The sequence below is a fragment of the Poecile atricapillus genome, chromosome 1 (assembly GCF_030490865.1).
Source record: "Poecile atricapillus isolate bPoeAtr1 chromosome 1, bPoeAtr1.hap1, whole genome shotgun sequence".
In the NCBI taxonomy this organism is placed as follows: Eukaryota; Metazoa; Chordata; class Aves; order Passeriformes; family Paridae; genus Poecile; species Poecile atricapillus.
In genome coordinates, this window is record NC_081249.1 from 63,865,339 (window position 1) to 64,130,688 (window position 265,350).

Below are 265,350 nucleotides of genomic sequence, written 5' to 3' on the forward strand. Positions count from 1 at the left end.
ACCAGCCAGGGAACAGTTAATGTGGGACAGGTCCTGTACCGCTCAATCTGAAAAAGAGGTGAGCAGGGACACAATTAAAAAAGGTCTGAAAAGTCCGGAGGGGCACAGATGAAGCTGCTAGTCTCCACTACTACAAAATTCAGGAAGCATCAAAAGAAGCTAGCTGCATTCTCATGAACAGCATTCCCTAATTTCCAGAAATTTAGTTTTAAATGCTAGCCCTTTCCAAATCTTCAGAGGTTTGGAGTACATTGCCCTAAACATAATGTTTAAATGTTTAAACCAGAGTCAATCTTAATTCCCTTTTAACCAAGGTCTTTTGCAGGGCTTTGTGCTGAGTGCCAGTCATCCAGCCATTTCCAAGGGACTAGAAGTATTTTAGTACCTGCAAATCCATCAAAGAGGTCCTGCATGATTTTTAGGTCACATTTCCCTGAAAAATCATCCCATGCTAAAGGATGATTTCTACAAGGGACACCAACAGCACAACCAGCTCCAAGGTGTATCCACAAAAAGAAAAAGACAGGGCAAAGCAGGTAAAGAAGGGAGCATCCATGCAGCCTCATGCTCCTGTTGTGCACTGCTGTGTCCCTGCTCCAAAGGGCTCTTTCTGACCTTTCCACACCAGTCCCAGGGCTGGAATGAAGCACAGCTGCACAACAACAGTGAACACAAGAAATACAAGAAATTCTAAACAGTGGCCTGCTGGTGGTTGCCCCAGGGCCTTCCTGGGTAATCTAGGTATGCAGCAATCCCAGTTTCTCACTGCTACCCTGCTAGACGAGCTTTTATTAGGGTCTTGTAGGAGCCTCAGCAAAAGCATTCTCACTCTCAGCAATACCAAACCAAATTTATGGCTTCATATGGAAGAAACAGACACCCACCAGTAAATTCTCATCATTTGGTTTATTATATGTTCTAAACAACCTATATGGTGCCAGTATTTCTTGTGTTAGATGCCATCAGTAATTCTGTCCTCCTCATTTATCAATTAATGTTTGTAATGAAAATGTGCCCAGCCAGTTTAACTCACTGAGCAACTCTGCTGTGGTCGTAATCATGCCCTCTTATTGCCCAGCACTGCAACTGCAATCAGTGGTAGAGATCAGAGAGGTAGAGGCTGTCCTCTCATTCTCCAGAAACAGCCAGAAGAAAACAGCAGTGAGAGACAAAATAACCCTCTTGTTGCTTTTAAACATCAGCCGCAGCCTACAAGGAACTGGAGAAAAGGATCTCTTTTATTAAGCTGTAATCAGCGTTGTCTCTTTATTATTATTGTTAACTGAGTTTGACAAAATACCTGGAGAATCACAGCTAAGCTCCAGGATCACAAAGATTTCAGGAAGCAGTGTCTCTGCTAGAAGAGAGTCCTCAGAGTGTGCTGGAAAGACCTGGGACCACCAAGTCTGTGTCACCAACCTGACTCTGCAAAGGGTTAACCTGGGTGATGGGGCAGAGTGCACCTGGACGAGTTTGCTGATGACAAACAGGCAGAGGTGGCTGATACACCGGAGGGTTGTGTTGGCATCCAGAGAGAACAAAACAGGCTGGGGAAATGGGCTGGAAGGCACACCATAATGTTCAACAGAAAGTGCAATTCCCACACTTGGAGAAGAACAATCTGAGGCACCAGTTTGTGCTGAGGGCTATCCATCTGGGAAGGAGCTTGGCAGGAAAGCATCTGGGGGTCCTGGTGGACACCAACTTGATCATGACCCAACAAAGTGCACTTAGAGCAAAGAAGTTGAATGGTGCCCTGGGATGCATTAGGAGAGGTGTTGCCAACAAATTGAGGGAGGGGATCCTTCTCTCTGCTCAGCTCTGGTGAGGCCACTCCTGGAATGCTGGGTCCAGTCCTGGACTCCCCAGTACAAGAGAGACTCCAAGGAAAGTGATGAAGGTTGTGGAGCACCTCTCCTGTGAGGAAATGCTCAGAGAGCTGTGACTGCTCAGCCTGAGGAAGAGAAGGCTCAGAGGGATCTCATCAATGTGTATAAATAAATTCTTTTCACCCTGAAGGGAGGGTGAAAAGAGGACACAGCCAGGCTCTTTCCTCTGGTGCCCAGTGTGAGGACCAGGGCCCATGGACACAAACACATCAGTTTTCCCCTGCACATCAGGAAGCCGCCACTGTGGGGGTCACCAAGCACTGACGTAGGTTACCAGTTTTCCAAAGCTGTCTGGACATGGTCCTGGGCAACTGGGTCTAGGTGTCCCTGCTTGAGCATGGGAGGTTGGCCCAGATGAAATCCAGAGGTCCCTCTCAACCTCAACAATTAGCTCTGTGAAACCCACCAATGTGTGCTCTCAGCACATTGCTCTCTCACATCAAAACTTTCTTCACAATGAAGTGACATGGAGAAAAGGTGACCTCTTTCCAATTCTCAGCTTCTGGAGGCAGGGACAAGCAGTGCATTCCCGTACAGTGGCAGGAAATGCATACTCCCAACATGGTGCCACGTGATCCTTGGCACAGGACCAGCGATGGTGGGAACAGCATATCCGATGTGGGCAGAAGGACAGGATGCCCAGGGTGGGCTTTTGTGGCTGAAATGCATCCCCCAGCTTTCTGAAGCCATGAGAAATTCTGATTCCTGGCTCTCCCTATAGGCAAACAAGTTTGAGTGGAAAAGCCATCTCCCAGCTCCCTCATAATTGCTTTTGTGGTAAGTAAAGTTGGAGATAAATAACGCTAAAAAAGAGATAGATTTTCTGCAATCAATTATTTTCAAAAGGAACTGGGATTCAGCCAAATGAAGCCAGGGGAAAATGGGAGCTGGGCCATTCCTTAAGCAATGAAAAAGCCTTACCAGCAGTTTAAGAGCTGTATCATTTTATTCAGAACACCAGACAGATACTGCCCTTTGCAGTCACTCTTCACACGTGAATTTTCCATTCATTCTGCAAACAGTATCACTTAAATCCTGCACTAGTATTTTAATAGTAAGATTAAAGACTTCTATACAGTGGGAAAGTCCAAAATAGAACTTGAAAATATTAATCAAGTGAATGAAAAATGGGGTTTTTGAAAAAAAAAAAGACGGAAATAACTTGTTCGGTGTGGAAAATAGAATGGGAAGAACCCCAAAATGGAGACAAACCGCTGCAAGAGGGACTGCCTAATATTTTTCCAGCCCAGGTAGAAAAAGAGATGTAAGTGCACAGGGGCATGCAGGCCTGTAAATTGTGCTGTAATGGCTGGTCACAGAATCAATAAATGAGAGGGTCTAATGGGTTTGGCACAACAACCACCTGCAAGAGCAGCAATAAACTAAGGCTGGGAGAACTGCTTGGCCACAAGGAGCTACCAGGGTATAGATGGCAGGGTGAGTGGTAGGCAAAAAGTTTGGAGTCTAATGGCTTGCTCTGTGTTCCAGCATCTGTCTGAACAACTAACCAGATCAAAGAAAAGTTTAAAAAAACCATTTCTTTCTCTGGCTCTTTTGGTTCTTGTGTGTTAAAAGTTCTTTTTTCTGAAGCCGGTGCATGCATTGCAAAAACGCTGTGGCCGTTCACAGCACCGGATGTGTGTGTACAGCACAGTAAATTAAACAGGGACAGTGTTAATGCTGGTGTAGGTGCTGTCATCCTCATCACACCCACTGCCACTCCTAAATGTGTCATTTGATTGATAAAGAAGTAAGCAGGAGAGCAGGCAGAGAAAGTACTGTCATCAGTGCAGATGGGTAAATGTCATACATAAATACACTCACCTTGGCAGAAGCCTAAATCTGCTTGTTTCATTAACCTTCAGGTCTCTTGTTACAGGGGTTTCCAACAGATTTCTTTTCTGACTTACTCATACAAGATGTTGAAAATGATGGAGAAGCTGATGAGAATGGGGAGAGTGAAGAAGATTTTGGGAAAACAGTCATACATGTCTGAATCAGAGACCAGTCACCTGTCTGCTGGCAAGTTATGTTTTTGTTCATTTGTTATTATGAAGCTAGAAATCAGTTTTTTCCAAAATGATTTTTTATTTTATTGGTGGCTTTTGACTTGTTTTTTTACAAACAAGTCAGGCAATCAGGAGAACAAAGCAAGATAATGATGAAGAGAGAGCTGAAATGCAAAACACCCTTGATCTGCTGGGTCACTACACCTGTGCCTTATCTCAGCTTTGTGTGAGATGTAATCAAAGCTTTCTTTGTGGAAGTGGCTTGATGTTTTATTGCTGTAAAGCAACTTTATCTCAGGGCTTACAGTTAATAAATGCACAGGGAGTTATTTAATAACATTAACAAGAGCAATGACAGCGTCATCAAATCAGTGATGTGTTTTCCATAGAATTCAACACTTCTCAGAGGCAGAAAATAGTGAGGCTGCTTTGGGCTCAGCCTTGTTTCTGCCCCCCATCCCCTGCCCTCTCTGGCCTAAGATATTGGAACTAAACCTTCCAAGCAGAGTTGCTTTTCTTGTTACTTTAAAGACATCTTGAGAGCAAACCTACTTTTCTGCTTATTTTTGTCCAACCTGCTTGCTGTATAAGCAAGAGGACCTTTTCCTACAGCTTAGTATGCTCAGAAGGGAGAACTTTCTGCCAACTTCTCATTTCCTTCCTTCTATTTAAGCTTGTAAAATTGTTGGTGTAACCATTAATAACTGATTAATAGTTTCTTTGGGAAAAGGAGTCCTCATCTGTCATTTCTTTTAGTGCAGAGGTGCTGTGTGAAACCTACCTTGGCAAGTTTTGGGGTGCTCCTGTCTCCATTTTTAGGCTGTGGTGGGTGCTGGTCAGACCTTGGCATCCCTCTGAATGACTGAGGCTCTCCACTCACTGAGATCTTCCAGTGAAGTGCCCTGGTGGGCTGAAAATCCAGGTGCCCCCTCTGTATAAAAGCAACCTTCATGTCCTAGTTTGTCTCAACCCAGCACCTGGGTCACAGCAACCCCAGGCAGGGCTACAGGCTGGGGCAGAGTGGCTGGAAAGTTGCCCACCAGAAAAGGACCTGGGGGTGCTGGTCAGCATCAGCTGAACTTGAGCCAGCTGTGCCCAGGTGGCCAAAAAGGCCAGTGGCATCCTGGCCTGTGTCAGCAATGGTGTGACCAGCAGAAGCAGGGCAGGGATTGTCCCCCTGTACTCAGCACTGGTGAGGCCACACCTCAAATCCTGTGTTCAGTTCTGGGCCCCTCACTAAAAGAAGGACACAGAGGTGCAGGAGTGTGTCCAGAGAAGAGCTTACACCTCATCTTACACACACTGACTTTCTCAGCCCACCTGTGGGTACCTGCACCAGCAGAGGCAGGTGAGTACAGGCATCTTCCACCCAAACCACCCTTCCAGCAGCTTCTCATGAGCTACTGGTTTAAACTTTCCCTCTGTAACACAGCCTTGGCAAGAGTAGTGTTGGCCAGGTCCTCTTTACAGCCCAAACTTGCCTCCCCCATGGACACGAAGAAAGCAGCACACCACCCAAAGCCTTGCCTACCTTTTGTTCATTCCTAAGATGATGATATACTTAAAAAGCTCCATGGTCTGTAAAGAGAATGATCAAACAAAAGCTTCTAAGTTAGTTGTGGCACAAATATATTGGCAGATGTATGGGTTTTTTAAATCCTCCTGCCGTAGTGAGAGGATAAAATTCCCAACACAAATGGCAACTCTGCAGCAAGATTCTGGCATAATTATATGTAATTATATTGTCTCTGCACTCTCTCATAAATCAGTGACAGTATATATTTAATGAGCCCTTTCCCGTTCAGCAGGTTGCTCCCAACCGCTCCGATTTGCAACTGCAATGCAGAGGTATCTTAAAATAAAATTAACCCTTGGAAGCCAGGCCCCTTTCTGCAAGGATGCAGGAGAGTCTCTCACAGACTGGCACTGCACACCCTTTCCTGCACGGCTGGAACACACAGGCAGGCTTCAGAGCAAGGGCTGGTTTGCCTTGGTGAGTAAAATTCTGCCAGAATACGTGATTTCTGCTGGCAGCCTGCTCCTGGCTTACACGGGGCTCAGCCCTCCGGGCTGATGTTGCAGAGTCTGATGCTGTGCCCTGTGGGAAAGCCAAAGGTTGCTGTGACTTCCCCTAAGGTCTACTTAAAAGAGAGCTCCACCAAACAAGCAGCCTTGCACCCTCAGCTCCCTGGGGAGTTTAAGCTCACACCAGAAGGTGCAGGTTTGTCCTGAGGATGCAGGCACCTTGCTTTGACTTCCTGTAGTGCAGCTTTTCTTCCTGAATCTCCGCTTGTCAGAGGAAAAAGAGAGCAATTTCAGTAGACACACCTGTGCAATTTAGGATTTGCTTAAGTATCAAATAATAAGAAGTACCAATTCAGAATTCGAGGCAAACAGACACTAGCCCAAAATCTATTCTTGGGCTATATATTTTCAGACCAAAATTTTAAATATGAATTAAACTATCCCTTTACATTTTTCCCCTTGCTGCTAACCGGCAGTGAATGTACTGGATCTTCAGATGCTTTGCAGATTAAGGGGTTTCTGTGGCTTGGGCTGGACCTGCAGTGACATCTCGTGGTCCCCCACGAGGTGAGGTGCTGGCTGCTGAGTGGCACAGCCCCCCGACCCAAACCTCACCCCGATGCCCCCGGAGCACAGAACTGCTCGGCGCTGAGCAGCACAAACCTCCCTGGGAACACACCTCCACCGGGGATGGCTGAATGCCCCGGGGGAAAAACAACACACGCCTCCCCCTGCCACATCCCTTCACCTGCATCACCAGGGGAGACTTCAGAAATCATCATTTGAAGCATGAAGGTAAATCAGTCATGAAAATCAGATCATTGCACAAGAGAGCCCGTGGGCGGGCTGTACTTGCCTGCAAAGCCTTGGTGCTTTTAACTTCAGAAAAAGAGAGGAGTTAATGTGTCTCCTCCTGTGCTTATGTCTGTCTGAGACTCACATGTGAGCAGGATGTTTTGTGCTTCACCACTTCTTTTGTTGTGACTCTCAAACAATTTCCCACTGGCTTGCTATTGGCATCTTAGTAGGGGAAATTAAATCCAGCATTTCAGTGTTATCTGATTTCACATCCCTGCACACCATTGTCTAATTTCACCACCTACTCATTCTTTTTCTTCACACATAAGTGCATTTAGAGAAAATACAATCCTTGAACGAATACTTAGTCAGAGAAAGGTTGTAATCAGCCCAGATAGAAATCAGACAGCTTATTTGCTTGGAAAAAAAGGGGAAAGGAGGAGGAAATGAAATGGAATAATTTCTCTCCTGTGAACTTAGGGCACCAAAAATTGTGTGACAAAACTATAACAAGGGAAGAAAAATAGTTGAAAAACTTAACAGGCAACAGTATTCCTGAGCTATTGCACTAAAATTAACACGAAAATCAAAGATATGATTCATTAGATGTCTTCTGTGTTCATTAAAAAAGAATTTAAAGGTTACAACAAAAGACTCATGAACTTTTCCCAGAGCAAAATAAATGGATGTCCCCTATAAATCATCAGATATATCAACACTTACCATCAGATAGGCAGCAACTGAGTTGTGCTGGGACAACATGTACAGGGCAGACACCTAAGATCAAAACTGGGGTTTGAAAAGTTGCTCCGTACTGTCTAATGCATCAAAATACTCAGTCCTAGGAAAGAGGACAAGCGTGACACACTGCTGAGCACCTCAGGCACCAAGCTTAGGGAGTTCAGGAGTTCATCCTCTCAGGCACCTTCCTCCAGCTCTTCTGCTGTAGGGGCAGCACAGGCAGCAGTCCCAGGCCAGCACCTCACTCTGCTGGGGGCTGCAGGCAGGTGGGCCCGGTGGGGACAAGGGCAGTTCATAATTACATTATGCAGAAATGCAAACGCTGAGCTCCACATCATACACCCCTCCAGTGAGACTGGATGTGCATCAGGAGCTCCAGTTTAACAAGAGCACTTGGTCACAAGAGTCAGGACTACCACTTATATTTCTTTTTCTTGACTAGGTATAACTATTCTAACTTTCTCATAGACATTTTTGCCTTGGTGGCGTTGAGTGATGAGAAGTTTGAAGTGACCCAGCAATGTGCACTCACAGCTCAGGAAGCCAATTTTATCCTGGGCTGCATCCAACACAGTGTGGCCAGCAGGGTGAGGAGGGGAATTCTGCCACTCTGCTCCACTCTGAGACCCCCACCTGGAGTGCTGCATCCAGCTCTGGGCCCCCAGCATAAGAAGGACATGGACCTGCTGGAACAACTACAGAGGAGGGCCATAAAGCTGCTCAGAGAGCTGGAGAACCTCTCCCATGAAAACAGGCTGGGAGACCTGGGGTCGTTCAGCCTGGAGATAAAAAGGCTCCAAGGAGACCTTAGAGCACCTTCCAGTGCCTAAAGGGAGCTATGAGAGAGCCAGAGAGGGACTTTTGACAAGGGCATGTAGTGATTAGGCAAGGGGGAATGGCTTTGAACTGAAAGAGGGTAGGTTTACATTAAATGTTAGGGAGAAATTCTTTATTGTGAGGGTGGAGAGGCACAGGTACAGGTTGCCCAAAGAAGTTGTGGGTGCCCCTTCCCTGGCAGTGCTCAAAGACCAGGTTGGACGGAGCTCTGAGCAACCCAGTCTAGTGGGTGTCCCTGCCCATGGCAGGGGAGCTGGACTAGGTGAATTCTAAGGATCCCTTCAACCCAAACCATCCTGTGATTCTAAGATTTATGCAAGTTTCACAGCCATTTTAAGCATAAGACATTATGCAAATATAATGAGCAAACCTTTTCCAGTTAATTTCAAGTATGAAATAAGCTTTCTTCTGGTTCCTCAGCACATCTTGCAAGCAGGATAGTGTGGTCAGTTCTCTACTCCAGTAATTTTTTGGTTCGTATTACTTTCACAGAAATAGGAGAAACCCCATCTGGGGTGTAGGTCAGGAGCTGGTGTAGGGCAGCTGCCTGCCCCAAGTCAGGATTCACCTCTGGCTAACATTTTATCACCAAATATGTGCCTGATTGCCATGTGCATCTGAAGAGCCCCCACCTGCAACCTCTTCCAGTTCTCCGCAATCTTTCCTGTTACACAGGACTAGTGACTAATCTAAATATTCTTTGGCTCAATAAGCCTATTATTTTCTTGTTCTAGTCACTGTGAACATAAAAGACATTGAAAAGATGAAAGGAATAAATTGTCCTCTTTGTGTCTTAAGACTTGTATTTCCTTATGGTATTCTGTAGGCAAACCTACTCAAATTCCTTCGATCTTCTTATATTTCTCATTCTCATACACCTACCTTCTCACGTTTTCTAGATTTCTGTTAAATCTCGTTGCTCTGAACTGTTTTTTCCTAACAAGCATGACATATACAACCTGCTACTTCATAGACCTGCTACTTCAGCTGGTGCCTCTCCAGAGCAGAACAGAATGAGGTATTTTGTCAAATGGGTGATACAGTCTTTATACCTCTCTATGTTTCTCTTCATTTTGCAGCATCACTGTGCTGTTAAACCAGGTCACAAAACGAATGCCAGACAATATCTGACGTTTTTCATCTGCACTGACATTTAATTCCTCTGTGCTCCGTTTGCAAAGTTTCCTGCTTCTGTCCAATTTCCCAGGATGATTTTGAATCCTATTTCCACCCTTTAAAATGCTTGCAACTTCACCTGTCTCAACATGAAACAACACTGTCTTTTTTTCCCTCCTATACATCCTGCCTGAAACAGATCACAAAACAGAAACAAAACCTTGTGCTATGCACCCTGCAATCCAACAATCTCTCTTTATGCTCTTTTTATTCTGAACCCCTCAATAAAAAAAGAAAAAGACACACAATTATTTGTTTGATTTTTTTTAAAAAAAACCACTATATTTTTACAGTAAGAAATGCTAAGAAAACACAGAATAGTAAAACTTCAGACCCTCTTTCCCACAGGGACATGCACCTATGGCATGCACCTTTGAAAAGTGTGTGCAAAGTGTGTGTGAACTGTGTGAAAAACTGTGAAAGTAATCTCTACTTACATAGAGTTTTAAAACTGATTTGTAATTATATTTAAGACAGTGCTGAGAAAATAAGAGGACTGGTCCAATTCTTTAAGAACAATTCTTTTCCTCTCCAACTTGTTTTTCATTTTTACATTAGGAGAAGAAGGATTTGAACCTGTCTTAGAAACAGCTCTATATTTCAGTCAATTAAAAGAAGTAGTTATTTCATGTTGTTTAGCAAAGTATTTCCTCTTCTTTCAGTTTCTAAATTAAACTATAAAACTGCTTACATCAGAGTCCACAGCTGGACAACACAGCGCTCTGGGACTGGATCCAGTGCACCAAAGCAGTTGATTCCTACCATCCTGGCTCTAAAAAGTGTTAAGGGGTGAATCTGACATCCACAGGGATGAAGTTAATGCAAGATTTGGTAAAGATATTACAGCAAAAAAATGGTTATCCACCACTTTGATTTCTCATTGAAGTCAAGAGGGGAGCTAAAAACAGTACAAAACATAAATACAAATTTAAATTACAAATTTTCTTAGCTCATGTCCTGTCATTTATTCATATTATGACAAATAGAAGCCCACTTTAAGGCCATTTTTCCACCTTTTTAATTTAAACTTAGCTGCATTTTAAGCAACCAGCCAGCTGGGGTTAAGTTGTGCAATAAGCTCACTCTGTTCAGCTATGCTGGAGTCACACCAGTGCTAGTTCTGCTCAGTCATTCCAAGGTAAATACCACCTTTGCTCACACTGGCATAAATCCTTTACTCTGTCAGAGGAAAAAGACAACTGGCCAACTCTAAGGAGCTTCCCCAGAGTCCAGCAAGGTATCTTGGATAACTGGGACCAGGAACCAGTTCTGCCTTTATGGACTTCAATAGGAATGGACCGGTTCCTGGTGACTTAAAGGAGTTAGTCCCAAACAGGAATATCTGTAAACATAATGGTAACTCATAGATCTCCTGTGCAAGAAAAAGGGGAAAAGGGCTTATATGGAGAAAAAGGGAAAATCAAAGAGAGTAATAGAAACGTGCATCAAAAGAATGCAATACTTCAAAGCAAGTGAAAATCTTTGAAAAAGACCTTTCAGAGAGTTATAGCAGGTGAAACAACAAAGCATTTTTGGCCCCAGGAGATGTCATGGATCCTAAATACAAAGTGATCTCACAGTGACATGACTAGTTAGGATTCTGTGTAAAAATTCAGCTTCTGACCACAGAATTCCTTTTGCCATTGCTAACTTCATTTAGATACAAATCAATATTTGGCAGGTCTGAAAATACTTTTACTTCATGTGGTCTTGAAGTAATAAAGTTTTAAAGAGTGAAAAGTACGAAATTTGGTTTCTAGCAAAGAGTCAAAGAGAAACTCTTTTAGACTCTGAAAATTACAATTTTACATTATTTCACTAAATTCTGTGTGCAAACAAGCCAGTTCATTATAGTGCCACAGATTATTTCCATGATCAGAAATAACTGGTGACCTGAAAAAAATCCACAATCCATACAGCCCAACACTGAGCTGAGCTGCAATTATCTTATGAGCTGAAGGAATACTTCACTTACAACACAGAAACTGTTGATGAAATAAGTCATACCCTCCCCTGACTGGGGAGGAGGAACATTTCCCCCTGTACCAAGAGTCCAGTGCTTTAGATGTACTGCTCTTCATCTGCTCCATTTATGAGCAATGACCACTTGCCCCCTTCCTCCTCAATGAAACCATTGCGTCTCGGCAGCCTTTTGGAAGCCAAGGAAGAGAGGGACACTTGGCTAGTCTGATCCCAAGAAGATGATTTGGAAGAATCCCTCCTCCTGTCGTCCATTCCAATGTGAACACTTATTTGAGAAGGAGTGAGTGGCTTCATGCAGCCTTGAGCTTGCGCCTCGTAACTTTCTGTGTCTGGCTTCTTGTAACTAAGAAGGGAAAGAGAAAATATATTAACAACAAGATGTCAACATGTAGAAGCATCTGGCACTAGAACAAATCAGAGACTTCTGATAGCCTAAATGTATTGGAAGTGTTTATATAGAAAAAATAACTTTATAGATGAATTACACATGTTTAAATTAAGTTTCCTATCTAATAGCTCACAAACAATTAATTTGTGTGGTGTCAAGAGTGTAAGGGTCTCAAAAAACAGTTACAAAACAATAATTTTTATTTCTACTTGAATTTTGAGCCCGACAATTCTCTCAAGCCAAAACAAGAACAGAAGGATAAGGGAAGATGATGGAGAAATGCAGAACACTCCTCAAGGTGTTTCTGATCTGAGTTTTCAGTAATTCAAGACCACATACCACTGATTGAGGACTCTACTGTTGCATTTATGGACATGGTTTAGTGGTGGACTTGGTGCTGCCAGGTTAATGGCTTGTTTCAATGATCTTAAAGGTCTTTTCCAACCCAGATGGTTCCATGATTCCATGCACTTCAGGCACAGTGTTAAATAGCTAAGAGAACTTGTCATACAGCATTAAGACATTTCAATAGTAAGAAGGACTTTCAAAGTGAGGTTCTTTAATAAAAATTGTGAGTTTGATGGATTATTAGAAGGTTCATAGAAGACAATTGCAGGTGAATGGACTCAATGACACAAAAAATCACTTTCTGATTCAATGTATACTAAGTCAAATCCCAGCAATGGCAAGTATGCATGGTCCTCTTCACATATATATGCACTATTGTGTTCTTTGGAACCTGAAGTTCTATTCACCTGATCTGAAGCTTCAAGAAAGATTATTGTCCTAAAGTGTACACATTTAATACAGCTTCCATAAGTCTGAAGCCAAATATTTTTTTAGGGGGTTCTCAATATCTACCCAAAATGGCGTGTAACACTTAATGCAATCAGCACAAGGTCAAAAGAAATGGAGGATTAAGGAATCCCTTTATAGAAATTTCTCATCCTTTGGATAACTATACACTGAAACCTTTTAAGATGAAAATCCTGTAGTGGTAGGGCTGATTCTGCAAACAGACATGTGTATGTATGTCTTTCATATTTATATATAAAGATTTATAGGTATATCTCATTGAGCATTTGCAGGACTAGAAACATGATGTAGTAACAGATTTCCTATATTAGTTTATACTATACTGTACTGTACTGGAACATACATAAGACCCCAGCTACAGTAAAAATATGTGAAGGTTTGGATCAATTTCAGACCATAAAAAATCTTATTCTTGAAAGGTGTTTGCTTTCTATGCTGTTAAGAACAGGTCCATTGTAACTACCAAAAAGGGCACCCAAAAATATAACATTAAAATGAATAGAACTTGAAAAATCTTGTTGTAGATCAGAAATTGGTTTGCTTCCAAAATAAAGAAAGATGCTTTATCTGCAGCCAGGTGCAAAAGAGTAAATACACTGTTTCCCCATTTTTCTCTGGCTAATTTAAATAGACAAAAATAAAAACCAAACAAGTACAAATATTTTTTTCCAAAATCTACTGTTACATTATGGAGAATTATCTTTCAAACAAACTGCTCATTTGATGAACAGCAAAACCTCCTGATCATTACTTGGTATTAAACTAGATCTCCACCACATGGGCCCAGGTGACATCCAGTCACACTTCTAGCTGCTAGTTAAAGCATAATGCATACTGTCTTAGTCCAGGTAAACTCATAATAGTGACACATGTCTCTTTTGAAGCCAAGGATTAGACAGAACAACCCCAAGCTAATGGACTTTCAGGTACTTTTAGGTGTAGAAAGCCCAAAGTAGTGTATCACTTGAGTCCCAGCCTCAGTACTGCCACAGCTCCCCAGTGGATAAACACAGGACAACTTGCCATTTCAGCTGCAGGGAGGACAGCAGGACAGACACAGAAGAAGCTGCCATTGCAGCTGATCCCATCCAAGGCTGAAGCACGAGGCCGACAGGCATGAACACACCTAGCAAAAAAAAACCATATGGACATGAGCCAGAGGTGCTTATCCCAGCACTCAAGGGCATTTCCACCCCTGCATAACATAAAACAGATCAGCAGTTCTACAACACAACCTGCTGAGACCTCCATAAACACAACTAGATCGATATATGTATTTACTCACTTATTTCTAAACATGTCCCTTCCATTGCAAGGGATGACCTTTGCACCAATACAGATACAAGACTGCAGCCACAGGGTAAGACTATTTGTCCCTTCCAGATATTCTGCACATATAGAACACAGCAAAGGCAACAGAAAGACAAGCAATAGTATCGGAAAAGGAGGGAGAAGTTATTCATAAACAAAACAAGGAGCACTTGAATTAAGTTTTAAGTAGGAATTTAGAGCATGAGAAAATGTCTGACAAAGGTATAAGGAATACAAGCAATAAGAGAGAAAATGTGTGATTCAGGGCAGATAAAAGAGGAAGTACCCAAAAGTAGGATGGTACATCTAATTAGAGCTGGGTTTGGATATACAGAAACTAGTCCCCAAGTACTGCTATATGAAATAAGAGCATAGTTTTAATTTCATACAGAAGTATTTATTCCTAAGCAAAGCAAAGAGAAAAAAGCAAAGAGAAAAAAATTCAGGAAAAAAAAGTATCTATTTTGCCCTCCTTCTACCAAGTTTTAAATAATCTAGGAACCTGTCTTTGGTTCCTTGAGCAGGGAATCAATCCTACAGGAGGCACCACAGAGATCAACTGTGCTGCTGTTTTTGACAAGCTGAGCTCTGGTAGTCACATACCTGCTGCTATGGGTATTCCAAGCATATTATAAATTAAGGCAAGAATCAGATTTATTCGTATTCTTCTAACTGTTCTCTTGGATAAGTGAATACTGGCAACTACATCCAGCAAATCATTCTGCAAGAGAGAAGAGCACGGAAAGTTTTCCACATGGAATCTTCAGAAAACTAAACCAAAATTAAGAGTGTCAGTGATAAAAGAGGACAGGCCAAAACTGTAGTGCTCACTCGGATAAGGACAACATCTGCAGCTTCAATGGCAACATCGGTGCCTGTTCCAATTGCTATTCCAACATCGGCCTTGGCTAGTGCAGGGGAATCATTGACTCCATCACCAACCATTGCAACCTTCTTCTTTCCGTTTTGGAGCTCCTGGACCTTTGCAACCTTGTGAGAAGGAAGAACCTCCGCAAAAACTTTTTTGATCCCAACCTACATATACAAAGAAAGACGCCCCATTGGTTACATGCTCTGTGCTGGAAGGAAGAGCCATTTGCTGTTCTAGGTGAAGGGCAAACAGGAATATCAACCAAACTGATTTCAAACAGAAAACCGAAGAGCAACATGCCTTTGGCATAAGAACAGGATTGATAACAGCACCCTCCTACTGTAGAGATGCTGGCAACTATACTCTGCCCTTAGCATCATGCCCTGCATGGCTTCTGGAGCTCCAATGCCCTAGCAATAAAGATTTGTCCTTTAAATACCTTCAGGGGTGGTGACTCCACCACTTCCCTGCTCCTGCTGGCCACACCATTGCTGACAGAGGCCAGGATGCCATTGGCCTTCTTGGCCACCTGGGCACAGCTGGCTCAGGTTCAGCTGCTGTCAAACAGCACCCCCTGGTCCTTTTCTGCTGAGCAGATTTCCAGCCACTCTGCCCCCAGCCTTTAGCCCTGCCTGGGGTTGTTGTGGCCAAAGTGCAGGACCTGGCACTTCACTTTTTTGAACCTCACACAACTGGTCTCAGCCCATCAATCCAGCCTGTCCAGATCCCTCTGCAGAGCTTTCAGACAGATAACGCAACACACGAACCATGTGTGATCAAGCAGTTACAGCAGGGGAACCACACAGACAACAATTCTCTGGGAGATTATAAAAATAAAGCAGATGGCTGGCTAAATGCTTCTACCCATCCACATCATAACTTATGTTGAGTTACTAACAATGGCTCTAGTGTTGTAGTTGAAGAACAGATGAGTATATTAAATAGTGCTGGGATAATACCCTTTGTTTGGCTGCCTCACCAGGCAGAAGCTTTTCACCACATAAGACAGAACCTCTCTTTTAACCTTTTAAGTCACATTTTATAACATTTTTAAATGCTTACCATTTCTTTCCATTGGAAATTACGTTCCAAAAACTAAATGAAAATGTAGGTTGACACAAACTTAGCTTGTTTAAAACATTCATCTGTGCTCCTGGAACCATAAATTCAAGCTTGTTGCTGAAAGACTTTTTTCCCTTGACAAAGGAAGTTGAGTGGGAAAGCACTTTACCATAACAGAATACAAAAGTGAAAGTATGAAATCCAATAGGAGTAGGATTAAAGCATCACACGGAGAAAGAAAACAGATCTCACAGCACAGAAGAACGTGCATACCACAATGCTGGCTGAGTCAGCTGTGTGGTGGGATACCTGAGGAAAGCAAAGTGGCACATGGTAAGATTAGAAGTAGACCAATTCAAAGGGAAAGAGGGAAGTGAAGATTGAGAGGATGGAAACATAGCAAGGTAGAGTAAGAATCTGAATTTCAGTTTGAGATGGGGGAAATCTCATATAAACCTAACCTCCTTTAGACTGCTACACTTCTTAATAATTCAAATTTTGATGTTACCCTTTAAGATAAGGACAAATCCACACTGTGGATCCCCTAACTGTGACCAGAACTAGACCTTCAAGGAACTTTGCCTCATCACTAACCGAACAGGCCTGCCTTCCAGTGAAGGGAAACAGGAGGCTTCAGTTCAGCAACCAATTACTGCAAGAAGCTCCATTACTCTGGAGAAGTATTAACTGCTTGTCTTCAGTGGGATTTTAAAGCAGCCACTGGCCTCTATTATACCATATTGACCTGATTTCCAATCCAGTTCAAGAAAAAATTGTCTTCATTTAATGTATCCAGGGAAATTGCAGTTACAGGGAAGCTGAAGGCCCTGCTTCAAATTCACCAGGGCAAACAGGAGTCTTAGAACCTCATCATGCAGCTTTTTGAAACACAGAGCGGATACCTGAGTAGCAATGGCTTTTGCAGTTTTCCTGTTGTCCCCTGTTATGAGCACCACATCTATCCCCATGCTCTGCAGTGTGTGCACAGCAAGGGCTGCCTCCTGCTTGACAGTGTCTGCTATTGCGATCATTCCGCACAACACACCTGCACAAATAAAAACCCCCTGTCAGAGAGAGCTCTGGGACCAGGCAAAGTAGCAGCAAGAGAGCTGAGCTCCCCCTCCATCACACAGTGGCAGCTTGTGAAATAACACATTCTGAGCAATACTGACATTCATGTCTGCAGCTTTCTCACTTACGGTCTCTTTATCATTTGCCTGTTTCAGATAAAACAATAAACACCTTTGATATTTAGGGATCAGGAAGACAAGGAGGAGAGTAGCTTTTAAACAAGCCTGACTGCTATGTTTTATGGTATGGACAAATATGATAGTGAGTCAGAGAAAGTGCTGGTATTTGTGCCCAGGTCAGATGTTGAAGTCACTCCTCCAAGAGGAAGCATATAGAGTCAGGTTTTATGTCCCCTAGTCTTTCGGGGTTGGATCTCTAGTAAAATTACTTTCATTGAGAAGTACATCTGCCTTCCAGTACATTGGCTCAAATGTGCATCAACACTTCCTTCCCAAGCAAATTCTTTCCAAAATTGCTCTCTAGGAGCACCAAGAATATTTGCTCAGTAAAGTAATCACTGGCATCATTTCAAGTTCACAGGTGCTCTGGCAATCTATCACCATTGAAATAATTTCTCATATCAAGGGATCTGGGACCTCTTTCTGCATGGCATGGAACAGAACCCCCCAAAATTCATTTAAGTCTAATCCTTTATACTTGACTGATCTAATGAATCACCATGTTTATTCACTGCATGTTTTGAAACCAGTGATGTGATAGGTTGGTCCATGATCCTTAACTGATGTAAATTAAAGATTGGATGTGGCACCGTATTGGCACTGCTTGTTTGAACAATGATCCTAGATGACAGAGGGTTCAGAAATTAATTCTTGAATTAAAAACTACACAACAAAACCTTATAAACACTGTTCTGTGGTAAAAGCTTCTTTTAAGAACACCTTGATACTTCACAGTTCAGAAGCAGTTCTGAACTAAAAGATCAGTAGTTTCTTGACACTAAGCCAGTGATCAACTGCTTCAGATTGTTTTCATCCATTCTGCAGTAGGATTGACTCATATTTGTTAAGTCACTCTAAGGAAGAGCAGTTACCATCTATAGCCACTAGTATGGCAGTCTGTCCTTTCATTTCATGGTTTGTCATTGCATCATTTACATCATTTGTAATATTCAAGCCATTGCGTCGCATCCACTCACGATTTCCAATCAACACCGAGTATTTCTGAGAAGCTGACGGACCTTTGTGCAGAGACAAAAAGAAAAATGAGCATCTCAAAAGCAGTGTAAGCAGAGATGTTTGAGGAAAACAAGTTAGCTGGAGGCACTGCCTGAAGACAGCCTCATAAAAGTTTCCTCTTTCAAGACTCAATTTGTGCCTGTTTACACAGAGAACTGCATCATGAACTCATTGGAAGTACTTGCTCATGTTTGCCTTTGTCAGCTGGCATTGTTTCTCTGAATAAGTGCAGTACACACCTTTAGTAAATGCCATCCTGCTTTGTTCTCACAACTAATGATTTTCAAATATAAAGGCTATTTCTGACAAGAAAAAAGTAGTGTAGTTCTTACAAACAATGCACCTCATTATGAATTCAATCCAACTTCACAAGAATCATATAAGCAGGTGAGAAAATACTACATTAGCACCATTCAAAAATGGCACAGTTCTGATGATTGAAGTTCTCATTCTATTTAATTCTTCTAATAGCTTTCTCAGAAAGGTCAAGAGCACCACAGCCTTCTGAAGAGAATTGATGAGCTCCTTAAGAAAGGCTTTAAATACCTTTTCTTTCTCTCCTACACTACCAAATAGCAAAGTGGCTTCCAGAGAGTCTGACACAAATCTGAATGTATTGCCTAATCAAAAATATCAGGCACTAAAATCAGTTTGCAGATATAGGACACTTTGTTTTGCATCTGTTGAATAGTTTTGGGGTTGGGGTTTGTTTTTCTTTCTAATTAAGTGCCTTGAGAGATATATGAACAGGAAAAAAAAGGTCCAAGTTAATATGGAACTAAAGGGTAGCATATGCAAAGTTGCAGTAAGATAATATGCGTTAAAGGTAACTGCCCTAAATGGGAACATAAAGGCAAACTTTGCTGTCTGCTGGACCATCCTTCTGTCCAAAGGGAGCATCACTGGGTATGCCTTATTGTCTGTGTATTGTATGGAATTTTAAAGTACCCATCACTGTACCTAATTTAGGTTTCTGAGCTGCAGAGAGAGATCAAGAGTTGAGGAAAGAGCTTCAATTTTTGTTAAGGCACATTTTTGTCCCTCCTGTTCTCTGCCTTCTTCTGCCCCATATCCACCTTTTTCTTGTACATAGCCTGGTAGGTGGTTGGTGCTGTTGATTCATTCTCCCTCATGTTGCAGCTGGCACAGGGGCAGATAAACACTTACCTGGTGATTCCAAGAGTGTGATCACTGCATTATCTCCCAGAGGAGCAGTGCTGTCCCCACTCCTGTTAGCATCCAGCTTGTTGGGACCTTCCTCAGCTGTGCCAAGGATGGCCTCAACTCCTCCGACCTTGCAGCTGATACCACAGCCTGGGACTGCCTGGAAGTCAATGCAGTGTCCCAGGCTCTCAGTGCCAAGCTCCTGAAGATGTAACCAGAGGACATCATCAATCTGTGCTGCCCGTGTGGGGTACAAATATTAGATAACTCTTACCAAAAAGAGCTCATTCCTCCTCTTGACTGACTAACCAACTGAAAACTAGCCTGGACTATCAGTAGCACAGAACTAAAAATAAGGATGCTCTGGGTGTGCTGTGGCTTAGACTTCTAGAAAGGGGCAGCCATAGAGATTACAGCCGGGTCTCATCCCTAGCACCAGCAAGCCATAAGGAACAGCTTTTTCTAGTGATCTGAGTATGAAAAAATAAGATTGGTGGTTCATGACTTCAGCCAAGACTAGGAACAAAAGAGAAATATTTAAACATTAAGCCATTTAGCTTCTAAAAGATGCAACTTCTAATTAACCTCACAGACAATTGGCTGTGGTGGATCAGACCTTTTGTATATATGTAAGAGTACAGTGAAAAACTGTATCTAATTTCTGGAGGGATCTGTCTGGATGTTAGGGAAACTGGGTTTTTCTGTTGAGTTAGGGAGAGAAGCCAGTAAGTACCTTCAAGATGAAATAAAGCGATTATCAGAACCCTAGGAGTTACAAAAAGAATGGAGAAAATATTAATTGGTAAACAAGTTATTCTGGGTTGTCTCTGGAATTTGGAACTATATGTAGCTTTCAGTGATCTTAAAACACAGGCATGACAAGGCAGGTGGTAAGAACATCAGCCAACAGTATAGCATGACAATTCATATAAGCCATGATCCAGTAATAACTGCTGCATGGGATGACTACAGAACTGTCAGGACAAATTTTAAATAAAAATGTAAAATACAAGAAAGGCAGTTGGTTCATTGCTTATAGTCTCTCTTTCCTTCTAAATTTATATTTTTACTTCTAAATTTTATCACTGAAAAATATAGCAAATTTGATATATATTTTTAAATTATTTTTTGTAAATCAATTAATGAGTTTTCTTAGCAGACATAATTTTTTTATTTACATAGGCTTCCTATTTTTGCTATGACTTGTGTTTTACTTCTTCCCGAAGCTTGAGGAACACATGACTTATACAAATGACCTATGAGGATATGTAAAACTTGCAAAGACTTAAGTAATCTATTAATTCATTTGTGAAACTCACAAATAATATAGTTTAATATTCAAGCTTTAGAGCCTTTTGCCTAATTTATTCAAATGAGCAAGTGACTAATAGAAGTGACTACAGTCAGGTAATATGAAATATCATCATACACATTTGCTTCATGATGTTATTTTAAGTATTTCTCCTGCATATATTCCTTATTTTCTCATTAGTTCAAGATAAATTCAGCAAGATATTTCTTCAGAAAATATGTTACCAGAAAAGCACAGCTTAAAATACGCGATCTGGTAATGTCCAGACCAAGACGCACAACCATGCAATCTCCTAACTTTCCAGCCTGTTACTGTTTAGGCAGGCCTTTTCCTCTGGGACCCAATCATTTTGTACAACACTGCAGCATTTTCTCAGATGCCTTCAGGCCCTGGATGAAAGAGGAAGGCTAAGTACCTCTTTGCAGTACTTAGTGACGGCCATTCCTAAAGGATGCTCGCTGCTGGCTTCTGCTGTGCCAACAACAGCCAGTACCTTCTTCAGGGGGAGCACAGCTGTGTCTCCCATCAAAAGCACCCTCGTGACTTTTGGAACTCCATAGGTGATGGTCCCAGTTTTATCAAACATCACAGTCTTGATCTACAAGAAAAAAACACAGTTACTGCCTAAGCCCTGCAGGCCTGTATGTTTTTGGCACATAAATACAGTCAAGACTTTAATAAACAGCTGACTATATCCACACAAAGACAGAATAAATCCACAGAAGTAGGAATTCCTGTAGGTACCTTGAACTATCTGTACAGCAGGCCTTCTCATACTTTCTTATTCATTCCTCACAGAACTACAAGATCTGTGCCCATATCAGGATCTCAGACAGCAGTGTAATTGTAGGACTGAGATGCATACACAAAAGACAGTACATGCATTCACACACAGGATTCATGTAATGGCACCTTAACCACTTTTACCACAAGGTATGTGATGCAAAGAAGGCTTTTTTTGAATGCAGTTCTGAGCAGTTAACAATAACACTGAGGAAAGAGGACTCAGGAAGTGGTCGATGATAGAGAAGATATAAAGAGTGCAAGAAGTTCAAGAAACAACAACCTAAGCAAAATTGATGTCATGCTATTCACCAAACTCAGCCATCACTTGTCAGTCAGGACAATGGGTCTTGAGAAATCAGAAATGAACCAAGAACTACAGCCCCACATATACTGGAACCCAAAGATGAAGTCAATTCTAACCCTGAAAATAAACACAGCACAGAGAAAAACAAACCCCCAAAACTTAGCAAAGTAGGCACTTCTTCCATATCCAGCTATTCCAACACACCAACCTTGCAGAATCCAACAAGTCACCTAATTTTCAAAGCCCTGACCATAGCCTTGCTTGGATCCAAAAGGCAGAAATTCACAGCATTAATTAGCATTCTTTTTTATTTTTTTCCCAGAGCCTTGGAAAAACTTCTGGTCAAGTAAGAACAAGAATTATCAGTCTGATTAATTTGCTATTACCATCCTTCTCCCTTAAAATGTTCTGCATGTGCCTAATACAGCCTATCACAGCATGGTTTTGATTCATTTTTTTTTCAGCAGCTCTGGACATGTCAAACTTCTTTCTCCTTCACCTCTTCCTCCTCTTTGCATAATTTTGATGTCTTCAAAGACTTTTTTTCTGCCTCCCTTCTCTCTTTCTTGTCTCAAAACCACTCCACAAAAACAACTCAAAATAATTTTCTTGTTTTCTTTCATTCTGCATTTTAAACTACTGATCATGAACAATAAGCATTTCACAACAGGTCTCAGAGGAAAGGAAAAACCCAAGTGGATTATTGGACTCCTTTGCAGAAGAAGTAAACAAAGTAAAATCAGAAACCTCTGAGGCCATGAAGAGGATTAGCAACCTCACAATCATGAGATTGTAGAATATGTTGACTCTCAACACTTTGCTGTGACTACTTTGAAGATCTGATTTCTCTTCTTAACCTTAACAAGCAGCAATCAATTAAAGAGAAAAAAAATGAAAAAAAAAAAAAAAGGAACAACTTTCCAGTCTTTCTTTGGACCTGCAGGATTTCCTGAGGAATTATATTTCATGTAGCAATAGCTGGGTTAGCTATAAAAGTACAGAATAAACTATTAACCTGATGTGCCATTTCCAGGGGTTTTCCACCTTTGATGAGAATACCATTCTGTGCAGCCACTCCTGTGCCCACCATTACAGCTGTGGGGGTAGCCAGGCCTAAAGAGCAAGGGCATGCAATGCTCAGCACAGTGATTGAAGTTTGAAATGCAAACCTCAGTATTATTTCAGCTTTTGAAATGTTTTTGCTGTGATTCTGCAAGAAGAGGGAAGAGAGGGGAAAAAAAAATAAGAAAGTTATGTAAGATTTCTGACAGCAGACAACATAGGTGTACAACCAATCACAGTCATTTCAGAAAACACATTTATCTGGAAAACTTCAGTAAAGGAAATCAATCCATTATTCTTACTGTAATGCTAAAGAAAGGTCCGTGTTATGAATTGTTTATGGCAGTATTTCCTGGATTTTTTGCTGCTCAAGTACGCTCTCTGCTCTGAGTCTCCCATGTGTCAACATAACTTGTGATTTCCTTTAAACCTTAGTGAAGGAGAATGCTATTTCAAGATACATAGATCCTCCCAGTTCCTGAGCATAGCAAATACACATCCCAAGGGTAACAGATGCTCAGCTTTTTTCTCAAGCCAAAACCACTATCTGCCATCAGAAACAGGAATGCCCACAAAAATTTCAGACAGGAATGGCTCAGCTCCTTGCAACGCAGCTATAGATCATGTTTAGTCCAGAAATGTTGTCAATAATTTCCATTTGTAAGAACCCCATGCAAAACTAAGAGGTAAATGCAAAGATATATTTACACCTGCAGAGAGATTTTAAGTAGTGTAATTATCTGCTCTGTGTAGAAAATACTGGTTTTTTACAGAAGTATTTACAGAATATTCTGAGTTGGAAGAGACTCACAAGGATCATCAAGTCCAACTCTCAAAGTAGAAGGCCCATACAAGGATTGAACCCATAATCACGGTGTAATTATCTAACCAACTGAGCTCCTCTCAGAGTGATTATAACATCAACACCTATATAGAAAAAGTATGTTAATTACATTGGAAGATATCAACAAAAAATCCAGTTATAATAATAAAACTACTTACCGGAAAATACTTTTTAATAATATCAAAATTCACAAAACCAATTGTGATCCATGCTATCAATGTCACAGTTGAAATGATGATGATAAATGGAACAAAGTATCCACTGAATTTATCTGCCAGTTGCTGGATGGGTGCCTATAAAAAATAAACCCAGTTATTTACATGGTCGTGGTCAAAACACATAAATATGCAGAATTCATGAAAATACAAAATAGCTCTGGAAAAACAGTTTGCTGAAGTGTGTAAGTATCAAAACATAGAATCTTTTTTTTATTCAATCAGAATCTGTGAACAAAGTTTTCTTCTTTTACCTTTGACATTTGAGCTTCTTCCACCAATTTCACAATCTGTGCCAGAGTGGTATCACTACCAACATGAGTTGCATTAACAAGAAGTGAGCCATGTGCATTTATAGAACCAGCAATCACTGTGCTCCCAGGCTTTTTAATGACTGGCATAGGTTCCCCTGGAAAGAAAAGGTAATATTAAATGAGCCAATACCCCTAACAGCATAATCCATCAGCACACAGCTCATTCTATGTTAGCAAAATCAGTATGCTAAGCAATAATGACCAGAAGTCACATGCTGTGTATCTCTCTCTGGTGAAGACATGGATAAGTAGTCATACTTTTATAAAACTTTTCATAGGATTAATTTCTAAGCAAATGCTGTTTCCTTGGTTGTAACTTTTCAGTATACCATAGCTCAAAAGGACAAGGAACAAATTGGTTGGAAAAGGTACTTCTCAGAATTTCTCCATTAACACCTTGCATAGCAATGGGAGTTTGAGAAATCTGTCTTTATCTCCATGACCCTCAGTTTTCAAAGGCCAGAAAGTTGTTTGTTTTTTTTTTCTGTGGAAAAGCTCCTGTTCTCCTGCTACCTCTGCAAGAATACTAGCTCTAGAACATCTTTATCTTCTCTATTTTTAGTGGTAGTGAAAACAACTGGTTCCCTGAAGCTAAAGGTGTCCCTGTTCCCAAGTAAAAACAGAACTAGAACAAGTAATTCAATGCCAATGTAATTTTTTTATATCCTTTATTGATAAGAATCATTGAATCTTTACTACATGTACAAAATGAAATGAAAATTTCAGAAGCTGTAAAGAAGTCCTGTGACCCTTAATAAACATATAAACATCAAATTTTGAGGCTTTCTTTCCCCCTCCTTGCTCAGAGAGCCCTGTCATACAGACTCCAGCATCTCATCAATATTTCCACATGATCCTTTAGAACTTATTTCTGAGAAGGTACCATCTCTACAAGTACATTCCAGGGGAAACTCCAACCAGATCGCTGCAATTACAACAATCCCATCCCACCAGTAGCTTAGTAAGTGGCCAAACTGAGAGGAAAACCTTCAGTTTTTTGGGGTGTGCACAGATGCAGGACTTGAATTCAAGCTCACAAAGCCATAGCATCAATTAAGGTGGGAGGCTATTCAGACTGCAGTGTTTGGATTGGGTCTGCTCTCTTTTCTTGTAATAAAGAGTTCCAGAAGATTTGACTTCTTTCTGTAAGATGAAGGAAGTTACCAGTAATGAGAGACTCATCTGCCATAGAACTGCCTTCAATGACCTTTCCATCCACTGGGAACTTTCCACCAGGAACAACTTTTATAATATCACCCCTTTGAACCAGTTCAACAGGTACTTGCTCCTCCCTGCAAAAGACACAAGGCAGGTTACTGATGCCATCAGCTTTCAGGTTAACTGGATAAAGCCTAGTCTGTGACCCAGGCAGGCTGAAGGGATTTTGATTCATAAATACATACCTGACAATAGAGTGGCCAGGTCCTAGAGTCACCACAGTGGCTTCTGTGGCTTGAAGAGACATAAGCTTAGCAAGAGCTTCTGAGGTCTTACCCTAAGAAACAGAGATTAATGTTTAAGATACATTGAGATATATAAACCCTTATATCTACTTAACAAAATGAACTCTAAACAACCTTTCATATTGTAGATTACACCACAAACAGCTGACACAAAATTCCATGATAGTTTATTCCTATCATAAATGCACAGTATTTGTGTGAAGATGACTTACCTTGGCTATGTGCTCCAGCCATCTGCCAAGCGCAATGAACACAAACAACATCGGAGGAGTGTCAAAGAACGTGACAGGGCTTTTCTCTGCCTTTTCAATGATTGCTACTATCAAGATGACACAGGAATACAGATAAGCAATCGTCGTGGCCAATACGATGAGCACATCCATATTGGCTGTCTTGTGCCTCAGTGACTTGTAAGCTTGTACGTAAAAATACCATCCACCAAGGAACTGTTGGTGCAAGCAGGGACACACTTGTATGAAGATTAGTAACCACAGAGTACATAATACTGCCCATAGCAGAATTAAAACCATGTAGTACATAAGGGAAGGCATTGCTGACCCAAGCAAACTTGATACTGATGTAACTTCAGGTCTACTAGGAGACTGACTCCATTGACATCCTCTCATTTGCACTTCCTTGTTCTCAAAACCAGCAAATATCATCCTTTCCCTCAGCAATGCAAAGGAAACAAGGCATAGAAAATGAAAGGATTTACCTACAGCTACCCAATTAGTTTTCAGATGATCAGGGATCTCTTTTTTATATTACCTTCTCCATTTGGAAACCATCTGATGCAACTTTGGTGGGAGTAAGACCTATGAGTAAATACAGAATGGACAACTTGCAGAAAAGTGCCACTTTGTTCTGCATAGGTGGTACAGACAAGAGGGCAGGCTTAATCCACTTAATCTTTCCATTAGCTTAGTCTTAGTCCATTAGTCTTTATCACATCAGATTACATAAATGGGAAATGAACAGAAAGCAAACCCCCAAGAAGCAGTATGGACATACCTGAACAAAAGTGCACAGGATAAAGAAGAGAAGATTCAAAATAGATAACCCAGGAATGAGGTTCTGTTCCAGCACCTTTGATCCATGGTCTTCACCACTGGGTATTTGCATATAAATCATTATGACTACAACAGGGATACCAAACACTAGGCTGTACAAGAAAGATTTCCTCCACCTGAAAAAGAAAAACTGTAAATCCATGGGTTTTTTACACCCCACTCAGGCCCAGCTGTGCCGGTAGTGCAGGGCTGGAGTTATTAGCACTGGACTAACACACAGCTTTGGGATATTTGCAAAGATCCAGCATTTTGGAACAATTTCAGTGTCTGCAACATGTTTAACTGTATAGACTTCTGGGAGTTGAAAACTAAAATTAACAAAAGTAATAAAAGTACTTGAACCAAATGGCGAATGGTAAAATTAAATATGCTTTGCACAAGAGTAATCTAATTAACTGGGAAGTGTGCTGGGAGGAGTAGAGTTACAAGATATGATCTAGACATGTTCATTAATGAGACAGAAAAGAAATACTTACTGCTGTATTTCCTTTTTATGATCCAGGTTATGTGCATTTGGAGCTCTTTTAGCCACAGAAGCATGAAAGCCAATTTCCTTTTTATTGAAAGGGAAGGAAAGATAAGTTAGTTTTGATGAAGCTAACCATATTACTTTCAACACATTTAAAAGACACTACTTTTAGAAGAAATGTCAGAAAAGGACACTGTTCTATGTTTAATAAATTCCAATCCCCAATTGAATAAACTCAATTATTTTTATATTCTGCCAAAATGAGAGGATATTTCAGTCACTACTCAAAATTTGGACTGCAAAGGGCTTCTGGTACCTATACAAGATCACAGCAGTAAGCGTCCAAGTTCTTAGCCATGGGGAGCTTCCACTGACAGGTGGAGTTCTACTGCACTCCTCCTAAAGGAAAATATATACCCCTCCACCTCCACTGGAATAATCAGTAAATAGGGGACATAGCACAAAGGAAGTTAAATGCACAAGCCACTGGGAGCTAGACAGCCTTGTGAGCAAGTCCCTAACACTAGAGTTTAATAAACACACCTGAAGTTGAAAATCAAAGTGCCTAAAGTTAGTTTAAACCCATAGGACAACAAACTGCAGGGCAAAGCATCCCAGAAACAAATACAAGCAAAAATCCAGCTTTGAGTGATGCTTTGGTGAGTTACTGCAGTAGAACAGTGCCTCCTGCCCAAACCACCCTAAAACCCAAAGCACACTCGCAAGAACAATACACTGAAACTTCCTACCTGCATCATAAAATGGTTCTGTGGCAAAGTATGCTTTATAGAATTATTCTGCCAGCCCGAACAGTCTACTAGTTAACATGTTAATAACTGCTGCTGCATCAGTTCTGTGGTCTTTTCTGAGTAAATAACTCTATAGCACGGAAGGCAAACAGTCTCTGCTGTCCTCCTAACTACTGACTGCATGCACCTTAAACAGTATGATCCCTTCTGGTGGGACAAAAAAAAGAAAAAAAGTTTTGTCCACAAAAACCCACTTTGGGCCGTGGTAACAGTAAATTTTACGATCTGTGTGATCACTGGTAAACCAGGATTTTTTCATTTAATATCAGGCTGTATCAAAAGCTGTTTCCATTCAAAAAGATGTGGGAATAGATGCAAGTGTGTACAGAGATCTGTAATACTTTTGGCATGAGCTATGGCAGAACTTCTTTTACAGCCTTTGTCACTGTCAAGAGAAAGAAGTATTTTTTTCTGAATTAGCAATACTTCATTTTAATGACTGTGATTCCACACACAGAATGGCAAGAAATGAATATATGACACTTTTGCTAGATAAAGATAAAAAAGGTTCATTTTGTAGTTTTTAGTGTGTGTTTTTAGAGTAACATCTGGGGAGCTTATGCATTCCTGTGGAGCACAGCAGCCTCACCACAAGAGCATAGAAACGTGGCAATAACTATAGCATCTACAAAATCAGTGAAACCTCTTGAATATCAGCTGCTTTATTTCCTTCTAAATTTCACCATGTAATTGTCCATACATAAAAAATTTCCAAAGCCTACCTTGATTACTTTTATAATATCTCGAGGTCCAATAATTTCAGGATCGAACAGGATGTGAGCTTTGCTAGTCGCAAGTGAAACTGAGGCAGAGAATATGCCATTTGTTCTCATGAGTTTGGATTCAATATTGTGAACACAAGAAGCACAAGTCATCCCTGTAATCTAAAGAAAAGTCAATCTTGAGTAGTTATTAATCCCCCACATTCACCCAATATTTGTAGGTGTACTTCAGACGACAACATTAGCAATATGTATTTGTTGACACATTCTCAGTTTTTCAGAGTCTGTACTAAAGTGCCTTAATGGAGAACTTCTGTTTCATTTCTGCTTGCTAAGAAAAGTCTAATCTGTAAATAGAGTTATCACTTTTTATTTCAGTGCTTTTGGATACGTTCTTCTAAGACAAGTTGATTTTGTCTTTTCAGCAATTATGAAAAAAAGGTCTCACCAGCCAGAATTGAGCTGCTGAAGCTCAGCAAAGCTATTTGCAAGAAAATGAGCCTTCCAGACCTGTCTTTTCCAAAACAAACATATAATTTCAAATACATGTGACTTACAAGAAGCTCCACTTGCCCTTCTGTTTCTGCATTATTTTCCATGATGGTAGCTTCAAAACCCAAATTCTGGATCAGCTGTGCTATTTCAAGAGGCTGTATGAGTTCTGGCTTGTATTTTATCTCTGCTTTACCTGCCATCAGTGCTACCAACACTGAAACAATTCCTGCAGAGGCAATAAAAATATTAGATAATGTAGCTCCTTTGAGGGAAAGAAAAATAAAATATTACAAGAGACTGTCAGTAAGGACTCTAACCACTTAGAGATATTATAAGCCTCGGATTTCTCTCTGCCTCCTTCTACTGTTGTTCCTTAGTCACAACAGCAAAGTTTTTACAGAGACCCAGCTGCATTGAGTTTACTCATTGGCAATGAGAGGAACTGCAAGATTTACACATGGAGGGAGACAAGTTTTCCTATGATCTAATGAGGCAGAAAGGATGTTTGGAAGCAATCTTTACATCCACTGCTGCAAGGTCTACCCTAGACTCTTGTAGCTGGGAACAAGCCCCACAGCACAATGCTAGACCTTTTTATTTTCTTGCTCCCCACCCCTCCTTATTTTTTTAATAAATAAAAAGCCCATAGAAATCTACATTTAGAGTGGAAAATCAAAATATAGAGATCACAAGGCAAAAAAAAAATAATAATAAAAAAAATAAATTTGAAGATCTAATGCTTTTTTTAGTTTCTAAATCAAGGCAGTGAGACCACCACAGGGAGATTGGGGAGAGAGTAACCAATAAGCAAAACCTTCCAAAGGCATGCTGATACAAATAGAATCAGACATTGCTAAGACTCATCTGTTAATCTTCTACATGGCCAGAGGAAAGGCAGCTCCAGCCTCCAGACTGCTAGACCAGTAAACACCACTGTGCCTAAGCTTACCCTGGCAGTGGAGCCATTCATTTGTTTGCACTTGCTTGTGCAAATACACTCGAGCATGCCCAAGTTCTCAATGGCTCTGGAGGGGATGGATTGCTTTGTAAACCAACAAGGCCCTGAAAACTAAATGACAACCATTTCTGTGTTCTTGTCTTCAGACTTATTTGAATTTTTTATCACCTTACAACCTGTTACAAGTATGTTCATCATGTTTGTCCACCAGCGCAATAGGATAGTTAAACAGTGACATAGTTACATCAGCACTAAGAAAGAGCATTGAGTCTATTTAACTTCCAGGTGCTGTATGATAGCCTCTTCCATTAATCTCATAGAATATCTTTTCTATCCCATCATCCCTTATTATTAGACTCATTATAGGAATCTTAAATTTATTACCATCTTCTTTCTGTAACTTTCTTTCAATGGTAGACACACACGATGCACAGGTCATGCCTGTGATTTGTAAAACACACTTTTCTTCTGTGGCTCCACTGAGCTGGTTTGACCCATCAGGATGAGAACTGTCTGGAAGATCATCCGAGGCATCGCCTTGGTGAGGAGGCTCTGGTGCTTGAGGCTGCACAGGAGCTTTGCTGGCATCAGGCTGGCTCCTGTGGTCTCCAGTGGCAGTATCTTGAATAAATGCACAATACACTGAACTATTTACAGTGTGATTGGATGACACAAAAGTAAAAACAAGTCACATTTATCAACCACACAAACGCTCATAGTTGTTTAGAAGGTGACGTGATAGCCTTGGTCTCTATGTGGAAATAGTATAGGTTGTTACTAAGCTTGTAAAAATACATATTCACCAGTACCACTTGACCATCTAACTCCACAGAACTAGCTTTCCACATTCAGATGGCAAATGATTCCCTCCAATTTCAGTGCCTAGAGCTGTCAGCTATCTCCACTTGATAAAGATATATTGGTATCTAGACAGTGCTTATCCAGCACTGAGAATGTAGTCCAGTCGTAACCATTCTGTCATTGTTGCCATCTATGCAGGACTCATATAACTTCATCTCAAACAAGGGAAACAACAAGTTTTTCAACAGGTTTCTCTTTACAGCACAGTATTCACAATGTAAGTACTGCAAAATGAGTATTGGAAGCACCCCAGAGACCTGAACACAAACAGACTTCTTGCAAACATTTTTATTCTTTGCCAGATATTGAACAGACACACAACAGCTCCAGCTGTGTTCACAAACTACCTCCCTTGGGCAGAGGTTTGTGTAAAGGAGCAGAAGCTGCTTCCAAACGTGTTAAACATAGGGGATTCCCTCCTTTCCCAGATGGAGTGGAAGGTCTCCTACCAACAAATTATAAGCCAAACAAATTATAATTAAACATCACATACAGGCTCTTCCCCATTTGTAGTAGTATCACAGATTCAGAGGGATTGGACCCATGAGAGAAGTGAATAAGATGTGTTTTTCTGGGATCAAACTAATTAATTTCAGGTAAACTACATCAGTATTTCAAAGCAAATATGTTTAGTTGAAGCAGGCAAAAACTGCCACATTCAAAATTTGCAAAAGAGGAGATTGTGCATCAAAACAACTTTTTAAACATTGAACACATGTACAAAATGCATACATTGCTGTAGCTGGCATGTAAAAGCAGCTGTTCCCACCCAAGAGTACCTGCATTTTGCCACTTACATTGCTTAAAGCAAGGTTTAGTGAAGTAAGGCATGTAAAAATACTCAAGAAATAAATGTCAAAGGCTAAAGATACTAAAAAGTGATTTTAGCTAGATAAAAAGCAGTTTTAAATGAAAGATACCTCATTAAGTTTGTATGTTTTAGTATTCTGGAACATAAACGTTAGCATTTGGTTTGATGGGTGGTTTGGTACTTACAGCAGCCTGTAGACATAGAAGGACACCTATTCAGGGGGTAAGGGAATGAGCTATATGAAAGGCTTTCTACCTCAGCACTGTAACTGCAGTCATTGAGGGCTGAAACAAGGTGCTTTACAGCTGGAACCTCTATCCCTTGCTAAGGGAGGTCAGACCAGGCCAGGCATTTGGAAGAGACAATGTCAATGTGATGCTTTAAGAGTTTCTCTCCAGAAAGGAATCTCAATGCCGACGTTGCGAGACCCACCTTGGCACGCGACCCGCAGAAGAAAAAAGTTACCTGTCAGCACAGAGGCATCAAATCCCATGTCTTCTATGGCAGCTCTTAACTCTTCTCCACTAGTGACTGCTGGATCATAGTGTATGGTCCCAGTACCAGCAGCTAGAGAAACTGCTATATCCTGCACTCCTTGCCTCCGTGCTATGGCCCCTTCTATGGCCTGTACACAGGAATTGCAGGTCATGCCATCAATCTTAATAACAGCCATCGTGCCTTGTGGTGGCTGTCTGATGACATTGTATGTGAAAGTACCTGAGGGAGGTGCTGCTTTATTTGCTTCTGAACCATTAAGGAGGCTTACTTTAAAGTTTCCAGGTGGAAGGGATTCAATAGCTTGCAGCAAAGCTGACAGGGTGATTAAATCTGGGCTATATTGCACCACAGCACATTTATGCTCCAAAGACACTTTAATACTTGTTATTCCAGGAAGATCTGATACATTTCCTTCAATGTTCCTGACACAGGACTTGCAGTGCATGCCCTCTATCTGTACTGTCACTGTTGCTGTGCTACCCATCTTGGTGACCAGCGGATCCAGCCCATCACTCTCGAGACTTGCAGGTGTCTCCCTGGGGTTTGCATTCTGCAAGCGCTGGAGGTCAAGGGCACCCAGCTTCAAAGGAGCTGATTTACTTTTAATGGTGCAGTCATACCCCAGGTCACTGATGTGGCTCTTGAGGTCATCAGGCTGAATGATGTAAGGATGGTAAGCAATAATTGCTTCTTGGTTATCAAGTGACAACTTGATTTTTGTTACACCGTGCAGTTTCCTAATCTTTCCTTCAATGGTGGTGACACAGGACTGGCATGTCATGCCTTCTACCCGAAGTTTAACTACTGCTTCTTTCAAGCTCGGCAAATCTACAGTGGCTGTTGTCAACTTCTCTTCTGCTATGTTGGCATCAAAGCCCATATCCAGAATTTCCTGGCAAATCTGTTCAGGACTTATTTCTGACTGCAGATATTTGATAGCAGCATTGTTCTGCTCAAGGGAGACTTTAATTCTCAAAATGCCCTTCACTTTGGAAATTCGGCCTTCTATTGACTGCACACATGATTGGCAAGTCATTCCCACAATGTTGACTACCACAGTATTCTCTTGGGAAGGTGGGGAGGGCATGGTTTCAGAGCTCTCCTCATAGCCCATGTTGTCAAACGCAAAATTATGTTTCATTGTAGGCTTCAGCTCACAACCAGGAGGAGAATCAATGTTGGACAAAGCCTAAGGAGAAAGTGGAAAAGTAAAAATAAATGCTTGTATCTTCAGCCCTGTAAAAACAACAACAATCTTCATATGCACATATGCTTCATATGTGCTTCACAAGCACATACGAAGTGCTCTCAAGTTAGTCAAGATGGCCAAACCCCTTTACGTTATTTTACACTTTGAATATCAGTATTATCAGTGAGTTACGCCCATGATGATGAATCAGGCTTCTGACAGTCTCTTGAGCAGCAATTTAGAAAATACTGACTAGAGATATAAAAGCAGAATTGACTCAGTATTCCTACCCCAACCAAGTAATTTAAAACTTCAGTTCTCTGCAGCCGCAGCACATGTCCATCACACAGCCTGAGCTGTTGTTTAGAGCACACTGTCAGTGTCTCAGTGGGTCACAGTGTGCTGACTGCCTCTCCAAAAAGGTCATAAACTGGCCCAGTTTGGCCAGCCTGATACTTCCCAGGAGGAGTTCAAACCAAACCAAAAAAAAGCCAAAAAACCCAAGAAAACAGAATCATTATGTTTCCAGAAGCCTGAAACAAGTTGATGCAGGGAGGGTCAGCTGCATGATATTTGAAGAGCTATATGCATGCACGCAAAGGCCTGGGTTCTCTGCATTTAATATATAACCCTTTTAACTTGAAATCTGTATCTAAAAAAGACCTTGAAAGGCACAGAACTGTAAGCAGATATTTTCACTATGGTTTAATTTTATTTACCGACTTGTGAGGCACCGAAGACTAAATTGTGCTACAGTAACTCACTGACTTGATCCAACACTGATTTTCAGGATGGCCTGTACTGAAACAGGCACGCCAGAAGTGAACTATTTCTCAGTCAGATCATGGGCTTTGCAATACTGGAACTCTACAGATGAACGCACTCAATTTAACTGAAAATAAATATTAAAAAAGAAAAAAATGTGTCAATGTTTCTCACAGAACAATTATTGAGGGCACAGACTCTATCTCAAATTGCTGGAGCCATGTGATAATCAAGATTGAAAAGGGCAGGGACAAGTCCTAGATTGTCAGATTTCATGGAAAGAACATGAAAATTCATGTCCATGATTTAAAGCAACTTTAAATAGATCTAGATGAAAACTACTAGGATTAATCTGTTCTCTTGCCTGCAAAGCCTTGGGCACTCTGACATTCAATAAAACATCTGATGCTGGGCATTACTGCAGGGAGAGCCTGGAGAAAGGCCCACTGGATCAGGTTCAGTACTGCAGATCCTGTTCCTGTAACCCACGAGAAAACTCCCTTCTCAATACCACAGCATGGATGAGAAGCATTTAGACTGCTTAGTAACACTAGACTGCATCCAGTTCATTTGATGCAGTATTCAAAATTCATTAACTTGATTTTGTTTTACGCTTAGACAGCTTGGGAATAATGAGGTCTGGGGTCACAACCAAAACAGCAAAAATTTAAGACAATAAATTTGCTTTCAGTCTTTTCTATACTGTATTTGTTAGAACAGGAAGAGGAATGAGCAATTTCAACTCTTCAAGATTGTGGTGCAGCCCCTCAACTATCCTCACAGCAAATTCTCCCTCCTGCTCCCTCCCCTTCTGCTCGGCCTCATGGCTCCACTCCAGGGATGCTGGGGAAGAGTCAGAGGAATATTTTATCCTGGCATCCCCTTTTGCCTCCTCCTCCCGTAGGCCTGGCAGCACCCAGAACACTGCTCTCCTTGCACTTCCCTTCCCTTAAGTTAGTGAAATCCCCAACATGCATGGAAATGTGCCACAAGCACCTCCTCTCAGAACAAAACATTAACAGTTAGTCAGACTTCTCTGCCAATGTGGTGTCCTGTTTAAGCACCACACAAAGACAACCACGACACCCCCATTCTTGTGTCCTCCTATTGTTATAACTTCCCACAATTTGAAATAATAACTTGTCCTTGCATATAGGAGAAAAAATCACATCTGAAAACAGTCTCCCAACCACCACATTTCAGATGCAGTCTAAACTCAAACTCACATTTATTGTAAATTTCGCCTCAAGAAGTGTTAGATGAGTATTGTCCATCCCCCCCCTTCCCTGTCCCCAGTTCCCCAAGGACACTGCTCACAATGGCCTGCTCTTATCAAAAACCCAGTGAAATCTGTGTGACAATTACAGAAGCTCACCCTGTGCATGCACTTTGGCTCACAGGACAAAGGTATTTTGCCTTCTGCATCCTTTGGTGAAACAGAGAATGAGGAGATGAGCATCTTCTACTCTCTGCTTCACTGCCTGTCTGGCCACCCCTTGTAGATGAAACTCAGGAACCATCACAGGCCTTATGTCCTCCACTGTGTTCCCTCCACCCCCATGCTCACTAATTGTCTCAGTTTTCCTAGGTACCCTGTGACATAAAAGCAATTCAAATTAATCTTGTAAAAAGATTAGAGAGTATTTCTCGTTTTCCAGTCTTTTGAAAAACATAAAAGCGAGGACTGATTCCACTATTTCAATGCATTGTAAGCCACAGAAACTTCAAAACTTGGCCACTGCTTTTTGGTTTGCATAAAAAGCTATCCCAGCATTCAGAAGAATCAGCAAAAATATTTTGTTTGATACTTGTCAAAACCTGATGCTTTCATCATGTGTGAAAAATCCTTTCACACAAAATTTTAAATAGCAAGGAAAAAAATAGAGAGGGAATGTGGATATAAGAAAATTAAAAAGCTTCTTTCCCTTAAAAAAAAAGAAACACACACAAGTGCCAAAACATTGAAGAATCTCCCCTCAAAACCGAGAAATGTGCACAGGTACAAATAAATTATTTACAAAACCTTTAGTATTGTTTTTAACAGCTTCAAAAAACCCCAAAAATGGAATAGGCAGAAATACATCTATGTGTGTATTTGCAAGAAGGGTGCTTCTATACCAGACAAGAGGAAAACAGCAGATTCATATAAGGACACAAAGATGAGGCATACAGAAATGTGTCCATAGTTTTCCTTGGGCACATGCTGGGTCTCAGAAAAGGGTTTCTTGATACCAGCTAACACCCACGCATCAAATGGCATCTGTGAGGCTGTACAGAAATTCAGAAATACTATTGCAAGAGGACCAGAGAAGCAGTCACCACCAAAATGGCAAAAATACCCAAAAAGGTGCTTGGGAGTCTCAGGCATTGAGACTGAGTACCTTCTGCTTTTTTTCTGCCCAGAGAGAAATACGAACAAAATAATGGAAATGCATCTAATTCTACATCCAGAAGGGAAGGTGTGAAAGAACTGGTTGTAATTACTCTTTTGTCTCTCACACCAAAGGAGAATGGCTCACTTTTAAGAGCAGATTTCTACCAAGTCTGTTTGCTCTACCAGTCTCATGCATATTTTTACAGTATCTATGTGAATAATATGCAAATAATTACACATGAAATGATGACAATTCTTTCCCTCCTTTGTTCTGCATGTAAAAGTTGGAATTGAAAGCACACAGCACAGCGAGTCTCTACTCTGAAAGCTAAGAATCCTGACACAAAGAAGTTATGAAGCTCATATGAACAATACAAAAAAACAAAAAAAAAGGGAAGAAATTTGAGAAATTGTGTCAATTATTTGAGAAATCATTGACACAGAATCAGAAGCAGATGGAGGGAGCTTCAAAGAAAGCATCAGAACTGGTTGGAAAACACTTGCATCTACAGGAGAAACTCTGAACCAGACCCAAGATGCGTAGCAAATGTGCAGGAGTGTGGCATCTGAAGCCCTAGTCCCAGTATGAGGATTTCAAAGCAAGAAACAAGGCATGAAGAACAACCCTTGATGTCCCTCACAGGAGTTGTAGCACTCATGCCTGACCTGGGGCAAAGCAGGGCTTGGGAACAGCTGGAAGAGGCAGAGGCTCACGCTCCCCTTTCTGACTGCCTCCAGCCAGCAGGAAGATCATCCAACAGGAATATACCCTGTTGGATGATGGGGCTGAATTAACTTTTTGTGAAAGCATGGATGTGGGGCAGGGCAGGGAGATGCTGCTAGATTGGAAGCACCAAGTCTCAAGCCCTGGTTTGGCACAGAGCTCTTGGCATCATAGCATCCAGAGTTCATGGCAGGTCTGTTTGGGAAAGATAGTCCTTGCCCATGGTCTGTACAGCTGGTGGAGAAAACCCACCCCATTGAGGGCTATCCTTAGAGGGCCAGCATCATGCTGACCTATGGTCCCCCAAGACAGGCTCCTTCTTCTGGATATTCCCATTCAAATATGCAAAGGCTGAGAGTTCAAGCAGTGAAGGGATACATAACAAATCTAAGAAAAACAACTGAACTCAGAAAAAAACCCAAAGACAAGGAAACCACAGCACTGGGTAAGATCCTCACACATGGTGAGCCATGTCTTGAGAATGGATGCAACACCATGGCTGTGAACCAAGGTTTGTGCCTTCCTTGGCTTCACAGCCCAGCCACCAGCCACCCATGGCTGAATCTCCATGCTGCCTCCATTGCTGTGTTTCATGGTCACTTGGTGGGGTGGCCTGTCACCAGGAAAGCCATCCCTCTACCTGTTTCCCCTTCCCAAGAGGTGCAGCCACCTCCAAAATGCCAGTTTAACACTCCTGGTCTCTGCAGCACAAGGCTGAGGTTGTGACAAGTGGACTCCACAGTTCCCTGAGTATCACCCACACCAAGATCCAGCACAGAACTGCTCCTCTCTGCTCATCCAGCACAGCTTTCCTGCCTTGGCTTGTGGAGAGGGCTCACAGTGGGTGAAGCGAAAGAGTCAACAGAAAGAAGAAGCCAGCAGAATTCCTGTGTGTCTGTGAGAAGAAGAGAAAGAAGATAAAGGTAGAAGAAAACAAAGAACATCTGTGCTGCGAAAAACATCATGAAAAACAGGATCTATCTGTATTTTGGATTTTTGGGGATGCTTTCTCAAAACAGTGCTTCCACCAATGGACTTAAGGGGTGGTGTGATGATGGCCATCGGGATGGGGTGCACTATGGGGTCAGAAGGATGTAAAAATGCTCTGCATGAGCACAATAAAAAAACTTGGATAACATTTCTTAAGGATCTGCTTTGTGTCATGTCTGCTCCGACAACAACACTGCCTGGCACTGATCTCCTGCCCTCCTCTGCCTGGCCTGCAGGGATGGCAACTTTCACATCCTAAAACTCAAGCACCAGGCTCCTCAAAGTGATGGCAGGAAATCAGCTAGGGAGGAGATGGGGTCCGGCACACTCAGCACCTCCCCCTCTGCCTCTCCCTGCCTGCTCATCCACCAACGCTGGAGGTCACTGAACCTCTCATCCACTGTGTCCTGAAGTTTTGGGCTGCTCTTTTCCCTGTACCCCTGTGGGCTGAAATTGCCCTCTTACCTTTGAGCACACAACTGCCCGAAGAATTATCTTATCTGTGTTTTTACCTTCCCTACTTCCTTTTCACAACTGCCTGATTCATGGCTGTGGACTCAGGCGGCAGCAGCACACAACTGAAAAGCCACACACTAATAATTAAATGCTTGAGATGTTTCCCAGTTTATAATAGGCAGACAGTGAACAACAAAATGAGGGCAGAGCAGCCACAAAAACATTAAAGGTCACGAGTCTTCAATATTGTGCCTGTAACAGCAGCACTCTGTCACACAGAGTAGCCAGAAATTCACTCCTCATCCTTCTCAACGTTTTTCAGTGTATCTCGTTAGAGCATATTGTTTAAATGTATTAGATCATAACTGGTTGTTCTTTCTCCTCTCCTCTCCCAAACAAAGATTAACAAATGTCAGTAGCTACTATATTCAGTAACTACTTACAACACAATTTGATATTTTTCAAACAGTTCCTGAGTCTTAAATGAGGGAAAGAACGCCTTCTAAACCTCAATGTCGAGATTCAATGAGAATACTACTACAAAGCAGCCTTTATAAGGCTTTTGTTTCCAAAATACTAAGTTAATTATACTAATGCTTCTGCCAAGGGACTGCTATTCCCCATCTGGGATCAGGCTTCTCTAACAGTACAGAGGATAGGGAAAGACTGAGGCAGTTGCAGCCAGTCTTACTAAAATGACGCCTAACCTTAGAGACCTTAACAGGCACTTTTAAATTAAAGGGAGCTGTGTAAACCAAGTTTGGTTTATGGGAAATGGGAAAGGTTTGCTGTAAATGAAATGTTTCTAATTTAGAATTAAAACAAGACAAACCTCTTTGTGATGTTCATTACAGCACCAGTACAAGTAACATATATATCCCTGTGAACTGAATACAGAGAAGAGATCCTTTGGTAGAACAAAGTCATTTATGTCATGATTGTTTTCTAGCAAATATTTATAATACAAGAAGTAACTCGAGGCAGAAAAAGCCTTCGGGTATATTTGGTGTCTTCTGGCTGTTATTTAATTCCAGCCTGACACTATTTGAGCCACTCTAAGCACACATAGTTTCAAAGAACATGAAAACACAGAATCACAGAACATTCTGAGCTGGAAGGGACCCACAGGGATCATCAAGTCCAACTCTTCAGCAAATGACTCATACAGAAATCAAACCTACAACTTTAGCATTATTAGTACCATGCTCTAACCAACTGAGCTTTGTTCTGAGAGTTTATTTTCCTTATATATTCACAATATTCATGGATCCAAACTACATTACTGCAGTGTACATATATTTTAAACAGCAAAACTCTTTTAAAAATAATAAACCTCATCATGTTTCTATCAGCATTGATCTAAGTCTCTTCACCACAGCAGTTAATCTTCAAAAATATCACAGTTATATACAACACTGAATTAAAAAAACAGTTGCACAGATGAATTTATCAACAACTTCACTAAGCACCCACTTAGTAGATATAAATAAACTACTTACCTACAATAAGAACCTTTTAATGTTTCTGCAGTTTCTGTTATTCCAAACTAGTATGAGCTTCTGTTAAACTACTGGAGCAATTGGAGTTCAAGAGAAATACTATTATGTTTCCTTCCTAGGAATCACCACTCTGTATTATTAGAGGTGGAGCTGAAACAATGCTCATTAGCTTCTATGGCATAAGTCATCATTAACATCTCGTTTCAAAGATTATTTCAGAGGATCCCCAGAGGACTTTGCATGCTTGTTATGGGGCTGGCATCCATGCTGGGGATTGAGACAATTTAGATAAAGAAGGTTTAACCTCCTTTAATATACAACCCATGTCCAACATGCTTTGTTTTAAATCCACCAGTTCAGAAACACCACGTCCCTCCCAACATGCACGCGCAGAGACACACACACCAGCGCTCACTGACCTGTTTTTCAACTGTATTGACTTCTGTCATTCCCATGGAGTAACTCTGCAAAAGTTTCTCTTCTTTGTGCAAGTTACTACTTGCTTTTACCGGAGATGCCGTCTTGGACTTTTCACCAATAATCAGTAGTTCGGGCACATCACAAGCTGCCTGCTGCTTACGAATAGACACCAGGGATATGTTTCTGTCATTTAAAGTAGCTAAGTAGGACAGTTCCCTTTTCATTTTATTGTCCAGTTTTCTCTCCATTATTTTTCTGGACTTTAAATATTGCAACACCAAAGAAAAGTTTTACAAGAGCAGTTATTTGGTGTCCCGCAAGCCACGCTTCTTTCAGCTACATTTACAACAGCTTGAAGAGTTCTGCCCGTCTAATCCGTGCGCTTATTAGGCATTCATCACAAAATCCCAGATGGAACCTGTGATCCTTATGTAGGCTGCTGGCTGCACTCAGCTACCTGCTCTCCCTGCCAGTTTAAATGTTTCCCACCAATTGGCATCCCTCGTGCTTTGCAAACTGCGTTCGGCACTGCTGATCTCTGCACACGGCGTTGCAGCAGGCTCGGCCAAGGCTGCCTTTCACAAGCTGCTCAAACATGACCTGTGTGCAGCAGCCAGAGCGTAACCAGCCCACACAGACAGGCATTAGCTCCTTGTGGCCATGTGCACAATCACAGCTCCTACACAGGGAAAACACTGCTCCATTTCCTCCTTCTACGAAATTACCGGGGGTTTCTTGGATAAAATTGAGTCCCTTCTAATATTGAAAACATGCCCACAATTACCTAATTAGATAAGGCTCCTAGACCAAAGGTCTTTCACTCATTCAGGGCACAAGAACATTCATTCTTTGTTTCAAGAGGGAAAACAAAAGAGTGAGTACAATATTTACACTTTCTAAAATGTGCCTCTTTACCATCAGCAAGCTTTGCTAAAAACCAATGAACCAAACAAAATTAAATGAGCAATTAGTGCCAGAAAGGCAAGACATAAAACATGTTCTCCATAAATTCTCTGGGCAACAACAGTAACATCTAATTTAGACAGCCAGACATACAACAGGTACCACCACTAGAAGTGCTTTGAGCCAAGCCTGAATATATTTTTCTGGGATTGCCCACAGGAAATTCACAGCCCTATGCTAAGTTCCCAAGTCCACAGTAGTGCAGTGCACTTCTGAAGGCACTGATGTACAGGACCACACATTTATGTGTTTATAAAATTTATAAAATATAAATTATTTTATATAATGTTATTATGTTATTATTTATTTATTAGCAATTTCCACCCTCCCTGCTTGTGCAGTTACATCACTGCACATGCAAGCCTTAAAATAATTGTTTTAAATTTAATCAGAATCTCTTGGACTTGTTGGAAAAACTAACAAATTTACTCCTGTGCAGAGGTTAGCACACAGGGTCAAAACCTCAACATATCACTGTCACATTGCTAAAACCTGTGAGATAAATGACAGACAGTCCACTTGACAAAAGAATTAATATAATATTTATAACTTCTATAACACCTTTTTACCATCAGCTAGCTTTACCAAAAGACAATGACAGAACAAATTCATATCTGTCTGACTTCCAGAGGCAGAGGTACACCCCTCACATCCCTGTCACATAGAGAGTGGTTCAGAAAGCCACCATGCAGGACATTAGCATCCTAGCTTGTCCCCCTGTCATAACTTCCCAACAGCTATGGATCCCCAGTTCTTGGAAAAAGAAAGTCTTCTGCCATAGAAGTGAAACTCCAAATATGGCTGCAGCACTATTCTGTATCATTGTCTTAATATAAAAAAATCAGTGATAATATTAAACTTTTATAAGGGCTATTTTGAAAACATTTTGAGAAATGTCCCTTCTAAAGAGAATTACTACAAAGGTTAAAGTGTGTGTGTTTGTTCTGCATTTATCAAACCAATTAGAGTCACATCTCACTTCAGTTCAAACATTTTATTGAAAAACAAAATTGTGCTAAAGGTGAAATAATTTCAGGAATTATGGATTTTAATTTGTTTTGAAATGAAAAATTGAAAATCATACAATTCTGTGAAAAATTTCAGTACAACATGTTTAAATACCAAAGCTAAGTCTACATACTAAATACATATAAAAAGTTAAAAACTAATATTCATAATTCTAAAACAAAACAGGCCTCTCATCCCAAATCAAAGATATTCAGAAATTCAGCTCTAATGTTCTAATTCCAAATAATGGCAATTTCAAATTCTTGATTTTCTAAGGGAAGAGGAATTCCAGTTTCTGGCCATCAATAAAGCACATATTTTATCCACTCATCTCTGACAGTATCTTTGCTATTAAAAATACCAAACCCAAGTGAGCATGTTTCTGCAGGTAACTAATATTCAAAAATATACTGTGATGAAAAAGTCTGTAAAAACAACTAAACAACTTAGGGCTGTTGGTGTTTTTCCTTCATTTCAGGTCTACCAGCATAGCTCACCTTAGACTGACAGAATAACAAGATGTTGAATAAGAATCTTCTCTCCAATTCCCTTCAATCACCCTTTTTTCCCCCTCCAACTTCTGAAGAACCCTAAGATAAAATTCTGTTTGTTTCTAACAGCAATGGAAAAAAATTCTTGCTTAGTGACCCAGAGTCCTTTGCTTTCAGCAGAGTCATGAATATTGATTTGGAGATAGACAAGAAACACATGAAGTTGTGCTTTGAGCACATTCAGTTTACAAGATATTTATCCACATTAAAAAGAAGGATTTGCCTGGAGAAAAAAAGCTTGCTATAGCTTTTCAGACAAAAGGGACATAAGATCTATTTTAACCACTTTTAATACCTAGTTTAGCTGTGGGCCAGAGCAGAGCAGTGGCAAAAGAAACCTGTGCAGCTGACAGAGTCTCAAGCAGCTCTTGGAGAAGAGGCACCAGCCACAAAGCAGAAACCACTGAGAATCTTTTAAAGCTAAGTAATTCCTACTTACATAAATACATGAGACTGAAAGCTCAGAGGTTCTGCCCCACCTCAATCACTGCACAACTCTCTTATGATTCAGGAGACACTTCAGGAAGGGATCCAATATCGGCACCTCAAGGCTGGCAACGTCTGCCAGGGAAGTGAGGCAGATGCTTGGAATTAACCTCTTCAATCGTTTGCTGCTGCTGCACTCCAACAGACTGCTATTGGTTTCCAAGTTATTTTCTCCATTCTGTCTCAATTAATTGCCCCTTTAGAGTCTAAGCTAATTGTGTCAGCTGTAGACTGAGGGTGAGCATTTTACTTAAGGCTGAAATAGGAAAGGCAATATTGCCCTTCTCGTCTGATAACAGTACCATCTGGTTTAAGGCAGGATTTTGCAGAGCTTAGGATTTTCACCAGGAGGAGTCATTCTGCCTTGGTAGTAGGAAATTCTGAGAACAAATAGAAAACATGCCTGCTGCCTTTGCATCTTTCTGCTAGTGTCCAGCAACTGTGTTTGCATTTTCATATCAGAAAACACAGGACATTAAAGAAAATTAAATCCCTTTGATTTCAAGGCTCAAAGCTGATCAAACATGGGTTTTGCCCTTTATATTTCCTTCATTATCAGACTACAGTATAAACACACAAGAACAATGTGTTCTCATATAAATTTTGTTTCCAAGGTGCATTCACCCTTGGCTTTACAGGTTATTCTGGCCTGCATCTAATCCTTCTGCTTCCATGACCAAAGGAAGTATCTTAAATAGTCTTAAAAATGCCTTGAAAGGTGAGATGCTTGGGTTGAAAGAAAAAAATGGGGACTGGCAGGTTAGAGGGTCATATTTCTTTAATCTGTGTGGGGAAAAAGAATGAAAAACAAAGTTCAGTGAGAAGGAGTACATGCGTTGGTTACAGTTCACCAGGAACAAAGTGCTGCACACATTCGGAGCAGAAACACTGCAGGAGCTTGATGTATCACTCTAAGAGAGGCATGAAACAAATGGTGGAACAGCACAGAGGTGTTGTGGCCTTGCCCTGTTTAAGACAGTGAAGCTAACAGGAACTAAGCCACAGGAATGGCCCAAATGGTGAGCAAAAACTGACTTTTGCTTAACTAACTCAAAATACCTATTACTTTTCATACCTCTGCACATGCTAACAGACTAAAACCTGTATATGCTTTACATGAATGACTGTAGTCTCTCAAACTAAACTCAAATGTGGAATGACATCACCTTTAACTTTTCACTTTTTCCCCTCTCTCAAAGAGAACAATATAGATGCAGCTTAAGTGAGGCAGGAGGCCAAAGGAGACTCCACCTTTGTGAATGACTAAGAAATAGGACTCAAACACTCAACTATACTGAGTGCTTCCTCGGAAAATTTAGAAATTTGTGTATTTGTGATCATAATTTAGCCCTATAGAGCCATCTGGAAATTTAATGTCTTTGTCACCAGCTGTATTATTCATATTTTGTGTATTCACACATGCTTCTCAGGTGGTGTATTTATCACCAGCAGTCCAGTAACAACCTGCATTTCTGTTGCTCAATAAATGGCACTGTTTTGTACTTGGCCCTAAGAGTTACTGAATGCCACCAGATTTCAGGTCTGGCTGCAAAAGCTCTTTGGGCACAACCAGACTCACAGTGAATTGCACTATTTGTGCATCTGTAACTGTGATGGTTCTTACTGAGCATACCTGGACTTGCAGTGCCATATTGGCTCTAAGCCATCATTTCTGATGCTTAGAGCTGAATTGACTATCACTCAGCTGTCCCAAGTCCCTGTGATACCTGAGATCCAGCTGGACCAAAGGAGGGTTATTTTGTGCCAAATCTCCTTCCTCTTAACACAACAGAAAAGTTAGCCTTACTCTTAAGGCAACAATCCATCAGATGGACAAGAGGAATCACTTCATTTATGTGCACTTCATGTCAGTGCAAAGAGGGATGTATTGGTATTAATACATCACCATAGAAATCCAGTCTGCCTTTGAATGTTAATCATTTTCCTACTCTCCTCTTCAGACATCATTTTAAACCACCAAAATACTATCATACAGTCATCACAAGATACAATCATACATTCATCACCAAAATACAAGGCATACAAACAATGATACGAGGCTAAACCACAAGTCATTTCAGATTTGAGAGTATTTTGAATTATTCCTAATTTGTCTTCAGAATGCAGTCAGCTAAAATGTTTGAATTCCTCCCCCCTTTCCTAATCTTAGCAGAGTTAGATTGTATTTGGTTTTAACACATACAACAGAACTGCAGGAGGGGGAGCATTTATTTAAAAAAAAATAAAAGAGAGAGGAGGGGGAAAGTAAAGTATTGCAAAACTCATAGTGATATCATAAACAACAGTGCTGGCAGCTCACAGGTATCAACAAATTGTTTAAACTTTGCTTGAGAGTGAACCTGGGAAACACCCAGCCTTTGTGTGAAACAACTGCTTCTCCTCTGTCAGGGCCCTCTTTAAGCCAAAAGAGAAGTAGTTAGTACAGGTATCCACTTTTTCTACAAACAAATCCCTGTGCTTGCTCCACAATCATTTTTCAGTCATACTAAGCAACTCAAGTCTCCCATCTCCCCCACGAATCAGTCACCCCTGAAAGTTCAGTGGAAGCCTGGTCATATTCATGGTACATAACTATACCTTTTATTCTCCCAACTGACATATTTCTTACTGAACACACACAAAAAAAGGCCATACCACATTTTTATTGAAGAAGAAACAAAACTCTCTCTTTACCTATATTTGCACTTTTGAGCCACAAAATCAGAAGGAACTCTTTGGCCACAGTTGTAAGAAAACTGGCAGTAACCGGATACACAAGTGTTTCTATAGCATAAATGCTATAGCTATTTCTTTTAACAGATGAAGAAGCATGATCATTATTTCTTACATTACAAGGAAAAAAGGAAACTACAGAAATATGAAATAAAAGAAAATAAATTCCTACCTGCTATGCTTAAAATTGCTTAAGAGTTGATGACCTAATTTCAAATCAAATCAGCTCAGACTTTGGCTTCAGTTTTTCAGGAAGCAGACTCAATCTTCTCCAAATATTTAAAAAAGGTTTGTTTGCTCGAAACCAGCAAAACTCAACAAAGCACCTTGTTTGCAACAGGGCCCCAAAATGAGTACTGATCTTTTTCAGTCCACAGCTTTTTGTATGATAGCAAATTGCATGGACTTGGTACTTTGTCTGCTTTTAGAAGTGTTGGTTTCATTATGATAATTTTTGTTATCTGTTTATACTGCAGAATTTTTTTTTCAAGATCTGGGAACCACGAGACTGGTCTCATTATCACACAAAAAGGCACACCTTTTGGGTCAAGGTTTAAGTGCAAAGAACAATTGCAACCTGCATGAATTAATTGGAGTCAAGATTTCCAGTACTGCTTACGCACCAAGCAGTTTAAGAAGGCTGGCAGAACTTGTCAGGCAGTACCACAATAAACCCAGTATTTTTACTTCGGTGTTTCCAACTTAGTTTGCTGATCTTGCCCATGGCTTGCTCTTGCTCAAAGCTGGTTTTGTTTTGTGAAGTCTCTGCAAAAGCTTTTTAGAATTCCACGCAGAGAAAAGGGACCAGCATTTTACCCATTTTAACTGCAATATTTAAAATACAACTTGACAATGAGTAATATCATCAAAGTAACTATTTTAAAAGGCTAATTTGAGAAGACAGAAAGAGCTATTACTTGTGAACTAATATTTGCTGTCGACATTTAGAAATAAAAACTAATTAGTGCTGCTTCTGCTTAAAATTTGTAAATTTCTTAGTATTTGTTGTAGCATTTACTTTGATTATATAAAGTGATACGTCTCTGAATTGTGATTTAAGTTAATAAGAGAACTGATTTTAAAAATTATTATTTTTTTCCCAAAGTAAACAGCCATTTTCCCTACTGTAGCAGGCAAACTAATATGATGAGGTACCTGGGACTATGTAAACAGAATAAAGTACATCATATTTGTAAAGTATACAAAAAAACCCAAACCAAAACAAGCAAACAAACAAAAAAATAAAAGCAACACCCCAAAAAATTAAAAAAAAACCAAACAACCAGAAACTGATAAGTCTGATTTAAGCTTGTATTTCAAGTTCTATGGCCAGTCAACTGCTCAGCCTCTGAAATCAAGAAAAAAAAGACAGAACAGTAGCTTGTGTTTTCATTTAGATGCCACATCTAAAACACAAACATACTGCCTTTGTTAGGGCAGGCTAGATATGTAAAGGCAAGACCAAATTCAGTTTCTTTTAACAATGATTTGTCTATCTCAGACTGGCAGGAACCACCTACATACACACCGAGAGAAGTTTCCAGGAACTCCCAAATCCCTAAGTAAGCTTGAAAGCTGCACTCCTCACCACAGCACCTGGGTTCCTCCAACACAGTGCCTTGAGCAAAGTCCTGTCTGCTTTCTCGGTGGTCCAGGAAAACTGTCTGGGAAGAGGGGTTTCCACTTTTTGTTTAGTTCTTTTAGTTCCTTTTTCCCTGGTCTCCCTATGGACTGGTTGCAGTTACTGGGCAGAAAAAGGCAAGACAGTGTTAGAGCCCTGTCTGTGCTCTCATTCTTGCAGAGAGCACAATCTCTCAGGTGACTCTGTCACAGAGCTCAGGTACAGCCCTGCTAGGCTGGCATGAGGGCCATTCTCACCTGCCTTCCACCTCCTGCCCTTTTGGACTGTGCCATGTGCTGCCGAGAGAAGGCTACTGTTCTTCCAAGAGTGAACAAACCACAGCACTGCTCACACACCTCTGAGCTCAGCATCACCACACTCATGGTGGGATGGAAGGGACACAAGAGGCGGCAGCCAGGGCCTCAAAATACAGTGCTGCCCTTAGGTGCATTTTTCTTCCCAATTTAGAGAGAGAAGAAGATGTGCCAGCTCTCTGGCTGACCTGTTCTGCCACAGCAGGTAAGAAGCGAGGAGGGGAACCTCTGCTAAGAACATGGAGTAGAGGCTCTTCTGTTTCCAGTGTCAGAGATCAAAACTGTAATGTATGCGAGCTGCTTTTTAGCTAACTTGCATTTCTACAAAAATCCTGTCAATTATTTGCTATCCAGAGCTAAGAACTATCCCTGTCTGAGTCTAATATCTCACATAAACTTACAGTTAACTCTCAGGCAAGAGCCAAAGGCATGGAGCTGCCAGTTTCTATCAGTGGAAAAAAAATACTTCAAGTGACCATGCAAGTAAGTAGAACTTGCCTGGATAGAGACATACTGATTCACTGTAGAGCCTTACAGGAGCTAAGAAGATAAATAAAAAATAAAAATGAAAACATATTTGCTGACATTATTCTTTTGATTTTATGTTTGTTTGGGTTTTTCTGCTGGAATACCTAATAATAATTCCCTATTGAATAATGTAACACTGGCAGCCTACACTAATTTAATAAGAATTCAGGTACAAATGTCAGAACTAAAGCAACAGTCAGGGATGAAACTATACAGGAAACTGCTGCTAATTTTATGCAATCTCTTCCATACAAACAGTTGCTTTGAAAAGCATCTAAAGGAAATGGCAACACAGAGTAAACCTCTTTACTTTACTATTTAAAAAATACTTTACAAGTATTTTTATCTGAAATATTTAACACCTAAATTGAAATACACAGTTAAAATCCTGGTTTCAAATGCAGACTTTGTCTCAGGCTGCTTCCTGTGACATACACACGGGCTTATCACAACTCAAACTCACAGTCAAAACAGCATTCATTTCTTGCATGAGGACACAGGGGAAACTGAGACATCTGACTCCTGAAGAAAGAGTTCCTTGGAGCCTGAAGCTGTGAGGAAAGGAAAATGCAAAAAAGCTCTCTAATTCTGAAACTGAGTTTATTCAGCTCTGGGCAATACTCTCAGTTCCAGAGGTCACATCAGTCTGTTCTCTAGGCAAAGAGTGTTTCTTCCAAGGACACATTTAGCCAAAACCAATGCATTCCACAGCTCAGCATAAAAGAAGGTACCAACCCTGGGAGTTGCTGAGCAACCATCTGCGATTTATTAACTGCTCTCAATTCCTGGAAAGCATAGATGTTAGCCATGGAAATTCAGGCTTGATTCATCTACCATTCCCTCCTGGTACCTCTGCTTATTGAAAGAAAAGGTAGTGCAGCAGGGAAGTACTTTTAAGCAGCCCTGGTTCGTCCCCTGAAAGAGCATCTTTGATTGAATCTACTTCGTGGGAAAATCACCAACCTTTCAAGCTTTCTTCATCCTTGGAATAGAAATAAGTCAGAGGAGGTGATGAGACACAGTATCCACAACTCTCATGCCTGGACTAGCCGAACAGTCTCCTCCTACTCCCTTCTGTCCTGCTCTGCAGGCAGTTTCTGGCTCCTTTCTCTGTCCTAATCAGTGCCAAGGAGCCAGACACGAGCACAGAATGCAAATCCTGCTTCATCCTAACTCCATGTGAAACAACTTGGATTTTCATCTGAACAGCACTCTTCCTTGCTTCCCAAAACAGGCAGAGAGGCGTGAACAACCACATGTGGCAAAATGCATGTTGAATAAGACAGTGCAGTGAACAAGTTCTGTGAACCTTTCAAAGTTTGAAAAGGGAAGCATCTGACTCAGTAAAAAAATCCACAATGAAGTTTTACAGCTCCCTGAGGACTTTCATAGTTGATCTGAGCAGGTGTTAAGGTAAGACAGTGAAAAAGGTGGTCCTTCAGGAGCCCCTTCATGTTCTAATTAGCTGCAGATGGCCACAGATATATTTACTATCTATCTGCACAAAGGAGAATGAAAAGCAAAAAGGGCTTGGGTATGCTATCACAGACCCTCAAAAATGGTCCCTAGCTTCTCATGAATCCCAAACTTCCGCCTGAAAAAGCTGTGATTTAAGATGAGTTCAAATGTTCTTTTGCAAGCTCAGTGATGTTATCATTAGGGGTACATTATTTGCTGTCTCATTTCTGCAAGTGGTCTAAGTTGCTTGAAAACGTTTCCTTCAGCCACCCTAAAAAATGGCAGATGTTTAAAATCCACAGGAGTTGAAAACACTGTCACAGTCTACAGGAACTGATTTGTTTTCCCTCACGGTCCTTACCCAAGTGGGACAATTTGTGTGAAAACAATCTTCTGTTAATCAAAATATATGGGTTCAATCTGTATAAATTGCCTGGTGATACAAATAAATGTGTTTTATGGGCTCTCCTGCAAATATAATTTGTAGATCCAAGATGCTAAATTCTTCATTGCTTCTGCCAAAAAAAAACAGAGCAGCTTTTGCTTACAGATACATGGTGCCAACACCTATGCCCTAGAACATGTAACTCAGAATTAAGGATGACAGTGAAAAAGATATTACTAGAATTGCTTATATTTAGCAACTTAAATATTGCAAGATATCAGTAAAAAAAAAATAAAATAGTGGTTTTTCTTAGGTATATCAATGCCACAATTTCTTACCAATGCTTGGGTTTTGCTTCACAAATATTTAGCATCGAACTGATGCAACTTTATTTCTGCTCCTGTTACTAAGCAATGAAGAACAAATGTACTGCAATGTTTAACAGCCTATCACAAGACACATACAAAAGTGAAAAACTTACTCTGTATATGAATGATCTGAGATTCCATCTACTAAAAACAGTCCCAGGCATTTTCATAGCTCAGACAGCAGCCCTGAACAAGAAACTTGTGAATATTTCTAAAAGAAAGTAACTAACTGGACAAGAAAGTATAACAGACCACATGACTGTCATATGAATATCCTTACACAATATTAATCCAGTTTCTTTCTCTTATTACTTGCCAGCGGTTTTGTCTTACTAAGTTACTCATATGTGGACTATTCAGCAAGAATGAGAGTTACAAAAATATTCTTTAAAACTCTCTCAAATGCCTTGCAGGCTTGGGGAGAACACACAGTGAGTGGGTTCTGATATGTATTCTAAATACTCTTCACTTTAAAAAGCCAGTTTGCATCAGCTTTCTTCAGAGTAAGGAGTTTAATAAGGAAAGCAATTAAAACAGGACATAAAAAGCTTACAGAGGCAACAAAAAATTAAAAACCTGATACATCTCCGGGAAGGTGAAAACAAAACTGACATTATAACAAGGCTAGTTTACTTTTGCTGGCATGTCAGTCTTGTGGAATTTCTACAGACAAGGTTTTGAATACCATTCTCACTGCTGGAGTAGGAACACCACAGAGAGCTCATCACTGCTCCTGCTAAAGTTCTTGTCAGGCCCTAATGCATGCATGCAATATCCTCTGCTACACATGAATGAAGGTGGGGAAGTTGTGAAGTGTCAATGATTCGATTAATTAGCCTGTGTTGGACATTCACACATTAAAGGTAAGCTTTGCAATCTGCAAGTCTGTCAGCAGCACAGGTTCCAAACTGCTCACATCAGCAGATGAAAACTCTGTGATTAATGAAAAGCTAACAGAAGAATTTTAAAAGTATTAATACATCTGTTTTTAATTACAACTAGAGGGACTAAGAAAAAAAAATAAAACAACTAAGATGATTAGTAGCATGTGTCACAATCCACTAACACAAGCAGGAGTCATGAGAGGTTCCTTTGATCTCAGAGTGCAAAAAGGACACCAAGGGATTTCAGTTTAAATCATAATGGCAATAAAGCACCTTTATTTTAGTGCCACCAGGGGTTATGTGATAAAGGAGAGGGAGAAAGGAGAAAGAGAGAGAGAAGGAAGGGGGGTTATAGCTACCAATGGACGAGATGGGGTCACCAGTGGTTTCTTCCGTGGGGAGATCTCTCAGAGAAAGTAACTTAGAAAGTCACTTTTATAGTCTGTTTGAAAGCGAGGGGCAGTTGGCCAAGAGGTTGGGAAATTCCTAGGCTACTGTGATGAGACCCATTGCTTTGGGAAGCAGGTGTAAGGTACAGAACAGGCCGCTCTTCACAAGTCCCTGCTCACCAGCAGGAATGAAGGCAATGTACCGTGGCAGCACAGCAAGCACACCTGCAAACAATCACTTGGCAAGCATCCACCTCAACCAGGCCAGAACCCCTGTACCAAGTCCCTTGGGGTCTTCAGGGTCTTAGTCCCTGTTGTTGCGATGGTCATGAGACAAATGAGGGAAGTTTTGGACCGTCTCTTACATGTGGGACAATCTTTCTGTGAAGAAAGGCTGAGGGAACTGAGATTACTCAAGCCTTGACAAGGCATTCAATGTGTGAAGGGAGGGTGAAAAGACAAGCTAGGCTCTTTTTTTCAGGGGTCCAATGGAAGGTCCAGAGGTGATGGGCACAAACTGAAACATGGAAAGTTCCCTCTGAACATCAGGAAACATTTCTTCACTGTGAAGGTGACCAAGCACCGGCACAGGTTACACAGAGAGGTTGTGTAGTGTCCATCCTTGGAAGTATTCAAAACTCATCTGGACTCAGTCCTGGACAATCTGCTCTAGGTATTCACTTTGGATAGGGGGACTGGAGAGCATGGCCTCCAGAGGCCACAGAATCATAGAAAGGTTTGGGTTGGAAGGGATATTAAAGACCTCTGCTGTGGTCAAGGATGCTACCCACTAGATGAGGTTGTTCAGGGCCCAACCTGGCCTTGAACACTTCCAGGGACGGGAAATCCAGAACTTTTCTGGGCAGCCTGTTGCACCCTCACAGTAAAGAATTTCTTCCTAATATGTAATCTGGATATTTCCTCTTTTAATTTAAAACTGTTTCCCCTTGCGCTATCACTATCTGTCCATGTAAAGTCACCCTCCCTCTTTTTTATAAGCCATCTTTAAGTGCTGGAAGGCTGCAACGAGGTCTCCCTGGAACCTTCTCTTCTTCAGCCTGAACAGCCCCAACACTCTTAGTGTGTCTTCATAGAAGACATGTTCAAACCCTCTGACCATCTTCATGGCCCTCCACTGGACTTGCTTCAACAGGTCCCTGTCTTCTCTGTGTTGAAGACCTGAGAGCTGGATGAAGCACTCCAGGTGGGGTCTCATCAGGGTGGAACAGAGCAGCAGAATTCCCTCCCTCCCTCTGCTGGCCACACTTTTTTTCATGTTTCCCAGGATGTTGTTGGCCTTCTGCAATGCAATTGCACATTGCCAGCTCTTCTCCAGCTTTTTGTCCATGAGAACCCCTAAGTCCTTCTCTGCAGGGCTTCTCCCAATGAGTTTCTCTACTCTGTACTCATGTCTGGGATTGCCCCAATCCAGGTGCAGCACCTAGACATTGAGCTGTTGACCACAACTCTCTGGCTGCATCCATCCAACCAATTCCTCCCCACCTCAGATATTCTGTGATTTCATGAACTATAAATTATTAGAGCTGAGAAAACTATTTGACACTCCCACCATCAGGCAGATTTCTCCCTAAACAAGCAAGTGAAACTCAAAAGCCAGGTATGTAGGTGTCTCCCTCATTAATTAGTCTTCTTGCTTCCAGGAGCTCTTCACCATTATTACTTAAGTCTCATCTTAATTAAGCGGCGACCTGTGGTCCTTCAGCTTCTTAAAGATTTTGTGTAAGATTCATACCTTTCAAGGGAGTGACCATGAACTTCTTTCCAAGTTGGTGGGGAGAAATATAAATTTCATCATCTAAAATGGTCTGGACTTCCTGCTCCCTAGAATAACTTGCCTCTGAACTCTGAGCTCTGACAATAATCTTCAAATGTTGAAGAAAGAAAGGTGTTTTGAGTTTGGAGATGTAAATCCAGCAGAGATCTATTCTGTAAACATTCCACATGCTTTTAAGGCAACTGCTCTGTCAGGGAAGAGAAAAAATATTAAGGGAGAGAAACCCATACCTGTAGCATCCTCCTTATGAGAGCTGTTGGCTCAGAAATGAAATGTTAGACTGTGCTTGCTGGACCTCCCACAGACCTCTTCCAATTCACCTGCTTACATAGAGATGTCTGTGTAAAATCTACAGTAAGTGGTACTTAGGACAGTCAAAATATTTAAATAAAAACATCAGTAAAATAACCAATACACTTCTGAGTTTCCACAATTCCAGTCTCACACTCACAGGGTGAGTCATCCTAAATGGAAAACTCAATCCAGGCAGGTCCAAATAACCATTGTTTAAGCTGGACTTTTCTCACTAGAACACAGCCTTTGTCTCTTTGCTTCTGGTTATAGCAGTGGCCACATAAATTAATGATTCATAGTTTTTCAACCTGTACTCTTCCCATGCAGAAGACACAGGATGACTTTCATAAACATCCCTAAGACTACAAGATCTCAAAATGCACAGGTGGCTAGAACATGAACTAGATCATGCTGACCTCAAAGAGACTGAAGGATCACAGGTTCTGGAAAGGTCTTGTTTAAAGAAACAAGGTTTGAAACTCCCTCAAATTTTGGACAGCCTCAACTCTGCAAAAGACTGAAGAATCAGTTATCCTGACCAAACTTCCCACATAAAGCATTTTATTACTTTAAAATGGAGAAGGGGGGGGTGGGGGGGGTGGGGCGGGGGAAAGAAGCATGTAGCAAAGTGACAAGAGACCAGAAATGTTTCAAATTGTTCCGTCAAAGTCTCTCCTGATCTATACAGTCTGGTAGTTTCACTCAATGTTTCCCTGGACCCTGGAGATCTGGGTGAGTTACATGGAGAAACATGAAGTCTTGATGTGGACTGACAGATCATTAGCAGTTATTTCCAAAAACCAGCACCATTCAGTCTTTCTGCTACACTGACTCTCTGGTCTGTGCATTTACTCTCCAATCAAGACAAAATCGGGCAAAAAGTATATGAGATGGAGATAACCTCAGCGGCGACTGTCCCCATGATCGTGTTCATGGGATCCTTCTGGAGGCGGTGCCAGGCGCAGCCTGTGCTGGACACCGTGCCCTCGGCCTCACAACATTAACCTGCACACAGCACACAGTCGCTGGCAGCTCCCTCTCGATCATGAGGGATTCCCTGATAAGCGGAAGGCAGGGCTGCAAGCCAGGACATCGAGCTCATCGAGGAAGTCTTCTGGCCAGCATCAACACAGGCAAAACTTGCGGGAGCGTGGATGCAGAGAAAACTCCGCGTCCCCGGGAGGCCTCCGCCCCCTCACAGCGCCCTCCCTTCCATCCTGCCCAAGGAATGCGAGGGCATCCCTTGAGGAGGACGCAGTGCCATTCAAGGAGCAGCACGTGTTGTGTCCGACTGAACCGTGCCAGGGATGTGCCATTGTCCACTCTCCGGGAAAAACGCTTCCTGCAGGAGCACAGGGCTCCCAAAAACCTACCGCACCCCGCCTCTTCCACAGGGCGCAGGTTCTGTGTTTGCTGGGTGGGGCGAGGGCCAGGAGGAGGCGGGGAAAGAGGTGAGGAAGGAGGCGGAGGCAGCAGCAGGGGGAAGCCGCTGGTCCCGCCCCGCCGGCCGGGACCCTCCCTTTCCGCCGAGAAGGCGACGCAGCGCTGCCCAAGATGGTGGCGGCGGGGCTGTGCCTGTGTGGGCTCCTCAGGTAGCGGGGCGCGGGGGCGGCGCGTCCTGGCGGCGGGCAGGGCGGGCGGGAGGCGGCCCGGGCCTGGCCGCGCTGCCCGGCTCCGCGCCGTGCCGCGGGCTCGCACGGGTTAATGCGCTTTTCCGCCGCTCCCGGCCCAGAATGAAAGCGCTCCCTTATGTGTCAGTCGTGAGGCGTGGGTCGCTCCTTTGGTCAACGGGAGCGGCTGAGTGAACGCTGTGTGTCCCAAGGCGTAGCGGCACAGTAAACCTGTCACAGCTTTACTGTGCCGCTACGCCAGGAGACCTGTCACAGCTGTCAGGGAGGCTGGAGAGCGAAGGGAACAGCCCTGACAGTGACTGAGAGACCAGAGGAAGCGGCTCTGCACAGAGAGACTGCACCGAGCTGCTCCGGACAGCTGGCCTAGCTGTTCATGCCTCCGCGTGTGGGAAGTGCAGGTTGGAATGGGAGATGCCCGGCCCCAGTAACCCGGCACCAAAGCAGTTCACAACAGAGCGAGCCAAACCGGAGATTGGGCTGAAAAACTCTTTGAAAATCTATTTGGAAATCACTCTGCTGGTTGTGTATTGCCAGGTTGCTAAGGGCATACAACTTTTACAGTGTGTAGAGCACGTGGCGATAGATAACACATACAGGGCATGAATAAACAATAATAAGTGATTGCAAGGTAACAGCAGGGGGAAAAGAGACCTTCGGATAAACAGTGCAGAGTAGTGATTTAATTTCTGTAATTGTCAGTCATATGCACTGATGATTTCTGAGATTAGAAGAACTCAAGAAGTTGTCAAATTCCCTGTAGCTCTACTTTTAAGTCCTTCTCGCTCAATGCCATACACAGTGATTCTTTAAAGCAATTATATTTTTTAACGTTTCTGGCTTATTTCAGATTGCTGTGCTCATTGTTACTCCCTGCATTATTTCTAAGTGGAATTTTGTGCATCTGCTTGGTGGTACTGCTGTGGGGAGTACGACTGTGGTTACAAAGGAAGAAACAGTTGAGCTCAGCAGGAGGAGATGGGAAGCGGCCACTGCTGGTAGCCTTTTTTCACCCGTATTGCAACGCAGGAGGTGGAGGGGAGAGAGTCTTGTGGTGTGCCATAAGAACGCTACAGAAGAAGTAAGCATATGTGTTTATCAAACACCAAATTTCATTCTCAGCTTCTGTTGCTATTCTTTATGCATATGTTGGCATTTAACATATTTAAGTAGGTGTCATTAATCTACTGGTATTACATTTTACTTTACATCCGAGTTTCATGTGGTTGCATTCTACTTCATCCCTTTAGAATTTGATATTTCCTGCTGTGGGACCTCTCACTTTTTTCCTTTCTTTCCTTGAGAAAACCTCTCCTTCCTCCTCAGTTTTCCACTACTGGTATGGAACTTTGTATAGTCATAACTCCTCAGCAGATAACTGATCATCTTTGTACTTGCCTCTTGGTGCAGGAGGCAAAACAAATTAATACCTAAAGTGGATTTAACATGGGCACATCCAGTGATTTGCCATCATTTGCATTTTGCTCATGCTGTGCACTAGACAGATACCTGTTAATGTAATGAAGTCTGTAGAATAATACTGAGCTCCTTTTATGTTTTATGCAAATTAAAATATTCCCCAAGTTCTCAGCCATATGTTTTTCTGCAGATCAGAAAAAACCCATGGGAGTATAAGGAAAAGTATAATTTAGTTAAAATAATTTCTGGGCCAGGCATTTGTTTGCACATTCTTCTTGAGTACTTTTAAGTGGATTGTATTTTAGTTTCTTGCTGAAAAATATGAAGAGAAGAATATATGAAATTATTTTTCTTTATTCTTACAGGTACAGGAATGTAACATGTGTTGTTTACACTGGTGATAGAGATGCCACTGGAGAAGAAATAATTGAAGGCGCTTTCAGAAGATTCAATATTAAGTTAATCCATCCTGTGAAGTTTGTGTTTCTAAAAAAACGCTTCCTTGTGGAAGCTTCTCTTTATCCTCACTTCACTCTGCTGGGACAAAGTTTAGGATCGGTGTTCCTTGGCTGGGAAGCTCTTCTAAAGTGCGTTCCTGATGTTTATATTGACTCAATGGGTTATGCCTTCACAATTCCCCTCTTCAAATACCTAGGAGGTTGTCGTGTTGGATGCTACGTCCATTACCCCACTATCAGCACCGATATGCTCTCTGTCGTGAGGAATCAGGATACCAGGTTTAACAATGCTGCCTTCATTACAAGCAGCCCTCTCTTCAGCAAACTGAAACTTGTCTACTACTACTTCTTTGCTTTCATGTACGGCTTGGTTGGTTCCTGCAGTGATGTGGTAATGGTGAACTCTTCTTGGACACTGAATCACATCCTTTCCCTCTGGAGAGCTGGGGCGTGCACCAGTGTTGTGTACCCACCATGCGATGTTCAGACTTTCCTGGATATTCCACTGGAAGTGGAAAAGAGCACCAGCGAATATTCCATTGTTTCTGTCAGCCAGTTCAGGCCTGAAAAAGATCATCCTTTGCAAATCAGAGCCTTTGCTAAATTGCTGAAAGAGAAGAGAGTGGGGCAGCAGCCATCACTGAAGCTGATTTTAATTGGCGGCTGTCGTAACCAGCAAGATGAAGAGCGTGTAAATAAGCTGAAATGTCTGTGTGAAGAGCTGGGAGTTAGTGATGATGTGGTGTTCAGGATTAACATTCCCTTTGAGGAGCTGAAGAGACACCTGGCCGAGGCCACCATTGGCCTGCACACCATGTGGAATGAGCACTTTGGGATCGGTCAGTACATTTCCTGAGTGTTCAGCTGCTTGTCTCTAGGTGTCTAAGCACAGAGGTCTGCATGCCAAGCAGGTGTCCAGCTCCTGTTCCCGTTGGAGGCAGTGTAGCTGCTGTAAAGCCTACGGGACCAGTGCAGATGTGGTACAGATGATGCACCACTAGATGCTACTGTAGTGCAAGCTGAAGTGCTGTTGTCATAGGCTGATAATTCTGTGCATCCTCTGGCCACCTGAACACAGAGTCCCATCTGTGCTGCCCAGGATGTCCTGCTGACCTCCAGCTATCACCCTGCAAGGTCATGGGTCACCCTATTGTCCTTGGGTTAGGTTTGCCAACCTTCCCAAGCTTCAAGAGGCTGCAGGTGCTTCTCTTTCAGCCTTAAATTGTGCCCTGGTGGTTCCACTGACTACAAAGGGAGCTTAGAGATAATTCATGTGTAGACATCCATGTTAGAGATGTTGGTTGTGTTTCACCTGCCTCAAATGCCATTTGAAATGTCCAGTGTATGTCATGGGGCTCCAGCTACTGTTTCAGGGGTGTGAGTCTCCCATAGATCCTGTCTGGTACAAATAAGCCTGTGTAGATGCCACCAGGTACCTTTGGTCATCTCATTGTGTTAGGGATCTCTGCTGAGGCAAATGTGTGAAGCCCTTAAATTGGTGGGTATAGCATAGAGCAGAATACCAGAGAGGAGCTGGGACTCAGAATTAAGGTATGGGGTGCAGTTTATTGCGGTTAGATTAGTCCTGACCTTAAAAGGGAATGCCAGATTGCCCATCTCTTACAAATCTACAGCAATCAGGTAAGTTAGTAGCCAAGCAGATGGGTGCCATACTCTGCTATAATGTGACTAAACTGCAGTTAATATCTTCGGACTTTATTAGAAAACAGGTTAAGTAAGTATCAGGAGTAGTAGTTTGTGGTCTGTTGGAGCTTGGTATAAAAAAATTGACACTGAAGTGTCTCAGAAGAAGCAGCAAAATACTGGAAATTATGTCTTTTGGTTTTGTTTTTTTTTTCCCTCCCACAGAGCAGTTTAGTTGAATATTTTTTAAAAGTGATATAATCACACTATGATTTTGAATTTGAGCAGGATTTAACCTTCATCTGAACGGGCTTTTTATGTGTGAAAAACTTAGTCCGAAACTTTGGAGCACTATTTATAGTAGGCAGTATTTGAGCTTAGGGAATTTATAACAATCAAATCAGAACTGAGAAGAATCAGAACTTCTGAGGTCTGTTCTGGAATCATGGAGGAGAATTGAAGCTGCTGTATACATTATATATTGTTCCTATCCCACAGCTTTTGGCTGGCGGAAAGTTACTGATTCCTATTTAGTTAAAATTTCTTCCATCAAAAATACAGACGTAGAGATAACAATTTTTACTAGTGTCTTGCTGAGTTGTCAGAAGCTATAAAGATTTGTTCATCTGCAAAACACTGAAGTTCTGAATATTTTCTGATTGAAATGTGCTTGGTCAACTTTTTTCTCAGTATCTTTCCAGAGGCTTAAAATCAGGTATGTTCCAAGACCCACAAATTAACCAGTTATATCTGATACCTAATTTAAATTTTATGTGTTTAAGAGAAACTGTCATTTCAGTCCTTAGAACTGAAAAATTTAAATTTGTGTTTCTTATGGGACCATTTTCGCTGTATTTTTCCAGCTGATTTGTAATAGCAGTCTGTAGTGAATTTTTCTGTTGGTTTAACTTTCCAGGGTTTTACAGAAGGTCAAAGCACATGATGTGCACACTCCTATCAGCATTTTTTGTATCTCTTACAGGCGTAGTTGAATGTATGGCAGCTGGCACAGTTATCCTGGCTCACAATTCTGGTGGCCCCAAACTGGACATCGTGGTACCCCATGAAGGACATGTTACAGGCTTCCTAGCAGAAGATGAGGACAGTTATGCAGAGACAATGGCTTTTATCTTTTCATTGTCTCCTGAGAAAAGACTGCAGATCAGAGAAAATGCTCGTCGCTCTGTGCACAGGTTTTCTGACCAGCATTTTGAAGACACATTCCTGTTATCTGTGGAGCCATTATTTAAATAAGTGTATATAAGTAAAAATGAACATGAGTAAAATTAACTTTTTATATTTGACTGTGTGGCATGTGTAAATATATCTAAGCTATGATCCCTTGGTTCCATTCAATAAAAACGTTTTTTCTTTCTGTCAGGCTGTCTGCTTTATGTTACAGAGACTTTTTTCTCTTGTGAAAGAAATGCTTCTATGCTGACTACATGAGAGTATGATGCACTTAAAAGCCTTATGGATTCACAAGCCATGATAGTGCTTCAGGAGCAGAACTACATCAAGAAGTTTTTTTATTTATCAGGAACCTCTTTTATTTATTGAATATTTTCAGTCTTTACCTGTTTCATGACACTCTACTTGCAGTTGTACTTTTTAAAGTCAACATTTTTGTTTTACAGCCTTTGTACCCAGAATTTTATTTTTTTTTTTCAGAATCTACCATATGCCTGTTATTTGGCACTGGTGAGGCTGTACCTCAAATTCTGTCTGAAGTCCTGTGAGGAGCAGCTGAGGGAGCTGCAGGTGTTCAGCCTGGAGAAAAGGAGGGTCGGGGTGACCTTAAGACTTTCTACAACTGCCTGAAAAGTGATGGGGCCAGGTGGGGGTCAGTCTCTTCTCCCAGGTAACCAGTGATAGGGAAAAATGGCCTCAAGTTGCACCAGGGGAGGTTTATATTGGATATTAGGAAAAATTTTGACATAGAAAAGGTTGTCAAGCATTGGAACAGACTGCCCTGGGAAGGGGTGGACTCACCATCCCTGGTGGTATTTAAAAGATGTAGCATATAGGGCCATGGTTTAGTGGTGGACTTGGCAGTGTTAGGTTAACACCTGGACTCAATGATCTTTTCCAACATAAACGATTCTTTGAAAAAAACTGCTAAAATCAGATTACATACTAGTTTTCCCTTTATTTAAGATTCACTTGGGTTGTATGAATTTTTTAATGTGAAAAAATATGGTTGGAAGAACCTACATACCTACATGTTTTATTAGCAACTGGGGAATGCACAATTCTCATGTTGCTAATGAACCCTTTTACTGCTACTATATTGAACTCCTGAGCAGTTGATATTGCTACATAGGGTCAGTAAATGAAACTGTAGATTACAAAGCTGTACTGGCAGTACACATTGACTATGAAAGGCTGGAAGAGATTCTTAAAATAAGGAGTTGATTTATCTAGGGAAATAAAATACACAAACTAGGAGACTCTTACGTGATACAAAAATGGTTGAACAGAGTACACAGTCAGAAACTTGCTCAAGCAAGGCTTGTCAGGTATGTCCAGGTAGCTCAGAATGATAGAAGAAACAGCATTTCAGTCTGGGTGAAGATTTTTCAATGTTCAGACATCTGAAAAGTACCCTGATTTGTTTTACCTTTAAAGCAAAAGAATTACAGCCTTCTATTAATTTTAATTCTTTTTCATGATGTGCATCCACACCAAATTACCTATAATTATTTTCTAAATCATCATCGGATTTTCCAAGTTTGTGAGGTAAACTCATCTTTTCTTCATCTGTTTGACCTTTATTTATTGAAAAGATGTGAGACTCTGTGGTTCTCTCTGCTGGAGAAGTGGACAATTTTTCCAGAGATTCCTCCAGCTCTTGTCTGAGTTCATCTTCAGAATCTTCAAAATTCCTGCACAGTAAAACAAGAGAATTATATTAATTAAATAAATAAAACATTATTACAAACCTTTCTCAGTTCAAGGACTCTTAGGGTTTTTTAAACACTTTATAAATAATATACAAGTGGCACACCTAATTGTGAACTGCTTCTTCTATCTCTGTCACATTGTTTACCTGTATTTAAAAGGCAAGAGAAAAGAGCTGCAAGGCCATATTAATATTTCTGCTGTAATTTTTAATGACAGCATTGGCTGTGACAAATTCCAGAATTAAAAGTTAAATTAGCAGACTCTGCAAGTTTTCTTTATTTATTAATTTTTTAGAACACAGAAAAACTTTAGGCAGTGCAACCTAAAAAACTGTCCAGTTGTGTGGATTTATCTTCTGATGTGCTTGACTTACGTGTCTTCATCATCTGACCTTGGCTCAAGTCTACCTTCATCAACAGCAACAGCAGAATTTGTTTCTAAATCATCTTCCTTGTTTTCTTTTGCAGGCAACAGAGTTAATCTCTCTCCTGCAGAGAAAGAGGAACTTTCTTTCAGTTGTATAGTAGAAAACTATAAAAGCATGTGTAAAGGAATAGCAAATAAATAAATGCTTGAAGTGTTTTGTTGTTCAAATTACAATGTAAATGTCACACTTCTGATGATCCAAAGTAAATGCAATTTTTTAAACAGTCTGTTACCTTAGGAAAGTGGGCTGCAGTGTAGGTGAGTTTGAATCAATTGCAGTGTCAGCTGTATCAGCATGGACCCTGTTGTAAAGTCACCACTGTCATTTAAGTCACCATGTATGTATGTATTTGAATAAATGCTTTTTACAGGGTTCTTCAACCACAACAGCTCCAGGTTTATGGTACCTACAGCCCACCTCTGTCTACCCAAGCAAATGGAAGAATTACATATGAAGGTAATAGCCAGCAAGTAGGGCTTGCCCTTTTCTCTGCTTTTGAAAACAGCAACGTCCTGGAAGAGGCCTCTCAGTGCTAAGGGACAGAGCAGAGGTGCTGTCCCCATTTTTCTAGGTTGCCAACTGCTTCAAAATGTTGTTTCTCATCACAGACCTTCTGCCAAGGGTAGAAGAAATATTACAGCAAAAGAAGAACATGAAAAATTTACAGGAAAAAACATCCCACCTTTGTCTTCCTTAAAACGGATAAAGGAATCATCAGACAGGTCTGCTTTTTCTAAGATGCTCAGGAGTGTCTCTGGTGGTGTCTGTTTCCACTGCTTCCTGTTTTCTGGGATGTCTTGGGGCAGAATACCGTGGTGAGCTGAAGAACAGCAAGGTTCTCAGGTCACTAAAGCATTACTGTCTTTGTCAGATTCAGATATCCTAGTCTCAAGACTTCCTTTTGAGTAATTCTGGAATCTATTTTTTTTTTTTTCCTTTATGGAATACTCCTGATTTTTTTTGTAAGTACTTCATCTGATGAATAGGGAGCAAACAGTCTGGACTGCTCATCACTAAAATGTTTAACACTGGTTTTAATGGTTAAGTAACTTTTTATTAAACCTGGAATAGACAGGTGCAGCTTCACTGAGCAGCCCTTGTTCTGAAACTTGTCAGCTTCTTGGTTTGAAAGAGCTTATAAAAAGTTCCTGTTTCTTTTGTGCCCTGTGGTCTTTTATCCAAGGCAGAATGAACAAAAGGTGGTGTATTAATAATATTCTGCTTTGTCTTTACTATCTATGCAAGCCCTTCAGGTTATTTTTTGTCTGTCTTGGGTGTGCAGAGCATTCCAGCTGGAATGCTGGAAAAGCTCCTTGTTTGCAGCAACCAGTCACTGAGATACTTGTCTGCCTGGGAATATACACAGTGGTACTGTAAGAAGCCTAGGGACTTTTCTAAAATGGAGCATCACCACAGCCACAGCTGGGTGAAGTGGCACTTGTGACACTGTCACTGTGTGCAGAGGGAAAACAACTCCACCACACTCCAGGACAGCATTGGCACTCACTGTCCTTGTTCCTGTGTGTCATCAGCTCAAGGCCTGAGAAAGTGGTGATAGTTAATTGAATAGATTGGCATTTTGAGCCAGGCCAGAGTGATTCATAAAACACAGCGCTCTTGATAGGTACGAGCAACACAACATGATCGCAGTGTTAGAGGGGAAAGGGACAACTGTTCTCTATGACTTAACATGTGCCATAACCTCTGCTGTTACAAAGTCCTGCAATTAAAAGCCTGCTGGATCATGTGAACATTCAGGTATTGATGAATTCAGTCTGAATTTCAGGTCCTCACTGCTTTCACTGAAAGCCAAAACTTTCTCACCAAGTTCATTTTCGGCTGTAGTAGGACATGCAGATGTGACATCAGCATCAGCTAAAAAATTCAGTAGTGTCTGAGGGGCTCCAGTTTGCCAGTGTTTTCTGGGCTTTTTCATATCATATATGGACTCTAAGGGGAAGAAAAAGAAGAGGCAAAATTATTTGGATTTTTTTGTAAAGTAGATGTCCATGTGATTATAATATTATGTGATATAAAGAAAGAACTCATGAGATAAACTTGCTATAGCAAGTTTATATCTGGACTTACAGAATTTACCTAACTCCTATGTAATTTTCAGGATTAATACTCAGCACTGCATTTCCCCAATAAATACCTGTTGGGTAGTCAGACAGTTTTTCCAAAGCCCTGTCTGTAGGATTTTCATAAACTTCCACCAATTTCTCCTTTAGATTCTCACCATCCACAAAAGTTAAAGTCTCATTGAGTTTATCTAGTACCTGAAAAAAACTATAAGTTACTCTGGAAACAGTAAACAAATACGGTACAATAGCTAATCCCTTCTCATTTTACTGTGTTTGCCAGCCAACCCCATGTATGCACAGGAAGATTGTGTAACAAAAAGTGAAGCAGCAGGACTCAGAAGCCACACTGTGATTTGTGCATCAGAGGGCTGCATGGGGACCCACAGAGATGTGAAACAACAGAATGACAAAATAGTGCTTTATAAAATAAAAATATATATACTAGAAAGAATTTTTTTGTTGCTGTTAAAAATATTTTTAAAATTCTAATATACTAATAAAAATCTCAATAGGTAGCTATTACATGTTGATAAACCACAAATATAATTTTACTAAATGAAAACATAATATTGTCTGTAGTTGTTCTTGCTTTGTGATACAATACAATACTGTTTCATTTCTGAAAAGAAATGGAAATGTACTAAAACAATCTACAAATCAAATTTAGCATTTGCAGATTAACTCAGTTTTGAGCTAAGTTCTTCCTCTCAATTTTAGGAAATTTAAATATCTGCACTTGTTCATATTTTACCATGTAAACACTGACCCAAATATCACCCAATTTTTTTCTAAGCAATTATTCTCTTGTAGAAGGGAAGATATATGTAACATGACAACAAATCCTCAATAAGAAGCTTCGTTGTAACAAAGGCAGAGGATGATGGCAATGGAAACAAATCTCAGATTATGGAACTGTCATAGCTGCAGACTGCTAATGTGAATGCTTTGAATATAATTAAAACATACCTCTGCTTCTTGAATGCTGTCTTCCTCAGGAAAACACACATCTAAATTAATTTCAAATTTTATTCCTCCCTAAAGAAAATTTACATGTCATTAATTTTTTTAAATAAATAAAAGCATTTAATTAAAAGTACACAGATTATATGGAACTACAAATTTGAAAATTATTATTCTCTTGAAAATATCTTCTATTTAACAATATTTTTCTTCTATTTAAGAAGATCAAAATTGAACACATTGGCCACAAATAGACTTCCTTGACTATAGTCCTGTTCCTTCAGTGATATTTTAAAACTACTGCATCCACTTTTGATTTTAACATTTAATTCAAATCATTGCAATACACAGAACTGGTTCTTACAGCTGGTTGTCAACCAGAACTAAAACTGAATACTGTGCTGCTTCCATGCAATATAAAATAAAATACTTTTAGTCCATTTCACAGTCATCTTATGGTCAGAAATATTCCTGGTATCTTATGTGCATTTCTAATTCAATTCCCATTCCCTTCTATGACTTAAAAAGGAGTATAGTGAATCATATTTTATAACAAAATATTTTAAAATTAGCAATCTGACTTGAATTTACTTGGAGTTTGAATAAACATGAGTTTCCATGCACTACTAATGCAGTTCGATATAAGGAGGAAGAGGTTCATTACTAGGTGGGAATATCTAAAGATATCCCTCAAATGATCGGAAAAGCTCATTTATTTTCTTCTGATATAAATTTTTAACAAACAGAAAACCAGCAGTTTTAACTGACTCACAAATAACTTCATTTCTACACCTACCATAGTAATACAGCAATTTGAAATGTACAGACATAATAGGAAAATTAAAAAAAAAAAAAAATACAAGTAAAGATGGATACTTTTGTATTATGTCTCTTTCCTAATATTGTTTGGTCTTGCCTATCCTGGAGTCTGACTTGTTTAAAGTTTTTCTCCATATCCTGGAAGGAGACAAAAAAAGGCAGTCTAAATTACACTCTTTGCTACTGAATATGTGTATACCACATAAAGAAAGAGACTTCTTTAAGTAGCAAATATAGTCATCAATTTCCTTTACACAGATCTGTAAGAATATTCCATTCATTACCGATTTTGGTTTATCTGGCAAAAAGAAAAACAGAAATTCTTGCATAAAGTATAAGCCTCTGATTTTTCAAAAACCCATGTCAGAAAGATACAATACTTGTCAAGATATAAATACTACATCTTTTATTTTTTATTATCACATGCAAGATGACTCAGACTCATTTCATTCTGGAAAACTTTGGAAGTGATTAAAATCAAGATTTTAGTGGAAACCTATGCCTGTAAGAAGTATAGCCCTGTTTTGCAATATCTTGTTTTCTGGAAACACCTAAAACAACTTAATTAGTCCTTTTGATATTATTATGTCTCCTGCAAGAATATGTTAGAGAAAAGCCAAGTAAATAATAGTATACAACTTCTTCTGTGATCCGTGGCAATCAGTGCATGCCTGCAGCCTCAGGAGAAACCACAACAATTTACAGATTTTATGCAGTTTCTCCAAAAGATGGAGAGCCCATGAAAAAAAGTCACACCAGGCAGGCCCAAAATCTAATGTTTCTTTTTCATTATCATGCATTTTCCATTAAATCACTGGGAATCCAAATTCTCTCCTAAGGTGGCTCTGGCTGCCTATAACCCACTTTATTTCATCAAGTGGAGTGAATTAATTTTAGTAAAAGTCAGATCCAGGATCACTGAGGAGGATACTACAGAAATTGGCATATTTCTGCCTGAGAATGAATCAAAGACAGTGTGGGACTTGCTCAGAAAAATCTATTTAGATGGAGATGGTACTGATACCTGAAGTGATTCTTCTCCTGTTCCAGATATATCTTTGTTTTCAGACTGGTGCTCAGCTTTCCCTTGCCTGACAAGATAGGTTTTATCTTGTATTTTCTGGTTCTCCTACGGAACATTTTTTAAAAATATTAATTTCAATTCCTAATAAAGTGTTCTAGCATAAGAAAGTAAGTATGAGTACCCATATGTTTGAGCTTTGTTACCTGGAATACTCCTGCTCTAAATCTGAATTCTTTCATATCACTGTGGTATTCTTCCCGAATTTTCTGCAATTGTTTCAAATACTCCTATTAAAGAACAGTAGGGTAGAATATGTTTTTATTAAACCAAAGATAGATGGATTAAATGTATTTATATATGTTCACATAAAATAGAAGTATCAGTTTGTTTTCTCTGTCACCCAAAAGCAAAACTATGAAAGTATATTGTTCCTCTGTTAAAAGGTGGGAAAAGAATGGAAAAGAATGGATGATGGAAAAGAGAATCTGATGACAAAGGATTCCTATGCCAAGGAGTATAAGGGAGTTTTAGGCAATTGAGGAAGAGATTCATTTACCTGTTCTTCCATTTCATTCTTTCTAAACACATTTTGCTGATGGTTTTTGAGATGCTCTTCCTGTGTTTTCTGCTGCTGTATTTGGTCACGATATGGGTCAGCAGAGGATGGTCGCAATCCCTATGGATATACAAATGAATCCCAGAGCAAATGAGTTTTCAATTAGAATCCTCTCCTTCAGTGCTTATTCAGTTCTCTCTCCGTGTTCCACTGAAGAACGCAGTTAGGTGAGTGTACATTTTTGGAGGAAAAAGTCACAATAGAATTTTACATTGTTACAATTTTATATGAGAAAAGAAAACCTCAGGCTGAACATTGCAGAGCAGATCAGGCAATTTGCTAGAGCAAAACCTTCTACATGACAGTGTTACAGTTTGCTGTTCAAAAGACATCAGTTAATCTTTGGATTTCAATTCACCTTCTTTTACAGATTTTATTTTGTGGTTCAGCATTTACCCACCATCTGTTTTTCCACTTTAATCTTGTACTGCTGGGCTTCAAACCGCCTTTGAAGAAATTCTGCAGTCCTGAGAGAAGAAAGTGATGTACATATATTATGTTTTATTTCACAGACTCTGCTACCTTTGCACAAATAATTCTCTATAGGTTCTACCACATAAGACAGAGTTTTCTTCGTACTATACGAATATATAAATATGGATAAAATATGTTTAAATATGGCACAACAGTAAAATAAGGACACATTCTTCTGAGGCATTCCCTTTCCTATTACTTCAGTTACTTAAACCTTTTGAAGAGTTCAGGAAAGCCCTTCCACCTTAAATTTGATAAATGGTATTGAAAGCATTAATTAAAACAAAATTGATTTTTCTGGTCCTCAAATTGAGTGAAAATTATTGTCAGAATGGAGGCTGCATATTCAGCAACCTTTTTACTGTCTTTCTCCTCTGTGCCTAATTCTATCAGTCAAACTTTGTGTAGCTTCTAAACTTTTCCTTTGCTTTTTGATATAAAATAACCATCAGTCACTTGTAAGCTCCCTGCTTCCCATTTATTTAATTTCCTACCTCAGGAATCCATATGTGCAGCAGAGAGCCAAACTGAATTGACTCTGTCCTTAAAATAAGTCACTAGAAATTCAGGTCAGGAAAGATGTTCTAAATCTGAAGATCTGTAACTGAAACATTCTAAACACTGTTGTTGTTCAATGAAAATTAATGATTCTGTCAACTTTAAAGGAAAGCTTTGGAAGTAGTCAAAATTTCTTTCTCCACATTTTCAATGTTCATCCACACCTAAAATGGCCAGTCACAGAATGGACAGGAAATCTCCTGAGGTTGTACTTCTACTTTGTAACAGAAAATCTTTGAAGTAAATAAACTGCTAGAGAAAGGGTCTTTATATCTGAAACAGAAATATAAGTGCTGCATTGAAAAAAGTGCTTTCATGGCCTGCCTCTCACTCTGTTACCTTCAGTGTAGAACTGCTTCTGATCTTAGTATTATTCTCATCCTGGTGTGAAAGACAGACAGTGTTTATCCTTGGTATAATCAGAGATTCTACAGAAAGCTTATGTTTTACTTTTTACCCAGTAAAAGTGGGCTGAGGCTTGGGAGACATTTTGACAATGAAATGTCAAACACCAGGTCAATTCAGATGGAATTTCTGGACGAACAGGAACATGAATTGTGTTGTTGTGTAACAAACTTATGTTAAAAAAATAATAAAAAAATTATCAAAGACAAAGCAGAGAAGGCTTTCCGCTAAATCAGTTATGCCCAGTATTACTTACTTAGGAAGGCTGATAGCTCAAAATACACAAGACAGACATATACAGAGTGAAATGTTTACCAATCAGCTGGTGGAGGTGGAGGTGCAACTTGTCCCTTTACTTTATAGAAATCTTCACCTCTTTGGCTGATATGAGGAAGGTCATAATGTGCATTAGCTTTCCTTTGCAAGTTGTCAAGCTTCTCATAGTAATGACCATAATGGTCATGTACTCTAATGCTTTCTGGCCTTTCTGCCATATTAAATCTGGAGGTCTGTGGCTGAAAATATAATACAGGATGTTATTTTACCCATACTCATTTGTATCAGCACAAGTTTGAATTAACCTCCTGTACTGCTCCCCGGTCTGAGTTGAATGGTAATGTGACTGTCTGTGGTATAGTTAGTGTAAGTTTTCCAAATCCTTTCAAATATAACCCAGAAACTTCCAAACTTCTCAGAGTTTATGTGATCTCAGTATTGCCACTTCCTTTTCCCCTGTTCCATCAGATCCTGTCATTAAGCAGCAGCCCATATTGTTGTGTGAGTGATCAGCATGGGGCTTTGTACTCTGTAGGGTCCTTGCCCTAGAGTCACTTCATTGTTCTGGAGCCTAAAGCACTGAATTATTTCCAGGAGAGCCTCATTTCAACATGTGAGAGCAAGGGGAATCTGGGATGTAGTTTTGGAGAGAACATGCATTGATGGCTGCTTTCAGGGGAGCACTGTACTGCTTTATTTCACATCTCTTCGATTACGTGCATGTGGGAGTTGGGCTTTCATTTCTCAATGCCCTTATTATGATGAAACATCCCTGTATTTCTCCTTTGTGACAAGACTGGCATTTCCATTTCTCATAAGAACAATACAGAGAAGATGATCACCTAGCTGCCACTGCCTGATGTAACTGCGGTCAGACATCCACAAACTTTTCCATTGTGGGAGACTATATGGTGCATGAGAAAGATGCTAAATTTTGCTTACTTTCTTACATAAATGTAAATGCATCTAAGCATCACTTTCACAGATGGTAAATACTTTAACTATTCCTCCCATTTTCCTTCATAGATACACTGAGTATAGGCTCATGTACCTGTGGTACAGTCCAGATTACAGTAGAATATAAATTCCTATCTGTATAAGAAGAAAGTTTCCAACTGTCAGCAAAGTTCCCAAGGAAGACCTCATAAAGTGTTTATCTCGTTCCTTAGTGAAGTAGGTTTTACAGTATCGTATCCAGAAGTATGGCAATCCCAAGCAATAGGGAGAACAAATTAGGCTACCTAAATAAATGACAGAGGACTGAGAACTGTGACTAGTGAAGCAGGCACCAGGAAGTCATGCTTGACCAACTCACCAGCATTCTGCAATTTAATGACTGGCTTGACAGACAGGAGGAGAGCAAGGGGACATTTCCTATCAGGCAACTGCCTTCATGGAGGCTTCTGACACTGTCTGCCATAAAATCCTCGTAGAGAAGCTGATGAAATGAGGGCGGGATGAGCAGGCAGTGAAATTGTTTGAAAAGTGGCCCAGAGGGTAGTGATCACAGGGAGAAGCACAGCTGAAAGCCAGTAACTAGAGTTCAACATCTTCACTAAGGATTTAGATCAGGTAGGAGAGAGGGGCAGAGGGCACCCTCAGCAAGTTTGCTGATAACACAAACTGGAAGGAGTGGCTGATAGACCAGAGGGTTGTAGTGCCATCCAAAAGGACCCAAAAAGGGCTGGAGAAATGGGATGACAGAAACTTCATGGAATTCAGCAACAGAAGTTCAAAGTCCTGCACTTTGCACCAGTATATGCTGGGAGCCATCCAGCTGGGAAACAGCTTGGCAGAGAAGAGGGGGGGCTGGTGGACAACCAGTTGACCATTAGCCAACAGTGTGCCCTTGCTGAAAAGGTGAATGACATCCTGGCCTGCACTAGTAAAAGTATTCCCAGCAGGTCAGGGGAGGTGATCTTTTTGCACTGCTCAGCACTTGTGAGGCCACACATAAAATGCTGTGTCCAATTCTGAGCTCTCCAGAACAGAAGAGACAGTTACAAGCTCAAAAAGTCCAGTGAAAGGCCTGGGGCATTATCCCTATGAAGAAAAGCTGAAAGAGCTCAGACTGTCTAGCCTGAAGGTGGGATCTTATCAATGGTTATAGCTACCTGAAGGGAGGGTGCAAAGAGAATGGAGCCAGACTCCTTGCACTGGTACTCAGTGACAGAACCAGAGGCAACAGGCACAAATTGAAACACAGAAGGTTCCCTCTGAATATCACAAAACATATTTTTCACTGTGGGGGAGGGTGCCTGAGGGTAGGGCACAGGTTGCCCAAATAGGATTTAGAGTCTTCATCTTTGGAGATATTCAACAGCCAACTGGACATAGTCCAGGACAACTGAATCTACATTACCCTGCCTGAGCAGGCAGGTGATGGCCAGAAGTTCTTTTCAACCTCAACCATACTGTGATTCTGTGAATCCTGAAGCAACACCTTCAAAGTATGGCACTATGCAAGTATCCCTGAAACCCTACACACTGTTTATCTAGATTTTGAAAGAATGTGGAAACGTTCCCAGTGTAGGTCAAAACACTGTGGACAAAATTCTGCCTTTGATTATATCAGTGCACAGTGAAAGCAAACTTCCTTTCCAGCTTAATCCATCTCTGGATTTGCATTGGCACAAATGGAGCTGCGAGGAAAACAAAGTGCTGTGTTCCACATAGGACCAGTATTATTCATAGTTAGTGTTAGTGATTGCGTGATGGGCGCAGTTCTGGGAATTCCATGTTCCCTTATTAGCAGTTAAGCTCATGTAACTGCAGTGTGCAGATCTGGGGGCTCCCAGATCCTAAAAGTGCTGTGCTTATGTCCACCAGCATTCAAGGTAATACTGCATGCTCTTAAAGATAAACATAAATGTGTGCAGTGATGCTATGAAAGAGGCTGGGCGTAGCATGCAGCTGATACCCTACCTGAGGAAAAGAGGGGATGAAAAACAAGTGAGAGACAAAGTGGTTGTGAAAAACCGGGCTTGCATTTGGGAGAAGGCTGTCAGTAACAAGTATCTGAGGCAATGGAAGTGAATGCTGATGATTTTGCCCATGAATGAGCTGTCAGAAGGGCTGAAGTAACAGGATCAGTCTATTTGCTTCTATAGCAAAAAATGTGAATGCAGAGCTTATTTGCCTTTGTGCAAACGAAAATGTGAAGCATTCCTTAATCCTTTTGTTACAAAGGACCATACCAAAGCAGCCTAGATTCAGCGTTTCACATTTAAGCTTTCAAAACACCTCTTCTGAGGATTCAGGCACGTTTAACTGTCTCTACTGTCTTAGTACAGGCATTAAGCTAAATATACATCTTAATGTCTTGAGTCTTTTAAAATATCTTTTTTAAGTGCAGGCATTTGCTTTCTGAAGATTATATGTGTGTGTGTGTGTGTGTGTGTGTGTGTAATAATGTATAATTCTGAAGATGATTATGTGCTTGTGTCTGTGTATATATAAGTGTTTATACATATGTATATATGAGAATGTGAATACACAGTACCTGAAGAGGCTGTTGTACTCTTGAAGGAGGCTTCCATTCATTTCTTTGAAATAATTCTTGTTTCTTGAAAGGCATCACTACTCCAGATTCCAGAGAAACTGGGTCTTGGACTCTTGTTTTCTGAAGTTTATACACTTTTCAACAATAAGAGATTAAAAAATTGCATTCTGTGCTCTCTATGTGATTAATGATCATGTAGTGTCAAACCATAGTAGGATGCCCACACCTAATATTGACAGGTTGGGTTAATAAGCAGTCCTTATGTCCTTTCACCATCGTCACCATACCTCACACCTCCTAGTCATTCTGCTTTTCATTCTGAGAATGACATGCTTTGAAAACATGCTCTGTCACATTCATGTAAAGATTATCTTATTAATTAGTTTTGCACAGCATACTGAATAAGAGGGAGACCTTTATAAACTAGAGTGTTGATTTCATGCTAGTTCCAAGAACAGAAAGCAGGAGGTGTAATTCACAGGCTCTAGGTGCCTCTCCTTAGGCATTCCCTTTCTAAACCCAGCCCTCCATACTCTACAAATCACTAGGCAATGTTGTGGTACTTGTGAAATTTGAAAAGAAAGGCTGAAAAGTGAAAAATCTACCTTATCAGTTTCCCATGTAGGAGAATACAAGTACAGACCATTCCAGTTTGGTCAGCCAGTATTTTGTAAACATCTTAGATGCAGTAATGAAAAGCAGTATCCTTTCTTGGATTAAATAGTTTCTAAGTAAGTTTTAAATCTTTCATCAGTATTGACTGTTAGAATATCATGTTTGGGAGATAAAATGTATTAAAACTATGATTAAATGACCAGAGATCTTTTTTATTTTTTTTTTTAAAGTGCCTAAGTTATTTAGTTGTTCAGGCTTCTGTCCAAATTGGTTATGTGGGCAGATAAATCTCATTGAAAGTCATTTTCAAAATAACATGGGTTCCTACACTACTGATGAATATTTTTGAAAGGGGGGTGGAGGAGGAGAGTCCAAAGTGTAGTTAAGTAACTACATAAGTTATTTTCACAGAACTGTTTTGACTGTTTTGATATTCCAAAGATAAATCTGAGCACTCACTGTGATATAATGAAGAATATAGAATTAGAACAAAGTTACACTGCCAGAAACATGCCAGATATTCAATAGTACATAGACATACACTTAGTTTCCTTCATGTTTTCTTAGAAACTGCATACAGAATCTGGTTTATCAATGGGTACTAAATCCCAGTGAAGAGCTCACTGTCTCACAATTTAATAAAATTTATAAGACTTTGTAACATACTTTTTTGTTGTTTTGTAAATGTCTTGGGTTGCAATGCAAGATGTAACCAAGAGTATGTGGTCTATTACCATCTGTTAAAACCAGGTGAGGCAGTGTTCTTTATCTCTTCCAGGACCCATCATCCCTCCAGGGGGATATCTTCTGTTAAATGTGGCCAGTGAGTCTCACTGCAGGACGGATAAAATTACATCATCCCAGTGTGAGGTGCTCCACCCAGGGGGAGGAGCCAAGCATTCCTACCTGGATAGAATCTGAGCCTTGGAACACCACAGGCAGCCTTTCTCCACTGGATTCCCAGAGGAAGGCCAGACCCATCTACACCACCAGTGGACCTCCAGAGGAAAATTACAGCCTTCTACAGAATCACTGCTTTAAGAGAACCACATCTGTCACTGCAGGAGGACTGCAGCCACCATTTAATTGGACTACTACCAACACCCTGACCAACAGGGTCAGGCTGTGTTCTGACTCTGTGGGGTTTTTTTTTTTGTACTACTGCATTTTTATTTTCATTTTCCTAGTAAAGAACTGTTATTCCTATTCCCATATCTTTGCCTGAGAGCCCCTTGGTTTCAAGATTATAATAATTCAGAGGGTGGGGGCAGTTTACATTTTTCCATTTCACGGGAGGTTTCTGCTTTCCTTAGCAGACACCTGTCTTTTCAAACCAAGAGAGTAAAATTCTGTGGAGCATGTTTTGCAAGATTTATGCTTTTTTCACACAGTAAGGATGTTTCTCATGTGATGGACATAAACTAGATCAAAGCCTCTCACTTTTGGAAATTCTGTTTTTTAAAGAACTAAGACTAATGTTTCAGCACTTTCCTATGGCAGGTCTTCTAGATGACCACAGCTTATGAGCTAGTTTTAAACCTGCCTTTCCCTGAACAGGACAGCAGCACACTGCCTGAGTGAATGGTTTTGCTGTTACAGTTCTCTCTAATATTTACTTTTAGCTTTTGGTGAAACTCTTCATCCAAATATGCAGTAAAGACTTCTGGAGAAAGTTACAGCCAACAGTTGTATCATAACTAACAAATGTTACTGTAGAACTAATGATACATAATATTATTATCATTACCTTGTATCTGCTTGGCTCCACAGGGAGATGCTGAAGGCCTTTTTCTAGGTATCACAGTGTGAATGAGTTCTTTCTGTGCTACCTTTCAGAAAAAAAACAGTATCTGATAGAACTGTTCGTACTACTTCCTTGATTGTTTTCTCTCAGCAGGCAGCAGTACAGTCACTCACCTCAGGGGGCAGATACCTGAGAACAAGTTTCTGCAAGAAGGGCTTCCTTAGAACAGAATTGATGGATGGTCGGTCTCTTGGAGATATTTTAAACAACTGGGAAATTAATATCCTCAGATCATAGGAATAGTTAGGAGACACTGGTTGAAAACGTCCTCTGCAAATCTTCAGCACCAGTTCATGCAAACTGTTGCCTTGAAACTTAATTAGGGAAAACAATAAAAAGAGGACAGTAAATATTGATGGTTCAGAATGATGGACTGGACACCCCAACTTGAAAATAGGTACGTGTTGGCACAGTCATAGAATGGTTTGGTAGGAAAGAACCTCAAAGAAAATCTCATTCCAACCTCCCTGTCATGGGCAGGGATGCCTTCCACTAGACGAGGTTGCTCAGAGCCCCATCCAGCCTGGCTTTGAACACATCAGGGATGGGGCATCCACAGCTTCTCTGGGTAACCTGTGCCAGTCAGCATCACAGTAAAGAATCATTCTCATGGTAAAGAATTTCTTCCTAATGTTCACCATCTTCCTGTGTTCACCATCTTTCAGTTTAAAGTCATTCTCCCTTGTCCTTTCACTACATACCCTTGTCAAAAATCCTTCTTTGTCTCTTTCAGTCCCCCTTTAGGCACAAGAAAACTGCTCTAAGTCTCCCTGGAGCCTTCTCCTCTCCAGGCTGAACAACCCCAGCTCTCTCAGCCTATCTTTGTAGGAGAGGTGCTTCAGCCCCGTGATTATTTTTGTGGCCCTCCTCTGGGCTTATTCCAATAAATCCATGTCCTTCCTTTGTTGGGGGCTGCAGAGCAGGATGCAGCACTCCAGGTGGGGTTTCACAGACTGGAGTAGGGGGGAGAATCCCTTTGCTGTGGGATCCCTCCACAAATCCTTCCTTGCTAACCATGGTTTGCCATGGAAAATTAATATAACCACTCTCTGACTGTGTTTTCTGGCTATGTTTTCTTGGTTTCAGCTACACAACTAAAAGGTCTAATGACTTCTGTACCAGGAGGTGTTTTATTCACCCTCTGCTGTCAGACAGTAACACAGAAGCCCATCTTTCCAGAATGAAACATGATGTGTTTTACCAAAAGCTGCTCAACAGAGATCTGTATACATATTGTCTTCATAGGGTTCAGCTTCAAAACCTCACTTCAACCAACAGCCTCTGCATTCTGTCCTCCCCCCAGAACAAAGATAAAATCCTAATTTTTTAACAAGTGATACCAATCAGATAATTCAGTCCTCTCAGTTCACTAGATCTCTTAAGAGGCCAGCATCAATATAGTTTATAGGGCCTTAGGCAAACCCTGCCCCCCCCCCCCCCCCCAAGTTCTTTCTAAAACCCCCCTTTTATTTATGTGGCTATTTTGAAGGTGGTAGAATTGAATTTACCTTAGCTTCACTTGCATTTCCTGTCTACATCTGCACTGAGTCACTGCCCTCACACTGAAACAGTGGGCAGCAATACAGACTAAAACACCTAATATTCATGCAGAGTAATATTTCATGTTTTGCCACTTTGTGAAATCAGCAGTTTTCCTCAGCAGTATCCCCCTTGCTCCTAGCTCAGCACAATTGCTCTCTTAGTGCTGCTGTACCTGCTCCCACATCCGAGCTCAGCAAGAAGTCAGCATCTGCTGGTCCCAGGAATCTGACCTTTTTCCTGTTGTCAAGATTATTTTCTGCTGTGTTCCTTCTGCCATGTAATAGTCACAGGCTGAGGATTACCTGAGGCTCACACCAGGCTGAGGACAACACAACTTCCTGAAGATGCTATCTCAGTTATTTTCTGATATAAATGTGCTTTCAAACAACATATATCTCCGTTAGGAAAATTCTTCCAGGGACTCAAACTGCCTTCCGGGGAAATGTGGGGTTTAGGTTCTTATTTAATAAGTATAGACTGGTATTTTCAAACAGAAATGAGTAAAATTATATACCTAAGTCTAACCTTGAAGCCTGTCTTTAATTCTTTCCATTGTTCATCTGTTTTGAAAAAGTTTAGTAATTTTTAAAGAACAAATATATGTTCAAAGTACGTACACACACATGCACATATGTAAGTTATAGGAATACAACTTAACAATTTTTATTTTCTTATTCACAAAACAGATAAAATATGAAAAGTTAAACACTAGCAGTCATTCTTGAATACCAATAATTAAGATGAAAATAACTCTTGTAGCTGAATGTGAATACTATTTCTACTACAGGCTTTGCAAGATAACCACTATATTTTCTAATTATATAATAATGAGCTGATTGTACAGTACTTACAGGATGCTTTAGTGCACACAGCTCATAAAGCACACAGCCAAGAGACCAAATATCTCTGTGAATAAGAAGTAATTAAAGATTCAGTGAAAAGTCTATAATATTTTCATCCATGTAATCAGTACCTCTTCTCAGGTCCCAAATTTATTACCATTATTCTGTCACAGAGTGGAGCAAATTTTATTTTTTCTTACGACACACTAAAAGGAACAACTAGAAATTTATTTTTAGTTGTGGCACCAATGTTTCTATGGTATCTAATTAGGTTTTATCATTATAATTGAAAAAGTCTGCTTCATATTTCTAGCAGGATGAAGGACAAAGCTGATTCAATAGCTGAGGAGACAATAGGGGAGTAAAGTTGTCTGAATAGCACCTCAGAGCTGAGATGCTACTCTGAGCTCAGAACATTTGGTGTTGATCGTATTCCCCCCATGGAGAAGGGGCCCTAGGCCCACTCACGTCCTGACTTTGCAGTGTTTCTCATCTTGTATTTTGTGGTAAACCCAGACCTATTTGTCTTTCCTGCAAGTGGCTACTGCAAATTTCCAAAGTAGCCAAACTAGTAACTTTCATTTTAGTGTATTTTTATAAATGATAAATGAGTGTATCAAAAATTCACAAACTTGGAACTGCAAGGATGCATTGGTTATTACATCTTGGAAATGAGAGAAATTTAGTAAATTATGAAGAAGCAGATTAAGCAAAGGGAAGAATACTGGTTTACATTTCCCACCACTACCAACAAGAAGCATTAAAAGAGAGTTTAAAATATAAGAACTTTTATAAAGCCAAAACATATAATTATATTAAGGCTGTAGATTAATCACAGCAAAGTCATGATTGCTATATTTTGGACATTGTAAGTTAAAATACTACTGACATTGTTGTCTAAGGTAGTTGTTGTGTAAAATGATGCACCTAATTATCGTACACAATAGTACAAAACTTCACAAAGGGTGACCATGAGAAATTCCCATGCTCTGCACAAACACTGATTTAAACCACATTACTAAAATGAGTTCTTTCACCCCTGCACATCCTCACACACATAGGAAGGAAAGACGGAGACTTACGTTTTGTTGTTGTATGGTCGATTTTCACATATCTCAGGGGAAAGGTAATAGGGGGTCCCTACACAGGTATGGGCAAACTCTGTAGTACTAACAAAACACAATGAACAAAAAGGCTTACACACTGAAAAAGTTTACAATCAACAAACAGCTGAACTGCCCCAGGTTAAAAGCCTACAGGGGACACTACTTCTGCTCTCCAAACAGTTGAATAATGGAACACCCCATGAAAAACTAGAGCATTTCTCACTTCTGTGTAAAATGCACTATTTTAATAGTGGAAAGTGTTTGCACTTCAACAGAAAGCACAGGAATTCCCTGCCCTTGTCTTGGCCCATTTCACTGTATTTTCTCTCTTCTTTATAGCAGAGGAGGGGAGTGACAGCTTTTGTGGACGCCTGGCATCCAGACAGTGACAACTCACCACAGAAACTTAATTCACTAGTTACAGGAGGAAAACTACTGTCAAGCTCCAATTATACTGTCATATAAGACTATTATATACTTTTTTAAATGTCTGTACTGGATATTCAAATTCTTAGGTTTACTTCCTATCTTCTAGGTACTGTTCTGCAGTGTAAAAGCAATCCTTACAGCAACTATGCCCAGAACACTTCCAAAGGAAGGCACTTTGGGCATCAGTGGTTTACATGCTTAGAGTTGAGTTCTGTCAAAGATAATAAAAAAGCACTAAAAGAGATCAAACCTACCATTTTACTGTTGTTATCATGCCCCTTGGCATGTTTTGGTCACAGATGGCCGCTACCCAGGATAGGCCAACTTTGTCCCCAAGGTCATTAAAGATAAGGCCTCTCTTTTTGGGAGAACAACACAGATGCAAGGGAGCCATGCCACTTTCTCTGGCTCAGTTAGTTGTTCTGGGCCTTTTTTAAAAATTAACATAGGCTCACTCTTGGAGGACATACAACATCTGTACAAACTCTCTTCCATTACTCTCTCTTTAGTTTTAAATGCTCTTCACTTTTCTTTTCATGAGGTAACAGAAGTTATTACCAAGAGCTGCATGGGCAGCAACTGTGCCTCCAGGCTCTCTTTATGACAGTTCCACAGAGAACAGGCAAAGGCTGTAGCTTCTCCACCCTATGCCCTATACCTAGCAGAAATCCATCTACTAGGTAGATACATCTGTGCTTCCATGCAGGATGGCATGTTTCAGATAACAGAAGAAAATGTAGCATCAGACCCTTTATATCACAGACTTCTTGAGCAAGCACAATCCACAGACAATTTGCGTGTTCAGGCTGCATTCTGGACATTCACAAACATTCCTGCTCAGTGCAGGTCACAGACTGATTAAAAACCTTGCTTACCTGTTCAACTGTCTTGCTATGCCAAAGTCCCCAAGCTTTGCTACCTTTCCATTATTGCTAAGAAAAACGTTCTGCAAATAAACCCAAAAATAGTATGTGAGAATGAAAGATGGCACCTTTTTTTTTAAGAACCTCTTAAGCATATGTTTCACAGGATAAAATAACATCCTCTCCAGTACCAGTTTTACTACCTGTGTTTTTACATCTCTGTGTAAAATCTTCTTGTCGTGAATATGCTTCAAGCCCAAGGAGATCTGCACAAACCAACTGAGAATCTGCAATGAAAGTAACAGAGAACAGATACCTATGAATTTGTGTGACTCTAATGGGGCATCTTACTGAAATATATAAAATAACGACAACAACAAAATCTAAAGTATATAGAACGTATACAATGTGAAACAGTAAAAAAGGTATTTTTAAAGTTAATGCCATAGACTTTTCCTTCCCATTTATCACTAAACTAAATGGAAATAGATATCTACTCAACTTATCCTCCTCAAATTTTCCGTGACTGTGCCAGGACATGCACTTCAAGGACTGAAGAATCATGCCAAAGGAAAGAAGAGAGAAATAGACCTTTTTTAAGAAGTGAGGGAGTGCAAATAACTAAGACGGCATTGGGAAGTGGCTTCTTAGTCCTCAGTGATGGAAGTCATACCACCCAGCTGTAGAAAAATATTTGTAGTCCTACTGAATGTGATCCAGGAACCAAAAAAAAAAATTAAAAAAAAACCCAAAAAACAAAACAAAACAAAAAACCACTGAATTTTGGTGAAAGAAGTGAGCTATGAAGAAACTTGCATAAAAAGTAGGCACATGTGTTCATCCTTTATCCTTGGCCCAGTACAGCTTTTAAACATATATTTAACTTCCAATGTACACATGTCTTCTTAAATAAGGGCCTTTGGACTAAATTCAGAAACAAAACTACAACCTGCTGATATACTTCTCTGTTTAGGAAAATTCATGCACATGAAAGACTTTGATTCAAGTAATTACCTTCTATTTAGCAATGCTTGACATTAAATAGATTATTTCCTGATTAGGGCTGATGCCACAAATGAGACTTTCTCAGAAGTACATTTGAAAATATAAAGATATTTTAACACTGTTATGTTAAATTGGGAAGATTTGCTTTCATTTCTTTGATCAGCAAATGTATCTTCAGTTTCTATAATTCATTCTTCTGTCTGTATTTCTTTTGCCTTGCTTTGGATATGTATTATTCTGTGTTATTGTCAAGGGGTTTGTGTGTTGGTTCTCTCCCTTGTGCTTTCATGATCTGTGGGTTTGTCCTCTCTTTATTTTCTTTCATGTTCTCTCTGCCTCTAGCATGACTCCCAATAGGATCCTAAAATTCATTATTACTGAACCAGTAATTCACTTTCAACTGACTTCTCCACCAAAGAGTTCCTCTTTTACTACTAAAGCAAAAAGAAAAGTCACAATACTTTTTTTTTTGCTTCAATTTTATGCCCTAGAGTATATTTCCACTAGCAGGTTGGATACTATCTACTTCGTTTCTAAGCAAAATGTCATTATGCTTGGAAAAGTAGATTTTATTTATGACTAAATAACTCCAGAGTTCAGTCCACTAATTCCTACATGAAGAAAATTTCCTTCAGAAAGCTAAGAGTTAGCAAAAAAATAAAGGAGTAAGTAAGGAATAGTGGGAAATTCTACTTCTGTGAATTGCAATACTTACTATTCCCACCTATTTACAAAATAAAATATACATGAACATGGCCCAAAAGCAGTCAGATATCTGGGCTTGTTTCTCTGTGCTGATTTAATAATTTTAACGGCATCAGAGAAATTTTGACCAAAATGAAATGAATGAGAGATTTACCACAGACTTCAGTACAAAGGAGGATATGCCATGATGCAAATAGCACCAACAAACTACGAATTTGTATATAATACATCCTCCCCATAACTGGAAAGCACTGCTTAAAAGAAGGTCTTCATGGTTTAATGGGTATATTGTTAATGTAAAGAAAAAGTACATCTACAATGCAAAGAGCATTAGAAGGAAGGGGGCATTAAAAAGTCATCATTGTAGTAATGATTTAATTTCAGACCTTAAAGAGTGCTGAAAAACCTTCCTACACTGCAACTAAAATTACCAAAGTTTTCTTTAAAAGTTCAGTTATTACTGAATAATTCAAACCATGTGTTTCACATAATGTGTTCTTCCCTCTAAAGAAATTGTCTTTCACCTGGTCCTCATCAAACAGCACTCCATGCTGCATATTTATCCTCTTCATTAAATCTCCACCATCACAGTATTCCATCACAATATATAGCTTGTTCTTTTCTGAAAGGAAAAGCATAATTTTGCCTTTATTCCTGTATTATTCATCAGTACAGCACCATTTAATTTTATTTTTATTTTTATTTTTATTTTTACGGCCCTTCTTTCAAAAAGTAGCAATTTACCTCTACCTACTCCTTAATTTCAAAGACTGTGAAAAAATAGATAATTCCAATGAAACTTGATGCAAAAATAAGAAGTAAAAATATATTTAAATGGAGATTCAGCAAAATATTAAATACATTTGGAGATCCTCGAGAGACCCCACTGAGAGATGTTCTTACAGGAAACTTAGCAGAATGCTTCAAAGTTCAGGTTTTTTGCTCAATAACTAAGTAAGCAGTAAGGCTTAGGGAAAAGGTTAAAAGTAGACAATATTTCAAAAAGCAAAAATAAACAGCAGGGCCTGCTTAATAGAAAAATTCAACCTGTTCTTACCTCTCTGGGGTTAGAAGACTATCTGACTTACATGTCCCTTAGAACAGTTACAGTCTTGGTCACAGAGAACAATTTGAACAGAAGCCGCAACTATAACTTTTATTTCATAAGGCACTGCTTATGGCAGATGTCAGAGGAAAAATAAATACAGGGAAATAGCTTTCATGGTGAACAGAATTCCTTCTATCTCTTTCAGTCCTGAAGAATTCTTTATCCTTGAGTGATAATTCAAAATTTATCTGAAGAAAAAAGTCTAGCACATTATTATGAGATTGATATTGGATCACCGAAAAGACAGTGCTGTATGAAGGTATGAAATGCCAATACTGTTTTTATGTTCCAGATGCTGAAAGACATTTTCAGATGTACTAATATACTTAATTTCTGTTAAATGGCCTCTTTTTGTGCTTGCCTGTTTTGTATAAGCATACATAAGTATGAATATATGTGTGCGTGCATATATGATGTACATGTCATAACGATATAATGTCATATGTATATGATGTGGATAAACAAAATATGAGGAACCCGAGGTTAGATCAGATGAAATGATCCTTCTATTTCTTGCCTGTTTCATCAGTCTTCTGTCTTTATTGATTGGCCTATTCCTTGCTATACTCAAAAGCTCTCCTCTATTGAAACAACTAGACTCTGGACTCCCATAAAAAATCATGACTAAAATTCAATTTGTACAGTACAGACATCTCAGGATCTAGGATTCACACCAAGTACCCACTCACACATGTGAAAAATGCAAGTGATGCCTGAATTTGATGGCTCGGATCCATTTCTAGGAGTTGAGACCTTTTCCCACGTTTAAGTCTTTAGGGACAGGGCTAAGGGTGGTCAACACTAACAAGGTAGGTTTTCTGCCTTCCACTCCTTTCACCACAATTAAAACAGAAATGTTAAAAGTAAACCTTGCAAAGAAGCATAGAAGGTTACAATATTTGCATGCTTCATCTTGGCCAGCAGAATGACTTCTTTCTCAGAGGCTTCTTTTTCTTTCACAGGCATCTACAAAGAATTAAGAAACTAAATGCTAGCAATGATATATTTAACCCTTTTCAAAAATAGTTACATCATTACCAAACTATTCCCACTAATACAAAAATACAGTGTACCAAGAGGATGTAGAAATATTATAAAGTATGAGATATATATATAACAAAAAGATAAATATAAATTTATTATATTTGTTATAATATAATAATTATTACTATAAATATATATAATTAGAAATAATAATTATTATAATTTTAATTGTTTATTTTTATAGATAGTATTAATAATTACTTATTATTAATAGTAAATATAATTTTTATTACAGGAAATAGATTTGCAGTGTATGTTTGAAAGTGTATTAGAACAATACTGAAGTCAAACCCAATTTTGACATTTTACAAACAGGCAAATGTATACATTTAAACTTAAGTTAAAGAATTGAAACTCTAAAGTTAAAGAATTCCCTTAAGAATTTGAAGAGTACTTATGTAGATGACTGTAATGCTAATAGGGGTGACGTTAAAAGATCAAAGTGAAAAGAAAAAAAAAAATCCTTCATTTTACTGGTGTTACTTGTTCCTGTAACATTTCAAGCAAATTCTTTGCCCTGTTACATTAATGAAAAACTTCCATTTAGTTTGTTATGATCCCACTTCTATCAATAAAACTTAAAAATTCATTTCTCTGAGTGTCTATCCTTCAAAATGTTCTCTTGTATTTATAAAGTACCCTCATTCTTAAGAAATAGTTTTGAAATGTAATCCTCAAAGATTCAAAAATCAGTTACTGAAAAAAAACACTCTACCATATTGAAAAAAATAAAAATCTTTTGACTTCAAAGCAGCAATTTTCTGTCTCCAGCTTCTGATTTTTGAACAAGTGGGATTCACAGCAATATTTCATTAGCAGCCATTCTTCTAGTTATACATCAAAGTCTATGATTAGAAATGCATGGAGTTTATTGGTCATGAGCAGAGAGAGAAACTATCCATCTTTTCATTTAGTTATCATTACTCATGTGTCAGCCTTTCCAGGTTTGAATCTGGAAGACATACAGCTCTTTCTAGGACTCATTCTTCTACTGTAATTCTCTAATATATTAGAAATTCACTGGGGTGGCCCAGAATAGCAACAGATCTGTCAAAAGCATGTAGGCACTCATTGAAACTGACTGTTAAAACTCCTGTATTGAAATCACAGAGATTTTAATTGCTTTTATGGAACCGGATACAGCTGTGATATTCCCCCAACACCTGAGCAAGTGGCCCCAAGCTGCCTCTGCAGTCAGTGGGAAGGAAGACAGAAGTTTCATGGCCCAACTGAGCTCATTCTAAATCAGAAATCTTAAACACATGTGACCAACAGCTTCCTAAAAAGACTTAATTCTCTTTTTCTCCTTGAAAGGGTGTCTGGCCAAGCAGCTCAAATGCTGACAGCAACAGAATAGAAACTTAAAATCAGATGAATGAGACGAATCAAACTGCCATAAACATAAATGAAAATTGGAAAGACTCCATTGTGAATTACGCATGTCTGAAAATATGGATGTGGGAAACAAGGAAATTAAAAAGCTTAGAGAAATTCACCACAGAACTGTGATTTGTTATTTTAGTGGCAATATTTTCATTGTAGTTGAATCAACTATTTCAGAATTTGAATTAGGCAGTGCCACACACTGTAGGAAGAAAGAAGCTTTGAAAACAACAAAAATGCACCAAAAAGCAAAGACTTAATATCAAAATATGTATTTCACCTGTGCTTTAAGAATAATAAGTTAGCAAAGAATACAGTCTTTGGAAAGCTTAGCTCTATATAATTGGGATGGAACTACAAAGGAGATAAAATATAACCAAAGTTCATACCTAGCAAAATGCAAGTAGCACAATCTGGTAAATATAATTCAGGTTTTGTTGTTTTACCTTAGTCAAATTGATCTCTTTGATAACACATGGCTCCTTATCCGTTTTTCCTTCTGCCAAGAATATTTTGCCAAAAGATCCTTCTCCAATTTGTTTAATGATTTCATATTTATCCATTATGTATTCGTTTTAGAGCAGTGGCTAAAATAAAAATTCCCCAAATTAGTACTGCACATAGTCAGTGCTTTAACATCTGAGTTGGTGCTACTGAAATAGACACTACCTTTTAAGAATGTCATTTTTATTACTTTTTATAACGCTACTGCTGTTGATTTTTTCCTAAAAATATCATGTCCTGGAAGTATGCAAATTATTGCAGAATTTAACTTTTAATAAGCAGTAAGTTTATGAGTGTCTCATAAGGAAAAGCACAGTGCACCCTAAAGTTAATGCATGGGAAGCAAGTACAGAATACTGTGTAGAATTATGATAGGATTTTGTAAAACGTGACATCATTTTGTGAATGGAACAAAACTGCAGAATTTATATTTTAATTGGAAAAAACATAAATCACCTATTCCATATTGATTTAGTCTATATTAAGGCGATCTAACGTCGTCAGCAAAATGAAAAGCCGCAGGAGACCATGGCCAAGTGAAGTAGCAGTAGTCTGGAAACCCCTGTGAGGAGCACTGAAGTCACTGGGTACTTGCAGTGCTTCCATAGAAAAGCTGCACACCTAAATACGAGCAAACACTACAAAACTGTTCTTATTAGCAGTCCTGAGTTTTAGCAAGGGAGATTAGCTCCGATACCAGACGTTCCCTGCCAGGCAAGCTCTGCGACAGGCTCCATCACCGGCAGCCTCCGAGGCACCGGCAGTGCCAGCAGGGCGACCTTGGGACGTTCGGGATTTCGGTGTCTGGCTGACAGCCAGCTGCTGTTGGCAGCCACAGGTGACAAGCGGCACTCTGGGGGACAGATGTCCGCGCAGGGCACAGGGTGCGCTCCGCCCGGGCTCGGTCCCGCATCCCTGGGCGACAGCCCGGTCCCCGCCGGACACGGGGCGCAGGGGAGGGCGCCCGGGCCGGCACCGCCCGCGCAGCAGCGCCTGTCCCGAGTCCCGGGGGCCGCTCGGCCGGGCCGGGCCGGGCCGGACACGCCGCGGCAGTGCGGGAAGGGCCCCGCGGGAATGCCGCGCTCCGGCCGCCCTGCGTCCCCATGGCGACGGGACGCGCCGCAGGGCAGCCCTCGCCGGGACCTCCCTGCCCTGCCGTCATGCCCGGCCCGGCCCGGCCCGGCTCGGTTCGGCCGGCCCCAACCCCCGCAGCGGCCGGGAGCACCGGGGGGACGCGGTACCTGCGTGAGCTCAGCCGCCTCCGGAGCCCGGCCGGCCGCGGGGAGGAGCCGGCCCCGCTCCGAGCCCGCCGGAGGAGTGGCGTTTGCAGAGCCCTTCGGGAGCGGCAGCAGCCTCACTTCCCTGCCACAAAGCACCCTCCTCCTCCCGGCCGCGGACACAGGATCGTGGCTGCGTGGTCAGTGGCCCGAAAGGAAATCTCGACTGCCTCAAGGTCTTGAATCCTGGGTGGAAACTCACGTACCAGCCTACGTGCAGGTGGGTATAGGGGAGGTATGAACTGGCTCTGCACCAGAACTACAGAGTTCCTAAAGCTTTCCTTGTGTATTATTCCTAATATTATTCATTACAGGGACATCGTCCGGGACAGCTTCCCCAGGAGAACTCTGCCAAGAGCATTTGTGCTCTCCCTTGCCACATTTTTCTTGTAAAGTGTCTATTTATTACCCAGTAACCAGAACAGAGCCCAAACTTGACATTGCCCATAGCGCTCTCCACAGCAAAAGTGTGTCTCCCATCAAAGTTCGAAAATTTGTCCTTATTCATTGATACATTTGCTTTCTTTCACACATGCAGGGGCATATAAAAATTTTTCATTGAACCAAGGCAAAAGTTCAGTCTCAAAGAGTTTTCAGGGGATTACTAATTGCACAAACTAAGCCTCAACTATTTATCATAGTCTATTTCCCATAATATACCCTTCAAACATCAGTTATACAAATGTGTGTACTGGGTTTGTGTGGCAGGGTTTTGGTAGCAGAGGGGTGGCATCCACCAGAAGCTTCTCACATGTGTGACAGAGCCAATGCCAGCCAGCTCCAAGACAGACCCACCCAACTGTGTCCCCATCCGTGCCCCCCTCTCTCCCCTTTTCTGATCTGTTATCCCGGAGGCCCCACCACCATCACCGACAGGCTCGGCCTTGACCAGTGAAGTGAAATTGAGTCCAGGAAGAAGGGAGGGTGGGAGAAAAGTGTTCTAAGATTTGGGTTTATGTTTCATTACTCTGCTCTGATTTGGTTGGTAATAAATCAATTTCCTCAAGTTGAGTCTGTTTTACCTGTAACTGGTGAGTGATCTCTCCCTGTGCTCCTCTTGACCCATGAGACTTTAATTTTCTCTCCCGTGCCCAGCTGAGGAGGGGAGTGACAGAGAGGCCTTGGTGGCACCTGGTATCCAGCATCAACCCACCACAATGCTGCATTTCACTATGTACTCAGGAAAAACACCTCTACTCCTTCTCAGAGTGCTACACCATCTCCTTGAAACATGACAGGAGGACAATTTGAATAATGCTATAATTTCACTGAACATTTCTGCAAAGCTACTACCAACTCCAAATATATTTAATACATGGACTTGCTTAGCTATCTGCAAGTGTTCTTTCTAAAAAAGTTTATTGTGCATTTTCCATCCTCCATTTTGTGATATAGTAAACATGCCCACACAATTTTTTTTGACAGAAATTATTCAATGAATAACCAATTATTAACAAGAACTTGGATACCAGCACACCTAACTTCACTCATTGCAAGTGAATTCAAGTTTTCAGTCACTCTGTTTCAATACCATTTTCAGTTCTGACACCCAGTCTGGGTCATCTTCTTCAAAGTCCCTAAAAATAGATTTCAAAAAATGTTATTTTGGAAAGCAAAATACAACTTTATAAATCTTTAATTGCTTTTTTCCCCCCAAAGAAATTACCCTGTAATTAGGATAAATTATGTTAAAACTATCAGCACAAGAGACCTACTTCCTGTACCACTTCGATAAAAGAACCAATAAATGTTCTCGATGGAATTTACAAAAGTAAGTTTCAACAAAAGCAAAGGTACATTAATTAAGAGACTGCAAATGTGTTGATAATCGACAGCCTGCAGCTGAACTGCAGCAATACAGGCCTATGTAGTCGTCTCCAGGCACCACAAAAATAAACAGTGACACAAACTGAGATTCTGGGAATCTGAGAACCACCCCCAAAACACACACACATCCAAAAATCACAGCATTTTTGTTCATACATCGTAAGATATCAAATGCTACTAAATTTCAATTTCATTATGCAAGAGAGGGATGGATTTAGATGCTGAGAAAAATACTATTTTTTTCAGGGGAATGTTGTTATGGAAAAATCTCTTTGAGGAACCAAAGAAAACATAAATGCAAGGACATTATTTGGACATACGTGTCATCTTCATCAGATCTAGGTTCAAATCTCTCAGAATCTAAGACAACAGCTTCATGTTCACCATCTACTTCATCAGATGCTTCACTTTCAGCAGAAAGTGGACCTCTTAATATGTTTTCAGAAGCTTTGAAAAGATAAAAATTAAAATGTCATTAAAATAATTTTTTTAAGTTAAACTATTGAGAATATAAACAGAAAATAGTCTTTCGAATTCATCCCCAGTTTGCAGCAGATTCCAGGATAAGTTGTTTCCTATTTTAGGTGGGAAAATAAACTGATAAGGCAACTGAAGTGTAGAGCAAGTATTTGTAACTGTGGCTGCGAACATCTGTAGACTGCAGCTGCCTTCAGCTGTGGATCTGATCATCTTGCCCTTGAATCAGGGCACCACTGCCTTAGTGAGGGGGGATTTACCTGATGGGGCTACTGTGCATTTCCTGCATCTCCCTAACACACACACACTGCACAGCTCAGAGGGAGGGAGAACATAGCAGGGCATCTGTGTTTTGTCACAATCTCATTCAGCTGTTGAGCTGGAAGTGAAAGCCCATCATGAAGAACTGTAGTGCAGATGTGCACTCATTAATTCCGAACTTGGCTTTTCTAAGTCCACATTTCATTTGGTAAACTTAAAAAATCCCAAAAGGTTGCCTTTTGTGATATGAACTCAAGTGAACGATCTGTATACAGAGAAGCCATGTATGAAAAAAAAATAAAAATAAATTGCCTTTATTAATAAACCTGTTTGCAAAAGTGTTTGCCCAGAAAATGGGGATTTACCTGGTTTATAAATTGTGTATGTTTTAAATGCTAAGCTGACATCTGCATTGCTGAGCATGTCCATCAGAGTCTGAGGGGGTTCCTTGTTCCACTGCTTCCGTGGCTTATTTTCACTGTAGTTTATAACACCACCACCTGGGTATAAAATCATTCATAAATGCTATTTACATAAAATTGCATTATCAGTGTGGATGACATTCAAGATCACATTCAAGAGAGAAATGAGAAACAGGAAGAAACAGGAAGAAAAGAGTCTAGATAACTCCATTTGTCGCACCACTGTCCTTTCAACAAACTGAGGAAACAATGGAACCTCCTTGTGGCCAGAGAGCCCACAGGAACTGGCTGATGTGACGAGGCAGAGTCTCTGCAAACTCATGTGGTTCCTCTGCAAGTTTCACAAAATGAAACCTGAGGCTTTTTCTGAGTGCCTTTTAATAGCAGAACACTTAAATACATGCATTCCTCCATCCACTTCCCTTGCCCTGTGCGTAACTATCATGTAACATTCCTACCACACCCTAGGAATTTTCTGACTATTCATATCTTGAATATTTATTTCCACAGCATTTATTCACATTTACCTAGAACACATATCCAGAATCACATTAAATAATTTTAACAATTTCATCAATGTGGGGCATTTTAAAATTGAAATCTTTCTCAGAAGAAACCTCATGGTAAGTGTTTTAATCAAAAGCTTTTAATCAAAAGCAAAATAGTCACTGCCTCACACTGAGATATATCATTGATAGTTCTTGTCACTGGCCTTAACATGTATGTTAAATCACAACAAAAGTGGAGATGTAGATGTTTTATGCTCCCAATAGTATGCTGTACTTGAAAGAAAAGGTGGTTGCATTCTGCGCCAAATGAATTGCTCACTGCTACCTCCACAAATGGTGCATTAAAAGGAGGATTGTAAGATAATTTCTTAGTGATGATTATCATTTCAGGGTTGCTAATGTTATCTGTCAGTTTCATCACTCTTTGTAATCCTCCTGTCACACAAAAACACAAATTCTCTTCAGCACAGTGAACTTTTTCAGTGTTCATTAATGAAATAGTCTTAAATTATTTTAACATAATTTTAAACATGCCATGTAAAGTTTTGGCTTTATAAATCTGTGAAGAATAATTGACATTACTTGAATTAAAAGCACATTTAGTTAGGTCTTACTTGCAGTCTCTTCAGGTGTAAAACTGGAAGAAAGCAAGGACGCATTTTCCAGGACATCCAGCGCAGTATTGGATATCCTCTTTTCCCATTGCCTCCTGTGGGCGTGTGACAGATCAGTACTTCCTGGGAGGACAGCAGAAGCTGATATTGTAATTGTAACAAAAAAACCCCACGGTAACCAGCATCTAACTTGATTCTATGTTCAGACTGCCCAGGCAAAGTAGTATTAAGAACCACTTAACTAGCAGTGATGTTTGATTCTATGGGTGCAAATCTGAACTGGAAAGTGTTCCCCATACATTTAATCTACTCCAAATGTATTCCAACTGTCATTTTTTATTACTTTGACAAGAGGATATTTTAATTTTATTATTTTTTTAAAAAATTTCAGATGAGCAGGATGAATCAATGTACTTGAAGAAGCAACTGATGGCAGCATGGTTTTCTTGTCTGGAGTTACCTGAGCTAGTTTGAGCCACCTAAGTAGCTGTACCACTGAACTGCAGATACCAGTACACAGAAAGAAGTGCATCAGCCTTAAAGCTGTAAAACTTACCTTCTTGATAAGATTTCCTTTGTTCCCTTGTGCCTTCACTCAAACCCTCAGCATTTTTCCTTTCTAAGGGGCTATGCTTGCTACTTTCATCTTCCCTTTGCTTTAAAAGAGTAAAGACTGTATTAATTTTTATCCTTGTTGTCAAGGAAAACAAAGCAGTCATATAAACATGGATTAATTATTTCAGTTTTGCTATAAAATACCTGGCCTAAAGATTGCAAGATTTGAAAACTAAACTAAATATCATGAAGCCAATTGCAACTGCACACTACCTATTATGGCACTGCTTTTCACACTGTGTACCCATGACAGAAAACCTCAGTTTCTGAAGCTAAGCACATATGTAGTTTTTTGATATAATTTGTCATTTAAGGTTTTTTTTACATTTAAGAACACAAGAAATATAAATTATTTACATTCCCAGGGGAAACAAGATGCATCTGCGACCAAATATTAAACTTCTCAGCTTGACAGGTCTATGATAAGAAAAAAAAAAAAAGCCCCTGGGCAACGTATTTCTTAAAAATATACTGAATATGGCTGAGTCAGGCTATGGTAATGTACCCATAGGGGACATCTTGGCTACCTTAATTCTCCTCTCCTGAAATCTCATGTGGGATATGGGTCCTAAAACCTGGTGAGAATTATGTCCAGACTAGACTGTTTCCACAGCAGCCAGTTCTAAATGCATCCCAAAAGCAAAGAAAATGGATAAACTTTTGCAATATTAAAAAAAAAAAAAAAATTAGAAAAAACAAGAGGTTGTTTGGGTTTTGTTTTGACAGGGTTATAAAAAAATCCACTTTGGAACTAAACTAAACATGGGAAGAATCAAAAAGTTATTTCCAACCAAAGAGTACTGGGAAACACACAGAAAAACTGAAATTTGAACACTAGTAGACTGATTTATGATTTAGCATAGGAATAATTTTCTGTAAAAACTTATCAATAATACAGAACATTCTAAATTATTAAAATACAAGTATATTTATACTTGAATACTTACTCTATTTTCTCTCTTATTGTTTGAACTTCCACCAGCCATGACACTCCCTGATACATTAATGAACAGATCCAAGAGTTAACACTTTTAGCAAAGATTTTTGTAAAGTAGTATTCCAGAGGTATGACAGCACTGCCACTGAACCAAGCAGTGACAATTATGTGACAGCTTCTTCACACTTTTGACAACCAAGCTCATTCTCAACAGAGTCCGGCTATTATTCCATTCCAAATGTGCACTAATTGTGGTGTAGTTAAATTTATGAAGAAAAAAGTCCCAGCATTCCCTGTCTAAAAATTAATTAATGAACACAACTTGCTTCACTGGGAAAGAAGGAACTGTCATATTTAAAATACATGCCACTGTTAAAAGTTTTGCTGATTCTAAACTGAAAAGTTTATTTCCAGTGTAAGACTTAAGACTTACAATAAGTATATTGTAGCTTTGCACTCTACTTATGTTGGAATATAATTTACATGCATTACAAGCATTTTTCCATGTAAGTTCAATAGTATTAGATTTTGAGATAATTAAAATTAAATTTGTACATATAATGCTAATGTTTTATAGCTGTATAAGACCTTGTATCTCCTACTCATTTTGTCATTCCTTACATCAACAAAAATGTTACTGACTTACCCTTTTGTCTTGCAGCATTGCCTTCATGTTTCTTGGTTTCCTCTAATACTTGCCCAAACTGATTTGCCATCTGAAAGGTGTATGAAGAGATGCAAGTACTGTACCATTTTAAACTTCTTCAAACTATTGCATATACTATTTGATAAAAACAAGTACTTGTCACTATACAAACTCACTGTTCCAGCTAACAATATCTAATTTTATCAGCATCAGGTCAATATCCAACTTCAATTTTCAAAAGAAATGTTTTTAAAAACCTGAGTTTTCTGGGAAGTGTACAACTGTATGGCCTTTAGAGTACTACCTACACCACACTACACATTACAGTTATACACTAACAAACTACAAATTAAAAGGATTTAGTATTTAAATGTAGATAGTATTGCTTAAATCTAGAGACAAAGAATATACTATACCTCAGAAGGCAAACAATTTTTCACAAGTTTGGTTAAGCAACCTCTTGCAAGAATAGTATTGGCTGATGGACGATTCTGGGGATTTCTCTTAAACATCTGTTTTATTAAGTAATGAAGTTCATAGGAATAGTGAGATGGAAGTGGATCGTAGGACCCTTTGCATATCTTAAGGATGAGATGTTTCCAGCTATTGGCTTGAAACTGCATTAAAAACAAACTAACATTAGAGACAGAGTTTAAGCGTAAGGTAAAAAGTAGCTGACATAATTTAAGATAACTTCTACAAGTGAAAAGCAGATAGGAATTACTCCTATAAATTTATGATTGTTCCCATTTTATTTTTATAGAAATCAAATTCATCAATTCATATACTTGAGATCATCCTTGTGGGTCCTTTCCAACTCAGAATATTTTGTGGTTCTCTGATTTTAAGATACAGTGTTAGCTCAATGAAAGGAAACTGCTGCTTATAAAAAACTAAGACAAAATGACTCTCAGTTAGGATCTGATTTTCCTGCAAAACAAACGTACCCTGATAAGGGTTCTCATTTTACCTTTGTATCTGTATAGAGAGACAGAGGATTTAAACACATAAGAAACATAGAAACAACACCAAAAAAGACAGTGTCCCAGAAATGACAGAAAGACAGAAACATTCATCAAGGTCCCCACTGTTCCAGCAGAAGAATGGTGCTTGGACAGTGACTTGTTTGATTTGAAGAATAAGCAAAGATGTATCACTGATGCAAGCTACAAAAATGTTTATTGCTTACTACATTTTGCTGTATATAATATATATATTGTATTTATATGTATAGAATATATTTTCATTAGCAGAGATTTTTGCATGTCTTTGTCACCATGTCCTGGGATTATCTTGATCCTGTAAAATGCAATGCTTTTGTAACTGCAGGTATCTGGAACCAGCCTGGCAGCTGCTGGACTCAATACGCCCAGATCGTCTCACTGATATTGAGGAAAATTAACCAATTAAAAAAAACCACAATTATTTTCTAACAAATTTGAAAATAGAGTCTTGCACAGAAGGTCCCAGTAGGTCCGAAGAGCTGCTAAACCTGAAGTGTACAGTGGAGGAGGCATGGGAAGGGTGGAGCAATACTCCCCTCTTTTGGAAGCAGCAGCAAGCACTTCAGTCAACTCTATAGTACAGCTAACTGCTTATTAGGTTTCAGGGAATTCCGAGACTTTTCTGATAGTCCTAAAGCTGTACTTACCGGGTGTTTTAGAGTGCACAGCTCATACAGAATACACCCCAGAGACCATATATCACTGTAGAGATAGAGAGAGATAAAAAATTTTGAGCCAGAAATTACAATACTTTGCTTGAAAGTGTGACATTTGATCTGTGCACCTAACTGAGCTGAATAAGCTAAAATTAAATGTAAGTAACCATAAAAGACAATACACTTATGTGGAAATGTTCTTGCTTATTTTATCCTACCCTACTGTAAAAAAAAAGATGACTGTCATACAGTTGGAGTTGGCTTTTTATTCCTAGGATGTCTCTTAATTAATTTTCTCCAACAATATTTATATTTATATAATGATGTTCTATGGCCCTGAACATCAAAGAGCAGCCACACAATCCTGATTCTGAGAGCTGGAATTCTGGCCCTGCCAAAAAGAATTCTCCTACTGAGAAAAAAACTCCATCATTTTCCACCAAAAGTGAGTACTGACATTTGCACAAGAAGCAACTGAAGCCTTTCTTGCAAGAAGAGCAGGAAACAATTTGAACTGTAGAAGGTTTCTTACCTCCCCTGGAAAATTAATCACAGTTCTTGCATAAGGACCAGAATAACTGGGCTCTGTAAATCTAAGTAATCCATTCTGTGCCATTATCCTTACATTATCTAGACTGGCATGAAGAGGTTAAAAAATCATCCATCAACCATCATCCAGAAAACCACCCCTCAAAAATAGAGATGCAAACACATACCTGTTTGTGCACATATACACACTTACAAACATACACACAAGTATGTATGTATTTACTCTCCCAAACAAACAGAGGTCTGCACACTGTTTTTCAGACTTCTAGGACTAAAGATACTGTGCTCTCAGCTACTTAAATAAAGAGGAATTTATGTATTATAACCTTAAAAAAAAAAAATCTTAAAATTCATTAATTCTGTAAATATTCTTCAGCTCAGTATCTTCTCTGAGATAAATACGGATAAGCCACAAAGCCAGATTGAAACAGCAATAAAAAAACCCATCCATCAGTCAGGCATTATTTGTGACCACTGAAAACACAACTACCTTTTGTTGTTGTATGGCAGGCTTTCCCATATTTCTGGAGGTACATAATAAGGAGTTCCCACATAGGTGCAGGCATATGACATCGGACTAATGAAAGCACAAAGAAGAAATTCCAGGTGAAAAGTAATGATTTATGAACTCTGTACTGTTTGTCAATGGTAAAATAAAACTTGACACCACTGAGATCAGTTGAGATGTCCACATACTGTGCAAGAAGGCGTGCAGATCCAAAATCTCCCAATTTGACTTTTCCACTTTGAGTGAGGAAGACATTCTGTGTTTCAAGAGCAAAGATTAACATACTTAAATATTCTTCTATGAATCATTTCAGCAGTTTGGATACACAGAAAACACAGCAATAACCACTTCTGATATTTTATCTTTGTGTCTCCTTTTACTTGCTTCTCTGAATACTTCTACCAAAAAAAATCAAACCAGAAAGGCTTTATGGGCCTAAAGCCCTAGCATCACTAGCAGAGGAAGAACAAGAACTTAGAATTGCCTTAATCTTTATGCTGTACTCAAACCAAGGACCCACTTTCTTCTGAATTTCCCTCTTTCTGACAGGGAAGAGAGAAAAAGAAAAAATGGTGAGGGAAGACATTTGCAAACCGCATAATGCATACACTTTTTAATAGTTTTGTAATTCTTTTAAATTATATCCAGTTTGTCACAAGCAATTGGTGCTATCAGCAGTGTGGATATGAAGGATATAGCTATTCTTAGATTATATTTACACTCCCAGCACTAAATCATCCCATGCATTCAACAATTTCATTTACATGATATTCTTAGGCCTAAATAAAAACCACAGAACCTAGCAGTCATGGGAAATTATGAAAGAGGAGGTTTAACTTTTGCATGTAGGAGAGTTTATTAATGACAACAAAACTTGCTCTGTTCACCTTGGATTTTATATCCCTGTGCAGGACACGTTTATCATGGATGTGCTTCACAGCCAGGCACATCTGCACAAACCAGTGAAGGATCTGAAAAAGAGCAGCCAGGAGCTGTAACAGCTCAATGCTCAATATAACGAATATTTTACTAATAGATTTAAAAAAAAAAATTAGGAGAACAAAAGGATTCAGAACATTTGGGAGTTAAAAGTAACTCCAGTATAACAGCCTCCAAACAGCATAAAAGACTGAGTTCTTCAAGATAGATTATATTTTAACATGGCAGAAGGAATGTTTATTACCTGTGTGCAAAAAGCTCTGATAATACATAGCAATAATGAAGCTGGGGAATTGCTACCTGACGCTTTAGCTGATGGTCATTTTATAAACAAGTTATCTAAAGTTACACAGTAAATTTGCAAATAGGAAAAAAATCCTAATGACCAAATAATAAACAAAACAAAACTCAAAAATAACATACTGTTTCTAAAAGAAAATGTGTTCTTTTCTAAGTACAAAAAAAAGCCCTTAAACGTGCATATAAAATCTAAATATTCAATTAGTTGAGTTTTCTGGTCCTTTCATTTAAATGAAGGTGATGTTCTTAACTGCAGCAACAAGTAGCTTTTATTCACTCCAATGTCCCTTTGAACTTTCTCCTAAGTAATTTTACAGATTCTCTGGTAAAAGGAATTATCACATACTGAATGGGTTTAAACATTTAATTGCTACATAAAAAGCAGGCATTTATTCTCCTGGTTAACTTTATTTATTTTACCAAAGTTTACTTTTCATTTGCAGTAGTCTTACTATGCTTTAAATTCTTTCTGAAGGTTGTGTAAAATTCCTCTTAATTGCATGCAAACCTGACTGGTTTTCACACTACATGAACAATTTTCAGATACAAGTAGCAATTTCTATTTTTATTCCTTTCAGTCCAATTCTTGTCTTGATCTGCTCCAAACTATAAAAAAAATAATGCTTCTATTCTATCTGTAAGTTACTTTTTTTCACCAAGATGTTTGCATATCTCTAATTTGGTTTAAGCAGCATGCTTCAGTTTACATGGAAAAGGATTCCCAGCCCCCTTAGTTCAAAACAATGTCTGTTTTTTACCGTGTCTTCAGGGAACAAATTTCCTCCTTGGTGTTTAATCTTCTGCATTAGATCTCCATCGTCACAATATTCCATCACTATATACAGATGTCCATCAGCTAAATTTTTTGTAATTTAAGAACAATTAGTATTTTCATTAGCAGGATAGGTATTGATTTTTTACTGTATGTAATACTTTTTACTAGAAAGCTCCAACTACATGCTATATGTTATCTTACAATAAATATGTTTTGTTTATAATATATACAATAAACAAAAAAAGAAAATAACCTCCATCCCTGAGGAGTATGCAACTTCAAACAAATGAAGGAATTTAATTTTTTAGACTTACCTTCAAATGATTCTTTAAAGGCAACAATATTTGGATGCTTCATTTTAGCCAAAAGAACAGCTTCCTTCCTAGAATTCTCTACACCACATGAAGACTGAAAATATAAACACACTTACTATAAATTTCACACTAACAAATTCTCACATATACACAAAAAGTGCTTCACTTTCCAAAGAAAATAGATTTTTAAGAATTTTTCTTCAGTTATTTTAAGTAATTTAGAAATTTTAAAAGCCCCATCTTTTCAATCTATAGTTTGTTACTCACTGAAGACTTCTTTGGGTTTTTTTGGTATTTGGTTTGGTTTTTTTTTTAATTTGAAAGAACCTTTTCCTATTTCAATTAATGACTTTTCCTATTTTAAAAGTGCAGAACTATATAACAAAGCAGCACATGCTGACTTTGAAACAGCTGATAGTTTGCATGAACTCAGTGTAATGCTAAGTGCCCAGGTCTTAGATAAGCTTTGGCTTCAGAAAGCCAGTGCCTCCCATTTTATGACTTTTAGCTTAGCTGAGTGCAGAGAATGTAACCCAAATAGCTGATTACCAGCAGTAATGTCACTAATTTCCTCATTAGACATTGAAGATGAAATCTGCATTTTAGTCAAATCAATGGCAATTGAGCCACGAGCATCAGGGGGAACAGGGATTTCATTCTAAGCATCTTCGTACCTGCTACACTTCCCAAAATCCTAAAATCTAACCATGCACTTCACTTTGTGCCAACAACATCAGCTCAAGATGTAGTTATACAGTAACTATACCACACACCTGTCTAATAAACAAAACTCTCAGCAAAAGTCTTCAGCGTTTCAAAAATACACTCATTCTAATACAGAATTAGGACTTTTTAGTTTTATCTTTTTTAAGTGGTGAGGTGATGTTTGTCACACTTACCATTGGAAGCCTTATTTCCTTCATTACATACTTCTGGTCACTGATTCTATGATGTACTAGGACAGCTCTGCCAAAGGATCCCTCTCCCAGTACTTTCAACACGTTGTATCCTTCCATTCTTTATAAATCCAGTACCAATACTTCAGGATTATCTTCTAAACTTTGTCATGACCTTAACACCTTTTAAAATTTTCTCTTAATATAACCTGCATGAGAAAAGACCCGAACAAAATAACAGCAAGGGGTGATAAATGTGGGTACCTAACTGTCCAGCATTACCATGACACACTTCCCTGCACTGCTACCTTGATTTTACTGAAGGTGAGGCCTCCAGAAAGCACAGCTTGAAACATTATAGTGATATTTCTGCATTTTTAAATTTAAAATGCTACAACTTTTCAAAATGACAATTACAGACTTACAACTTTGCATCTTCGTTTTGTTACCTGCACTCCTGTAGGTGGTTTCATAATACTAACTAAAACTCACAGGCATAGTTATGGAAACAACAAGCGTAAAGCTTCTGGTGACAATTCTTACCTAAAGCAGCATATGTTGGATCAAATTGGTAAAGGTTACTGAGCAAAGACTTCAAGAACTGGAAGATATAGAATATTTTAGTTGCAAGGGACCTACAATGGTCATCTGGTACAACTGCCTGAGCACTCCAGGTATGACCAAAAGTTAAATTCACGTGACAGTGGCATCATGACAATGCTTCTTGAACACTAACAGGTTTAGGGCATTGACCATCTCTCTAAGAATTCTGTTCCCATGTTCAACCAGCCTCTCAGTAAATAAGTGCTTCCTAATGTCTAGTGTAAGCCTTCCCTCACGTACTTTTGAAATGTTCCCCGTTCTTCTATCACTACATTTAGATTACATCAGGGGATCACAGATCAATGAAGCTGGAAAAGACCTCTGAGGTCATTAAGTCCAGCCCATGACCCAACACCATACCAACAAGACCATGGCACCGAGTGCAACATCCAGTTAAAAAACCTCCAGGGATGGTGACTCTACCACCTCTCTGAGCAGACCATGCCAATGTCTAATGACCTCTTTTGTGAAGAAAATCTTCCTGATGTCCAACCTGCAAGTTCCAATGGCACAGCATGAGCTTGTGCCCTGTCCTCCAATACTGATCTTCATCCAAGCCCTCAGGAGAGCTCCCACAGCGGCTGGAACTCACACATTATCCCATTTCCTGCTCAAAACACATCTCATGGAGGATCTCTCATCCAGCAGGGGGATACTATCCTTTTTTCAGAACCTCGGTGATTTTAACTTGATTTACCCACAATTCAAGCATCTTCCGCGCACCGTGCGCACACGCGGGGCTCCAAGGGGCTGATGAGCGCTTTGCTTCCTCCGGCTCCTTTACGGGGCAGAGGTGCAGCCAAGCCCGCCCCAAGCCGCTCGGGCCCCCCTGGGGACTCACCTGGGCGGGCCGGGCCGAGCCCTGCGGACAAGCTCCGGCACGGCCCCGCCGCTGGATGCGGCTGTGGCGGATGGGAAGGGGAGGGCGCTGGCTCCGCGCCCGGGCGGCAGCGCTGGCCCCGCCCGGCCCGCGGCAAGGCGGGAGTGGCACTGCCGGGCCCAGAGAGGAACCATGGGAAACAGGGCAGTGATCTGTTTCCGTTCTTTCAAGAGCAGACTAAATAGCTTTAATATTTAAATAAAGAACAAACACAACTAAATTGATGAATTTAATAAGTATACCATAGTACAGACATAAAAACTGTCACATAGTAGTGTATCAGACCTCATCTAGGATTACTTGATAATGAATAAATCTCAGTAACTAAAGAGACTAAACTTTGTTTTGTTGAAGCAGCCCTTAAACTAGATAAAACAGTTTAAATTCAGCACACACCTTATTAGCTGGCTTCAGTTTTCAAAGCTAAATCTTGTCAGAATAGATAATTGCATTACTGGAGCACCTACAGTACTTGGTTTTCTTAAACTGAAAGATTGCGTGTTTCTATGGAATTCACAGGAATTGCAACAAGAAAACAGTAGGTATTAGCAATATACTACTATCAACTATTAACATGAAGCATTATACCTAGTCCTTAATTGAAAATTTAATAAAACATAGTCAATATAAAGACAACAGTACTTAGTCTAGTACTAAAACCAGTTTTGTTAGAATTTTGAAAAAGTAGAAACTTTAAAAGTCTGTGACTCAGGCAGTCCACAAATTTTTAGACAGCTCCTTTCTCAAAGCTGCATAAAACAAGTACCATTCAACTCTCCCTAAAAAATATCAAATTTTAACTCCCCTGTAGCAGTAGCACTACTTTTACTCTTCTATTTCAGCGCTTGTTTCTTGGAGGGTGTTGCTCTGATTGTGGATAAACACAGAGGCTTTTGATTCCAAGTCTCCCAGCTGCTCATGTGAAGAGACACATGGATCTTGATCTTTAACAGCATCAGGCAGCTTGCCCATCTTCTCCCGAATGCGTTGAGAATATCGCAAAGGAGTTATGATTTTCAGATCTTTAGCACTGCAGTCATTTGCCTCAGGATGCATCTTCACACTTATGAAAAGAAAAAAAACAAACCAAAACCACTAAACATAGGCATGTCATCATACAAGTTCTCTGCAGCAGCCAGCAGAAACAGCAAGCCATTATTCCTGTTCCCATAGCCAAAGGAAGCAGGTCCCTTCCCATTTATTCAGTTAAAACCAGATGTGCAACTTTTCTTGGGCAAAATGTTCTAACCCAGAAAATCTCCTAAAAAGAGTTCCCAAAGAAAGATTCTTTCCCATTCCATCAGGGTAAACTGTTCTTCCTGCTGCAAGGGACACTGGACAGCTGCCAGGACTCAACTCCATCAGATGTCAAAGCTGAGCACAACTTCCCTAAGTCTACTGTCTTAGAAGAAAACTTATGGAAAAAAAAATAACTAAGTATTGGCTGGTTTGTACTGAGGTTACTACCCAGGTTTTTGCCTCAAGATACAGTTAAAGTAATTTTTACAGGCCAGTTACATCTTGCTCACTAATTCTGTGTTATATCACATACAACCTTATCTACAGTTGAAAAGGGGAGATCTGGAGACATCTTTCTCTTTGCCTAGCTCAGTGTAGAACTGCTACTGCCATATTGGCAGGGAGGATTCCATGGGAGGGAATCCTAAATCTGGAATACAGGTCTCCGCCATAAAACTCCGGTTACTCTGCAGTGAACCATTCAAAAAGCAAAACAGTTTGAGTAAAGCTTTCTTAAAAATACTTCCTTCTGAATGAAGGGGAAGCAATCCTGAAATGTGGTTCCTGAAAGCTTTTAACTAAGTATTCAAAATTGCAGTACCTCTTTGTTTTAACAGGACACAAACAGCTACTCTAGAAACTACAGACTTTCCATGGTTACCTGAAGCAATCTTACCTTTCCAAATATGGTGTGGTAGGAGGGTTGTATTTCATTGAATAAGATGTGTCATTCTCCTTCTCAGGAGAATTAATTGCTTGAGCTGTGTTTTTTATCCCATCCTCATTCTGTTCTTTTTCACACTTTCCTTTCTTTTTTGCCCGTTCTTTAGCCTTGTGCTTTTTATTCTTTTTTGGCAAGATCTCTGTTCTTGGTTTTGATTCTAAATCAATTTCTTCTTTTTTGTTTGTCTCTGTCTTCTTATCATCACTCTCTTCTTTTTGGTCATCATCAGGGCAGACATCTTTGAAGTTTTCCTGAACTGGCTCTACAGACAAATTTGGTTCCTTGATGTCTTCCACTACCTCACGTAAATGAGCTTCCATCACAGTTCCCCCTAAAAATGAAGCATTGAAGAAAGTCATTAGTTACAACTAAAGAGAATGCTTTTAGAGAGATAACTTTTATTCTCATGTAAAACTCTAAGATTTCAGGTAAGTATGTTGTGGCCCAGACTTCAATGCAATTTAAATTCCTGATAATTTTAGCCACCTTCAAGAATCTGCAACCTGAAAGCTCAGGCTAGGTACACATCCTGAGAAATCATTCTCTTCCTTTTCAGATGCAGCAGCTCTCAAGTATTTCAGACACTTTCTGGGTTCAGATACTTGTCAAGGTTATGCTACATTTAAGGGAAATATTTATGGCTACTTTACTTCCAAAATTAGAATATTTACAACCTTTAATTGACACTATGCCATAACACAACCAGGCTTCTCATAGTGAAGCAGTTTGTGTCAGAGGCACTGATTTTTAGCTCCCAAGAGTATTTTTATTTACTCTTTGATTATCAGGCTGAAATAGCTGGATGACAGAGCTTTGATAAAGTAACAAGTTTGAATACAAGAGCATCTCCAATCATTTTAACATGCCCACTGCTGAAAAGGATTTGTTTAGCCAAGATTGTTTTCAAAGAAAATTGAGTATAAAATGATCACGAAAAATTTTCCAAGAATTAAAATTTTATGTCAGTACAAATAGTTTAAAGAGTTTGTGTTGCCTGTCAAGTAAGAAATATAACTAGAACAGAGTACTCAGACTTACCACTGTCAGAGTTTAAAAGATCTTCCATATTTTTGATTGTATCTATTAATGTGTGTCGTAATTCCTCTCTGGGCTGAAAAAAAGTTGTACTGTTTTAGAAAAACAATCCCAAAATGAATTATCATCTCAGTTTATTTGATTGGTATAATAGTTGCATAGAAAGTGGAACAGGTCACATGATGTTCATATTACAAATCCTCTATTTAATGCTGTTCAGACTCAGAACAAAAGCAAATCCTGTATTTTCAGTATTTGGTGTGCTAAAGATGTGTTAGATGCCCTGAAATCTTGCTGATATTAAAGCACAGAAATGAAGCCCATCTGTAAGTGTAAAATTAAGTTCTATTTTGGGTTTCTACTGGCACTAGAAAACTCAGTCCTTAATTCCTTCTAGGCAGAACACCATATAGTAATTTGATGATCCTAAACCTTTCTTCAAATACCTACAGTAGTTACAGAGCAAACCAAATTGTCAGGTAGGTCATGTGGCTCTCTTCCTACTATAAAGGTACTTAATAAAATCAGAAGCAGTTGTATTTTACATGCCATACTTTCATGCCTTTCTAATTGTTAATCTCAAATTTTAAGGAAAGTTGCTTACCATTGCTCCTGCCAAAATGGCCTTCTCATAGACAGCAATAAGCTTTCCGAGATGGCCCATCCGTTCAAGATGCATACAGCAGATCCAATATTTTGCAAGCTTTTTAACCCCAGGAATGCTCTGTATCAGATCTTCCAACATGGCACGTACTTCATCACTTTGATGTCCCTAAAGTCAGCACAAAAGTAGAGATTTAAATGCATTTGACACACTGAGCTTCCGTAGTTTTGCTGCTTTTGAACTAGAAAGCACGGTTTGTTTTTTTTTTCTTTGCCAGAACTGTTATTCACCTATTCTTCAAAATTAGAATTATTTATACAGTTATTGTAAGTAGAAGGCATAGGAAGATGTAGAGGCACCTTCAGAATTACTGGAAACAGACTTTTTCAGAAGTACAGGCAAGTTTCTGCAAATGCAAACTTGTTTTAGGTTAATTCCTTCTAGCTACTCTCATTACATTACTGTTCAATTACTATTATTACCATTATTGCCTGTACTTACTTAGTAGCTCAGTGAGTTAGTAAAGGTTAATTTCTTCAGCTATTGGCAAAAGCTATGATATTGCTTAATTTGGGGAACAATTAGTCCCTTCCATCTCACATGGATCAAACACGCTCAGAGGATTTTTGTGTTGTCAGGACCTACATGATCAGAATTCAGCAGGCAGGGGTCCAAGTACCTGTTGTGTTAACTGCAGGCATTCACTCAGAGTCTTGTTGACTTTTTCTTTATCAGCGGCAGATAACTCCTGTTCTTTACTTTTAGACTGGGGTCCCAGAAGTGCATGTAGAGGAGGTTGTCTCATCACTTTTCCTCTAGATGCCCTCCATTCTTCCAAGCGAGCTCTGCATTTAGGAATATTATTAGCTGAAGTGACAGATGTTTTATCGGTTTTTTCACATTGACTGACACTAATTAGGTTAAGTCATGCTAAGATATACTTTCCAGGTAGTCTGAGTCTTCTCCCTTAAATCCCAAGAGGAATAAAGCTGCCTTTTAGATCTGCATGGAAATTTCAGAACTACACATATTACTGTCTGCTTTAGGTATCTACCAGGTTAAAACACTTCAGTCTCTTCCCTTCCAGCTGCAACAAAAGACTTAGGTTACAGACCCTTGTTTTCAAAGGAAGGTAAAAAAATGCTTCTGACCTTTGTCACCTTTTCTCCCCAGTCCCACTTCAAACCAAAAAGCTAGAAATTAATGTTTTAAGACTAAGTGTGGAGACCAGCCCAAAACAACACAAATTTATGAAATCCAAAACTGATGTGAAATGCAATTCAGTTTTAATGTTTCATTTGAACCCCACTCCCTAGACCATCAATTTTTAGTAAATGTGACTTACTACGAGGAGCTCTATATGGAGTATTAAATGACTTTTAGACTGTGGATCATTTTCCCACCCATTGTCTATGCTGCACTCACCAAACTGAAAAATGTCATTGACAAGTTCTCTCCTTCAGTCTGTAAAGATGCTCCTGCCTATATACATCCTGCCCATCATTTTTTTAAACTGTGATATGCACATGAAATTAATTTACAGGATTAACTGTCATCCTTAAGGCTGTTGCAACACTTAGACTAAAAAAAAAAAAAAAAAAAATCAGCTACAGCAACATCTATTTTTTAACTGCATGGGAAAAGTTGTAATCCTGGAGAGCTCCTGCAATTGAATCCTGATTTCTCAGTTTTCTCAGTTTAAGCCTGAAGTTTTAGTCTGCTGTCCTTGGGCATCAAGTCCAAACACTTAGCTCTCTGTTTTTCAGAGTCTATACAGCAACATATAAATCAAACTAGATGTTCTTGGGAAAAAGGCCTGAATAACTTCCAAGAGGTAAGCTTCAACAGTAATTTAGTTACCTTCTCACTTCTGCTGATTCTTTTGGCAGAATAGATTTTCTGTTGCCATCTGTTTTAGAATTCTGTCCTGATTTTGTACCAGGAGCAGCAGAAGTTGATTTCGCTGGAGCTTCTGGTCTTGCATCTTCAAAAAAATCTGTACGTTTCTTCACACCCCACACTTTGCGATCAGGATTGCTAGAAGCAGCCTTCAGTGGCTGTGGTGCCCTACCACCAACCACTTTTGGGACTGTTACTTTCTTTGGTGGCACAGTAAACGTCAGCTGTTTCTTCAGACCAGACTGAGTAGCAGCTTTATCAGATGGTTTGCTGTGAAATGGCAGGACATCATTTGATTTTACAGACTTAGGGTTGTTTGTGACTTTGATGGTCTTCAGAACTGCACTACAGCTTTTTGTGGACGAAGAATTTGCTGCTTGTTTGGTGGCAGAAGGAAAAAGCTTCTTGTCTGGCAAAGAACTCTTTTCCCCCTCAGTTTTTCCTGCTTTCCAGAAAGAATTTACCTTGGATTGGATAACTCTGCCACGATATCTGCCAAGAGCTGGTTTCTTTGGTACACTGATACTTGCATTTTGTTTTTCTGCTGTCAAATGCCTCTCTTTGATTCTTTTTATTTCCAAGATGGCTTTGTTAAGTGATACATGCTGAGATTTTATATCAATGACTTTATTCTTTGGAGCTTGATTTTCAAGATTACAGTTTGTCCCTGATATGTAACTTGTCAGTGGGATTGTAGAAGAATTTAAATTTACTTTTTTTTCTGAGTTTAAAATTGATTGGTCCCATGACACTTGATCAGCATTCTCTTTATTTTCCTGAAATCAAAAGCATATTCATGGAAATGTTAGAAGTACGGTCATGCTGCATGTTACTTGTTTCCAAAGAGGCTTCCAATGATTTACCAGGCTAAAGTGCTTAAGAGTAAAAGGCTTAAAGGTGCCTATGGAAGTAATGTATAAATATTGAGTAGATTATTTGTCAACTATTACTGCAGTATCCACATCAAAAATCAAATAAAAATTGCTTAAATTTTGCCTTGGAAGTACAAAATAAAATTCTGAAAGTAACTGTTGGCTTTAAACTGCCCAAATTATCTCCTTGGAAGATTTATCAAGTAGAAAGTTGCTTTAGGCTGTATAAACTCAAGAGCAATATCTCTGTTTGCATATCTCATAGCTTAGAGGCAGCACCATTCCTCCACTAAGTGTGAATAGTCTGCTAACACAAGGCAGTGAGTAAAGGACACTTTGAGATGTTACCAGAAGAGAATTTTTCTTACTATTGAGATGTAGGATGCTGCAAGTTGAGAATAGTTACATCAGTTTTGCGTGGCTTTACTGAAACTCTCAGCCATATGTTCTCAGCATAACCCCCCATGAAAAATGGAATGTAGTATTTTCCTCCAAAAAAAGTTGTTCTACAGCAACTAATTGAGCACTGTCCAAGCAGCAGCTTTTGGAAGAGTGAAATATCCAAAAGCAGGAAAAAAAAGTGTGAATGACACATGGAAATCTGCAGGAGCAGACTTTAAGGAAGATGCCTGAAAGAAAACTCATTTCCTGGTCTGTCATTGAGTTAGATTTGACAAAACCTGCATAACAAGAGCTTGAATGCAAGGACTGTTATTTCAGGAAACTATGTACTCAACTTGAAATCACACAAGATATAGAAAAATACATGTCCCTGCAGGAAATTTGTAAAAAAACACTTGTTCTCACTTTGGTAATTTTTCTCCTCAACATTCAGCTTTGAAGTCTTAAGTTTTTTGGTTTTCTCCTCAAATAATCCCACATCTCAAATCTTCTGAAACCCAAACTCTAAACTGTCTAACATGAACACAGGTCTTATGTCTATTTTTTCCTCACCTCTCCCTGAGAACAGATCTGCAGAAGAATCTCTATTTTGCTATTTCTAAGCAGCACAACCATTTTTGCATCTTAATTCCAGGAAAATTACATGAAATTATACAGGGAACACATTCCCTTAAACTCTGATTAGGTACTGGCATCTACTTCTGATTACATTAGTTTTTCCAGCACACCACTAAAAAAACATACACACTCAACAGTTCATTTTGTTAATGGTTTGGTTTTCTTTCAAGTAATAGTAAACTTTTTTACTGTGACGAAAGACCGTACTCAGATTTCAAATAACTTCCCCAAAGACTCAAAAATGTAACAAAAACCCCTTTGAGATTCTTGAGAAATATTGTTAAAATTTAAGCATCATTTCAGCAAGAATGTTATCCTCTTTAACTCTCACTCCTGTTGGGTACAAACTGAATATCAATATGATCAATTTCCTACTGTAATATGACAGCTTTCCAAAAAGTATATAATAAGCAGTGATTAAATAAAATTCTAACAAACCACACCTCTGCACCTGCAAACTTCTCGTGCTCTAGAAGTCATACAACATAAATAGATTTAAGTAAGTGGAGTGTTGTAACCATAGAAACAGAGTGCCATCAGTATTTAAGTATCAGTCAAAAACTTACCATTTCTGGTTTGGGAGATGTTGAGAGCTGTAACTTATCTTGCAGTTTACTGGTAGTCGCTCTCCTAGTTCTGCTACTGCTTAATAAGAAAAAGACATCTTAAATCGTTCAACAAAGGAATGTATTTTTAGAGTATGTTCACATGTTTCAGTTGGCAGTCTGCAGAATGTACTCATACTGAAGCATTTCTGTTTAGCTTGCACTATTCCTCCAGCAAAAACAAATGGTTAAGCAACCACTAATCAGAACCCAGGCTGCAAAACTTCCCTTCTTACACCATAAAGAGCTAACAAATTGGAATTTACACCGCAGGTGTAATTTCTCATGCTTAAGAATGAGTACCAACCTGTCTAGTCTGATGCATCTGCTGCAGAAGTTTCTAAATACTGCAGTTGAGTGTAAAGGGGGAGCACAAGAAGCTGAAGCTCAGCTACTGCAATCATGAGAGCCCAGGCCATCTGAGGCAAGTCTGAACGAGGACATGTAGTTCCTACCACATTGACAAGGTTCCAAAACCTTCAGTCAGGCACCAGAGCTGGCATCAGGCTACCCAGAAAGTTACAAAACCACCAAGTTTCTGTCCTAGCAACTATGAAAATGTATTGACAACTCAGAAAACCATCTCAATTTAAAGTTGCAAATCCAAATTTTCCCTCAGGTGCTTTGTGATGTGTTATATAAGAAACCTGGCAGTACTACATGTGACTGAAAATGAACATTCCAGTTAGCGAGTGGTGTCATTGCATCAGAGGAACTTACAAAAGCCAGCTGAGATAAAAATGAAGGAAGATTAAAATATGAAAATAAGAGAATGTAAGCCATAGCAGAAATACTACCTGATGGATGTCTGGTCTTCTTGAATGGGCACACCAGAAGTCCTCTTTCTTGATAGATATTCTTTGACTTTCTGTTGTCTTTGTTCTAGAAGATTTTAAGAAAGACAGACTTGTTACATTTTCAGCTAAAATATGAATGTTACACTTCCTCAGTCAAGAAGGAAATGCAGCTAGAAAAGCATCACAACGTTATAAAATATAGACACTATGGATTACAAAATGTTTTCACATCTCAATGTCTTACACATTCTCACACTTCTTGACAAAGTAAATATTCAAGGGATGGTTGAATGTAACTTTACAGCTACACAAAATGTCTGGTTTGCTGTATTAAGCTAAAAGAAACAGAATTTTGTAACATGAAGAAGTCAGGCTTGCTGTTACCTTCTGTGTGCCTGTCCAATATTTCACATAGTTACTGGTGGTTCAGTAAGCACACTTTTCATTTGTGGCAGTAGCAAGTACAGCACACATGAAAAGCACCATGCATGTGAAACCAGCTGAACATCAGTAAAATAATTTCCTTCTCTTCCACCGTCACTCAGAGATTTGTACAAGTATTAATACTACTAGGAGTGCTAATACCAGCATGAAGTAATCATGGAAAGGCCCTAGGAACAGCTGTCACTGTCCCTCTAAGGGATAGTAACTCCACCATCTCCCTGGACAGTTGAGTCTCATATCTCCGTCAATAAATTCCTCCCAATGCCCATCCTAAACCTCCCCTAGCGCAGCTTCAGACTGTGTCCTTTTGTCCTGTCACTGGTTGCCTGGGAGAAGAGGCCGGTCCCCACCTGGCTCCGCCCTCCTTCCAGGCAGCTGTAGGGAACGATAAAGGTCTCTCCTGAGCCTCCTTTTCTCCAGGCTAAACACCCCCAGCTCCCTCAGCCACTCCTCACAGGGCTTGTGCTCCAGACCCTTCCACAGCTCCTTGCCCTTCTCTGGACAAAACGTCCAGAAGGCAATGTCCATCCCCTGCTTCTGAAGGAGCTACCACAGCTCATTCAGCAGCGAGTTCGCCGTGCATCCCAGAGCTTCCCAGCACCTTCTGCTTCAAGCACGGCTCTCCCCGCCCTTCGCACAAACCGCAAAGCCGCACCAAAGCGACTCCCTCGCTTTAACTTACAGAAACCGGACCGGTCAGAAAGTAAATAAGCACAAGAGCGCGGGTCTAGGCCGGCGCCGCGCTTGCTGCTTTCAAGAGGATGCTTTAAACACCAGGGCATCCCGCTTGTCACTAGGGAAGGCTTCCAGCCCAGGAATCCTACCTGGGGCCGGGGATAGGATGGGGTGGGGCCCGTGCCGGCCCCAGCCCTACCAAAGGAGGGTAAGGTCTCGTACGCCCGCTCGGAAGCTCTGAGACCACAACAGCGAACGTTGCTGCCAAGACCTGCCCGGTCTCCGACCTCGCCTGGAGCGCCTGCCCTCCCCTCCCACTTTCCGGAGAGACCGACCGGCTCCTCTCTCGCACCGGCTCTCCTGCACCCGCCGCGGCGACGCGCGAGCCTGCAACGGCGGCCCGTAACGCTCAGCCCCGCACGGACAGGCGAGCGGGCGGCCCGCGGCGGGGAGCGGCAACGCCCCTCGGTGCCCGGGTATCCCTGTCCCCGGTGTCCCGGCCTTACCGCGGAATGCGGGCTCGGACCTGCGGCTAGCCGGGAGCTGCGGGACCGCGCGTGCCGCCATGCCCGCCGCGCCACGAGCGTTTGAACCGCGCGGCGCCGCCCCGATTGGCCCGGCCGCGGGGCTTGAACTGGCCAATGGCGAGCGGCGCTGCCCCCCGGCCGCTCCCCGCGGGACAACATGGCGGCCGCTCCCCGCGCCGCCGCAAGAGGGCGTGGGGCAGCCGCACACGGTCCCTGCGCACCCGGCGGCCGCGGCCCGGTGCGGGAGGGGAAGGGCCGCCATGGACAGGTTCTCATGGACAACCGGGCTGCTGGAGCTGGGAGAGACGCTGGTGGTCCAGCAGCGCGGCGTGCGCCTCAGCGACGGGGAGGAGAAGGTGACGGGAGCTGGAGTCGCCCCGCGCGGGGCCTGGCGGCGCGGCCAGGGCGGGGGAGGAGGGTAAAGAAGGCGGCCGTGGGCCCCAGGCAAGGGGGGGTGGCAGGGCTGCGAGTGCGGGCGGTGTCGGGCGAAGGACGCGACACGGAGCGTGTGAAGGGCTTGGGATGCAGGCGGAGCATCGATCGGGGGTGTGGGAGGACGTTCTGCGCCAGGGTCTGGCAGGGTTTGTTTCTGTGGCGAGATTAGGGCGGAGTTGCAGGCTTCGAGGGGCTGTGCTGGTTGACAGCAGCTAAACGTGAGCCAGCTGTGCCCAGGTGGCCGAGAAGGCCAATGGCATCCTGGCCTGTGTCAGCAATAGTGTGACCAGCAGGAGCAGGGCAGGGATTGTCCCCCATATTCCGCACTGGTGAGGCCACACCTCAAATCCTGTGTTTAGTTCCGGGCCCCTGAACTCAGGACAGACGCTGAGGTGCTGGAGCACAGGCTTAGGAAGGGCAGCTGATGGGGCTGGGATTATTTAGCCTGGAGAAGAGCAGGCTTTGGGGGGACATTATTGCTCTCTTACTGCCTGAAAGGAGGGTGGAGCCAGGTCGGGATCTCTTCCCCCAGGCAACAAGTGACAGGAAAAGAAGTAGCCTTAAGCTGTGCTAGGGGTAGTTTAGGTTTGCCATTAGGAAGAATTTCTTAACAGAAAGGGTGATTAGATGTTGGAATGAACTGCCTTGGGAGATGGTGGAGTCACCATCCCTGGAGCTGTTTAAGGAAAGACTGGACATGGCACGCAAGGCCATGCTCTTGTTGACTTGGGGATGTCAATTGGTTGGACCCGATGATCTTAGAGGGCTTTTCCAACTTAATTGATTCTGTGATTCTGTGAGAAAGGTCTTGTGTGTGTGTGTGACATGGGGTGAGGGTAGGCATGATGAGGTGTGTAGGCAGTGTCACTGTCACAGAGTGCTGCCCATGGCTCGGGCTGTCACTCCTGTACAGAGCTGAGCCCTGGCTTTGGCATGGTATGGGGCATGTCGCACAATTCACACTTGAGTCGTCCAGGGTCCTGACAGACCCTCTGCTCTTTCTTGAGCCATCCTGCTTATTGCTTCACTTCACTGCCAGACTGGCTCTTGATCTCTCCATTCTTCCACACCGTGGTAATTGCATACCCTCACAAACAGCTGTGAAAACGTGCCTCCAGTTGTACAAGTAGGAAGCAATTTGCTAAATGCAGATTTTCCAGGTACTGTTTGCTGTCTGATAAGTAAAGAGCTTTTCAACAGCAACACAGATAGAAGCAATATTCCTGTTGATAGGATGGAAGATTTCAGACTGTGTGCAGCATCTTTTTATTAGGTTGCTTTGCTTTTTTTGCATAACTTCTATATAGTGGTTGTTCCAAAGCCAATAGCCCTGTTTAAAATACATTTAAGAACTTCTGTACATCTTGCAGAGTATATGGAGGGAGGATCCCTCAGGATTTCCGGAGGTAAAGTTTATACACTTGAAAAAGGAAGTTTGTGTTTATCCATCTAATCCTTTTATACTATTTTCCTCCATTATTTCCTAAACGTCATGTATTTTGTTTTCTGGAAAAAAGGGAGCGTTCTCAAAATACTGGCTTGTTAAATCTGATTGCTGTGTTGTGGTAAGGTGTGATGTTTCCAGCATTTATGTAACTTACTGGTTCAATTTGTTGTTGATCTGTTATATTTTTCCTGCCCAGGTGAAATTTGATAGTGGAGTTTTACTGCTGAGCACACATAGACTGATCTGGAGGGATCAGAAGAATCATGTAAGTCCCATTTTTGTCTCCTGTATGTCATTCAGTTGTAAATTCTGTAATAACAAGTAACTTGCAATGAAAAGCCTGTACATGGACAGAGGATTATTCCTGCCTTTGTGTGTGTTTTGTCGTGCAAGTATAGTCCACTTTTTGTCTCAGCCAAAAGAAGATTATGTAGTGTTCTTTCACCCAGTCCTGCTTTAATAAAATAATCATGCAGAGATGAGAAGGGATAGGAATGTATCCTGTAAGTTTTTCTATTCTACCACACAGAAATAAAAGAGAAAAGAGTCTGGCATCATGCACTAAAAAACACTGAGTTTTAAACTGAAGTTGAATGTTATTAGGGCAAATGATAATGTGAAGCTCTCTCCCATGCTCTTTGTTTAGGAAAGCCTTTTCTTCCTTGTTGGTTTCAAGTCCAAGTTGCCCCACCATATAGTCCCAGACCATGATTTGATAATAGGATGTGTTTGGTGGCAGTGTTGTTTTGCACACATCTTGCCCTCACAGCTGCCTGTTCCTGCCCTGAACCATCCCTTCAATCAGCCAGAACATTTACTGTACTGCTGTGGACAGGTTACATGGCACTGCCAGAACTACAGTGTGGTAACTGTTACTGTAGTAAAGCTGCTGAATTGTTTGTGTCATCAACCACAGCCTGGGAGTGCAGGGGAAGCGGGAGAAAGAGACCACAAACACATAAAGCTCTAAGCATAGAGTGTGACAGTGGGCACCACTCCACAGGTCCATGAAGAAGTCTTTTTCAGACCAGATTGGATTATGCTTATTTTGGACACAATAATTGAGAATTTTAACCCTGAAAGCCAAAGTTTAGAAAGTAAAGATCACGTTTAGATGACAACTTTCCAAAAGCAAATTGTATTCCACTGGACTTTTGTGCAAGGGCCGCTGAAGCACCTCTCACGCTCAAAGGCTGATCCCTAGCAAATAGCACATCCTTGCTTCAAAGCAGGGAGCTACTAAGAGCATCCTGAATGTAATGTCACCAAGGATGTTCTTAATTTGGCAGAGCAGTATGATTTTTTTCTTTAGGGATTGTTTGCAGGACCAGCGGACCTATTTTTAATACTTTTTTTTTTTTCAAAGTGTTTAAAGAGCTGTTACCCACAGTGGGGTTACTGTTACACAGGTTAGGGCTTGATTGTCCAGACCATGAGCTGTTCTGTATAAATTAACATGGGGCTTTATTGCACAATCATCATGGTATCACATAAGATAATGTGCTATGTTCTTAATTCTTAAAAAGTGTTAATCACTTTTTATTTCTTCATCAGCATCTCTTTTTGAGAGCTGAGCATGTACTGGAACAACCACTGCGTCTAATCTTCTCACTTGGACTTTTTGCGTGCTTGGAGTAACATTGGGCATTATGGCTTCAGCAAGTGTTAGAACTGAACATATTCTCTTCTTTCCAGCAAAAAGATTACATTTGTCTCTCCCCCGATTTCTCCATCTGCTCCTAGGCCATGTGATTTGTTGTACTATTCCAAGGTCATTGAATTTGTTAAATCAGCAGAGGAAAACCTTGGAGAAGAGGAAAAATAATTTTATTTTAACTAATTTAACTCAGTAAAGATTCTGAAAAGCTTAGGCTTGATTAACAGAAGGGGCAGAAATGTGACCCGCAGATGGGCAAAAATTACCCAGTTCTGATTGGGAGTTGTAATTAACTTTTTTAGTAGGGTAGATAAAGCTGATTCATTTTCAAGCTCTCAGTACTGAAACATGGGGAGCATGGTGCTCTTTTGTTGTCTTGGTGAGTTGTTGTCTAAGCTCAGCTGTGGTTTAACATCAGAATTATTCTAGCTTACCTAGAATAAGTTTGTAGAGAGAGTCCCCTTCTTATTGTGTCAGCAATGTATAATAATTAATGGGGCACATGTCATTAGGTTAACATAGCAAACTTTACAGAAACAGCTGGTCCTATAGCTGCTGTTTTTACGTGCCATCTGCAGTTGAACAGTGTTTAAAAAAAGGGGGGGATTTCTGTAAAGTTTGTTACATAGCTAGATTTGTACAAATTTTTAATTGATAAAATCATGCATAATGTGAGCATGAGAAGACAAAATGTGAGCATTAGAAGACAAAAGTCAAATAAACACACAGCATATTTAACACATTTCTGGTTTTTTATCCCTTCCTGTATCTTCTCTGATCAGGAAGGGGCGATTCTAACTCTTTGTACTTAAAATAAGTTTGTAACTTTCTATTTTGGAGCTAAACCAATCAGTCACTTTGACAGTGCACATACTATATATAGTTGAACTCTTTTTGTCATTTTCAAAACCTTGTTTTTTAAACAGAATTATCATACTGCCTATCTTTTAAAGTGTCCAGAACTTTGTGTCTGTTTTACAAACATTAACTGTTTGTAATGGCTTTAGAAACTAGTCATAGAAGAACCTAGATAGCTTGCATTAAGAGTTTTTAGAAAAGGAAGTACAACCCAGGTTTTCTCCCAATAAGAAATTTATTTATTAGCTGGAGTTCCTTCATGTATACTTCCCTGCTCTCAAATTTAATGGGTATTTAATTACTCCATACAAAAAGGAATAATTTTGGTAGCAGGGATTGAGAGGGCCCTGTAACAGTGTCTGTTTTAAACTGGTGCTAGGCAGTGGCAGGTGGAAGAGAGAAGTTCAGAGAGGGAATGCAACCTGTGTTTCCTGCATTCTGTGTGACTGTGTCAATCACCAAGGTGTTGTGTGGGAGATGATGTTCCTCATGGGATGTTCACCAAAACAAGACTAGGCACCTTAGTTGATCTTTTGAATCATTCCTGTAGCAATTTCTGTCTCAAATGCATGTTTTGTTTTGTTAAAAGCACAGTCCAATAAATGTGTTGTGAGATGAAGCAACTGCTGAATTAAGTCTTTCACTGTAGGATGGATGGAAAAATTCCGATTCCATTCAGACAATAGTGCAGATTTTAGATATTCAGCATTTAAAAAGAATAGTGGGTCTGGATATTTTTGTAGCTTCTACAGTAACATTAATGTAAAAATGTCAAGAACCTGTGAGTATTGTGCACCTACAGAGATAAGGTACAGTAATGTAGAAAATTTAGTGTTTAAATTTTGACCTTGGATCTAAAGATTTGTTAAATTCCCTTCTGAGCTGGAGGTTTTTAAGGTTGACACACTGACACTTAAGTTTGTTGAGGTTTTTTAATTAACTAGAACATAGTTTAAATTTTGTGTTATTTTTTACATATATTCCACTGTAATACATTGTTTCTGTTGTTACCATCGTACTTCACATTGAGTGCTTCAGACAGCACCTGTTGATATCCATACTGTTTGTGAAATGAGGAAGGAGAACACTTGGGTTTAGAGAATGAATAGACAAGATATGGTTTAATTCACCTGTGTTTGTGGTGTTTGTTCCAGGAGTGCTGCATTGCTGTACCTCTCTCTCAGATTGTATTTATTGAAGAGCAAGCAGCTGGGATAGGAAAGAGGTATGGCCATCTTCATTGTCTTTTTCAGATGGATCCTTTCACATGCATGTTTGAGGTACCCAGTATTGTAGATTAATTCATGATAGGTTCTGTTTGCAATCTTAAGTTTCCATAATGACAGTTACAAGGACCATTGAGGTCAAATGTATAAGAGAGTCATGACTGATGTGATTTGTTAAGTAACTGTCATGTAATCACTACTGATGATTTTAGAGGTCTTTTCCAACATAAATGACTCTGTGATTTTAAATTTCTAAAGAGGGAAAAAACTTTGGTTGGAGAAATATATGCACAATTACCAACTGTTTGCAGCCTACAGTCAGATTGGTAAGGTAATATGCTGGAGGTATTCAGAAGAAATCAGTTCATCCACTAATGGTGGAGAAGTAAATAAAGACCAATGCAAAGATTATCAGTAAAATGAGATGGGAATGGAGGACTTGCAGTCATGTTGTGATAGCAGTCTGTTAATTTTCCTAAAATCATGCTCTCCCAAGGTTTGTTTTGGTAGTAGGTGTCCTTTTAGACTATTATTTTCATGCATGTTGGCTTTGAATGTTGGTTTTGGATAAGTTCACACACAAGTGTCCACAAATGACATATATAAGTGGAATAGGTTACACATAATATTGAGACCTTTTGTTTTCCTATGTCAAAGATGGCGCAGTTTGGCTTTTGACCTGCAGTGACTACTGCCAAATTAAATGACAACTTGACAATCAGTTTTTATCCTAACTAGAAGTTTTTTTGGAAATCATTGCTTGAAATAGTAAAATTTGTTATGTTAATTTCTTAAGAATTGATGGCAGGTACATTTTAAATTTGTAAAATGTTTCTGCTTTAGAGCTTATTGTAGTTTTTATGCAAGATCTACTTCGTCAAAATATTTAAATGTTGATGCATAAATATAAAGCATTCTTTGATGATCTTTAGCTCTTATGTGAGATTGTTAATAGAGATTTTGATGAAATGGTTAACTTAGATGCAGAAATAGTTTATTTAGATATTACAGAAATATCTTCTCTTTCCTTTACCCTTTCCTTAGTGCCAAAATAGTAGTTCATCTTCATCCTGCTTCTTCAAACAAAGAGCCTGGTCCATTCCAAAGCAGCAAATATTCCTACATCAAACTTTCTTTCAAAGAACATGGGCAGATTGAGGTAAGTCTTGTACCACGGATGCCAGGCACAAACAGGTCTTTGGACATGCTTTTCTCCTTTTGCTGTGTTAGTGATAATGTCCCATGATCTTTCCATGTTTACTTTTGAGGTGGAGCTTTTTCAATACATCCTTTTGGGAGACAAACACTGTGATCCTCCCATGTTCTGTACTTCATTAAATACTGCAAATAGAGTTCCAAAAACGTCAAGAGGCATTACTAGGCTAGTCCTTATTTTTAAAGGTTTTAATATAATCTTATACTTCCTTTTTAGTCTACTGAATTGAACACAGGATTTTCCAAAATGACATCTCTGAAATCTGTAAAACGTTTAACAGAGTAAAAGATGTTTCTTTGTACCTAATCCTCTATTGAACAAGAATCATACAATTTATTCCTAATTATCTCTCTATTTTTATTGCTGAACATCTTTTGTTGCATTAGAACTTTTGTTCATTTTACACTGTATAATTTTTTTTAACATACACCAAATCTCAAAGGTTTGAAAATATAATATATTCTTAAAAGAAAGGTTATCCTTAAAACCAAAGAAAATGTGCTCTGTAAAGAAATTTCACAGTGGAAGATCCTCGTTTGATGAGACTGAGAACTTTAACTTTGGACTGTGGAAAAAGCTGTACCTGTTCACTGCAGAAAATCAGATTTGCAACTCAGATTAGTTAGAAATGTCGTAAAAATGCATGTGCTTGATCAGACTCACTTTCATTTCTTTGTGACCAGTTTTCAGATTATGATGACTGTAGATTTATGCATAGTCTAAATGTGTGTTTCTCGTAATCATAATCATATTTATTTTAATGTTGTGTCTGAAAATCAAACTTACTGTGCTTGCTGGTTGCCTAGCCCACCAATTAAACCCCAGCCTTTCTTTATGACTTCAGAATGGTTTCCAGGGAACCTGAACAATGAAAAGGGTGGAATAGATTTTCTTTCTGGATATTGGTCAGTGGGTTAGTGTTAACTAATGCCACCTTCTGGTATTACAAATAAACAAATCAGTGTAATTGATCTGTGTGGTTGTTTTTATATTGTTGAAATAGCAGATCAATAGCAATTGGATTGATCAGGTTTCCTTCCTTTAAAAACATGCCTTTGAGTATACCTCAACATTTAACGTGGTTTGAGACATTTTGAATAGCTGAAGAAATACTTTGCAATAGAAGTACTTAGTGACTACATGGCTTCTCTTCTAATGTGAATACTTTTGAAGACTGGACTTTAAGAATTTCCATATAAACGAGTTCTGTACCATGGTTGTGTAGGTGGTATCATGCTTTGTCTCCACAATTTGTGATGTTTATTTCATCACCAAGATGCTAAAAATACACAGAGGTACTCTGCACAGTTCATGAATCACCTATTGTCACTCTTTAATGTTTGCAGTTCTACAGACGATTATCAGAAGAAATCACACAAAGGAGATGGGAAAGCATGCCCACTGGTCAGGCCATGCAAGTTAACAAGGATTCACAGGTATGTGCAGAGCTTCTGAACAGGATCTGTGTGTCATCTCTTATTGCCACTTCTTGCCACTGCCATGTACCACATCCAGCATGTGACTAATCAACATCATGGGAATGTGCAGGAATTCAGCTTTAGTTTGCCTTTTTTTCATTGACATAAATTAGTTTCTCCTTTGCATTTTTCACCTGATAGAACACAGTAGCCTTTCTTTCTTGAGTGTGCTTAGGTAATGAGCTCCTTTTTTTTGTTTTAGTTAGACATACACACACATAATTGTGCAAATACAGTATTTATTTGCATATACTTTTATTCGGCATGCGAGGTCCAGTGATCCTGGAAAATCTTTTGTCCTAATTGTGATTCCTGTTGTTTTTTGGGTTTTTTTTTTTTGTGTGGCTGAAAGTTAAATGTATAACACATAACTTTTATATTACTCTTTGAAACCGATACATGTTTGATTTAAATGTGTATTCTAAATGGACAGTTGTTAGGGAGAGTGTCATATGTTAGATAACCTTTATCTGCCTTCATATTTCTAGGTTATAAACTCTGATAAACATGTAGGTGTTGTTTCTATATATTAATGTGCTGAATATATGAACATATAGCATTTCATATGAGTGAAATAGGATGATTTAAAGATTGTTCAACATGGAATCCTGTATGCCCCCTTTGGTAAGTGTAGTACCCGTAAGCACAGCTGCATTTGGAGTAATACATGAAGAATCTAGTCAAAGCACCTTACCTCACTTAAGTCAGAGCAACTCATTAACACCAGTGCTAAGTTTTGCAGTCAGAGATGAGAGGCCTGACACTGCTGTCACTTAGGTACCAGCCTTTCTAGAACACATTTGGCATCTGGTGGAAGTTTCACCATCACCCACATCCTAATACCTCTGAGGAAGGTAAATTAGACTGCACTTAGCACTGTGTTTCTATGTTTCTGTTTCTTCAGGCTGGATTTCTTAAAGTAGTATACTCAGGCATTTCCACAGCTCTAGTATGGATGTTCACATGGGCTTGAGAGGCTAGAACTGAGATGAGCTGGAATACTCAGTGTGGATATTAAGCCATATTAATAGCTTCAGTATGCTATCAGTATCATTATTTGTCTAGTACAGCTAATTCATACATGGTTTACATGTCTTGTTTATTGTTTTTTTACAGTTGTTTAAAAATTACTGTTAAGAAATGCATGAAATAGTGTATGAATGATATCTGCTGTTTGGGGGAATACTTCTGGTCCTCTAATTTTCACAGTGAGGCAAATGAGAAAATTTAGCATTTCCTATTTTGACTCTTTCCTGGTTTCTTTTTTGTTGTTTTTGTTTTTTTCAGGCAGGAAGAATAAGGGCTGTAGGAATTGTAGGTATTGAAAGGAAATTAGAAGAAAAAAGAAAAGAGACTGACAAAAACATTTCCGAGGTAGGTACTTTTGAAGTTTCAAGGTCAGCCACCTGTCTGAACTATTTACATTCATTCACACTTTCTTTTAGGGATGGCTAAGACTATTTATTGTTTTTGTTGAAAAGTCTGAAATTATTAAGAGTGTACAGTTTACAGTTATTTATTTTGTTCCACTGGCTTATCAATATATGTAAAGGTACTTCATTTAAACAATTCCTTTCAAGAACATTGTTCTTAGAAACTGACAGTGTGTATTTATTAATCTAATTTTGGTTTCATTTGAAAATGGAATATACATTAAGCAGAATATGCCAATTTGAGTGTCTGCACATAACCGTGATGAAACCAGATTTTCCTCTTATAGTTAGGCTTTTAGATGTTACATTTAGACTTATAATTACAGTAAAATGATTTGCAGTCCAGGCATCGACAAGGTATTACAAGTATTTTGCAAAATACCCGGGCTAGATGGAGACCATACTATTCCATAGAACCAGCACAATAGTTGAATTCCAGATATCAATACTAAGGGACAGCGGAAGCATTTAATTTCTTCGTATATACCTTAGAGCAATACCCTCAAAAATAGTCTGATTCTGTCTTGGTAGTAGAGATTGATACAAAAGTACTTATAAACTATGTGCAGCAGATGTGTTCTTGTGGCAAAGCTCTATGGGATCCACTGTGCCACAAGAAAAAGGAATCCCCTGCTCTAATATTTGCAAAAATTAAAGTGCCTTTGCGGGCCACGTGCTCTTTCAGATACTGGGAGCATTAAACTTTTTTTGTTTCTGTCTATGAGGAACATAATGAATGAAGTTTTGTGTGTAGTTGAAAAGGTATTGTGGCTTCATGCATGTGTATATAGTTCAAAAGGCATTGTCTGCTCATTTTTTCCTTTAGCAGCTTTGTCAGAGAGTAAAAGAAATCCATGTATACATTGTGTATGAGCAGAGGAAAACCATGACTTGTAAAATCCTGCCTTCCTCCAGCTTTAAATGTTATAAATGACTTAATTTAAAAAATGGTGCCCTGGCTTCCAGGAAAAGGCTTCCTGCATCTGCTGTTCAGTGCTGATAAGAATCCAGTTCTTTAGCCTTTTGTTTATCTGAGGAAGTTCCTGTTAGGTGTGTGCACATTCCCCTTTGTTTCCAGGCCTGCCCTGGGTGAGTCAGGCAGAGGAGGAGTTAGACACAGCATACTGTTTATTTAGCTAAATCTGGGGTTCTTTTGATGAATGTTGTTTTCATGCAGGTATAGAGATTAGAAATAAGCTGAGAAAAGCCCAGTCAGAAAACTTCTTGTTGATATCATATACAAGTAGAATAGCAGGACTTTGATTTACACTAGAGATTGGGAAATCTATTGTGAATTATTCAATTTGGCAGATTAGGGAGTAAGAAGAAGTATTCCAAAGAGCTTTGTTTTCTGAGTGGTACGTTATTGTTATACAGTGGTATATTTTTTTCCCTTTTTAAGTGGTCCTGTGGATCACTTAATTTTGGACAGCTAACTCAGGTACCAACTGTTAGGAGAGACTAAACTTGTCGAGTCAGTGCTGAAACACTGGCACTCTCAGGAGGTGAAAAGCAAACCCTGTCCCTTTCTATCTCCTTTTTGTTCTTTGCACAATGAATCTCTGACCAATAAGTTTCTACATAAGGCACCTAAATGTAGATGGGAACAATGGGGTCTTCCTGCAAAGACACTGCTAAAGTGCATCTTTCTGGTGGGGGATTAGTCAGAGTAACCCAGAAATGACTCAAAGGCAGTGACTAGAAGCTGTAGGCAAGATATCTCTGACCATTTGACAGTGTAACTGAATCTTCTTTACTTGTGGCTGGAGGTCGTGGGTGCTGCTGTCAGGAAAACTTTAGATGAAAAAGTTCAGGAATTTTTCTCACACCAGTTGTTCAAAAAAGGTTGTGTGAAAAAAGTTGACTACCTGGGCATGTTGTGATGTATTTGAGAAGTAAGGAGGCTGAATGTATGTGTGTTGATGAGGGTGGGAGAAAATAGAGTTTTGCTTTTTAATATAGTTGCATTAATGGAGTTGCTGGCTTTTTTTTTTTTTTTTTTTTAATTTTTCAATGCTAGTTTATCATTACTAAAAGTTTGGAATTACAATATACCTTCAGCTGATTTTAAAGTATGATTTATTTAAGTCTAAAAACCCTTTGTGGGTTGTTCTAGAGTTGTTGTATTTGAGACCGTAGCATTTTATTGGAATACTTAAATGAAGAGACGTTGCCACACATTTCAGAGGTTTTGTCCCTCAGATATCCCCTTCCTTGCTCATTTGAAATGAGTGTTTCTTGCTAAGTAACATTCAGTGATGAAAGTAAAGTTGTCTTGTCAGGAGGAGTACATCTGTAGCTTTACAGCTGTCTTGCAGCTAGCCAGAAACAACAAATCTCCTGGAGTGAGGGTTAACTGTTGGAATAAAACCTATCATCACCACCTGGAAAGCTTCCCCCACCTTACAGAGAGTATAATAAACTTGAACAGTTTAATCTTTTCTGGGACTCAGTATCTCATTTTCCCTTCCTATCACAATGGACATCATAATCATACTGAAATTCTGTTCATATACTGGAAAAGTATGTGATTGTTTGAGTTTCTTCCCCATTCTTTGTTGTTTATTTTAATTACAAGACATGCTGTAAAATAGTTGTATCAACAAATAAGGTATGGTATCTCATGTTGTAACATACTCATCTAAAAGGGTAGCAGCTCTTACGAATAGCTTGGGTAGGTGAATAAAGGCAGCTCTCTGTGTCCCTAAAACTGAATGCTGTAATTTTACTGATCTGCATTGTCTGCTTTTAATTTCAGGCTTTTGAGGACCTTAGCAAACTAATGGAGAAGGTATGTATGGATGGCATGTGTCACTTGGCCAAGCAGACTTATACTTGTTTTCTCACTTTTAAGCACTCTTTTCTCTCTTGAGCTGGAAGTTGACTTACCTGTCTGTCTTGTGTGTCCTTCTTGATAGGCTAAGGAAATGGTGGAATTATCCAAGTCAATAGCTAACAAGATAAAAGAAAAACAAGGTGACATCACTGAGGATGAGGTAAATTAATTTTGTTTTTAAATTCTACAGAAATGTTCCTATGAAAAGCAAAAAGTTATCTGTTTAATAATATAATGTTAATAAAAATCCTTTCTGGTTGGTTTTGTTGTGTTTAGTCTTATATTTGGTGTAGAGTTTACTTAGTGTTGATTTTTTAAGCAAGTGTTAACTTACTGTTAGTTTTTCTTTTAACCCTTTTTAAAAGCAATTATTTTACAGCTTTTATATAATTTTTTCTATTTTTTTACCTGTGCTAGTAAAAATAAATGGTGCTAAGTCTTGCCTTCTCTTTGCCTAGTAATTGTCGTTATTGGGAGAAAACTGAAGGATTTATTCACCAAAACTGTGTTACAGTAATAAAATCAAAGATTTTTACAAACCAGAATCACTCATTAGTTGATGTACTTCTAAATATATTTGTTTGTTTGCTTGTTCAGACCATTAGGTTCAAGTCCTATTTATTGAGTATGGGTATAGCTAATCCAGTAACGAGGGAAACGTATGGATCTGGTACACAGTACCACATGCAACTGGCAAAGCAACTGGCTGGAATCCTGCAGACACCCTTAGAGGTAAAGCATCACATCATGCACCTGCATTTTGCATGTGTTGCTGAATTTCAATGTGTGTTTTGGCTGTAGTACTCCGCCTCTTTTTAAAGCAGATTTAGCATCACAGCCTCCTATTCAATATTTATGGGAAGAATAAGTATTATCTTTTTGAATAAAAAAGTTTAAATGTAAGTACAAATTTTTCTTTGGACTAATGGAGTCAACTTCTAATTTGCAAAATGTTGATGAAATTTAGAAAACTGTTTAAGTGGTTTTTCTCCTACCTGAACAGCCCTGTATTCATCCCTTGCTGCAGAATATTTCTTTTTTTAAAGAAAGAGTGAAATGACACTGACTGAAAATATAAGTAACGAGTCTTTTTATACTGCTTAAAATTTACATATTTTGCAAATATAGGACAGAATTATTAAGTAGATTACCAGCCCTTAGTAATATCTCTTATGTCTTAGTAAGTTTTAATTTTTCTTAAGCTATTACAGATTACAGGTTTCTCACCAAAAAAAATCAAATTTCATGTTGCAATTTATAATGCTATGCTCCTACTAAAAAGCATATATACTACCGTATTTTTGTGAAAGGTGTATGCTACCTACTGTGTTCAGAATGGAAAACTGAGTTTGTCTGAAAAGTAAAAATGGTAAATTGATTGATAGATTTAATATATTGAAATTCTTTGTTCCTGTGATTTATTCTCTGCCTTAAAATGGAAGTAATTCACAGATCTTGGCTGTAGTGTCACTATTTTGTATTTTGATGATGTGTGAAAGATAGAACTTAACCTCTTTAGTTTTCCCCATTTGGGCCCATCATTTATCCCCTCTGTTTCACCTGTTTAATCAGCCACCTGCAAGTCCAGATGCTGTTTTTACTGGGTTAATGCTGTTTTTCTTACCAGTCTTATACTTATTAACACAGGAGAGAGGGGGGATCATGTCTCTTACGGAAGTGTACTGCCTGGTGAATCGTGCTCGAGGGCTAGAGGTGAGACACTGCTTTGGGTCAGTATGTAATAACAGGACTTGAGTCATAAGGAAATTAAAAAGGGTAAAAATGTTCCCTACCAATTGCTCATTCTACTTGTTTGCAACATGATGTGATCAGCTCTTTATTAAAATTAGAGGGTTTTTACCTTTCACCTTTCTCATTCTTCCTTATAATACTTATGTATCCTTTACAAGTTGTTGTAATGTATGCTGCTTTATATGATACCATGTTCATATAAAAAATCCATTCTTACGTGGAAACAAAGAGGTCAGAGACCACTAAAGAATGGTGAATGTTCTGGGAATTTTTTTAACAAAATACAGCAATTCTTTCTGTAAACAAGACGAGAAGGGTTATTATAGAATACATAGTAAGGGAACAGAAAGGATCATAGAAGCCAAGAAAATAGGCTGCACAATAGAAAGGAGAAAGAATTAACAATAAGTGTAGCCTTGTGTATTTTATAGCTGCAGCTACTAAAACTTTGTTTTGATGTTATATTATACACATGAAATGCAAGCTGTGAATAAATATGTTTTACTATTTTAATAGTTGCTGTCACCAGAAGATTTAGTAAATGCTTGTAAAATGCTGGAATCACTGAAATTGCCACTAAGGTAAGAGCATTACAAATTTATTTATAAAGTATGGCACTCACAGGTCAGACCATAATGATTTAATATTTTACTTGAAGTAGATTTTTTTGTGGTTGTTATGGGTATTTTTAACAAAGTCATTCTTTCCTCAAGAGCTGCTGCCATTTGCACCAACATCTACTCTACATTAAAACATTAATTTTTAGCTAGGAAAATGTTATTTTTTCACTTACAATTTTTTCAGACTGGGAAAGGGTTTAAGACCAGATACATGCCCTGCTCTTTTCTTTTCAGATTTTGAATATGCTGTTAAGCTTAAGTTCATTTTAGGGAGCTTGTTTGGGTTTGGGGGGATTTTTTTCCCCTTTTGTCATGTGGTTATAGATGTGGATGCATTAGAGACGTGACCATAAGTGATGCACACAAGGTTCTTAGTTACTTTGCCTCTCGTTTTTGATTTTAGGCTTCGGATATTTGATAGTGGCGTAATGGTGATTGAACTCCAGTCTCATAACGAAGAGGAAATGGTAGCTGCTGCTTTAGAGACAGTAAGTGTACTTCATTTCCTTCAGTGTTCTGACCAAGCTAGGGAAATTTAAACACATTAGGTAAAAAACTTGAGGTGTGGGATTTCCTCTTGAGATTTCAGGATGCAAAGCATTCCACTTCATATCTTCTAAGAGAAATATTTAAATAGCACTTCTCATCTTCAAAGTTCTGTGCAGGCAATAATCTCAGTCATTACTTTCTCTTTAAGGAATAAATCACTTTTCTATCTCTTCAAACTTCATTAACCTTCAGCCTTCCTCCAAATCTTTTGCACTGTAGGCTGAAATTCATGGCATTTATTGAGCACCTAATTTAACAGAAGTGGACTTCAGACACTGTACTGCTTGAAGGCAGTGGAAACAGCTCTTAAATGTGATACAGGCAGTTGTTTGGTTTGGGTTTATTTCATAGAACAGAACACTGTACCGAGTTTGCTGCTGTGAGGAGCATTCAGTTGAAGAATAGTGTGTGTAGAATTAAGCCAGCTTCATCAGGGAAAAAGATATCGTGAATTGTTCAGTGTCATAAGCCTTTGTGGTCTTGCTGCTTCTGGACATTTTACAGTCCTGTTATGCCGTTATTTGCTACATTTTTACTTGTTTTTCTGAATGGAATGTAATTTTTTGATTTTCATACATTTGAGAAAAGGCTGATCCAGTGTATCCAAAGTTAGACATCAAAGTCAAAGAGGGGACAGTTGAGAAAAAGTAGAGGCACCTCCTCACTTGACACAAGGTAGACTGCTCAGTGCTTTTTGCATGGTTGTCACCATATAGCTTTTGTTCATCAGAAAGATTTTTAAATAAGAGAAATGTTTATAGTCATTTAAAAGATTCCATTATAAATCAACAATGATCTAAAATGCTTATGCCTTTTAATATGTGTTAGTATTTTCAGTTTATTTTCTTAAATTTATAGAAAAATACCAAGACCATTTTTGTGCTTTGTCCGATTATTTTTGGTTTCTAATGAATTTTTTGTCTTCAGTAAGAGTGCTTATGTCTTTGAAAATAAAGGAAAAATATTTCTTGATAACTGAGGAGGTCAACTGCAAAAAGTAGCAGATGGTGGATTTATTACCATTGAAAAAAGGTGCCTTTTTTCTTTTATTTTCGTAATATGAGACTTTGGCTCCTTAGAAGAGTGGAAGGGAGAGGCTTCAACTGAGGAAGACTAGGTTGTATGGGGAAGGGAAGATGAGATCAGACTTGTGGCCAAAAGCACCCCATACTTCAGTGTTACTGCACATTATACATTAAGTTCTGAGAAGTGAAAGGAAGCCATAGGATTTCAGGCAGGAGGGAGATGTGGTTTTGAATGGGTGGTGAAGACGGGAAATGACAGGAACATCAAAGGAATCTAGAGTCAGCCTTGATGAGCATAGTGGTTTGGGTAGGAAAGATAATTAATCACTGATTGTATAGCTGACGTCTGCTGCTCAGATTTGATCTCTTAGCTTCTGAAAATCTCATGTTAGGACTAATTTAATCTGAGTTTCTGTAAAAGGACTACTGCTGAGAATGATGCAGAATAGATCCCTCCCCACCCAGTTATGTGGGAAGCAGGAAATGGCAACTACATCCGGATTTGCAACTTTGCTTGAATCTAAAGCAATGGAGAAATGGAAGAATTATTAACTTCTAGAGAGTAAAACATGTTTATCTGGGAAATTCAATGCATAATAAGTCTAGACTTCATATGTAGTATTTATCTAGTATTTTAACCATCCACATGTCCAACGTGTGTGAGAAGGTTTCATTTTATTAAATAGCATGGTTGAGACAAAAGGGCCAAAGTTTTGAGTCCCAAGAGTGAACTTGTCTTTTGTGTCAGCTGAATGTGATGGTGGCTTTTAGTTATTCCTATAGTATGCCATAATGGCATGTGAAGTACTAAGGTTTGGGGATTTTCCTGTAGGCAGTGGGTGTATTTTAAATGCCATAAAACTCAAATTCTTCTCCTTCACCTGAGATGACTTACATTTCTACATTGATAAGCTGCCTTGAACAGGTCTTTTATTTCCTCATCTAGGCTTCAATGTTTGCAGAGTCACTTGAAATAGTTCTGTTGTGTAAATACTGATGGAGACTGTGTTCTGCTGTCCAAGCTATTCCAGTTTTTCAGTTCATTTGGTCACAAGGCATCTTTTAAAAAAAATCCAAAGGGTACCATATGATTTTTTTACAGATTTAACTCTTTTCTCTCTGCCTTTTTTAGACTCCACAATTTTCCCAGGCCACAGAAGAGATGTTTTTAAGGGGAAATAGTCACAATTAGTTGTACTTTTTAAAAAAGCAAACAGACTAATTTTCTTCTCAAGGAATTTGCTAGCAATTTATCACTTCTCAAGGCTAGACCTGATTCAGTAGATGAGAAAACTTCATTGTTCTTTTAATACCATATTTGTTTATTTGTGTATTTGGTTTTTGATAGGTATCTGAAAAGGGTTCTCTCACAGCTGATGAGTTTGCTAAGCTGGTGGGGATGTCTGTTCTCTTAGCCAAAGAAAGGTAAATAATAATAATTGTTGTAATAATTGTTGTGTTTAATACTTTGGTTATCATGTTGTCCTCAAGTAATACAGAATGTCATCTTTTGCTTTCTCTAGGCTGCTTCTTGCTGAAAAGATGGGCCATCTTTGCAGAGATGATTCAGTGGAAGGCTTGAGATTCTACCCAAATTTATTTCTGACACAAAGCTAATAGCATTTGTGTACAATTGGTTATGTAATAGTTGAACAAGAGAGCAGAGGGCAGAATCTTTCCAAGAACTGACTTTAAAATTTTTATTTCACTAGTCAACTGCAACAGACATGAACATTGCAATGCTTTTACAGTTCTCAGGTATTTCAAGTGCTGAATCCTCTTACATGGAACTGAAAGGAAATAGAAATCACAAAGTCAGAAGCATGTCTACTGTCTCAAGACAACTCACTCATTTTTCAAGTTTTATTTGATGTTCTGTGTAGTTTCTCATTTCAAGAGAAGATACCACACCAGTGAAGAGAATATCATGGTAGAGTGCTGAGGGTCAGCGCCCAGGTTACTACATTCTCCAATTCCAGTTTGTTTATGTCTGGAGCAACAAAGCAGACATATGTATCCACAGTGATAAGAAGCAGGACTTTGGGGTGTACTGAGGTATAAGGAACAAACTAGTGTAGAATAACCCTTTCTCTCAGAAGTGATGAGCAGTTTTCTAGGGGAGAATCTTGGGGTACTGGAATTCGAGACAGAAAGAACCTGCTGCAAGAGAGATTATAGTATGTCATGCAAATCTAGAAATTACCATGTTTATTTTGTCATATCTTACGCTAATATCTCAGATAGAAGCATTGTTAGCACACGCTTCCTCCCTTCTCTTTCCATGCCATCTTCCTTCCTGTCCATTTATGTTGCACTTTGGTGCCCTTTCTCTGTCCTCTGTGTAGCAGAGTGGAGCAGCCTCCTGTCACTTTACCAGACTGTGTGCTTTAATGTGCTTGTATTTTATCTTGTTCTTCTAACAAAAGATCATTTGTTTGTTTCATCAGCCTACTACCTGTTTTGGGGAAATTTTTTGGGTAATTTGCTTACCTCTCATATGTGAAAATTAATATGCTTTTTATATTGAAGGGAAGAAGAAGACTATCACCCTGTGTTCAGTAATCACAAGGTATCATTGTTTGGTATTCCTCACCCTGTGTTCACACTGAATGCAATATAATAGCCTCGGTTTTCATAACTCCAGTGGAGTTGCAACACTACTTGAAGATCTGTCATGATAATAACGTGTTAAGTGGATGTTTATGATCCACATTACCTGAATTTTTGGCATTTTGAAGTGACTGTTTTTAATAAATAAATTCAAGGTATGGGCAAGGACAGCATACAGGTAACTGCATTGTGGTTGTGATGGCCAGATCAATTTTACAGGAAAGGCTTTTAATACGAGCTTGAAGATATTTTCAGAACTATTTCAGTGTTACCATAGTATGAGTTAAGAGCCTACCAATAATTCAGTGCAGAGATTGCTAAAGCAATCATGCCTGTGGCTTGTAGGATATCCTTTATATCTAGGGAATTGTGTCCTCTTGTCACAAGCAAACTTTCAGGCCGTACTTTCTTAAGGCAGTTTTCCTCTGCTCCATGAGGGTGCTAAAACTTTCATCTTTGACACAGCTGAAGGAACCAGTTCCACACTCTTATTACTGTGTTAGTCACCTGGTGTCATCTCTTCAGGAGCCTTACAGCTTGCTGCTTTCCTTCATTCTCCCCACAACCCACAGGAGAGATCCATGCAGAGTATACCAAGCCCCACACATCTAAGGAGGGACTGAAAAGTGAGAAATTTGGAAACAAAAACCTGTTTTGTGATAACTGTCTCTTTTGCCTAATAAAAACCTGTCATGAAGGCCAGTGGTTTGTGGCCCTGAACCTCTCCCCACAAGGGGGCACGTTGTGTGCAGGAAGAACAAAATCTGAGAGGAAATGCCAAGTGTAAACTGCCAGCCGCTGTTCCTCCAACCCCGAGTGTTTCATTATCTTAATTAAGCAATAATAATACAGCCTATTTAGAATACTGGTACCTTCTCAAGCTTTTCTTTTCCAAGATTTTTCCTTGACTTTGTTTTTCTTCCAGGCAAGAAGTCTACAGGGTAAATTGTATTGCTGGTTTAGAATTTAAACAGACACAAGAGAAAATGGCTACTAGAAAGTAAGAAAAATTAAAAATTTTTCTTAAATAGATTGTTCTGTTGAGTTTGGTTTTTTTCCTTCTAAATGTTTTAAATGCTTTAAAATCTTTGCACGTTAAAATCTTGTGGTTCCATGGGGCAGGTTTTTAAAGCACATCATATTTTTGCTGTCTCACTCTGTACCTAAAAGTTTACAATATAGTTTTGGTTTAAAGGGCAGAATTAAATGTAATTAGAAGGCATTGCTTCTGTTGCTGAGTAACCTCTGACCCATGCCAGCCAGGACAGTCAAATAATAGGTGCCTACACAAGCACTGTTCTCATGAGATCATACTAGTTTAGTATGGAAGGTGCATATATGAACCTTTCCTGTTTTGATTATTCCTAGGATATTTGTGTCACGATACATGATCATAACCTCATTTTCCCAGAGCTGCCTAAAGAAATAGTGCTTGTCTTTTTATGGAGCAGTTTTAAATGATGATTTTGTTTTTCATTTGGAAACATGGGCCTTTTTATACCTCAGACAGGAAAACACTCCTCAGGAATTTGTACATTTTTTCTGTTTTTCCTTTGCCTTTGTTTTCAGGAAAATTATATTCAGCCTATGGAAACATGGATCTAATCTAGACCATATTTCTGAATTGCAAATTTTTTTTCTTCTGAAAACTACATGTGGATGTGCATTTGGAAGTCCTCAGAAATTTATCTTTCATAATCATTAGCGGGTGCATATTGATTAACTAAACTCTTTGATGCTCAGTTCTTCTAACAGGACTTTTATGGTCTGTCCAAAGAGCCTGACTGTGCTTCTAAAATTAGGGCAAGTATTGCCCCTGAATTCATGAGTACAGTAATGGGAGACAGTAGGAGTCTGTTGCCAACAGTAGAAGTTCCTGCTTCCTGAAGAGCAGATGAGTTCCTGGGAAGCTCTCATCTGCAACTGGGCAGTTCTTTGAAAATGCATACTGAAAAGGCTGTTCAAAATTGTTTGTGGATTTGATAAAGAATCATCATTTTCTCTGGGAGGAGCTCCCTCACCAATATATTTTCTGTTGAGTTGGACTGACAAATATGACCATTACATTCCTTCTCCTGTTTCTAGCAGTTCCCATTTCATCCTGACTCTTAGCCCTTCAGGCATTCCTGTAAAATGCAAGACCCTATAGTTCCAAGTCACCTGCTGGGAACACTTCAACTATCATTTTGTTCTCTGAAGAATAACCTACAAGTATTCATGCTGAGAGAATATTCTAGTCATGTCTCTTGGCAACATTTGTCTGTATTTTAAGTATCTATTTAAATACTTTTATTGGAGCAGAAGTCCAAGTAGCTGTCCTCCCAGACACCTCCCAGGTAGCTGTCCTGTCCAGCAAGCTTGAGAGTAATTTTTCTTTGTGGTTTAGAGTTAAGGTATTACTCCCCCCCAAAAAACAAACAAACAAAAAAAAGACAACCAAAAAAAAAACCCACCACCAAAAACACACATCAAAACAAAAATTCCAGGAGTGACTGAGACATCTTAAGTTTCAGAAAACCCCACAGCCTACTAGTTAGCACATGTTCATGGAGAGGCAGGCCTGACAGAAACCACACTGCTTCATATCCCTGCTACACACCAAAGACCAGGTAGGATCTGGGGTCTCCCGCTTTCCCACCAGACTCTGAATGCTGTGGCTTCAAGTTTTCTACTGATGAAAGAGCGCATTAAACCCTGCTGTGCCATGCTCACAGCAGAAATGGACAGCAAGTTCAAGGTCAAAGGGGCTGGTACTGGTGGAATAGTCTGTGTGAATCTAGTCCTGCTCTGACCACAAGGCTCAGACTAGACTTTTTGCACTGGAATACAGTTCCAAGTGTTTTATGTACTTCTATTATCATCAGCGTTATCTCAAGAAGTTGTAAAGGTGGGGGATCTAATCTAAATGTTCTTTCACTGTATTTTTCAAGCGAAAGGTCAAATCAATGCTCCTGTGTCACTTGCTTCATACATGTAGAACACTTCCAGAAACTAAAAGACAGGAGTTATTTCCTTTTAAAAAAAAATAAAAAATAAAAAAAAAAATTGCAGGAGGATACATTCTGTGTGATGCACTGTCTTTTTACAAGAACAAAAAAAGCCAGCACAGTTGCACAGAATACTTTTGTGTTGCTGGTGTGGCATTTTTACTGTGGCTGTTTAGTGACTCACATCATGTAGGTAGATTTCTTTCTAAATGTTGCCTAAATATAACAGTGGTGGACATGGTATATGGGAAATGGCTGTTGTTTCAGCCAGGCTCAGCAGCTGTGTGTGTGTGCCATAATTCTCCTGAGTTTCACTTAGCATTGGACAGGGAATTTGAGGTGTGTCCTTAAATTGCAAAGATCTGGTTTGATCCACCCATTAGATAAGAATGGCAAAACTCCCACTGACTTCAAACACAGGCTTTGTTGTGATTATCAAATGTTGACTAGTTAGCAGGTCTGGAAATGGGTGTATTGGATATGGCTGAGCTCTGGCAGGGAGAAGGAAGAGCTTAAAACACATTCTGGAGTGAAACTCAAAATGTTTTGGTCTTTTCCTAGTTTGGAAACATCAAACTAGGCACAACTGTTGGAAAGTGACTGTTTCTGGTCTTTCTGCATTCTTACTGTTTTATCCACAGTGTTTTGGGAAAGTCCAAGATTAAGATAATTCTTTTTTTTCCACCAGGACTCTAATCTATTTATAAGTTACAAGGCCAGAAGAGAACGATCATCTAGCTTGACCTCTTGGGTAACAGAAACTGTAGGACTTCCCTTATTTAATTTGTGTTTGAGGCAGAATTCCTCTTTAGGAACAACTAGAGATTGCATTTTCGGGGAAATCCCACTGCAGCCCTTGGCCAATTATTCCAGTGACTATTACCTGTTGGAAAAATGGTTTTGGTGTACACAATCAGAATGTGTTTAGCTTTGTCTTCTAACCACTAGACCTAATATTCAATAAGTGCTTTATGAAGCATGAGTTCTTGTCATGCCCAGTCTCTTGGAATACAACAGTTTCCTAAACACTGATCATTTGGAGTATTTTTGCCCACCTTGTTCTTTTTTCTGCTCTTCCAAAGGCTTTCCATAGTTACCTAATAGGCCCCCTAAATTGTTCATATAAATTGTGAACACCAGCACTAGGCCAAGGAAAGCTACAGTAAAAGTGTTAATTGTAGAGGTAATTTGTTGGCCCAGTTTTTATACCCCCAGCCATGCCCACAGAGGGCATTCCTGCACTGTGAAACACAGGCTCAAACCTGTGCTTGTGCTCAGTTCACTTCCCATACACATAGCTCAGACTTGTCAAAGTAAGGTGACACCTTTCTCTGCTCCAAACCTGTGGGTAGCAGCACAAATTCAAGGATGTGACAGTGGGAGCTCAAGACTAGCTAACAACTCAGTCTGATCTCCAGATCTTTGTAATGACTCCCCGGGAGGGAGCCACGCATTCTACGAAGTTCTACAGTCTTTGTTCCCAGATGTGTCATTTTACAGGAGCTATATTAAAACAGGTAGTGTTGGTATTGCATTACTCAGAAATTGGTCAATTCTGAAGACAAGTCATTATCACTGAACATTCTCCCAGTCTGTTTGTTATCTGAAAACTTGAGCAGTGATGATGTTACATCTTTTAGGTCTCTGAAAAAAAGTTTTAAATTGCTAAAGCCTAAAAAGCCTGTTTTTAAACCTTTAGGTTAATACATCCTCCATGAAAATTTCACATTATAAGGACATTTTGAAATCAATTCATCAACACCTAATCCTTTTAAAGCGTAATGTGCTACTTCTGCACAAGCATCCTTCATGGAACTATTAGGTCTTACCCCAATCCAAATATTCTATGGAAATTAAGTTAAGTATTATTACATTATACCATTACTTCCTTTACTCACCAAACTTGTAAATTTATCTAAAATACATTTTCCACCAACTTCAGTCAAGTGATATTGGTAATGGTACTCTCCCTTTTATTATCAGCTTTTCCGTCTCTATTTCTGGAATCAGGGCTGTTCTCTCTTTACAAACCAGCCAAATCAATGAAAACCCATGCCTGGTAATTCATCCAGTGGTCTGAAACCTTCACAGCATCTCCACACCAACTTTTTGGGGAAATAATATTAAAAACTGATGGATGGAAGTTTATCCAGAGCTTCTGATTTTAAGTTCTTTAACCGGAGCTGCTCTTATTTTACATTCTCAGGCTTGCATTGGTACAGGAAGTATTTTAATACCAGTCTGGAACATGGTTTATTGTCTGTTTTCTACCCCAGAATAGAAATATTTATTGAACATCAGTGTTTCCTTTGCAATCCACTTGATAAGTAAAACTTTTCATATACCAGTAGAATAACAACCATTCTATTATTTCAAATTTATATTAAAATGAGACATCTTTGCCACTCAGCATTGCTGATTACAGATCTCATCTCTTTTACATTCTTTACTAGTTTTATGCTTCTGATTTTGAACTATTTCTGACAATTTTAGCAGTCTTTTCCTGTTTATTTTTATTAATTTATGTGCTTATTTTATTAAAATAATATTTTATTAAATTTAAATTAATTTAAGCCTTTCATAATTAAATTATTCCTATTCTTGTCAGTTCTCCAACCAAGACTGCAGTGCAACCTTTCTCTCTCTCTTGTTTTTTTTTTGAGAAAGATTCTTGAACAATGCAGAGATACTGTTACCAAAAGGCCATGTTTCAGTTTTTCACTCTTTCCAGTTTTTTGAATTTTTCCCCAAAACCACCAAATATTTATATTACCATTTTGGCCTTTACCTTGATTCTCTGTAACAGATGACTCTCTTGTATCCCAGCCAGCACTGCTTTGGGGGTTTCAAAATTAAATCTCCTTTGCCAGTGTGGATGAGGGCAAACAGATTTCTCTGGTTTGCCTGCTTATTATTACTACTCCCTCTAGGAAGCTTGAGGTCAATTTAATACCAGCAAGTGAAGGCTTTTAGCATATTTTGCAGATAGAAATCACATACAATGTCACATCTCTCCTCACTACCCAGAGCAGAGAGGGAATTTAGTAGCCAGCAATTCTGCTTTCACACCTGGTGGTCTCTGGACAATATGTGCTACTACATGATCTTGTTTTTACGCCAACTTAAAAAAAAGACATTTTCTTCCCAGCCCAACTGTGCCGGCAGTGGGGATACAGCCAGAAACCAACACACCACCTTATGCCCACTGAAAACCACCAACACAGCCAGTCTGGTGGTTATGCCCTTCACGTAAGTACCCTCAATCTGGTTTGGGTAAAGTCAAGCAGACCGGTTTCAGCTCCTGGCTGCAGTCAAGGTGGCTGCTCTGGCCTGGCTAAGCAGAGGCAGCTGCCCACAGCCTCTGGCACCACCCATCACCACACGTGCAAGTGATTTCTGCGCAGCTGCCAGCAGCTGGAAAACACATAATCCCAATTTTACAGGCCACGAAGATTTTCCTGTCTGACCTTCCTGCCACGGCTGCCTTCAACATTTCAGCCACATGGGCTGCCTCAGCCCAGCAGCTACCTGGGATCTGTGCGCAGGTGGGATCTGTCTGCACTCCCCGCTTGCTTATCATGCCGGCAGCTGGTGCTAGAGATCAGCAATTAAAGGTTACTCTCTCTTTGTATCCTTCAGTGTCTAACTTAATTTAGATCTCAACGTTTTGGCTGTGGGCTAAATGGGTACTCGTCTGCTCCCTTGTTCTCCCGTCCCTTCTGTTGTTAGCTTCTTGCTCTCCAGGGAGACCAACTTTAATGGCAAGGATTTTATCCACCGCTAGCCAGATGCCTCAGAGACCAGCTCCGTTGAAGCATTTTAATGAAAAATATGTTCCTGATGAAATTTGGATGGCATGTTAACAAAGACAGATCTTAGTCCTCAGCACCACAGCAGGTGTATTATGTGCAAACATAATCCACTGTGCTTCAAAGGGTTTAATAAAGTAGCCTGTCTATTTATCTTGTGTTCATCCTCCTGTTATCGGGGTCTTTACAATTTCTACTATACAATCACAGTGGCAACTTGTGATTTCTAATCACCATTTTTTGGACTCTGTCCCCTTTTGGAAGTGTTGGCACAAAGGTGATACAGGTCTGAAAGAAGGCACTGAGGGGGAGTGCAGTGACCTGAGATGGCTTTGTTTCTGACTTTACAATTTGAGCATAATCTCAGTGAATCAGTTTACTCTGGCAGAAAAAAAAAAAAATAAGGCAAAGCCTTTTTCATCAACATAGGGAAACAAAAGATCAAAGATCACTCGTAACTCATAAAATACTGCAAGGCCATTGGATCAAAGGCACTATAATAAGTGAAAAATACTGTGATACAAGTAAAACATCTTGCCATGTGTTCCAGACTCTTTCCTGCTGCATGGATTTCTTTACTTTCTCCTCTGCATTACAACAGAGGAAAGAGATTTTTTTACTAGTGATTAAATCTTCAAAAGATTGTGCTCATAGTGGAAAAAAGCTTGGCAATAGATTCACCAATGTAAGATTTTTCAGATGTTAAATACAGGCAGCAAGTGAGACTGGAGTTTCAGTCTTGGACTTGAGCAGCCATTTCATAGCAGACATTTCATTCACCTCACTCTTTTTCTTCTCTGAGCTTCTCCATCATCTGGAATCTACTTACAGTATTGTTTGCTTTATTACCATGTGTGATTTATTTCCGGTTTCATTCAAACCAGACCTAGTGCCACAGTGCATTCACTTGTGCCAGCTGGTACCTTCCATGACCAATGGGAAAGATGCTCCTGGCAAGACTGCGCACCTCTGCACTTAGCACTTCTACGGTGGCACTGCCTGAAGCTGAATTCTTGCTTCCAGAGTCACATAGGCCAGGACCAGACGTGGATACAGGAAGCTCCTCAGCATTCAAAGGAAGTGTTGCCCAATCTCACCACAAGACATGTCTCAGGTCATGTAGCTGCAAGTGTCTGGTGAAAAAATGCAGCATCCTTCACTTTTTAGACTGAATACATACGTCTGTATCCTCCAAAACATCGAGCAAAATCTTACCTACAATAAAAGACAAGTTAAAAACCCCTAGTTGTACACAGTTCTATTAAAACAAAGAGAATATTTAGAATTTGAATTGTTCAAAATCAAATGTTTAAAAGCAGCCCAGAAAATCATTATGACACCCATATAGTTCCCTTTTTGCTGTCCAGAATACAGTCTGAGATCCTCAGCAAGGGTTTATCTTGTTCTCCCAAAGGCTTTGTCAGTACTCCAGATGGCATTGTGCCTATGAGGCATTAACCACCACAGACCCCAGCTAGCATATAGAAAAGGGCTTTAGCAGCAGGTTGATCAGAGTCCAGTGACAGCAGTGGGCAACAACCCTAAGCAGCTGTTTGGTCTCAACACTTGGAGCAGAGATACCCATATTGCGTGGAAATTGTATTTTCTGATTAAGTTAACCACGAGAGATCTTTTAGTCTGTTTTTAATTCTGAGCAACAAAAGCTGAGGATTCCTTCCTCTTGGGCCTTGATGCCATGCCCACACTTACCATAAATGAATGAGTTGGAAAGCAGGAAAATTCATTTTATGTCACACTGTCTGATGTAAATGCTCCTTAAAATCCTTCCCTACCTTTGTGGGCATGTAGGTATCCATTGGTCTATATTTAAATCACAGACTTCATGTCATGCAAATAAATTTAACAACAGTTGGAGATAAAATAGTCTGTTGCTTAAAAACAGATGGAAAGGACTTTTCTTAAAGAACTCTCTGCAGGAGGATAGTTTCGTCACGTATTAACAGTTCCTGAATATTGTCCATGAACACTGGATGTGACAAATACCCACATATATATGACCCTCAGCTGCAGACGGGCACATCAAGGAGCTGGTGCTGCTCTTTCTTGGATGCTCGGTCTCCAGCGCTGCAAGCTGGCCCGCTGACTCTGGAGAGCCGCCTCCTGCCTGCCCGCCGCTCTCCTCACAAGTCACCAACCAGCCTGGCTCCGACGTGCCAGCCCGTGCCTGGGCAGGTTGCCCTTACCAACGCCCAGCGGGAGGGGAGTGATTTTCACGGAGTATGCTGAATGGGAAGAGACCCACGAGGATCATAGAGTCCAACTCCTGGCCCTGCACAGGACATCCCCAAGGGTCGCACCATGAGCCTGAGAGCGTTGTCCGAACGCTTCTTGAACTCTCTCGGGCTGGTGCTGTGACCACTTCCCTGGGAAGCTGTTCCAGTGTCCAACCACCCTCTGGACGAAGGTTTCCTGACATCCTACCTAAACCTCCCCTGACACAACCTCAGGCCACTCCCACGGGTCCTATCACCGCTAACCACAGAGATCAGTGTCTGCTCCGCTGCATCTCATCGTGAGGAAGCTGCAGGCTGCGATGAGGTCTCCCCTCATTCTCCTCCACGCTGACCAATGCCCTCAGCCGCTCCCCGTACGGCTGCCATACACATCGCACGCACCGTGAGGGGAGCTGCGGGGCCGCCACAGGGCCCTCAGCGGCCCGGGGGTGCACACGACTCGGGCGCGCCCCTCACGCCGCGCCCCTCACGCCTCTCCTCTCCCGCCGCGGCCCGGCGGGCGGGCGTGTGAGGGCGGCGCGGCCGCGGCGGGGCTGGGCCGGGAGCGCCTCGCCGCCAGGGGCGCGGGCTGCCCTCGCTCGGCGCCCGCCGCCGCCCCGCGCCCGCTGACAGCCGCCCGCAGCCGCCATTTAACCCTCCTGCCGCCGCCGCCGCCGGGCAGTGAGCGCCCGCCCGCCGCCCCGGGAAGCGCCGGCGGCGTCTCCTCCACGGGAAGGACCGCGCTCTATCCCCGACTCGCCGGCCGCTCCGCCCGCAGCGTGGAGGTGAGCGCGGGGCGGGCAGAGGGGGAGCCGAGCCCGGGGGTCCCGGGGCGCGGGCAGGTCGCTGGGTGCCGAGGGATGGGGCGATGTGGAGTCCGGGCTGCCCCGGGCTCGGAGCCGGCCGGGGGGCGGCCGTCGGCGCGGAGCCGGCGGTCACGGGCGGGGAGAGCCGTCGGTCGGATCGAGCGGTGCCGCGGGATCGCGCCGTGATCGCCGTGACGCGCGGTCCTGGAGGAGTTGTAAAACACCCATGTGCCGGCAGGTCCCGCGTTTGCCCCTGCCCGGGTATTCTCTGTGGTCGCCTCTGCCCCGGAGGCAGCGGCCGTCCCGCCCGGAGCCACGGTGCTCCAGCGCTCTCCAAGTGCCGGGAGCATCGGCACCGGGAGCGACTGCCCGGGTTCTTCACCCGAGTCCCTAATAGGTAGGAATAATTTTAGTGGTTTTTAGCATGTTTGGTGATTTCAATTTTATATCAGTCACTAGAGCGGTCAAAACCGTGTGAGTACACAGCAAGCCCAGTGTAAAGTGTAGGAGGCAGCTTCCCAATTCTCTTTTTAATGCTGATACTTCATGGTATTATGGACCTGCTTCTGTATTAAACTTCTGATTGTATCAGAAGTACATATGTAGCTGTGCCATCTATGTTCTCCGTACGGTGAGCTTCATTATAAACTCCACCAAAAGGGAAATTCGAAGAACAGTGGGCAGTATATATATATTTTTTAAAGAAACTCTGAAGGAGGAAGGAAAGAATGGATGACTGTATTCCTTCCCCTATACTATAAGCTCTCATCTAATGTATTTAATTCTTTGCATTCTTTACTTATTATTGCTCGAACACCTCCCCAAATTTCTTTATGCTTAATAAACTTATTTTCACTGTACATTTTCCACAGTAAATATCATCCCTATGCTATATCTATTGTAAGCCCTTCGGTTTCAAAGGACAGATGTTGCTGGCCAGCTTGCTCTTGAATTGCTATGTCAATATCAAAAGGAGCTGAGAAATACCAGGATTTTGTGAGATTTGATCCCAAGTATTAATGAAAATACGCTTTATCAGCTAATTATTGTTTATTTCTTGCACATGCAGGATCTGGTGCTGTCAGTTTCAGCCTAGTGAATTTAGATGAATAATTTTAATAAAGTCATTATCTGATAACAATGTAAAATTGTTGGATGTGTAAATAAGCCTGAAAGATGCCTTTGAGGATGTCAGCTCCAGCCCCCTGCTGTGGCAGACATCACATAGACACTTTCCTGGCTAAACTCAGTATCTTCCGAGAAGTGGCATATTTTTGGCCCTGACCACTCTGGCTGGTCAGCAGTGATTAGATTTTGATAAAATGTGATGCATAGTTGAGGCAGTCTCTCTTTACTGTCAAAGCGGAGAGATTATATGGGAGGTTCTGAAATTCCCAGCAGGTGGTAACATTTCAATAGCTGCCTAATCCCATTGCAATAAGCACATGATGGTTGAAAATAATTAATCTTTTTTCCAACATACAGATAAAATATGAAGAAAACCTTAAATTTGAGGAAATGCTGCAGATAAGCATTTTGTTTTGCTGTTAGTGCTGCTTGTGAAATGTGGGGAGGATTTAGGGACTTTCAGGCTTTTCTGTCTGTAGACTATTTTGCCATCAGCCTTTCATACATAGCCAGAACTGTGCAGATTTTGGGTTGCAAATACAACTGAAAAATGTTTACTAGTGAACAGCTATAAAGGATTTTTTTTTTCTCCCTAATTGCAATAAATATCCAGACCCTGGCTGGTTGCTGGGTCCATCAGAGGTGCCTGGAGTAGGTGCTGCTGCCAGGGGCAATGCTTGGGGCAGGGGCAGGTTGGTTCCAAGAGGATCCCTCCTCAGCCTGACACCATACCACCCACGCACACACCCACTCCTTCCCCAAGCCCTTCTCCCACCTAGCACTCATGTGTGCCCTAAGTCAGGGGGGGCTTCTGTGCCATGGCTGTGTCCACCTTCACCTGCAGCTGTGGGGCTGGTGGGACAAGGAGAGAGCAGGGCTGTGCTCAGAGGAGAGAGAAGCAAGGCCAGGCCTGTTACTGAAGGAGGATGGGAGCTAGGGCAGGGGAGGCCTCAGCTCTTGGTGGGGATTTGCAAAGAGGAAGAGGTCTGAGGGTACGTGTGGGAAATATGGGATCCATCAGTGGCACTTGCTTTGCATGAATGAGGCTCCAGAGCACAGAGGTTTTGAGTCCCACGGATTTGTGTTCTCATTAAACTCCACGCTTGGTCTTGGAGTGTCTGATTAATTCCCGAATGCCCTTTCTTAACTACAAGGCTTATTTGCCTCTCATCTCCCTAACTCAGGGGGAGTAGGTACTGCATGCTGTGCTGTTGCAGTTGGTGAAGGTAGTAACTGATAAATCAGCAGGTGACAGCTCTCAGAAGAGGTGGCTGGTGTCTGAAATGTCGTGTCTGTGCTGCAGCCTTGGATACTACTGCAAAAATACTAGGAATCATAAATCCAGTTGGTTTGGTTAGTTTGGTTTATTTTAGGGTTTTTTTGTAAAACCAGAATTACCCCAATACACTTTATGGTTCTAACGATGTAGGGAAATAGGGACATTTAAAAAATAGATTAATACAAGTGATTGTAATAGGCAGTATTATAGCCTATTCTGTTACTTATTTGCAAAAAATATTCTAAGTACAATTTCAAATTTCACATCCAGCTCTTATATGGTTTGTGACACTGTGGTGCCTGCAAACCTCACAGCTAATGAGGATTTATTCTTGTAGCCCCCATACCAGATGGGGGGATAGAGTCTCCAGTGGCGAGCTGTGCCACAGGAAAGCTGAGAGATGTGACCAAGATAGCACAGGAAATCTGCTGCAGAGCACGGACTCAAAGTTTTCCCGTGTCATTTGCGTTGCACACAAGCCTCTTGGTCTTCACTTCCGAAGTGCTTTATCGCTTATGCCCTCCTCATCTGTCATTTCAAATTCCCTTTGGAGAGGAAGTCTTCCACTTCCAATCAGGCCATTACACTGTCTCTTGGAAGAAGAAAGCATCTTTTTATGTTGCTATGCTTCTGCTGCATTTTGCACAATGGGGCCTCAGTTCATGCTTGTCCACAAGAGCAATAAATTTAAAAAGCCAATTATTTGAAGTCTGATAGCCTTCTCCATTCCATCATTTTTCATCTCATTAAGTTAATGAACTTGAGGTAGATCTGAATAGAGTAGAAACCATTTAAATGTAATGTCTGCTTCAAAAAGCAAAATTTTATGTGAGTGTGAGAAGAGGAAAAATATTTGAGCAGGAGGCAAATATATGGAGTATTTGGAAGAAGACCTAAAAATGAGAAGAAGTCTAGAAAAAAATTGGCTTAGAGAAGACAGAGAGGAGAGGGGAAAATTCTGAGCTGAGCTTAGAGGTGTAAGCCCTGTCTGAAACTGAGATGAGGCAAAAGGAAGGAAAAGTGAAGGAGGGGGAGAGGAGCAAACCTGTGCAGAAAGAGAGGAGTATGGAGATACTACTACACCAGAAATGGGCTGGCAATCCTTGCACTTAGAGTTGCTGTTGGAATTCAGCTAGCAAAGGTGCAAAAGCTCAGGGAGGCTTCATGGGGCACTTTAATTGGAGCTTTGTTCAAAGGCAGGGCTGCACTGCAGCCGGTAGCCTGAAGTAGCTCTATGTGTGCGAGGTGGGAGGGCTCCCGCTGCAATCCAGTTGCTGCAGAGGCGTGCAGAGGGTGAAGTAGCCCCGGGCTAGGCTTCCAGAGGTACCAGATCTCACTAATTGGAAGTTAGTTTTGGTACAGTTTCAAATACTCGAATTCTAGCCTGGGTGTTACCCGCACTGCACGCCGGAATATTTTCCCAAGCGAGCCAAGATAACGCAGAAGGAAGGGTGAGAGGGAAGGAGGTTTTGGTGTGACGAATGATTGATGTTACCGAAACAGCCAAGGGCTCTGGCGCTGGGCTCCATCCACGGGCTTGGTTAGAAAGAGTATCTCTCCTGAAAAGTCTTTACTATAAATACAGAGTGTGAAAGATGGGGTGGAAAGGAGGGGAGCAGATTAACGCTGCAGTTTGCTGACATTATGTCTGGCAGTGGCAGGAATCGGAAGAGAAGTCGGGTCTGGTCCCTATGCCTCCCGCTGGCACCCTGTCTCATGAACCACGCTGCTTTTTCCTCGGTTGGGCTGATGTGCAAATTAAGATGTACGGCAACTACCTCAAGAGTGCTCTCCTACACAGGCTTTTTTTCTTTTTTCCTGAGCATTTATTCTCTTTTCCACAGCTTTATTTCCTCTGTGCAGTGTGTCGCTCATTAGGCTGAGATTAGGATTATTTGAATTTCATCTATCAGTGTGTGACTTTCTGAAAGAAGTATTTTTAAAAGCCATTTGAAGAATCTGTGTCTAGGAAAGCTAGGAATGGAAAGGACCCATTAAAGTCATCCAGCACAATCACGACAGTGGCACACTAATCAATTTTCCCCCACTTTATTTTAGAGCAGTTTGCAGCAATGCCACATATCTTCTGTTTTCTTTGAGCAGTTAATGCTAGAGGCCAAAACATCTATCACAATTATTTTTTTTAAGTGAAGCCTGCTTTTTCTTCTTTGGACTGCTTTGATTCCTTGTTTCGATTAACTGATTAGTGATCAATAACGATACAGGCAAGGAATGATGTTCCTGCTGTGATGCTGCGCCTGCTGCCGGCAGCCGGGGGAGTTCGGGAGCGGCTGTCCCTGGAGGCAGGCTGGCTCCCCACCGCCCTCCGTCAGCAGCCGCCCCTCTCCTGAGGCACGAGGTTTGTCTTCCTGTAATTTACAGCGTATCAAGTGAAATTGAGGGTGGTGGCGGTATCACTGGCCCTATCTAATGCTTTCTGGAGCCTTGTCAAGTTCCTGGGCCAGATGATGATTATTCCTTTCAGATATGTGCAGCTATTATTGTAATGGGCTTTTACTGAGCAAGGCTGTGCTGCTAGTCTCTTCTTAGAAATTGTTCTCTCCAGCCACTTGGCACAGAGAGCAGTTCAAAAAGCTTTCAAGTAACATGTCTGCTGCCTCTTAGTTCAACAAGACAAGCAGTGTAATTGTTGAAATATCTTATTTGTGATTCCTAAAGACATACGTGATCTTTGCCGTACTTAGTTCCTATGTTTTATCATTATCCTCCAGAGTTTGGTCACTCCTAGCTTCTGCCTGCTCCAGTGCCAGCTTTTTCTCATAAAATTAGGTTGTAAACTTGATGGATCAAGACCTTTCTTGCGTGTTTGTGAGATGGTAAGCATAGTGACTGACCTACAGGTGCTCCTGTGAAACACAGGAGAGCAATTCTTATATTTTGAAATGGCTTTTAAGTAGAATTTCTTTTTAATTCCCTCCTACTTAAGCTTCTGAAGGAAACTGTTTTTTTTTGCTGCTATCATTGTGCTTTCAACCTATTTTATCTAATTGTTGCAAGACTCATAAGGACTAGTTTAAGCCACACGGACATACAACTGGGAAACTTGGCAAAAGAAGTCTATTTCTATTGGCTCAGCAAATGCTGTAGTGAATGTAAACTTAAAAAATTATGGAGGAAAAGGTGGAAGTTAGCACCTTCTCCATCTGAGCAGTTGGAATGATATAAAAGGCAGTTACAGATCTTTTATAAATCTGGTAAGATCACTAAGTGTATTACTAGACCTGAATAACAGAGGAGTTCGATGACCGAAAAAGCACTTTGCTGCTGAGCTGCTTTTGTACTTGAAAGCAGCTGACAAAGGATATGAATTGTGTACCAGCAATAAATCTCCAATATTGTTATGTGCTGAGCTCAACATTATATTTTGTATAAAATACTCATTATTTTGCTATTGTGAGCCTTGGTTATAATATAAGATATCCACAGCAGCAGTTCCTGCAGTGCAAAGATAAAATTGTTGTTATCTGTCTTTGTTGTTCTGGCTCAGGAGCTGCATTTCAGGATGGAAAAGTATTGTACAGTGAGTTGCAGCTGTGCTTATTCAGATGCATTGATACAGTGTTAATGATTATTAAGTAAATGAGAGAAATGTTAATTAATAGTTTTTTAATACTTTTTAAACTTATTATCAGTATGTCTTGTATTGAAGCAAAGTTGACACAGCTGTGATTTTTTAACTTTTAGGTGTTCTTGGAAAACGTGCTAGCACTTTGGAGCTGAAAAGGGACATGAGGAGTAAAAGGACCCCGGATCTCACTGGTCAGAATGAAACAGATGTTGAAAGATTTTTCAAATCTGTTGTTAGTAGTGCTCTGTGACTATGGTGAGTATTAGAGCTGTCAGGGAAAACTGTGATGTGCATTCACAAGGTGGTTTTGAATGGTGATGTTTCCAGGTGATCTGTGGAAATGAAATGCTACAGAAGCCACCACTGATAGGCACAGAATTTAGTCTAGATCTTATTCAGTAGTTTGGGGGAAAATGGAACTTGCATAAACTGCCCCTTTAGATAAGTGTCAGGACCCTTTCCTGCTGTAAATTAGCTCAGAGAAATAAACGGGATAAATGAACACATTTCCATGAGAATCAAGGGACTGTCTGTGCTAGAAGTAGTAACTGGAACTGCTCTCTTGTAAGACAAATATTTCATAATATTTAATAGATATCATGGAAGGTAGGCCTGGTTTAGGTAGCCATAGTAGGATGGGTGGAAATGTGCACGGAACTACCTATTTCTCTCCATTACTAGGAAAGGAGCCTGGGCGGTTGGCTCATATGTGAGCATCTACAGTACAGCCAACCTCCTATGGCTGAGTGAGCCCCCATCTGATGGATCTAAGCTGCCACCCAGAGAACCTTTGAGTACAACAAAGGTGTTCTTTCCTTTGATATGAGAAGCCAAAGGATGATGTTCATACTCATTCAATCTTAGTCACATAAAATTAGGCAGTCTTGTTTGAGTAGTCCATGCACAAATCCATACTTATTGAAAGCAGCTCTTACCCATCTGCAGCTGAGATGTGTAGAACGAAAAAGCACCTCCTTCTCACCATCAGCTGCCAAGGAGGGAAGTTAGACATCCAAGTTCAAGTCAGAAACCTTCAAAATGTCTGCAAGATGGAAGGCATCATATGTATGGTGTCTTATCCTTTCCAAAAATATACTAAGTAGGAAGTAGGTTTCCAAATTACTTTCTTATTGCAGAGTAAATTAGAAATTCTGAAAATGGGACTCTTAATTCCTAAGTAACTGGTATGTTTTAGAAAATTTCATTCCTTGTTTAAAAGCCAGCGTTGTTCTGACAGCTGCAGTACGTTGTCAAACCATGCTGAAGGATTAAGCTGTGCACTGCAGAAGTAAGTACAACATGGAAAACATGGGAAAAGGAGTGGTTAATCCCTACTTACAGAATGAGCTGTTTGATGCAAGACAACATCAAACAGCTGAAGATGTCTTACAAAAGAGAGAAATGGACAAAAACATACACAGTTTGCTGTCCTTGTATAAGTGAGAAAAATCTGATTATAAGTAATGACTGAACAGTAAGTACGCTACCCTTTCCTCTGTGAATCTTTCATCTCTGCTGCAGAACAAAGGATCCCAAAAAGATGTGGAGAACCTAGAATTTCTATCTTTTAGATGAATTTGGTTCTAGCAGAAGTAAAGACCCTTGTCTATGGCTTTCTGTAACATTTCTTCTTTTAATAAGACAGCTAACCAGCCCAGGTAGATACCTTGTACTGAGTAGGTAATACCGTGAAGGTGAGTATTAAATTCACTGGAGCCAGGACGTGAGATGAATGATTACAATATCCACTGGTTCTAGGTGAGCCAGTCCTGTAGACATTCACAGCTGGTTGACTCAGAGGTAAAAGCTATTATTCATGAACTTTACAGAGCGTGGCACAGCAAGTAATTACAATGTGCAGTTAATGAGCTAAATCTCTGCTGCAAACTTTAGGTGCATCAACAGTTTGCATCAACTTTCACCTTATTTCCAGTTAAAGGGCAGCCCATAATTCAGAAAATTGCTTCCAAACAGTTCTGCATATTCATATCTTTGAATATTACTATGTACATCGATTTTAGATAACTATTTCACTTACATAATTCTGTTTCAGGCAAGACTATTTTTTAAGTGATCCAGTATGCTCTGGAAAATTACTGAAGTGCTATAAAAAGCCCTAATATCCAACTAAACTGTATTCTCATTTCTTATCAGTTTTACTGATGTTTTTGTTCTACTTAGCTCTGTGTTACTGATGGATGACAAGCTAACAGCACAACCCAAGTTGCCTTAAAAACACTTAAAAATAAATAACTATCTGAATAGCACCCTCAAGAAATTCTTCTTGGTCTTCAGTGAAAGCAAGGACTTTTCTTTTAAAGTGTGAATTCTTACAAAGACTCCTCTGGCAGGTTGTTGGTACCACAGCCAGACTTCTTTCAATGGGAGACCATTGTAATGACAACGAAAATGATACAAATCCATTGAAAGATGCCCCTGACTGGCTGTCCAATTGTTTGGGACCAAGCTTTGGCACATGGCAGAGTCATGGGTACGTAGTAGGCTGGAGGGCAGCTGAAGGAGCTTGCAGTGGAAGCTGTCTCCTTCTAACTGGTGTCTGTCAGAGCATTGTGAAAAACTGCTGCGTGGGCTGTCCAAATGTGCAAAGTTGTTTTTTACCAATCTGGGGGAAAGGATGCTGTGAACTGGGGTGCACCAGCCAGATCTCTGCAGTGCTGTAACAGCATCTTCCAGTAATGGTCACTTTCTTCACTTCCTGAGTCATCTGCACTTAGGGTTGAGGGACTGCTCCACACCAGTCCCCTGCCCTCCCTCCTGTCCTTCCTCCCAACATACAGAGTGGTATTACTTCTTGTCTCAGCCATTCCAAAAAAAAGCAGTGCAAGAGGGTCAAGACAGTTGTAAAAGAGACTAAGGACAATAAAGCAGTAGGTACAAACATCAGTGCTTTTCATTACTATTGCTTGACTGTTTTTGTTGTAAGTTTACAGCTTAAAATTGAAATTTTTCATGCTGGGTTTTTGCCACAGTCTGATTTCCTTTCCTTTAATGTTTCAGCTACATTGAATCTAGCTGATTACCATATAGAGAAATTCATCATTTTGCCCACTATCAAAGAAGCAAAACCCCAGCAACTTACAGCTATTTCACTGGGAAACTCTAACACAGCTGTGGGAACTTCTTTGTTATAGTGCTCACAGTGGCCGGGGACATGGTTTCTGCCGTCCTTACAAAGACTTGCCTAGATCTGGTCCAGATCTAAATCCTTGCAGATGACTTAGCAATGAGATTTTCTGAAGGGTCAAGTGTGCCCCAACTCCTGCTGGCTCCTCTCGCCAGCCCCATACAACACTGTGTATGCTCCAGCCCAGGGCAAGAATTCTCCAACATTATTGGACACAAAAGTTAATTGTCCTGTGCTCCCTGATGGAATGCTAGCACTGAGCAAGGAAAGTGGGAATGTGCTGGAGTTAATCGCAGGCCCAAGGAAGAGCAGAAGATAAAAGACCTATAAGGTAAAGAGATGAAGGCAGGAATTTGAAGAACTGTGGTAACAGCAATGGAGTTAGGCTAGTACCCAAGAGATACTGAAAGTAGATGGCCGTAGAAACAGGACTGTAAAATATGGGCAGGCACACGTGATGGAGCCAAAGCATGAAGAGCAAGGAGAATGTGTTGCTGGGCAGTTCAGGGAGACATTTTTCGCAGGTGTTTAGGGTCTGTCTCTTACTTTCTGGGTGTCCAAGTTCAGATCAGGTTTGCTTCGGTGCCATGTGCTCACCACAGCTGCGATGAATGGGGTCCTGCTTTGGATGTCTTAAGGACCATTGTATTTGAAATCAGGTCCTGGCTCTCACAGGGCACCATAATTAGTTGGTACTTGACAGTTTTTATCTTCATGCCTGTGCCTTGGTTCCTAACACACTAAACAAGAATAGTGACCTCCTCTCATTTTTCAGGGATTTTAGAAGGAAAAAGTCATTAATATTTCTAATGCACTACAATAAAAGGACAATAGAAGAGTCCATAGGGGAAATGAATAATTCCGTGTTATCAAGACAGATTTTGGACAGTGTGCAGTCAATAATACATAGGACCACCAACAGAAGCATGAGAACAAAAGAACCCGCTGGTAATGAGCACCGTCCATCTGCCAAATGAAGCAGTGTCTTGTGGAAATGCTAATGAAAGGCTTGAGCCCATACATGTAAGGGTATAGGTACAATTTATATGTGTAAGGCTGTGTGTGCCACCTTTACTCAGACTATGTATGTGGTTGGAGCTGGTTGTTTTAAGGACATGTTATAGCTGGTGGCAAGTAATAGACTCTTTTTTTTCTAGTGCACGCTGCACCCCACCCAGATGTAAATGTCTATATCCAGTCAGATGAATTTCTTCCTGAAAGTTTTTCCTGCTGAGAAGAAAGCGAATCCAAGTTGACTAACTCAAATTGAAGCTTAGAGTAGTAGGCGTCTAATATGATGTGAGATGAGTCCTGCTACTCCTGACTGCTGAGTGCTTGCCTTGGCAGTTGCAGTGTTTTTCCAGCAAAGCTTTCTTTGAGGTAATCTTAAGACATATGTAACAGATTTAACAAGTCAAAGTATTGTTAGTTGATACTACTTATGAAAGGATTGCTTTAACTGAAGTTTTACACTTCAGTGGCAGCTTCCATCCAAGACTCAGAAGTCTTTCCCCAGACAATTAATTAAATAAAGATGTCTCACAGCACATTCTCTATCTGGAATAGATGTATGCAATTCTGATTCTTCAGATAACCTTTCTGTGTCTGAAATCCTTCAGGTTCAAGCAACGCAGAGAAGGTAGTTGAGCTAAGAACGGAAATGTGATCTTCCCAATTTATTGCTTTAGATATCATCGCTAGTTACAGCATGTCTCAGGATAATTTGGCAACTTGCACAAACATGGTCATGCAAGAGGTGAATTTGAAAAGACTGCGCCATTTATAATGAAATGATGTCATTTAGGCATGTTGCACCACATCTGAGACAAGAAAAGTGCTGCAGTCACCATCACTGTTATTTTCAGCTCTTTCACTCAAGTGTCTGCGATGCAAATGAGCAAAATGAAAGATTCATAAGACAGAGCAAGAGAAAAGGCTTCAAAAAGCATCATGCAGACTTCTTATTCTATTTAACTTGGGGGACATTTTTCATCTATCTGTATAAGAAACCACTGTCCTTTTTTTGTTAAATTATGGCTGAAGCTGAAAAACAGCTGGCCTCTGTGCTGTTTAAAAATCTCCAAGTGAAAGAAGTTGAAGAGTTTGAGAATCTATTCTGATAAAATCAGTTTTCTGTTAATCTTTTGGGTGACTTGTGGTTTGCTTTAAAATACTGGTTTTTACCTTCCTGAATGTGTTACTGCAGTGGATTTTGAGCTGCTCCAAATCACATCCCTGCACAGAATAGAGCTGTTGAACTCTAACTGCTATTGCTAGGACCTTTTCTTTTTTTTTGTGATCTGGTTCATGTGAAACAGATTGAGAACCGCTTTTAATATCCATTTTTAAAATACTTGTTTTCTTCTAGAGGAAGAAAAACTTGTCTGTTTCTTAATACTGTTGTGGAACTTTTCCTTTCAGTTCTCGGCGAAGTGGAGTATCTCCTGTTGGAGCACCCGGATCATGTAGCCTTCAGCAATGACACAGTGTCTGTGGAATATCAGTACTACAGTGGTGGTAATGTGACAGCAGAGCATGTGTCCATCCTTTTGCTGGATGCCAGCACCAGTGAGATAATTGCAAGAAAACAGCTTCCAGCAAATCAGTCCCAGGGGACGGTGGTGTTTGAGTGTTACCATTTCAAGAGTGCTGGTGATTTCTTGTTCAGAATGGTCTCTCCCAGTGACAACAGCAGTGCTGCCCAGTGGAGCAGAAGCAGCATGTCCACCCTCCGTGTGGAATGGCCTGTATTTCACATTGATTTGAACAGGAGTTCAGAGGTGCTTGGGAACTCCCTTAAGGTTGGACTTTTTACAAATGAGCAGTTATGTGCCATGAACAAGACTGTGGTATCACTGGATGTGATATTCACCAGCACCCTTTATGAATTCAGAAGAGTAAGCTCTGATGAAACTCTGGGCATTAGAACTAGCAAAGGAATCCCCCTGTCTAGGTCCCAGTGGGTAGAGTTTGATTGCCCACCCATTGGTCAAGAAATATACATCACAGTGTTACTGAAATCATTAGAAACACATTCCATCATCGCCTCCATAGGACCTGTAGATCTCCTCCACAAATTTGGATACAGACTGGTTGTGGCAGCAGAAGACACATGCAAAACTTTGGTTCAGGTTTTTGTAATCTCTCCACCGTGCACTTCTATCAGTGGAAAAATAGTTGTTTATAAAGAGGCTCTCAAGCATCCGAGTCAAAGAACAACTTGGCTGTATGAAAACATCCTTCACCCAGGAGACAACAGAACAGAATTTAACTGCACTTTGTTTGATGTGGGGAAGAACAAATACTGCTTTGACCTCCTCCATTTCTCAAACCGAAGCTACTTTCCAGCAAGAGTTAAGGAGTGTATGCTGATCCAAAGGAATATAGGTTTGTACTGAGGTTTTTCCTCTTTTTGCCAAAATCAGCACTCTTCCCAGGCAATGTGGGTAATGATTTTGGGTCTCCTGCACCAGACAAAATATTTGTAATATTATATGCAAGGGGGAACAAGATAGACTGTTATATAGAGGAATACACAAGGAGATTTGATAACAAGTACCACTGTGTCGCTCTATTAGGAACGGTGAGAAGAACGACACAGACTCTCTTGGGAGTCAATCGGGAGAATTTCTCCCAGTTTATTGCTTCAGATCTTTTTTATAGACCTATACGTGAAAAGTACAGAAAATAAACTCTTATTGGCTAGTAAACTAACACATCACCATCATTGGTCAGTGGGGTACACCACCCCTTGACCTTCTCTTGCAAGAAAACAAGGAACAGACAAACAGCACCTGCAAGGCTGTTCTCTGTCTCTGAGGATTGTTTTAATTCCTCCCCATGATTTCCCAGGCCACTTTCTCAGGCAAGACTGAGAAAGTTATGTGGCCTGCAATTTCCACAGGCACCGTGCTCTCTATTTCAGAGTTAGCATCCATACCAGTGTGGTAGTTCAAGGCTGCACTAAGTCAACACTAGGTACCAGCTAAAACCACTTAGGACATTCTGAATGATGTATCTATCTAGTCAGGCTGAAAATTAAACTTGCCCTTCTCAGTGAGGTAAGAAGCTACTGCAGTAGATCTGGAGACTCTAAAGGTAGGATTAGTTTTACCTGCATCTAAGTGTCTAAAAGCCGGGGGCCCAACATTAAGTAGTTGTGTTGCTTTTTAGTTGAGGGGCATCTTGCAAGGTTGATTCATGGGTGTTGAACATACTGGGGCTGAATCCTCACAGGGGTGTCTTTTTCTCTACCCATTTGGTGTAGAAGTTTAGAGCCCTACCTGTTAGATGCACAAACTGTGGTGAGATGAGTCAGGATTTGGCTACAGTGAAAGGCACAGCTGTGTCATTTGGACAGCTGGTGGGTTTTCTGAGCAGTGTTTTGAGCTGCGTCTGTTGCTTAGAACAGACCAGGGTGCATTTTCTGACCCATGAGGCTTTCTGGCAGATCATGAGCTGTATTCATATAGCCAAACCTTTCCTTATAGAAAAGATTAGAATAGTACAGTCTGCTGACTGGGAACAGTTGGTGGTCCATATAATCCTTTGGAGCATGATTAGGCATGGTCTGAGAGAGTGCTGGTTGGCAGAAACCAAAACCATGTATATGTTATAGAGCTATAGCATTAGAAGTAACAGTCCATGGTTTGACAGTCTGCAAACCACGGTGGCATGGCAGAGGAAATGGATGAGCCAAATACCCTTCTCATCACTCATTTGTGGAAGGCAGCCACAGAGAGGGATGGGCTGTATGTGCACAAGGGAATTGGGATTGGGTTGGGTTAGGTTGCATTGCCTAAAGGAAAATGTTCTCATTTGAAGCAGGCTTGTGTCTATAGGTAATGAATTAATCTTTTCCAGCTGCACACTTCAAAGAGTTGGGATTGAAAGGTTTAAGGTGTGCATCATTTTCCTCACCTCCCCACCTTGGTTCCCCTGAAAAGAAAGTGCAGGAACTCTAGCCAAAAAATGGCCATTGCATGTCATGGACAGGTATCTGAGAAGGATCATGAGGAGACCAGGAGTGTAGGACATACTCCAGGGCACACAGTCCCAGACACAACCTACCTTAATGAGGTTCCTAGCATCATGTGGTCTTACTTTGTGCTACTTCACAAATTCTTATAATAATTGTTAGCTATTTAATTAACTCTCTGTACTAAAAATGACCTCTATTTTCAACACATGCCAAACTCAGTGCATAGTTCTCTTCATCTTAACTTTCCATCTGCATTCTCTCTTGGCACTCCCTCTCTTCCTCTGGCATAAGAAAGTCTATCTAAAAATGAAAGCATATTATTTTCTTAATGGAGGTAATTCTCAAGGAAAAAGGAAGAGAGAATTCTGTTTTTTTATCTGTACCTGGGTGGTATGTTACACTGATAAGATCTAGATAATTACCCTCACAGATAAATCACCAGCATATGATATAGGTATGATTCTGTGCCCAGTATTTAACTGTTTTAATTTATGAGATCTATATTAAGCAATGGTTTCCTGCAGTCTGCTCTGTCTCCCTGGATTCCTCAGTAGCCCCATCCTAACAACCACATTCGAAAGAATCAGGCTATGCCTCTTGAAGAGCAGAGTTAGGTCAATAGCTGTCAAGTTAAGAGTATCACATCCACAAAGCCGATGAAAGCGAAGCCACACCATGTAGTCGTAAATAAAATGTCAACCTGAAATTAATTAGACTGCAGCACGTCTGACTTTGTGCCTGTATCTGTGAGACTTCAAAGCCTGCAGGCAGCATTTGAAAGGAGCAGGGTGTTCTGGGAGGGGCACATCAGCCTGAAGCCACGACAGAGCAAACCTGCACTGTCTGTGATGGCCATCAGTCTGCTGGCTCCTTCTGAAGGAGCTCCCCTGAGCCCCCTCACCCTGCTGCCGGCACTTGAGGTGCCCTGCTTATGGCAGACCCCTGATAGCTGTTTGTGCAAAGCATGCGACTGCTGCAGAACAGGTGTGTCTCAAGTCTCCTAATTTCTGCTCTGGACTTAATGAAGTTTAAGGCAAGGAGAGGTGATAAATCTCTAGTCTGGGCTTCTGTGCAATGTGGGCCATCATTTTTCATTCAGTTACCCTGGTGTTGAGCCCCACAGCTAGTCTTTGCATCTGACTACCGTTTCCCTACCCTTCCCAGAGAGTTATCCAGTCTTGTACTTGGAGACACCACAAAACAGACTTTTTGGTATTTTCTCTCAATACTATGCTCTGATTTATTCATTTGAAAAGGGAAACTCTATGTGTTTCATAACTAAAGCTAATCTAGCTTCATCCTCTGATAACTAAATTTTACTCTGCTGCTTTCTAATAGCTGTTTCCTCTCTACTGTCTTTGCCTCACAAAGACATTTACACATCCAGGTCATCTCACATCTATGAGATTTTCTCAGTGTTCTTTTTTAACAAGCTGAAAAGATTGAGTCTTTAATTGGAAGGCATTTTCTTCAGGATTTTATTAATTTACTGATTCTGTTTGACTCCCTTTCTGTTATTTTAAACACTCATGTTTATTTGACAACCAGGGTACCGGCTTTGTGTGCTGTGTTCACACATCCTTCTCACTGATGCTGCTTGATCAGTAGCACCCTCCCTACCCCTACCTCTGCTTTCATTCCATTGATTGCATTATGCAATTTTCCATAACTTTTTCCCTGTATACTCCTCTTGAGCTATTTCAGTATGGAGTCTACCGTGCAGGAGATGCAATTTTCATTCCTTCTTCCTACATTTTTCACTTTGCTGATTTAGGATCTATTTTCCTTTAATTATCCTAAGTTAGCAAGTACCCTATGTTGTTCCATACAGCTGCACTCTTTGCTTATGTCATTACAGGAGTGACATATTTTGTCAGTAATGGTTTATATTTATTTTCATGTCAACTAGGGAAGCACTGAGCCTAATACTAATCCCTTTGGAATCTCTCCAAATGCATTCTCACTCTGATGGTTTTCTGTTGACAGTTGCATATCCAATCTGTCACTCAGCCAGTTCTTACTTCATTTAGCATATGCTCTATTGTTATGAAGCAGAGATATTGTTTTGTAAAAGATCAAAGTTCCTGAATCATTAAAATGATCTTCATCCAAACCACAGATGATGGGATAAAAGATGATTTTGCCATATCTATTTTACATAAATCAGACATGAGTTATATTCCTGATGCTTTGTCAGTCCTCTCTTTACTCCTCACTCAGGCCAAGTTTAGTACAGACTTTTGGAACAGGAATCTCACTTGTGCTTGGAGTAGGAGGGAGAAAGCTCCCAGTGGCCCTGAGTGGGCCAGGTCAGCAGCTCTTTGATTCCAGGCCATCAGCTTCAGAATAAGTGTCACAAAAAAAACTTATGCTATCCAAGACTGTGAATATATCTGTTAAAGGTGGGGAATACATCCATTAATTGTGAGACAGCACTTGTGTAGTTTTCTATAGATCCTAACTGGAGAATCTGTGAAAAAATTAACAGTGAGATGTGAGTCACATCATTCGTCTTGGTGGGCTCTTCACTGTTTCACAGAGGAACATGCAGCTCATTTTTTCCCCAGTGTTTGACTGGATTTTTGGGATGTCTGAGGTAGGAAACTCTGTTAGATCACCTTATCCAGCAGCAGATGCTTTGCAGGCTCATTCTTTTCCATGCTTAATCCTGTGCTTTGCTCATCTGGGATTTAAGTGTCCCCAGCAGTGAGACTTTTGCTCTCATTAGAAGATTGTCCCATGTTCTAGCCTGTATCCTGCTTGAAACATTAAGGACAAGACTGATAATATTAATCAGTAATGCTAAAGCATAGAAAAAGGCACTTTTTTCATATTTCTCGTGTTAACTTTCTTTTCCAGTTCTTAGTTACACTCCAGAGACAAATTTCAACTTTGGTTTGACTTACAGTGAGGTCTCTTGCAGTTGCCTATGCACAAATGAATTTTGTTCATCTGACTTTTGCTAGCTGTCAAAAAAAAGTATTGGGATGTTGGCAGGGCATAATAAATGCAACTGTTGCCTGAAAAGGGAAAGAGGAAGGTATGGGAAGACATTCTGAAGAGAAAAGTGGTCAGTAAGGGAGGAGAGGAGTAAATGGAGCATCTAGAGGTTAGGCAGGGATGTACAATTTCTGTCAAATTTTTGCTTCCTGAACAAAACTGTGTGAATCAGATCTGCTTGTTGGTAGGAAAGTCTGGGAACCAATTAGCTCTGCTGCCTGAATCTGTACCTGGGTTGGGTATTTATTTAAAACAGGCATATGCAGGCAATCTGGCTATGCTAGGGCTGCTTTGTACCCAGTCCACTTTTCCTGTGTCAGTAAATGCTTCATCTCCACACAACAGGAATAAATCAGGTTTTACAGACTCAGCTTCTGGGAAAAAAATATTTTTAGGTTGTGCCTCCCCATTTCTTAACAATGCCTGTTTGTGGGGAAAAGACTCTTAATTTTCCCAGAGTCTAGGATTTCTTTCTTCAAAGGGATCCTTGTCCTTTCATTGTCCAAATTAGTAACCTGTTGGAACATGCCACCATTTCAGTGCACCCAGGCTTCATTTCCATGGAAGGGTGAGAGGTTGTTTTCCAAGTTCTTGTCTGAACACCAATACAATGTGTGTAAATACATTCTCAGGACCTAAAAACTGATTTCAGCTTCCAAAAATATCCTGCAATCCCCTAGGCTAGCATAGATATTTACATGAACCTGTCACTAATTAGTGATTTTGTCCCACACCACTGGCCTGGTTGAAGTGTTTAGGACTGTCATGTGTGTCAGGCTGGAAGGATGATGCTGAGTGTCCCTTGCTGATGGACAGCACTGCATGCACAAAATCTTGTGAACATGGAAATCTGAGGGGAGAAATTTATGCAGAGCAATAATTAACACAGTTAATTGCATTTATCTTTCATGTTGGCAGATCTGCCAACTGTCAGCTATTTCAAAATAACTCATCAGTTAGATGTCTTCACATTGATAATTGATTCCTCAATTGTGTGTGAAGAAACCTCACGCTTATTAGAGCTAGTTTGCAGTTCATACCTTCTGGTTTTTCCCCTGGCACTTTCAATCTGTTTGTCTTAAATGGAGGTTAATAATTTCATTTCCTTGGGGGAGAATAAACTGTGCTTCATTTTCTTTTACATTCTGGTAATTGCAGGGAATTGCAGAGCAAGATGTAGGAGTTTAAATCTCCCATCTTTCATGGGAGCTGGAACATTTCTTGTTCTTCTGCTGTCTGAGGCACATTTCTTAGCCCCAAAGCTATGGGTCCCAAGTGTTTTTGCTAAGGAACTCTATACCTTTTGCCAATGTCCAAGTCAGTGAAAAGTGTCCTGGAGCAATGGGCACATCTTAGGTTTGACGTCAGTGTTGGAAAATTACTCGTCCTAAATATTCGTGTATGTTGAAACCCACAGGCATCAATGTGGAGACTGTTGAGCACCCTCCACTATCACCAGTGTTAGCACTGGAGGCAACCAGAACCTTTCTGAATCTGGCTCTGCATCTGACTTTAATTAACAGAAGTTTAAAGGAGCAAGAAATGTGGAGAGAGGGAAACAAGTTAGCTCATGCACTGGAAATTTTGACAGGAACTCAACAAGCTGCTCACACAAGGAGGCTGTAGGTCTACAAGGAGGTAGGTCCTTCAACTTGCCCCTCTGCAGTGGTGAGGGACATCGTTGGAGTCCTTAATGATCCTGATATGAAGAAAACTGTTGTGAGATCCTATGATATATATGATACTATGATACCATGAAGTCTGTTTGAGAGGCATCAATGAGACCTTGAATGACTATAGATTATGAACATTTTTTCTTCCTGCCCTCAGTAATAGTTTTGCTTGCTAACTGACATGGTTTTGCAAACTGTCCATGGTCTGTACCTTTGTGGGACTCCCTATCCCAACAAATTTCCTCAGTTACCTGCTTCTTGGCATCCTCTGATTCTCTTTTCCCTTGACACCATACATTTGCTCCATATTGCACTTCACTGGGTACTGACATGGCTGCAAACTGAAGGAGGAGTCTGAAAGCTCAGGCTGTCTTTGGGCTCAGCTCCAGAGACAGAGACAGAGAGGTGAAAGCGGAGAGGTGCATGAAGAGCACAAAGTGAAATACAACCTGGGATCTTGGATGTTGCAGTATTGTGATGGAGTTGGTTACAAACAGCCAGGGTAGTCACCAGACATTGTGTGGGCTTAGAATTGCGGCAGCACCAGGGTGTCTTGCCATACCCATCTCTCCTCTGTGGACATCAGGCAGATGTCCTGGGGCATGCAGGCACACAAATGTGTGTATGTGCCCACACATGCACTGCAGCTGTGGCTGGCAGCACAAGTGTAAGCTCAAACTCTGGGCCCCCATCCTGCACCAGGAGGGCAGCCCCACTGGTCCTTTTAGGCTGCTCACATTAATGCTGATGTGCTCACAAAACTGTCCAGGACAGGGCCCAAAGCAGTTACAATTTCATGTTTATTGAAACACAGCTGTATTTATTCTTGTTAGAAACATTTTAAAATAATAAACACTAGGAACAATACTTGAAATCATAAAGCCATTATTAGTCATACAACACTCTCTAGTGCTTTGACACCATTAATTGGTTAAGGGCTCAGGGCATGCTAGCAGCAGTAATAAAATTAAAAATCATGGCTTGTGTTGGCAGTAGCAACACCATAAATTATCTAAAAGAGCAAAGTTTAACCTGGTCTACTTTAAAAAAAAAAATTATTTAGCTGTTTTTCTATTTTATCTGTGAGCGGGGAAATGGAGATAAGTAGTCTGTTGTTCTTCTTTCTGTCAAAGTCAGCTGACACATAGGAGCATCCCCAGGGGTTTTATCTTTTAAGATTGCACCTGAACTCATGCATTAGTTTGGAATTGAAAGTTGTGGCCCTGCCTCAGTGTCACACCTGAGAGATAGGGGCAGGAATGTTCCCATCTTTCTCTCTTTGGCTTCTCACTGCTCTAAAGCTCACATGTGGAGATCACTGGATGAGGATGTTGTCTAAGAAAAAGAGGTATTTTATTACACATTAAAAAATTATAATGTAGTGTTAGAACCTGAGTCTGCCTCCACTTTAAATAAATAAATGAACACGTAAAATTTCATCTTGGGTAAATTGCCTAACCATAAGCAATAAAACAATAGAGAGCTGTAAGTTGTCAGATGAATGATTCAATAATACACTTGTGTGCTGAGAAGAAAATAAAGAGCAAACCAATGTTGCCATTTCATTAGGCCTTGTAGGCTTATCATCCTGTCACAGTCATATAAATATATCAGCAGTAACTGTACTTCAGTCAATCAAGTTATCCTGCTGTAAATGCACTGTTTGTCAGGCAGGAATTGGATGAATATATAAATTACCAGCCCACTTCAAAGATCTGTGGATTCATTTCCTTTTGCTGTTGTTCCAGGCAGAACCTGCCTGCCAGTTGACTGACCACTGTGTTGCTGGCTGACACTGGGGTGAAAAAAGAAAAACAAGTGGAAGCTTTGGCTCATCCCTGGATGCCACTTGCTTTTTTTGTCTTGCTGTTTACATGGTTTTGTTGTTTATTGCTGCTGTTTTTCTCAAAAAGAAGACAAGTGGCTGTGTCTTTAAAGGTAAGGAGACAGACAGTTCCTCATTGCTGTGAGCTTGTGTATTTGTAGAAACGTGGAGCCGGTGGCAGCCCTGGAGCCCATGCAGTGTCACCTGTGGGGACGGCATCCGGGAGCGTTTCCGAGAGTGCCTCACCTCCTCGCCAGCAAAACCAGGCTGCGCTGGATCGCCGAGGGAGACTTCCCTGTGCTCGCTGGAGGAGTGTGTGTGTATGTAGCTTTGCTGTCCTCTTCCTCCAGTCATGTGACTGCCCTGGAAAAAGTGTAAAATGGAAACCTCCCATCTCTCACTCATACTGATTTGGGGGCCAGGAGCCTCTGCATTTGATTGTGGGACACTGGAGATAGGGCTCCAAGGCGTAATATTTCTGAATGCCATGGGTGCAATGGAAGCAGTTTAAAATCTCCAGGATGGTCAGGGAGTGGAGAAGTCCAGAAAGAGAGATACTGGGGCTACCAGAACATGTTCAGTAGTGAAAGCCAAAGACTCCAGTGGAAAGTTAAAGTCAGTTAAAAAAGGGTGCTGGTTCCAGCTGGACCTGTGGTGTTGAGGTTGCCGTTCTGTAAGTTCCTTGAGGTGGCAGTGCCAGGTCTCCCCCTGCTCCAGCCTACCACTGCTGCTGGCCTGTGACAGGGCAGGCTGGCTGTTACTGATAGGTAAGGCTTCAGGAAGCCTTTATAAACCCTTGCCTATTGGTAACAACTGATTGCCTCTCAATAACTATCGGTAACTGCTGGTGAGTGGCAAGTGGGTGAAGATATAGGAGACCTGAGCCTTCTATAAGATGATAGGTGGATTACAGCAGACACATGACCCCCAGTGAGGCTGGATGAGGCTGTGCCAGCACCATAGTTGGGTGCTGACAGCCACTGTTGAGGGGCATGACCTCTTTTAGCAGGGTGCTGGTGCTCAGTCTGTGTAAAACTTCTGCTTCTTGCAAACTCCCTACTGAAAAGGAGTGTCCTGATGCCAAGACCACAGAGACCAGAAAGCAGATTTACAAGCTCCAGTGGCTTTGTGTCCCATAGATGCCACAGGAGGCAGGGATGGGGAAGAAAAGATGCCCAGGAGCTGTGCAGGTCCTAGGATCTCAGACTATAATTGAACAGATATTTTAAGCTATTACAAAGTGACCAATGCCTTATTCCTTGCTTTGGCTGCTTGCAGGCACTTCTTTCTGCTTGCAAAAGTGCAGTGTGTAGAACTGGAATGGAGACAGCTAAAAAATGGACAGTTTAGGGATGTGGGGAGCTGTTTAGCACATGGCCACTGTGGTGCTTGTGCCATTGAAAAGGAAAGGACAGCAGGGGGAGAGAATGTGCAGCTGGAGCAGGAAGAGGGAAGGACTGTTTTTAATGGAAGTGTTAGCTTGAGCCAGCTTCAAGGTGTCTGAGGATGAAGGCCTCAAAAATATACAGGCAGACTAAAATGTGTCGTGGAACAGTGCAGGATATGGGTTGTAGTTAACAAAAGTTTGGGTGAGTGGAAAATACTAAAAATTATATTCCATTAAGCCAGGTATTGCATGTTGTCCGTGTTCATGAAGCACTGGGAATGTTTTAAGAGGTCCTAATGTTTCTTATGACTTGAAAATACTGACCATGTGAGTTTGCTTATTTAGTAAAGCTGTGAGTGAAAGCAGAGAGGAACAACTCAGATGCTTTGGGCCTCCAGCTTAAACCAGCCTGCTGTAGTTATCTTCTCTATGCCAGACTCTCTGAGGCTGCTGTGGGCAGTAACGCAACCACCAAAATGCATTGGGGTTGTTAGTGATTTTCCAAAGTTGCTGTTGAGCTGTGCTATCCCATGCCTCCTGTCTATCTGCTGGAGCAGTATGTCTCTAAGTATATAATTTGGTTTGGCCTCTTGCCAGCCAGTTTCCCTCCCCACCTCCTGAGCTCAGAGAGCAGTCCTGGTGCAGGGAGCTTGCTGGAGGGGGTTACCTGCATGCAGAGCTTGTGCTGAAAACACAATTTGTGTGTGGACCTTGCTTTGCATGCTTGGAGGTGACAGGCCTCTGGTGCTTCTCAGAGGGGTCTCCTCCCGTGCAGGTGTGCAGCTGTAAAAGGTGTATGATGGTTTCCAACCATCCTGTGCATAGACTGTGCACACACCTGTGGCAGTCTGGTTGGACTCAGCAGGTTTGGACAATCCCTGGGTTCCAGTGAGGTCTCTGGGTTAATAAAGAGGGTTTATACATAGAGAGCACAGATGCAAAGGAGCCTGCATCTGCACCCATTGCTGTGGGATCATCTGGAGGAAATACCTCGCTTCTGTCTTGCACATGGTTTCTAATCCTCCTGCTCTCACATGGGGCATCTTCCTTTACAGAACCACAAACATGATTTCATCCTATTGAATCTCAGCTTGCTCAAGAAGTGATTTGACACTGTGTCTTTACAGTGTTCATCCACTGCCTGATCTCAAGCTGGGAGTGTCACCCTCTCCCTTCCCACACCAGCAGTCTGCAGCTTTCGGAAGCAGATGGGTTCTGTTTCCAGCATAACTCTGCAGTCATTAGTCCAGCAGATGGAGCAAATGGCTGAATGAATAAGGCCAGCACGTGGTGCAGGGGCCAATGAGGTGCAGGGAGAAGCAAACCACAGGGACCCAGTCCTGTTCGGAAGCTCGCAGTTCGTTGCTGTTAGCTGTTTATCCCAAACAGTGCAGCACAGTGTGCATTACAAATAGAGAATGGAGTATTCAGAAAATATCAATTAGCAAACACAACTGAGAGAAGGATGAAAAATGAATGAATTGCTCTGCTGCAGTGTTCCTGAACAGAGCACATGCTGGCTCTGCCTCCTTCCCCGAGGTCAGCTTGCTCACTCCCTGCTCAGGTGTCCAGAACAGCAGTGCTCCAGGCTCCGGCACAGGGGCATTGGACTGAATGCAAGTTTTAGAGATTCTCCTATAAGATTCAGCAGGCAGTGGTCTTGTTCTTTAAGCTGGCTTCAAGCTCTCAGAGAGACACAAAGTTACTCCAGTGGCAAGACTTCTTAGAGGATTTGGGATTGTTAGGTAGCCCTGAAATAGGGAAATGGATCTCTTTCCCAGCCCAGCACCCTGCATGCCTGTTCTGTAGCAGCCCGAGACCTTCTAGACTGTGTTCATCAGTGCATTTGTGCATGCTGCCCACCTAACAGCTGCACTACCAGCTTGCTGTTGAATGTGTATTCTCCTGAATTACGGGAAGTACATGGTGTCCAGTTCTTGTTATTCTGCACTCACATTTCCTATTCCTGGACAGTCAGTGTGGTGCAGGCAGGAGCAGCTGCCAAGTCTTACAGCTGACTGACTGTCAGCCTGATGGAAGGTTCTGGATAAAACTAGAGACTAGGGCAGGATTGTTTGGTGATTTAGTTTGAACTCACAACTTCATGGCCAGCTCTTGTCAGCTGCAGCTAATCAGCCTTGTCCTCCAAAAAAATCTTCATGGCTTTGTGGAGCTGATGTCTGACCAGAAGAATTTGGGTAGTGTTAGCAGATACTAAAATTAGCTACTGGACCAGTTTAATCCACTTTCAACCATGCTGTATTCTGCTCAAGATTGCCCCTGAAATTCTTGAGACCTCATTCAAAAAAAGAATTACCAATTTGTAGTTGGTTCAGCCATCTGTAATGGGGTGGAATGGGCAAGTGTGAGGTTTAAACAGGGCTGTGCATAGCTCTGAGATTGTCACGTTACAGGTTAGAATCATAGACTATCTCAAATTGGAAGTGGTCCATAAGGATCATTGAGTCCAACTTCCTTCTCCCCCAGGACTACTAAAGCTAAACCATATGACTGAGAGCATCATCCAGACAGTCAGTGAATTCTGGGCATGATGACTTCCCTAGGGGGCCTATCCCAGTGGCTAATTATCCTCTCAGTGAAGAAGGGTTTGCAGAGTATTCTTCCCTGTTTGAAGTCCCATCTCCAGTCCACAGCAGAAGGGTATCAATAGTAGAATGCTGGAGAAAGAGCAATGGCATTTTCAGTTGAAAGCTTGCTGTGGCATGGGAAGGTTTTTTCTTCTGGGGCTGTGGCACCAGACAGTGGTAAAAGCATCCTCAGAGGACTGCTTAGAAAAGTTACATTGTCTGTCCTGATGCTACCTCTCTCCAAACTCATTTCAATTCTCACACCCACTTAAGCTCTCCCAAAAATAGTTTTAAAATTATACCTGAAGTACTAGCCTGGGTTGAATTATTTTTACCCCCTTGACGACACTTTTCAACAGAGGCTCTAAAAGTACTACATAAAGAGAGGCAAACAGAGTTCCTCCATTTTACAGGAATTTAGGAATACCTTATGGAAATTGCAGAGCAGGAAAAAAATAACTATTACATTTAAAAGGTCTGTGGGAGCCTTGGTTTAAAATAAGTAGATACTTGTGCCAGTATGAAGTCATCAAGTAGTAAGTCATCTCCAATGAGCAAATTTTAATGGCAGACAACTTCCTATACTGTATTAATGGCTTATTTTCCTTGGCAGTGAAGCATCCATCCTCAAATACCAAAATGCTGCTGCCAGTGCAACTCTGACAGATGTGTGTGCTCTTTCTTACAGCTGTCCAGCCTCCCACCCCACCTTCTGTTCAGCCAGGAGAGGACCAGAAAGCAAATAATATAGTTACCATCACAGGTATCTCACTGTGTTTGTTCATCATCTTTGCCACTGTTCTTATCACCCTCTGGAGGAAGCTCTGCAGAGCTCAGAAATGCAGCACCGCTGTCCGACGGAACTCCGTCCATTCCCCTGGCTTCCGGAAAAACTCTGACGAGGAGAACATTTGCCAAGGCAACAAGCAACGGGACAGCTTTGCTGAAGGGGGAGACGCCCCTGTTAACATTCCCCTAACTTACAGGCGAAGCCTCCAATTTGCCCAAGAAGATGATGCCTCTGGAAGTGAAAACTTTCAGCCAAATGCCCAAAAAATAATCCCTCCAATTTTCAGCTACCGCCTGGCACAGCAGCAGCTGAAAGAGATGAAGAAGAAAGGCCTGACAGAGACCACTAAGGTGTACCATGTCTCTCAGAATCCTCTCACGGACACGGTTCTTGGTGCCACCACGATGCTTCCCCTGAGCGGGGAAAACCAAGAGGAGGCAGGAGCAAACAAATTTCGGATCAAATCTCCATTTCTGGAACAGCCAGCCAGTCAGCCCAAGTTCCTGGGAGAAAGCTCTCACCCTAGGCTGGATTTTCCATTCTCACAGGCCAATCCTGCAATGAGCCCTACCCAAACCTTGGTCAGAAGAGGTCATTTCAAGCACCAGGATAACAGGGTGGACTTGCCTGAGAGGGGCTGTCATAGAAACTCACAGTTCAGAAGAACAGCCAGTTTCCATGAAACTAAAAAGGCCAGGCCTTTCAGAGAGAGAAGCATGTCCACTCTCACACCCCGACAGACTCCTCTCTACAACTCCAGGACCAGGACATGGGACCAGGGTCTGGAGGACAGGATACGGCCAAAATCAAGGAACACTAATCCGGCTTGTGAAAAGCTGGATCAGCCCCACAGCACTGTGCTGGCCTGTGAACCACAGGGCCATGGCACAAAGACCCACCACAGGGCAGGGCCCCCGGTGAGGAAGCTGGACCTGATCACGGACCGCCCGCCTGCTGGTCAGGAGAAGGCAGCTGAGAAGCCTGAGCCCAGCCGAAGTAAGAGGGGCCCTTCACCTAACCCTAAAGGTGTGTGGCGGAAAGAAACAGGCCCAAATGGCAAAGATAATTCCCAGAGAGGCCTAAGTGTCAGCCCTGCCCAGTATCGAAGGGACAAGTGCCAGAGCTTCCCCTTGGACCCTGAGTTTGCCTTTTATGACAATTCTACTTTTGGCTTAACGGAGGCAGAGCAGCAGATGATCGACCTCCCTGGGTATTTTGGCTCAAATGAAGAGGATGAAACAAGTACTCTGAGCATTGAGAAGCTGGTGATCTGAGTGACTCATTGCGGTGCTGCAGGAGTGGCGTGCGTGGGAGAGGATCTGCAGGATCAGTTGGCTTCTGGTGGAAGAAAGAGCAGGAATCACGTTACTTCCACACACAGCAGGAGGGAATAATGCCCTGGGTCTGGCTTGTGGGAACATACTCCTTTCAAATTACTGAAAAGTGCTTTCCTATAATATTTTTTTTTTTTGTATGTATGTGTGTACAAGACACACAAAGTACCCTGGGAAAGAATGTGTTAGGTGAGCTGTGGCACAGGAATAGCCAATAGATTTTATTGTGTAAAGCAGTCATGTTTTGTGTATGATACATGGTGAGTGCCACTGACATTTCCCACCTTGTGCACTGTGTACTGGTAGACTGTGAGATACTGATGCATCCACTGTCCAGCACCCTCAACCATCTGCCCTGATTAGTGAATCATTTCTCATCTAGAAAACACAAAGCTCAAGCTGTGGGAAGTTTTCATCATTTTTCTGATAGTGATCAGTGAACTGCGTTGATTTGTCATTGTTGCTCAGATAACTCATATGGTGGGGAGTTTTTAGCTGGTTGCATCGAAGTGCAAACAACTGATGCTGAATACTGGGTGAATTTAAAATTGAGGAGGCATTTTCATCATTCAAGACTTAGATATTTTCTTACTGTCAATATTTATATCAAGAAAACAATAGACAAATATTTGCAGGAAATTAGTACAAAAGGCATGCTACAGGGAGGGCCAAGAAAATGGATGATCAGATTTTAGTCCTCACAGAAATGTTACCACAGCATGTTACCTGTAAAAAGCAGTGAGAGAACTATTGAGTTATGCATCCTTTCCATAGTCATCCTTTCCTTTATTAAAATTTTTAAATGTAAATATATTGACAATAATACTACTACAGCAAGCTCAAAATAAATTATGAACAAAACCAGCAAACAACAAGATAATTTGATTAATACCTGTTCTGGGAACAAAAATCAAAATGACGACATCTGGTGATTTACAGAGAATCTTATAGAATTGTTAACGTTGGGAAAGACCTCTAAAATCATTAAGTCCAACTGTTAATGTAACACCACTGTGTTCACCACTAAACCATATCCCTTAGCTACCGCATCCACACATCTTTTGAACACTACCAAGGACACTGATTCCACTGCTTCCTTGGGATGCCTGTTCCAATGCCTGACCACTCTCAGTGAACAAATTTTTCCTCATATCAAATCTGAATCTCCCCTGGCACAACTTGAGGCCATTTCCTCTGGTCCTATCACTTGTTACCTGTGAGAATGGGCCAACCAGCCCTCACCTTGCTACAGCCTCCTTTCAGGGAATTGCAGAGAGCAGTAGTAACAGTGAACTACAAAAGCCATGATGGCCTATTTTTGTTGTGTTTTAAAACCAGACATCACAAATCTGCCATTACTGCTGTAGGTATTCAGAATTGCGTTGAAATCCCAATTAACAGCAGAAGCAGAGCTCAGGCTTTTGTGAATGACCAAGACTTTTCTTGCCATTTGTTAGGGTAACTGTCCCTCTGGTGACTTTGCAACAGGGGAATGCTAATGGGCAAAAAATAAGAGGTTGGTGTAAGAGAAGAAATGTTTAGGCAATAGACTGTTAGTCTTAAATCAACTCTCCCTTAAGGAGCCCAACCCTACATGCCCTTTAACCTGCCTTGTGGGTGTGAAGGCAAAATTAGCATGGGTTCCTATCTCAGGAAGTAGGCTGCTATCTTTCTCAATACTGGCTTTCTGAGCAGAGAGAGAGATTTCCCAATCCCACACTTCTTCCTCCCCCCACTCCACCACAAGCCAGCAGCAATTTTAAAGTAAGAGCAGCATTGTTGTGTGTTAGCTGCCAGTTCCTGGTGGCACCCCACTGCAGTGTCCAAAGCTGGCATGGGTGGCTTGACAGGCACACGGTGTTACCTGCTGTGACAACATAGGAGGAGCAAGCCTCAGCATTTGGCCACCAGAGTCAAATCTGTCTGTTTTAATGGCCTTTTTGATGGGTAATGTTTTGCAGCTGCTGCTGGAGTGAGGGCTCCAACTCACAGGGTGATGTGAGCTCCCTCTTTCCTGGGAGCTGTGCCAACATGCCGATGTTCAGCCCTTGGCCCAGTGTGGTGCTGGTACCACTGATGCATTCCCATAAACTGTCAGCTCGAAAAGCTGTTTAAAGCATTTAAGAACATGTTCATGCTTGAAGAGTTATCCAAAGGCAATCAAATGTAATGAGTCTTTAAATTGACTTAAATGAGCTGGAAATCAGACCTCTGAAGCAATTGCTGCTCAGGTTACTTACACCCTGCCTGTACTAAGGTATGGTCTGTGGTGTGAAGAACCTTTTCCCTGAAGCATGGATCCATCATCATTGGAGCTGCAGGGCTACAGTATCTGTTTAAGCTTTGTTGAGCCTCTCAGCATGGGAGACAGACTGTGGAGAAATGGGAGATCAAATGTGCAGTGCAGCAACATCCAGCAAGCATTCCCCCAGCCTTCAGCTCTTGGTGGCAGCCCTCAGATCCAGTTAATACTCAGCTAGTGGCATTCTACCCTGTTTATTATGATTAAAGGTGGTTTTGAAATGCTTCCTGGGGTTTGCTGTGGGTTGCAGGCTCCAGCCCTGTGACCCCTGCATCTCAAAGGGGGTTTCCTTTGCCACAGGAGGACAGAGAAGGAGGAACATTGCTCTAAATCAGATACTGCTTTCTGCAAAGTTGTCCCAGTGTTGGGCTGTCTTATGTAGTAGATGTACTTAGGTATATTTTACATGAAAGACAGCAGGGCAGACCCCTTCCCTCCCAGCTTGTCATACCTTGGCACCCCTTTCTCTCTCAGAGACAGAAGGAAGCGCTGTAACATTGATGCTGGCTGAAGGCAGTCCAGCCACAATACCTCTGCCACTCCATACTGACACACAGGGAAACAGGCTCCGTAGTCCAGACTTCACATCGCTCATTGCTCACTCACTGGGGAACTGGACTGCGTGCTGCTTATCTGATTAAGCCCTGCTGACTCCATCTCCAGCTTCATATTCCATTATCAGATTGGTTACCAGCTGCTTAATGAACTGCCAGACCACAAATGCTGTCCCTAAGTGCTGTAGTTTCCACAGTCCTTACCCTACTTCCTTAGCTCTCTACTGAAGAGTGGGATTGAGCATCACCTTCCAGAAGGCATTAACTTATTTCATTTATATTTCTCTGTGTCTTCCACCTAGACAAAAATTTTCCTTTCTGCCCTCAGCACTGCATCAGGGGCCACACAGTAATAATGTGTGCAAAGTGTTTATGCCCCAACATGCAGTTACAACCTTGCACTAAAATTTTACCATATCAAAATACAGATGTAGTGATCAGAAGAGAAGCAATAAGTGCTGTCCTTCTGTAGCCCTTTCTTCACAAGGGCGATGTCATTTCAGACATGTAGGTGCAAATTTCATTCCACATGAGCATGCTTGAGAAGAGGGCAGGGGACAGTCTGGCCAAGGGCACCGGATTTAGGAGCACAGCTCTGCTGCCCATTACACTGGGATGTTTGTCTTTGCAGTCACTGGGATGTCTAGGAAGGAGAGGAACCAAACCAAGTTTTAAACTGAACCTTCACCTCATGCCTCTGCATTGTCTCCAGGGAAGCTTGAGACATGAAAATTAAACTTACCTTCCAGACCCTTGCAACTGCCAAGGACAACAGGTTAAAAAGCACCAGAGCCAACACCAAAAGAATACATTTCTCATATTATGAGCTTTCCAAGATTCCTGTTCACATTCCTATTGTTGAAAACCAGATAAGTATTAAGTCCTACTCAGATGGTTTTATTTCACTCTTTATCGATATGTATACAAATTACAATATGTATGGATTTAAAAGCAAGTAAATGGAAAAGTAATATCAGTTAAAAAAATTATTATAAAACAGAAAAAAAAGGAAAAAGGTTTATTCTACAGCATGGCAGTTAAATGATTTGCATCAAGCTGGTACCGCTGTTAATTTTTAACTGTTGTTATTAACAGCTGTAGAAAATAAATTTTCGGTATTCCATTTCTTTCAGTCATTTGTGTGGCTCTTTCATTTCACCCCAGTGAGACAATGAAAGCAGTGTCCCTTGTGGTTCAACCACTTTCTGATTCCCCTTCACTAATGTAAAGTCATCTGGTGACAGGAGAATGCACAAATGAATAATGACTGCATTTTAGGAACTCATAGGAATATCTGCACTCACCTTAATTTTAGTAAAATCTGCCTAATTTTAATCTGGGTCTTAAATCTGTTTGGCAGGATTGTCTGTCTGCTTTAGTGTCTTGCGGTATGCTCTAGCAGTGGATCTGCAGCAGGAAGCTGTTGGAATGGAACCCACACTGTCCGTATTGTGGGTGTTTACTTAGAAGCAGCCTTAGCTTCACATTAGCCTTGGATGCACATCAGCAGTTGGAGCATGTCCATCCACAGGTCTGATTTCACACACTCCACAAGCATTCTGCAGCAGAAGTGTGGCAATTAGAACCATACGGAAAGCTCCTTAGAAAGATTCTCCTGATGCAAAACGAAGCACTAACAAAGGCACACCAGATAAAGTCAAATTCCTTATCCCCTTGTTCTTCCTGTCCTGATGTTCTCATAACTGAAACACTGATGGTTAAAATCAAGATGAGAAAGGTTTAGACCTTGAAAAGTATAGATTGATTAAAGGACATGCTTGATCCTTTGAATTCCAGAGAACTTTCAATAAATATTCTCCAACAATGTCTTGAAAACTGCTGAAAAAGAAATCTCTGGTTATCCTGTGACTGAGATCCTTATGTTTTTTATTAAATTGTTGTCTGGCTGTGCTCAAACAACTCATGCTGTTAGATTCAGGTGGCAGAAGCAGGTGCAACTCCAGCTATCAAGTGCAGGTTTGGCGATTGGTGGCAGCAACTTATAGCATTCTTTTCAGCCTGTGCTTTTTCTCTTTCCAAAGCAGCAGGTTTCAGCTGCCCTGACTGTTTTCACCATCTCCACTCTCGCTGTCAACAAAGAACGGAGCCCTGATTTTCATGGCTGAATATTTCAGTGAGTACCACATCCCGTGCCATGTAGACCAAACCAAGCCATCATCGTGGGGTCCATTGTACCTCCCTCTTTTGTAGTATCGCCCATTGAGGTTTACAGCATGGCACCTTGGAGCAGTGTAGGAAAGACAAAAAGGGAATTAGGTTAAGCATGAGAAGATACCGTATCATTGCAGTGGAGTACCGTTCTCGCACAACATATATTTAGATACACCAGGGCAGGATGGACTAAATGGTTAATGCATTTAGTGGAACACAGAGGAAGATGTGGGTCATCCTAAAGCAGACAATGACACCTCTCAGGTAATTAATTCAGCCTGTTGACTCCTTCAGGTGTATTAACTACAGACATTAGAACTACATGGCCTGAACAAAAGGGTGCCATTTGGTATGCTCTAACTCAAGCGTAGGCAGCTCCATATTGGCACCTAAAACTGCAGATGTCTTTTCATCTAGGTAAATCCTGCCATTAATGTACATTTTATAGCTCCACCGATTTCAATTTGTATGTGATGAGAATCTGGTCTAAGGGGCTCATCCTGCACTAAAGCAGAGAAAATCTCAGAGTGTTATATCCCTGTTCCCTGTGCTGTTAAACATGAGTCCCTCTCCATTGACGCGTGGCATATGCCCAAACAGCAAATATGCCATCATAGCAGTTACTGGGTAGCTCTGCCCTTAGACATGCTCCATTCTAGGGAAATGTCCTTTGTACACACTTCACTTTACCATGGCTACAGTTGTTTTCTTCACTGGAGTATAACACAAAGCACTTTCAGGAATTTTAACTGGGCTCTTTTCCTTCCAGGTCATTGTCCCCTGTGCATTTGTTCTAACCCATTTTCTTAAAGTGAAATCAACTTACATGCTTTGCTAAATTGTTTTCCTTTGAGGATCTGTAGGTGTGAACATGTTAGGTTTGGCTGTGCGAGGTGGCAAGTGCACACAGCAACCTGCAGCTGCTGTAAAGCAGGCAAGTCCTCTCCAGCTGTACAGCCACCCACACCCTTCGCATCCGAGAGGAATCAGCTGTTTTCCATACCTGTTAAACCACCAGCCACCCTTGTTCTCTGATGCACAGTTGCCCGCCAGGAATTGATCGTGATCCTTATCAGATGTGGTGAACTGCATCCCTCTGTGAGAGGCTGACCACTGAGCTTCAAAATTGCTCCCACCAGACAGAGCGTCGCCAGCATTACCAGAATAGGTGCCAAACCATAACCTGTAATTGTCCTGCAAGAATATGTGAAACATTTATTTGATATCCATTCTTTCTTTTCCTCCCATTTTTGAGGTCAAATGAGCTCTGGACATTTCATCCACTGTCAAAGGCATGTCTGTTGAAGTCAAGGGTGACTTTTGTCTCTGTGCTTTAACGATCGTAGTGTAGATCAATGCAGAATTTAAACCTCCAGAAGGGATTGGTAATTACTGCTGCTGCTACAAAGGGCTTCAGGTTTATTGTCATTCAACAACGATTTAATACACTTTACAGCAAGATGGAAAGCTCTTTCTAGGTGATGAAGAAGAACTTAGCAGAAAACGGCCAAGTGTCAACTAATGGCCTTCATAAAGATCAGTTCTTCAGCTAGAATAAATGGTTAGGCATTTTACTCTTCCAAGGACTAGAAGCCATCAGATTTCTCTGCTCATCCTGGTAGGAATACTTAGAATAATAATTTCATTGTGCACAGCTAACAGGTCTAAGAGATGTTTGATACTAAGTGGATGATCACTTTTGTGTTGTTGGCTTTCTCCTGTCATCATTGTCCTCATTTCTTTATGAGAAGCGGCAGTAAGGTATTAAAATGAATCTGCTCAAACTTTTAATAAGAAACCTCTAATTGCAAACTGAGCATAATGTGCACATTTGTGGAGCGAGGATGGAGTTGGAACTAGGGCTGGTCCATGCAGTATCCTTGGTTATTTGGGCTACTTACATGTGGTGTTCAGGCAGGCAAGTCTGCAAAGAACAGCACCTGTATGGAGGTGGACACTGTCTACAGCTAGAAAGCACAACATGAAAATACAGGATGTGTCTGTCTCTGGGCTTTCTGTGTCTCTAGCAGTAGGTGTAGTGCTACAGGTACTTCTCTTCAAGATAGGAGCTTACAACTGCTCTTTCAAAGCTTTGATTAGAATTCCCTGTTTTATTTAAAAACAAAGCTGAGAGGATTTGTTCTGGCACTTGCCTGTTATGTGACAGTCTGAAACACTCTCTTAGGAAGCAGAAGAACAGGGTTCTATTTAGTTGCAGAGATTCAAACCCTAAGGCTCTTCTCACTCACAGAAGGCTCTTTTAATCATGAGGCCAGAGGCAAATACATGTGGGAAAATCCCTGTATGTATACATATATACAGAGGAAACTGCCCTCTGTTCAGCAGCAGAGTTAGCAAGAGTGCACAAACATACAATCCTGTCACCCACTGACCTGGGCACTCGGTTCTAAGGAAAAAGTCCCAGGTTTATGTCCCTGATCCCAGGGCTGTTTGTCGGTCAGACAAACTAGGAAGCTCAGGAAACCAGAGCAGGTAAGTTTTTGCAGAGCTGTAGATACAACCCTGATACTGGTCTGATGCTGTGTGTGCAGCTGCCCCACCCTCACAGACCAAAGCAAGCAAATCACTCTCTCTCCATTTCTTACCTGCTCATTTCCAAGCTGGAAATTTTCATAGATTGCATAACGTCTTTCCCCATGCCAGTCCATCAGGTCAATCTTTAATGAGTTCTCTCCTAAACATAAAGTTGTGTCATGTTAGATGAACTACCTAATGCAAAATCAGAAAGAAATCCATGGAGAAAAAAGTACTTGGACCTCTAGCAAGCAGGTCGTGGATGTGGTCATTGCCCAGCCAGTATTCATCATTCTTGCCCTGGAATTTTCCAAATCCCAGTTTGTAATCATCCCATTTCCTGCAGAGAGATATAAATATTAATTTCATCATGAGAGGGGATTAAGTTTGTCAAATTTGTGACACTTGAATATGGTAACAAGTAAAACTTCACCTGTATCTCTAGATACTGTTTTCTAAAAGTATCTGACTCATCTAGAAGTAAGTACAACTCACAGCTTACTTTCTCTCCTGCTGAACCTGTGCACACACAGGTAGGGGATCAAACCTTCAAACTGCCAGATGCAGTGCTCACAGTCTGATATTTCCAGTTAAATGGAAAGGAAAAGCAGAAGCTGTCACATTGGTCTTCAGCAAAACACCTGATATTGTTCTTCAGCAAGTCATAATTCACACAATCTATGTATTACCTTTAATATTCTCATATACTTCATTGTGTGTCATCATTTCCAGTTTTAGTAACCATGTGTTTATTCCCTCTCTCATGCTGTTATGGATATTCATTCTGCCTGACCTACATTCTTGTCAATGCTCCTCTTCAGGATGTTTTTATTTCACCTAAACTACCATGGCTAAGTAGCTAACACTCTCTGGGCAAGCTGGCTTAGTCACTTGAGGTAGCTTTGCAATGCAGTGCATAGACTTTAGGAGACATTAGATATGCCCTGAAATTGTGTGTTCTGTGAGAGTGAATTAACCTTCATGGAGACGTTTCTTCCTAATTGTGCTACCAGAGCATCTCTTCTGTAAATTTTAGTGTCAAAGTCACCTCTCTGGGATTTTGCATAGGAAAAGGACAATCTGGTTTGGCATCTTTTAGAATTATCTGAATACCATAATAAATGTTACAACATGCTGAACATAATTCCTGATACGAGAACAATCTGTTCAACAGGTCTCAGTCTGTGCACTGGTAGCAGATAACTGCCAATTTGGAGCCTTTGACAGTCTTCAATAATGATAAAATATACATTCAAATGCAGAGAACCCATGGAAAAAGAAGTTATAGATCCATTTTTAAAATGGCCCCCTGCTGCCAATAGGTACTACCAGATCGTCCTAATCCCAAATTCTCATCACTAGTATACAATCTTGCATATCATGCTTCTCAAGGGTGGGGTTTTGCCTGGAAGCAGGACAGGGGTAGGAGCTGGTGGCCTGCTACAAGCCCTGTTGATGCAAGAACAATGCACCCACCTGTTGAAATTCTCCTTGCCGTTGCTCCGCCGCTGAATGACAGTCCAGCCCCCACCATCGGCCATGTCACAGAATGCCAGGAAAGGCTCTCGGTCTGCTCTGGGCCTGATCCGGTAGTAGCCACTTGTGGCGCTCCTCCGGTTATACACTGCAGAGCAATCTGGGCAGAACGGTAGCAGTTTGTTCAGTGGGCTGGGGGCAAAGCCAAGGGCTATGTGCCACCAAGAGAAGATGTCACTGAGAGGCTGTATGGGACAAGGACACTTGGCCAGCCTGCACATAGCTCTGCAAGCCCTGTAAAGTCTAAGGAAATGGTGCAGCAATGTAGTAGCTACACTGGTTTGCAAACTGCCAGCCTGGCAAAGAGCTTTAAGGCTTGAGAGCCTTTACAGCCTTGTCCTCTGAGGGAATAATGCCCAAATCCTTGGTGAGATGCAGGACAGCTGCAGCTTAGCCTGGGGCTATATCATGAAAGCCTGGGACTGAAGCTTTATCTGTCAGCAAGATCATTTGCAGGGAAACTAATTTCCATGTGGAAGGTAAGGTAACCTCAGCTGTACTTCTGATAAGCTCAAGGAAAATATTTCTAAAATAATAGGCTAAGCTCCTGTGTCCAGCTCTACCAGGGCAGTATCAGGAGAGAGCCTTTCAGGATCTCAGTGGCTGGCGCTTTCAATGTAATGCCCAGGCTAAAATCTTATGACCATATTCTCAAAATAACACCAAGGAACAAAGTATGCATGTCTGTTCCTGTGTCACAGAAGTAATGGGGGAGCTGAGGAACAGGGAGCTTGGCTTATCTAAGCAAGTCTGGATGCCTGCAGCTGAGCCAGTCACTCTGGGCTCCCCAAAGTCACTCAGGGAATATGGGCTCTTCAAGAGCAGGACCCATCTCTTCCTAAAGCAGATGCATAAAGTAAATCTGATGGAAAACATGAGAGGTGGCTGTTCCTCTCTGCATGTAAAAATCTCAGCTGAAGATGCCCATTTTGTACCTGGGTAATAGCTGCCTACAGCTGGGATAAGTGACTCTAGCCCCAAGGGATATCTTACAGTGTCAGTGACACCAGTCAGCTCTTCTCCTTCCCATGTATCTGTGTTTTAAATCACAATCCACTTAAAAAAAAATTTAAAAGTTTTAGCAGAAATAAAATAAGACACATGGGACACTGTAGGGAGAAATAAACATTGTGAAACACTACTGCAAACTGTACCTTGGTCATACACTATCAAATTTCCACTGGTTGTGGGTAAGAGTGTCTCATGCTGCACACTGCTGTTGCCTGAGAACAGTTCACTTTTCGTTCTGTGGTAAGTGTTCTCCAGTATGTCCTTCAGCTGCAATTCATATAAATAAAGCAAGTCTTGAAGATGTTTTAACCTTTGTCTTAATTTATTGTTGTCCAGGAGGCAGATATCTTTGTCCTAGGGAGAAAATAAAACAAAACCACGCACACTTTAGTCAGTAGTAAGGAGAGATATAGAGAATGTCACCTCTTGACCCTAGCATGTCACACTGCCTATGTGGATCAACATGATTTCATGGTGATCTCCTCTTAAGATGTCCAAATCATGCACAGCATGAGTTGTTGGATTGAATCCAGAGGAAAAGAGGTTTCTGTAATGACCTTGGCATTGATCGGAACATGCCAGAATATGATCAGATGCACAAAAATTTGCTTTGGCCAAAAGTAATTTGTCTAGACCCCTTGATAAGCTCAAGGGGAAGGTTTGCAAACTATGAAAGTGCTCAGGTTGATAAGAGAGGGAAAACTTGGCTCTTGCACTGCAGATGGGCACAATCAGCAAGGTTCCAGAATTAGCTTTGTGTAAAACTGAAAAAGAGCTGATATTTCGGCTATAAAAACACATTTTTTTAAAAAGAGTCTTTGTTGTTGTTTTGAATTCTTAGGAATGTCAATTCAGTCTCCCAGACAAGTGCACAGCCCTTAATGCTATGAAAATCCTGTATTATCAGGACAACATTCCTTTAGCTGCAGGCATTTGCCTTTTTGCTCTGCTCTTGCAGGTCTCCATCCCTCTTATGGGGCAGTATCCATGTCTGCATGACCGGGAGTGGTGAACCATTGAGAGAGTGTACAGACACAGCTAAAAGATACACACCGAAAACCTGGGTGCAGGTGAGCCAAAGCTGACCAGGAAAAGGAGCAGCAGCAACCAGTGCATCATCACACTCATTTCTTATCACCTGAAAAGAGGCATTGACAGGTTGTAATGGAAGCTTTTTTAGTTCTTCTCACAACTTAATCTCCCCTCACACTTATGTTTAATTCCCCAGGAGATGCTGCAGGATTTGTTAAGGAGGGTGCTTGAAACTACAGGCAGGACAAAATCAGGGTGAGATGTATATTAAGGAGAAGCTAAAGCACCAGTGCAGTATGCTGACAGGGATAAAGGCTCGGGTCTGCTCCTGATTCCCTGCAGAAATAAATACTCTGTGTGAGTTTCCGGCAGCCTCTGTATCTCCTCCCAGGTATCCACACAGATAGAAAGTTGCTCAGCAATCATGTCTCCTTGAGGACTTTTCATCAGAATCCCACAGGGTTTATCCAGTTCAAACTTCTCAAAGTGGAATTAAGAGGAATTTGCCTCCTGGTTAAGTGACTGTAGATATTGCCCCTCCTCAGTCCTTGGAGGGGTCTGTGAGGATGGGATTACCTTGGAGGCCAAGTCACATGTCTGACAGAGTGGACATGAGATAGCTTGTCCTTGCATTTTGGGGAAAAAGATGTCTACTGCAAATCTGCCCCAACACACAGATGTGGTTTTGATTGGAGAGTCTTAGCTAGAAAATATGCTAAGTGACTGCCACTGGGAACACGCAGTTTAAAGTGAGTGAACAGTACAAATTGTTCACAGCGTGCTTGCATGGTGCTTTAAAAAAAACAAATTAAGAAAGGAAAAAGTCTGAAAAGTACACTAAACCCAACTCCCCTGCTTCACATCTGGAAGAGCTGCAGAAACTTGGCTCCCCAGCTCTGTTCTTTGTGTGATGTGCTTTGTTTCAGCTATGACTCTATCAGCATCCCCACAGAGGCTGATGCTAGAGCTGCTTCCAAACCATCAAAGCTGCTGCAACAGAGGAGCACTCTGCCAAGATGGGCAGGCAGGGCTCAAAGCAAGCTGAGTGAAGAAGATCTCCACAGAAGTTGCCCATAAAAGATGACATGCAGGTAGGTGCCCCAGTCTGTGGCAATTTTTCAGCTCATAGAGAGAAGAGTTCAATATTGCAGCAGGGGAGCCCTGTGAGCCCAGGACCACTGGTGCTGTTTACACGACCCCACAGTGGTGCTGCTGGCTGCAAAGCTGGTGCTAAAGTCAGAGTCAGACCCCATGCAGTGCCCATGGGGGATGGAAAAGAGCTACCCGGAAGGGTGGGATGAGTGACAGCTCCTGGAAACCAGACAGTGCAGAGCAGAGAGAAAGAAAGCAACTCCATCTACACCTTTACCAAGACACATGAAATGCACGTACCTGTAACTTCCCTTTCTTCAGATCTCCTGGAAAGATTATCTCCCTTAAAAGTCAGCTGCAAAAGAAAGTGATCATAAACCTTTCAAGAGGTTGATGAGATTTTCCTCTCCAGATGACCCACATCAAGGGCACAGAGGAAGAATGTTTCACAGCACTAGACAATTTCACAGAAAAGGTACTCTCAATTCCTTGGGTGAAAGAGTTACCCAAACCCCAAGTTTTCTGTTGTTACCCAGTACTCATCTTGCTGCTTCCCAGTGAGAATAAACAACAAGAGGTTTCTATCAACAGTGCTCTCTAAAGGAGAGGCGAGAGGGACTCTGCTGCTTGTGTACTATTACCTACCTTGACTAGGAAGCTCAACCAAGACTGACTTCTTGAAGTGTTTATGTGAATCGCTCAGACTAATGCTCCCTGTGGGAGTTTTGGCTGATGTTTTAACACAGCCAGGATCATTTCAGTAAGTCCTGCAAGGTGGAAATAACACAGCTTTTCCATTCAGCATTCCTTTTGCTGTTTAATCTGTTTTATAAGAGCACAGCTGTAATGCCAAAGAAGCTTCAAATCTGAAGCAAGAAGTGAATGTGGGGGTATTAAGCAAGATTTGCTGTTAGACTGAAATCTCAGGAGGGTTGTGTAACTCTCCTGTGAGCTGGATGATTAGATTTGCTAGTTAACACAAACAAGAACATTTGTGGAAAAGAGAAAAAAACCAAACAAACCACAAAACCAAACAGATGGGTGCCTCCCTTTGCATTATGGCCAAGGAATTACAGATTATTTTAAAGGAAACATCAGGACTGTTCCATTTTACAGAGCTTTGTTCAGAGGAGAGACCATGGGCACAAAAGAAAAGGCACATAAACCCATGGTTAACGTCTGTGCTACTCTTCAGGAAAGCAGGACTATCCAGTTACTACCAACTACAGCAATGCTGTTTATTCCTTAAAAACTGCATTCCTCTTCTCCCGCAAGAACCCTGATTCATTTCACTGCCAAAGGATTATGTAAGCAGTGCTTTTCTTCTCACTTGTTTTCTAGCCCCAGTTTAAGACTGGTTTTGACAGCTATGAAATTAAGTGAGCGAAATGTTTCCTTTTCTCCCTAGTGGGTACCTGGCCCCTTTTTCTGCCTGTTTGGCCAGGAACTGGCAGCAGGGTGATCAGGTACCACACACTGGAGCACAGTGAGGCTGCACATCATCCCCTGGGGCTTTTAGCAGCAGCAGCAGCTCTTTCTCAGCTGAACCCATCCAGACTGCACTCAAGATGTTGTGCAACAATTTCTGCTCTTGTCTAGGTAGCCAAAAATCTCATTGGCCTGTGAGCATATCCTGATCCCAGGTGGGATCAGAGACAGGGCCAAGGTGGTAGTGTCAGTGTTGGAGTTTTGGTGTGGGTAGCACAGTCAGTGCCTGCAGCTGTCTGCAGGGCCATATGATTATGGTCTTGTAGCATTAAGTTCTGCTGGTCCCAGGGCAGAAGGGAGCAGTGAAACTCCAGTGCCAGGGAAACTCACATGTGTGCTTTGTCACTGCAGCTTTGCAGGAACAGGACTCAATCTCCAACCCTTGTTCAGTGGCTGCCAAAACATCTCTCAGAGCCAAGACATCTGGAGCACTCTCACGCTGCCTGTAGGCCTACACCAATGTTCACATCAGCAACATCTGCACATGAAAATCCCACTCAGCTGGAAAATGATTCTTGTATCTTGCTTCATGATTAACTTATTTTCCCAGGCTAGAGAAAGCTTTAGGAATATCTGAAGCATAAGAGAGAAGTTGCGATAAGGTTGAATTCACATGAGGTGGGTCTAACAGGAGAGCGTCTTCAGGTACTACTCCACTGGCTCAGAGCTAAAATAATCAAGTTATCATAAAGAATGTCCACACTGTGATCGCCAATGTTTCCTCACAGATGTTGAAATCCCTGGGCAATGTGACAATAAATGCTGGGTTGGTTTTTTTCCTGGAATACATAAGCTTCACAAATATTCTGGAATGCAAATTCTTGTTTAGTTATTTGGAAGGAGATCAGATTCCCTTTTCTTAAGATACTCAGTGATCTTGTCAGCAAAAAATAACAGTCTTATTAACTAAAAAACTTCCTACCCTGCTGTCCTGGCCTTCCTTCCAACAAAAGTATGTAGGCGCTGAATAGTAGTCCCAAAAACTATTATTCACACATTAAATGCAATACCTGCACATGCAAACTGGTGGATAAATGTGACTGAAGGTCATGGCTCTGGTGTAGCTCTTGATATTCCTACAGTTATGGGGAAAAAATGGCTTGGGATGAAGACAGGAACATGACACCTGATGGATATTAACACCTTCAAAGCCCAAAGGAACATCACTGCAGCTGGAAGACATTAGTGGCATTTCAAAACTCTTCCAAGACCAGTTTCTTGTTGATTGTTTGCTCTTAAAGGGGAAAGGCAAGAAATGAGGCAGACTGCCTCAGGCTCGAGACCTGAGGATTTCACAGCAAGAGTCTGACTGCCTACCTGTGCTCTATGAAAATACAGGGTAGTCTGGACCCAGCTCAAAGCTAAACAGATTACTTGCCATGAATCCAGGTGCTCTATGCATGTGCATTATTTTTATACTTTCCTGTCATATCCCACCTTTCCATGAGCACCCTGATCACTGGGGGAGACTGCAGACCAGGCTCCTTTGCAGGCACTGCAGGTGTGGAGGTACCTACCAGGGGCCTGCAGGCCCTTGATGTTTGAGCTAGTATAAATCTCTGCAGGAATCTGGGCTGCCAGGTTTTTTAAAACAAAGTTAATATATGAGATCTGAAACAAATATTTATTGTTTTTTAATCTAACAATAAAGGGTTTCATCAAAGGTAAGATAAATTTAAAAGACCAGGATGACATCAGTCACCAGAGTTTCAGCCTCTGAAATAACCGAAACCGGCATTTGTGCATGAAAAGTCTGTGGTTGGTAAGCAAGGAGTAACCACAGAAATTTGTGTACAAAGAAGAAGCAGTGGTGGCAGACCATGAAACATGCTAGATTTGAATTTTTGATAACGTTCAAAGAGCAAATACATAATTCAGTTTAACTAATGAGTCTGCATGCAGCCTATAAGTATCTAATGGGTTGACACAACAAATGTAATTAGTTTGTAAGTTCCTGAGGGCAAGCACAGGTCCCAGCAATCCCATATCAGGAATAGCTATACCAAAGGGAATTAATCACAAGACCAGAGGGAGTATGAGGATTCCATGATCTTTTACCTACTTCAGGTCAGAAAACTTCTCTGACCTAATGCATGTCAATTTGAACTGGAACTTCCCTTTGAGAAAAAGACATTTTGCTGTAAAATGTTTAGTGCAAAAGAACAAGCCACAAACCTCAGCATGTTCTTCCACTTTTTAACTACCTGAATTAATTAATTTTTTTTCTCTCTGAGTTTGAATCTTCCAAGTCTCATCCTGCAGCCTTTTAATTTCATGATGCCTTACTCTGAGAAGGGGAAGAGCCCTCTGCTGCCAAATGCCTTTTTCTCTGCTAAAGGATTGGTCCAAACCCAGAAGCTGTGTGCTTGCTCCTGGCTGGGAATCCAAACCTCCATTATCTGCTTTGGCTGCGGGTGTGTGTGCTGGAAACCCAGCAGGGTCGTGGAGCGAGGGGCTGCTTGGAGCTTTTCCTAGGCAGGGCTGAGGAGCGCAGCACAAGCACACCACACTCGTGAGCAGGGCACTTGGCATGGAGAGGAAGGGCAGGAACAAGTTCTGTTCCTAAGAGATTTCATTCAGGGCAGTTTAATGTAGAACAAGTACATAGAAGTGAGAAGAGCTGTGGGTGGTGTATGACAAGGTGTGGTGGAGGTGGTCTCACTGGGCATGTTGAGGGGGCTCCAACAACTGCAATACTTTGCAATTTGGGAGCCTGATTTGCCCTAAACGGGGACAAGCAGCAGAGATATGTGGTCAGGACAGGAGCAGAACTGCAGGTTCTGGAGGGATCTCTGCAGCCCAACAGACAGGTGCCAAATCAATTTAACTGCCTCAGAGGTTAGGCAGCTGCTGAAAAAATACCTTCATAAACTTAAATGTTGATGGTGTAAGTCTGCTTACACCTCTTCTGGGGCACCTTGTCCTTTTTCCAGATCCAGCCCTGTCCGACTGTGATTAAGTCACTCACATTAAGAGCCATATAAAGAGCTCAGGCAATATTTCCAAAATCATTCCTGTTTGTGGATCCAAGGATCTCACAATCATCTGTCACTGGTTAATCCCTGCTGTTGCTCCAGGACTTTTCAGTGTTACCTGACTTCCTCTGTCACTGATGCTCCAAGTCTGACCTGTACAGTGCTACCCAGCGCAGTCAGGATGTCTGTGATTCACAACACCTGAGAAGTTGGTCCAGAACTGCCTGCCAGCTTTTCCACATGTGCACACACAGGCCGTGCAGGTGGCAGGTGCCTTGCTGGGAGTTAGAGGGACTGTAAGCAGACCTACAATGTTTTTAACACATGTTGCATGGTACCAAGGGTACCAAATATCATCCTGAGGTCTTGTGTTCTGAGATGGACAGTGGATTACAATTCTCTCAGTGCCAGGCAGTTGTTCTTATTCTATCGGACCATGGTTACAACCTCTGTGTCAGCTGCAAACTTCATCACTCAGGATTTTATCCAGGCCATGGTTTTAAACAAAACAACACATCATTAAACAGTGTAAGACAACACCCAATCCCTGCAGAATCTCTCAGGAAAATAATTGCTTAACGATGCTTTCTCTTTTAGTTATTTTAAGACTAGTGTGCTGCACTTACACTTAATGTGAAATGGATTGAATGAACCTTTTTAATCAAAGTTATTTTCTAGCCAGTCAGTTGCTTACAGAAGCAACAAAATACTTTTATTTTAGCAGTAAAACTTGCAATCTTGTTTTAGAAATATATTTGACACATTTTCCCTAATCACATGTTGATTTACTATTATTATTATTATTATTATTATTATTATTATTATTATTGCTGCTATTATTAAGTTTCTTTAATATTTTATTAGTCAAAACCCTCTGTCTAATGTGCTCTCATTTCTCAGGGAGCAAAGCCAAGATGACAAACTATCAGCATCAGGTCATCTGATCTACCTGTTTTTAATATTGGCAGAGAATTAATTTTTTACCCACTTATGTTCATATTTCTGCTATCTCAAGACTTAATAAAAACGTAATTATTTTTCTTGTCTGTCTTAAAAGAATTAGATATAGAAGAGCAATACCTACCAATTTTAAAATCTGTCAAGTTAAGAGATTCTGTTTACCACCTTCTCTGTTATTTTTGGAACACAAAGTATGTCATCACCCCTCTGAGAAATACATACTTAATCCTGCTCTTTAGCCAGTATGTAACTGGATTATTTACTAAATATTTAAATATTTTTTGAATTTTTTTGACAATTCAGCTATTTTACACTGATGAAAAATTGTCAGAGGATCTGACAAGAGGATTCTCAAGGGTTATTAAATATCAGTATCATTACTTAACCAGCAAAAATATAATGAAAAGTATTTACAAGTCTTGAATTTAAAAAACAGAACACTTTCAATGCTTCCTTTTTACTTTTGGCTTTATGAACCTCAGATCTTGTTCCTATGCTTTTCTCTACCAGCTGAGACATAAAAATTTAATTTTACTAGTAAAAAGGTAGTGTTTTTATTTTAATTATCTGAGTCCAGAAGTTAGTATCTTAATAAAATAGATCAACCACCAAGAAACACATGATGACACGTGAGAGCTGGAAAATATTCTACAGCATCACCAATGCTGTAAGATTAGCAACATTGAAAGACACAGACAGCATTAATCAGTATCACTGGCAATGCAGCATCTATCTATTTGATGAAAACTGGGAAGAGCTGTTCTTCTTTTTTAAGTGTACCTGCAACCTTTAGCTGGCCAGCCCTGGAATTCAGCCTGGGTGCCAACCTGGAAACCTCCCACCTCCAGCCCCTCCTTTGGTAGATTTTTACATGTTGCTCTGTGAGAAGTCCAATACCTAAACTGCCTTCACACCTTGATGCTTACAGAGCCCAGGACAGGGGAAACTGGACTTCTGTATTCTACAGTCTTTTCTGATGTGGGCCTCCCCCACTACTTCCACTGCAGAGATGCTCCACAGGTGTAAGCTCCTGCTGAGACTGATTCGCAGGATCCCCACTCCTTCCACAGGATCAAGCATTTACTAAGTAACCTGCACTGCAAGTGCATGAAAGAAACACTGTCCCCAGTCATGGTATAACCAGAGATGTTTATTAAAAATGTGCATAGCTTTTATAGTATTTTCACCATCAAGTTAGAATAGCATGAGCCTGGATAGCCAATAGTATAATTAGTAAGCTTTCTAACCAATAATATTTGTGATCAGTTCCCTAATAAGCAGCATCAGATTTTTCTCTCATAGATAAATGCTTATATAATAGTTCTTTCTACAAACTACTGTGCACCTGCTACTTGTTATATTTTTTAAAATTTTTTTACATCTTTCCTGCCTTGACTGAATATTCTTTTCTTTCTAACTATATGCTCTTTGTTCTCTCAGTTACAAGTTCCCTTTGTTTTCTTTCTCTACACTGCACATGTAGCTTTTTTTTTAAGAGAAAATTAATTGAATGTTTCTTCTCATCATCAAATTTAGTTTCCAACCTTGTTTAGCTACTTCTCAAATACATAATTATCTGAATATACCAAACATACTTCGCACCAACCTCATGAAGTTTAACAAAGACAAGTTTGTCAGTCTACACAGGGGATGAGTCCTGGGCGATGGCAAGTTGAACATGAGGCAGCAGTGCCCTGGCACCCAGGAGGGCCAACCCTGTCCTGGGGGACATCAGGCACAGCATGGCCAGCCAGGCAAGGGAGGGGATTGTCCCCTCTGCTCTGAGCTGGGGCAGCCTCACCTCCAGTGCTGGGGGCAGTTCTGGCTGCCACAATAAGACAGACATTAAGCTATTAGAGAGTGTTCAAAAGAGGACAATGAAGATGGTGAAGATCCTTGAGCATGAGGTGTATGAGGAGTGGCTGAGAGCACTTGGTCTGTTCAGCCTGGAGGAGGCTGAGGGGAAACCACACTGCAGTCTACAGGTTCCTCATGAGGGGAAGCGGGGGAGCAGGCACTGATCACTTCTCTGTGATACCCAATGACAGGATCTGAGGGAATGATCTGAAGGTGTCTGAGAAGGTCTAGGCTGGATATGGGAAAATGGTTCTTCACCCAGGGGGTGGTTGGGCACTGGAACAGGCTCCCCAGGGAAGTGGTCACAGCACCAGCCTGACAGATTTCAAGAAATGTGTGGATAACGCTCTCAGGATTCTTGAAGTGTCAGGAGCAGGACAGGAGTTGGACTTCGATGATCTTAGTGGATCCTTCCAACTTCGGATATTCTATTATTCTATGTTTCTGTTACTTGCTATCAGTATCTGTACTAGATATTTATGTATTTATACATATTGGAAGGGAAAACTTTCTCTTTAGTGTAGTGCTTAGAATTCTCAGCATTCACCTCAAGGATTTTATTTCCTTTGGGCAGGGAGCATCCCGACAGGCTCCTGCCATCAGTTACCGCATCTCCGCCTTCCAAGCCCCAGCAGCCGTGGGAGCAGCCGCTAAAAGCTCGCTTTGGGCTCCCTCTGGTGTCCTGCAGAAAGCCTCTCCGGCGCAAGCCCGGCCTCAGCAGCTACAGCAGCACTGCTGTACCGTGGGATGCCCGGGGAACTGCTCCTCACTTGGCTGTCGGTAACGAGGTAGGCGTGAAGTCTCTGCAGAGCACAGGGTAACACATCACATTCTGGAGGCTCCGATTCTGCGAAAACTTAAGTGTTCGATGCCGTGTGAAAATCCACGTGCTCACTGTGATGCTCTGCCCTGGATGATGGCAAGAGCTGCCACAGGCTGTGGGGGACTGGATGGCCTGCAGCCCTTGCCCAGCCTGCACTGACCCTGCCTCGAGTGCAGCCCCTCAAAGCTGTCATGCCATGAGAAGGGCATTGAGAGGCATCAAACCACAGCAGCAGAAAAGTTTACAAAAACTGCGAGGCTGGGACTTGGAAGCAGATGGTAGGGCTGACTGGGGTTTGATGAGCTGGGAGTAGTGTGGCCCCACACAGAACTACACAATCAATTGGGTTGGAAAAGACTCCAGCAAGCATCGAGCCCAACCTATGTCTGAACACCCCCATGTCAATTAGACAATGGCATTAAGGTGCCATGTCCAGTCTTTCCTTGAACACTTCCAGGGATGGTCAATCTACCAACTCCCTGGGCAGTCTGTTCCAATGTGTATTTACTCCTTCTGTGAAGAAATTCTTTAATGTCCAACATAAACCTCCCAGCTTTAGACTATCTCTTTTTGTCCTGTCACTATTTACTTGGGACAAGAGGCTGACCCACCTGGCTCCACTCTCCTGTCAGTCAGTTTAGTAGCGTGATGTCTGCCCTGAGCATCTCCTCTTCAGGCTAAATAACCCCAGGCGCACTCGACTGCACCTTGTAGACCTTGTGTTCCAGACCCATCACCACCTCTGTTACCTTCTCCAGCACCCCAGTGTCTTTCCTGAGTTAAGGGGCCCAGAACTGGACACATTACTGGAGGTGTGGCCTCACTATTGCTGAACTCACTGCCGTGCTCCTGCTGGCCACACTATTGCTGATACAGGACAGGATGCCATTGGCCTTCTTGCCCACCTGGGCCACGGCCTCCCGGCTCATGTTCAGCCGCTATCGACCAGCACCCCTAGGTCCTTTTCTGCGGGGCAGCTTTCCACACACTCTGCCCCCAGCCTGTAGCGCTGTGGTTGCTGTGCCCCAAGTGCAGGACCTGGCATTTGGCCTTGTTGAACTTCATGCTGTTGGGTCTCGGCCCATCGTTACAGCCAGTGCAGATCTCCCTGCAGGGCCTCCCCACTCTGCAGCAGATCGACACTCCGACCCAAGCGGGTATCGCCCACCGGCGCGCCCCGGGGGGATGGGGAAGGCCGCGGCCTGTGCGGGCGGTGCGGGGGCGGCGCGGGGCCGTTGCCATGGCAGCGGGGGGGGTCCGCCCGGCCCGGCCCGGCCCAGGTGCAACCGAGCGGCGCCTCCGGCAGCGTTCGTGCTCCGCGCCTCGGCCTCGGCTCGCCGGGTGAGAGGGACTGGCGGCGCGGTGCGGCCGGGAGGCGGCCGGGAGGGCCGGGATACAGCCCTCAGGAAGTTTAACCCAACTTTCCGCTGAGTCCGCGGGGCGCCGGGGGCGGTGTCCAGGCTCGACTTTGAGCCCGGCGGCCGAGGTGAGGCGGGGGGAGGGCTCCGGGGGGTCTGCGCTAGCGGATGCAGCGGGACCCAGTGCGGGCCTCCCGTCCGGGAAGCTGCTGTTTGCCGGGAGGCAGCTCCCGGACCTGCTCCCTGCGGTTCAGTCCGCGCCCGCAGCTCTCCCAGAGGTGCCAGCTGGGGCTCCTCTGTGTTTCAGAGCTTGAAGCAGGGCGGAATACTTCATCGTGAGGTAAAGATGCTGTTATCGCTGTGGTATGGTTGGTGTAGTCAAAAGCCCTTTAATCGGAGTGCTGAGTGCCTTGACGCTCACCAGTGTTATAATTAAAAGATTGAGCTTTGTCAACCGTAGGGTGGAAATAGTTGAAAATTAAGCAGAAGCCTGGCTGTTGGGACCGTGAGGGTGAGGTTACTATAGGATGCTGCTATTCGCTGTTTCTTGTACTGTCTCACTTTAATTTGGTGCGCTTCTCTTCAGACCAGCAGGGCAACAACAGGCAAAATGACAGCTGTGAGGTATGAACAAGGGACCCAGCCAAGAGAATCATCTGGGTGAGTGTAATGAATTGTGAGGGGTTTGGGATTGAATATGTGGTGTGTGGTCCCCTGTCTTTAGTGATTCAAATACAAAAAAGGGAATAATGATGGCATGTCTGAACTTTATATAGCATACAGTCTTTTTATCTCCCCTCTCCCACCAGTGCTGCTGTCTGAGAGGAGGGATATCTTTGAGAGAAATATGCTGTTTTGATTCACTTCTTGTAAGTAGTTAGAAAGTGATTAATGAGTACAAGGTCTCTATGCCTGGTATAATAAGCCCATGGCATTAAAGTTTGCTCTCTTTTAGCATCCAGACTGTCAAGAGACTTACAAGAGGGTGTCAAGGTCTCTTGTAGAGCAAGATGTTCTTTTTCTGCTTGCTTTAAAAGCCTCAAGTCTGAAGCTCCCTTCAGCTATGAGCAGTCAGAAAAGCTTACGCTCTGTATGGAGTGTATGCCTGAAGGAAACAAATTCTTCTAATATGTCTTCCTTTTTTTCTCTTCTACTCCCATAGTCAAAGCCCAATTGTAGTAGCTTGCTGCTGAGAGCTTGTTCTGTCTTGGACAACAACTAGATGTAGAATGGTCAGCAAAACAAACTCCCTCTGAGGAAAGCATTATCTAGAACTGAATTTTTGTGTGGGAGCACTATGGAAACAGTGTACTTGGACTTAACTTCTGTTTTATCTTTGTCTTAAAGATTGTCTTCCTAACTGAAAACACTTCTGTTTCTCATTCTTCTTGTGGCATATTTTAATCACAGTAGAGGATAAGAAGGTGCTGTTTGGTGCACTTCATGTGTCTGCAAGTATAAGCAAGTGACCTGCAGCAAAATTGCTGCAGCAGTAGCAGGCTTTAATAAGTGAAGCATTTCTGCTGTTCAGTAAGTATAAACACCCAAGTGAATATTCTGTAAGAGTAGCTGGGCAGCAAACCTGAATGCCTATCCATCACTAGAGATTTGCTTCAGCTCTAGGAACAGAATGAGGACACTGGTTTCACTGGAAACACTGGAGCTGGGAAATGAGGCTTGAATGTTAAGATTGTTGCATCAGAATAATTCTTCTAGTGAGCCTGATACTGAGTACGGGTGGTAAAGCATCAGTACTGGTTGCTGAAACTGTAGGAGAAGCATCATGAAACTCCTTGCTTAAAAGGTGGTTAGCCCAGACTGCAGAAACAGTGCTGGTGCATATGTCTGTTGTGGAGGATGAAGAATATTTGAATCCTCAGAATTATTACACTAATGCTTCAAACAGGCTAGGCTGCCTCAGTACAGCATGGAAACATCAATATTGGATATGTGTATTTAGCTGTTCCTGCCCACAAAGCAGTGAAACCAGAGGCAGAGCCTCAGCAAACACTGTGACTGTGCTGTTATGCATCACAGTATTTCTGTGGAGACAACTGAAATAAAGACTCCTGGATTTTTATGCTACACTTTTTCTCTGAAATTGTCTTGTGGCCTTCAAAAAAACAAAAACTTGATCTGAAGAGACCTTTTTAAGGAAGTTATGGCAAGCAGCCACTACCCCAAAAAACTGCTGTTCTAGCACTAGCTCAGCTACTGCTCTGCTCTTCCAGTTTCCGGTCTGGTATCCTGCTCTGCACAAAAACATCTCTATGCTATGTCTTTTTCTGGTGAAAACCTTAATTCTCTGTACAAGAAGGTCACTATGAAAGTATTAATGTCACTTGGACTCTCTGAAGCCATTTTGCATAAGCATATTTCCGGTGCTTCTAGAGCCTGGACTGTTGAGTCCTTAGCAGACTTGTGGATGCCCTGCTTCAAAGCCCTCTATCCTATTGCTGAACACTTCTCTCTCTTTAGGGGGGAAAAAGGGAAAACTTTTGAGAGAGGGGCTGCTAATGGGAAATAGATCAGCACAAGCCAAAGGGTTCAGCTATGCCAGCATAGAGGAAGTCTTTCTTCCCCTGGTACTGGGCCTTGCTCTGGCTCAGGCTGCTGCTCACTTGACAGTTAATGCTTATTTTTTTTTGGAACAACAAAGCATAGCAATAACCAGAATTGACATCTCTATCAGTGTGTGACTTGTATTATTTCTTTGCCAGCTATCCAGCAGCTGAAGAGGCCACAGTAAAGATTGATAATGGTCGTGATGAGCGTAATGGACCAGACAGCTTTTCCAAGTAAGCTAATGATGTAATAAATTTCTTCGCTTATCCCCAGAAGGGTAATCTGATGAGCCAAAATAAGAAGGCAGGTGGCTTGTTGAAGTAGAGATAAGCCCAGTAAAATGCTTGATATTGACATTTCTTCTTGGACATAGTGAAGACAAGTTGAGGAATCCTCTTTATCCCTCTAGAGATAAAAGCCCAACCCAAGAACACAAGTCCATCATATTATGGAGAATGAGTAGTCCAAACCACATTGATTAAATTTTCCCAAAGGAATGAGTTTGTGAGAGCACAGAAGAACAAGTGGTAGTGAGAGAATGAGGTGGATGAGTATCTGGGCAAAACAATAAGCGTTGTGGAACTCATCAAGACTAAATTGTCTGAACTTGCTAGTAGTTAACGCTATTCTTGAAGCAGTTATTTCCTGACAGTGTTTACTTTACAGTTACTCTTACAGCAAACTTAGTCAAGTCAGTGGCAAGTCTTGCAGCTCAAGAACAGTAAACCTAAACCTGTTATTTCAATTATTCTATGTGACAACATGTTTTTCTAGATTTCAGAAGTCAGAATTGCCAAATATATATCACAAAAACTCTAAGCTAATTATGTAGTCAAATGTGCTGTGTTTCCTTCAACTGATTTAAGATGTTGGCAGGCCAAATTGGGATGGTGTGTGTATATTTCGGTCTGTAGTGTACTTAGTTAGAGGTACTTGTCCATAGACTGTTAAAGCTGAAGTCTTGATGTCCCCACTATCATAATAGTATTGACTGGACAGACACAGACCAGCAAACCATTAGTGTTACTATTGCAGTGTTTCCTTAAATATTTGGCATTCTTAAATACTGGGAAAACCTTCTATATGTTAAGCTGCCTTCAGGACAAGATATGATATTACATCCTTGACTTCTATAGGAAAAGTGAATACTACAGCCCTCATATATCCTTCCGGCTTAAGAGTGGAAATGTTTTCTGGTTAGACCTTGTACCTTAGTTTAGAGTAAGAACCTAATAATGAAAAGTGTGGGTTAATGCAGTAACCCAAGCAAGATGCTGCCTCAGCACTTCAAAGGTATCTAGCCTTGTCTTAAACTGGATTATTGAAGTGCACCAAGTGAAATGCAATGCTCAAGTTGTCGTAGAGGAAGCAAGTATTTTGGACAGGATCACTGGCACGAATGTGCATTACTCAGCTGACAAAAACTTCTTGTAACAGTGAAAAATAAATCGATCGATACTTTTTGTCAATATGTTAGGACAAATGATAAGTCCTGCTGTTAGTGATATGCTTGAAAAAAGGTGTTTTCTTCTAAGTGTCTAAGAAAAGAATTGATGCTTACAGTAGTAAGTAATAATTTGATTACTTAACAGACTGGCAGTCTGTTTTTCAAACTGTCAGCACTTGAGGTTTGCAGGTTCTACACCAAGAATTTCTACCTAAGTTCTTGGTGTAATGTAAAGAGACTTCCAGCCAGAAAGAGAGTTACATAAAAGCTTTGTTCTAAACCAAAGGGCTTAAAGCATACCAAAGAGGCAACAAAATCTACTGTAATTGGAAACAAGAGCTGTGACCCTTCTAGGACTGAAGATAATTCTCACAACTGGAAGAACTTGACTTCAGAAATACTTTTTCTTGAAAGATATTTGGATTTTCAATCTGAAGGCCAACCTGATGTTTCCTTTTTAAAGTAGAAGTGGGATTTATATCCCTCTATTTCAAAGGCACAGAAGCTGTGAACAAGTGCAGCTCTTTTCAAGACTGGAAAAAAAAATGGTCAAGATACAATAAGCCAATATATGGAACAAAATATATTAAGAGATGTTTATCTTCCAATCTTGACCAATAGCTGTTATATAAACCCGCTTCTTATAGCTTACTAAGCCAGAGTTCAAGTATCACTGGAATTGTGACATGGAATAATGTTATGGGTAACTACATACTATTGTATTTCTAGGGTCTGGAAGCTGAGTAATATTTTTTTCTAACAAGTGATCAAAGCACTGTTTTCAAGTACTCAACCTATATACTTCATAAATGCAACTGAGTAATCTCATCTTAGAGAAATCACTTGTATGCAGAATACTAACACCAAAGGAATGTGAACAAAAGAATATAACAGTGCCCTTGTGGTGAATATCTGAAGGAAAATGTCACTTGTCTTGATGTCAGTTCTTTTCTCTTGCAGTGCAACTAGGAGAAAAGTTACCCCGTTTGTGATGTCATTTGGATTCAGGTAAAAGCTTGAGCTTGTAGTGATGCGGGGAAGGTAAAAATAGTCCTCATTTTTGCTGTAGGCACTTGGAGAGTTCCTTAAACATCAGTAACTCCAGGATGATTTGTCTGAATGTACTGATTCCCTTGTCACCCACAGGAAAGGAAACTTGAGAAAAGTACTAGAAATGACAAATAAGACTTAAACAGATACGACTACATTCTCAAAGAAGAGATGCAAGTTGGAATTGCAGATTTCATTGACTTGGATAAAACCTCTGTAATGGCTTATTCTTGACTGCCAGCCTTTGAACAAACAGTTGGTCAGTTGTGCGTGCTCTAGGTGCTGGAACAAGGCAAGCCATTAAAGACAGTTATTCTTAAGGGACTGTATTAAGTCATGAGAGGGAGGGAAGCTCAGTAAGGTGAAAGCAGCAATGGTACTTGCATGCCTTAAAGCATTCAGGTTTGCACTGCTTCTAGGTAGCTGTGAAGTCATACATTAAAAACTGCAGCTGTGTTTGAGATAAATGTGTGGTTCCACATGGATTATGGTCTCTGTGCATATTACTTAAAAATGAAATTGGAAACCTTCAGCTTCTAATTAAGCAGGCTTCAGTCGATGTAAGAGAACACACTCTTGCTGGAACAGTTTAGAAATCAGGGTTTGTGCTGTTCAGTTGATAAATGTTCATTTCTGCCTCTCAAACTTGTATTTTTCTCTTTGCAGAGTCTTTGGAGTTGTACTTATCTTCGTGGACATTATAGTTGTGATTCTGGATCTGGCTATCAGTGAGACAAAGAAGGGTACAGAGATTCCTGAGTTTGTTTCCTTGGCAATAGCACTCTTCTTTCTCATCGATGTTCTCCTGAGGGTGTTTGTTGAAGGGTAAGCCATGGGCAAAAATTAAGTCCACGTGGCAAGTCCTCAAGCTAGGAAGGAACAAGCTTGAATTATGAACATGGTGTCCTGTAGGCTAATTTTCTGGCCATAGATAATAGCCACGTCTTTTCTTGGCTGTGTATGTTGGTGGTTACCCTTCTATAGAACAAACTATAAGTGTTTTCAGTATAAGTGAGCACTCAGAAACTACATCAGCTTTGCCTTAACTAGTGCGTAAATCAGGGGTAAGATTGCTTTCTTGGTGTGACTTCAGTGCTTAGTGTTAAGAACAGCTGCAGGACAGCTTGTCTCCAGCAGTAGCTCTGTACAGATGGTTCTCTTCTTGAAGATATATTTCAGTCTTTGCTACCTGTATTGGCATCTGTCTAAGACTCTGCTTGGTTTCAGCTTCAGGAACTATTTCCAGTCCAAACTGAATATTTTGGATGCATGTATAGTGGTGGGCACCCTGTTAATAAACTTGACGTACGCCTTCTTAGACCTTAATGTAGCAGAGGAGATACCAAGGTAAGAGTGGTATAGCAGCTGGTGAGTGTGAGCTCTTTTCTTGATAATCTTCTAAGAATTTTCTTTGGCACTTCTAAGCGAGATGTGTGCATATGAGATCACAAATGGGACTGTGGTAGTGTGTCATGGTACAGACCAGTGAAGGACAGACACACAGCTTTGGTCTGTGGTTATGCTGTAGGCTGCCCCTGCCTCAAAGGCAGAGGGGATCTGAACATGCTAGTTGGGGTAACTAAAAGTGAGGCCATCAAATGCTCTGGCTCAAGCACTTTTTGGGGAAAGGTGAAAGCCATAATAGAGAGGAGGGTCTGAAGAAGGTCAGAAAGAAGGGTTGTATTATCATAGCAAATGTAACAGACAGCAAAGGGAGGATCTTGTCTAAAGGATCTTAAAATAGAAAGAGTTTCCAAACTGTCTTGTTTCCTTCACTTTGCTTTCCCAAGCATCTCATGGTAATATATGATGGGTTTTTCAGCTATGCTTTTGGGGAGAGGAAACATGCTATTTATGTGCTTAAGCTGCTTCATGTCCTATATCCTTCTGATTTCTGTATCCTGATTAGATGATAACCTATGAGGTGCTAAAAAACCACCACAAGTATTCACCAGCATTTTTACACAAATGTATCAAAACCTAGAATGTGTGTGTGCTGCTTAAAATACATGCTCACTTAGCTCCTTAAAGAATGAATTCAGTATTAGTTTTCCCTTGTCCCTAGGACTTGGAAAGCAGCTGCTCTTGTTCAGTTGTTTTGATAGAAACTCTCGCCTAAGCTTCTTTCCTGCTTCAAAGTTCAACAATAGTTCAAAGTTCCACAAACCAAATCAAGTGTTCAGGTTGCTGAATGATTAAACACAGGATATATACTGATCTGTTCTCAGGTTTCTTAATTAAGTCATGATGTAGTTATCCTGGCTAGCTTCTTTTTAGTTATTTTTCAGGTGGCTACATACACTCAAATGTATAGTTGAGAATAAGCTTCAAGGAAACAAAAACTTGGTGATAATAACATGGGTAATGTTAATGTTGTTGCTTTCTAGCCAGACATGCCTGTGGAAGTCTGTTTGAATGAGTAGGGGATTTCCTAGTTCTCTTAGCTGTTGAGAACATATACTCATGTACATGTTCATGTACAAAAAATCCTTAACAATAAACCCATGAAACTGTATTTGTTCCAAAATCAGCCTGAAATGTCCTAGTTCAACATACGAAACAAAGTTTTAAACTTTCCCTGAAACAGCTTTTAAACAGCTTTAATCTTTGCCTATAAGTTTATTTGTGTTGATTTTCTTTCATGGTGAATCTGTCATCTAGAATGGTTATTTTCCTCCGGATTCTGAGAATTGTCATCTTGATAAGAGTATTTCTCCTGGCTTCACAAAAGCAGCATCTGGAAATGGTGACCAGGAGAATGGTAAGTTGGCCTCTTAACATATCTGGACTATTACTACTGTTTCCAACTCTTTCTTCAGGCAGCATCAGTGGTAAGTAGCAAGACCGATCGTGGCCTCTTGGTCTGCAATTGATAGTTGCCCAAGCAGCACATCTGTTCCATGTCCCTGACAGGACTCTGGAGCTTTGCCTCCAGCTTCAGGAAAGCCTTGTCAACCTCAGCTTTGCTCAAGTAAGCAGCAACTTGACCTGGAAGGCCAGTATGTCAAAGTGATTGCAACACCCTGTGTGTCTCAACTGACAGTTTCTAGCTTGTGTGGTACTTAGACTGTTTTCCCTCACATGGGGGAAAGTAGGAATTTTAATGTGTGTGATGGTTTATCTTGGGTGCAAGCAAAGCAGTCTAGCTGTTGAAGCCCTATCCACTGTCAATGCCTCTTATTTTCATCAAAGGCATTCAAGTGGTACTTTAAGCTTCAAGTATGGCCTATTGTTTAGGAATAAGCAGTCTTGGTTATAGTACCCTTAACTTTATACTTTTTTCCCTCAGTCACCAAACACTCAAATAACAATGACAGATTCATGCTGCAGTATTCATAGAATCTGCAGTGTTCTTTTCACTAGAATAAATTTTGATATTTAAGATTTTAATTCTCTACAGAGCTTTTGCCTAGAAAGGAATTTGCTCTTGGATAATGCTGTAATGAAATGAGGCTCTGCTACTCAAGCTTAACTGGAGAGTCTGGATAGTTGAACTTTACTAGTAACAGGAAACGCTTGATGATTGTTGGCATTCTTGTGGAAGGTTAATTCTTACTATTTTTTTTTTTCCTTTGGTCAGGTCTCTGAAAACAAAAGACGTTATATGAAAGATGGCTTTGATCTGGATCTCACTTATATTACTGGTTTGTGGAAACAAATGTCGCTTTGCAGCATGTTATGTCCTGTGAAGACTTGTTTTTCAGTTAATAAGAGCTTGCAATGAAATACAGACAATGTTTTAGACTCATGAAATTTAAGTATGAAGTCAAACTAGGCCTACTCCTTTTCTGTGGGATTTTGAATTATGGATTCCTTACTGACACTGTTCTCCAGAATTAGCCTTCTGGGAGAGTTGTACATGCTCTATGTAATGATAGAAATTTATCTGAGGCCTAGGGAACCAGTGTTGGGAAACTATTTATAGTATTTTTGCTTCTGATTCTTTGGAGACTGACACTTGATGGTGGCTGATGCTTTGGGAAGTATTTGTCTTGCTCTAGCTATGCTAAATGTAGAGGAAAGCCTACCAGAAATTGATAGATTGTTCTTACAATTAGGGTAAGAATAAGGCATTTCATAAGGATGTTTCTCAGTTGTCTAGTTCTTATGTGCAGGAGGGCTTCCTGCTGTTACTTGTGATTGCTGTCTTCTCAACAGATCGAATTATTGCAATGTCATTTCCATCTTCTGGGAAGCAGTCTTTCTACAGGAATCCCATAAAGGTAAAAATCTTACCAACCAAATTCACTGTTTCTGAGACCTGTTTCTAAGTTCCCGCTAATTTACATGTGGCCTAAATAATGTCAACCCTAGTTCTGCTGCCTTTGCTGGTTGGAATGACTGATTGATGATCTCCACTGTGCTGCACTGCTTATGTTGTAGTGTCTCAGCTAAACCTAATGGTTTATATCTCACAGTGTGGACACACCAGCGCTTTGATGCTCCTGTTCTTTGGGAATGTTTTGAAGAATCAAGGCAGTTCTGTCCCAGGCTAGTAATGGTGATAATATCTATTCACCTAAATAAAGTTGCCTTAAAGGTCTGTATACATAATGTTGTTTTCAGAGCTGTGCTTTCTGATACTGTAGAAACATATATAGGGCCAGGAGGATAGCTGCAGTAGTACTTCTATTCCAGACAGGAGCCTGAGCTGTCAGGTTGGAAAGGCCTGCTTTCCAAGGGCCGTTCATGAATGCAGTTGTTGATCCCATATGGGGGTGGGGGTTGAGGTGGCAGTGGAAATAGCAAGTAGAGCACTAACTACTCTGAACTTGTTATTGCTCAGGAAGTTGCAAGATTTTTGGACACCAAACATCCAAACCACTATAAAGTCTACAATCTCTGCAGTAAGTGTTTTTAGCTGCTGTCTATATTTGAAATAAAATTTAATGTGTAAGTGAAAAGTATGAAACCAGAAGATAAGCATGCATGGCTTTAGCTGAGTTACCTCAGTATATTTTCACTTTAATCTATTAACACTGCTGTATTTTGGACACTAGCACATGATCAGACCAGCCATTGTGTGTTATAAACCACTTTCTTTGTTACAATCCTTCTCCCTTCCTGGCATAACTTCAGACCTTTTGCTATAGGTGAGAAAGGCTATGACCCCAAGTACTTTCACTACAGGGTGGAAAGGATCTTCATTGATGACCATAACGTCCCAACACTGCAGTGAGTCTTGTCAAGAAATACATACATTGTAATAGTTCTGTCTAGGCATTTGCCTTGATCCAATAACTTTCTTCTTATTTAGGGACATGCTGAAATTCACTGCCAGTGTCCGTGAATGGATGAGTCAAGATGAGAAGAACATCATAGTAATTCACTGTAAAGGAGGAAAAGGTAGGATTTCTCATGTGCAATCTGTTTATGCTACAAACCACACTTCTTTGTTATTGTAGCTTCTTTATTAAAGTGTAGCCTTAAACCATACTATGAGGTGGGTTTACAGTGTAACTTGACAAATACTGCAGACACTGTGATGACTAGCACAAGTATAATATTATAATACTATAGTGTTTTACCCCATTTTTAGGTAGTCTAAATTGGTTCTTAGTCTAAGCTGGCATTATGTCTCTTAAAACATTCTTCAGTAACTTTGTGGTGTTCTGGCAGCTGTGATAGCAGGAGACTGGGGATAGGGGGCTACTGGAACTGCTACTGTTAAGTGTTGGGCTGCTGCTTTTGCTTCTGGTAGCCAGTCACCCATACTGAATATTTTGCATTGTAGTATAGCTCAAACTATCCATTGTGTAGGTTGGAAAAAGACCATTAAGATCAAGTCCGACCATTAATTCACCACTAAACTGTGTCTCTCAGTTCCACACCTGCACATCTCCTGGAAAACCTCCAGGGATGATGACTGAGCCACTTTTCCAGGGCAACTTGTTTCAGTGCTTGATAACCCTGTTGGAGAAGAAATTTTTCTTAATATCCAATCTAAATCTTCCCTGGGAAAACCTGAGGCCACTTCCTCTCTTCCTATTGCTTGTTACTTGACCAACCCCACCTCAATATGATCCTTACAGCAAAAAGGTCTCCTCTGGGCCTCCTTTTCTCTAGGCTGAACACTCTCAGCTCTCTCAGCTGCTCCTTGAAAACTTGTGCTCCAGACCCTTCCCCAGCTCTGTTGCCATTTTCTGGACACACTCTAGCATCTCAGTGTCTTTCTTGCAGTGAGGGGCCCAAAGCTTAATGCAGGAGTCAAGGTGCAGCCTCTCCAGTGACAAGCAGAGAGGGGCAATCACTGCCTTGGTCCTGCCAGAATATTGCTGATAGAGGCCAGGATGTCATTGGCCTTCCTGGGCACACTCTGAGTCGTGTTCCGCTGTTGTTAACCAACATCCTCAAGTCTTTTTCCAGTGGGCTGCTTTTCAGCCAATTTTCCCTGAGCCTGTAGCACTCTGTGGAGTTGTTGTGACCCAAGTGCAGGTCCCATGCCTTCACTTTATTGAACCTCATACAGTTGGCCTTGGCCCACTGATCCAGCCTGTCAGTATCCCTCTGTAGAGCCTTCCAGCCCTTCAGCAGATCAACACTCCCACACACCCAACTTGGTGTCCTCTTCAAACTGACTGAGGATGCACTCAACCCCCTTGTCCAGATTGTTGGTAAAGATACTAAACAGAACTGGCCTCACTAGTGTGCCCTGGGATCACCACTAGTGACCAGCTGCCAACTGGATGTAACTCTGTTCACCACAATTCTTTGGGCCTGGCCATCCAGACAGGTTTTACCCAGTGAAGAGTGCCCTGGTTGTGCTTTGTTTGTTGTGTGATACCACCCAAGATGATCTGCTCCATAACTTTACCCCTCTAGAATGTTCCAGGTACTCCTGGATCTTTAATCAAGATACACATGATATTAGGTGATAAGAGTACAATGAAGTCTTATGGAAGCAAGAACAGTGAAAGCTATCAAAGATATGAGCTAACCTGCAGGTGCTTTCTGAACCAACAGTGGTGTGGGAGCTGTTGAAATGCTTAAATAACTGCAAGTAAGCCAAATCTCCCTGCAAATATCTGCCGCATCTTTAGCTGTCTGCTGTTACTACTCCAAATACTTGGCTTAAAGTAGGTGGTTACTTACTAATTGTTACTTACTAATTAAATTGTTGCCCCCAGGTGGAGCTCTGTCTTAAAAGGTTTTGCAAAACTGAATGTTGCAACGATCTGCAGGTCAAAATCAGCTTGAAGAACAAGTGTGAGGAGGGTGACTTGACCTCTGAGATTTTAAATTAAAAACTGAAACTATATAGGCATCTTTATGCTAGCAGACTTGATGGCTTCGTAGTAGTGTTGCAGGGAAAACAGCTGGGCAGAGAAACAATTCTTTGCACTTACAGCATTGGGAAGTTTCAGTTTATATCCTGATTTAGTAGAGTGCTTGACTGATTCCTGCTGAATGGAGTATCCAGGTACTGATCAGCTGCCTTAGTGTCTCTAGGAATGAAAATGTGGGGACAAGGAACAAATTGACAAACTGTAGTACCTTGTCTTTAACTCATTCTTTTCAGAAATACATGGCTACTTGACTATCACTTTTAGTTCTTGAAATAGGTGAGATAACAGGAGATGACTTCACCTTCACAAAAATAATCCCAAACACCTTTGAACTGATGTAATTCAAATTGATTTGTATGTCTGATGCAGGCAGAACTGGGACAATGGTCTGTACCTGGCTCATAGACAGTGACCAGTTTGAGAGCGCAAAGGTAAAAACTGCTGTTTATTTTTTTATTTGTGTAGTATTCAAAATATGCTTTTAGGATTTACTGAATTGGTGAAATGCACTAATACTCTGCAAAAATTCTATACTAGAAAAAGGATTCTCTGAAAAGTCTGGTTTTACAAAAGTTCATGCAAGTCTTGCTACAGTGTAAGTTCTGAAGGAGACTATTCATGACCTGAAAGGAGTGAGAAAACAGCATTTAACAGGTCACCAAATTGAAGGATTCTTTTTGGAGGAATAACTTGTCTTGGGTCTTGAGCAACAACTTAAGCTGTAGGTGACTTCTGAGCAAACTCTCCTAAAGATAGTATCACTGGTTTTAAGCAGTTTTTTTCCCAGTCTCCTTCCAAGTAATGTGAGGCATCAAGAATTTTCTTGACAGCCAAGGAAGCCCTTCTAGGGAAAGGGAGAAAGATCAAGTCCCAGCCAGGACAGGTGCTGATGCTGCTTTTGTATCCCAGGTCTGATATATCAGCTGGAGACTGGGGACGCAGAAGGCCCAAGACACTCTTGGGAAGACTGTATATCCATTTAATCACTTGTTTTCCTCTGAGTTTGCTTGTGAAGATTTGATCTAGTGTTTAGCTTGGTCTGTTACAGAGCACTTGAGAAATATAGGTGGTTCTAAAGTAATTGCTTTAAAGTCATATTGCTTTCCTTCACTTTCACGAATGGCAGATTTGTCTGACTTCCTAATTAGTACTTCCTTCTTGTAGTTAAAAGTCTCCTTTAGAAGGTACTAAAAGAACTGTTGCATATTTCCACTTGCAATCCTTTACTGGACTAGAGTATTATAGTTCTAGTTTACTATCCACTTCTCAAGGAGAATGGTGGTGGGGTGGATATCTTAACCCTTGAAATTATCATCCTGTGTAGGAAAGTTTGGACTACTTTGGGGAGAGAAGAACTGATAGAAGCACAAGTACCAAGTTTCAAGGAGTTGAAACTCCCTCACAGGTAAACTTGAACAGGTTCAGGAACAGTAGTCAAAACAATACTAACCTTGTGGGTGCTTATGCTACCCCACCTCCCCTGCCTTGTTTCAGAGATGTAGGTTCTTACTGCTTGCTTAACTCCTGAACTTTCTGTATTCTTTCTGTGAGAGCTGGAAGACAAACAGCTGACAGGGTTACCCTGTATCTTTCCCCTTTCCATTATACCTTCCTCTGCATAATAATGTCAAATCTGAAGTATAATATCTAGGATAACAACAGAATTCTTGAGATTGGGAAAGTTTTCAGTCCAGCCCCAGTGTTCAAGCAGAATGACTTGGACAAATGTGTCTGGTCAGGTCTAGAATATCTGGACAGATGCAGATTCCACAGCATGTTTGGGCACCCTCACAGGAGCATGGCACTATAAGGCAATTGGACTGTTCAACAGGGATGCATAGAAGCCTGCAGCCTAGCCTGGGATGGGCCATGGTGCTGATTTGGCTTGGGTAGAGATCTGCATCTTCTGCAGACTGCTTTCACTGGGAAATACGCAAGTTTTTTGCCTCAGAACAGTTCTGCACATCTTGATTTACTGTTCTGTGTGATGCAGAGTTGGGAAGTAAATCTGCTGACGGGTACTTATAATTGCTGGTATCAAATAGAAGTATACCTGCCCCTTCAGTAAAATGAAAATATCTTGTATGTTCAAACATTCAGTCTCCTAAGGCTACAATATAAAAGCTCCTCACTTCTTGCTGAGCTAAAAAGTACAGAATTCCTCATAATAGATGAAATTTAAATACGGATTTAAAATGTAGATGTTGTATTTGTCTAGAAAATCGTTCCAGCAGGGAAAGGGAAAGAGAAAAATTGTCTTTCTTCTTAGCTTTGGACTTTGAAAAGCTAAAAACTTGGAGTAAAAGATGTATTTTAATCCTACTTTTGCCTAGAATTAATCTGTTGGGTACAGAAACTGCATAATATTTGGGTTTTTTTCATTACAGAGTAGGTATGTTGGGTATTATGAGATCCTGAAAAACAAGTATAACTTGAAGCTCCCACCAGAGAGACAACTCAAAATAAAAAACCTCAAAATCCACAATGTACATGGTAAGAACTCTTGTGTTTGGGCATTCCTCCATCTGGTGATGGTCTCCTATTAGGCAATAGGCAGCTGATAACTCTCTCTCTTGCACCTGTGATAGGAATGTAGACTTACTGGGATTTGAGAATTTAAATGACAAAGAACAGAATGAAGAGTATTTTGTAGTCAGTTGCTCTGCGTTGTGTCACTTCATAGATGTCTGACCAAGTGATGACTCATATACAAACTGCTCTTTTTTGGAAGGGAAATCACTTTTTAAGTGAGACTAACTCCCCAGTGGAACTGGATCCACTAATGTTTCTGAGCTTTAGATACATGCCTGTTACAGTGCATGTGTACTGGTAATCTTGATCAAAGACTGGAAGCTCATCACTCCTTGTTCCAGGGGAGTTCAAACTGCTGTTATTGCTTGGTAAATGGAACTAGATTTTACATTAGCCTGTTCCCCTAGTGGGGGGAACTTCAAAATGCAGTTTTTAGCTGCTGAATCCTGGCTTACCTTTAGCATTTGAGTTCTCTAGAGTCTCGAGCAAGACATTCTGTAAAGAAAGCACTTTTGAATGGGATTGCACCTGATTTTCATGACTGCTTGTGTTTCCAGCTAATGTCTATGCCTCTGGTGTAATACAACACTTTGTTCCTAGGAATTGGGAAAGGCAATGGAACTGATATGAAGGTGCAGATAATAATAAAGAAGCAAGTTGTACTGGAGTGTGTATGTGCCAATCAAAAAAACTGCAAGGTGAGTGCTATAAAGACACATAAGTTGAGTCACAGAATCTAAAAGCTCATTTATAGGTTTGAAGGGTCTTAGTTTTCTGTCCAATATTCAATTTCTACATAGTCTAATGAAATAGATGATGTAAATCCCAAGAGCATGAAAAAGCTAAACTTTGCCAAATTCTAGGAAATGTAGTGGTAAGATAGTGGAAGATTTCCTTGGGAGTCACTTAAATGCAAATAGTTCACTCTGTCAGAGCAGTTTAAACTGTTGTCTGTTATTTTAGCACTGCTGTTGTATTTGTGTACCATGAATGAGTAGTTAGGTGTCATGAACTGGTCCCTTGACTTGCTGCAGAAACTTTCATGAAACAAATACTTTATTCTGTTACCCAGCTCTTCTTTGATTCTGAAAGTGACTCTGTAGTCATTGGCTTGGAAGACTGCCCTGTCCTAAGTGGTGATGTGAAAGTCAGATTTGAATGTAATTCTGTAAGTATACCAGTATGAAGACCTTCAGCTGGGTATGGGGAGAGGCTGCAGTGCAAACCGCAGTGGGTCCTGCCTGGCTGGGCAGCATGGGGCAGAATCTGTTCCTCTCCAGTGACTCCTGCTGTGTCTCAGTGTGCAGCGAGGGATGCAACAAGTGGTGGAACATCAGCCTAGGCAAGCAGGGGAAGTATCTGACTGTTCAAACAGCAGTACAGCCAAGGCATCTTAGTTGGGTACCTGCTCCTCCTAACCATCGGGGTCTCACCTCGTTGTATTGAGTGACTTGTTACTGAAATAATTGCAGAGAAAATAGTGATCTGTGTATGATACTGGGCTCTTCAAGTGTACTGATTCTGGCACTGTAGCTTTGTAAACCAAATTGGAAAAGTGGATATCCTTGCTCTATAAACAAAAGTCGTATTGTGTAACACAGTCCTTAAACAAGGTGTTTGTGTTTAGGCTCTTCCAAAAGGCTATGATGACTGCCCGTTCTTTTTCTGGTTCAACACTTCCTTTATTGAAAATAACAGGTAAGTGATCATAGTGAATGTCTTCAGATCCTAACTTCTGGTGTCTGCATAGAGCTGGAAGATCATAGAGTACTGAAAGCTGAGATAAGGCAGGCCTGATCAGCCAGCTAACTTTCATGTGGGTACTGGTCTTTGATCCTCAACTGTAACCTGTGAGTAGGCAGTTGCTTGTGCTGTGACAAATATTTTAAACATATGGGAGCTTTTTATCTTAACTTAAACTATTGGATTATTTCCTTGGTGCTCTCTAACCATTGTTTATGAATTTGAATTAAAAAATGTAATGCTAACTGTTCAAATCTGCCATCCTCTATAGTATGGCTGCCTGAGGAGTAGCTGAACTCAGTAGCTTAGCAGGCAGACATAAGACCACAGTTAGAGGTACTGATGCTTGAGATCACAAAGAAAGGCCCTCTTATGGCTTCTCATGCTTTTGATAAAGTTAGAAAATACTGTCATTTTGTTTCTGAGACTGGGACTCCTAGAGAAGCTCCAGCTGGTGAAAGTTTGGCTTGTCTAACTTGCTTTGGGAGTGATGTAGAAATGCAGAGACAAGAGAGCCTTATCTTTGATCTGCCTTGCTTGACAGATTTAGGTAGAGGAACAGTGAATTTGGCATATGAGATATAATTATTGTGTTCTCTATAACTGGAATAGAAAGAAAACAGTTTTTACTTAATGGACCCTGCTAGAGCCTGAGGAGAGGTGGCCATGAGTCTGTTTGTAGCTGTTAATATGTTGAGCCAGCAATGCACCTTGCAGTCGCTATGCAAACCAATTAAGCCAGTTCCAGGAGAAATGTCTGCCAGCTGTCTGATGGCCTGCAGCATTGCCATCTCAAGGGTTTTGGTGAAGTGCTTTGTTTCCTCCAGAACTATGGAGGATGCCCCACTAAGCTACCTTTTCTCCCTTCCTGGCCAGACCTTCTGGTAGACCTGAAGTGGACTAGGTGTGATTAGAAGTGAAACAGCTGTTAAGACATTGCTTCTATCTCTGTATCTCTAATTCAGACATGGCTGATGTGCAAGTGCTTTTAAGTGATAACTATACATGAATTTGTTAAACATAAAAATTGGAGAACATGCCTGATGAGGTTGAGTACTGAATCAAATCCTTGCCTTTAGGAAGGTTGGTCATTAAGTTCCTGGCACTTGCATCATATCAGGAGGCCTTGAGCTAAATGCAATATTAACTTCTCTCTGTTTTGTATGGTGGGGCTCTGGGAGGGTGGTGGGGAGCCAACCCATAAACCCATCAGGTTGGCTTTGTTTCTGAGACTACATAAAATGCAAAACACTGTGCAGGCATGGTTGATGTCTGTTTAAATTCAAGGTCTGGTGCTGTATTTAATATTCTAGAGCTGAGCTAGAAGATCTTTCAGCTGGCTGGGAGGAAAAGCATGTCTTAGGCTGTAAGATATGCTACTGAATTTTGTCTTTCAGACTCTACCTTCCCAGGAATGAGCTGGATAATCCTCACAAATCTAAAACATGGAAAGTCTATAGTGAGACATTTGCTGTGGAGGTGAACTTTATTGATCCATAGGGGAAGACTGAAAGAAGGGAAACATGTCAAATTAATATCTTTCCTGGAGAATGTCTTGCTGTTTCAGCAAAAGTGAAGCAGTGTTATTTGTATGTACTTACTGTATTTCTGTGTAGATACAACTTCTCAAATAAAGTTACATCAAGTTCTGTTGTGCAGGGCAAAAATACTCTGAAGAGTTACTTAATGTCAGTTGACTGTCACATCACAGGCTGTTGGATTCTTGGAATTTAGATATCTCTGCATACAGCTAACTCCTGTTTGAGTAATCTAAGACAATTACCTGTCTTTAAGCACGAGCATTAGCATGATGGTGGATGAAGACCAGCAGTCTATGTGAGACTGGAAAAACCTGACATGACTCCCTCAGCGTTGGGCTTTTCCACAGATCAGTAGAATATGGGAATTCTGAGGGAGAAATATTAATCTCCCTCTGTTGGGTTGTTGCTTCTTGAGCAGAAGCCTTGGTATTGAACTGCTCTTTATCAGTAACCAGTGATGTAGGGCTTTGAGCAACACCTGGCCTGGGAGCTGCCTGTGGAGGTTGGAGACTGCACAGCTGTGTTTCTACTGCTTTGCCTCCCTACAAAGGGCTGCAATGGCCAGTTGCCCTAAGGCTTAAGTCTGGCTCTCATCAGCTCCTGAGCATTCCAGCTGTCTGGAATCAGTGTGGCTGCCTTAATATCTGCATTGAGGGGGTTGATCTGTGTGCCTGCTCATTTGAACAAATGGTGCAAATGCTTACTGGCTCCTCTTGAGTTGTACTAAGACCTGTAATGCACAAACTTCCAGGATGCGTATTCTGTTTCCAACTATTCTCAGCAGAGCAGCTCTTCTGTGGAGACTGTGCCTTCATTTGTGTGAAATGTGTTGAGGTGTTAGCTTCTTGGGTCTGCTGCTTCATTAGTCTTTTTGTTGTTGAGCACCAAAAAGTGGAAGTGTCATAGCTTTCCAGTTAATGAAATAAGCCCAGGTCATGATAAGCAGAGGTCATATACCTTCCCTGTGCTTACTTGAAGGTAGTTATGTACTATGAAGTACACCATGTGTGGACTCAACTTCTGCTATTGCTATGTATTTACCTCAGTGTCCATGTGAATGTGGCTAGGGGCTAAAAAAGGATGCCCTTTTATTGTAGCTACAAGTGGCTGATTCCCAAGTTTGTTTTGGCTTAGCTCAGGCTATTGGATATCTCTGTCCTAGGATGCCCTTTTGTACAATTGGCAGGGTGACCCATCTTCCTGCTAAGGGAGTAAGCCAGTTCCCTCAGATAGCAGCAGCAGAGGCTGTAACAGTGAGTCACATTTTTCTAGCTGAAGCACATGTATTTTACTAAAAACTAATGTGTAAGCAGGAATGAGGAACAAAATAGCTGTACAAGGGATATACTATGTTTCTCTTGGAGATCCACGCACCACTGCTCAGAAGAGGGTAACAGTAGGCCCTGCCTCCCTGTTGTACTGACCTTCACAAAGTAGTGGGCATTCATCCCTTATCTATGTGGAATTTACATGACCTGTTCTGGACTCCTGGCATTCTTCTGACAGAAAACGTTATAGCCTGTATTGTGGTAATCTAGAAATTTGGAATTTGATGTGAACCCTAATACTAGAACTGATTTTGGTACTAACAAAACAACAAGCCAAGTGCTGAAATATGGGTTTCATTTTCCATAGATGCAAAATCAGCAGTTGCTTCATAGCACCTTACTCTAGCTGGACCCCTTCTCCTTAGTTTATATGTTCATTGATTAAATAAAGTCTTTCTTTAATTCCAGAGAGGTGGTGATGCTGAATTCAACCTTTTTGTTTCTCAGCTAGATGAGCTTATTAAATGGCATAAACAATCATCAAGTACTCAGTTAATCAAATTTAACTTTATTTCTGTGAATTTCTATACCAACATTATGAAGTTTTTAGCTGAACAACTGATACACGTGTACAGCTTAAGCAGCTCTGAATGGAAAAACTACTGCTTACATCAACCTCAGGAGGTAAACTCTCAAAAATGCCACCAGCTTCTTGCTGTAGGTTGTTTTAAATACCCTGCTTCTCTTGAAGCTTCAATTTTTGTATTAAAAACTGCAACATGAGCTTTAAAAAATGAAAGCAAAGACAAATCTAAGAAATAGATTGAAATATTCCACTGAGGTGGAGTCTGTCCTCACCTTTTCATAACTACTAGAGACATGTACAAATATACTATTTCTCTTAACTAGACAATTTTGAAAAGAAGGGGAGGGCTAACAAACTCTTAAAGCTTCATCTTCCTACCTGAATCATTTGAACATTTGGTATAAATTTCTTTTAAAATACTGGCAATGCAGACTACTGCTGCCCCAGTGTACCAGTCAAAGTATATTGGTGCAACAGACACTGAAGATTCTTCAGCCATGACCTGCTTTATCTGCCTTTTCTCATGGTATGTGAAAGGGAGGTGAGTTGTTCTTTCTGCACTTGGAGGCTGGAACAAGATTTTGTGGAACTGCAGCAACCACCTTCCATCAAAGAGGCTGCAACAATGCAAGGAATGAGCCAGTTTAAGTGCACCCTGGCTCCATTGCAAGAAGCAGCAGGTATTGGGGTGATTTCATCTATGCTTAAACCTTATTCCCATTTCTGGGATCTGAAAGGGAAGCTGTAACATACAAAACTAGGTTGTTCCAGCTCTGCCTGTTGTCTGTCACTGGCAAGTGTGGTTTCTGTGACAAGCTGCTATTCTCCATGTAGCTGTGATGATCTCAGCAAGTTAAAGGGCTCTATGCCCCCCACTGTCTTCACACTGGTGGGCTGCACTTAGAGCACCCAGGAAGCATCTCTGTACAGCTCCAGGAAAAGCTTGTGCTGCTCTAAGACCTGCTTGGCTTATTCCAAGATAAGGCAGTAGCTGCTTGTCACAAAGCAGAGCATGCTTGCACAAAGAGCATTCTTCTTGAAGAACAAAAGTGGCATCTGGAAAGAGGTGTCACTGCATCATTTTGGGCAATACTGACTAACTGCACGTTTAATCAAGTACCATGACCAAGGAGGCCATGCCCTCCAGGCCTGAAGGTGATACAAGCTATCCAGTCAAACCAGCTTTTCCACTCAGCTGAAGAGGCACAGCAAGACCAAGACTCCTGCCCCAGTAAGACTGCTATATCAAAGACCATGGTGTCAGTTCTGGCTGTCTGTTCCTCTTCAGCTTCCTGTCCTTCCAGCATGTGGCCTCATTCATGCCAAGTTGACCTAAATGGGAGCCTGCACAAAGTTACAATTCTGTGCTCAGAGGCAGCAGCTATTTCCAGCACTGTCCCTATTGTTAAGCATTGTTATTAAGTATTGTTAGCATACTCCAGCACTTCTTGAAAGGATTTAGAAAACAATACAATGCAACATCACCTTCTTAATGTTGTTACTGTACTGCTTTTATCAAAACTGCAGGCCTATCTTGGGCTCTAAGTCTCATATGAGGTAGGGGGTGAATGTTTCCTACTTTTATAAACCCATTCACTAGGACAGTATGTAAGTCATATGCCTTTGCCATTACCATTAACTTATCAAGTCACAGAGCAGAAGTGAGATGGAGCAGGACAGGGGGTGTAGCTGGAGAAGGAAAGGTCTCCCTAGGTGAGGGGTATGTCCAAGTCATCTATACTCAGGAAGATTAGACAAGAACTGACATTATTTTGAGTCAGATAACAACAACTGCAAAAGGTCACAACTGCAGCAGTTTTAAAACCAGTGCTTTGTTGTAGACAAATCACAACCTACTCTTGCATATTACATTAAACCCCACAGGTCAATGTAAATATTTTTAGCACCATTACAGGTCAGGAAAGACATTTATGACATGCAGTGTACCTAGTGCAGAATCTCTAAGAGGGAAATAGTTTTGCTTGTGCAATTCAAGCAACATGTACACACCTCCATAAACTCACCTGATTTTGAAAGATTACAAATCTTAAAGTGGAGTTGAGCTCCTAAAATTAGGTCACTGATTTGGTTCTGCTCAGACCATCATGTGATCTATGTGTTTTTCATCATTTATTTAAAAGATCCTTAAACAATCTCTTGTTCTTGGTCTGCTAGATGGTATCAGTAAGAATCTATTTGTTTCATCATAAGTTTCCGGCTGTACTCGTAGGCAAGGAACAGTGCCCCATTGGCCACAAATGCACGAATCATAGTTGGTGTTAGTCCAGAATACAAGGCAAGCACACCTGGAAATAAAACCAGAGCCAGTTATCAATTTATTAAAGTGACTGTCTGCATCAACTACTGTGCTCTTACCTTTGTAGCATACTAAGCAATGCTTCTGCTTAGAGAAGCATGAACACAGAGAGCTGGACTCACTGGTGTAACTACTGGTTGTAGTGGTACTGGATATTGATATGGGAGTATTTAATGTTGTAATAGGAGTTTAGCCATGTAAGGGCTTATACTAGATGCTTATTTCAGGTATGACTAGGTCTTGGTCAGCTGAGGTAACTTGACAATGGCTGTACCACAGCTGGCAAGGGGGCAGCAGGACTGTATTAGAACTGTATCCCAAGTCAGACTCTTCTTGGGAGTCTTATCTAGCAATGGGGCCAGAATTCATATCTGCTGCCATGTATATTCTCAGACCCTCTTCCAAAGCACCTGACAAAGGCCTTTTCCAGAGAGGAGATGCTGAAGTAGATGCCTCAAGTTGCCAGGCTGGATAGGGCTGTTTGATAAATCAATCCTCAGCCACATATTAACTCTTAGAGGTGAAGAAAATTTCTGCATGGAACTTACCTAGTTCCTTCAGTTTTCATGTATAGGTTTGGTCACAGGTAATAGAGCTCATTTCTTTATCTGCTTTTAATGCATAGTAGTTTTCTGTTAGGTTTAAGTGAATCATCTCCTGAACCAAGAGGCAGGGAAGATGAAGTAGGTCTGTTTCTAGATTCCAAGCTTTCCACACTACATGAAGTAGATATTTGTTTGCTAGAAACAGTTATTGTCTGTCTCTAACACATTATCACTGGACTAGGTTTCTTAAGTGATTTTGGGTATTGGAGGGTATAGATTTCAGTCTGCAGCCTTATAGATTCAGTTGATCTGCTTGCATACTCACCTTCCGTTCTCACAACAGTTAAAAATGTTCCCATAAAGCCTGCCTGTTTTCCAGCCATTGAAAGAACCTGAATTCTAGATTTGACACAGTCCACAGGATACACAGCAATCCACAGACAGCTGCCTCCGAAACCTCCGCTCAGTAACAAAGGAATGGGACCTAAAAGTTAAGAAATATGCTTTTATGCACCACACTTTCCCCAACACAAATATAACATTATTTCATCTACAGGATTCAAAGGGAACAGAGGAACCTGCTTATGACAAAAGAGCAGTTTCTGTTCTCTCAATAACCTTTAAGTTAATTTCAGCCACTGGTAAATTGCAAGGCTTAACTAGAAACTTAAAGATTATAAAGAGCACCTGTTAGATTATTGGCCATGCTAAAAAACTGTAACTCAAAGTTCAACTTTGACTCTATTAACTAAATTCACTTTTTTAACACTTGTTAAAATTAACCTTCCAAGGTTAATTGTGAAATGGCTTAGAGTAACATCATATAGTGCTACTAATCACATATACAGAGATTTATTTGGTACAGTGGAGTTATTTTGTGATCAGTCATTTCTTTCAAGATGTACCCCAATTTTGTGTTTCAGATCAGATGTTTTTAAGTGTTTTGTTACAAGTCCAAAATGCATGCAGCTGAAATCCTGACTCCATGCAAGACAAAGTATTACTGGTTCAGTCTTTTACCAGGAAACAGGCAATCTTTATTCTTGCATCACCGTTTTTTTTAATTTCTAATTTTCAATCTCGGTGTTCTCTTACTATCAGTGTAACTCTATCTAATGGTCAGCATACAGTTCAGCATATACTTGAACAGACTGTTCAAGGGAATGCAGCTAAATACTTCAAAATCACTCTGAACGGCAACTGAAATGTCTTGTGTTACACTGTGGGGTCAGATATTTCCGCAGTTTTGTAGTGTTAGCTCACTGTATTAATTCTCTATTTATGATGCATCCTGATTCATTGGAAAATGGTCACTTCAATACTTTATTACTATGTATACACAAAATACAGCCCTCCATATTTAGTATGCCTCATTTCCTTCATTTTGCATATGTTTTACAACATCATTAGTATATCTTCAGGGAAGATACACTCTCCTTTATGTCCCTCATGACAGCATGCTAAAACCCACCTGTAAAATGGTACCATACCTAATTCATCTTTTGGTCTCCCAGAGGCAAAGAATGTCCGGCTCAGTTCATACCCTCCAAAGAAGAAGAAGTAGCCTGGGACTTCCCGCAGCAAAGTGCTGGACAGGCCACGATAAAATCCAAGGGGACCATCCTTTTGGATAACACCCTTCACTACTGACCAAACTGTACTGAGAGAGGTTGATCCAGTCAGTGATACTTACTAGCCAGATAGTAAGAGGTTATAGAACAATAGGCAACTGCGGCAACAGTTAATGGTGAGACCTATTGGGCAAATAATTGAATTCATGTAAGACTTAGAGCAAAATCCTGCTCTGAGGAGCAAGATCTGAAGGATCCTGAAGGAGCCCTTCACTGGCATCCAGTTTCACTATCACCCAGAAGGTCTGCAGGCTATGACCCTCCCAGCCACAACTCTCCTCTGGTTAGCAGTGCACTACAAATGCGACACTGAGCCAACACAGGATTTGAAGAAATAATACATAAGAAAGGGTTTCAGAGATATTAAGCAGGGTGTATACTTACTTGTGTCCCTGGATTATCTTTCCTGACAACTGCATTTCATGCATAGCCTGCAGCCGGCACTTCACCAGCTCTGTGGGACAGAGAACAAGGGTGGCAAAGGCAGAGGCAAAGGAGCCTGCAGCAGCATTCTGTAGATCACTGCAAGAAAGAAACTGCAGAAGGTATTTGGGCACTGAACTTTAGTGCAGTGGAACCAACACACCAGCAATCAGCTTCCTGGACTTGTACCCTAAATAGCATCAAGAAAAACTGACTTGGTGGAAAGAAAGTCTTGGTGGAAAGATTCTCAAGGGCAAAGGACAGTTACTTGAACCAGAGGCAGGAAAAAACTATTCCCATTTTCTTACACAACTGAAAGATACCCTTTTGACACCAAAGAGATATATTGCAACCTCTACCCTTTTTGCTATACTTCAGTGATTGCAGCAGAATAAAAGCCAGTAAGAGAAGATTTGATAGCATTTATAAAGATTTCCATAGACTTATTTTACTGGGCAACTTTTAGTTACTAATTACTTTCTCAAAAGAGAATAAGAGGAATAATCACTTCATATAGATAGATGTCAAATTCACCTTACCAGTATTAATAAAGGCTTTCAGAGGAAGACGCTAGAAAACTGAAAGCAGGCACAATGGATCACTGTAATCTTTGTATGGGTGTGCTGCTATGAATGCAACCATGTGAATCAGAGACAGCACAAACATAAACCACACCACAAATAAGACAGCACTGTCATCTGTAGGGACTCAGTGTTCCAAAACTGAGGCTTATTTTGTGGTGATTTTACACGTACCACAGATTCTGGGTTGCTAAACAGCCAGGACTCAAAAGGCTGTTACTCCAGGGCAACATTGCTTTATGATACATTTTGAACAAGCTCCCACAGACACTAGTTTTGGACAGGAGCTGCACAATAGCACAGAAGTGGAGCTTCTCTTTCAGAACCTGGGGAGTCATCACAGCTGAGACTGATCTCAATGCAGCACAGAAATTCTTTCCATCCAAGGGAGATGCTTGCCTTGTGCCCAGCAGTTTGATACATCTATATTATCAGAGATTAAAGCTACAGCTTTTCACCTTGAAGCATCACAAAACTCAAGTTGTTGACATGAAGCTCGTGACATTCAGATATGGCAGTAATGACAACTTTCAAAGTGGAAGAAATCAGTAACTGCCTACAGAGCAGTGACTGGAATTTAGCACTTCTCTTCCCATTTTGTCTCACATTAGACTTCAGCATGAAATTAAATCTGTTGGTTGGACTAAGCATATATTAAAAGATAAACAGAATTTAGCATTCCTCTCTTCTTTTCTTTGTGACTTATGCATCAGTGACATGTATTCCTTTAACTGAAAAATGTTTTATAGTTTGTCCTTTTTTGAAAGTTTAACAGTATAATAAAAATGGGTGGGGGTGTCCTGGACAGACCACATGTTCTCATCAGGGCCCTGCTGAAGACCATGTCAATACAATTCTCTCTTATATGTACCTCATAAGATATATGTAAGGTATATATATAAGGTATAAGATATATATAAGTTATATATATATATCATATACACAATGATCTAGATGAAGAGAATAAGGAAACAACACCAAGGGACAATCTTTCAAGTAAACTTAAATTCTTTAATGCTTTGTTGTAGAGCAGCTCTGCAGTCATACTATTTGGCCTTGAATCAACAAGGCATTACAGAGCCATCTTGGATCTGAAAACCACCATTACCTGACCAAGGAAAGAACTGTCAGATACCAAAGGTGCTTGCTGTTGCTGCATACTCACATTCCCATTCTGTATCCAGCTCCAAAGACAGAGTAATGCACCAGTGTACTGTTTCAGTTTCCTATACTACCCTCCCTACATCCAGCATGACCATGGTGCCTCAGTCACGTGAGATGATCCTAGGACCTCTGCACATCTGTGGTCTACCTTCCAGGATGATCACAAAAGACGGTGAAGAAGTGAAACACCGCTAGTAGGCCTACCTCCTACATTTCAATGGGTAGGAAAAGGTAAGGGTTTTGTAGGGTGAGCAAGCTTTTGAACCTTAAATAAAGACATTTTTAAAAGCAAAACAGTATTAGAAAAGTGCCCTTCCCCTTAGTATGCCTCCTTGTAATAAGAGCCACTACCTCCCCTGCAAAATCAGAACAACCTAGATATTAAGGGAATTCTAACTTTCAGGTGTTGAAATGCTCAGTCCTATTGGTAAAAACGTTCCAGGTCTTGAATACTCCAGTTAAGCCGTGATCATCTAAACAAGCCAGCTGCAGTGACTGGTTAATAGATGGCTCTGTTATATTAGACACTATATTGTCACACTAAGGCCTATATTCCAAAATTTACTACACTGTACACCATCAGAAGAGAGCCAGGGACCTCACTTGCACCCTGACAGTACAGTATTGGCAAAGAGCAATTGCATGAAATTTTATATACTTATTTTAAAATACAAACTATATATTTATTACTAACCTGAGCTTTGTTTTCCTGTCCACTCCAACAATTCTTCTCACAATTTGTTGGCAAAATCCATAGCACATGAACAGAACAGAGTTCTCTGCAATGTTGGCTACAAGCGCTGGTGTGGTTCCCTTATAGAAGCCTCGAAATCCCACTTGCTTATAGGTTTTGACAAAACAGTCAACAAGTCCTTTGTACATGCTGGGGAACGTCTGCATCTTCACCTTTGCAGTGTCAAAGGGCTGGCCAGTCGCCACACAGGCAGTTCCACCTAGGCAAGCAATGGAAGTTAACAGAGTGGCTGAAGGTTATCAAACTGCAACACCTATGCTGAAGCGCCAGTATAAGGAAAATCACACAGAAAGCAAAAATTAATTCATTCTCTGTAGGAAAAGACAAGTGCACTGATTTTAGTACAATGGCATCAATTGTCACTGGTGAATTTAGTTACCTTAAGAAAAAAAAATCAGGCAAAGGAGCAGTAACAGCATGATTCTCATTAAACATTTCTTTATCTCATGAAAAGCAAGCTTCTAAATGAATCAGTTCCCTTTTATAAACTTGTACTGAAATAGAGGTATTGTTCTGCAATCAAGTCACTTGTGTCAATGAGTTAAATAACATTTTCCTTTGCCCATTAATGCAGTGGTTCAGAAGACATCTCTGATTTTACATTCCAGTAATAGCAAAAAAATCCCAACCCTGAAAGATTAGTAATCAAGTGATAATCTCCAGGACAAGAGGAAGACTGCTGAGACTCCTAAACTGATCATACATAATAAATTGATAACCAAAGAATCAAAGCCTTTACTTCAAAACTTCAGATAGCTCTTAAGCCTGTTTCTTTCCAGACTGGAAGGAAGTGTCAAGTATAAGCTGAAAAAGGGCAAAAGGGCAAAGTTTCTCAATGTGCTATCTTCTCCAAACTGAACTGCAAGGTCAATACCCTGAAAACTTGTGCGGTATTTCCATCAATGTCATCAATAACCGTTTTGCTCACAGTGCAGTGTTTTTCTGCAAGATCTAACTCAGTTCTGTAGTCTGCAGGAAGAGCTGATGTTACACTTTTTCAGTAAGAAACAGCAATAGCAATCTATCAGCAAATACCTGACAGGAAGCACATGATAGGTGTACCTTATATAGGGTTCATGGTTTTGTTACATACCTTAATTTATCTGTAAATGCAGATAGCAGAGTAACTGAAATGGAAACAAATTTGTGCGTCCAATTAAGATTAGTTATTTTTCTTTTAAGTGGGGAGAAGAGTAAGCATTGGTTTAGCTAGTGTTATTTGCAATCCATTTTACTCTTTGCAAACACATTTGTATAACATTATTCTTGCTTCTCTGCAAAGAGGTACTTGAGAGAAACTCGGGATCTAGCTGCCATAAAACCTCATTCTCAACCAGATGGATCATTAAAAACTTCAGAGCAAATCATGCAAGGAAGCACAAATGGTTTCCTGCTCTGGAAGGATAACCAAGGAGAAAAGTAGCTGGCTCAGACCAGTAACACCCATGTGAGCTTCAAATGAAAAGCAGAGCTGGAAAGGATCAGACTTTTTTGCAGGGAAGTCAGGTAGATATTAATCTACAGGACAAATGCTAGGTTCCTGTAATAAAATAATGGCTGTTGGAAGATATCCAGAGAAACCAGCAATGGTCTTTGAAATGTAAAGCTGAAAAACTGGAAGTTGACAGAATGGCTGTTCCAAAAAGCCTGTTATTGAAGTTGATGCAAAAAACCTAGTAAACTGCAACTGGAACTTTGTAAGCCTCAAGATAAAGACCAAGAGTCCTAGTTATTATCTGAAATATATTAAAAAGAAATAGAAATTCTTCCAGCCAGCAGTAAAGAGTCATAAAAAACCCAACCCAACTACAAAATTAAACCAGAAACCCAAAAAGTCAAATCTGTTATAACATTCAGACAAGTGTGGTCCTAATAATAACATGGCAGTGGTGGGGAAAAGAGTCGTACTGAATCAAAGAAGGGATTAGAGGTTGCTTAGATCCTAGGTAAAGGACTGTGACCACAGCTAAATGACTTATTCTTGTCCAGAATTTGCTTGCCTCAATATGTCATTACTTATGAGGTAGTCAAGACTGTATCTGGAGAGGAAGGTAAAACCAGGTTGTACATTTGCTGGAGAAATGAGCTGTTTGCTTACTTAATTACTTTTTCTAAAGAGTGCAGAGATTGCCACACCAGACTTGTGGTGTTACCCCTTGCTTTCTCACTGCACTGTTAACCTCCACTCTGACAAATGACTTCAAATAACTACCACTGAATGCATTTAGCACCATTAATACTGTCATATTCACAGCATTAACATTGTAATAAAAGGACTGACTGTAATTTATTGTGTGGGGGAAAAAAAAAAAATCACTAAAATTGTCTAAACTAGTTACAAAAGTAAATTAGACAAATCTTCCACCTTTTCCATATAACCACTGTTAGCTTATAAGTCAAAAAGACCCCTTTTCCCTGGCAGTGTTCAAAATTGCATCCCTGAGCCACAGACATTACCAACATGGCAATATCAGTGAGACAGTGCAACCATTCCCACACAACTGGTCCAGCAAAATTTTACAGCACAGACTTGACTGAAGTGGAAGTCAGTTACACAAATTTATCATCAGTTCTACTGAGCTTCGGAGGCTTTAGAGATTCACACCAGGATGTTGTCTGAGCCAGAAACCCTTCAGATAGCCTCCTGTCCCTTTCAGTTAGGGATGGTTCCTGTGACAAAAACAGCACCTCAATCGCTCACACATCGACTTCCTTGCAAAACTCTGCTGATACTCTGACTGATTCTTAAACTCATGTAAGCAGAACTTAAGCCTCCTTATAGAAAATGACTAGTCTGAGTAAGGTGTTACATCCTCACTGTGTGGCAGGGGTTTTGGGAGGGAGGAGCAATAGGGATATAGTTACAACACTGGCTGAGGTCACTGCTTCTCCTCATACCCTTAAAACACAGAAGGTGAGGCTTTTTATAGCAACTGGAAACTGCTTTTATATTTGTCAAAGGCATTAAAACTGTATCTCAGAAGTTTAGTGCAATAAAGCATTACCTGCAGCACCTGCTGTGAGGTCAATAGCAGCCTGAACAGCAGAGTTGATCCTCATGCTTCACACTTGTTTATCAGTTATTTCAGAGCAAAGTCTCCTGTTTCCTGCTAGGTATGGAGATACTTGTCTCCTGAGGGAAGAGAAAGATGAAACATACACAGTTTACAATAACTTGACAGGTGAAAGTATTACAGGAGTGCTTTCAGATCCACTCTTCCATTTAGAGACAGAAAATGGTTGTGGTCAGGAATGAGACTTAGCATATATGTATTTTGACTGATTTTGTTGCATTGGGCAGGTCTCCTGGAATATCACTACCTAGCTTCAGCTTACTTGGGCTTTCCAGCTTCTTATCTCCCTGGATCTCTCAAATGAAAGCAAAAGAGTGTGTCCAGGGAACAGTGCTGAAGGTTACTTTTATATTGATTATAGAGGCATAGTCTTCCCTCAGGTGTCTAAGGCAGGAATATTTCATGCTGGAATATTTAATTTCCTCAGCTATAAAGCAAAACAGAATCTGCTCATGGGGAAGAGCAACTAAGAAAACTCTACCCATGATGATACAGGCACACTGTGTGGCTTTCAGAAGAGGAGTAGAAAGGGAATGAACATGAACATCTTGAATTGTGTCTGGCTGTCATGTTCCTAGTGCAAGTCCCCCCCCCCACACCAGAATATTATAAATAAGAATTACACCTCCTCTCTCAGGAAGGCAGCTGGAAAGCAGAAATACAAATGTAACACTTTGAAATAAAACATTCAAATGAATTCAGTTCTCAAGTTTGCAGCAAGATACTTTCACTGGGCAAGCAGTTAAAACAAGCTTATTTATCTGGAGTAAAATAACTCAGCCAAAGAGCTCCCACTGTTTCAGAACCGGGCTGCTGAGCGAGACACTTCTTTGGCAGTGCTGTCAAAAAGCTGCATGAGTCTTAAAACCCACACAAATACACAGAATTAGTGCCTCACTGGCTTTTAAGCCTGTCTTCAAGCACAGTACATCAGTAAACAGAACAATTTTCACTCCTCTACCTACTGTAATGCTTCTTTTGAAGCCTGTTGCCTCCCAAAATATATTTTGGCATAATATTAATGGGAAACATAATTCCCAGTAGGCTACCTTGAAAATCATAAAAACACACATTGTATAAACCACATCCTTTGTACAAGAAACATAAGATGCTTGAATACAACCAAGGCTTTAAGACAGCCTGTCTCTAAATAGATTTATTGTTCTTAACATTAAAAAAATACACCAGTAGGCCAAATACTGTCACTCAGTGACTTCACCCATCCAATCTGTTACATAAATCTAAATGAGTTTAAAACAAAATAAAACATTGCTTTTGCAATAAATGACACTAAAACATGTAATTTCATAATTGTGCTTTCAGATTTGAACTGTTTTGTCACTGGCAGCACAGCACACTAGGTATTACTTCAAAACGGAGGCTCCAAGGCCAAATTATGCTTTGTTATCCTATATATCTCATTAGTGTTCACACTGCACTCTGAGTTTTGCTTCTCATTTAGGAGAGAAGAAAACAAATCATTGAGACAGACTTTGAATGAAAGGAATTACTAGAGAGCAACAACTGCCTGTGTTCAGTAAAATGTACACTGCTTTCATCAGGCTGAGTGCCTATCGACTTGTGCCAGTCCCCAAACGGAGCACATGCCAGATCACCCACAGAAAACTTGGCAGCAGAAGAAAGTAAATGCCTATAAAAATATGGACCTTTTAAGAGAGAAGGAAGTTTAGCTGTCTGATCCATATTAGCACAGTCCCACTTTCAATTTATGTCTTAGTCAAAACGAAATTAGTATTGTATCAGTACGTACCTTTTTTTCCCTATTTGTAATAATACTACTATATTAAAAGTTGCATGTAGGTAGAACGAGGCAGCAACTGCTCTGTGACTTCCAAAGCAAATCCAAACCTCAAACCTGGAAATACAGAAGCTTAAGTGTAACAGGTCCTGCAGAGTCCTCTGCAAGCAGATGTTATTTCAGCCCCAGATGTTTCTCCTTGCCGATGCACTCTCCAAAGACTGAGATGCATGCAGAAGGAAGCGCTGCTCCTTGCAATGGCCCGCGTGGGCAGGCCGTAGCTCGGCTCCCCAAGGTCACAGCGGGCCGGCACCCCGGCGGCAGGGCAGCAGCGGGGCTCACCGCGGGCTCTCACACGTGGGAGCGCACACACCGCTCCCGGGCCACACCGCCGGCTCCAGCCCTCCTTAGGGAGGAAGGCTCAGGACACGCGTTCCGCCAACACCCGCCCGTTTGGAGCAGGAAGCCCCGGCCTGCGTTCGGCGGGGGCCCGCGGTGGCAGAGCCCGCCCGACCCCGGCCCGGCGCCTCTCCCGGGAGGCCGCAGCCGCCGCTTCCCGAGGGGCCGCGCATCGCCGACCCGCGCCCGCCGCGCATCCCGGGCCTGTGCCGCTCCCGAGCCGCGGGAACCCTCCGGGCCCGCCGGCGGAGCGGGAGAGCCCGCTGCCCCCGCCCGAAGCCCCCACTCACCGGAGCCGCCGCCCGCCGAGCGGCCCCGCCGCCTCTGCCCGAAATAGGCGGCGATGGAGGCGGCGCGGCACCGCCGCGGCCCCGGGGAAGGCGCGGGCTGGGCAGGCGGCGGGGGGGCGGCGGGGCTGGGCTCTGTTCGAGCTGGGGCTGAGCTGTGTTTCAGCTTACTGAGCAGGATGCGACCGAATATATTAATTATAACCACTTAAAAAAAAAAAAATCTTGGGTTTTTTTTAGATGAGTGGTATTTTTTTATTTTTCTTGTTAGGTGATTTGTTGTTGGGGTATTTTTTTTGTTTTAAAGGATTCGTTTAGGAATTGTGTACCCTGAAATAGCAACAGTTTGTGTACATGGAGGAGCCGCCGTAAGTCCCGAGACACTCTCCTAAGTGATCCTGGTTTTCCGGGACATTGAGGTGGCATACAGTGACCTAAGCCACTATGGAGAGGGCTAATACTGCTTTTCTCAGCTGAAACTACAGAAGGCTTTTTTGTCTTTTTTCTTTTTTTTTTTTTTTTTTTTTGATTTGCAGTTATGTGAAGTGCTTACAGTAAGGTTCATCAGGAGCAATGTCTGGTTGAAAGCAGTAGGAGGAGACAGTACAGTCTGTGGCAGGGTAAATGAACAGCAGCCATAATGTGTATCAGTGATCAGTCATATTTGAGATACTCTGCCAGACCAGGCAGTGCTTCTGGGAAGCACTGTATGCCCTGTAATCCCTGTTGAGCTGCATATGTGTTTACATTAGTTGAGACATGCAGACCTACATATTTCATCTTGGACCCGTGGTGTTTTCCACCAAATAAAGCTCCTACTTTCACAGATCAAACCGAAGAAAAAACAGCATAAACAAAATTATAAACTTAAATGTATCTTTTTTCCCCCTATCACTTTTAATTATTTGCAGAGTTCCGATTTTATTTTCTTATATATTTATGTAACATATTGGTTGGAAGGGAGCTTAAAGACCATCTAGTTCCAAGTCCCCTTCCATGGGCAAGCACACCTTTCACTAGACTGAGTTGCTCAGTTTCATCCAAACCACCCATGAGCACTTCCAGGGATGGGGCATCCACAGCTTCTCTGGGCAACCTGTTTCAGTGCCTCACCACCCTCACAGTGACAAATTTCTTTCTAACTAATCTAAACCTATTCTCACTTTGAAGCCACTCTCCAGCTCTTTTGTTGGCTCCCTTCAGATACTGGAAGGCTACATTTTTGTCACCCTGAAGTCTCCTCTTTTCCAGGCTGAACAATCCCCAATTCCAATTCTCTCAGCCTTTCCTTGTAGGGGAGATGCTTCAGCCCCTTAATCAACTTGGTGTTCCTCTGGACTTGCTCCAAGAGGTCAATGTCCTTCCTGTGTTTGTGACCCCAGAGCAGGATGCAGTACTCCAGGTGTGGCAGTTGTTAAGGAAGAACAGTCTAGATTATAAATGGTTTTAGAAAATGAATGGTAATTTCTTTAATGTAGAAAAAATTGCTGAGTCTGTTGTAATTAGTGATTTTGACTTAATTGTGCATCCCAAATAACCCATAATACTTAGAGATTACAGTTTCATTGCAAATAATTTTGGCCTGTGTGCTGACTTGTTTAGCAGGACTGCAGCACTGTTGGAAGATCCAGTTGGTGAAAGCCACTTAAACTCCTAATGCAGTGAAGCTTGCAATTAAGATGCCATTAAACCACACTCTGCCTGCCATAACCTGCATAACCTGCATAACTACCATTTTGCCAGCTGAAACATCAGGCCTTGAGCATTTCGGGGTGCTCCTTCATAACCACGCTCCTCGGGCAGAATACCAGGCCCGATCCGCACTTACCTGGCCCCTGTAGAAAAGATGGAGACGGCGACAGCGCTTGAAATGTTGCCTGGGAGCTTTTAGAGCTCTGGAATGCAGCACTTCCACGAGCATATCGCCACCAGGTGGCTTTTTCTGCTGCCTGCACCCGTGGCTGCTCAGACAAACCGTGCTTTTTGTCCACCGTGCTGTTGTGGAGCCCTTTTTTTGGTTTTAAAGAAGAATTTATGTAGGAATTGCATACCCTGAAGTAACAACATTTCATGTGTGTAGGGAGGCAATGGAAGAACTGCCATAACTCCCGAGAGACTCTCCTAAGATGAGGTATCAATTTGTTGGGTGTTTAACCTCAAGCTTCCCCTCACAGGATTTAGGCATGACAGAAATGGGGCATGTGTGCAGAGACCTTATCTCATAAGAGCTTTGCAGGAATGTGGAAATGCTTTCTGACACTCAAGGGGTCTGGCTGGGGTGTGTGTGATTGGCTTTGGGATGTGATGGTCCACTGTGTGATAGAGTGGCACAACTCTTCTCCAACTGAGTATTTTGGTAGTGGAGGGATGGGTAACCTCTGGGAGACAGAAAGCTGACAGGGGAATGCCATGGAAACTTGTCTGATGTGGGAAAGAGTTCCCTTGCAGGGTGTGTTTCTGTCCATTCTGCAGAGTACCGGCAGTCCAAGGCTGTCCATTGGGCTCTACACCATCCCCAGGCAAACCATTTGCTTCCTGTTAGGCAGTTTGCGTTTCCTAATTCATATGGAAATCCTCATTGTCCGGGAGGATGAATGGCAGTTCTTGGCAAGTATTGTTCCAGAAGGAGCAACTGGAGCTGCAGAAATATCAAAAGTCCCCCAGCACCTTGCAGTGGATGTTGTTCAGACTATTTGGAAAGGTGGGTCAGTACCACATGGAGAAGTGAGATGGCTTCTGCAGGTAAGGCAGAAGTGACAGTGGTTTGTGTACCGGTGTACTACAGTCACCTGCAAGAGATGGGACAGTACCGGCCGTTCCAGTGTAGACTGCACTAATGAAGAGAAGGCTTGGGGACATCTTTGAAGCATGTTTCATCATTAACATAAGTAATGTTGCACAGAGGAGCCCAGAGCTGGACACAGCACTCCAGAAGTGGCCTCAGCAGGGCTGAGCAGAGCAGGATCACTTTCCCTGGCCCTGCTGGCAGTGCCCTCTGACACCTGAACCCCCGGCGCCGAGCGCCGAAGCTGTGGGGGAGTGCCCTGGGTGGCGCGGCTTTGCCGGCGGCTGCGGGGCGGGGCCGGGCGGAACGCTGCTGCGCGGAACTCCCGCGCGCGGCTCGTGTTGCCGGCCGGCGGCGGCGCCGGGGAGCGCGGGCCGCGGGTGGCGGCGGCGATGTGGGGCCTCGCGGCGAGGCTGCTCCGGGCGGCACGGCCGCATTGCCGGGCCCACGGCAGGGCCCGCAGGTACCGGCCTCCCCTGCACCCTCACCTGCCGGCCGGGCATTGCCGTGAGGCCGGGCCGTGCCCCAGGGCGCGGCCTTCAGAGGGACAGGGCTGACCTGGCCTACCGGGGCTGGGTGGCGGTGACACCGGTGGGCAGAAGGCAGCGGGGAATGCAGTCGGGTAGAGCGGAGTGGCGTGGGCCGTGTTTTTCGTATCGCTTTCCTTGCCGTTCTTCCCTTCCTGGAGCGGGGTGAATGATCCGCGTGTGTGACCTGACCGTAATTTTGCACCGTGTATCAGCAGAGCGGCGCTCCCTGTTAGGCATTGTTGCAGCTGCCCAAAGTACGGGCTGGAAGCAGTATTTGGGAATTCTTTTGAGTTTTTACGAAAAGATTTTAAACGGCTTTTAATGACAGCTCAGTTGTTCGTTCATTTATTTGTTTTAGTTCAAAACTCCTCGATAGTTTTGAAGAAGCATCGATGCTGTGATGGCCTCGTGTAGAAAGCGGCTCGGGTTCTTTGGCAGCTGTGTTTGCTTTCCGAGGCCAAGCTCCCCAGCAGAAGGCAAACTGGATGTAGGTGAAATACGGGGATGCAAACCGCAACGCGCTGCTGGCTTTAAGTGCCTGAGGCTTTCACAGCCTTGCTGCGCTTTTCTGATGCTGTAGCCAAAGATCAGGTTGAGAAGGTTGGAGCTGTTCAGCCTGGAGAAGAGAAGGCTGCACGGAGACCTCATAGCAACCTTCCCGTGTCTGAAGGGAGCCTACAGGGAAGCTGGGGAGAGACTCTTTGTCAGGAATATGGCTACAAATTACATCAGGAGTAATGAGTACGGACGGAAAGAGAGGAAATTTGGGTTCCCTATTGTGAAGAAGTGCTTTTGCTTGAGGGTTGTGAGATGCTGGAACCGGTTGCCCAGGGAGGTTGTGGATACCCCAGCCCTGGCGGTGTTCAGGGCCTTGTGTGACCAATCTAGAGGGAGGCGTCCTTGCCTATGGCAGGAAATGTTCAGGCTGGGTGATCTCTAAGGTCCCTTCCAGCCCTTTAACATTCTATGAATCCATGATTTCTGAATGGTTACATAGTTTTAAGGGGCATGCAGCCTGAATTAATGAAAAAGGAGTTTGTTAAGGACTTGTGGAGAACAGTGCAGTGTAAAATAGCAGAGCTCCTACTATCTTCCCAGTAACGAGGTTCTGAAGCTTTCCTTAAATTTTCCTGCTGCTTCTCAGCATTGAAATTCAGGGTTTAATGCTGATAATATATCAAGTGCATAGTGACCAAAGTGTGATGCAGTGCCTGCTGAAACTGGCAGTTTTTCCTTTAGCCAAAGAGAGATGTGTGTGAGGAGGAGAGGTATTCCACAAGTCCTTCAGATTTATGGAAGTGTTTTAAGATCTATTGAAATTTTTTATTTTGAATCATAAGAAATATTTTTTTACTTCTGTAACTTGTGGGTGATTTTTAAACAAAGTAAGTAGATGTGAATGTAAAGGTTTAAACACTGCATTTTAGAATGTTGTAGAGAACAGCTCCTTGAATTTTATGGTAGTTTTTCTAGAGAATGCAGCTGTGTCTGTGCTGCAGAATCTCCTGAGCAGGTCCTTGCTGTCTCTGGCTTCACATCCTCAGCTGCACTGTGTCAATTTCAGCTTCCTTGCAGTGATGTGCTAAACTAAGCGGAGGATCTATAACCCAAATGACTTTCCTGTTTGTTACTGGATTAACTTGCAGCAGAATCCATGTTGCAGAGTAGGGGAATGTGATCTGTAGTAGTGCCACAAGTGTGAAGACATGTGAAGTGTATGTGTACAGTTTTTCTTCAGATGGATGGGAGTGATCTCTTTATTGACTCATATTAAGAGCTTCAGTGAGTTTCTGTAGTACCAATGAATTGAAGTATCAGATAACAGTAAATTCAAACTATCTCTGCTACCTAATGCAGAAATACTTTAAAAGTTCTAACTTCTTGCATTATTTCCTCCACAAATAAATGGTGTGTAAAGTTGTTAAAATACTTTGTATTTGTGATGAGGAAACCAAAAGTAATCAAGAGTTTGAAATGGTGTTCCAGCCCTTTTCAAATGTCAAAAGGTGCATGTTTGACATGTACTTAACATATTCAGGTTGTACTTAGTTGGGCTTATACAGTTGTAACTGTTGTTCTGGGGTTTTTGGTAGGTGTACAAAATTCAGCCTTGGATCCTATTTTTAACTTCTGTTTCCTAACTTTGTATATCATCTAGCAAACAGGAACTCTTTAGCACAAGCAGCGTGCTTTCTAAAGACAAAGATACATCTGCTGCTTCCAAAGAGAGCACACCTGAAGGGGCAGCAAAGAGGCAGGAGGAGGGAGCAGGAACACCAAAGCAGCACCTGTTAGACATTATTGGTAATATGAAAGTGGAAGTGAGCTACAGGAAGAAACTCCAACAATTAAAAGCCAGTGAGAGCAAGAAGCAAGCCATGAACAAGCTGGAAGGCCTGGACAGTGAAGGTTCTGTGCCTCAGGGAATTACAGAAGACACCCAACGGTAAAGTATAACAGACTTTTCTTAGCCTGTTTTATCCTTACTTCAACCTTCTTTTTCATTGTTTAGGACAAAATAAACCATTTCCAGCAGTGTAAAAGAATCTTGTAAGGGAGTGGGGTGCACAGTTGTACACTGGAGTAAATCACAGGGGAGAATCTGGGCAAAAGGTGCTGTATGTTAACCATATGCTGCCTTTTTCTACAGTGAGGTTGTGGAAAGGTAGTGTTAGGCCTTGCCTGTGGAAATGCATTTTAATGTGAGATAGGAAATACTATTCAGATAAAATACAGTGAAACTGAGGAAAAAGGAAAAAAAAAAATAAATTAAGAATGGCATCATGATTGTCAAGTCTTTTGAGCTGCACCTGTCCACAATGTGTTACATCACGCTTGTCACCCCACAGGTCTGTGCTGCCATTGGTCTCCAAGCTGTGTGTCCAAGGGGCTGTGCAGTGGCACAGAGCTGCCATTTCCCCAGGCTGGGGAACAAGAGCTTGTCAGAGTCCTTCAGCATTTGATAATTATGGCAATATAGTGCAAACCTGCCTGTCTCATTAGCCACCCCATTTGGGAAAATATCTGACTAGCTTATGAGTTATTAAGATGTAAAATGGCAGTACAAAAATGACAATTTAAATATATTAAAGGTTTTTTTTTTCTTTTTTACTGTTTCTGTATCTGTTGTGTCTCTGTTTACAGAGGCAAGCCTTTAAATCCGGAACTGGTGAAGGCTGCTTCTGCAGTTGCATCTTCCCTTCCACACAACAAGAAGCAGACAGTATCAGACCTCCTTGCACAGCTAAGAAGGCATGAAGAAACCACAGATAAACAGAAGAAGGGGGGAACTGTTAACATACGGTCTGTGTATTGATTGTTTTTCTCAATTATGTTAGAGATTTGGATTTTGCCATGTCATCCTGAAGGTGACAGCCTTCTGTGTTGGAAAAGTGACCCTGAAAGATACCTTTGAATGGCTTATCCTTAGGATTAATGAATATTAATAACATTATTGATCTGGTTATACCAAACTCTCTAAATTTTGCCATCATCTTTCTAAAGTGGTTTTGCAGAAACAGAATTGCTTTCATGCCCAGGATCATCGCTTTCTTGGACAGGCCCGCTAAATAACAGCTCTTCTTTTGAGTTTGTTTTTTTTTTTTTTCCACAAGTTTCCAAAATTCTCACACAATGGAGGGATTTGTAGACATTTCAGACGTTCTGTCTGGACTGGTGAATTTTCATGACAGCTCTGCAGAACTGAACTAGAGCAGCTCTGTTTATAGCCCCACCCTTCCTTTCAAAACTTTCCAGTCAACCCATGAAACTCATCTCTTGGCTTAGCTCTGTTTCCAGTGTGGCTTTCAAACAGATGAGAAACATTTGTTTGGAAACTCAAACAGTTGTGCATAGGACTCTTGGATGATGGTTAAAGAGAAATTTTTTTTCTACTTTTTTTTTTTCCAGCTAGTATTCAAATAACTACTGAGAAAAAAAGACATTAAATCCAGGTGAAATGCTGAACCAAACAGAAAATTTGATCTTTACCAAAATACAAGTGTGAAACCTTTCTTTATGTCTGTTTGCAGTGCGAACTGCAAGCTGCTTACCTTAGTTTTATTCTGTGAAAATGAATTTACCCCAACCGAGGATCTAAGCTTGACCCATCTATTATCATTTGTATCATGTATTTCTACTTGTAGGTATTAGTAAAAGGATCTGTTGGAATGATTATCAGTGTTCTGCAAACAGAACTGATGGTGTCTGTGGCTGATGTCTGCCTGAGTGGAAATTAAGGAAGAAAGAGACAGATGCTTGCAAACAGGTTGAGTTAGATGGTTGCACAGACTGGGGTGTAACAATGCCCAGTGAGTAACTTTGTTAAGCAAAATATCTGTTCTTCAGATATGAGGACTGTTTATATAGAGCATCATGAAACTGTTAATTACCATTGAGCTCACTCCCTCTTTATAACTGGGTTCCTTAGAAGGTACACTAATGTCTTAATAGTGCATAGGCTGTCGGTGACCAGCTTAAACGCAGTTCAAACCTACTGGACTACCTGAGATGTTGGAGGACCACAGAGATACTGAGTGAGCTAACACGCGCGGTGTCCAACCTGGAACGTGCCAGTCTCCCTTCCTAGGGTGGACATGATCTTGTCTAGGTGTGATTTCTCTGCCTGTTGGCATCACAGGCTTTCTCTCTCGTCACCTATGGCACTTTCCCTGAAGCACTGACCCAGCTCTGGCTGCAGTGGAAGAAAGACGGTGACTAAGGAAGTCGTAGTCAAAGCAAAAATGTTTTTTTATTCTCTTGAAAGAGAGATGAAATTCTTCAGAAATTTAAAAGCTGCAGCTATATAGTGTCTCTGTATTTTTGATTGATGGGTTAAGATATGATGTTACAATATTTTACCACATGCTTGTCGATGAAGTACTACTGTTAGAAAAACGTGTTTTCCTCAACCAGAACCAGCCTTTTTGGAATGTCATGGCTGGCTTGCTGTGCTCTGAGTTGGCAAGTTCTATTCCCTGAGGCAGCTTTGTGACCTAGCTTGTTTCTCCTAGCAAATACCCTCCTCCTCCTGCCGCCATTTGCTGAAAATTTTTAGTTTTCTTCCTTAAGAGTTAGTTAACAGAAACTCTTTATCAGTGGGTGAGTTTTTCCAGAAAGACCAGCAATTTGTGCTGATTTTCATGACAAAAAACTTGGTTATAGTAACCTTTTAGAGTTAGTACTGACCTCTTAGATCTTTGAGATAAGTACAGTGCTTGCAGGTTTCTGACTAATGTTAAAAATGTTGATTTTTGCATGATTAATGCTCCATGATACCTCAATCCACACAATGCACAAAGATATTTTTAATATATTAGAAAGCATTCACTTCTGTTCTTGCATGATTATTTTGTGTTGAGTTTTATTTGACAGTAAGAGAATGCATGCAATTTAACTTCCCCTTTTTTTCTGTAAAGGTTTTGCATTCAATATACAGACACATTTTAAAGGCCAATATATATTCCTCAGTTATTTACAGTATTTGAAAGCAAAATACTTTCACAAGCAATAGGGCCACATAGTTCTGAAATGCAAAAAACTGAATACTGCTGCTGTGATTTATAATACATAGCAAGTTGTACGTTGTCCTGATCTTTTGTACAAAATCTTTTTTTACCAGGATTGTGGCAAGACCTCCAGAGGTCACTGTTGTATGCAGTCATCTCATCGCCTTGTAGAAAGCACAGGGACAGGGCATTCACTAGGAGGGGAAAATATTAACGATACAGGAATTTATTTTTCTCAGTGTGGGCTGAATTTTCTCTCAGTGGAAATCACAACAGCACTTCACCAAAATAAAATCTGCAGCCCTACAATTTCAGCTCCTATTTTGGGTGAACAAAAAAAGTAATTCAGAGCTTTGGCTAGAATATATCCAAAGCTCCTTGGGTCTCTGTTTTAAGTATTATAATTGTTGTCTGATAATCAGGAAAGAGAGAGAGATTCTGTGGTTGTTACGGAAGTTCTACCACTTCCCATCTCTGGAAGGCAGGTGTGTGTAGTAACTTCAGTGTTTAATGTTGTGTTGGAACATGAGGTAATATATAAGGGCTAACCACTATGGGTACAGTGTGGTTGGAGTGTGACTTTTTAAACCAATTTTTTTTGTTTTAAAAGGCATTAAAAAAAGCTTTGTAGTTCTGCTTTTGTTAGTATAGGTGCACTTTTCATAATGGAGTGATGAATGTTGCTGCCAGAAGGCTTCATATACGAATGGTGAGGTGACATTAGGATTTCCTAGCGAGGAGCTTATACTGTTGACTGTGTGTTCCAATAGCTTGGTGTAGTGTAGTCTTTCCACATCTACAGGGCAAAACTGCAAGTAAATCAGGGAAGAGAGCTGCTCTGAGCCATCCTGACTCCCCTGAAGCACGGGAACACTCCAGCCTTTTAGGTCACAGCTGAGTCAAGCTGTTGGGCTGGGCTGTGTGTGGCTGACCTTAGGAATTATGTCCCTTTGACCCTCATAAGTGTGTCAAGCCTCTGGCCCAACACAGCTCACTAATGCCAGTAGCCACTTCACAGAGTAATTTCTAATGTGAGATATGCAACTAATCTGAGATTGAAATAATTTAATTTTAATTTTAAATAAAAAGCAAACGTGTTTTCAGATGCATTTATTTCAAAGTAGGTACTGGAAGAGCTATGCTATTCTTGTTCTGCCATTTGAAACCACATCTAAGACTGAAGAGAAATCATGCTGTGTTTCTGTAGCAATTAGCTTTTACAATTTTCCAGAAGTATTTCTTTCTTGTCAGTAAAATCTCTTTTGAATTAAGCTGCCAAAAGCATAGTTTGAATTTCATTCAGATTTTCATAAAACGGATAGCACAGTATTTTTGACTTGGCCTATTTTTATTTTTTGAGACCATATTTATGTCTTAAAACTTGAGCGCTGCGATTTGGGATGACTGTGTGTGACTGGAAGTAGTTGTGTGGAGAGGAGGCTGTGAGGAAGAATTTCTGGCTTGGCCTTTCCCAGCCAGTGGAGTTGCCAGTGAGGGGAGCTCATGGGCAGGGGCAGAAAGGGGCTGTGATTTGCCCTTCGTGATCAGAACGAGCTGCGTACAGTGCTGGAGGAGATCAGAGCATTTCACGTACGATTTTCACTCCAGAATTATGAAGGAAGATGTGGTTTGTTAATGCTGTAATATGATTATGCAATGCAACAGATTGCAGTGGATCAGGAAAGGTGACCTACTTATTAGGGTGGCATGATTGGCCCATGTCAGCTGATGTGTGAAGGCAAGCTTCCTTTTGGTCTGCAGCAGGACAGCTCTGTCCCTGGGCAGTGTCGGTTCCTGTCCAAGGAAAATGGTGATTTTTACCTCCCTATTTCTTGTATCCAGAGAAATTCCTCGTTTGCTTAAGCAAAACATGCCTAGTACGATATGAATATTGGTATACAGATATATGATTTTTTTTTAGTTGAAAACTAAGTAATTTAAAAGAAAGCATTCATTGTAGATTTAATAGACTAAAGTAGCACTTTTCATAGGTAGAATGTAGCAAATGGTTTAAAATAACAGCCTTGAATGTTTGATTGATGAAAGATGGGTGTATTTTGTGAGGAATGTATAATTCTGTCTCATAGAAGCTTATGAAACCAAGTGAGAATAGAGTTTCTAGTTAATATATATGACAACCTTCCTTGCTTTGTCAATCTGTTGAGTTCTTACATTTCATGTTTTTCATTTCAGCAACGTTATTTCAGAAATGACAGTTAAAAGGCAGTCCCCAGCCCAGAGGGGTGCGAGGATATCCGGACGCATTTCCTTGCAGTTAGATGAGGATGGTCGAAGAACAAGGCCTGCAAGATCATCAGCTCAGTCTGTGGACTCCAGAAGGTATTTTTACTGTGTTCACTTCCAATAGAAGGAGCATGCAGTTATTAGTGGATAATATTTTAAATTTGCTTGTACATGTTAATGTTGCAGTACTTCAGAGCTTAAAGAAATTACTTAAATGTTTTTCAAGAAAAGTACTATTAGCATTGAAATAAATTGTGAGAACAAGGTAGTGGCAACCAGCTAATCAAATAACGTACATTTTTTTTAATATTACATTTTAGATAATTAAACATACTTCATGCTGAAATGTAATTGTGCTTGTTTTAAGTAGTTTAAATTATTTTCACCTATGTATGATACAGTTTTATGTTACTTTCTTAACTTCTTGGGAAATAGAGATTTTGAGAGCTTGCTTTCCTCCTCTACAAAACTTGATAATATTCTATGTTTAGAAAAATTTTGTCCATTCTGTTGGGATTTTAAAGCGATATTAGAGTTTGTCTATCTATCTGTCTATCTATCTATCTATTTATCTATCTATCTATTTCCTCATTCTGTAATTGATTTCTTTATTATCTGTGGTGTTATAATTGTCTGTGAAATTAACTTTATAATTTACATGTGATTTCGGGGTATTCCTTAACTTTATTTTGCTGCTGTATTATTTGGCTGCTCTATTTTTAGTGAATTAAGGAGCGCTCTTACAATTTTGATTTACTACTGTAAGCCATGCTGTTCTTATCTTTAGTCTTTGGATTTTCCCATGGTAGCTCATCATTGCATTCCTTGTCACTGAATTCTTTCCCTAGCAGTTTTTAATAAGATTAACTTCTCTTGTAATTAATTTACTTTGCAAATTAATCCCCATTTCTGAGGGTTAGGGCCTAAAAATTGAGGGAATCGTTTATCTTTAGGTAGATTGTGGTGAATTTGGGTAACAGAGGAAAAGAAAAGCATGAGTACAGTATTTGTGTGTGGTGAAACTGTGCTTATATAACTTCAGAAACAGTACCTTAAAATAGTTTTTAAAGTCCCTGTAGTGAGTAAGCTCTGTCCAGTTTCAGGCCTAAGTTCCCTCCTGCATACCTGAAAATCTTATGGATTTGCTTATCAACTGATAGTAGGAAAAGAATGGGTTAGGAAGAATACCTAAATTTAAGTCAAGTTAGTACATTGCAATGAAATGAGTGATGTTGCTTTATAGTAATTTAAGCTTGTAGTTCTAAAATAAATGTTCTTCCAAGACATGCATGTATCTTTGGCCAATGTCGTTGGGAGTTACACACAGATAGGAAAATATAATCCTGAATCAACATTCTTTTAAGACTCTGTAACTAGATTGTTCTGTGCTGAAATAGATCCACCGTAGTTTCATCACTAAAAAGTAATATGACAAGAGCAGGTTTGCAGAAGTAGTTGAAGCCATTAGAAATCTCCAGTAAATCCAGAAGGGTAGAATTTTAAGGTCAGAAAGGGTAAATCTTGCCTAGGGTAACAGTGGATATGTAATAACAAAAATGAAGGAAGTGTTAGAGTTTCAGTGGAAACCTGGAATATAATACAATTAAAACCAGAATTGATTCTAAAGACATTGGGATTTTTTTGTTTTCATTTATAAGAATTAGATTACTTGTTGAACTCTTGTATTTTTAATTTTTTTTTATTTTTTTCTTTTTAGTATAAGCTCATGGCAATGATAAATGAAATTATTATTTGTGAATATTTTTATATTGAGAAGAGCAAGCATCAGGGTGATGCTATTGAAAATATATCATATGGATATACTCTGTTTGCTGTATGGCAGAGAAGACGGCTCTGTAATCTTCCAAAAGGGCTATTTATGTCATAAAGCAGGAATTATTTGATTTAGCTGTTGCCTTTTCTGTCCCTGAGTTGTGCAATATTTTTTTTTGGACAGGGAAAAAACCCGTCTTCAGATAGTCGCAACTTTGTAAAATCACTTAAGTACTGTGGTTAGATACTGTTTACCTTTGTTCAGATTCCTAAATATTCCAGTTAAAATTGACTGTAAATATAGTGCTTGATTTATTCTCGTTCTTTCACATTGAAATGTTTTGAGAAGCTCTGTTACAAGTAGTAAAGCCATAAACATTCTCTAATTAAAAGCCTGAAGATTTAGTGAGAGTCACTATCTTTTTATTTTTTTTTTTTTTTGTCTCCAGAGATCTGTTAGCTCATGAAAATATTTTGTGCTTTTTAATTTGTTATCTGGCAATGTTCTAAGGTGTTGCGAAATACTAAATATCGGTTTTCTTTTCTTGTTTATAGAAGTCTCAAAGTAGGAAAGAGGCTTAATATATTCACTAAAGCTTCTACAGAACCAGAGCACGCACTGAAAACAGGTTAGTGGAAATTCAGTAATGAAAAATGCAGTGAGGCTAAGTTCTGCATTTTTAGAATATCAAGAGATTTGTTTTTGTGAGGAGACATGACCTGCTCACTTTCTGCTTTCGGCCTGATAAAAGAAATGACTACTTTGATGTAACTCTGATTTTTACCAAGTGAAAATTCCATGCAGTATAATGAAATGTTTTCTGTGCTGATCAGGGCACTCTGTTAGTGAGCTTGAAGACTTGAAGGGTATAACTGGCTTTTTGTCACAAAGGTCAGTCTTATTTCTGTGAGTCTAAAGCCAGCCTGGAGGATGGGTGTGTTGGCTCCAGCTTATTTGGTCGAGTTGCAAGGAAATGTGAGGCTGTGATCCCAAGGAAACAAGCATGCTCTGCAGGTGGCTAAGCAGAAGCATGGTAGTAGGAACCCAAGACTACACACTGGATTGCTGTGGGGCCTTCTTTTGTTTAGTGTTCCAGATGGAGCTGGAAATATCCCATCGGCAGCTGACAAATGACACCTTGCTTCACCTATTGTGAAGTTCTTAATACATGTTTGGAATCATGAAAAGTTTGGGTTGGAAGGGATCTTTAGAGGTTATCTGGTTCCAAACCCCCTGCAATGAACCTCTTCCACTAGATTAGGTTACTCAGAGTTCCACCCAACCTGACTTTGAATGTTTCCAGAGATGGGGCATCTCCTACCCCTCTGGACAACCTGTTCCAGGATGTTGCCACCCTCATTGGAAAAAATTGATTCCTTTAGTCTAGTCTGAATCTGCCCTCTTCTGGTTTAAAACCACTACTCTTTGTCCTGCTGCAATGGACCCTACAAAAAATTCTATCTTCATCTTTCTTACAGGCTCCCCTTAAGTATTGAAAAGATTGAGTAAAGTCAGCCCAGAGCCTTCTGTTCTCCAGGAAGCACAATCCCAGCTCTCTCAGCCTTTTTTCTTAGGAGGAGTGTTCCATCCCTCTAATCATCTTTATGGCCCTCCTCTGGACCTGCTCCAAGAGGCCCGTGTCCCTCCTGTGCTAAGAACTGGTTGCAGCATTCCAGATGGGGTCTCATGAGAGCAAAGGGGAAGAATCTTCTCTCTCAACCTGTTGGCCACACTTCATTTTATGATTCTGGTTGGCTTTCTGGGCTGTGAATGCGCATTACTGGTTCATGGCCAGTTTTTTTCATCCACCAGTATCCCTAAATTCTTCTTGTCAGGGCTGCTCTCTGTCCATTCATCCCCCCGCCTGTGAAGATGGTGGAGGTTGCCCCAAGCCAGGTGCAGCACCTTGCACTTGGCCTTGTTGAACCTCATGAGGTTCCTGTGAGTTTGTCCAGGTCCCTCTGGATGGCGTCCTGTCCTTCACAACTGCACCACTCTGCTTGGTGTCACCTGCAAATGTGCTGGGGGTGCACTCAACCCCACTGTTTGTGGTGTTGATGGAGACACTGAACAATACTGGTCTCTGTATTCCTGAGCAACACTGCTTTGTCACTGATCTCCATCCAGATATTGAGCTCTTGACCATTGAATACCTGGTCTGGATAGAGCCCTGAATAGTCCATGAGCCCTGGACCATCTGGATGTGACCACCCAACCAATTCCTTATCCACTAAATATACATGGCAAAACTCATGTGAGATGAAAGATACCAAAACTAAAGTCAAAACAGGTGTGACCCACCTTCATATTCACTGAATGGTACAGCTGTGCGGGAACAGTGTTAATGCTGCCTGACAGGCACAGCTTTCACTCGTGAAGACTTGGCTTTAGTACAGGCTGGGTTTGGCCAAGAGTGTGTGAATATGGGCAAGTCCTGTAAAGAACTCTGTCCCTCACTTTTCTTTGTGAACAATGAGACTGCATTGTTGGAATTGGTCTTTAATACCCTGTTTTCCTTCAGCTACTCTGAGGCCCTTTTAAGAAACAGACTTGATTCCAGTGTAGTTACTTAGAACTTTATGAAAAGCTAGCAGCAGCAGAAGTAGTACTCCTCTCTAAAATCTTAAAAAAGAGATGAGTATGATGAGTATTTGTTTCCGTTTCAAGAGTGGAACTGTAAGTTTTTGCCAGATTCTAGCTGAGTAGTTATCTTTTTTTTTTTTACACTTGAAATTGTCGGGACATATTAATTTGATTACTTAATTTTTTTAGTAAAGTGTCACATAGTACCATTTGCATATTTTCAAGCACCTGTGAACTTTCTGAATACAGCCATCTCTATGAAAGTTGTTTATTAGAATTTATTAGGGATTCAGTTTGCTGTTTTTTAAGACTGCCAATATCCTTAAAATTGGTCCATTTTACATGTAAAAACCATAATGAATGATGTAGTATTTGTTTTTAGCAGTCTTAACAAAAGTAATGCTCAAGAAAATGGATTTTGAGTTGAATCAAATTTACTCAGGTAAAATGGTGAGAATATAAAATTTCTTTTTTTCATAAACAGAACGTAGACACAATGGCTCATAGTAGTCACCCCAGGTAAAAGCTGAGATGCACTTTTTTTTTTTAAACACAAAATTGCAATGTGTACAAATAGTTTAAGAGTGCAAGTGGACTTTATTGTATTTGTAATTAGATGTTAAGAAGTACGCTTCTTTCAGCTTTTTGTGTGGCGTTTACTTGTTTGATTCCAGGTAGCCTTGAGGAAATCTACAGTATATTCTAGACCAGGAAGCTGATTATTATTTGGCTTACTGACTAAGCCTGATGACAAACATTTTTTTGGGGCATTATCTCGGGAAATACTAGTGTGTTACTTGATACCTTGATTCATTTGTTTTCACTGTCTTGGTTCATATTAAAGGAGATAGTGGGTTAAAATTTGTTTATATGTAACAGAAAAGCAAGTTTTGTTTTAAGTATTGAGTATTGACTTTGAAAACTTGAATGTTAACTGGAAAGGAAATTGTCATCCTGAAAATACTCTTCATAACTGTTGATTTAAAATGCCAGTATTATTTCTGTTTCATGAGGTGAAATTATAATCTTTATCACCTCTACTGCAAGCTTGAAAAATGAGGTTCTGCTTTCCTCTATTAGAGGATTTATTAGTTTCTTTATGATGTGGACAATAATTTCATTCTGGTATGGTTTCTCATGTCTTTTTTCATTTTATTCCTGCTTCCAGCCCTCAAATCAAAGTAGTCAGCCTGGTAATATAGTTCTGGAAATTTCCCTCTTAAGGAATAATTTGAATAATTATATTCTGATTTAACACAAAAAAGTCCTGAAAACACTTTTCTTTATGTAAAAATACTGTTTGCTCTTTCACTGTGTTTTTTCTTAAAGGAGGGGGAAAAAAAAATTATTTTTTTTTTAATTCAGTTGAGTTACAAGCCACTGAGCCGAAGATGAAATTATATATTGCCTCAAGTACTTACACTCAGGAGTAGTAAAATAATAGGTCATTGGCTATGATCCATTCCAAGTGGACTGAAATATTTGAGTTCACATGAAGATCTGTGTTCCAGGGAGCTTAGGATGAATTGATAACAGAGGGAGGCAGGAAAACAAAGGGGAATGGAGCTTAGGCCAGCCAGCTCGCTCAACAGCAGCCCAGGGCACTCCCAGAGGTCCCTCCCTGTCCTGTGGTAACAGCTTGTTCCCTTCAGTTCAGCGAAGCGGTTCAGTCTGGGCTCGTGACCAGTTCTCCTGGGTGGAGGGACAGGAACTCCTTAAGAAGAGTAACTGCTGCAATATGACTGCACTTTGATTTAAAAAACAAAAAAATACAAAAAAAAGCATCAGGAAAGATACATCCCTAAAGGAACTGTTTAGCTTTATGAAAAGAATAAGAAATAATGGTTTCTCAGCCTGAGAGACAGAAACTGGGACACTAATGAGCATTGAGGAAGGAATTGCCGTCCCTTGTAGATTTGTTTCCCTGAAGGAGAATGTGGTTATGAAGAAACTGAGAGCTCCTGTAGAAGTAAGGTTCCTTTAGCACAGTGCACTGGTCAAGTTCAGAATTTGTTGTATCCACATTTTTTGAAAGACAAAAATAGAAGAATCGTTGTAGAAAAATTGAATTATTGCTTTATGTGAAAGACATAAAAATAAATATTCCTCTAGGAGTTCAGAATAGATTTTCATCGGAGATTTGAGAACTTACTGAAATTTCACATCAATAGAGAATTCTCATTTGAGAAAGTTGATGCTGGTATCTAAGGCAGAAAAATTTGCACAGCTGAAAGTATTAGTCACTGTAAAGATCGATGTTAAAGGACTTTGTCTTAGCTGGTGGAAGTCTTTGGTTACTGACAGATCTTTCCAAAATTTCTATTTTAGTATCTTCACCAACAATTTGGGATCTGGAGTTTGCAAAGGAGGTTGCAGCAGTAACTGCACAGCCTCCCCGAAATGGTTTTGAGGAGATGATCCAGTGGACAAAAGAAGGAATACTGTGGGAGTTCCCAATTGACAATGAAGTTGGTATGTGCACTGTGAGCTTTTATTATCTGTCTCCATTTATATTTTCTGAAAGTTAGAGCATGTTTGACCTTTCACTGTTTTAACATAGTGTTTCAGCTGTGAGTCATGCTTTTGATAGTAAACAAACATAACTTCCCGACTGTCCCGGATCAGAGAAGCTTCAGATGAACTCATTCTGGCACTCTTCAGGTGAAGTCTTGCAGGTGGTTTGGCTGATCTGGGGACTGGCTGCTGCCAAAAGGGGATGATTCCCTCCCTCCCTTCCCTCTCGACGCGCTTAACACCAAAAGGCTGTTCAAGTCTCTTACATAATACTTTTTACTCTGCAACTTCTTTAAATTAAGCTCCTAGCAGAAGCTGAGGAATCTTAAAACTGTTGTGCGTGTTTTGTAATGCTGATTCTGTTCTTTGGTGTGGCTCTTGGACCAAGTGTCTCGCCAGATCCCAACCAGCTATCTGCCAGTCCTATATCTGCGCAGGCCAAGTGTTAAACAGTTGTTTGCTCCCTTTGTTCTGTCTGTTTCGTAAGAGTAAACAGTCACAATATTCACTCACCCTGGGCATCTATGTTAATTAGGCATCTTTGTGCACAGTATTTTCTTTTATTACCATAAAAAAAGAAAAAAGCTCCGTGTGAAGTTATGCCAGCAGAGAGAGTGAATGTTAAGGAAGTGAAGAACAACTACACAAAGTGTGCAGTATAGGAAAGGGGACTTCATAACTTCAGGGAGAGCTTGGCTGTGGGTTTTGGGGTTTTTTTAAGACTTTAAAGACATCAAACAGAACTGCTTTGTAATGATTCAGTCACTGAGAGCAAAACAGGTTAGTATCTGAAGCTGGGAGTCTTTGAAAATCTGTCCTATACTGAGTTGCAAATTGAATAATGTGCTTCATTGTTTCTTAATGTTTATTCTCATCCTATTTGGCAGTTGCTTCACAGAATTTAATCACTGCTCCCAGAATTGATCTGTTCCATCATGTAGAAATCCAAGTATACTCTAGTCATGTTTTTGCAAGCTTAAAACCACTGTGGCCAATGGTTTTTGTGTTGTTGTAATGTGGCGGGAACCCTGCTGTCTGGGGCCGTCAGTTGACAGTGTGTCTTTGGCGGGCAATGGTTTCCCTGTTGTAGCCGTGCGGCTGGAACCGCGCTGTCTGGGATGGGGCGGGCAACAGACAAAGAGTCTTTACATATAGTTAAAACGAGAATCTTTATTGATTTCTCCACAAAGACTAGTCATGTGGAAAATTCCAGTGGAGCCTTCCAAAACCTGTCAGCTCTCAGATTGAAGTACCCAGTCAGTAAGTTCTGTCCTATCAGACTGCCAGCCACAGACTGCTAATCACCTCAGGTGTGTCAGAGCACAGTTAAAAGCTTGAGAACCTTGCTCTGAGGATACCAACATGCTGTAATTTCAGTTTCTCTGAAAAAGAAAGATGCCCCTCTCTGCTGTTAATTTTGCAGTTTTGTAACAGCCATTTCCCTCAATAGGAAGAGATTACTCCAGCTTGTTCTGTATCCAGAAATGTGTGATTATTCTTCTATGCCAAAAACATGTGGCTTTAAAAATCTAAGTGCAATTAGACTTTCTGTTGAGGAAGCACATATACTCAACTTTTAGCATTATGAAAGCCTTTAAAGTTTTAAACCAAATATAAAAAAGAAAGACAACCTCTTATAACTCTTTTTCTTGGCTCCAGAGCATCTCTGCTGTTCTCGTTAGAGTGCTTCACCAAGGCACTGTGCTGTGCTTTGTGGCACCAGGGCGAGGTCATGGTTTTTGAAATGATTTTGGTGTGAACATCTGAAGATCTGGCTAGACATACTGGCTTGCTGCAGTGGCCAGAAGCAGAGTCGTCCCCCCCCACCTTACTGCCCTGTTGTTTGCTCTTACCTGCATGCCCTTTCCCTTGTCCAATGCAGTTGAAGTCACTGTTAGGCAGAAAAATATCTTTTTTCTCCTCTCCATCTCTCCAGCCTCTGATTAATTTTTACCAGTTTAGCAAATCATTAGTATAGCTTGCATAATGTTATTCTCACTCCTCCTCCTTTCTGCTTGCCTCTCCTGCTTCTAAGTAGCTTTAATGCTGCTCCATGATTGCCATGGCAAAAAGTTGGGAAAGATGTTTATTTATGCCACATTTATTATTTCTATGTGTTTATGCCATAATGACTCAAAAAGCTAAAAAGGACAGAGCAGATTATGGTGTGAATTTTCCTTAGCACCTCATTATGAGGAGCAAATGCTGTTGGTGGGCCAGAGATTGTTACTGCACAAGTGATAGGAAGGTCTCAAAAAATTATTTCCTCAGTTGCCTCTGACGGCTTCTGCAGGCAAAAGTTCACCAAGTCCTGTTCTAGTTGCTGGTTAGCTGAGCTGCTGTTCCCAGCAGAGAAGCATTGGATTGTCCTGCCAAGAGAGTTGGCAGAGTTACACAACCACTACACTGGGGTTTCTTTACGAACTCTCTGTCTTTTCTAGGGACCTACTGAAGAGCATGATTGATGTAATTGTAAAAATCCTAAAAGGATAGAATATTTTGTGTTGAAAGGGACCTTTAAAAGATCATTTAGTCCAAACCCTCTGCCATGGACAGGGACTTTTTTTACTACATCTGAATACTCAGTCATCTTTATAGGGTTGTCAGCAACACTTGCTGTAAGGGATGAACATCTGTGTTTGGATTGACATCTTTAAGACAAGGTTGGTCATGTCTTGGAAGGATTAGTATTTTAGCTAGAGAAATTCCCTAGGCTTTCTGTTCTGTAGCATGTGGGGGGTTGGAAATAGGATATGAGAGTAGTTGTCTTCTTGTTTTGATGTTGAGAAAGAAAATTCTCTACTTTACACTTCTGCCATGCATGTTCTTTCAAATTACATTTCTGAGGACAGTGCAAGAGAGGCTGAGGGACAGGCTTGCAGCAGGAGTCAGGGCTTGCTAGGGGTGAGGGGAGTCATTATCTCATCTAATCTGTTCCCACCAGAGGCTTCAGCCTCTGATACTTTGGACAGTTGTGGTCTCCTTTTCTGTGATGCACACTTGACTTTTTTGAGGACTGAAATACGTGGTCTAACTGAAATATTTGGACTTAATACTTCATCCCCAGACCATGTACAAATGGGAGTCTTTGACAAATGGGAGAGCAGGGAAATACAACTTTATATAATGTAATATTCTCTCTGACCTGTATTTTTATGAGACTCTAAATTGCTTATTTTGGGTTAAAGATGAAAATTGGTGGAGTTATTAGACACAGTCTCTCCTGATACCCTGTATCTGTCCCAAGAAGAGCATCCAGAAGGCCAAATTTTACTGTCAGCATAATTTGGATTATTTCACTTGTGAGTTTGCTTGGTTTAGTTCCCTTGGATTTTTGAGACCAGCAAAAGTATGAAAGTCAGGAAAAGTTGTTAGTTTGAAAAAGCAACCTGTCGCATCCAGGTACACTAAGATTCTACCTCCCCTTGGTGGGGGAAAGCCAGCATGAGTGGCACAGTGAAGGAAACGTGCTTTCTTTTTTCAAGAACAGCGGAGTTAAATGTGGTGTGCAATTGTGGTATTGATGCACTCTCACATTTCTAGGAAAAATACAGGTATTTCTCAGCTCCTTCAGAGTATCTGTATACTACAGATACTGCAGTACCATAAGTTTAAAGCAGGAAAAAAATAATGCAAACTTAACAAATACAATTTGAGTGACTTCTCCATCCCAGAGATGTGCATCATTTCTTCTGAAACTGTAAAAACTCTACCAGAGAAGGAAGCCTAGAACTTACGTGGCTTAATTACCTCAATTTTAATACTCCTGATTTAATTTTATCAAATAATATAGAAAAGCATAACTAGCTATCTTAGAAAAACATGCCCACCATACTCATGTGTATGGTATAGACTTCTCATTTTTGTCATCTTGAGTGGTGCAATATTTTTCTCTAATAACAGGTTTTTATAGGGTGCAAGCAAATTGGGATCAAATAAAAATTTTCGTGAATATCTTAACTGAAGAAAAATCTTTCATTACAAATCCCAGTTGCCTTTTGTTTTCCTCCCTTAAAATTAGGAACGGCAAAAGCAGCCTTTTTTCTCTCTGTAGGAATTTGTTCTGAGTCTTCATCTCTACCATCATAGTATGAACAACAACAAAAAAAGTCCACAGGATGAAGAACAGAGGTTTACCCTATCTCAAATAATCCCTTATCCCATGTCCTGTGGAGGCTTTTGAATGTATCATCTTTGGTGATGGCTATGACTTAAAAGCAGATGGTGAGATACACAACATTTGTACGTCATCATAAACTCACAGATTCAGAAATGTCAGAAAAACAAATTTCTGTGCCCATTTGGTAGCAGTAGGATACATCCTATGCTTGGACTTGGAGTGAACATGTAAGTATTTGTTAGCAGTTCAGTATTTGATACTTCATGAGGTTGCCTTATTTGTTCAAGACTAGTTTGTGTTCTCTAATCCTCTGCAGAATTTAGGCAATCAGTGTTCTCTTTAAAAATTTACGAAGAAAGTACCTGCAATCTAAAAGGTGGTACCAATGATGAATCGAAATTTTCAAGTACTGAACAAACCGGATTTTAGCAAGAAGATTGATTTATGGTTATAATTATTCCTCCTACTTCCACCCCAGCATCAGGCTTTTATCAAGATTTCAAGCCAAAAAGTTGATTTAAATATTACATATTCTTAGAAATGCGAGCAGAACCATTAATTCTACTAATTTAAGATTATTTTCAAACTATATTATTTTTTACTTGTTAAACTTGCTATTATATTATGATAACAACTTTGTCTTTTTTGCTTTGTCTTTCTTTTAGGGATGGAGGATGATGCTGAATTTCATGAACATATCTTTCTGGAGAAACACCTCGAAGGCTTTCCCAAGGAAGGACCTATCCGCCACTTCATGGAACTAGTCATCTGTGGGCTTTCGAAAAACCCATATCTCAGTGTTAAGCAGAAGGTTGAACATATTGAGTGGTTTCAGAAGTATTTTGAGGAAAAGAAGGAACTGCTTCAAGAGATTTGAAATTGGGAAAGTGCTTACCCTTGAAATGAAGAATCGTTATGTCGAGGGGGATGATTTCTTATGGAAGGAAATACTGTCAGTACATAGTGATCATGTGGCCTGAAAGTTGTATTTTAAACAATAAACTGATAGATCATCTTTTCTTATGTGTGTGTCCGTGTGTGTAGATACTTTTGACAGCAAAAGAAAGAACTTAGAAGTATGGCTTTTGTAGAATGTGCGTTTAAACTTTAGTTTATTGGAACTATTGTCTTTTAAATTTGAAACTAGTCTTTCAACAACACAAAATCCTAGGTCTAATTTCCTACACTCTTCACAGTGAGACAGATTGGATCCTCTTTGCCATTCTGGAAAACTTGCAGTGCTTTCATTTTGCTAATTCATGAACCACACTGGTGTTCAGGTGGTATTAATCCTTTTTCTCCACTTTCACTAACTATATTGGTTGATTTTAAAGTTTTTGGTAATGACAAAGTGATTTGAATGGTACGGTTTTTGGTTCGTGTGCTCAGGGAAAGGCTGTTGTATTCCTGAGATGTGTGCACAGCATAACACTGGTGAGTCACAGAAAGTAACAAGGGAGTGATGTTCCTTAGGGTTTGCTGTTGGGACTGGTGCCACCAAACAAGGCTTTAAACTGTAAGAGGGATGGTTGACATGAGATGTTAGGGAGAAATTCTTTGTCTTATGAGTGGTGAGGCACTGGCACAGGTTTCCCAGAGAAGCTGTGGGTGGCCCATCCCTGAAAGTGTTCAAGGCCTAGATTGAATGGGGTTTGGAGCAGCCTGGTCTGGTGAAAGATATCCCACCATGGAAGAGGGGTTGGAACTAGATAATCTCTAAGGTCCCCTCCAACCCAAACCATTCTATGATTTTAAAGTCTCTCCTGCCATCCATCCATCCATCCATTCTGAAGCTTTTGACTAACTTCCCATCAGTATTGTTTAAAAAAGGGTCTGATTGTCAGGTAATGCATAAAGTGGTGTTTCACTAGAGTAAGCAGTTTTTTGGCTTGGAGCTGAGACCTTATCTCCTGCATCTGCAAGACTAGAAAGAGGACTTGGCATTCCTGACAAGGAGAGTTGTTGCCTCCAAGTTATGTGATGGCACTGCTATTTTCTGTCTAGTCCTGTGATGCTGCTGAAGCAGCTTCATATTTTCTAGATAATCCTTTATTCCAATTAAATGTGTATGGTGCTTTGTATCTGTTGAGCTACTGCAATGTGTTTTACTTCAATTATCTTTTGCCAAATTCTCATCCAGAACTACTCACTCGTAATTCAGGATTCTGAATGACCATCTTGCTGCTTAAATTTACAGAGCTTTTCCAGCCCTGCATATTGTGTTCTTCCTTGTTCTCCCCAACCACATTAGCAGCTATTGGCCCTATAAATACAGTCCTGTTTCTCACATTTCCTTGTAACTCAAGCAGAAAGGAGGATGAATATTCGTTATAGATTGAAGGTAAAACACTGGCTTTGTATGCAAATTGATTTTTAAAATGAGGGTTACATGAAGGAGACTGAAAAATGAGGAATTAGCCTTTTTTCTATGAGTTGGAATATTGTTGCTGTATTCTGCTCATCTCCAGGATGTGGGTTTTCCCTTCTGGCAAAGGGGAAAGGCTTGGGCTTTGGAAAGCAAAAGCAACTTTTTGCCTTTCTGACTGTAAGAACAGCAAGAATCAAATTTTGCAGAAATTTTTAGAGGCTTTGGAATGGAGAGAGAGAATGACATCAAAATATCTCCATTTGGTACAAAGATAGTTTTAATTTTTGGTTCAATGCCCAGATATGTTTTGCTTAAAAAATACCGGTCTCCCCAAATTTCCACCAAACTAGCACACAGCCTGCGTCCTGCTGTTTTCAAGCCTTTGCTAAAACAAGGCACAGTGACTTTGAAGTCAGTGCAGGATTTTAGAAATAGCTCCTCTTGTGTATTTGCCTGTAGTCTGTGTTTTGATATGAAAGACAGGACGCTCACAAGCTCGGCTCTTGCTGGAAGAGGTTCAGGAGTGCATGAAAGTACTGAATTTTGCTGCATTGGCAACGAGGTGAATGTTACCCTTTAAACAGATTCATTAGGAGGTCAGTACTTGGGTAAGCTCTTAACAAGAGCTCTTGATGCTTAGGGTCTTTGGAAAGCTGTAGTAATTCCTACTTAGGTGCTTAAATATAGATTTGAGAGTTAATACTAAGCAACAGGATTTGAATAATCAGACCTAGCTGCACATATGTATGGATGCTTCTGGGACTGCTCAAGGCAAATTACAAGAGCCCAAGTGGCAGGACTTATATATATGGGGAGTTTTGGGGTGTACACTGCTTGGTAGTAGGCTTTGCTACCTTTTAAAGCATTGCTTACAGATTAGTCACTTTCAAGCATGAAAATTCCCCCATTTCTTTTGAATCCCAAAGGATAAAAGCTGTTCAGAGTAGAGCCAATGCTGCAGCCAGTGATTCCCTCTGGAGTCACTGGGCTTTTCTTAGGATGGTTGGTTTTCCCTCCTCTTGTAACTGTTTAGGTGGTGCTATGTGGTAACTCAATGTGCTCAGCATTAGCATCTGTCCCAGGTAAAAGAGCATTTGTTACATGCTGACTCTTCCATTGCCATCTTTATGCATGAAGCTGAAGTCTTGTAATGTGCTGCTAATGCTGTGCCTCCCTGGAAAGGAAAGTTGTCTGGCTGTGGTGGGGGGCTGGAGTTGACACTGCCCTGAGAAGAGCGAGAAGATGGCACAGACTGGCCTGGAGCCATAATTGTGGGGAACGTTGTCCATGTGCAATTTTGGTGTGACAGTTCTTCCTCTGAGGTGACTACAATGGGTGCATAGCAGAAGGAGGATTTTTAGTTGAGTGGGGGTGGCTGAGTTACTGGGAAATTGCAGGCAGAGGCTTAAGAGTTCTGCTGCTGGAGACAGTGGTGGTTGTTGTTAGTGCTGTGAATGATGGTCATGGCTTCCCCAGCCGGGATGCTACACTGTGAAGTCTTTTCCTCCACTTTCTGTTATTTCCAAGTAGTCTTCATTTTCCACCTGTCTGGTGCTACCTCAGTAGTTCCAGAGGGTCTCTGACCATCTCGGAGAAGATGGAGCATTTTCTCCCTAGATGGTAGTAAGAAAAACTGGAGGAACAATTGTATGGTTGGATTGTGAGATTATCTGTGCTGTATGTTAACCCCTGCTAAGCAATTCCACTGCAGCATTACTGTGGGCTGTGCCAAACAGGAGCCTTGTACTCCTTGAACACTTACTCAAACACTGGAAGAAAGTTGGCAGTGGCTTAATTTAACCCTTTGGACTTGGCAAGAGGGGCTAAAATGAGTAGGGTGAATATGGAGGAAAATCTTGCACAGGTTCCCAAACTGCAGACAGTTTTTGCTTAGCCTATGTATTCTTAGATGAAGAGGAGCATCAAAGGAGTCCTTGAGTGCTACTTAGGTCCATTTTTTTTCAGCACTTACAGAGATAATAAAATTTCAGTGTGAAAATAAGTCCTCATCAGAAGCTTGTGCTTTCAGGAGCCTGAAGCAGCAGTTATGTAAGAATGGCCACAGTATTGCTTTCAGTGAGGATTTAAGAATAAATAAAGTTGGGCTTGTGAGGATCACTTAAAATTACGTTTGTGGACTGAGAACAATGACTTCTGAGGCTGCAGGATCAAGTTTTCACTGCAGGCACAGCTGCAGCTGCTTTGGAAAGTCCAGCTGCCTCTGTGCTAGTGTCCGTCAGGACATGGTGAGGATGTAAATCCCACCCTACACAGTGGCTGAGGCATTTCGGTCTCAGGATCTCCACAAGATGTCAGTGTAGATTTATTGGATTAGATATAAAAATCCTTGTGCTGTTCCCCCCAACAGATTAAAGCAAAAACTGTTCTAAAGCTGCACAATGGGTTTGATTGTGCTCTGGAACGTGTTGCCTGTGGAAGATCGAAGTGGCGAGCGCTGGCGTCAAGGGAGGAGGGTGAGCGTCACCCTAAAATGGGAGCAGAGCTCTTGGATAAAACTGGCAGTGCCTTGCTCATATCAGGGTGCCCTTATTTCCTTGGGGACAAGCTGCAGATGCACTTGTGCACTAAAATGCTGTATATTTTACTCAAAGAAGAGCTGGAAGCCTGAATAAAAACTATAAGGGCCATCCTGGGTGGCAGGAAGGATGTGAGGATGGTTGGATCAAGTCACGTACTGGAGAAGCGTAACTGCTGGCTGTGTGGTATCCAAAGCGTACCTGGTTTCTTTCTGTATGAAAAGTGGACTTGCCATGTCCAGTGAGCTGTGATCTTGCAAAGGGACTGGGACATAGCACCCAGCCGAAGGGAGTTCCCCTTGACCTTTTACCTCTTCTGCATAGCGGTCCCAGGCACAGGGGTGTTTGGGAGCTAGCCAGCTCTCCTCTCTGCTCCCTTCCATTGGTATTCCAATGGTATTCTATTCCCGTTTTCCCAATAAAAGCCAAAGGCAGTGCAGCCCCGCCGCCCCTCCCGGCAGCCGGGGCTGGGGAGGCGCGGGAGCTCCGGGCGATGATTCCCTGCGGTCCCGGCGCTGCGCCCCGCCACCCGCAGGCGAGGGAGCCAAAGGTGACGGGGTTTGTCAGCGGGGGCCGAAATAGCCCCGTTTCAGATTTCACTGGGGAAGCGGGGAGGCAGGGAGGGAGACCAGTGAGGAGCTCAGCCCCCTTCCCAGACCGCCTCGTAGCCTGGAGGTGGGAAAGCTCATCCTCCATGCCGGCAAGCGTTCGCCTCACCTAAATTTGGGGACATGCCAGCCACTCCTAGTATTTGCACTGTGCAGATCAGGTACGGATGGGGATTCAAACTCCCTCTTTCCTTGGTGTGTCCTCTCAGCTTACCCCGGGGACAGCTGAGATGACTTTCTGGGGTCAGGGGATTCCCGAGGAGACACGCTTGTGATTTCTTGCCCTCTATGCTACAGCAGCTGTGGGGCTCCACTTGACCCGTGGCCTCCCTGGAGAATTATTCTCATTCTCTTGATGGCTAAGGAATTTTGCCTGTTTAAGGGCTGGACTCTGCCCGCTGCTTGCTGGGATGGGCTCCTGGGCTGCCCAGGATCTCTGCAGAGCTGGGCAGTTTTCAAAGATGGGATAATCTTATCTTCTGAGATAATTTTTAAAATAGAATGGATCCTGTTGCTCAGTGCCATAGCAGCCACATTGGACAAGGGAAAAGGTGTGAACAAAACAACCACTGAGATTTAAGGGCAAGGCTGTGATCTTGCTCCTCAGGCTGGCGATTACCCCCTGAAATCAATGGGATTTCAGCTCAAGAAAGTTGCCATTTTAAACCTGACAGGGCTTTACTCTGAACACCCCCTAAACCTATCTGGTGAGGAGATATTAGCTTAGTGCTTTCCAGTGGGAAGAATGGAACTGGAGACACAAACCAACAGCTGCTCCTAAAAACCTCCCAGTCTCTTAGACCAGGGCTTATTCCATTATATATGTATTACATGTGCAGGCAGCAGGTGCAAAATTATTTTATAAAGCTGGATTTAAAAACCCACAAGTTATGAGAAGAAAAGTGAGAAAATAAAAAGAAAAGGTGGAAAATAAAATATAAAGCATTCTTCAAATTTAGCCTAATTTTAAGTTGAAAATTAACATCTCTCCAGTGTTGCTTTCAGTGTGATCTGCTCAAAAGGCTCTGCTATCAAAGAGCTTAATACTGTAGGAAACATTGTTCTAATAAAATCATTAGAAGTTACTTTTTCCCCCCTCTCTCTCCCGAAAGCAACTTAATATTGCTATTTTTTGAGAAAGGTTGTTTTAGGACAGTCACAAGATATGCAGTGTGGCAGTGCTCGAACAGATTGGCAGCAATACTGAGCAGCAATATCCAGACATGGATTGTGCCGGTGTCATGAGGGTGTAAATCCGAGTTTCCGATTGCCTCAAAATCAGGAGCAGCTGCCAGGCACATCAAAGGTTGCTTGCCTGAGTTTGGGGCTGGAGTCAAACTGGATCCTCTGTCACTGCAAGCCGTGGGACCCACACAGCAGCAGAGAGGGATGGAGGCTGCCTAAAGCCACTCAAGGCAACCCTGTGGCTGCTGGGTCTGCTGTGGGTCCTGCCGGGATACAGCAGGGAAAAAAGGGACTTCCTGGTGCTCTGCAGTGGCCAACTGTCCGCTTCCCTCTCTTCCAGACCTGGAACATCTCCTGCTCCTTGGTAAGCTCCTTCTGCAGATGCTTTAGAAGCCATTGTTAAGTCTCCCAGCTTCTATTCTCCCGCTCCACAGAGAAAGGATCATAATCTGATGGGTGTTTGCAAATGTGAGAAGTGGAGCTGAGGCTCCTTTCCCTGCCTAATAATTCTTAAAATTTGGTGAAACAAGCTTGGCTGTTCCTCTAGGTTCCTGCTGTGCCTCTTCTGCTTGCCCAGAGCACCGTGCTGCTGGTTATCCCTCCCTCGGGGAGCCACGGGGGCCTGACCTTGTGTGCTGGCTGCCACAGGAGCTCTGCTGTTGATGTTACTGATTCCAGCACCAATTCCCATGTAAGACAAGGCCAGTAGCCTTGTTTGGAAAGCCAGGCTGGGGCCCCCCTGCAGGCAGATCCCTACTGGAGGAGACTTTGTGGCCGTGCATCTGACATGGAGAGATGTTGGAGGGGATGTGCCTTCTCCCAGGCTGCACTGAGTCCCTGGGTACGTGTGTACCGTGAAATCTGTGGGTTTGGTGTGAACCTAACCGACACCCCAGGCAGTTTTTCTGCTATGTGATGATAATAGGACTGAACAAAACTGTAGCTCAAACACCCAACTCCGACGTTTTGCCCCTCTGAACCAAGGGGCTGGGAATGGCTGGCTTTCCAAAGCCTTGGCCTGTGCTCTGTTGCATGGTGGGTCATTTTCATCGTGGAAAACTGATGGATAAGAGGGGAGGGAGCAAGTCCTGTGCTTTTGAGGGAGCTCATTTCAGTTTGGCATCAAATAGCCAGAGAGGTGGGCTTGGGTTGGCTGATGCTTGGCCCACAGCCCCCTCATCCTGGAGGCATGGCATGCCCAGCTTCACTCCCACAGGCTCGGGGCTGAAGTTCTGCAGCTCTTTGTGCCCCAGATTTCCCAAAACTTTAAAAGAAACTTGGGTTTCTGTCTTGGCAGTAGTATTATTTGGAGTTTGAATGAGGCCACACAAGGTTCATTCCCAGTTCTCCATGGATGTTGGCAATAACTTGTTCTTTGTCTCTTTTTCTGCAGCACATTCTCCAAATGGGTGTTTAATCAGAATCCAGGGTAGGAAGCAGACAGGTTTCACCTGTTTAATCACCACCAGTGAAGTATTTCCACCACAGTGAAGTGCAGGGGAGGATTCTTTATCCCTTCTGGAGCCATTCCCACGTCTCCTTCAGTTGCTGAAGCGCTGTGTTGGTAACAGGAGCAGACTTGGGTGTGGCCAAGGAGGACAAAGCTGGAGCTATTAACTGGTCAGGAGGCTAAGGGACACGTCTCGTCTCCAGGAGAGCCAGTGCCTGGAGACCCAGCAGCATCATCTCTGGCCATCATCCAGAGCTGAGGGGTGAGTGCTGCAGTTCTCCCTCTCACCCAGCCCTGGGAAAAGCACTGAGACCAGTAAATCAGATCTCCCTTCTCTCACCAGGAGGGGAAGGAAAAACCTTAATCCCTACTCTCCTGGACACGATGGGATAGAGAAGCTGTCTTTACTTTCCACTGCCTGGTAGCTGAAAGGAGGAGGAGAAAAGAGAATGTGGAAAGGGAGAAAGGAGAGGCACAGAGATCCCCCTCAGTGACCACACTGGAGTCTGCTGAAACCTGAAATGGCACTGGGTGGGCAGTCTGCAGTGTGGCACCCTGGCTTGTAGAGAAAGCTTTTCCTGACTCATACAGTAACAGTAACAGGGCAAACTGGGAAAGCTACCCAGAGAAAAATCTGTCCCACCTGTGGTTGTGTCAGGGGTGTTGCTGGGTGTTATTTATAACATTTAATTATTACTTTTTTGACTTGTCCCAGTTCTTCCCAGACAGAGAAGGTCGCTCCAGCCATTACTCAGGAAAGAAGATGGTGTTAAACTGGTAAAAAAGAGCTAAATGCTTGTGGGTTTATTTTTTGTTTGTTTTTCTCATGGTTTTGCCATTCTCACTTAGGTGAGCACTCCTACATACCTCACAAACTAGAGCTGAGCATGGCATTTAAGAGAACAAGAAAGGGTGGAGCAGCACAAAAATATGGAGGTGAGCCTGTGTTAATGCTTGGCAAACAAAAAACCCAAACATTGAAACAATTTCTTGGCATAAAGCCCCAGGGGCATGTGCCAGAGTGGTGGGCAGAGGGGGCAGGCAGCTCAGCAAGGGAGAAGCTGGCAGATGGAATGCAGCCCCTGCCTGGCTTTGTGTGATGCCTGGTGTGGGGTGAGAGCCTTTTGGAGAAGGAAAATCAGCCCTTTCTTCCAGACAGGATGGGTCTGAGCACCAAACAGGACATGCTGGTCCTGGAAAGGGTAACTTGTGGCAGCAGCTCCAGGGTTGTGGCCATGGCTTACCTCTGCAGTGCATGGGAATTGTCAAGGGCACTGAAAGAGCACCACGACTACATCCTGTCTGTGGCCTGAGGTTGTCACCATCATGTACTCAAGCTGAGAGGAGTTGTTACTGCTGTGAAAGGATGCAGAATCAGGCATAAAATGGGAAGAAATTACAATCCTGTGGCAAGTTTCCCCTACTTCTTTCGCTCTCTCTGTAGTTAAAAAGAAGAAGTTGAGGGGCTTGGGGCCTTCCACAAGTGTTCACCTTGGGCTGTGGGCTCAAAACCTGCCCTATTTAGAGTGTAATCTCCTTGCTTTGCTGTGGTCTGGTATAACTGTGCTGTGGGAAGAACACACTGCTCTGCCCCGGCAGCATGACCCTGCCCAGGAGTAAATGACTGGGGTGGCTGTCAAGTAAATGCAATAAAAATTAAATGCAGCTGTTAACACACCTCTCCTCGCTTTGACTCTTATTATTAGGTCAGATGGGGCAGCTACTAATTTGAGTAGTTTCTGTGGCTCCCCTCAGACAGCCTTTTCAGCAGCAGTGCCTGATTTTTAATTGGGCTATGGAAAGACATTACCCTTTTCTGAACCATTTGCTAGACCTGCTCACCTCCACAGACAGTGACACATGATTCTACTGCACAGAAGCCAAAAACAACAAATCGACAAATAACTCGTGGTCTCTGATAATCCAGGTGACGCGGGTGATTAACTGCTGAGACACTTACAGGAAGACACTCGCACACTGGGTTTTTGGTCATGACAAATGAGCTGTGACTATCAGGGTGCATGCTCTGGCTTTTCATAGGAATGGAGATAAGGATTTGAATCCAGGACATCCAGGGCTAGGTCAGTTTAAAGGTCCCTGACAAGGGTTTGTCCCTGGGATGAATGTGTGTCACCCCCCATCAAAATGGTCCATCACAGAGATGGCTGTGTTGCACCAAGATGCTTACAGGTGTGTACTGTGCCATCCCATGCCACCCTAGAGCTCCTGAATCTCCCAGGTGAACAAGACCTGTGATTCATGCATCATGAAGTCAAAGGGAGGCAACATAACCCTCTGATATATGTGCAGTACAAACTGGGTGGTTTATTAATTTCAACTAGAGCATTTTTTTTTCCTTTTTCCTTCCTTCAGAAAAAAAAACAACAAGCAAACAAGCCAAAAATTTGTGACTTAATGGTTTCCAGTGATGGAGAGTCCACAGCATGACAAAGTAAATTGTTGCAGTTCTTAATTGTGCTGATGAAGTCAATGGAGTTACTGTAAACTGAAGTTATGCTGGTGTGACTGAATAAAAAATTTGGCCTAGTTACCTGAAAGGAGCAGCACTTTAAAGTCTCTGTATGTCTTTAAATAAAATTATTCTCCAGCAGAAGACATGGAAATGTGAGACTTTTCTTCTAAAGCATACTACAGCAGTCAATCAGACTCCAGCATACTACTGGAATATTAATGCCAAATCCAATTGCACCCATGTTTAAGACAGTTAATTGGACTTATTTCATACATCAGTCTGTCTGTTGTCGTTAGGGCTATATTGCTGCTGGCTGTGATAACATTTTTATCTGTTAACTTCCAAGCTGCTACGAGTAACACCAGCTACTCACGAAATGAGTCAGCTAACTTTCCTTTTAACTGTTTCTTCTGCTCCCTGAAGGTGTTATGAATGTTGTGGTATGACAAGCTGGTCGACACTCATTCCTTTAAAGCTTATGTATCAATTTTATTGTCACAGTAGGCTTTCTAAAAAATGGGTTCAGAGTTTGCAGCAGCTGGGCAAGATATATTTGCCAGTTCAGTGCAAAGACCTGAGTGAAAACAATTGTTTTGATTTATTTAAAAAGCATCTTATGATGGAAATTGGTGTTACAATATCCAGGCTTTTACTCCCACAAGAAGAATTCTTACAGGCTATCTGAATTATCCAGAAACTGGCAAGGCAGATTTCTACTTAAATTGGATTATGAGGACTTACACTGCAAATCACTGCAACAAATTACTAATCACAATCAATCGGGGTGATTAAAGCTCTGGAATCTCTCTGGAAGTTGTGTTAATGGATGTGAAATTGCATGCAAATGGCACTGCGATTTGCAGTGGCAGCCCAATGCTGTGCCTCTCATCCCCCCTCTCACCCAGCAGGTTGCAAGGTCTTCCCTTGAACCACTGTCCTGATTAATGGCTTTTCCACCCTGGAAGATATTTTCACGGGAGGACTGAAGACCTTTATCTTAGAGAAAGAAGGAACACTGTAGATTTTTACACCCTAAAAAGATTTTAGCCCCTATAGATTAGTCACACCCTTAATCAGGTAAAATACAGACTAGTTAACTTTTCACAAGAAAAATGTCTGTGGTATTCTTCTTCACTTCCTGTGCTTAACTGCTGGGGCCATGGTTGCTACACACGTCAAGAAGCTACAATTTCTCATCAAAAATTTGAACAGGGAGCTCCAGCTTAATGGTTTTTTACATACATTACAGAAACATTTTGAAGCTTAACAAGTCTCTTGGATCATGTTTGTTCAGTGTTTCAATAACCTCCTCTGAAAATACAAAGAATATTTTTTTTTCTAGCCCACAATATTTTACTTATTCCTCAACTCAATGTTTGCTTCATGCTGATTAAAAGAGCCATAACTCCGTAGCACTCTAATGCATCATTTCCAGAGGTGATTTGCTCTCTTTGTTGGGAGAAAACAAGGAATTACACCCCAGGGGATGCTTCCCGGCTAGAGGGTGGAGATGGCTCTCCTGGGACTGCAGAGGGGGGTGACAGGATGTGGCTGTGCCAGAAGCCCACTGTCACCAGCACTGCCTGGGAGCAGAGGGTGATGGATGTCCCCAGCTACATTGCTGACAAATGATGCTGACAGCACCTGAGGAAGGCCCCTAAAATGTAACCCTTAATCTCTCCTCAGTAGCCCAGAAAGGCTGGTGTAGTTGGTGGGATATAAGAGAAATTGAGCACTTCAAAGCCAGAACAGGACGTCTTCCATACCCACTGCTCTGGTGTGAACTTGGCCTGTACAGGAGAAGCCTGTTACAGTGTCCCTACGTTTTACCCTCATCACTACCCACCAAAAGAGAGAAAATGAAGTCACAGATGATCCATCACCCACCTGTATGTGCCTCCTGCGAGACAGATGAGAATGTGTCCCACCTGCTCTGGGTGGGAGGCAGAAGATGTGCCCACACACATCGGTGCTGGCACCTGGGAGAGCAGCAGTGTAATTGCTGAGTGGTGAGTACCTGTTTGTCGTGTTCTGGAATTCTCCCTCACCTACACCCACTTTATGTGCCTCTTTCCTGTTTGGAGGGGAGATTAATTATCCCTGCCCGTGAACACCCCGGTAGCACCACAGCTTTGTGTGGCTCTCCCCATGAGGCAGAGGTGATGGTGAGGATGATGCCCACTGTAAGGAGGGCTGTGCACCGCAGGAGCCACCTCCCCTGGGCTGCTCTGCTGCTGAATGCCCTTTTGAAGCCATCTTCTCCAGCTCCTGTGCTGCAATAAAGGGCATCCACGCCGTGTCTGCAGCACTGAGAGCACCATCAGCTTGGCTGGGGCTTGCAGCCACTGAAAGAGACCCTGAAGAGGTGCCAACAGTTGCTTTAGGATGTTCCTGTATCCCAGTGCAGCAGGGATGTACCTCACAGGCTAGGGGAGGTGACCCAGATCCAGTGCACCATATCTCCCCAAAGGGTGTTGCTGCAAAGCAAAGAGGCACTTCTTGATGCAATTGCTCCTTCGTGACAGGAATTAGGGAGGTGTGCTTTAATGAAGAGCGGCTTTAGCTTCATCCTGAGTCCCTGTGTGGGAGGATTGCTCTGCTCTGGGCCAGCGCTGTGGGTGGGTTCACCCTGCTCCTCCACACAGCCAGTGGCTCCAGGCATTACAGGACCACCCCTCCGGCTCTGGCCAAAAGTCACCTGAAATCACTCCTTGCTGGTGGTGCTGGTGAAGGAGGCAATGACGATGCGGACTGATCGTTGTGCCCTCTGTAGAACAGTAGGTAAGCAAACATTTGAGAAGGAAGAAAGTTGTGAGGGGAGAAACACCCCCCCCCCCCCCCCCCCCGTGTTTCTGTCCTATTTTCTTATGGTGATTTCTCATGGTATCAGGATACTTGGGCTGACAGGCCAATTTGAGCTGCAGCTGACTCAAGCCAGAAGATTTTAACAGGGCAAAAGGGTCAGCTGGCCATCTTCCTCCTATTCTAAATCGTTGGGAAGTCTCCCTAGTAGGTCTACTTGGATTTAATACTCCCCTGAAAGCACTCAGGACTGCCTCCACAAGCACTTAATGTATTTAATGTTTCTGGAGCCTGTAGTCCATCCCTACAAATGTGCACAAGGTTCTGCATGTGCCAGAGTTACGGCTCATGGGGTATCACAGAACCTCTTCTGTTTCATTTATTTTTTTTTCATAGTTTTTGTAAGTATTTCGCCATTTTTACCCTCAGCTGGCACTTAATAAGTTGCAGAGGATACTCATCCCTGGCTTTCATCCCAGGTTACCTGGATGGCTGCCTGAGAGCCTTCAGGTTTGTTCTTACCTTCACAAGCCCTTGTCCCAGCATATCCCTTCCCTGGGAGAAACCTGGCACGTGACCCTAGCACTGCTCCTCTGTTCCTGTGACCATTTCCACGGTTTGCATGTTCATGGCTGTGTTCTGCTTTTCTACCAAATAACTCACTGCTGGAATGATCCCCTAGCTCTCAGCTGACCACGAGATGCTGCGTTCAGCAAAAGTAGGTCTGTTCTTCAAGTCCTTTCATGCTCCCTCTCAGTGAAGCATCACTTTCCGAATCAGTGTCTCACTTCTGCCATTCCTAGTCGAGGTGATGTTTGTGGCCCTGGACATAGCTGTCTCCTGAAAACTCTCTCCTGCTCCTGTGTAATATTTCTCTTTCTTACGGTGCAGGTTGTACATGCTCTGCTTCTCAGTAAGTACTAGAAGCTCTGGTCTGAAGACCCTTGTGAAAAGGTTTTGTTTCTTCTAAGTGGAACAGATCTTTGGGCGAGCCAGACACTGACAGTGTGTGCTTCTTTCCATGCCTTTGACAGACTTCACCGCTGTTTTCTGTAAGTTCATCCTCAGTGCTTCTTGCTTGTGTCTCCCTGGACTCTCAGTTTGTATCCCCTTTCGGCACACATTGTCTTAATGTAGTTCTTCCTACCTTCACGAAAAGGCAAAAAGTCCTCTCACATTCCCAAGGTGCTTCACCACCCTGGAATCCCTGGTTCCTGCCACAAGGTTTCCTCACTACCCCTTGCCCTGCTCCACCTCTGATATGAAATCAGCATTCTCTGCTGGTAGGTAAGGTGAGCTCTGCAGAAGAGTGGCTGATGAAAACAAGTCTTTGTTAAAATAACAGGTTAGCAGGTGAAGGGAAAAATCTGAGATGGGGGAAACCTTCCCCTGGAAGTGCCAGTACCAGTTGACTCCATCCACAGCTCCTCCAAACAAGAATATTCTGGTGTTCTAAAGGCCATTGGTAATTCTGACTATAATCCATGCGGACTTCAAAATCATCGTCAATCTTCTCTCCCTTTCCTGGCCCATTTTCAGGTCAACATACTTATTTTTAAGTTGCTTTTAGGACTACAACAGTGGCATGGCATTTTAAAGTAAATTCAGTAGCAGAGGTTGAACAACCCTAACAGATTACTAATTTCCATAGCTTTTATCAAAGTGAAGCACAAAGATTATTTTAAATCATAGAGTCATAGAATGGTTTGGACTGGAAGGGACCTTAAAGATCCTGTAAACCCACAGCTAAATGTAAATTTGTGTGTTTGATACTATTGTGTAATAATAGTAACGATGGCATTAATAAAATGCTATTATTAGTCTTTTATTGTAGGTCAAGGGAGGTGATTTTCCCCTCTACTTCACTCTCAAGAGACCCTACCTGGAGTGCTGCATCCAGCTCTGGGGTTCTCAGCACAAGTAGGATGTGGATCTGTTGGAGTGAGTCCAGAAGGGGGGCTGTGAAGGTGATTAGAGCAGGAGCACCTCTCCTAAGACAGGCTGAGAGTGGGAGCTGTTCAGCCTGGAGAAGAGAAGGCTTCAAGGAGACATTAGAGCTCTTTCCAGCACCTGAAGGGGGCTACAGGAGAGCTGGAAAGGGACCCTGAACAAGGCCATGGAGTAGTAGGATAAGAGGTAATGGCTTTAAAATGAAGGGGGTAGATTTGGACAGGGATATCAGGAAGATACTTTTTACTGTGAAGCTGATGAGGCACAGAAACAGGTTGTCCAGAGAAGCTGTGAATGCCTCACCCCTGGAAGTGTTCAAGACCAGGTTGGATGGAGTTTAGAGCAACCTGGTCTAGTGGAAGGTGTCCCTGCTCACAGCAGGGGGATTGGAACCAGATGACATCTAATGTCCCAACCAACCCAGACCATTCCATGGTTCTGTGAAGTCAAAACAGAAGACCACTTAGCTCTCATGTCTCTCAGGCCAGGCTTTGGATAAGCGAATTTGCTCTGCCTGTTTTTCTTCCTCAGCTACAAATGGAGTTAAAGGTGATTGGCAAGGACTAAAACTGTAAGTTTTAGATGCTTGAGTCATGGCAGGTGGGTCTTACCCGCTGCTAAATAAAGGCACACACAGCTTCTTAAACGCCCATCTCCGCAGAAGCCTTGTACAGCAGAAAAAGGACTTGAAAGCCGCTCTTCCACCTGATAACTGGGAAGATTGCAGGTACTTTCCCCTTTGCCTGGAGATATTGTTAGAAGGCAGCAGAAGCCCATTTTAATGCCATAAAAAGTTAGTTACCTCCATTTTCCCCCCAACTTAGCTGAGCAAGGTTTTGTGTAAGCCACATGCACTATACTGAGAAACAGGGCTTTTCTCCCACGTTCTTGCTGTGCCCGCAGTGATACGGCTAGCAAAAGCTGTTGTCTTCTCAAAAGGAAAATCATACATCTGAATTGTTTCCAATGGCCTGGGTTGCTCTTTTGGTTTCTAGCTAAACACACTGCATTAGAAGAAATTCCTGTCACGAATTGCCTGCTTCCCCCACCGAGCCCTTGTGAATCATCCACCAGGGAACAACACGGCACCGCTACCGTGCTGAGCGTAGCAGCTGCCAGGCTGCTCTCCTCGTCTGCTGAAAGACGATGCCCAATGTGAGCATTCAACAGCTCTTGTGGGTCGATAACATGAAATCATATTCAAAATTTTTGACCTATTTTTCACCCCAGTTGATTCAAACAAGATATGCCACCATGGTGTTGCAGAAGAGGTTTCCAGAAACTTTCTCACAGCAGGGCTGCCTCTGACAAGAAGTGTAAAAAGTCTCTGCAAATCAGGGAACTTATTCTGTGGCGCAATCTGTGTAGGAAAAAGTTCACTCGCCACTTTTTCCTTGGCTCTGCCGGTGCAGATTCAACATCTCGCAGCTTCGATTCCCGCGAAGCACTCTCAAAATATTTGTCACAGTCTGCTTTTGCTTGAAACCTATGGAGCAGAGCAAGCTGTGCAGCACAGCACGCCAGCATGCTTGTGAAAAATCCCTTCTGGATGCCTGTCACTGCTCTGCTTAGCACTTTGCACTCTGTCTCTAGCCATTTTCTTGACCTTGTGTTTACCTCCATGGCACTTACCCACTTCCTCGCTCAGCTGCAGATCTCGTTGGCTGGCTCAGACGCTGCTGCACACGCAGCAATCTGTCAGCTAGGCCGTAACCCCGCCGAGGAAGAGATGCGCTGATTTCATCTGACATTGGCACACGAATCAGATTAAAATATCAAAGAAAGGATCTAGTGGTGTAGATGTTTATGTAGACCCATAGTTTGCATGACTTCACAGATGTTGCTCAAATAGATGTTTTTTTCTGACCACTGTAAGAAAATCTTGATTGTGGAGGAGGAGTACTACCCATGGCGTAACAGCGGTGTGTGGGATGAGGTGTTGTGTAACCAATGTGCCAGTGATCCCCAGCTCATGTTTTGCAAACCACCCATCTGGCCACTGAGCTACTCTGGCCGCTGATTTCACATCACCAGCAACCACTGAGTCTCCTTTCTCACCTGCAGCTGGATCAAGCTGAAGACAAAGAGGGGATGAAAATGATCTGGGTGACTCCTTCTGCAGAGGCTTTCTTCTGGGCTATGTTGGGCCACAGAATACTGTCTGGCCCCTGGAGAAACAAGAATTGAAACAAAAGGTTATAATGAGAATCTGTAATGCTGCAAAACTGCGGGAGGACAAAGACACATTCTTGAACACCTGTCAGAAAAGCTAATAAAACTAAGAGCTGTTCTGGTGAGTCAGAAATATTTGGTCATCACTGTCTTCAAACTATGACCCTTGATAACCAGTCAGCTGCAGAGAAATTCAGAGTAATCAGTGTTTTACAATTTCCCCACTCAGCTACCAGATTTTGGTAGATTTTAGGAACATGATGACATTGTTTTGGTCTTCTTTGCCATTGTCCTCTCTCTTTCTTGTCTTCTCCTTTTCTTGTCCTCGCCACCCTTCACAGAGACCTCTACAAGATGACAGAAAACCATCTTCTTCACTCCTTCTGCAGCTCTTCAAGCTGCCAGCTGTGCAGCAGTGGTTGAAGTTGGTGCCCTGAAGGGGTCTGGATGATGTACCATAACAGAAGAGGTGTAAAACATTGTCCATCAGCCAGTCTTCAGGATGAAAAACCTGGAGACTGTTGGTGACAATCCAAACCTTGGGCTTCTGCCTCTTCAGCTTCCTTCTCCCCAGCTTTAGCACTCTGGAGAGGGTAAGTCCTTTCCTCTGTGCTTCCAGTGCCTCCAGGCTGAGGCTTGGAGTGCTGCTGGTTTGGGGAAGTGACTTTGAATGGGTTACACACTGCTGGGTGAGATTTTGGGTGTTTCTCTGGAGGAGGCTGGACATCTGCTTCACACCCTGGCTACCCCTCTGCTAGCAGGGGCTTGGAGAGGAAGGGTCTAGACACAGTCAGACTGGTGCCTGTGTTTGCACTCCTGATTTAGTTCCAGCGTCAAAAAACCCCCAGTCATTAGATTCACATGATGGAGCAGCAAAGAAAGTGTCTATTTATGGAGGATGAGGAAAATCCACAGAGATGTGGATTGCAGTTATTTGTCTGAATGGCACCTCCTGACATCACGAGTGCCTGGAAAGGCTTGCTCAGGAACAGTGGAGAGGGCAGCTCTGCCTGGCTCTGTTAAAGCCTAAACACTTTCAGCATCTAGAATTGCATTTCTTGTTTTCATCATAGAAGTCTGATTGCGCAGCAAGTTTGATGTGTAGAGAGGGTAATGCTTTTTGAGGCTTGTGAGAAAAGTGTCCTTCTTGTTTATTTGCAAAGTGACTGCACCACAGACATTCTACAGAGAGTAAGATGAGGTGTGCAAGCAGAAAAAACGGGAATGGCTTCACTTTAAAAAAAAAAATATAGGAAGATATCAGCTAAAAGGAAAACACATCTGAGAGGTCTGGAAAGTGAAAAAGGAGTCCTGCCTTCCTGCATTCAATTTCCTGTAATGTAAAAATTCAGTTGTACAACAGAACTATGAAAGGTTCAAGTTTTTAAACAAACCAATATATGTTAAGGAATTCTTTAAATTTCAGTTTCATCCCTTGTCTATTTTATTTTGACTCTTGAGTTCTTCTTCAAGTGTGTATCCAGATTCAGCAGCCATCTCTGCTGGATTCTATTGGGTAGATGGCTTGCAAGAATTGTTGAGGGTGCCCTGGCATTTATTCAGATGGATCAAGGAGGGAGCAGCTGGCTGCCTGATCCAACACTTCATCGAGAGCTGTCAGTCCCTGAGCCCCCCAGTTAATGAGCTGTGCCCTGTGCCCAGGATGGAGCATCTCTGGGCAAGGACCCCTTTGTCAACCCCAGATTTTGCCTCTTCTTGCAGCATTGCCTGACTTTGTTGGAGCAGCACAGGGAATCATAGCCTGGGGGTGCTTACTCCAGACTTGTGAGTGCTGCAGGGTGATGGCAGCCATGCCCCAGGATGAAACAGAAAGGAAATGCTGACTGGCTCTTGCATGGCAAAAAGCGAGGCAGGAGCAGCTTCCCAGCACACACTCAACCATGGGAACTTCACTGCAGTGTAGACTATGGAAAAGCAAAATTACTTCTGACTGCATCAAGGGCAGAAGCTCTGGTTCCATTTGCCTGCTAAATCACAATGCACACTGTGGTGGGGACATGAATGTGGCCTGGGTGAGCCCTCTGGGGGACACCCATGCAGATCTGCCCTGGACACCTGGGGAGGTTGCCTATGGTCCCTTGGAGCTCTGGAATGACAGCCATTCAATGTCTTTTAAATATTTTTGTGGATTTTTAGTTTTGCAAAAGTTTCAGTTTGTGGTGCTCTGATGCACATCCTCTTTCTTCATACAATGAACATTCGTCTCCTTGTTCCAGGATAATTTTTCTCCTTTCTATTTTTTTCCCATTTCTTTTTTGATAGTTTTTCCCTCATTGTGACTTATTTTTGTGATTTTCTTTCTTACTCCCCACCCTTTCCTTCTTCCCTTTTTTTCTCTGTTCTCACTCTTTCCCTTCATTATATTTCCCATTCTCCAGTGGCTCTGGTATCTGTTGGAGAGGAACATGTATCCCCTGTGAATGCCTCAATGAAGAGGTCCCTACCCCAGCAGTGATACTAGAGAGTCCAGTTTCTGTCTTAGACTTATTTTTTGTTTGCTTACATATTTTTTTTTTAAGGTTTTGGATGGATTTTTTTGTTGCAAGATGCTTCATCAGCTAGCAAGGTTCATAGCCACAATGGGAGCAAAGAGTGAAAGTGGGTGGTACTCAGGGAGCCACTGCAGAGTTCCGTGCAGCTGGAGCAGCACTTCTGTAATATGTGGGTGGATGGATCTGAATAGCCCCATGTTTTCTCCTTTGCACCCCACGCCTTCCTCTGTCTCAATCCCCCTCCTAAATCTCATTGGAAGTCCCCATCTTCTTTAGGGATAAGAAGAGAAGCCACCAAACTGCTGCCCAGCATGTGCCTTCCCATTATTGATCTTGTGGCAGGAGCTTGTCTGGTTGTGGTTGAGGCTCACTCTTTGGGGCTTGGCAGATGTACTTGTAAAATGAAAACTACTGGTTGCTGCTCTTATCTGTGCGCGGTGTGCCTCTGCCTCTGGGCAGAACTTGCCGCTGGGACCGTGCTGGTTTCGGTTTCATCAGTATGTTCTCCTCCCTCACAGGCCAGGCACAAGCAAGGGCTGCATTTGTAGCACCAGATATCAAAGCACTCACACAGTTAACCATCCAGTGGGTTGCAATGGGTGCACATTTTTTATACCCATTTTACGGAGAGGTGGAAGAATGAATCTGCCTGGGGCTGCCATCCATAGTCTGCAGGCATTTGCCCTATGGACAGGATTTGCTCACTACAGACCTTACCCACTGAGTGTCCTGCCCAAGATTTGCCTTCTGTGGTGTGCTAGTCACCAGC

General features: G+C 41.4%; 10 protein-coding genes across 20 annotated transcripts; 4 read left to right on the forward strand and 6 right to left on the reverse strand.

Annotated features, from left to right (window-relative positions):
* Window positions 1-9,682: 9,682 nt before the first annotated feature.
* On the reverse strand, window positions 9,683-46,681 carry ATP7B (ATPase copper transporting beta). 4 transcript variants are annotated; one of them, XM_058855289.1, is made up of 22 exons: window positions 40,747-40,839; window positions 38,144-38,277; window positions 32,298-33,519; window positions 30,545-30,781; window positions 29,265-29,428; window positions 28,708-28,869; window positions 27,184-27,260; window positions 26,649-26,823; window positions 25,850-26,083; window positions 25,578-25,669; window positions 25,339-25,466; window positions 24,115-24,269; window positions 23,804-23,938; window positions 22,755-22,949; window positions 21,065-21,247; window positions 19,341-19,539; window positions 18,029-18,175; window positions 16,809-16,951; window positions 14,805-15,008; window positions 14,577-14,694; window positions 13,686-13,788; window positions 9,683-11,801 (listed from the first exon to the last, which is right to left on the reverse strand). In XM_058855289.1, exons 3-22 carry the CDS (start codon window positions 33,469-33,471, stop codon window positions 11,537-11,539), a joined length of 4,290 nt encoding a protein of 1,429 aa, XP_058711272.1. In that variant the 5' UTR covers window positions 33,472-33,519; window positions 38,144-38,277; window positions 40,747-40,839; the 3' UTR covers window positions 9,683-11,536. The 4 variants fall into 4 exon arrangements, with proteins under 4 accessions (XP_058711272.1, XP_058711281.1, XP_058711254.1 ...); XM_058855298.1 differs by lacking the exons at window positions 38,144-38,277; window positions 40,747-40,839 and adding an exon at window positions 46,661-46,681; XM_058855271.1 differs by lacking the exon at window positions 38,144-38,277 and having other exon boundaries at window positions 40,747-41,226.
* Window positions 46,682-55,960: 9,279 nt separating this feature from the next.
* ALG11 (ALG11 alpha-1,2-mannosyltransferase) lies at window positions 55,961-61,046 on the forward strand. Its single transcript, XM_058855323.1, has 4 exons — window positions 55,961-56,116; window positions 57,003-57,233; window positions 57,937-58,868; window positions 60,656-61,046. The coding sequence occupies exons 1-4, from the start codon at window positions 56,079-56,081 to the stop codon at window positions 60,925-60,927; spliced, it is 1,473 nt and encodes a 490-aa protein (XP_058711306.1). The 5' UTR covers window positions 55,961-56,078; the 3' UTR covers window positions 60,928-61,046.
* Window positions 61,047-61,950: 904 nt separating this feature from the next.
* NEK5 (NIMA related kinase 5) lies at window positions 61,951-86,735 on the reverse strand. Its single transcript, XM_058855311.1, has 22 exons — window positions 86,615-86,735; window positions 84,611-84,707; window positions 83,158-83,255; window positions 81,127-81,210; window positions 80,936-81,006; window positions 79,608-79,694; window positions 78,535-78,589; window positions 76,255-76,455; window positions 76,085-76,157; window positions 73,723-73,856; window positions 70,260-70,459; window positions 68,908-68,974; window positions 68,448-68,567; window positions 68,095-68,178; window positions 67,892-67,996; window positions 66,925-67,005; window positions 66,055-66,123; window positions 65,160-65,283; window positions 64,829-64,954; window positions 63,687-63,824; window positions 62,951-63,035; window positions 61,951-62,558 (listed from the first exon to the last, which is right to left on the reverse strand). Exons 1-22 carry the CDS (start codon window positions 86,729-86,731, stop codon window positions 62,363-62,365), a joined length of 2,412 nt encoding a protein of 803 aa, XP_058711294.1. The 5' UTR covers window positions 86,732-86,735; the 3' UTR covers window positions 61,951-62,362.
* Window positions 86,736-89,292: 2,557 nt separating this feature from the next.
* On the reverse strand, window positions 89,293-101,712 carry NEK3 (NIMA related kinase 3). Of its 3 annotated transcripts, none has more exons than XM_058847750.1 (16): window positions 101,643-101,712; window positions 100,202-100,407; window positions 99,303-99,396; window positions 98,972-99,069; window positions 97,862-97,945; window positions 97,163-97,230; window positions 96,957-97,043; window positions 95,909-95,963; window positions 94,674-94,874; window positions 94,258-94,327; window positions 93,622-93,668; window positions 92,616-92,715; window positions 92,060-92,182; window positions 90,880-91,014; window positions 90,097-90,223; window positions 89,293-89,526 (listed from the first exon to the last, which is right to left on the reverse strand). In XM_058847750.1, exons 2-16 carry the CDS (start codon window positions 100,316-100,318, stop codon window positions 89,460-89,462), a joined length of 1,473 nt encoding a protein of 490 aa, XP_058703733.1. In that variant the 5' UTR covers window positions 100,319-100,407; window positions 101,643-101,712; the 3' UTR covers window positions 89,293-89,459. The 3 variants fall into 3 exon arrangements, with proteins under 3 accessions (XP_058703733.1, XP_058703742.1, XP_058703750.1); XM_058847759.1 differs by lacking the exon at window positions 101,643-101,712 and adding an exon at window positions 101,295-101,405; XM_058847767.1 differs by lacking the exon at window positions 92,060-92,182.
* Window positions 101,713-101,967: 255 nt separating this feature from the next.
* CKAP2 (cytoskeleton associated protein 2) lies at window positions 101,968-112,162 on the reverse strand. The gene is made up of 9 exons (XM_058851542.1): window positions 112,102-112,162; window positions 110,477-110,561; window positions 109,641-109,716; window positions 107,144-107,958; window positions 105,963-106,128; window positions 105,284-105,451; window positions 104,683-104,755; window positions 103,597-103,975; window positions 101,968-102,744 (listed from the first exon to the last, which is right to left on the reverse strand). The coding sequence occupies exons 1-9, from the start codon at window positions 112,160-112,162 to the stop codon at window positions 102,507-102,509; spliced, it is 2,061 nt and encodes a 686-aa protein (XP_058707525.1). The 3' UTR covers window positions 101,968-102,506.
* Window positions 112,163-112,300: 138 nt separating this feature from the next.
* VPS36 (vacuolar protein sorting 36 homolog) lies at window positions 112,301-132,296 on the forward strand. Of its 2 annotated transcripts, none has more exons than XM_058855379.1 (14): window positions 112,301-112,478; window positions 114,201-114,269; window positions 117,674-117,744; window positions 118,790-118,904; window positions 120,308-120,397; window positions 121,727-121,813; window positions 124,631-124,663; window positions 124,791-124,868; window positions 125,306-125,440; window positions 126,356-126,421; window positions 126,977-127,041; window positions 127,484-127,568; window positions 130,003-130,079; window positions 130,154-132,296. In XM_058855379.1, exons 1-14 carry the CDS (start codon window positions 112,383-112,385, stop codon window positions 130,269-130,271), a joined length of 1,185 nt encoding a protein of 394 aa, XP_058711362.1. In that variant the 5' UTR covers window positions 112,301-112,382; the 3' UTR covers window positions 130,272-132,296. The 2 variants fall into 2 exon arrangements, with proteins under 2 accessions (XP_058711362.1, XP_058711371.1); XM_058855388.1 differs by having other exon boundaries at window positions 112,303-112,478; window positions 130,178-132,296.
* An 8,551-nt stretch (window positions 132,297-140,847) lies between these two features.
* Window positions 140,848-167,772, forward strand: THSD1 (thrombospondin type 1 domain containing 1). Of its 3 annotated transcripts, XM_058845929.1 has the most exons (6): window positions 140,848-141,079; window positions 145,733-145,866; window positions 147,213-147,351; window positions 152,663-153,628; window positions 161,882-162,040; window positions 166,384-167,772. In XM_058845929.1, the coding sequence occupies exons 3-6, from the start codon at window positions 147,294-147,296 to the stop codon at window positions 167,757-167,759; spliced, it is 2,559 nt and encodes an 852-aa protein (XP_058701912.1). In that variant the 5' UTR covers window positions 140,848-141,079; window positions 145,733-145,866; window positions 147,213-147,293; the 3' UTR covers window positions 167,760-167,772. The 3 variants fall into 3 exon arrangements, with proteins under 3 accessions (XP_058701912.1, XP_058701903.1, XP_058701916.1); XM_058845920.1 differs by lacking the exon at window positions 145,733-145,866; XM_058845933.1 differs by lacking the exons at window positions 145,733-145,866; window positions 161,882-162,040.
* Window positions 167,773-167,831: 59 nt separating this feature from the next.
* Window positions 167,832-180,914, reverse strand: LOC131582600 (fibrinogen-like protein 1). The gene is made up of 9 exons (XM_058845945.1): window positions 180,699-180,914; window positions 180,354-180,408; window positions 178,983-179,067; window positions 178,073-178,283; window positions 176,859-177,018; window positions 175,625-175,722; window positions 175,454-175,542; window positions 173,851-174,041; window positions 167,832-172,916 (listed from the first exon to the last, which is right to left on the reverse strand). The coding sequence occupies exons 3-9, from the start codon at window positions 179,055-179,057 to the stop codon at window positions 172,727-172,729; spliced, it is 1,014 nt and encodes a 337-aa protein (XP_058701928.1). The 5' UTR covers window positions 179,058-179,067; window positions 180,354-180,408; window positions 180,699-180,914; the 3' UTR covers window positions 167,832-172,726.
* Window positions 180,915-189,486: 8,572 nt separating this feature from the next.
* Window positions 189,487-245,546, forward strand: MRPS31 (mitochondrial ribosomal protein S31). 3 transcript variants are annotated; one of them, XM_058831542.1, is made up of 24 exons: window positions 189,487-189,642; window positions 190,101-190,174; window positions 192,235-192,312; window positions 194,487-194,534; window positions 195,243-195,401; window positions 195,804-195,923; window positions 197,238-197,337; window positions 198,157-198,220; window positions 198,735-198,799; window positions 199,363-199,423; window positions 199,670-199,751; window positions 199,834-199,922; window positions 202,232-202,293; window positions 203,187-203,267; window positions 204,250-204,355; window positions 204,995-205,092; window positions 205,467-205,562; window positions 206,022-206,092; window positions 227,940-228,227; window positions 228,926-229,084; window positions 233,482-233,628; window positions 235,861-235,934; window positions 240,218-240,361; window positions 245,189-245,546. In XM_058831542.1, exons 2-24 carry the CDS (start codon window positions 190,125-190,127, stop codon window positions 245,398-245,400), a joined length of 2,454 nt encoding a protein of 817 aa, XP_058687525.1. In that variant the 5' UTR covers window positions 189,487-189,642; window positions 190,101-190,124; the 3' UTR covers window positions 245,401-245,546. The 3 variants fall into 3 exon arrangements, with proteins under 3 accessions (XP_058687525.1, XP_058687515.1, XP_058687532.1); XM_058831532.1 differs by lacking the exon at window positions 189,487-189,642 and adding an exon at window positions 189,661-189,854; XM_058831549.1 differs by lacking the exons at window positions 189,487-189,642; window positions 203,187-203,267 and adding an exon at window positions 189,662-189,854.
* SLC25A15 (solute carrier family 25 member 15) lies at window positions 211,641-222,590 on the reverse strand. The gene is made up of 8 exons (XM_058831562.1): window positions 222,470-222,590; window positions 221,793-221,897; window positions 219,953-220,080; window positions 216,888-217,146; window positions 214,410-214,547; window positions 213,885-214,054; window positions 212,720-212,878; window positions 211,641-211,838 (listed from the first exon to the last, which is right to left on the reverse strand). The coding sequence occupies exons 3-8, from the start codon at window positions 220,005-220,007 to the stop codon at window positions 211,714-211,716; spliced, it is 906 nt and encodes a 301-aa protein (XP_058687545.1). The 5' UTR covers window positions 220,008-220,080; window positions 221,793-221,897; window positions 222,470-222,590; the 3' UTR covers window positions 211,641-211,713.
* Window positions 245,547-265,350: the final 19,804 nt, after the last annotated feature.

Bases quoted from the DNA above. Each gene is read 5' to 3' on its own strand.
- NEK3 (XM_058847750.1), bottom strand. From the start codon at position 100,318: ATGGAAGGATACAACGTGTTGAAAGTACTGGGAGAGGGATCCTTTGGC. The intron at 91,015-92,059 runs GTAAGACCTAAC...TTTTATACCCAG, and splicing joins TACACCTGAAGAGACTGCAA to GTGGTGGTGTTATAAACTAC. The intron at 90,224-90,879 runs GTAAATCCCCAT...ATCTTTTCAAAG, and splicing joins ATACACAATTTATAAACCAG to CTTCTGAAAACATATTAAGA.
- THSD1 (XM_058845929.1), top strand. From the start codon at position 147,294: ATGAAACAGATGTTGAAAGATTTTTCAAATCTGTTGTTAGTAGTGCTC. The intron at 147,352-152,662 runs GTGAGTATTAGA...TTTTCCTTTCAG, and splicing joins AGTAGTGCTCTGTGACTATG to TTCTCGGCGAAGTGGAGTAT. The intron at 153,629-161,881 runs GTTTGTACTGAG...GTGTATTTGTAG, and splicing joins GCTGATCCAAAGGAATATAG to AAACGTGGAGCCGGTGGCAG.
- ALG11 (XM_058855323.1), top strand. From the start codon at position 56,079: ATGGTGGCGGCGGGGCTGTGCCTGTGTGGGCTCCTCAG. The intron at 56,117-57,002 runs GTAGCGGGGCGC...GGCTTATTTCAG, and splicing joins TGCCTGTGTGGGCTCCTCAG to ATTGCTGTGCTCATTGTTAC. The intron at 58,869-60,655 runs GTCAGTACATTT...TATCTCTTACAG, and splicing joins GAATGAGCACTTTGGGATCG to GCGTAGTTGAATGTATGGCA.
- SLC25A15 (XM_058831562.1), bottom strand. From the start codon at position 220,007: ATGAGGATCAACTCTGCTGTTCAGGCTGCTATTGACCTCACAGCAGGT. The intron at 214,548-216,887 runs GTTAGTAATAAA...TCTTTCTTGCAG, and splicing joins GACAGGAAAACAAAGCTCAG to TGATCTACAGAATGCTGCTG. The intron at 211,839-212,719 runs GTGAGTATGCAA...TTTTATTTCCAG, and splicing joins AACTGTTGTGAGAACGGAAG to GTGTGCTTGCCTTGTATTCT.
- VPS36 (XM_058855379.1), top strand. From the start codon at position 112,383: ATGGACAGGTTCTCATGGACAACCGGGCTGCTGGAGCTGGGAGAGACG. The intron at 117,745-118,789 runs GTATGGCCATCT...CCCTTTCCTTAG, and splicing joins GCAGCTGGGATAGGAAAGAG to TGCCAAAATAGTAGTTCATC. The intron at 121,814-124,630 runs GTAGGTACTTTT...TTTTAATTTCAG, and splicing joins CTGACAAAAACATTTCCGAG to GCTTTTGAGGACCTTAGCAA.
- NEK5 (XM_058855311.1), bottom strand. From the start codon at position 86,731: ATGGATAAATATGAAATCATTAAACAAATTGGAGAAGGATCTTTTGGC. The intron at 68,975-70,259 runs GTAAACATTTCA...TTCTTCTCTCAG, and splicing joins CCACCTCCACCAGCTGATTG to GACTGCAGAATTTCTTCAAA. The intron at 66,124-66,924 runs GTATCCATCTTT...AATTTTCTTTAG, and splicing joins GAAAGAGACATAATACAAAA to GGAGGAATAAAATTTGAAAT.
- LOC131582600 (XM_058845945.1), bottom strand. From the start codon at position 179,057: ATGAGTGTGATGATGCACTGGTTGCTGCTGCTCCTTTTCCTGGTCAGC. The intron at 177,019-178,072 runs GTACAGTTTGCA...CGTTCTGCCCAG, and splicing joins TTTGATAGTGTATGACCAAG to ATTGCTCTGCAGTGTATAAC. The intron at 175,543-175,624 runs GTCCAAGTACTT...CTTTATGTTTAG, and splicing joins CCACGACCTGCTTGCTAGAG to GAGAGAACTCATTAAAGATT.
- CKAP2 (XM_058851542.1), bottom strand. From the start codon at position 112,162: ATGGCGGCACGCGCGGTCCCGCAGCTCCCGGCTAGCCGCAGGTCCGAG. The intron at 107,959-109,640 runs GTAAGTTTTTGA...TTTTGATTTCAG, and splicing joins CATCTCCCAAACCAGAAATG to GAAAATAAAGAGAATGCTGA. The intron at 104,756-105,283 runs GTAAGCAACTTT...ACTTTTTTTCAG, and splicing joins CCATTTTGGCAGGAGCAATG to CCCAGAGAGGAATTACGACA.
- MRPS31 (XM_058831542.1), top strand. From the start codon at position 190,125: ATGACAGCTGTGAGGTATGAACAAGGGACCCAGCCAAGAGAATCATCT. The intron at 199,923-202,231 runs GTAGGATTTCTC...TGTCTGATGCAG, and splicing joins TCACTGTAAAGGAGGAAAAG to GCAGAACTGGGACAATGGTC. The intron at 229,085-233,481 runs GTCTGTGTATTG...TTTTCATTTCAG, and splicing joins GGGGGAACTGTTAACATACG to CAACGTTATTTCAGAAATGA.
- ATP7B (XM_058855271.1), bottom strand. From the start codon at position 40,995: ATGGAGAGAAAACTGGACAATAAAATGAAAAGGGAACTGTCCTACTTA. The intron at 33,520-40,746 runs GTCAGTGAGCGC...CTTTCTCCTTAG, and splicing joins TCAATACAGTTGAAAAACAG to GCTTTGTCCAACATTGATTC. The intron at 25,467-25,577 runs GTATGTATTTAT...TGTCTTTTGCAG, and splicing joins CCTGGCCACTCTATTGTCAG to GGAGGAGCAAGTACCTGTTG.